The 239671-nt window shown below is 39.9% G+C and overlaps 4 protein-coding genes, 2 long non-coding RNA genes and 2 gene segments (V, D, J or C); 1 reads left to right on the top strand and 7 right to left on the bottom strand.

The window, feature by feature from the left end:
- Positions 1–1122: 1122 nt before the first annotated feature.
- On the bottom strand, positions 1123–5172 carry LOC308074345 (M1-specific T cell receptor beta chain-like). The segment is given in 5 exons: positions 4976–5172; positions 2660–2995; positions 2509–2538; positions 2147–2253; positions 1123–1847 (listed from the first exon to the last, which is right to left on the bottom strand).
- A 22582-nt stretch (positions 5173–27754) lies between these two features.
- On the bottom strand, positions 27755–28473 carry LOC308074770 (T cell receptor beta variable 7-2-like). The segment is given in 2 exons: positions 28425–28473; positions 27755–28140 (listed from the first exon to the last, which is right to left on the bottom strand).
- Positions 28474–32149: 3676 nt separating this feature from the next.
- LOC308074343 (M1-specific T cell receptor beta chain-like) lies at positions 32150–145613 on the bottom strand. 3 transcript variants are annotated; one of them, XM_080413760.1, is made up of 9 exons: positions 145531–145613; positions 145307–145433; positions 143600–144922; positions 143097–143399; positions 124145–124204; positions 122595–122942; positions 122445–122480; positions 32890–33005; positions 32150–32730 (listed from the first exon to the last, which is right to left on the bottom strand). In XM_080413760.1, the coding sequence occupies exons 3-9, from the start codon at positions 143649–143651 to the stop codon at positions 32704–32706; spliced, it is 942 nt and encodes a 313-aa protein (XP_080269886.1). In that variant the 5' UTR covers positions 143652–144922; positions 145307–145433; positions 145531–145613; the 3' UTR covers positions 32150–32703. The 3 variants fall into 3 exon arrangements, 2 of the variants coding, with proteins under 2 accessions (XP_080269886.1, XP_080269887.1); XR_013932091.1 differs by lacking the exons at positions 122445–122480; positions 122595–122942; positions 124145–124204; ... (2 more) ...; positions 145307–145433; positions 145531–145613 and adding exons at positions 33354–33692; positions 125254–125314; positions 140113–140414; positions 140535–140933 and having other exon boundaries at positions 32697–32730; positions 32890–33242; XM_080413761.1 differs by lacking the exons at positions 124145–124204; positions 143097–143399; positions 143600–144922; positions 145307–145433; positions 145531–145613 and adding an exon at positions 124944–125221.
- On the bottom strand, positions 45782–50036 carry LOC308075005. Its single transcript, XR_013932149.1, has 3 exons — positions 49815–50036; positions 46364–49594; positions 45782–46179 (listed from the first exon to the last, which is right to left on the bottom strand). It is a non-coding gene; the product is annotated as an uncharacterized lncRNA (long non-coding RNA).
- On the top strand, positions 69319–109012 carry LOC308074344 (M1-specific T cell receptor beta chain-like). The gene is made up of 7 exons (XM_080413762.1): positions 69319–69390; positions 69651–69946; positions 105203–105263; positions 107213–107557; positions 107672–107695; positions 107903–108009; positions 108666–109012. Exons 1-7 carry the CDS (start codon positions 69327–69329, stop codon positions 108690–108692), a joined length of 924 nt encoding a protein of 307 aa, XP_080269888.1. The 5' UTR covers positions 69319–69326; the 3' UTR covers positions 108693–109012.
- On the bottom strand, positions 112201–117260 carry LOC308074346. Its single transcript, XR_013932092.1, has 3 exons — positions 116661–117260; positions 115437–115567; positions 112201–113650 (listed from the first exon to the last, which is right to left on the bottom strand). It is a non-coding gene; the product is annotated as an uncharacterized lncRNA (long non-coding RNA).
- A 2786-nt stretch (positions 145614–148399) lies between the features above and the next one.
- Positions 148400–154948, bottom strand: slc2a1c (solute carrier family 2 member 1c; the record flags this gene model as incomplete). The annotated part of the gene is made up of 9 exons (XM_080414397.1): positions 148400–148579; positions 149478–149681; positions 150932–151033; positions 151517–151618; positions 152397–152581; positions 153127–153289; positions 153952–154192; positions 154371–154531; positions 154856–154948. 9 exons carry the CDS (start codon positions 154946–154948, stop codon positions 148400–148402), a joined length of 1431 nt encoding a protein of 476 aa, XP_080270523.1.
- Positions 154949–179404: 24456 nt separating this feature from the next.
- smoc1 (SPARC related modular calcium binding 1) overlaps positions 179405–239671 on the bottom strand; it is a 60416-nt gene continuing 149 nt past the window's right edge. The window contains exons 1-14 of one of the 4 annotated variants that reach the window (XM_080413323.1): positions 239428–239671; positions 220541–220706; positions 220121–220204; positions 214746–214858; positions 214412–214511; positions 211382–211429; positions 207473–207562; positions 206230–206310; positions 199677–199869; positions 198050–198132; positions 194313–194418; positions 193657–193901; positions 191953–192006; positions 179405–183550 (exon numbers count right to left, since the gene is read on the bottom strand). The exon at positions 239428–239671 is cut by the window's right edge and continues 149 nt beyond it. In XM_080413323.1, the coding sequence (XP_080269449.1) occupies positions 183534–183550; positions 191953–192006; positions 193657–193901; positions 194313–194418; positions 198050–198132; positions 199677–199869; positions 206230–206310; positions 207473–207562; positions 211382–211429; positions 214412–214511; positions 214746–214858; positions 220121–220204; positions 220541–220706; positions 239428–239532 (1485 nt within the window). In that variant the 5' untranslated portion in view covers positions 239533–239671 and the 3' untranslated portion in view covers positions 179405–183533. The remainder of the gene's footprint in view (positions 183551–191952; positions 192007–193656; positions 193902–194312; positions 194419–198049; positions 198133–199676; positions 199870–206229; positions 206311–207472; positions 207563–211381; positions 211430–214411; positions 214512–214745; positions 214859–220120; positions 220205–220540; positions 220707–239427) is intronic. The other 3 variants (XM_080413324.1, XM_080413325.1, XM_080413326.1) reach the window with 3 other exon arrangements.

The following is a 239671-nucleotide window of genomic DNA, read 5'->3' as shown; positions in this document are numbered from 1 at the left end:
ACATCTGTCATTTCTTGGTACTAAACATGATCTACAGCCTACGCTGCGACCACATCCTCTTCTCTAGTGCTGTTCTCTACTCCCCTGCAGTTTCATATCTGCTACCAACATATACAACCCTCACATTTACAAAGATGAGAACAATGATTTCCTGTACTGCTACTGGGGTGTTGTAACCTCACACTTGCCTATGCAAATGTCAACTGTGTGCAGTGGAAAAACTGAAAAACAAATTTGACAACCAATAACCTAAGGAACGTCAAATTAATAATTATTGGGGAGATCCTTATAAGTCACAAACAGTTTGCAATGCGGTAAATGTCAAAAGAGGGATCTTTGAAAGTTATCTTTCAGTTTTTATCAGAGGAAAAAAGACATGATCAAAAACAACCCTCCTTAGGAGCAGCAGAATTAAACTGATCTCAGATCTGATTACGCTTATGGAAACTTTGCTTCACATGTGGGCAAGAAATAGATGAGTTCTCATGTATGTCACAGAAAGGCATTCTGCTGAAAATACACCACCCTCGACCCTCCTACACTAAATGTGTGCTGATATATGGATGATGAGAGCACCTTTTTTGACAGGCTGAGCCTTAATGACTGATTGAGCTCAGATCTAATAATGCTTATGGAAACTTCGCTTCACAAGTGGGGAAGAAATAGATTAATTCTCATAAATTTGACTGATACGTATGTTGCTAAAAACACTACGCTACACTACTGTAGCTGTGCTGATGGGAATGATAATGGCGGGACCCAAACTTGAACTATTGTTAACTTGATTTGAGGGGAAATACTAATGTAGAATATGTATATCATCCAAACCAGTTTATACAAAATTAACATTTAATAACTTTGATGGGAAAAAATTATCCAAAATCATTATTGACAAGAGAGCAATACAAAGTTGACATACTGTAAGTTGTGTTTTGGCAGAGGGAGTAAATAATAGTTATTTAGTATGTTGTAGCTTGTTGCCTTTAGTTTAGCTAATTCAAGTTGACAATCGCATTGGCCTTGTGTTTATTTGTATGAGAAATACATAAGCCTGGGAAGCATAAGTCATACTGATCTCTGACACGTCTGTCACATACCTCTGGTCAAAAAGAAGAAACTTGATTTTCTGAAAAACTTTAATTGAGTATACACTACAGTACTTCATATACGTCATGATAAATCTGTTAGCAACTGCACAAAAAGAGACATTAAATACAAAGGAAATGAATAGGCTATAATGATGTATTCACATGCTTTTACTTTTACACATGCATTCATTTTGGTAAGAAAAAGTGTCAGATATAGTTCCTCTTGTTAATACAGGATTGGCCGAGTATTTGATCAGTTTTCTTCCTTTCCTTTGACATAAGATAGAACATATCTACAAAGCCACTATACACATCAAAATATATCTACTATGCTTTAAAGCTAGAAATTATGTAAGTTTAATGTCCTCTCCCAATGGAGAGATTTGCAAGTGTAACACCCAGGATTCTAAACCTGATCTCCTGCATGGGAAACAAAGCATCTACTGCTCATTCAAAGGGAAGCCACCATTGACCAGGGGATATATTGGGCTTATGAGCTTCAGGCAGGACTTGTCAACCAGTAGATGTCCTACTCAATGAAAGCGTACTAGGAAGACAAATTATATTGTATTAACATACTCTACCATACAGACTAGTTAAAATGACCTTATAATAATTCAAATGGAATATAAGGATGAAAATTACGGATTGTAGCTTTAAATTTGTATTACTGAATGAAAGAAAATGATAGTTCATCTCCTGAACTTGGTTGCCATGGTGACTGCTCAGAATTCAGTTGCACTGCTTCTTAGATTGCCCCTGTGTAACAGAAGGAAATTATGTTTAGTGTCTTATTTTTACAATAATATGTTTACTACCAAAAACAATACCTTCCATGCTTTAGTTCACTCCACTTAACTTACAGTCTTTTGTGAACTCTTTTATCTGCTTAGTGTACAGTACATCACAATCCAAATCACTTTATTTTATGATTATAAGTAGAGCAGTTTATCTTGGTGACCTTGACGTGGGGACATTCACAAGTCACACATTGTACACACTGCACAGATGTGCATGTTAAAGGGACAATATACTGAAAGAACATTATTTGAACCAACCTGAATCCTCCACAGTAAAGCCATAAGGAAGAGTCCATAGAAGCTGCTCTTGGCGAGGAAGAAGATGTAGGACAGCTTGGCAGTTTGTGTGATCTTCACATACTCTTCTGTAGAAAATTAAAACATACATTTAATAACACACAGTTATTTGCTTCCAAATAGTCAAACTACATACTTTTGACATCTATTAATCAAAACAAAACACACAAAAATAAAAAAGTTATTGGTGGAAAGGTTTTTGTCTGAAGCAACTTAAGTGTGCCATGAGTATATATATATTTTTAGGATGCATTGCCTCAGTGGGAATGATGCTCCATATCTCTGACAGAGTCTATACTGGACAATACAAATAGTGTTCTTACCTTTTGTGATGCCTGTACCTGCACCTGCACCTTCACCTTACAGAAACACAGAAATGATTAGACAAAATTAGATTAGTTTAATTGGGTGCCTTTTTTTTACCATACAAAAAAGGCAATGTTTTAGTATATCCCACTACAAATCTAAATATACCTGGAACTCCGTAAATTGACTTTTCGTAAGTGGTGGTAGTATTCCCATCAAAGAAGCCGATAATGCAGTCAAATTTATAGTTGGCTTGGTTCCACTCCTCAGCTGGGACCTTCAATCGGCTGGTGATGGTGTACAGTTTGGTGTCTTCATCCTGCAAGGCTGCATTATCAGTCACCACTCCTGCATTGCGATTGACCTCGTTTACCTCCCAGGACACAGTGACATGGTCTGGGTAGAAGCCAGCGGCCACACATACAAGGGTCTTCTTTTTGCACTCCTTTGTAGAAGGTGGAAGGATTTTGACTGTGGGTGGTGGTGTGATTTTGACTTCAGGGTCTGGAATTGGATAGACAGAAAAGTAATTTTACTAAAGCTTTTTGAAGGTCCTCAAAGTATACAGTTCTCCAACCTACAGTAAAATACATCATTGTTAATTATAAGTTATATCCTGACTTCTAGATGTAGAAAGACAAACAACAATTAAATTACATGAACATGTCATCATCTGCATAGAAATTACAGGTTAAAATATTTGTTTGTTTGTTTTCAGCAGACTCAAAAGATGAATTCACATTTCAAAATGGTTTTCTTTATTATAAACTGCTAATAGCAACAAAAGGAAAATAATAAACAATAGAAGCGATTGGACCGCAGGTTAAACTGGTTTCTATCAGCCTACAGAATAATTTACCCATTATAAAAATATTAAAAGTTCTGAGAAAATTCAAGGTAAGAACTTTAGGTACGTTCTAGTTAATTTCTTAACAGTTAGTTTGATGACACTGCCAAAGTAAGCAAGTTCGTAATTGTTCACACTGACTGAGTCTGTACTCAGTAAAAATTGAAATTCACCCTAATTATCAACCCAAATTTGTATAAAACCTTGTTATTTGTTTTAGTTTTTCTTTTTTTATTTCCTGGCCCAATGCGTTGGGCCAGAAACATCTTTCTGACCTTTTGTCATTGTATCACTGTTTCTATCCTTTTTCTTTTCTTTTTTTGTCTTTACTAGTCTTTACTAAACTACTGAACTACTGTATAATCAATATAAATTCTTCATAGTTAAGTATTACCCCAAATCCAATCAGATTACACATTATGTATAGCATTGCATAACATTACATTTAGTATTGTTGTTTGTTACCTTACCTAAGACCGTTAGTTTAGTTCCATTCCCAAAGAAAGCCTCAGACTGGGAGCTCACAGAGCCTTGTGCACTGATAAGAACTTATGCTATGAGAGTGATAATCTGGGCATTGTGCCATTACCACAGCTCTACCGCTGAAGAACATACTGTAGATTCTGCTTATATATGCTAAAACAAGGCAATCTATCAAAATGTCTAAAAGTATGAGTATGTCATTAAGTATAGATTTTGCACATTCTCCTTACTTACATTCCTCGATTATTTATGATACATTTTCTTACCTAAACAGTGAGGGTTTTTTTTCAGCTCGATAATGAACGTGTGTTAAGAGCTTAACAGTGTGTTAAATGTTAAGAGCTTAGTAAATAACATTTAGAAATTAAATTCCTTTGTGGCACTTTAATAAGACTTCCATAGTACCAATGCAGTTCTCTCTGTATCTCAACGGAATCTCACTTAAGTCAACCAATTAAACATTATATTTATTATTATGACTTTTAAATGTTTTTAGCCATCTGTAACTGGCTCATCATTGGAGTCAATATATAAACAAAGCCTTGGGAAAGATTTTAAAAAGAGAACCAGAGAAGAAAGTGTTCTAATGACATAGCGTATATTTCACAGTATTGTCTGACAATATTTTAGTGAACATTACATATATTTTCTCACCTGACCATTAGTTTGGTTCCTTCACCAAAGTAAGCAAAGTTTGGCAAATCCACCAGCACAGTGCACACAATCAGCATTTAAATTGACCTCAAGCTGTTGCATATGGCCCTCTTTTTTTATTTCAGATTGTAGTCAAAGGTTTGCTGGCCTCATATTTTTCCACATTATATTACTACTTACCTTTATCGACAGTCTGTTGCTACTATTTGTGTGCAAAACGTATTAAATTCTATAATTGTCAGCCTCACAATTATTTTGTCTCACTTATTGCTGGAATCATAAAGTGAAAAAAAAAATAGCTTACTTACCAAGAACAGTCAATTTTGTGCCTTGGCCGAAATAGGCTTCGTTATTGGCACAGCAACAAAGCTCAACACCAAAATGTTGAGTGTACTAATACAACTGTAAACATTTTACCTAAACTACTGTTATAGTTGACATACCATTGAAATAAACCAGTGTTGTTACATGTATTTTAACCATAATATGCATTGTCTTACCCAAAACAGTCAACTTTGTTCCAGCTCCAAAGTATGCTTCGTTTGCATTGTCACAGTATAGAAATACTGTGCATGAATCTGCCATCATTCCTTACCAGAATTATTTCAGAACACAGTACAGTATATTGCCCATAAATCCCTATTTCTGTGCTGCTAAGGAAACATGAAATGCAACAAAAATATAAATTAAGATAACAATATTATATTTACCTAAAACTGTCAGTTTGGTCCCATTGCCAAAGTATGCAGGTTCAGTGTTGGTCACAGTGTTCTCAGTTCAGTCGAATATTTCAGGTTTTACATTAACCCACAGTAACCCCTCATTTTCAACCATACATGCTTGCAATTTGCTATTTATTGCAGTACAGTAAAATTGTAAGAGTTCTGACTTACCCAAAACAGTGAGTTTAGTTCCATTTCCAAAGTAGACCTCGCTGCCAGTGTCACACTGATTGCATCCTCAACAGAAAAGTCCAAACTTTCCATAATCCTTAATTAGACAAATAACCAAACACACTCTTCATTATCCATTTGGGCCTTAGATGTCCATTAGATTGGCTCCAATGATCTCAATGGTTGTGTTTTTATGAAATAGGAATGAGTAAAAACAGCCAGATTGAGCATGTAAGAATTGGATCATTTCTATTTTATTTTTCTCAGGTGACCAGTTAAAATCAAATTTACATTGCCATGAATACATTGGAGTCCCTCATGGTGTTGGATATTGATGTTTTTCCCTGTAACAATGGTATCAGGTACTGAACAGTGCTCTACACAATACAAGTGAATGGGAGGAGGTTTTTGTATGGCAGCTCTATAGGATTGTATCACCGTGGCCCCCTGTCCCCACAGTGAAAAATCATTACACAAAAACCTCGATTATTTCTCTCTTCTTGCCTAACCCCACTTGACTTGTCCATATCTCACCCCCCCATCTCTCTCTATCTGCCCCTGAGAACAGGTGCACAGCTAGGGGGGATGCTGAAAGAGTTTGAACTGCTTCCATGCTGACTGGTGCTATTTCTGTGAGCTCTAAGAAAAGCAGTGAGAGTGGGAAGGGGAGGAAAGCTTTTTGTGTTTCCTTGTAGGTGCTCTGTTGGTCACATGTTTACATCCCTTCCAGTTGCCATTTTCTTAAGATATCATGACATCCTGAGCTGCAGCTTGAAACATATTAAGGATGTAGGCATTGTAGAGGTCCCAGTTTTTACTGCATGAATATTGAGATTCTTGTGCACAAAAGCCCCTTGGGTGTTTTGTGTTATCCTTTTAGCATAACCTTTGACTGTAGGCCTACTACCTGTAGACCTAAATCGTGTTAATAAAGTATGCAATCAATCAATCAATCAATCAATCAATCAATCAATCAATCAATCAATCAATCAATCAATCAATCTGCCAGAAGAATTGTTTGGAAAAGTCAAATATTGCTCTTATTTCAGCTGTCCTACACAGAATGTCCCACAGAGTATAGGCCTGGTTGGTTTAGCAAAATTATTCTTTTAGATTGTAGTAGGCCTAGGCCTACTATAAACCATTAATTTAACTTCTACAATGACAGCTACTGTAACACTGAGTAACTCTGTGCACTGATGTAATGCATTATGCAACATGGACAGTCCAATTGATCTAGTTCATAAGTTGTTTCCTTTGGATTTATTCAAAGGCCATTCAAGCATTGGCATTTACTGCATCCTTAGTTGACCCATTAAGCATCTGTTTAATTGTGAAGCCTGTAGTACTAGTAAAAAAAACTATCAATCTATCAGACACCCCAAATGAAAGGAGATGAGCTCCGGGTTGGGCTCAAAGTTATGCACAGTTTACTTGCACACCTCTTGCCTTGTTATTGTCTCCGCCAGGCCAAAAGGCATGGCGAGAGTATGTTTTGCTGTTTTGCACCCTGTCCGTCCTGTGTGTGTGTGTCATTCTGTCTGTGGACAGCTAATCTCCGGCACCGCTGGCTTGATCGCAGCGAAACTGAGCACACACACTCCCTGGATGCCAATTCAGAACCTCTGCCCCATTTTTTCACATGGGTCTGTTATAGCGCCACCAGGAGGCCACTTTTTCCAAAACATATTTCTTGGCAGTACTCCTACAGATTTTGTCCAAACATCACGCAAATCGGTACACAGTATCTCTATAGTCATTAAACAAAACGGGTCTTTCAGATTTTTCATATTCCATCCTGATTGGCTAAAAATGGCTTCCAAAGTTTGCAGGAGTGCTCTGTTTTGAACAAAATGCCTCAAATCATGAACACAGCATGCAATTTCCGTGACATTTTGCACGCACATTCCCATATGCCGAGGAAGAAATGGCACTTGAATTTCAAATCAGCCTCATGGTGGCGCTATAACAGGCCGATTCGTGTTTTTACCTATAACTGGACCGATCTGTGTAAAACTTTGTATGCAGAGGTCAAGGAAAAACCTTTGCCCTACATTTTTTAGCGCCACCAGGAGGCCGACTTATGTAAAAAAATATATATATATATTAATCCTTCCGATTTTATCCCAATTTCACGCAAATCGGTACACATGATCTCTATAGTCATGTGATCACTTCGCATCTGTTTGATTTTTTTATATTACAACCTGATTGGCTAAGATTCACATCTAAAGTTTGCAGTAGTGGCTTGTTTTGAACAAAATGACGCAAATCATGAACGTAGTGTCCGATTGCGGTCAAACTTTGCACGCACAGTGACACTATGTTGAGGAACAAATGTCACCCTTTTAACATTGGCCTGTTATAGCGCCACCAGCAGGTCTAGCAAAACAAATCATGAATGCAGTGTCCAATTGCCATCCAAGGCCTAAGAAGAAATGGCACCCTTTTCACATTGGGCTATTATAGCACCAACAGGAGGCCACAGTAAACTACCTGACCTGGCAGAGACCTGTGCTCCGAGGAGCACTTTTTCTAGTTGGAGATATATTGATCAGCGTGATATAACTACAGTCTTATAGGCTCTGATATGGATGGCAGAAAATGTGTGTTTGGTAAAATCTCCACTGCACACGGACCACATTCTCCGACCACGATGGGGCCCGACATTCCTTTGAAGATGGCGCGCCTTCGTCGCCTCCACCGAAAAAAAGCGCTCCCTTACGTATCGCCTCCTATGGAAACAATAATAATAATAATCTGATTGATTGATCGAATACTTTATTAACAGTTTGAAAGACAAGCACAGGAAAGTAGTATAGTTCAATACAAGGTCTGTTAAGAGGATTTTAAACCCAAGAAAGCACGCCTTGTTTATTGGGGTCCTTTGTACTCAATTCATCAAAACATTTAATAATAGGGGGAGGGGGGTACATTGCAGTATCAATACTGCAATGTTATATAGAAATACTCTGTTAAAAGGAATAGTCCGGAATTCAGAGTAAAAGTACAAAAGTATTCGTATCAAAATGTAAACAAGGTACCAACATTTTTGGTACCTTGAAAAAATGCAGAATGTCCCATTTCACAAGTTTTCAAATGTATAAAATGTATAAACATCTTTACGCATTGTGAGCTACTTTCAAATGGCCGAAATGTTTATAGGACTGAAGTGGGTAATGTATATTTTGTAATAATAATCCAAATCTACAAAAGTATACTAAGTTACTAAAGTGTTCAAATAATTGTATTGGAGTAAAAGTATTATTTGCCTCTGAGATGTACAGTATATAGTGGAGTAGAAGTAAAAGTACTGAAAATTAGAAATAATTACTTAAGTATGTGTACATTCGTAAATGTACACATACTTACTTTACACCACTGTTGACAGGTGTGTTTGATTACCCCACACCAATTTCAACCCACCTATCAATTGTGTGCCCCTCCCCCTTACGTATGCGCTCAGGCGCTCACCAGAAGGAAGTTTACGGAGGACCATTCTCTTTTTCGCCCAGGTGGACATGGTTTCAAACTTTTGAGGTTAGGTTTCGTTCAGGCATCATTTTTGTGAGGTTTGGTTAGGATTAAGGTTAGGGTTAGGCATAGTTTTAGTGAAGTTAAATGTTAGGTTTTAGACCCAATCTCAAGGCGAAACACCAAAGAAAAGAGGGAGAGGGAGTGCTGTCCGGAAGTTTCCAGTCCAGAGTTCAGCCATCATTGCGGGCGGCCGTCGGGTAGGAGGAGAATGCTTGGTCCGGTCCGTGTGCACTGTCTGCAGCTCGTGGACATTGGATATATTTAGTGGTGGAAAGTAACTAAGTACATTTACTTAAGTAGCCTACTGTACTTAGGTTTGAGGTACTTTTACTTTACTGGAGTATTTCAACTTTGAATTGTTATATCTCTACGAGAGTCTTGGCTACCCCCCCCCCCCCCAGATTGCCCTGAAATGATAGCAGCAAAGCCCGTACTTCTAATGTACAAATGCAAAATATAAGGTGCTTACCCGCGTGCCCCAAATGTTAACTCGGTGTCCGGCGTGTTTGTGCAATGTATTAGTGCATATATATTTTTTATTATAGAAGTGTTTTATTCCCATCTGTGGTCGAACGCCACCCCCGTTTACTTCCTGTTTACATCGAGCGTAATTCCGGATGCGCCCCCTCACTACTGCCCATTGGGAACTTCTGACAGAATCGGCCACAAACGGGATTAAAACACTTCTTTATTGAAAAATATGGACTAATGCATTGCACAAACATGCCGGACACCTAGTTGACATTTGGGGCATGCGGATAAGGCACCTTATATTTTGTATTTGTACATGTTTGGAGAAGTACGGGCTTTGCTGCTGACATTCCAGGGCAATCCGGGGGGGCGGGAAGAGGGTATTTTTCCTTTTGGTATCTGGGTGAATGGTCACTTTAATTATAAATCACTAGGAATATTTAAGTTTGACATTTTCCTTTTTGTGTCTTGAAAGCATCTTACTCCCAAGATGTCTGTTGAGATGGAGGTGACCTTGACCTCATCCACCACACTAGCTGCAACAACTTGTATGTTAAGTTAACACTTAACATAACTGCCCTCTCATTCTGGGCTATATGGTGTAAGCACATCCAAGCCTATGGTGTACACACAAAGACTATTTTAAACTCACCACGGTGACAACTGATGTGTTTAAAAAGTTGGGTGCAACAAGGCCACTGCCACATTTCCCCTCCAGATTTCTCAGACGCAGCCACCTCTATTGCTCCAATCATTGCCCACATAACAAATCTCTCCATCAGTCAGAGTCATGTCCCACAAGATTTCAAACTTGCGAGAGTAGCCTCTGTACAAAAAAGGAAACAAATTAGATCCCGGCAACTACCGCCCTGTTTCCATTCTATGTTCTATCTCGAAGGTTATATTGGTTAGTAGTATACGATCAGATCGACAAGTATCTCACAGAAAGAAAGCTAATATACAAATTCCAATCTGGCTTCAGAGCATCTCATTCCTCTGACAACAAATTGCAGGTTGAAAAAGCCCTTAGCTCCGAGCTCGGTAAAATCTGCTCATGGCTCTCTGATAACAAACTAGGTAAAACTGAATCCATTCTTTTTGGGTCCACAATTGACCTCAGAGGCCACAGACTTTACGATCAGAGTGGGTGGCAATGTTATCACAAGGAAAGAAGAGATTACCTCTCTGGGTTGTATTTTAGACATCTTGATAAAATGGCAACAAAAAAGTAATCAAAATAAAAATACGATTTTTGGGCAGGATCTCCTCTTTGGTCAGTAGGAATAAATTGAGGACACTAGCTGGCACACTTGTCAACCAATGTCATTTTGACTATGAATGCATCTCATGGTACTCTAGCACCTCAAAGGCACACAAATCAAAACTACAGACCTCTCAAAACAAACTAATCAGACTACTGCTAGGACTCACCTAACCGAGTACAGCAACATGCAATGGGCCTGGTTTTCAAGATACACAGGGGACCAGTGACCATGTATGTACCTGTCACACTACGAGAGTTGGCACAAACATGAGGTTGAATTCATTCTGCTATTATGCCACCAAAATCCCTACCCTCCTTCAAAACTGCCATAAAAGAGCACATGTTTCATAAAAATCCACCGCTCATGTTATGACCTACTTTCTGTCAATACATTTCATGCAGTGATTCTGTGTGTCCGAGTTTGGAACCGCTCGTTGTAAATCACATGACAACGGTGGATTTGTAAAAAAAGTTGTTCAATGCAATCAGATAGGACTTGGATGCAGATAGCATTTATAGCATCTAAGTTGCATCCAAATGCATTTGCCAAAATATATTTTCTTCCTCTGTCTTCAAGCATGTGCTGTATGCAGAACTGTCTGAACGAGCTCCTGGCCACTATGGAGTCTGGCTTAATTTCGTGGTGAGTACATAATGCATACTGTCACTACACACCCCATACATACATGACAATATTTAGTTGTTTCTTTCACTGTGGCTGTATTCACTAATTAACAAATGTGTATATATGCTGCTTTGGGAAATCTGTGTTTCCTTTCACCATTTCATTCACTCAACTCTCAGGAGAGGTTGTTTTCCTGTTGTTAGCCTCTAGTACAGTTTTGTTATGTAACAGTGTGTAAATGACAGCTCATGTTCGTCATCTGAAGTGACTTTACTCAAATGTAAATGATTGTGAATGTTAATATACTCTTTATTCAACCTGTAAATAATAGTATTAGTAGTAGTATAGTCAAATAGTAGTAGTGAAATAATACGTGTAGTAGTAGTCTAATAGTAGACATCTGCCAATTTGTGTTTGAGTGTTCAATGTTTATTTTAAACACACAATTGATCAGTCATCAACGCTGTACTGTATGTGGACCACATTAAGCTGCCAGCTTTTTGTTGGATGAGGAATAACATGAAAATATTGTGCATACATTATGTAGTAGTCAGTAGTAGTATTATATTAATCTAATTAGTACTGAGAGTACAAACCCATGCACAAGTACAGGGGGATGCAACTAGTTATTCTTTAGATTGATCTTGGTGCCCCTCACCACTGCCCTCTAGTGTTCTAACCTATGTAAGATTAGACTCTTCAGCTATATTGAGACTGTTCATTCAACGACACAAAACCTTTCAAATGCATCACATGGACACTAGCTTGATAAGACAAACATATGACACACACAGTATACTTACAAGCATCCAAGAACAAGGCCTGTAACTGGCAGATGGCATAGATATGGCGTTTAAGAACATTCTACTGTTTGTAAGGCACATGTAGGATCTGCTGCACCATGATGTCAGGCTACACTGAAATACACAGCGCTGTCCCCTGCCATCAGGTTGTAGCTTTACAGTGAGCTTTTCCTCTTTGAATGCACATTGGACTTGATGTTGTCTCTCCACTCAGTCTCTGGGTTTGCCCAGAGACTGTTTGAAGTATATAGGGTGTAAGCTACACAGAACTTCTCTGATCTAGAGCATGGCAGCAGGGTTTGATGACATCACTACAGACGATGGACCAAGCCACCTTATCTCATATCCTCTCCTGTCCTAGAGATGATGTTTATTGTTATATTTTAAAATTAGGGTACAACGTTTCTTATGATTTATTACTATTATAATAGAAACAGTTAAACCTTCAATTATACAGTGAAATATTTCAGTGGTGGATCCTGTGGTTACAAAATCATGATAATGTATTGCATCTCGTGGTCTCATGTAGTTTGATATTGTCGTGTTCATCAGCTGTATCTGCCATAGGTTTTTGTATTAGAGTGCAGCTCTCTCTATCACTGTGTTTGCTAGCTGCACAGAAATACTCTCCAACATCTTCAGGTCGCCTCAGTTTTGGGACATAAAGATATGCTTCCTTCTCTCCATCTCCACGGACCTCTGACAAGTTGCTTTTGAAAGTCTCCATACTTGGAGTTTTGTAATATACATGACCAATAAGCTTGAGGGCAGTGTCTCCCACTGAGCGTTGATACCAGAGAATCGTGTTGTAGTTTGGGATGCTGTGGTTACAGGACAGATTGGCAGAACCATTCAGTTCTCCCAGCAGGTCAGCTGGTGTTTGATGAACAGTATTTGCTTGACTGAGTAACACATCTGTCGAAAGAGAGTATGATTCAACTGCAGTAAATATCTTTCAGAGTGGAATCATTCAAAGCTACAAACCAGGATTTATTCTGATAAATGAAACATTATTTTAACCAGTCTGCGTTAATACAATTTATACTGTAGCACATCTGCAATGGTTGGAGGTGGTACCTTAACCTTAAACATGAGGTTAATTTATACTTTGGCACACAACCCTTTCAACAAGTGAATCAGATGAAAATACATATTTCTGTCATTTGATGAAAAAGGTCATGTGAGAAAGTATATATTTTATACGCTTATTCAGCGTTTCAATCACACAATGATCTTCATCAGGAATTTTCTAATGAAGATTGTGTGATCGAAACGTTGAATAATTTCTATTAAAGTATAGTACATTATGAGTTACCACAGTCAAAGAATAAAAATAAAAAAATAAATGAAGTATCACATTAACATTCGTAACATTCTTCCAAACTTAAACATAATGTTTAAGACTGGAACTTCTACTTTACAGAGGAATTGTTACATGAAATTAAATAATGGTTTAACAAATGAACCTTTTATTCAGGAGAGTGATGCGGAATGTGATGAAATGCACTTAATGCAGTTAAATTATAATGTCCCCTATACTGTTTTCCACTCAGCATTCTGTATGTCATTTTTGCCCACAAATAAAAAAGTACATGCATGAATGATACCTTTTATCCAGAAAAGAGTGGTGATGAATGTGATGAGATGCGGTGGATTCATGGTGCCAGTCAGTGTTGTTGAATGTGAAGAGTCAACGGTAGTCTCTGCTGATCTGTGGAGGAGGTGGAAGTGATGTAGAAGGAACAGGAACATCTTCTAAACACGCAAGGATCAGTTACTGTAGTGATTTAACCTGTCTCTCCAATCATCTGTGTGCATGACTGTCAAAGTGTATCTGTCTGCAGCATTAACTGTCTTGCTGTCTGTCAGATGGAAATGCCTGTCTGTGTGTTCTGTCAGTTACCACTGCCTTGTGTCTCCGTATTTTACAATTAGCCTGTCTGTCAACTTGTCAGAAGAGAACGTGTATCTGTGTCTTTCTATCATGGAACGTGTATCTCACTGTCTGACTGTCCACCTTTCTGTCATGGAACATGTATATTTGTTTAGTTCTGTCCTGTAATTTGCTCCTGCTCTTGTTGTATTGACTGTAGTCAGTAGACGGCTCATGTGGTTGTACAGGTGTGAAGGTTCAGATAAAGGTTTTTGTTGTGGAGTTTGGGACTTTTTAATCATTGTGTTATGAATGCAGCACAGAAATATTGTCCGCTGTCTTCAGCGTGCCTCAGTTTGAGAATGTGCAGGTAGGCCTCCTTCTCACCATTCCCACTCACGTTGAAATGATCTTTATGCTGCTCTTCAATGTTTTGAATCAATGTGTAGCTTGTATATCCTATCAGCTTCAGGGCAGTGTCCCCCATGGAGCGCTGATACCAGAGAATTGTGTCGTAGCTTTGGATGCTGTGGCTGCAGTTCAGATTAACATGATGGTTCAGTTCACCCATCACATCAGCTGGAGTCTGAAGAACTGTTTTGGCTCTGCCGAGTTATGTACCGATAGGCACAGAATCGTAAATGATGTTGTGGGGACTGCGTTTGCCCCTCTATGGTTTGCCCCAACTGCCACTCACTGCACTAACATAGCCCACCAGCCCCGCCTCCTCAGGTGTGTGTGTGTGTGTGTGTGTGTGTGTGTGTGTGTGTGTGTGTGTGTGTGTGTGTGTTGGTTGTACAGAATTGCCTGTGAAAACAAGCGCTTCTTTTCCAATTTACCTGGAATGCCAATTTACCTGTAACATATATACTGCTTTGGGAAATCTGTGTTTCCTTTCACCATTTCATTCACTCAACTCTCAGGAGAGGTTGTTTTCCTGTTGTTAGCCTCTAGTACAGTTTTGTTATGTAACAGTGTGTAAATGACAGCTCATGTTCGTCATCTGAAGTGACTTTACTCAAATGTAAATGATTGTGAATGTTAATATGCTCTTTATTCAACCTGTAAATAATAGTATTAGTAGTAGTATAGTCAAATAGTAGTAGTGAAATAATACGTGTAGTAGTAGTCTAATAGTAGACATCTGCCAATTTGTGTTTGAGTGTTCAATGTTTATTTTAAACACACAATTGATCAGTCATCAACGCTGTACTGTATGTGGACCACATTAAGCTGCCAGCTTTTTGTTGGATGAGGAATAACATGAAAATATTGTGCATACATTATGTAGTAGTCAGTAGTAGTATTATATGAATCTAATTAGTACTGAGTACAAACCCATGCACAAGTACAGGGGGATACAACTACTTATTCTTTCTGAACCTTGTTCACTAATAAAGAATACACTGATTTATACCACCTTTTCTCTTTATTGAAGCAGTAGATTGATTGGTGCTCCTCACCACTGCCCTCTAGTGTTCTAACCTATGTAAGATTAGACTATTCAGCTATAGACTGAGACTGTTCATTCAACAACACAACCTTTCAAATACATCAAATGGACACTAGCTTGATAAGACAAACATATGACACTCACAGTATACTTACAAGCATCCAAGAACAAGGCCTGTAACTGGCAGATGGCATAGATATGGCGTTTAAGAACATTCTACTGTTCGTAAGGCACATGTAGGATCTGCTGCACAGCGCTGTCCCCTGCCATCAGGTTGTAGCTTTACAGTGAGCTTTTCCTCTTTGAATGCACATTGGACTTGATGTTGTCTCTCCACTCAGTCTCTGGGTTTGCCACATTATTGTACATTAATCCCACCAGTCTGAGATGTGTGTGCTGCTGACGATATTCCCTGTACCAGACTATGACTTCGGAGCTTTGATGAAGTGGTGAGCATTCGAATGTGGCATCCCTCTTTAACCAACATGTTATGAGGAGTCTACACAATTCAGTTGGTTTGATAACCCTGTTAACTACATGAACCAGAAGCAAGCCACTGGCAGTAGAGATGGAACAAAGGAGGGGGCCTAGTATAGTCCCCTGGCGGACTCTGGTCAATGAAGTGTATATAGGGTGTAAGCTACACAGAACTTCTCTGATCTAGAGCATGGCAGCAGGGTTTGATGACATCACTACAGACGATGGGCCAAGCCACCTGTCACTGCCCCTTATCTCATATCCTCTCCTGTCCTAGAGATGGTGATTATTGTTATATTTGAAAAGTAGGGTACAACATTTCTTATGATTTATTACCATTATAATAGAAACAGTCGCACAGTTAAACCTTCAATTATACAGTGAAATATTTCACTGGTGGATCCTGTGGTTACAAAATCATGATAATGTATTGCATCTCGTGGTCTCATGTAGTTTGATATTGTCGTGTTCATCAGCTGTATCTGCCATAGGTTTTTGTATTAGAGTGCAGCTCTCTCTATCACTGTGTTTGCTAGCTGCACAGAAATACTCTCCAACATTTTCAGGTCGCCTCAGTTTTGGGACATAAAGATATGCTTCCTTCTCTCCATCTCCAATGACCACTAACATGTTGCTTTTGAAAGTCTCCATACTTGGAGTTTTGTAATATACATGACCAATAAGCTTGAGGGCAGTGTCTCCCACTGAGCGCTGATACCAGAGAATCGTGTTGTAGTTTGGGATGCTGTGGTTACAGGACAGATTGGCAGAACCATTCAGTTCTCCCAGCAGGTCAGCTGGTGTCTGATGAACAGTGTTTGCTTGACTATCACATCTGTCGAAAGAGAGTATGATTCAACTGCAGTAAATATCTTTCAGAGTGGAATCATTCAAAGCTACAATCCAGGATTTATTTTGATAAATGAAACATTATTTATACTGTAGCACATCTGCAATGGTTGGAGGTGGTACCTTAACCTTAAACATGAGGTTAATTTATACTTTGGCACACAACTCTTTCAACAAGTGAATCAGATGAATACATATTTCTGTCATTTGATGAAAAAGGTCACTTGAGAAAGTATATATTGTATACGCTTATTCAGCGTTTCGATCACACAATGATCTTCATCAGGAATTTTCTAATGAAGATTGTGTGATCGAAACGTTGAATAGTACATTATGAGTTACCACAGTCGAAGAATAAAAATAAATACATTTATTTATTTTAAACCAAATACCAAATTACCACTGCCTTGTGTCTCCGTATTTTACAATTAGCCTGTCTGTCAACTTGACAGTGTATCTCTGTCTTTCTATCATGGAACGTGTATCTCACTGTCTGACTGTCCACCTTTCTGTCATGGAACATGTATATTTGTTTAGTTCTGTCCTGTAATTGTCTCCGCCAGGCCGAAAGGCATGGCGAGAGAGTATGTTTTACCCTCCGTCCGTCCGTGTGTCCGTGTGTCCGTGTGTCCGTCCGTCCGTCTGTCACCAGCTAATCTCCGCCACCGTTGGCTTGATCGCAGCGAAACTGTGCACACACACTCCCTGGATGCCAATTCCGAACTTCTACCCCAAATTTTTCACATGGGCCTTTTATAGCGCCACCAGGAGGCCGATTTGTGCAAAACATATTTTTTGACAGTACTCCTACAGATTTTGTCCAAAAATCTCGCAAATCGGTACACAGTATCTCTATAGTCATTAAACAAAACTTGTCTTTCAGATTTTTCATATTCCAGTCTGATTGGCTAAAAATGGCTTCCAAAGTTTGCAGGAGTGGTCCATTTTCAACAAAATGCCTCAAAATTTGCACGCATATTTCCACTATGCCGAGGAAGAAATACCACTTGAAAATTTTCAAATCAGCCTCATGGTGGCGCTATAACAGGCCGATTCATGTTTTTACCTATAACTGCACCGATCTGTGTAAAACTTTGTATGCGCACTCCCTAGAGGTCAAGGAAAAACCTTTGCCCTGCATTTTTTCCATCTGCCTTTTATAGCGCCACCAGGTGGCCGCCTTATGTAAAACACATTTCTTTATATTACTCCTTCCGATTTTATCCAAATTTCACGCAAATCGGTACACATGATCTCCATAGTCATGTGATTAAGACGGATGTGTTTGATTTTTCATATTCCATCCTCATTGGCTAAGATTGACATCTAAAGTTTGCAGTAGTGGCTTGTTTTGAACAAAATTCCGCAAATCATGAACGCACCGTCCGATTGCGGTCAAACTTTGCACGTACATTCACACTATTTGAGGAACAAATGCCACCCTTTTAACATTGGCCTGTTATAGCGCCACCAGCAGGTCTAATTTAGCAAAAAAGAATGTTGCACAAAATGCCTCAAACCATGAATGCAGTGTCCGATTGCCGTGCAAGGCCTAAGAACAAATGGTACCCTTTAAACATTGGCCTATTATAGCGCCACCAGGAGGCCACAATAACCTACCTGACCTGGCGGAGACCTGTGCTCCGAGGAGCACTTTTTCTAGTTTGCTCCTGCTCTTGTTGTATTGACTGTAGTCAGTAGACGGCTCATGTGGTTGTACAGGTGTGAAGGTTCAGATAAAGGTTTTTGTTGTGGAGTTTGGGACTTTTTAATCATTGTGTTATGAATGCACTGCAGCACAGAAATATTGTCCGCTGTCTTCAGGGTGCCTCAGTTTGAGAATGTGCAGGTAGGCCTCCTTCTCACCATTCCCACTCACGTTGAAATGATCTTTATGCTGCTCTTCAATCTTTTGAATCAATGTGTAGCTTGTATATCCTATCAGCTTCAGGGCAGTGTCCCCCATGGAGCGCTGATACCAGAGAATTGTGTCGTAGCTTTGGATGCTGTGGCTGCAGTTCAGATTAACTTGATGGTTCAGTTCACCCATCACATCAGCTGGAGTCTGAAGAACTGTTTTGGCTCTGCTGAGCAATGCTCCTGTAGAGAGTTGAACAGAGAATGTAAATGTTACATGTACTGTAGATCATTGCTCAAATAGTGCTGGAAGGAGGGTGTTGTGCTTTGTTGTCATTTTACTGTCAGGTTCAGTTACAGGAGTGACACCTTGTTTTCTTGGTAAAACAACGTTTAAACTACATGGAGATGAGTAACCCTCCCTCAGAAGACAAACATTCAGTTAACTTGTATACTAAAACTAACAATAATAATTAAAAAAACGTTTTCAATAAACGTTTTAAACTAAGCAATATCATCCAAGCCATGCCCATGAAGTATTCTTTTCAGTAAATGGTCAAAACAAAAATGTATTACTGAATGTACCCTTGATGCAAAATAGTGGGAGGATAATTTGGATGAGAGCTCTGTTCATGTTGCGCGTTGGTGCTGTTGAGTCTGAACTAATAATCTGAGAGAGACTCTTGATGAACCTGAAGCAGGAAAGGAAGTGATGTAGAAAGAGTAGAAATCATGTGATAAACATGGATTTTGGCGTCAAAGTCAAACCTCCAATGCCCGGTGAAGTGGGAGGCAGATTTTCTTTCGGCCATCAGGGGTCACACAAGTCTGTGAATGTCAGTACCCACAGTGACATGTGAAGCCAGAGAGAAAGTAGCCAATAGATGGCAATGTACTGTATATTCTGTACAGCAGAGCACATCTTTCATACCACCCTAAACAAATTGAGTCTTCAAATGCAGGTGTATTAACAGATGTTTATTTGAGGTCTTTTTGATTTAACCATTGCTGATAAATGGCAGTTTGTTTGTAGTTTTTGTACCGAGAAGAGTTGATCTGAGTTGATGTGCATCACTAGCTGCACAGTAATACACTGCACTGTGCTCTGATGCTTTTAGGTTGAGTATGGAAAGAGACCCGTTCTTTGAGGTATTCCCACCCAAATCGCCAATTATAGTGAAATTCTCTTTAAACGACTCTTCCGTTGTTACAGCCTTGACATAGAGATATCCGATGAGTTTCATGGCTCTCTCTCCAGGTGATTGCTGGTACCACAGCATCATTCTATAGTCTGTTTTCTCATGTGTGCAGACCAGCTGTACGTTGTCTCCTGGGACTCTGAAGAGTTCAGATGGAATCTGGTCGACGTTGAGGCTGAGACCGAAGCCTAAATAGATACATAAGGAGAGAAACTACTGAAATAGTGAGCGGATAAAATGTTATATTAAAGACGGGCATCAAAGCCAAATTGTTTATTACCTGTGAGGAAACAGAAAATCACAAATTTGATCATTTTAACTTTCTGTCAGTTAAGGGAGCAACACAGAACACAGAGCTACTTTTGACTCAAAGTTGAGACTCCAAACAGTAGAATATGACAGTCTTATAGGGCTCTGTGGCTGGCTACCTCAATGACACTATGCTTGTCGTGTGTCAGCTGAGCTTCCTGATGCTTGATAAAGGAAGTGACGTGGAAACACTATGGTGTCAGCTAACAATGATGATGTTTCCATCAAATCTAATTGAGACCTTGTGGAAGAATGTTGTTTTAACCCAATAACTATATTGCTATAAAAGTTGTAAAAATAAAGATTTGCGTGGTATAACTGCATAATGATACCGTAGAACTGCTTGTATAATCATATTGTGCTGGTACAGTTAATCATTATGCAGACCACATCCTTAAAGGAGTTGTTCGCCCAAAAAATTAAGCCTTGAATTCATGGATTTCTTTTACTTTTGTCGCATTACTGAGCCAATAATTTGATGAGCGGTGGTCTCTCCGGTAGGAGACACAAATGCAGGTCATTTGTGTCTCCTACCGCCTCCATGATGACTGCCTCCGCCGATCATCAAATTATTGGCTTAGGAATGCAATAAAAACAAAAAAACATCCATGAATTCGAGGCTTCATGGGGTATGTAATTGATAGAAAATAAGTAATGTTTTGGGCGAACTACTCCTTTAAATGTGCCAGCAGTGCCATTCAATGGACATGTAGTTTATAATTGTGACTGGAATTGTGAAGAAACCCAGGGTGTAAATAAATGAGGCAGATAACATTCAACAGTTTATTGTACAGGCTGGACAGTGGACGTACATGTATTTTGGCTCACAGCTACATGTAAAAATATGCTACACCAAATGTGTCATTAATCACCTTGTTTTCCTGCCATCACTGGGTGTAAAATCACTGGGTGTAAAATCACTGGGTGTAAAAAAAAAAGTTTACAGATCAGTGCTAATTGATCTTTTTCACACATATTGACATGAATAGTTTCCAGTGAGCAGTCTGAGCACATAATTTTATTATAATTGGTAAAACCTGTGAAGGAGGTAACATTGCACAATTTATGTATGGCTGCCCTGTAAAAGGTCTATTGGTAGCCTCGGATCAAGACCATCATATATGTATTTTATCGATTTTGACATTTGCATATCTATGATTGTCTCTGTCTTTACCCCCCCAATTTTCACTGGACATCCGCCTGTAAAGTCTGTATTTCTCCGAACATGTACAAATGCAAATATAAGGTGCTTCTTTGTGCACTGCCTTAGTATTTTTCAATAGATGTTTTTTAATCCCGTCTGTTTACATTGCGTGTAATATCGGCATTCACCTGATGCGCCCCACCACTACCGCCCATTGAGGAATACAGGGAACTTCCGGCAAAATCCGACACAGACGGTATTAAAACACATATCCCATATTGATATTCAAATTGCCTAGTCAACCGACGGTGGGTGGGTGAACGGTGGGTGGACGTCACAAACGTAACATGCGGACCTGTGAGGCGCACCGTTGCTCCGATGCTCACCAAACTTGGCACCAACACTGGTTAGGGGTCTGCCATTAGAATAGCCCCACGTGTGCCACAGGCGCACCATTGCCCACTCTGTGTTCCTATTGGCTGGGGTTTAACCAGCCATAACTCCAGTTCCCAGCATGCTAAAGGCCCCAAACTTGGTAGGTGCTCTTAGACGGCTTGGCTGGGCTTTAAACAGCCACTAAGCTGTGATGCCTTAATATGGTTCTTTGCTGTATCAGTGCCCATATCTCCTGTGACATAGTCCTCATATCTTATTATGATTACATAATATACTATGTAAGCTACTACTGCACATGTTCCATTCTTGGGCAGTACGCATGACTTTCATGCAGTTGTGGAAGAAGTACTCCAATTTATTGCTTAAGTAAAAGTAGCGGCCTGGACCGCTGGCATAGCGGTCCAGGCACCTAAGCTCCAAAGTAGCCTGACAGCGCTTCACGGGTTCGAGTCCCGATCCCGACGGCCTTTGCTGCATGTCACTCCCCATTTCCTGTCAGACTATCAATAAAGGCATAAAGGCATAAAAATCTTTAAAAAAGAAAAAAGTAGCAATAGTAAAAGCCCTGTATTCAAAATTCTACTTGAGTAAAAGTACACAAGTATTGGCTATCACAATAAACAAAGTACCCAAAGTAAAAGTACTCATTATGCAGAATGTTCCATCAGTTGGAAGCTTTTTCAAAGGTTTAAAAAATGAGTCATCTTTCAAACAAATTGCGTCGCATTGCATCGTGTAGTGAGCTTGTAGATCGGCTGTTTTGTAATGCATTAACTGACTGAGCCAACAGGCACCCGTGAAGAGCGAGTTCTTAAGCTCTATGGCCCCCTTCTGGAAAGATGTAACATGAGATGTAATGAGGTAACTACACTGAAAGAAAACTGAAAGCAGACACATATTATATGTGGTTTTGTTTTTGTTCAGCCACAGACAGGGTTTGCATCAATGTGTGTTTGCTGAAGGCACAGAAGTACATGCCACTGTCCTCCGGCTGCAAGTCTTCAACAGTAAGAGAGACACTCCCAGTGATGTTCTTTGTGGATGAATATTTGTTTTTGAATTTATTTGAATCCCCATAGTCAATCTTACCACCAACACTGGTGTAGACAATGAGCCTCATGGACTCTCCTGGACGCTGTCTGTACCAGTACATATGATACAGAGAGATTGCATCTCTCTTATTACTGCAGTTCATCTGAGCAGATTTGGATGCATTACTCCAGCTGATTTCAGGGAACTGGGTGACATCCTGGCAGTGACCTGTGAGGACGAAATACTGTGGTAAACTGAAAGACTCCATATACAAGATATTGATCAATGATCATTTATGAAGTGATAAGTCAGTCGTCAACATTTGTATTGTTACCCCCCCACCCACCCAAGTAAAAACCCACCATGTAAGCAAGATTTACATTTCACAACGTTTTGTTAAAAGTCCACACTGGCCCGTTATAGGAATATCTGTTATCACTGTATTAAAGAAAGACAACATTCTCACATCTGTTACATATCATTTAAGTCTTGGCAAGTTCGAGTACCTTGAAACCAAAGTGATGAGATAAAGAAACTGACGAGAATTTGAGTAATCATATTAATCCCTTTTAAAGAGAGAAACATACACAACGTATAGACAATAAAATGCTGTGACTAGTTCTCATAACCAGGGGGGGGGGGGCTACTTAGTATTGCTGTACAGAAGGAACCTCCCTGTTCTAATGTGTCAGCTGTGTTTTGGCACAGAATGGAAGGAGAATAGCGGTAAGAACAGATGGGTTAATGCAGGTGTCGTAATACAAATATAAAACATTGTTGTTTTACAGGTACAGCGGGTATTGCATAACCGGGCGGGGCATGTATCCATCTTCCAGACTGGCATCATTCTAAACAAATTATAATTCTAAAGTTATAAATGTATAAACTACAGTTGCAGTCTGAGACTTTCTTTCTTTTCTTTTTTAAGTTCAGCATTTTATGCTTTATTTTAGATAGTAGATCAGATACTGTGTAGGGATACAGGAAACCAAGGGCAGAGAGAGGAGAGACACAAAAGTAGTCAGATTCAGACTCCCTAGGAGCATCGGCCAGGCCAAAAGTATCTGTTTAGCTGCAGTATATGGCCCATGAGGTTTCTACACTGAAAGAAAACTGAAAACCGACACCATATGTTTGTGATTTGGTTTCTGTTCAGCCACAGACTGGGTTTGCATCAATGTGTTTACTGAAGGCACAGAAGTACATGCCACTGTCCTCCGGCTGCAAGTCTTTAACTGTAAGAAATCTCTCAGTCATAGTCCTGGTGGCTGAATATTTGTTTTGATTTGGATCCCCATAGTCAGCCTTACCACCAACATTGGTGTAGACAATGAAGTCTCATGGACTCTCCCGGACGCTGTCTGTACCAGTACATTTCATACAGATAGATTTCATGTCTCTTATAAGTGCAGTTCATCTCTGCAGATTTGGATGCATTGCTCCAGCTGATTTCAGGGAACTGGGTGACAGTGGCAGTGGCCTGTGGGGACAAAATACTGTAGTAAACAGAAAAACTGCAAATACAAGATATTGATCGTTTATAAGTGATAAGCCAGGGGTCAACATTTGTATTGTAATTTGTTTTATCTGCCAGAATCCATCACAAAGACACTTTAGAGTTAAAAAAAAGAAAACCTGTGCTCCTCGGAGCACAGGTCTCCGCCAGGTCAGGTAGGCTATTGTGGCCTCCTGGTGGCGCTATAATAGGCCAATGTGAAAAGGGTGCCATTTCTTCTTAGGCCTTGCACGACAATGATTTGAGACATTTTGTTAAAAACATTTGTTTTGCTAAATTAGACCTGCTGGTGGCACTATAACAGGCCAATGTAAAAAGGGTGGCATTTGTTCCTCAACATAGTGTGAATGTGCGTGCAAAGTTTGACCGCAATCGGACGGTGCGTTCATGATGTGCGGAACTTTCTTCAAAACAAGCCAATAATGCAAACTTTAGATGTCAATCTTAGCCAATCAGGATGGAATATGAAAAACCAAACACATCCATCTTGATCACATGACTATAGAGATCATGTGTACCGATTTGCATGAAATTTTGATAAAATTGGAAGGAGTAGTATAAAATAACGTGTTTTACATAAGTCGGCCTCCTGGTGGCGCTATAAAATGCAGAACAAAGGTTTTTCCTTGACCTCTAGGGAGTGTCCATACAAAGTTTTACACAGATCGGTGCAGTTATAGGTAAAAACACGAATCGGCCTGTTATAGCGCCACCATGAGGCTGATTTCAAAAATGTCAAATGGTATTTCTTCCTCGGCCTAATGGAAATGTGCATGCAAAATTTCACGGAAATTGCATGCTGTGTTCATGATTTGAGGCATTTTGTTCAAAACAGAGCACTCCTGCAAACTTTGGAAGACATTTGTAGTCAATCTGGATGGAATATGAAAAATCTGAAAGACCCGTTTGGTTTAATGACTATAGAGATACAGTGTACCGATTTGCGTGATGTTTGGACAAAATCTGTAGGAGTACTGTCCAAAAATATGTTTTGCACAAATCGGCCTCCTGGTGTCGCTATAAAAGGCCCATGAGAAAAATGTAGGTCAGAGGTTCTGAATTGGCATCCAGGGAGTGTGTGTGCACAGTTTCGCTGCGATCAAGCCAACGTTGCCGGAGATTAGGTGGTCACAGACGGACGGACACACGGACACACGGCCGGACGGACAGGGGGAAAACATACTCTCTCGCCATGCCTTTCGGCCTGGCGGAGACAACAAGGTCAAAGACTTATTTCCATTGTGGTCCTCTCACATAAAACATGGAACAAAGACAAAGAAATGATAGTCAATGAAAACATTTTTATCGCTAAAACAATCAAATACTAGCAAATAAAATATAACACAATACATCCTTTGTTCAAACCATAAGCTTACAGACTACTAAAATAAATGGAGGATTGTGTCAATAATTTAGAATGATACAATGAATTATCAAATAATACTAATAAGTTTAATCTGCTACCCTGTCCAGTAGCCAGGACTTTGTTGTGCCTTTGAAAGTGCTCAGGAAAAACATTCATTGGCTCTTAAAAGCTTCATTCTTTCACTTATGTAAAATCCGCCGCTAACGTTTTGTCGGCAAAGGTCCTACAGTAAGTTCATGTGTAAAATGTTTCGTGCAGATTGCTCAAACATCCTAGGAGGAGATAGGTTTGAACTATTGCAGTTTTATGACAATTATTCATCTGCACCTAACACACACATGCAGACTCACATTTGTTTGAAACTTTGCAGTAATGTAGAGGGTCATTCCAAATATCACTGAAACCAATCTCCAATTGGCCAAAGGGGGAAGCTATAACAATTTTTTGAAAATGCTAATTTTAAACAGGCATAACGCATGCCTCGTTTGGCCGACAGCCATGAAACTTGCTTACACTTGTGCCTTGACACATGAGGAACACATGTATCACTTTGACCAGTAAGCTCCGCCCTTAGAATTTCCTCAATTTTGAGCAGTTTGAAGAACACTTAAACCCAGGATTTTTTTGCTATTGCGTGAAACGGTATCATCTGTCTGACCTCCTTTTTCACTAGTTCAGGTCTGTTGGTCCAATGGCTTCTCACTTAAGCGTGTGCCTTACAACCTCAAGACCGCCGGCTCAAGCCTCACTTGATGCAGACTTCATTTATGTTGCATTGCACACAACATGATTGTGTCAATTAATGCATGTGCAATTGTTAAAGATAATCTGAAATGCTTATTTGAGAGTATGTTTTTTCAATGTATGACATACTTCATTGTGAAAATAGCCGATCTAACGTTTTGTGAGCTCCTAGATCGGCTACTTTAACTAGTTTTCGTTCCGAGGAGACAAAAAATTTCTTTATTAGTAATTGGTAAATGGTTTGTGAACCAGTGATCTAGAGCAGTGTTTATCAACCCTGGCAAACGTCCCAATTTTGGGCCGGGGCTACTGCTGAGGTGTGCCGCGCCGTTTGAAGAAGGTGTGAACCCAGCCCCTCGAGAACAATAGCGACGATCGTCCGTCAATCGATACGGCCATCATCCGTTTCACACACAGCAACGGCCCACGCCCGAGTCCATTCAGTGTAGCGACCATCACCCATAGGAATGCAAATATGTTGGCCTACCTGGTACTGTATAAAAAGGGCTCAGGGTATATGCTTTGGCACTCAGTATTACTACATTGTGGGTCGGAACGGGCCGATACAGCGGCCAAGAGCCAAGAGGGGCTGTCATATTATAACCTGCCATGATGATGAATGTCCGACAATAAAACACTAACTAACTAACTGTACTAACTTTAAATCAACATAAGTGTTAGATTTCTTTTAAAGTGCTTCTAAATCGCTCCAGGGTGTTAGTGTGAACGTAATCCATGTAGTTTTAGTGTTTAATTACTCCACTCGCAGCTGCGGTAACCGAAAGTCTCGCCCCAAAGCACGCTACCCCCATTAGTTTTCGCGGACCAGCGGTTCTTGTATTTGTTTTACTGAGGATAAGGTTAGAAATAAGTTTAGTATTAGGCATAGTTTTACTGATGTTACGTTTAGGAATAAGGTTAGGTTTAGACATAGTTTACTGAGGTTACGTTTAGGAATACCAGGTGGGCGACTGTGTTTTGGGGCGAGTGTTTTGGTAAACGTCTGTAGTGGGTAACTGTGCATGCGTCCGCAATAATGCTTTCACTTTTTACTCTGGTAAGGTGAAATCTGACTCCTCCAGTCAGCACTGACCCAAGTTTGTATATTTGTAGGCCAAAGACATTTTGTAATGTTTGTAAGGTTTCTTTATTACATCTTGTGTACATGAGAGTAAATATTTTGTAGCAGCAATACAATTATTGGGGGGACATTTATTTTTATATATATGTGTATATATATATATATTTATATATATGTATATGTATATGTATATGTATATGTGTATATATATATATATACAGTATATATAATATATGCACACCGTATATCTAGGTGTGCCCTGGGATCTTTTGGCTATGCCAGGTGTGCCTTGGCACCAAAAAGGTTGGGAAACACTGATCTAGAGTAGTTCGGGACACAGAGGCTTGGTTCATAATGGACGGAAATACTTATAAATATCAACAGACACTATCAGGGAGCCTGCGTGTGCCAGTCAGCATCATAGGGTGCAGTGGTTTTTGTGTAGCTGTAGAATTGTCTGTGCCGCTGTGTGCCACTCACAGCACAGAAATACACCCCGTTGTCACCTGGTACCACGTCCTTCACTGTGAAAGATCCACTTTCAACAACAGTCCTGTTGGCTGAAAATTTGTCCTCGCTGTAGTTTCCAAAGTCAGGCTTACTGTAAGGTGCAGTGTAGGCTATGAGTTTCATGCTTTCCCCAGGAAAATGCCGATACCAGTACATATGGAAGTAGGTGTCACCCTTATCATGAATGCAGTCCATCTGAACTGAATGACCCTTCTCTGTCAATAGTATTACTGGTGTCTGAGAGACACCATTGCTCCCAGCTATACCTGAAACCATACAACAATACAATATGTTAGGAGACTAATAATAAAGTTTAATGTCAGAATGAATGTGCTTTCATATATTGAAGATTACATCTTCAGTATTTAGAATAATCAATTGTGGTTAACTGGTGGAGCTTCTTATACACTACTTTGATGATCATGGTGACAATAATAATACATTAATAATATAAATGTATATTAGTTAGTTATAAGAAGTATATTATGGACATTAACTCCACACTAACTTCACATTAACTCCATGACTATCACATTACACTCTACTGTACCTGCAGTCCAGAGCAAAGACACAGTCAAGATGACGAGAGGAGAGATCATGTTGGAGTGTAGGCTGTAGACACAGACCACTGTTATACTGGGAAATCCAGTTGACAGGTGTGTCTCATCGCCCACTGAAATGATGATATGCTCCTAAATGGGGTGCGTTTATTTCTGGGGTGGATTCCCACACAAACAAACTTAATTAATTGTTGTGTGTAATTGTTGGTCTCTGGAGGTAGTCTCACAGCCAGACGATCAGAGATCTCCGCCTACTGATATGTCTGGTGACATCTAAATTCAATGTAGAGGCTAAAACTGGGTGGAAACAATTTGGGAATGTAAAAATAAGCATTGCGGAACAAACGCAAAGACGTTGGGGCATCCTTTCATATTGGGACGGTATCAGGATTGTTTTTCGCCACAGTGGGCATAGGCTAGTTAGCGTTGGTTAAGTTGTTTATATGTACTGTACATTACCTGTGATGCAGAACAGTACTACTGTTACGCTTGAGTAGTAGTAGTTTGAACATGATGTTCATGTGTGGGAAGACAGAGACCAACAGTGTCTCTGACTATCAGTAATCGGTAGTATTATCATTCAGTGGTACTGTATGAAGACTTGTCACGCTGTCATTTTGATATGACAACAGGGTGTCCCAGTGTTGTGTGATGATGTGGTTTGATCCTGTAGTCAACTGAATAAAAAAAAGATATGCTCTTCTTAACTGTAGATGAGTATTAATGCCCTTATAGGACACTATGAGAGAGAGTTCTGACTTCATTCCCACACCGGCAGAGATTTTCTTCTCTCTGAAGCTAGGTTGATGTTCAGGCTTGGTATCTGATATGGTAACCAACTTGTTTCATTCCTTCTACTTGTAGTTTCTTCTTGGGTCAGTCTGCACCAGTACATTTGGTAGAAGCTAGGTCCCTTGTTGTGACTGTATTCCAGTGCATTAGCAATAGCATTTACACCCATGTTTTCCCACAGTATGGTCTTCTGGTTGACATCACTTGCATTAGCAAGGCCTGTACCCAAAAATTGGTGCGGATTGGAGCATCAGTAGACTACACGGTTTATATACTAAAAAATATATTTAAAATCTTCTTCACAACTTGTCATTCCACTTCTTACCAGGAGAGGTCATGAAATTACCTATTGGTCTACTTTAGAAGGTGCAAGTGTGCGACTGCGCATCACATGTACTGTATGAGTGAGAGCCTTTTTTTAATATTACTGTACAGCAGTTTTGGATTTTTCACTCTGTTGTCTTGAACGAACCATGAGGGTATACTTTCTTCTAGGTCTCTCTTTGCTTAAATGTAAGTTTTATATAATCGTTCACATTTGGTCCCATTGCATTTCTGTGCACAGTCCATCAGTGAAGGTTAAATTGTACCATCATTTTTTTATCTACTGTAGGCACAGAGGGCAACATTCAAGTTCAGCAAACACCTCAAGACCTTGTTGTTCATCCTGGCTCATCCCTAAAAGTTGGATGTTCTTCTTCAGGGACCAGCAACCCTAACCTGTACTGGTATCGCTGGACCACCTCAGGTGGCTTAAGTCTGGTATTCACATCCCTCGGCAAAGGGATTGTGGACCCACCCAGTGTGGAGGGTATTAGTGCCAACAGGCCAGATGAATTGAACTTCGTCCTGGAGTGGGCTGAGGTGACTTTGGCAGAGCCTGCAGTGTGGTACTGTGCAGCAAGCACCACAGTATGATATACGAACGCTGATCTAATACAAAAACCACATGCCATTAATACACCACAGTGCAGAGCGAGTTTATCACATAAAATGCTTAGTTACACGGTAAACACCTCTCGTCAGCTTAAAATGTTTGTGTAACAAAAAATCTCTGTTTATACTGTAAAACTTTATATTAAATATACATTTTCATTGACTCTGATGTGATGTATTTCTGCAATCATACGAAGGAAATTGAACAGCCATAAATGGCCCAAGAGTTATGAAACTCACTCCGCATCTAAATTATGTAAACGTTCAAGAAAAACACCATAACATACAGCACATGATTTTCCATAATAATCTGATGGAACCTTTATTTTATGTTTCATATACAGTAGCTAGATATCGGGACTTAGTATAGTTTTGGTCTATCTAAAGTATATATAATACTGTTTAGCTCTTAGATATTACTGTCCATTATCCTCTTTAAACTGAGGCTATCTCTTCTAAAAATGTCATGGGGCTAGAGAGTGTTTTAATTACAACAAACAAACGGCATAGTGTATGTATGTGATATTTCAATAGACTTGCAGGTTTAGCATGTGTGTTCTTGCATTCTAACCACTAGACTTAAACACGTTTTTGCACCAGATTCTAAGTAAAACATTTGGTGATATGACACAATAATTCCTCACACACATCCTCACACTGCATCTACAGTTGACATAGAAAAGAGTACATGCTCTCATCATGTTCCGTTTATGTTTGCACAGAGACCTGCAGACATGGTGGTTGCAGAGAGGCAGGTGTTCCTAGCAAGGCATAGGGTTGTGGTTAGGTTGAAGGTTTCACATCTGTCATTTCTTGGAACTAACCATGATCTACAGCCTACGCTGTGACCACATCCTCTCCTGTAGTGTTGTTCACTACTACTATAGACAGAACTGCTAGCTCCAGTTTCATATCTGCCTCCAACCATGCATACCCCTGACCTTTAAAATGATTAGAACATTGATTTCCTGTACTGCTATTGGGGTTGTTATAACCTTACACTTGTTTATGCATGGTTGTTTATGCATACAGTGATTAAAATAAATATAAGCAAAAATATGAATGACACCAAAATAGAAAAAGTTAAATACAGGAGATTAATGTATTGAGAAAAATAAATTTTAGTCAACTTTCATGTGCAGTGGGAAAACTGAATAACAATCTTGTGACCCAATAACCCAACTTCAAGTGAATTAATAATTCAATTGGTAAGATCCCTTTAATTAACTAAATGTAAATCCAGTAAATGTCAAAAGATGGACTTTTGAGAATGTACCCCTTTTGTTCTCAGTGGAAAATACATGACCCAAAACCTCCCTCCGTAGTAGCGTCAGCTCAACTGAGCTCATGCTTATGGAAACGTTGCCTCACATGTGGGAAGGGAAATAGCTGCATTCTTATGAATTTGACTGATGGGCAGGCTGCTAAAAATACACCACCCTGCTACACTAACTTTGTGCTGGGATGATAATGGCAGCTTTCAGTAGCTATGTACCTGATTACATAGGACCACAATGGAAACAAGTCCCCAGGACCCTTTGTGTTATCCTTTAGCCTTAATGTCTGACTGTACCTCATGCTGTGTACATTTCTGAAGTATTCAATCAATCAATCAAGCTTAAACTTGATTTGAGAGGGAATACTATACTATACAAGTCATATACTGGTTCCATGAAACCATAATGTGCTATTTATTTTAGTTCATAATATACAAAATGAAGTGACCTTTTAATACCTTTAATGGGAACAAATGAGCCATTGTTGATATGTTTTTCTTTATCTTATTTTTTACATTACCATCTTCCATAGACCCCATATGAGTTAGAGGGAGTAATAGTTATGATGTAGCTTGTTATCTTTAATTGACCTAATTCAATTTGATATCATTAACCTGTTTATTGGTATGAGAGATACTTAATCCCATGTTAAATTCATACTGATCTCTCATGAGTCTGTTACACATCTCAGGTCAAAAAGAAGAAATAACTTGGTTTTCTGAAAAACTTTAATTGAGTATACTTTTCAGTCATGATACATGTGTTAATAACAGCACACAAAGATGCATTATCATAAAAAGAAAAACAACTTGCTTTTACTTGAGTAACTGTGCACATGCACTCCTTTTGATGAGAAAAAGTGTCAAATAGTTTGTCTTGAAAACAAAGAATTGGTCAACTGATCAGTTTCATTCCTTTCCTTTGGCATAACATTTTGAAAATGTCTACAAAGCCTCTACAAGGTAAAATATATGAACTAAGCTTTAAAGCTACAATACGTACATTTCATGTCCTTTACCAATGGAGATGGAATTGTAACACCTGGAATTTGAAACCCGGTTTCAAACATCTACCGCTCAACAAGAGGGAATCCAGCCTTGACCAGGGGAGATATTAGGCTTATGAGCTTCAACCGGGACTTGTCAACCAGTAGGTGTCCTACCCAACACTTCAAATAAGTTACAGATTGCAGATTTAAATCTTAGTTACTGAATAAAATGGAATGAGCTCTACTGAACTGGGTTGCCATGGAACAGCTCAGAATTCAGTTAGACTGCTTCTTAGATTGACCCTGTGTAACAGAGAGAAAATATACGTTTAATTACTTATTTGTACATTACTAAAAACTACTCCTATTTCCATGATTTAGTTCACTCCACTTATCTCTGTGACATGAAGTGGGGACAGATTGACAAGTCACACATTGTACACACTATAGATTTGAACCCACCTGAATCCTCCACAGTAAAGCCATAAGGAAGAGTCCATAGAAGCTGCTCTTGGCGAGGAAGAAGATGTAGGACAGCTTGGCAGTTTGTATCTTTGTGATCTTCACATAGTGCTTTCCTGTAGAAAATTAAACACAGTTATTTGCCTCCAAATAGTCAAACTACCCACTGTTGGGTAATTTGGTACATGTTATCTGAAGCAGCTTAGTGTGCCATGAGTATATTTTAGCATGCATTGCCTCTAAGGGAATGATGCCCCATAAGCCTGACAGCGTCAGTGTTCTATACTGGACAATACAAATAGAATTCTTACCTTTTGTGAGTGCTGTACCTGTACCTGTACCTGTACCTTCACCTGACAGAAACACAGAAATTATTAGACAGGATTACATTAGTTTAAGTGAGTGCTTTGCCTTTTTACAAACTTCAAAAAGGCAATGTTATTGATGAATCTATTTTACTATACCTGGTTGTCCTTTAATTGAGTTGGGGTGAGAGCTGTTATACGTCCCATTGTAGAAGCTGACAATGCAGACAAATTCCTTAGTCGGTTGGTTCCAGTCCTCAGCTGGGACCTTCAATCGGCTGGTGATGGTGTACAGTTTGGTGACATTATTCTGCAAGGCTGCATTATCAGTCACCACTCCTGTAGTGACCGTGTTCGCGTCAACCTTCCAGGACACGGTGACATGGTCTGGGTAGAAGTCAGTGGCCACACATACAAGGGTCTTCTTGTTGGCTTTACACTCCTTTGTAGAAGGTGGAAGGATATTGACTGTGGGTGGTGTGATAGTTACAGTAGGATCTGGAATTGGACAGACAAAAGAAAAGTAATATTATTAAAGCTGCATTGTGAAGGAAGCGCTCCACCCTACAGTACAAATACATACTCGATTCTCGACTTTCCATTTAGAATTCTAGACATTAGAAAGAAAATAAAGAATTACAGGACCATGTCATCATCTGTATGAAAATGAATCATTAAGAGAACTATTCACCTAGTTTATTCTCCAAAATAGACAGGAGGAAAACCAGAACGCTTACTAACCGCCTAACCCTAAAAAAGGTATATGCTTCTAGCAGTGACCACTGAATCAAAAATATAATTTCCTCAAACAACAATGTTTGGCTCCTCTAATTGATTTGACTGTTGTCATAATTACACATTTTAGTTAATTGCTAATATTAGCAATTAACTAAAATTGTAAATATTATTTACATTATTTGATTGAATCAAAGGAAGCAGGTAACTCAAATACTTGACATTCCCTACTTTTCCAAGGAAAATAATATACTCAACATAAAAATATTTCAGTTTCAGAGAAATCCTCATGGCAAAAATGTAATGAGCATTGTAAGAATGTATTTAAGTTAATTTCTTACCTAGTACAGTTAGTTTGGTGCCACTGCCAAAGTGTGCGCTTTCGTGATTGATCACACTGACACAAGGCTACAGAAAAAACTAGTGCTGAAACTTTCCAAACTGTCTTTTTGCTCTTGCTCTTTTTTGTGATATTTTTGAGTATTTTCTTTTTGTCCCTGGCACAATTTTGTTCATTATCTTTCTGTATATTTGTCATTTTATTACTCTTTCCCTTTTTATTCTGTTTTTACCATCTTTTTGACAATTAAACTATTAGACTACTGATCTCATAGATACGCCACAATAGATGTTGACATTTCTTTCTAGTTATTCATCAAACCAAATTATTTTAGGTACTGTAGATTGCAGATTAATGTATAGCATTGCATAACATTACATTTAGTATTGTTGTTTTGTTACCTTACCTAAGACCGTAAGTTTAGTTCCATATCCAAAGTAAGCCTCAGACTGGGAGCTCACAGAGCCTTGTGCACTGATAAGAACTTGTGCTATGAGAGTGATAATCTGGGCATTGTGCCAAATTTCATATTACCACAGCTCTACTGCTGAAGACGATAGATGATGCTTCTGCTTATTGGTGCTAAACTTTAACAAGTCAAACTCAGAATAAAATATCTATTGACTATTCACAATGAGAAAAATGTATATCAAGAATAAAAAATATCTAAATTAAATGTCATATTATTAATTTAGCATAATCTTCACTCACTCACCTTCTATGCCACACTGAGCCAATTAGATTATACATTTATTCATTTTCGTACCTAAGACGGTGAGTTTTGTTCCAGCTCCAAAGTATGCCTACGAGAATCATCACAAAGTGTCAAGAGCTCAACAAAAAACCCTTACTGCCTATCTCTCTAACCTAACACTTTAAAAAGGCTTCCATACCAATGCATTCCTGTCTGTCTCAACAGAGTCAATTCAAACCTCATTTACTGCAAGTCAACCACTTAAATTGATTGATGTTTATTGATTCCTTAATTGAGTGTTTTTATTTTGTTTAAGAAATATGTAACAGATATATATGTGGCAGATTATAAATAGCCAACTAGAGATAAATGTGTTGTGTAATGACATAGCACATAATTTCACTGTATGGTCTGGCAATATTTTAGCGAATATTATATATATTTTCTCACCTGTTAGTCTGATCAGTCATATTACAACCTACCTCTACCGACAGTCTGTTGCTACTAGTTGGGTGAAAAACTAATTTGAATCTCTCCGTAACTGATCTGTCAGCCTCACAACTATTTTGTCTCACTTCTCGCTGGAATCATAAAGTGAAAATCTCATAGCTTACTTACCAAGAACAGTCAATTTTGTGCCTTGACCGAAATGGGCTTCGTTATTGGCACAGCAACAAAGCTCAACACCAGAATTGAATAAGAGGACTACAACTATAATGGTTGTACCAAAACAACTGTTGACACGCCATTCAAACAAAATGGTCTTGTTGCATGTATTTGAACCGTATATACATTTTCTTACCCAAAACAGTCAACTTTGTTCCATTTCCAAAGTATGCTTCGTTCAGGTTGTCACAGTGCAGAAATACTGAGCATGAATATCATTCCCTACCAGAATTATTTCAGAACACAGTCGTTTTTATATATCCCTCTTCCTATGCTGTGCTGCTAAGGAAACATACAATGCAACAAAAACAAACATTGAGATTATTATATTTACCTAAAACTGTCAGTTTGGTTCCATTGCCAAAGTATGCAGGTTCAGTGTTGGTCACAGTGTTCTCAGTTCAGTCCAATATTTCAAGTTTACAGTAACTCACATTAACCCCCTAAAGTTCAACCACACATTTTTACCACTTCATATTTATTGAAGTGAGGTACATTTGTAAGAGTTCTGACTTACCCAAAACAGTGAGTTTAGTTCCATTTCCAAAGTAGGCCTCGCTGCCAGTGCCAGTGTCACACTGATTGCATCCTCTACAGAAAAGTCAAAACTTTCCATAATCCTTAATCCGACAAAATAATCAAACACACTCTTCATTATCCATTGGAGCTTTAGACGTCCATTGGATAAGCTACAATTATCTCAGCAGTTGGGTTTTTACGAAACAGTAGCGAGTCAAACAACCAGATAGAGCATGTATATATATTGTTTTATTCCACTAAGCTGTCCTTGTTAAAATCAATTTTACATCCCCAGGGATACATTGGAGTCCCTCATGGTGTTGAATATTGATGTTCTTTCCCGGTAACAATGGTGTCATGTACTGAACAGTGCTCTACACAATACAAGTGAATGGGAGGAGGTTTTTGTACAGCAGCTCTATAGGATTGTATCACCGTGGCTCCCTGTCCCCACGGTGAAAAAGTATTACACAAAAACCTTGATTCTTTCTCGCTCTCTCTTCTTGCCTACCCCCACATGACTTGTCCATATCTCACCCCCCATCTCTCTCTATCTGCCCCTGAGAACAGGTGCACAGCCAGGGTGGATGCTGAAAGAGTTTGAACTGCTTCCATGCTGACTGGTGCTATTTCTGTGAGCTCTAAGAAAAGCAGTGAGAGTGTGGAGGGGAGGGATGGTAGGCTTTTTGTTTTTGTTTTTCCTTGTAGGTAGACACTAGACAGACACTGTAAATGACATCTCTATTGGTTATCTGTTTACATCGCTCCCGGTTGTCGTTGGTCTTACTATATCATGACGCACTGAGCTGCAGCTGAGATGACTTAAGGATGTACAATAGTATTATAGAGGTTACAATTGTACTGTATGCATATTGAGATTCTGGTGCACATGTGCTCCCCCAGAGGAATTGTTTGAAAACTTCAAATATTATTATTTCAGCTGTCTGAATTTACACAGAATGGCCTCACAACTAGTTGGCTGAGAGTGTTTTAGATTTTACTATGAACCATTAAAGTTATGCTAATGCATGTAATGCAACATGCACAGTGCAACTGATCTTTTTCATAAGTAGTTCCTTTTGGAGTTATTTAAAAGACTCATGTCTACACATTCTAATGCCAAGGTGTCACCTTTGACCAAGTGGCAATAATGGTCTACTTTGACTCTTTTGAAGAATAGATCCTTTCTGCTTATATGAACTGTATCAACTTTATGAATTTTTTGATTACCCCTTGTTGAAAATAATGTTATTCCATTAGGTTTCATCACAAGAACCACAAACGTGCAATCCTACACTTATCAGTACTCTGTAGTTTCACTGACTATTTTAAGAAAAAATAAGACTTACACTGCATTGCATAAAACTTGTGGTTTTCATGATGCGTTTCTTTTCTTCTTCATACAAAATGGATGTGTAATCCTAAATGTACCCTGTAGAGGTCAGTGCATGTTCTGAAACATTCTTTTTATTTTATTTCAAGGATCAAGCACACAATTACACCCAAGTTAGATAATGAACATGAAGAGAGAGTGCCTATGGTGCAGCATGACAGAGAAACTTACAGTGCTCCACTGCTCCCTATAGGTCATGTTTTTGTCACGCAGAAAACATCATTGTTTTGACTGAGGATTGTACCATGATGAGTCAGTAGGTGTTTGTCGCTTTGATCAACCAAACGATCAATCATTTTGGTAAAAGAAAGCAACATTAACACAAATATCTAATGTGTTGAATTAGAACAAAACTCTTTTGCACTTTATCCACATACTGTAGGCTGTCAAACCTTCACCTGCAGTATTATGCACCCTTTATTTTCCTGCAACGGCATGTTGGGGTTGTTGTTGAGCTGTGAAGGCTCTCTGAGTCATTGTGGTTTAGTTGAGGCACAGAAGTACAGCGCCAAATCTTTGGCATCAACGTCATGTATCATCAGGGAGGATTTCAGCACCAGAGGTCTTGACAGTGTGTACTTGGATTCAGTGAAAGGAGGCACAATGCTTGATGCATTTTTTCCAAGAGAATATGCGAGCAGCTGAAGTTTCTCGCCGTCTCTTTGTCTGTACCAATACATGTAGTAGAACTGATCATCATTTTGTTCACAGTGCAAAGTGACTGATGCATCCCCCTTGAGGCTCAGTGCAAATGGTGTCTGTTGAATTTCCACACAACGGGAGAATTCTGTAAAGCAAAGTTAAAATACATGAAAATAATATACACAAATTATTAAATGATTAATTTGAGCGATGCCTTTTAGAATGTCTTACTAGCTAAGAGGAGAACTCCCACAACTGAGAAGAACCTCATATCCACAGAGATCAGAATATTAATATGAACAACGTGAGCATTTTAAAACATATCGGGAGGGGAGGGGCTCAACAGCTCTTAAGCACCGCCCTGATTTATACAGTAGTCTGCCAGTTCTCTTAATACATAATACCACCACAGCCCTCACAGAAAAAAATATAGCGATAGAGACTCCTGTCCATAAGCACTGGACTTGGAGCTGGAGCTGGTCCCCATGCTGCTGCTCAGTGGCTGCCCACTGCTCCTAATAGTTAGGATGGGTAAATGAAGAGGATTAGTTACTACCCCACAGGGGTCAATCAAGTCAAAGTCAAGTGAGTAAGAGTATTATGGATATGATTTGGATTGTGATATTGACGATAATATTAAACTGATCATGATGCCGTGATATTGTCACACCAAGCACAGACAAACTTTTCAAAGGGAGCTATTTCTTGAATCGAGGAAACATTGCCATGTGCAAATGTCCATGTTAGATTGGTGGTGTGAGACTCCTTAACCAGTACTCTCTTGCAGAGCTTGCTGCGTTCACATAATATGATTGAAATCCATTAAAAGAAATGGATTGAATTCACAATTATCACTGAAGTGTATGTCATGCATTTCATCCAATATAATTGGATGAAATGATCAAAGTTGCCATTGACATTCAAGGTGTGTTGTTTGAGCCATGATGTCAACTTGTGCATTGATACAAGAAAACATTCCATGGGGCTGATAGACTTAGCGGAAAACAGTGAATTAAATTATCCTCCCCCCCTCCCCCCAGTATTATCTAAAGCTTAATTTATACTCCATCGTGCGAGGATGTTGCTGGCCAAAAAGAACTGATGTGATGCATTGTTATCTTGTACAGTAGATGTACAGTAGATCTGTTGTTCTTATCAAGAAGGATTCAGCAGAAATGTATGACTAGACCCCATGTTGTGGAGCAGACCAGTCCAATACAATGGTTTAAATATAATTAATAGTTACAAAATAATATTGACACTTCAATATTCCCCTCGTCAGGAAATGTTATTAGCTTGCCCGTGCAAACCACTATCAGGAGTGATGTTTTTTGTCAGGCAGTCTCATCAAACCACATCACTGTGTGCTTGCAGCACAGAAATACACAGCCGAGTCTGATGAATTCACTCGGAGGATACTCAGAGCTCCTTTCACTGTGTCTTCTCTTGTGATTTGGAATTGTTTTTCAAACTGACCCTCGTAACTTTGGGTTTTACTTGAAGCATACCCATACCCAATGAGACTCATGGTGGGACTTCTCTGTTTGTGTTGGTACCAGAACATAATTACAAGGTTGGTGTCATCATGGCTGCAATTTATCTTAAGATTCTCTGTCCCTTCTGTGACTATCTGAGATGAAGTCTGTTGGAAGGTGACTGCATTCTCTGCCTGACCTGTGAAGAGATTCACCAAAGTTGCAGAAAAATTTAATAGATTCACTATTCAAAATGCAAATCGGTCTATAAATGTAGCAGGCCTGATTAGCAATGACTTACAGGTCACAGATATTAAAAATGCATTGTTTTATTTAGTATCCATATGCAGTGTTATTTTGTGATGGAATTCGATAAAACCTACGTGTAAGCAAGAGGAGTAGAAATCCAACTGTGCATAAAGCTGGAAACATGCTGATGAGACTGCCTCCTCCGAGGACAGTTTAGTGAAGAGGTCTTTAATATGTCACCATATCTTCACATCACAATGTGTGATGACGTCAGCTATTAAAGTTCTGCATCAATAGACGACATGCCTCTACTAATGACGTATTATGAAAGACTGAGAGGATAAATTAAACTTTACCCTTTCTTCTAAATCATGTCCAGTGACTCCCACCTCTCTTTTACCTTTCCCCGCCTACAGACATTGAGGAGAGGATCATGCTGCTAAAGGAAAGTATGCTTTAAGGACATTTAGGAGTATGACATTTAATAGCCTGTGAAAATGAGAATTTGAGTGAGAGTTTAGTGAGCCACAAGACAGTTGATTATAACAGGAAAGAAGGCAAGTCTCATCAAACCACATCAGTTTGTGCTGCAAAGACACAGAAGCCGGGTCTGACGGCTTGAAACTGCTAATGATTCATGGTGTCTTCTCTTTAATCTCAAATCACACTTTGAAAACTAACAAAATAAAAACTATTTTTATTAATTATTTTAAATATAAAAATTATGCTTTGCAAAAAAAGACAACTAACTGAAACTGTATTGTGTGCTTACAAAACTAACCAAAACCAACTAAAATCATAGACAAAATTGTACATTTATTCCATACATAATACATCTTTCATTTGTTTAACTATGCCACTTTTAACTGTGAATATACCTTTTTTGTTGCATATGTTTTTTATATGACAGAATATATTTTCTGACCTTTTTGAAATCCCGCCCCTGACACATACCCCATATTACAGTGTATGATAATAAACAAAAACACAAAAACTAATAACTAAACTAAACTAGCAAACCCGCTTTAAAAACGAATTAAAACTAACCTAAATGTATCAACATATTTTCAAAATGAAATGGAAATAAAATATAATGAAAAATTCAAAACTGTATAATAAGCTTGCTCACAGTTGGGATCATCCTATATAAAAATTGGCTACAGTGAGGACTGGCTGGCCGGCCGGCGGACCATGGCCACGTCACTCTGACTCACATAACATTAAACATAGCCGATACTCCCATATATAGGCATGTCACTATGACTCAGACCATAAACAAACCTGATCTGCCCATATATAGGCATATATGGAGATCCGGTTATCCAGAGCTACAGATCCGACTGATATGCCCATATTTGGCCATGTGCATATATGGGACTGATCGACTTCAAACTCTGTGCTTTCTGCACCGCCGCCGAGTCGTTCGGATATACTGTTGTCCAGAACCGCCGATCCGACCGATATGTCCAAATATGGGCATTTATGGATATCCAGTTGTCCAGAACCGCCGCAATAGGCCCACATATGGGCATATACAGGGTGGGATCTCCATATATGGGTATAGAAGGGACACAGGTAGACAGACAGCTACAGACGGGTACAAAGGGTACTCTGACAAAACCCCCAACACTATATGACTCAGACATATTGGTCGGATCTGCCGTGTGACATAGGTGTGAGGGCCGCCTAGCGGCCTGAACTCTAGATGCAAGGGCGGTCCAAACCTCTAGCTATAAAAACATTTCATCCTATGAATACTGTTTCTTATTTAATTCTTATTTCTCCACTTTCTTTCTTGTCCTGGTACCAGAGCACGATATTGAGGTTACTGTCATCATGACTGCATTGAATGTCTACCCTGGCTATTAATAGGAGGCTAAGGTGGTTAAAATGTCTGTGAGGCAGGGGGGCGCATGCTACCATTTTCGGTGGTCACCTTATCACCGCGGTGGTTTGAAAACTACAACATGACATCACTGAGCCGCGGTGATAAGGTGACCACCCTGACACATCTCTCTGCTTTTACTGACCGACATCACCCTATCACCGCTGGCTTGCTCGAGTTGAATTCCGGGCAGTGTGATTGGCCTAGAAGTTGGGTAGGAGGGGGACTGGTGCCATCGGGTATCCAGGAGGGCGGTTGGGATCCTCTGGGGTCCGCGGGGACCCCGCAGAGGACCCCCGACCGGGCGCCGCGCCAGGACCGCAGGTCGCAGAGGGCCGGCTGAGGGCTTGTTGGATGTTATCGTCAATATCACAATCCAAATCATATCCATAATACTCTTACTCACTTGACTTTGACTTGATTGACCCCTGTGGGGTAGTAACTAATCCTCTTCATTTACCCATCCTAACTATTAGGAGCAGTGGGCAGCCACTGAGCAGCAGCATGGGGACCAGCTCCAAGTCCAGTGCTTATGGACAGTCTCTATCGCTATATTTTTTTCTGTGAGGGCTGTGGTGGCCATGCATGTATTACGTTGCTGGCCAAAAAGAACTGATGTGATGCATTGTTATCTTGTACAGTAGATGTACAGTAGATCTGTTGTTCTTATCAAGAAGGATTCAGCATAAGTTTATGACAAGACCCCCTGTTGTGGAGCAGACCAGTCCAATACAATGGTTTAAATAGAATTAATAGTTACAAACTAATATTGACACTTCAATATTCCCCTCGTCAGGAAATGTTATTTGCTTTCCCGTGCAAACCACTATCAGGAGTGATGTTTTTTTGTCAGGCAGTCTCATCAAACCACATCACTGTGTGCTTGCAGCACAGAAATACACAGCCGAGTCTGATGAATTCACTCGGAGGATAGTCAGAGCTCCTTTCACTGGGTCTTCTCTTGTGATTTGGAATTGTTTTTCAAGCTGACCCTCGTAATTGGGTTTACTACTTGAAGCATACCCATACCCAATGAGACTCATGGTGGAACCTCTCTGTTTGTGTTGGTACCAGAACATAATTACAAGGTTGGTGTCATCATGGCTGCAATTTATCTTAAGATTCTCTGTCCCTTCTGTGACTATCTGAGATGAAGTCTGTTGGAAGGTGACTGCATTCTCTGCCTGACCTGTGAAGAGATTCACCAAAGTTGCAGAAAAATGTAATAGATTCACTATTCAAAATGCAAATCGGTCTATAAATGTAGCAGGCCTGATTAGCAATGACTTACAGGTCACAGATATTAAAAATGCATTGTTTTATTTAGTATCCATATGCAGTGTTATTTTGTGATGGAATTCGATAAAACCTACGTGTAAGCAAGAGGAGTAGAAATCCAAGTGTGCATAAAGCTGGAAACATGCTGATGAGACTGCCTCCTCCGAGGACAGTTTAGTGAAGAGGTCTTTAATATGTCACCATATCTTCACATCACAATGTGTGATGACGTCAGCTATTAAAGTTCTGCATCAATAGACGACATGCCTCTACTAATGACGTATTATGAAAGACTGAGAGGATAAATTAAACTTTACCCTTTCTTCTAAATCATGTCCAGTGACTCCCACCTCTCTTTTACCTTTCCCCGCCTACAGACATTGAGGAGAGATCATGCTGCTAAAGGAAAGTATGCTTTAAGGACATTTAGGAGTATGACATTTAATAGCCTGTGAAAATGAGAATTTGAGTGAGAGTTTAGTGAGCCACAAGACAGTTGATTATAACAGGAAAGAAGGCAAGTCTCATCAAACCACATCAGTTTGTGCTGCAAAGACACAGAAGCCGGGTCTGACGGCTTGAAACTGCTAATGATTCATGGTGTCTTCTCTTTAATCTCAAATCACACTTTGAAAACTAACAAAATAAAAACTATTTTTATTATTTATTATTTTAAATATAAAAATTATGCTTTGCAAAAAAAGACAACTAACTGAAACTGTATTGTGTGCTTACAAAACTAACCAAAACCAACTAAAATCATAGACAAAATTGTACATTTATTCCATACATAATACATCTTTCATTTGTTTAACTATGCCACTTTTAACTGTGAATATACCTTTTTTGTTGCATATGTTTTTTATATGACAGAATATATTTTCTGACCTTTTTGAAATCCCGCCCCTGACACATACCCCATATTACAGTATATGATAATAAACAAAAACACAAAAACTAATAACTAAACTAAACTAGCAAACCCGCTTTAAAAACGAATTAAAACTAACCTAAATGTATCAACATATTTTCAAAATGAAATGGAAATAAAATATAATGAAAAATTCAAAACTGTATAATAAGCTTGCTCACAGTTGGGATCATCCTATATAAAAATTGGCTACAGTGAGGACTGGCTGGCCGGCCGGCGGACCATGGCCACGTCACTCTGACTCACATAACATTAAACATAGCCGATACTCCCATATATAGGCATGTCACTATGACTCAGACCATAAACAAACCTGGTCTGCCCATATATAGGCATATATGGAGATCCGGTTATCCAGAGCTACAGATCCGACCGATATGCCCATATTTGGCCATGTGCATATATGGGACTGATGGACTTCAAACTCTGTGTGCTTTCTGCACCGCCGCCGAGTCGTTCGGATATACTGTTGTCCAGAACCGCCGATCCGACCGATATATCCATATATGGGCATATATGGATATCCAGTTGTCCAGAACCGCCGCAATATGCCCACATATGGGCATAAACAGGGTGGGATCTCCATATATGGGTATAGAAGGGACACAGGTAGACAGACAGCTACAGACGGGTACAAAGGGTACTCTGACAAAACCCCCAACACTATATGACTCAGACATATTGGTCGGATCTGCCGTGTGACATAGGTGTGAGGGCCGCCTAGCGGCCTGAACTCTAGATGCAAGGGCGGTCCAAACCTCTAGCTATAAAAACATTTCATCCTATGAATACTGTTTCTTATTTAATTCTTATTTCTCCACTTTCTTTCTTGTCCTGGTACCAGAGCACGATATTGAGGTTACTGTCATCATGACTGCATTGAATGTCTACCCTGGCTATTAATAGGAGGCTAAGGTGGTTAAAATGTCTGTGAGGCAGGGGGGCGCATGCTACCATTTTCGGTGGTCACCTTATCACCGCGGTGGTTTGAAAACTACAACATGACATCACTGAGCCGCGGTGATAAGGTGACCACCCTGACACATCTCTCTGCTTTTACTGACCGACATCACCCTATCACCGCTGGCTCGCTCGAGTTGAATTCCGGGCAGTGTGATTGGCCTAGAAGTTGGGTAGGAGGGGGACTGGTGCCATCGGGTATCCAGGAGGGCGGTTGGGATCCTCTGGGGTCCGCGGGGACCCCGCGGAGGACCCCCGACCAACCCCCCCCCCCCCCCCCCCTTTTTTCGGGCTTTTAGATCTGCGTTTTTTCGGCCGAAAAACGGGCGCCGCGCCAGGACCGCGGGTCGCAGAGGGCCGGCTGAGGGCTCGTTGGATGTTATCGTCAATATCACAATCCAAATCATATCCATAATACTCTTACTCACTTGACTTTGACTTGATTGACCCCTGTGGGGTAGTAACTAATCCTCTTCATTTACCCATCCTAACTATAGGAGCAGTGGGCAGCCACTGAGCAGCAGCATGGGGACCAGCTCCAGCTCCAAGTCCAGTGCTTATGGACAGGAGTCTCTATCACTATATTTTTTTCTGTGAGGGCTGTGGTGGCCATGCATGTATTACGTTGCTGGCCAAAAAGAACTGATGTGATGCATTGTTATCTTGTACAGTAGATGTACAGTAGATCTGTTGTTCTTATCAAGAAGGATTCAGCAGAAGTTTATGACTAGACCCCCTGCTGTGGAGCAGACCAGTCCAATACAATGGTTAAATAGAGTAAATAGTTACAAAATAATATTGACACTTCAATATTCCCCTCGTCAGGAAATGTTATTAGCTTTCCCGTGCAAACCACTATCAGGAGTGATGTTTTTTTGTCAGGCAGTCTCATCAAACCACATCACTGTGTGCTTGCAGCACAGAAATACACAGCCGAGTCTGATGAATTCACTCGGAGGATAGTCAGAGCTCCTTTCACTGTGTCTTCTCTTGTGATTTGGAATTGTTTTTCAAGCTGACCCTCGTAATTGGGTTTACTACTTGAAGCATACCCATACCCAATTAGACTCATGGTGGAACCTCTCTGTTTGTGTTGGTACCAGAACATAATTACAAGGTTGGTGTCATCATGGCTGCAATTTATCTTAAGATTCTCTGTCCCTTCTGTGACTATCTGAGATGAAGTCTGTTGGAAGGTGACTGCATTCTCTGCCTGACCTGTGAAGAGATTCACCAAAGTTGCAGAAAAATGTAATAGATTCACTATTCAAAATGCAAATCGGTCTATAAATGTAGCAGGCCTGATTAGCAATGACTTACAGGTCACAGATAGTAAAAATGCATTGTTTTATATAGTATCCATATGCAGTGTTATTTTGTGATGGAATTTGATAAAACCTACGTGTAAACAAGAGGAGTAGAAATCCAACTGTGCATAAAGCTGGAAACATGCTGATGAGACTGCCTCCTCCGAGGACAGTTTAGTGAAGAGGTCTTTAATATGTCACCATATCTTCACATCACAATGTGTGATGACGTCAGCTATTAAAGTTCTGCATCAATAGACGACATGCCTCTACTAATGACGTATTATGAAAGACTGAGAGGATAAATTAAACTTTACCCTTTCTTCTAAATCATGTCCAGTGACTCCCCACTCTCTTTTACCTTTCTCCGCCTACAGACATCGAGGAGAGGATCATGCTGCTAAAGGAAAGTATGCTTTAAGGACATTTAGGAGTATGACATTTAATAGCCTGTGAAGATGAGAATTTGAGTGAGAGTTTAGTGAGCCACAAGACAGTTGATTATAACAGGAAAGAAGGCAAGTCTCATCAAACCACATCAGTTTGTGCTGCAGAGACACAGAAGCCGGGTCTAACGGCTTGAAACTGCCAATGATTCATGGTGTCTTCTCCTTAATCTCAAATCACTCTTTGATAAGACGAGCGCCCATGGGACTATTATGGACTTAGCGCGTTGGGACCCGGCTCACCGGCCGGTCCCGCGGACCCACTCTTAAAACTAACAAAATAAAAACTCTTTTAATTATTATTATTATTATTTAATATAAAAATGATGCTTTGCAAAAAAAGACAACTAACTGAAACTGTATAGTGTGCTTACAAAACTAACCAAAACCAACTAAAATCATAGACAAATTGTAAATGTATTCCATACATAATATACAGTATCTTCATCTATCATTTGTTTAACAATGCCACTTTTAACTGTGAATGCCTTTTTTTTGCATATGTTTTTTAAATGATCTAAATATTTTCTGACCTTTTTAAATCTTGCCCCTGACAAATACCCAATATTACAGTGTATGATAAAAAACAAAAACTAACACTAAAACTAATAACTAAACTAAACTAGCAAACCCGCTTTAAAAACAATTTGAACTGAAATGTATCAACATATTTTCAAAATGAAATGGAAATAAAAAATGACAAATTCAAAACTATATAATAAGCTTGCTCATAGTTGGGATCATCCTATATAAAAATTGGCTACAGGGAGGACTGTCCGGCCGGCGGACCATGCTTGGCCACGTCAGTCTGACTCAGACATAACATTAAACATAGCCGATACTCCCATATATAGGCATGTCACTATGACTCAGACATAACCATAAACAAACCTGATATATAGGCAAATATGGAGATCCGGTTATCCAGAGCTACAGATCCGACCGATATGCCCATATTTGGCCATGTGCATATATGGGACCGATCGACTAAAAACTCTGTGCTTTCTCTGCGGCCGAGTCGTTCGGACATACGGTTGTACAGAACCGCCGATCCGACCCATATGTCCATATATGGGCATATATGGATATCCAGTTGTCCAGAACCGCCAAACCAAGCAATATGCCCACATATAGGCATGCCAATATACAGGGTATGGGATCTCCATATATGGGTATAAAAGAGACACAGGTAGACAGACAGCTACATAGATCTCCATATGTTCACAAAAGGGACACAGACAGACGGTACAAAGGGTACTTTGACAAAGCCCCCGACACTATATGACTCGGACATATCGGTCGGATCTGCCGTGCGACATAGGTGTGAGGGCCGCGTAGCGGCCTGAACTCTAGATGCAAGGGCAGTCCGAACCTCTAGTTATAAAAAGGTTTCATCCTACGAATACTGTTTCTTATTTAATTCTTATTTCTCCACTTTCTTTCTTGTGCTGGTACCAAGCTGGAGCACGATATTGAGGTTACTGTCATCATGACTGCATTGAATTTCTACCCTGGCTATTAATATGAGGCTAAGGTGGTTAAAATGTCTGTGAGGTTAAAATGTCACATGAGGTAGGGAGTGGCATTGAACAACATCGCTGCGCATTCACATCACAGAAATACGCAGCCAAGTCTGAAGGATTCACACTGCCAATGATCAGAGATAATGTCCATTTCCCTTCATTGTTAAGGGGACTTGAAACATAGACAATAATAATGAGGTCTTTGTCTACCAGAGCATCACTGGACATCTGTTACTGGTTCAGAAATGCCTGTGGATGGCTTTTGGTTAGAATTATCAGACAATTGCTATGGTTGGGAAATACTTATTTGGCTGGAATTTACCTTTACAATATAGCCATACTGCAGACATTTTGCTAAATGATAAGCACACATGTTGCTATTCATCAATTCATAGCCACACTAAACCCTGTTATATGCCTTCGCCTATTGGAGAAATATACTGTCTGATAAGCATGATGTATCATAGAGTACAGTATCTTGAATTAGTGTATATGTATTTCACCCTTTGTGTTTCACCTTTAGTCTAGTATTATGATTTGTATTTGTTTTCTCCTTGGCTCTGTTCTTCATTTGTTATTTGCTCTGGAAGGGCAAAGATTGCCTAGACAGATACACAAGTTGGCATGGACAGTGTATCTCAGACACAGATTACTGAGTAGACATTAGACAAAACAAAATCTTCAGACATCAACTATACTCTTTGCTTCGGATAAAGGTGCTATATGCACTATTTACCATTTTACCTTGGAGAGCGATTACAAACTAGGAGAATATTTCATGCTAATGCCTCAAGCGTGTTGCACCAATTGACACCATTGCTGCCCTTATTGGCGAATTTGATGTATTTAAAGTAAACAATAATCACATACTGATTGATTGACTAACAAAATGTGAATGGCTCGTAATTATGTCACATGACACATCCCCTTTTTATCAGGGAGTTCTGTGATGGTGGTTTGATGCAGGTGTACAGTATGTAGACCACAGTAGGCTGCCAGCTTTTTGTGAGGATGAGGACGAACATGAAAACATTGTGCATACTCGCGGCACAGAAGTATTTTGCATCGTCTGCCGGAGTTACGTTGGAGATGATGAGATGGGCTTTGCCCTTGGCATGGCCCGTTATGTTGAAACGAGCTTCAAACAACTTCTCAGGAACATGTCTGTCATACTGAAGCATTCCAATGAGTTCCATGGCGCTCTGACCTTTATCCACTGCCTTGTGCTTGTACCAGTACATGTAGGCATAGTCATTGTTGCCATGGTAACACTCCAGTTGTGCTTGTCCGTGTTCAGGTATCCCTATGATTAGGTTGTTAGGGGTCTGTTGAATTTCCAGTGACGATAGTACAACATCTATGAAAAAATGACACAAGAGCGTGAGAAACTGACCGTGATACAACACTGGAGATGATGGCCATCACAACTGGCCAATAAAAGTGTATTTTTGTGTCACAGGGCAACAATGTGTTAAACAGCACATAAATAAAACAAACACAAGAGAACAAAAGTTAAATTGTATATAATTAATTTGTACTTATTACTAAATGAGTGCTCTGTAATTAATGACACTTACCTGTGAGTGAGAGAAGAGGAAGAACAGTGGAGAAAAATATTTGTAACATCTTTATTATGAAGCACAAATAATCTCTTCCTCTGGTCCACTAATAGTACTCCCAAATAGTAGGCAGTAGCAGCACAACGAAATACGAATATTAATTTGTTCTCCGAAAGAGGTACAATACAGCACTTCGACTTGTGCACAAGCACTGTGGGACAATACTAATCTTTATCAACCTGTTTGCTATCTTAATGAAGTGGAAAAAGGCTGTGACAAAGAACACACAAAAACAGTGTTCATGATTGGAGGCAGTTTGTTCAAAACGGACCAATCCTGCAAACAGTTTTACACCACTTTTTCTCTTTATTGAGATAGGTGGATCTTACTGCTCCTAACTACTGCCCTCTAGTGTTCTGCCCTATGACAAAGAAGCATTCGTTTCTTCTGCAAAACTATAATTAAGATGACGTTTATTCCGCAACAAAAAAATAACGTTTCACGTGAAATGGCCATTAGCTTTTGAGACCCTGCAAACATGTAATGTATGACACCCGTGATACAAGCATCCAAGAACAAGCTTTGTAACAGGCAGATGGTAGAGATATAATTGGGTTTATAAAGTGGTTGTTTTTAGGCAAAGATAGGATCTGCTGCACAGCACTGTCCCCTGCTGTCAGGTTGTAGACTGACAATGAGCTTGTTCACCTTTGCCTTTGATCCTGTCTCTCTGCTCTGCCATGTCATTATTGTACGTGAAACCCACCTGTCTGACTTGGGTGTGCCGACAACAGTGTTGCCAGATTTTGTGAAAGAAATAAGCAACCAGGTCTATGGAAACAAGCCCAAAAGAAGCGACTATATTAGGCCACATGAGCACTTTAAAGATACTGTAGCCTATACATTATACATCGGCTATTTGAAAATAGTAGATCTACAAGCTCCTAATGCGTCACATTGAAATGTGGAATATTTGGAAGATTTCCTGGCACAAAATGTTTTTAGATAGGGGTCTGCAGACAAATACATATTCATTTGGGGGTCCTTACTCCTTTTCTTGTCAAGGACTGAAAATGAAAAGATTTGAGAACCACTGGTTTAAATGATAATTAAAAATGTTTTTGAAAGCAAGCCCAAATAAGCAACTACACATAAACAAGCCCCAAAAAAACCCTGCAACCCACAACTACCAATATAGCAACTTTACAGAAAAACAAGCCCACGGTCGCTTATAATAACTTTTAAGCGGACATGGCAACACTGCCAACAACATCCCCTGTACCAGATTATGACTTCAGAGCTTTGATGAAACTGTGGTGAGCAGTGGAATGTGGCAGATGATCCCTCTTTAACCACCAGGTTAAACTCTGCTGGCTTGACAGGACCCTGTGAGATTGAAGGAAATAATAATAATAACTTTATTTGTATAGCACCTTTCATGACATGAAATGCAGCTCAAAGTGCTTTACAGAGCAAGAATACAATTACAACTAGAAAAAGCACAGGCCTCCGCCAGGTCAGGTAGGTTATTGTGGCCTCCTGGTGGCGCTATAATAGGCCAATGTGAAAAGGGTGGCATTTCTTCTTAGGCCTTTCAATTGGACACTGCATTCATGATTTGAGGCATTTTGTTCCAAAAATGTGTTTTGCTAAATTAGACCTGCTGGTGGCGCTATAACAGGCCAATGTGAATGTGAAAAGGGGGGCATTTCTTCCTCGGCCTAGTGGGAATCTGCATGCAAAAGTTCACGGAAATTGCACACTGCGTTCATGTTTTGAGGTATTTTGTTCAAAACTGACCAATCCTGCAAACTTTGGAAGCCACTGTAAGCCAAATAAGATGGAATATGAAATATCGGACAGATCCATCAGAATCACATGATTATGGAGATAAAGTGTACCAATTTGCGTGTTTTTTGGACAGAATCTGAAGGAATAACCTCCAAAAATGTATTTTACATAAGTCGGCCTCGTGGTGGCGCTGTAAAAAGCAGATGTTTTTCCTTGGCCTCTAGGGAGTGTGCGTGCAAAGTTTCACACAGATCAGTGCAGTTATAGTTAAAAATGCAAATCGGCCTGTTATAGCGCCACCATGAGGCTGATTTATAACATTTCAAGTGGCATTTCTTCCTCGGCCTAGTGGGAATGTGTGTGTGCAATTTTATGGAAATGGCAAGCTGCGTTCATGATTGGAGGCAGTTTGTTCAAAACGGACCAATCCTGCAAACTTTGGAAGCCAACCTTAACCAATGAGGATGGAATATGGGGAATCGGACAGATCAGGGTTGATCACATGACTATAGAGATACTGTGTACCGATTTACATGAGGTTTTACTGTAGGAGTAATGGGACAAAATGGGTTTTGCACAAATCGTGCAAATTGTGCTTTAAAGCTATCCAGCTGTCTTAGGTGTAATGGGAGTTTATTCCACGCTGTCGGCCTGTAGAAGCAGAATGCTGCTTCACCGTGTTTTTTATATGTCATTGTAGGCACCTCGAGCAGGTCAGCACTTGAATGTGATTATCTTGTGAAAATAGGAATTACATTATTAACCTGTTTAATATCCATTGCAATTATATATATATTTTTATTTGACTAATTTAGATAATATGACTTGTTAGTTTTTAGTTGTCAGAAGATAGATCAAGCCTCTGACCTCTGTCCCTGATTCCAGAGATGGTGATTATTGTGATCCTATATAAAAATTGCCTTGCGGATGGACGTTGGGTCGACGTTGGGATGACAGCCGCCACTGACGTAACATGCACATACTGTATGAACATCTCCATGTCACAAACAAAAAACGTTGACTAACAACCAGTGGTGTAAAGTAACTTAGTAAATTTACTCAAGTACTGTACTTAAGTACAATTTTGAGGCTTTATTTTTTTTAGGTATTTCCAATTTTCAATACTTTTACTTCTACTCCACTACATCTCAGAGGCAAATATTATACTTTTACTCAACGACAATTATTTGAAAACTGTAGTTGCAAGTTACTTTGTAGATTTTGATTAATATTACAAAACATACATTAACCACTTCAGCCCAATATACAGTTTCGGCCATTTGAAAATAGCCGATCTACAAGCTCACAATGCGTCGCGATGCCACGCATTGTGAGCGTGTAGATCTGCTATTTTCAAATGATTTTTATATATTTGAAAACTTGTGAAATGGGACATTCTGCGTAATGAGTACTTTCTACTTTTGGTACTTTAAGTACATTTTGATACCAATACTTTTGTACTTTTACTCAAGTAAATTTTGAATTCCAGACTTTTACTCTAAGAGTATTTCTACATTGCAGTGTTGATACTTTTACATAAGTACAAAATGTGAGTACTTTTTCCACCACTGCTAACAACGCTGATTTCATGAGGGGCCCTGATATTCTTCTGTACAACCGTCGATCCGACCAACTTCCCATTCTGCACATCATTCCCATGGGGCCTCGGCAATACGCACGCCATGTGAGAAACAGTCACACTATTAAACCTTCAATTGCAGTGGTGGGCCATGTGGTTACACGATATCAAGAGAAGGGTCAGAAATAAGCAGTACATTTATATTTTATTGTTATATGTTATTATATTGTTCTTTTATTGTTGATAACAAATGTTTCAGCTATCCAGCCTTCATCATGTGGTTACAAAACCACTGATAATGTACTGTATATTGTGGTTGAGTTCAGCTGTATCAGCCTGAGGTTTTTGTATTAGAGTGCAGCTCTCTCTATCACTGTGTATGCTAGCTGCACAGAAATACTCTCCAGCGTCTTCAGGTCGCCACGCATTTAGGACAAAAAGATATGCCTCCTCTCTTCCATCTCCGATGACATTGAAATGACTTTCATAAGCTGGTTCAACAGTTTCACCTTTAAAATATATGTAAGCAATAAGCTTGAGGGCAGTGTCTCCCACTGAGCGCTGAAACCAGAGAATGGTGTCATAGCTTGGGATGCTGTGGCTACAGGTCAGGTTGGGGGAACTATTCAGTTTCTCCTGCAGGTCAGCTGGTGGTTTCACCAGCAGGTTGGCTGGTTTCTGATTAACTGTTTTTCCTTTACTGAGTGACACATCTGTCGAGAGAAAGAGAGTATCCATTATGATTCAACTACAGTAAATATCTTTCAGACTGGAATAATGTAATGATAAAATATAACTTGGGGCAAATTTATACTTTGAAAAATGAGACTTGATAAAAAAAGCTAATGTGACAAAGCATAAATTAACCTTAACGATAGCATAAAGAGTTTAGGACCAAATTGAAACATTCACTGTTTGTGGAAAGAGAAAGCATGTACTGATACAATATGATTGGCATGATGAAAGTAAGTGCACTACGGGTTACAACAGAGTGGAAAAAGGTTGCTAAAAAAAAGAATCACAATCGATGTAGCAAATTTCTCCCGAATCTAAACATAATGTTTAAGATCAGAACTTCCACTCTATAGAGGAATTCTTAGAACAAATTAACCTTTTATTCATTAGAGTTATGCTGAATGTGATGAAATGCAGTTGGTTTAACATCCCCTATAGATGGGTTTCCCGTTGGTAAACATGAGAGGATGATGCGCGCGCAGTGGAGGGAAGAGCCTGTAGAGGGCGCTATTACCCGCAGCAGCTCTGGCCAATGTACATTGATAAAATAAATGGTCTTCACCGGGTTTAATGAAAGTAGATTAAATGATGCAGTTTGTAATATCTTCTTTACTCAATAAAAATGATTTGTCGGAAGTTGGATCTGTCTGTATATAATAGCAGCATTATGCCTATTATGCCTATAATAGCAGCATTATGCCTATCTAAATCCCGAAAATAACAATAGAGTGAATGGCACTTCCGGGTCGTTCTACCTCCCGCATGCGCAGATCGCGCACTCTGCTCTGTGATGACGTCGCGCGGAAACCCATCTATACTGTCTCCATCTCAGCATTGAGTCTGAGTAACTGTCATTTCCCCCCAAAATAAAACATTTGCATTTACAGATGAATGATACCTTTTATCCAGAAAAGGGTGATGATGAATGTAATGAGATGGAGTGGATTCATGGTGTCAGGCAATGTTGTTGAATGTGAAGATGTCAACTCTCTGCCTCTCTGCTGAGCTGCCTGGGTCTGTGTGAGGAAGTGGAAGTGATGTAGAAGATACAGGAGCATGCTTGCAAAATCGCAAGGGCCATGATGAACATCAGTGTACTGTAGGAAGCTTTTCTCCCCCTAGGATGGCAGGGGACGGCATGAATTATTAATGAGCCACTCGTGTTTGGAGTAGTGCTGTCAAACGATACAAATTTGAAATCATGATTAATCACATGATTTTCAACAGTTAATCACAAAATGAATCATACATTATTTATCTAGTGCTGTCAAACGATACAACATTTAAATCATGATTAATCACGTGATTTTCCATAGTTAATAACAAATGAATTATACATGCATTTTTAATCTACTTAAAATGTACCTTAAAATGTTTTATACTCTAATCAACATGGGAGTGGATGAATTTACGTGCTTTATGAAAATGTATGTTTATTTACAGGACCACAATTGAAACAAGCCATCAACGCTTTTTGTGTTATCTTTTTTGCATGACTTGCTGTTGGCTAGTAAGCCTTGCCGAGCCCTGAGGCCCATCTCCTGTTTCCTTAGCGTGAGGCAGCTTGATGTACAAGTACACCCCCTGGACATGACGCTAGTACGTCGCAGGGACATACGCCAATCCAACCCTGGGGTCATACCAAAGACTAATTTTGCAAACTTGCTGTTGGCTACTGTTTGTAAAATGTTTAAGTATTCAATCAATCGATCGAATGTATTATTGGAAATCAATTAACCCAAAACAATGACAAATATTGTCCAGCAACCCTCAAAAGGTACTGCATTAGCATAACAACAAGCAGAAGGGTATGATCTGCTAAATGTAATATTACTTATGAGCACTCACACATTGTAGTGTCTACCTTTATGCTTATAAAGGCTAACTAAAACAACATATTTCTATAAAGATTAACACAAAATGATGGACCGGAAACAGGACTATGCAAAATAAAATAAGCAGGACCTGTAAGGGAGAACTAGGACTCAGCCTCCCTGGGGTCATTCCTATGTCCCCTCTGTCTGCTGTAGTTTTTCTGTCATGAAACGTGCATCTGTGTCTCACTGTCTGTCCTGTCATTTCCTCCTGCTCTTGTTGTGTCGACTCTAGTCAGTAGACAGTTCATGTGGTTTAATACAGGTGTGACGGATCAGATATGGGTTTTTGTTGAGGAGTTTGGGACTTTTTAATCATTGTGTTGAATGCAGCACAGAAATATTGCCCTCTGTCTTCAGGGTGCCTCAGTTTGAGAATGTGCAGGTAGGCCTCCTTCTCACCATTCCCACGTTGAAATGATCTTTATGCTGCTCTTCAATGTTTGGAAAAGATGTGTAGCTATATCCTATCAGCTTCAGGGCAGTGTCCCCCAGGGAGCGCTGATACCAGAGAATAGTGTCGTAGCTTTGGATGTTGTGGCTGCAGGTCAGTTTGACTTGATGGTTTACTTCACCCATCACATCAGCTGGAGTCTGAAGAACTGTTTTGTCTCTGCTGAGTGACGCTCCTGTAGAATGTACAGAGAATGTAAATGTTACATAGATCATTGGTCACATAGGGCTAGAAGTCAGGGGGTTGTTCTTCGTTGTTGTCCTTTGACTGTCAGAGTGCGTAATTAAATGAAGGCACCTTGCTCTCCTGGTAAAATAGCCATTAAACTGTATTGAGACAAGTAACACACCTTTAGAATTCAATTAACTTACCACGGTAACTATACTTACTAACTATAACTATAACTATACTAAAGCTAAATAAAAACACAACATGTTAAGTAATATCATCCAAGCCATGCAGCATTCATTTCAGTAAAGGGTTGATAAAATACTGAATGTACCCTTGATCCAAAACAGTGGGAGGATCATTTGAATGAGAGCTCTGTTCATGTTGTGCGTTGGTGCTGTTGAGTCTGAAGAATGAATTGGAGAGAGACTCTTGATAAGCCTAAAGCAGAAAAGGAAGTGACGTAGAAAGAGTAGTAATCATGTGATAAGTTGAAGGCAAACCTCTAAATAATAAATTCAAATAAAAACGGCAAGAACATGGCTTCTAGGATTCGAGTTGCTTAATGCTGCCTATAGATGTGCTCATTGCTGCTACACAGCCCTCACATCTAGAGTTCGGGCCGCTGGGCATATTGGTTGGATCAGTGGTTGTGGACAACTGGATATCCATATATGCCCATATATGGACATATGGGTCAGATAGGCGGTTCTGGACAACCGCATATCCAAACGACTTGGCGGCGGGCACCGCACTCCCTTGAGTCCGCTGAGTTTGAAGTCGTCTGTCCCATATATGCACATGACCATATCGGCATAGCGGTCGGATCTGTGGCTCTGGATGTATCAGGTTTGTTTATGGTTATGTCTGAGTCAGTGACATGCCTATTTGGGTGTATCAGGTTTGTTTATGGTTATGTCTGAGTCAAAGTGACGTGATCATGGTCCGCCGGCCCTCCCAGTAGCCGATTTTAGGATGTTACCTGTTGTTGACAAGCGATTTTTAGTTTTTCTTGCTTTTAAGGTGCTGTGCACTGGTGTTATGCCTTTAATAATATTTTCATGAGGAGGTTCCATTTTTGATAATTTCTAGGCTTCAAGTGATATGAGGAATACCGTTTCCAGAACAGATGGTGTACATGCATTCTGACAGCAAGTCTGCGGTAAGAGGTAGGTGCAGCTACTATGGGGTTTTACTCATATCTCCTCTCACATTATATTTTTTTCATATGGCAACTTCATGTTTTGTCTTTCTATATTCCACGTATCCAATGAGTTTCAGAGCCGTTTGAGTTTCAGGTATTTGTTGATAGCCTATACTATAGTACAGTCAAGCTGTATGTTTTCCCCAGGATCAATCGCAGAGAAAGTCTGGTGGTGAATTTCAATGCCCAGTGAGACACATACTGTAGTGTAGATGACATAGAAAGAATACTTGCATAGAATTTGGGCAACAGAATGAATGTAAATGGCTATGCACATTTTATGCAACAAACCATTTCTTCAGTCACCCTAGTTGTCTCCGCCAGGCCGAAAGGCATGGTGAGAGTATGTTTTACCCCCTGTCCGTCAGTCCGTGTGTGTGTCCGTCCGTCCGTCATTCTGTCATTTTGTGTACAGCTAATCTCTGGCACCGTTGGCTTGATCGCAGCGAAACTGTGCACACACACTCCTTGGATACCAGAGCAGAACCTCTGCCCCAAATGTTTCAAATGGGCCAGTTATAGCACCACTAGGAGGCCGCTTTTTGCAAAACACATTTTTTTACAGTACTCCTACAGATTTTATCCAAACATAACGCAAATCAGTACACAGTATCTCTATAGTCATGTGATCAACACGTTTTTGTCCAATTTTCCATATTCCATCCTGATTGGCTAAGGTTGGCTTCCAAAGTTTGCACGATTGCTCCGTTTTCAACAAAATGCCTCAAATCATTGCAACACTTATCTTTTTTATATTACTCCTACAAATTCAAACATCATGCAAATCGGTACCCATTATCTCTATAGTCAAGTGATCAAGATGGTTCCGTCCGATTTTTCATATTCCATCCTGATTGGCGAATTCCGAACTTTGCTGCCCCACAGTAACCTACCTGATCTGGCGGAGACCTGTGCTCCGAGGAGCACTTTTTCTAGTTACTACTGTACCTCTGAGGAACAGAGGAAAATTTCTCATTTCCTGTAAAAATCCAACATGAAGCCCGAGTTGGTTTATAGTTTTAATTGAGATACTGTATGATACACTGGACATGAATAGATGCGTCTCATAGGGTCGAAATGCAAAAATAACAATTCAGATAATAATTTTATTGCAAAACACTATAACCAAGTTGACAACGTCTATCATTGCTAGCTAAGCTAGAGGCTTTTTTTATTGTATTAATGGCTTGACAGTTATTTAATTTGCTAGCTAATCATTAATTTATCGCCAGTAAAATTCAGTGATAAAATATCTGTAATAGAATTATCGTCAATTGTATTAGTGGTTGCTTGTTTGTGAGTAAATTTAAATGTAAGATGAGTGTTAGCCAGGCGCAAGATATTGTCTTATACTGATTGTACATTCCGGTATCATATCATGATGAAGCTGGTGATTTACACCCCTAGATCGAGGGCCTCGTCAGAAGGAGTCTGAATTTCAGTACCCCCACAGACACCTGAAGACAGAGAGAATGTAGAGAATAGATGGCAATGCATGTTCTGTACAGCAGTGGTTCTCATACTTTTCAATTTCAAGGACCCCAATTTGGTATGCATTAGGCCATGGACCCCCATAACTCTGAGAATGTACACTTGCACACTAGTTACAGACCTGTAAGGGTCCGTTTGTTTCCTAAAGATCAATAATTTAGCTGGGGACCCCTTGGAACCCCCTCAAGGACCCCACTGGGGTCCCTGGACCCCACTTTGAGAACCACTTGCTGTACAGCACATTTTTCATACCACCCAGTCAAATAGACAAAGAAAGATAGAAGCATCAAATCCAATTGAGCCCTCAAATGCAGGTGTCTTAACAGATTAAACCACGGCTGATAACTGTCAGTTTGTAGTTTTTGTACGGAAAAGAGAAGATCTGAAGCGATGTGCTGAACCAACACTAGCTGCACAGTAATACACTGCACTGTGCTCCAATGCTTTTATGTTGTGTATGACAAGATAACCCTTCTTTTTGGTATCCACACTCAAATCGCCAGTTACATTGAAATTCTCTTTATACGACTCTTCCATTGTTTTGGTCTTATAGTACAGATTTCCAATAAGTTTCATGGCTGTCTCTCCAGGTGATTGCTGGTACCATAGCATCATTCTAAAGTCTCTTCTCTCATGTGTGCAGACCAGCTGTACTTTTTCTCCTGGGTCTCTGAAGAGTGCAATTGGAGTCTGGTCGACGTTGAGGCTGAGACCGAAGCCTAGATAGACATGAAGAGAGAAACTACTGAAATGGTGAGTGGATGAAAAATGAACATAAATGGCTGCATATGTTATATGAATGACAAGACATAAAAGCCTAATTGGTTATATTACCTGTGAGGAAACACAAAATCGCAAATCTGATCATGTTAGCTTCCTGTCAGTTAAGAGAGTAACAAAACAATGAGCTTCTTGTAACTCAAAGACGAGACTCCAGACATAGTAAAATATGACTGACCCTAATTCTGAATCAGCTTGTGTGCCAACTGATCTTCCTGATGCTTGAGGAGGATAACGGAAGTGACGTGGAAACGCTATGGCATGTGAAACTGTGCACACACACTCCCTGGATACCAGAGCAGAACCTCTGCCCCAAATTTTTCAAATGGGCCTGTTATAGCACCACCAGGAGGCCGCTTTTTGCAAAACACATTTTTTTTACAGTACTCCTACAGAGTTTATCCAAACATAACGCAAATCAGTATACAGTATCTCTATAGTCATGTGATCAACATGGATTTGTCCAATTTTCCATATTCTATCCTGATTGGCTAAGGTTGGCTTCCAAAGTTTGCAAGATTGCTCCGTTTTCAACAAAATGCCTCAAATCATGAACGCAGCTTGCGATTTCCGTGAGATTTCACACGCACATTCCTACTAGGCCGAGGAAGAAATGCCACTTGAAAGCCTCATGGTGGCGCTATAAAAGGCCGACTCCCTAGAGGCCAAGGAAAAACAACTGCCCTGCATTTTTCACATTTGGCTTTCATAGCGCCACCAGGAGGCCGACTTATGTAAAACACTTTTTTTGATATTAAGCCTTCAGAATGTGTCCAAATTTCACGCAAATCAGTACACATGATCTCTATAGTCATGTGATCAAGATGGATCTTTTAAATTTTTCATATTCCATCCTGATTGGCTAACATTGACATCTAAAGTTTGCAGGAGCATCAATGCCACAAATCATGAATGCGGCGTCCGATTGCGGTGACACTTTGCACGCACATTCGCACTACGTTGAAGAACAAATGCCACCCTTTTAACATTGCCCTATTATAGCGCCACCAGGAGGCTGATTTTGCAACACTTTTCTTTTTTATATTACTCCTACAAATTCAAACATCATGCAAATCGGTACCCATTATCTCTATAGTCAAGTGATCAAGATGGTTCCGTCCGATTTTTCATATTCCATCCTGATTGGCGAATTCCGAACATTGCTGCCCCACAATAACCTACCTGATCTGGCGGAGACCTGTGCTCCGAGGAGCACTTTTTCTAGTTACTACTGTACCTCTGAGGAAACAACAGAGGAACTGATTTCTCATTTCCTGTAAAGATCCAACATGAAGCCCGAGTTGGTTTATAGTTTTAATTGAGATACTGTATGATACACTGGACATGAATAGATGCGTCTCGTAGGGTCTAAATGCAAACATAACGATTCAGATAATAATTTTATTGCAAAACACTATAACCAAGTTGACAACGTCTATCATTGCTAGCTAAGCTAGAGGCTTTTTTTTATTGTATTAATGGCTTGACAGTTATTTAATTTGCTAGCTAATCATTAATTTATCTCCAGTAAAATTCAGTGATAAAATATCTGTAATAGAATTATCGTCAATTGTATTAGTGGTTGCTTGTTTGTGAGTAAATTTAAATGTAAGATGGCGCAAGATATTGTCTTATACTGATTGTACATTCCGGTATCATATCATGATGAAGCTGGTGATTTACACCCCTAGATCGAGGGCCTCGTCAGAAGGAGTCTGAATTTCAGTACCCCCACAGACACCTGAAGACAGAGAGAATGTAGAGAATAGATGGCAATGCATGTTCTGTACAGCAGTGGTTCTCATACTTTTCAATTTCAAGGACCCCAATTTGGTATGCATTAGGCCATGGACCCCCATAACTCTGAGAATGTACACTTGCACACTAGTTACAGACCTGTAAGGGTCCGTTTGTTTCCTAAATATCAATCATTTAGCTGGGGACCCCTTGGAACCCCCTCAAGGACCCCACTGGGGTCCCTGGACCCCACTTTGAGAACCACTTGATGTACAGCACATCTTTCATACCACCCAGTCTTAATGTCTCAGGAGGAGGCATTTCCTGTGAGGAAATAGACAAAGAAAGATAGAAGCGTCAAATCCAATTGAGCCCTCAAATGCAGGTGTCTTAACAGATTAAACCACGGCTGATAACTGTCAGTTTGTAGTTTTTGTACGGAAAAGAGAAGATCTGAAGCGATGTGCTGAACCAACACTAGCTGCACAGTAATACACTGCACTGTGCTCCAATGCTTTTATGTTGTGTATGACAAGATAACCCGTCTTTTTGGTATCCACACTCAAATCGCCAGTTACATTGAAATTCTCTTTATACGACTCTTCCATTGTTGTGGTCTTATAGTACAGATTTCCAATAAGTTTCATGGCTGTCTCTCCAGGTGATTGCTGGTACCATTGCATCATTCTAAAGCCTATTCTCGTGCGTGTGCAGACCAGCTGTACTTTTTCTCCTGGGTCTCTGAAGAGTGCAATTGGAGTCTGGTAGACGTTGAGGCTGAGACCGAAGCCTAGATAGACATGAAGAGAGAAACTACTGAAATGGTGAGTGGATGAAAAATGACCATAAATGGCTGCATATGTTATATGAATGACAAGACATAAAAGCCTAATTGGTTATATTACCTGTGAGGAAACACAAAATCGCAAATCTGATCATGTTAGCTTCCTGTCAGTTAAGAGAGTAACAAAACAATGAGCTTCTTGTAACTCAAAGACGAGATCCAGACATAGTAAAATATGACTGACCCTAATTCTGTCACCGTTAAACATGAATCGGCTTGTGTGCCAACTGATCTTCCTGATGCTTGAGGAGGATAACGGAAGTGACGTGGAAACGCTATGGCATGTGACAATGACAATGTTATCATCAAATCTAACTGAGACCTCAAATGCAGTTAGGAGTTTATTCAAGAGCCTTGAAGTGTGCATAATAGCTGCACTGTAATATTTTGCTGTAATGCCTTTAGGTTTACTATGAAAAGAGAGCCGTTCTTTGCTTATATCTCCACTGATATTGAACCGCTCTCTACCTACGACTGTTTGTGTTCTATTCTTTGTTAGTACACATATTCACTGAATTTCATGGCAGTATTTTCAGGAGCTTGCTTGTACCACATCATTACACGCACATGCGTGTAATGATCCAGTGTTTTTGTAGATTTCCAAAGGAATCTGTTTAATTTTAACACCCACAAAGAAAACCGAAAAGGAGATTTTTTTAATATAAACTATAGTGCACAGTATGAACACAGTATATTCACAGAACCAAATTATAAGAGTACATGAGTCCACAGAAAAGAAAGTATCTTGACATTAAGTTTCTTGCACACAATTCATCTACTCCCACGACTAGAGACATTTTGCTAAGAGCAGCAATGATCATCGGTACAAAATCTGCAGCACCTACCGTGCTGTTACCGCAGAGCAACACAATTGTAAACGTAGGAGTTGTTTGTATAAGGATAGGGATAATAACGTCCAGTCGCCAGTAAGCAAGACTATGACTATGATTCAACATTAGCCTATAGATTTCCTCAGGCCAGGACTCGGGCCATGTCGAGTCAAGTTACAACAGTTTCTCTTTTTTTCTGTATGTCTAAACATAGAAATTCCCTGGGCAGCCACGGCAATGCGATTCGAAGCTCACAATAAGCATCATCAAGGACTTAAGGCTTTTCTAACAACATTTGCTGTGGATCCGGTTAACCTACTAGGAGGAGTACATCAAAGTAACAAGACTTTTATACACAGGATACACATGATTGTCAAATCTAGTCCTATGTTGCGCTGATTAAAGCAATGGTCACAGAGTTATGGCCATTTATTTATTTCCCCCCATTTTCCCCCCCCAATTTAGTCGTTATACAATTGATTCCTCCCCACACACATGTCTGTGTTGTCACTGCTGTTGTATCCTACTGACTCACCTACCAGTGAGGTGCCCCCACCGGGAGGACGTATAGAGCCCAACACTCCCTGCGGACAGGTGCCGCCCCCAGCCCGTAGGATTACGTGTAGTGCCAATTATCACCCTCCCCGGCCGGCTTCCCCCTCCCCGAACACGGGCCAATTGTGTTTGTGTAGATGCTCGACAAAGCTGGATGCCCCACGGTGGTTTCGAACCCACAACCTCCACAGTGGTGGGCAGGCACTTTACCACTGCGCCGCCCGAGAGCGAGCTATGGCCATTTTAAGTGTTAAACACTGCTTTAACACTGTAGTGCCCCATATGTGTGCAGTTTAGTTTTTTTAGGTATGACTATTCTCATGCCAGACCCCTGAGCAGTGTTTGTGCCAAGTGTGGTGCGGATTGGAGCATCGGTGCACGTGTGGCTCGCGGGTGTGGCCAGAATCAAGAATCAACTTTATTGTCACATCACTGGTTTACAGGTGTAATGAAGTGGGTGGGATTCATTTTTGCACAAGCTCCATCATTTTGTTGTTTTTCAGAAAGGGAAAAGAAGAAAAAGGAAGGGGGACAGGGAGAAAAGGAAAGCAGTGAGAAAAATCTAACATTAAAGAAGCATGTCAAAGAGAACAAAACAAATCAAGATATCTACCGGTACATACACATAGCATAAGGCTAACACATACAGTATGCACATGAGGTTAAACATAATGTGCAAAAAGGGTAACGCATAAGTAGGTCCACATAGCGGCAGGTATGTGCATGAGATTAGACATAAGGTGCAAAAAACGTCACAGGTAAAATAAATTCACATGGCAGGTCCACAGGCTGTTGTCATGGCAGACCCCTGAACAGTGTTTGTGGCAGGTTTGGTGCAGATTGGAGCAACGTTGCACCTGTGGCTCCCGAGGGCCCCTGAAGTGGCCCCTGGTGTGACGATTGTCATGGCATACCCCTGAACAGTATTGTACTGTATTGGCCCACTACTGTATTTGAGCATTAAACAATATCATTTAAAAAAATGTTTGGCTTTGATTTGTTTGACATAATCCGTCCATGCTCTCAAATCTGCAACAGCAGATAAGGTAATTATGGATATGGAGTGCTGCCTCTCTGAAGAGCAATTCTAAAGCTATAATGCCCCCTACTGGAAGACTGTAATATGAGATAAAAAAAAGTTCAGCCAATACAATATATCAATGTATTTGTTGATGACACAGAAGTACTGTACAGTCGTCTGGCTGCAAGTCTTTAGTCACGGTCTTGATTTGAATCCCCATAGTTAGGCTGACCTCCAACAATGGTGTGTAGACAATGAGCCTCATAGAGTGGGTGTTATCCTTGGGGACAAAATGGAAAACAGGAGTCTTATAATACAAGATATTATTGTTTGTTCTTCAGAAAATGAAAAAAAATAACAGCTTTAGCAAGATCTAAATTTCAGAAACATGTTGAAAGTATACACTATAGGAATATCAATCGAAATAGTGTCATATCACTGTATAAAGAACAACACAACACTCTGAAATCTGTTAATATCCAAAGTAATGAGAAAAAGGCAGTGACAATGATTATCTGATTAATCATATTAAGCCCTTTAAAGAGAAGAAAACATGCAACAAAAAAAATAAAACATGACTGGTGGTGCGTATAACCCGGGGGTGGAGATTTAGTATTGTTTCAGAGAAGGAACCTCCCTGGTGGGGTGTTTGTACAGCTATCTGAGCCACCTGTATCACTGTGCTTACTCACAGCACAGAAATACATGCCATTGTCCTCAGGCCTCAGCTTCTCCACTGTTAAAGATCCATTCTTAGCATACCTTTTACTGGCTGGAAATTTGTCCTCTTTGAATTCAGGTAGGTTATATTCAGATTGGGTGTTTGGAGTCGTGTACACTATTTGCCGCATTCCTTCCCCCTGTAATTGTCTGTACCAGTACATCTGGTAATAACTAGCATCTCCGTTGTGACTGCAGTCCATTGTGGCAGATCCAATCCAGTCCTCTTCTATCCAAATCATGGGACTTTGGATGACATCAATCCCATAGATGTGACCTGTTTGAATAAGATTGCAATAAGTCCATTGTTACAAAACAATAATGTTACCATAACTGAGATGCAGTATATCCTTAAATACAATATATCCCATTCAATGTATTGTGGCATCAATGTATTGTGGAATAGTGGCATAACAATTGTTATTTTAGCCAGTCACAAGTTATTTAATATTGTACCATACCAAAAATACAGAGAAGAAATACGAATTGTCTGGTGAGAACAGGTTTGATCATGTTTGAGTCCTGAGGTTCGAAGGTGGAGAGGCGATGGAACGCATATGACTGTCACGTTGCAGTACATAATGGGAGGTTCCACAAGGTCAGCTTGTATTATAAGAGCGTATGTTCAATAACATGGTTTATGGGAGTGGCATGAGTCTGCAGTTTTGGTGTAATTCTATACTTCAGTACTATACTAATATTATATTAATAGTATATTCTCACCATCTCCCCTTTTATCCTTTGCATTTCTCCCCTTGACTTCAAGCCATGTAGTGTTTCAATGTATTGTCCATACTTTTTTGTTAACATTTTGTTGAAAATCCCTTGTTAACATGGCTGAATAGGCTATGTCTGATCTGGATAATGTTCATGTTCTGGAAGAGACTACCACAGTCTCCAGATTGACTGCCAATACATGTTGTCACAGTGGTATGAAGACTTGTTGGCACAGTGGTATGAAGACTTGAAGACTTGAAGATACTTGAAAGTATCATCAAAGGTTAACACAACCCTTTATCTGCTAACACTGCCAATGTTATTGTCCCCCAGAGTTTTGTGAATTCAGCTATGCTTTTCACTCTTTATACCGATGATTGTCATACCTCTACTCAAAAAATCTTATAGGATTCTGATAGAAAAGTTCTATTTAAAATCCTATTAAAAAGGATATTTTGAATAGGGAGGTACACCAGATCAATACATTCTAAAATATTCAGCTGATACCGTTCCAACATCTCTGTTAAGTAACTCAGGTAACCCTGCAACAACATGGCATGGACAAAAATGGTCAAGTGTTATAATAATACTCTTTAGATTAGTTTTTAAGTTAAAAACTGATCCAAAAATGTATTTTGTATATAGATTTTGAGTTGAGCGTATGTATCATTTTCTTTTAGTTGTTGTACTTTATTGTTATAAAACGTGAAAACAAATAGAAACCTTGACCATAAAAATAAATCTGCTCATAGATTGTAGGCCAACACCTTGAAAAACTCTATAAACCAGCCTACCATGTATGCATCTTTGTTTCTTTCTTGTATTTTGTGTTGGAAATTGTGCTACTGATTATGTAAGACAAATTTCATCATCAATCAATAAATCAATCAAATAACAATGGGTGAGAGGTTCCCATTATTGTGTGTTAATGTGGCTTGATCATGCAGACAAAATGTATTAAAATCCATGTCTCTTAACTATGAGTTTTAGTGGAGCTGGAGGTCATACATAGTATACTGTATGGGAGCTGTGACAACTTTAACAATACCCACACTGAGGTTTTTGTTCAGCCAACCTGTTTGTCTGTATCACTGTGTTCACTCACAGCACAGAAATACAATCCATTGTCCTCTGGGATCAAATTCTTGATTGTGAAAGTTCCACTCTGAGCATCAGGCTTAGTGGCAGAGAATTTCTCCTCACTGAAGCTAGGTTGATTTTCAGGCCTGGCGTTTGATATGGAAAACAGTACTTGTTTCATTCCTTCTCCTGGAAGCTGTCTGTACCAGTACATTTGGAAGTAGGTAGGACCCATGTCATGACTGCAGTTCATTGTAGCACTGGTACCCTTCATTGTCCATACTATGGTGGTCTGGTTGACAACTGCATCAGTAAGACCTGTGTGCATGATAGTGAAAGTTACCATTAATGCAGCAGTATTGAATTGAAATCACTTATGTCGATATGATCATCTGTGCTGATAATGTTTGTTATATATAAAAAAATTAATGTACATGCAATCAATTCTGTACATTTGCATATTCTTGAAAAATATTGGTTACTTCCGCACAGCTGCCCATAACATTTGCATTTCTCTCCTGGATTTAATGAGTCGTTTTGCGTTGTGTTACATTACCTGTGATGCACAACAGTACTACTGTCAAGCTGAGTAGGCTAAGTTTGATCATGATAATGTTCATGTGTTGGAGGACAGATACAGTATGAGTGTCAGTAATCGGTAGTGTTATCATTCAGTGATATGAACCTGTCATAGTGTATTCGACATGACAACAGGTGGGAGTGTCCAATCATTGTGTGATGGTGTGGTTTGATCCTGTAGTCAACTGTTGTAAAATCAAACATGTGATTCATAACTGCTGTTGAGTATTAATGAGACCGGAGGGCCCCCTACAGGACACTCTAGTTCTGACAAATGTAATATTATAATATCCACTCTGGGGTTTTGTTTTCTGCCAACCCGTTTGTCTATATCACTGTGTTCACTCACAGCACAGTGAGATAAATTAATGTTCATGTAACCTTGTGCCACCAGCCTAAAGCATGGTTTCTATTTACTGCTAAGTGCTCTGATCCGTTCTAGAGCCCGCCTACTGTATCCAGTAACTGCTGCAGGGCAGCTTGGCGGATATACTGGGCAGAAATGACTCATCCCCAAGGAAGCGTGCTGTCACCTTTCCTGTTTACCCTCGTTACCATTAAGTTCCACTTCAACTCAAGTATGCGTCACCTACCGGAGTCCTCTGATGAGTCCTCCAAAGTCAGTGAGGAGAAATGATCTGCAACCAAGCATAATGCACTCAGTGGAAATTTCACATCATTCGATTCCAGAAGAGTGTGGATTGTATTTCTGTGCTGTAAGTGAACATACTGTAGTGAATCAGTACAGACAAACAAGTTGGTGGAACAAAAAACCTCAGTGTTGGTATTATCATTAAAGTTGTCAGAACTCTCTCTCATAAAGTGTTCTGTAGGGGGACCTCCAGTCTCATTAATACTCAAGTTATGAATTCCATGACTGTTTTTTTTTGTGTTTATACTATAATTAGAGCAGGATCAATAGAATAAGGAATGGAATAGACTTAATTGTCCCGGAGGGATATTTGCTTTCACAACCCTTTCAACATGGGACACATAAGGAACAGTAGCATACAACACAACAAACAGTAAAGACGATGACATAGAAGTACATCCACATTAAGACACAACAATATGTCAGCAAGGCAGTTTGTTTAACGCTGCAATGGCTGAGTGGGGAAAACAATTGTAGCCTACTAAAGCGACGTTTTTCCCATTTCAACGTTCTACTGTATGTCTCCGTCCCGATGGCATTATTGTAATTGAGGGGGTGATCAGTGTCATTTGCTATTGTAGGTTTGTCGTTCATGTCAAACCACATCAACACAATGCTGGGACACTCCCACCTGTTGTCATGGCAAATACCATGTGACAAGTCTTCATATCACCGATAACACTGATAACTGACACTCTGGCTTCTCTGTTTTCCAACACATGAACATTATCATGTTCAAACGTGGCCTACTCAGCTTGACAGTAGTGCTGTTCTGCATCACAGGTAAAGTAACATATAAAACAACTCACTGTGTCATGATGTTCAGGACAGCAACTCAAATGTTTCAAGGGAAGCTGTACAGAAGTTACCAATATGTTTAAAAAATGTAATTATACTGCATTTATTGGACTGAATTTCTAACAACATTATCAACACACTTATTGACATGAATGATATCAAGGCATAACATTTTCCAACGGCTTTTCAACAAAAGTATGTATATTGAAATTGCAATACTTCACTAATGGTAATTTTGCACACAGTTCTTATTGATGCAGCTGTTGTCAACCAGACCACCGTAGTATGGAAAATCAAGGGGGGCAATGCTACAATGGACTGCAGTCACACTAAAGATGGTACCTACTTCCAAATGTACTGGTACAGACAGCTCCCAGGAGAAGGAATGAAACAAGTAGTGTTCACCATGCCAAACAAGGACCCTGATTATCAACCTAGCTTTACTAAGGAGAAATTCCCCACCACCAAGCCTGATGCTTTAAGTGGAACCTTCACTGTGAAGAATTTGATACCAGAGGACAATGGATTGTATTTCTGTGCTGTGAGTGAACACAGTGATACAGACAAACAGGTTGGCTGAACAAAAACCCCAGTGTTGGTTTTATTATTAAAGTCTCTCTCATAGTGTCCTGTAGGGGGAACCTGAGTCTCATTAATACTCATCTGCAGTTAAGACTCACATGTTGGATTTAATACAGTTGACTACATAATCAAATCTTATCAACACAATGCTGGGACACTCCCACCTGTATGTTTGTCATAGCAAATACACTTGTGACAAGTAATCATAACACTGCTGACTGCTAACAGTCATACTGGAGACTGGTGGTCTCAACACATGGACATTATCATGATTAGACATGGCCTACTCAGCCAAGTTGCCACAGGATTTTCAACAAAAGTCTATGAAAGTATTTCAATCTAAATACTACACTAATGATAACCATAAAAAGTTCATGAATGAATATTATCTAGAATATTGTACAATCCACATTGGATTTTAGTATACTGCAATTACACAGACAATCAAAACTACATACTACAGTAATGCAAGCTTCCCTTGTGGAACCTCCCATTATGTAAACTGACAGACAGTTATGGTATGTGGGCCTGTGCCATCAGCTACTGTAGCATAGCATCGTCAGGAATCGTTTTTTAATAATATCAAATATGATCAATAACTGTGCTTGTGAACTTGTGAAACGTCATCAATTGCATCAATTGCAGCTAACTCCAAAGTGTTCATTTTTCAGGAAATGGAAAAAAACTAAACAAAAAGTGGAGTTAGGAGGTTTTGTTCATCATTGATAAGAACAGTTGAATGGACCTCCAAGCTCACAATGAGGTTGGAGGTCAAAAGGGGGTGGAGCCTGGAGTCAGCAAAACTAGCTAACTACACCCCCCTTTGGTGGACTTGGCTGGTTTAGCAGAAAGTTTGAGGATCCAATGGAGTTAGCTGGTTTTGTCAGAAGCGCTTTTTAATACTTTTCATTGGTTCAGACATAAAGGGTGTTCAATAGCACTGATTTATGGAAAAGAATATCAAAAGCGTCAAAATGGAGTTAGCTGGTTGGTTCCTGCCGGACAGCAACGATATACTAGATATACACTATTATAGTAGTGTATATCTGTCTGTCTCTTATATGTCATCATGATTTGTGTGCGTGGGAACTCATTTTAAACAGGCTTAGTGCTTTATGAGTTATCCAGTTTAGTAATAATAATAATACAAACTTTATTTATATACAGTAGCACCTCTCAAAACGGTTACAAAGTGCTTCACAAAGAAAACAAGAAAAGAAAACAGTAACAAAAAAACAAAAAAAGACAACAGTAGACCTTGTATTGTGAATTGTACTTCTGTGTACTGTTTCTCTTACTAAATAAAGTACATCAATCACTTCAAAGGTTTGCAAAACTGGGATGGTGGCTCAACCATGTACAGACCACATAAATCTACAATGACCTGGGTTTGATCACCACCTCAGGACCTGTGTTGATTGTCATACTTGCAATTGTGTCAAATGTTGTGTTGTTTTTGCTCTTGTTTATTTTAGTATTTTGTTACTGAGTTGTACAGCACTTTGGTTTCAACACTGTTGTTTTTAAATGTGCTCTATAAATAAAGTGGATTGGATACTGTACGTCCCCTACGCCTCCCCTTTCCTGTCTTGTCGCCACTGTCTTGGTAAAGCAAAAATACTTAAAATAGAGGAGGACAATTATCAGCTCAATGGGCGATGAGACACACCTGTAAACTAGATTTTGCAGTATTGCAAATGCAATGGTCTGTATTTTTACAGCCTATACAGTATATCCATCCCAACATGGACTCTACTCTCATCATCTTGACTGTTTCTTTGCTCTGGACTGCAGGTACAGAAGAGTATAATGTGTTTCTAGTTGAGGAGGATTATTGTGCTCAACTGTTGTTTTGATAATATACTTCTTAACTCTGTTGAAGTGTAAAGAACTACAACAGTAGTCCACACAAGTTGTGGAGACTGTGTGTGCAAAGTTCCACGCCGATCGGTCCAGTTATAGGTAAAAACGCAAATCGGCCTGTTGTAGTGTCACCATGTGGACGATTTGAAAAATGTAGTGGCATTTAGGTGGCATTTCTTCCTTGGCCTAGTGGGAATGTGCGTGCAAAATGTAATGGAAATTGCACGCTGTGTTCATGATTTGAGGCATTTTGTTCAAAATGGAGCATTCCGGCAAACTTTGGAAGCTAATCTTAGCCCATCAGGATGGAATATGAAAAATCTGAAAGACCAGTTTTGTTTAATGACTATAGGGATACTGTGTACCGATTTGCGTGATGTTTGGACAAAATCTATAGGAGTAATATAAAAAATCTGCCTCCTGGTGGCGCTATACGAGGCCCATGTGAAACATTTGGGGCAGAGGTTCTGCTCTGGCATCCAGGGAGTGTGTGTGCACAGTTTCACATTGATCGGGCCAACGGTGCCGGAGATTAGCTGTCCACAGACACATGGACACGAGGACGTACGGACAGACGGACAGGGTGCAAAAAGGAAACGGACAGATCTGAAATAGGAAACAGTGATATTAGCGTCAAAATGTGTTTCAACACAGGCAGCCTGCAGCAGTTTATTGTAGAGGTCTGTCTGCTGTTTAAAATCGTGATGCTCTCTCCCCTCCCTCTATCTACAGTATAGGGAGATATATTTAGTCCTCCTTACTGTGCTTTAGTTTTCATCCATTCAGTGATCAGCAGACTTCTCGCACAAATGGCAACTCTTCAACTCTGTGTGACAGGTGATATATTATTTCATGAAAAATATCCTAAATGTCTACAGTAACCTATCATAGGCAACTGACAGTTTTTCTGTTCAATGAACTGGTCAATTTTAAAACAACTTCTGTTCACAGGATTGTCAACAAATACACATGTTCATCAAACCACCACCAAGATTATAAAACATTTTTGACATGAGGTCCATTCTAACAGCAATTTCAATGATGCAGTGGTGCAAAAAGTCTGCAGGGAGCAGCACTACGGCATTAATGGCATTAATTGGATTTGCACAATAGTCCAACCTAAGCAATTATTTCAAAGATAATTATTATGTGCGGGTGGATGAGAGAACTCTATGGTCTCCTTTACATTACAAAAGTGAGAGGACCTGAGGATACCATATGCTGTGTACTTCTGTGCTGCTGTAGCGATGCTATTTGATGCTCATTTCCTGCTCATTGCCTCTCTGCTCCTGTTTGACAATTTCCCAGCATCTCTGATCTATTGAGCTTTAAACTCACAATCAGTCACCTGCTCCTAACCACATAACGCTCCACAGAACATTTGATATCAGACATCTCGCCAGTGATGACTTTTTGCTTTTTGCTGCAACAATATTAAACCATTTGTTAGGGGGCAGTGTTTCCCCACATATCTCTTCTGTAGCTGTATGCAACATTAAGGTACTGTAGGCCTGTATACATGTGTATATCAAGAGAGATTGCAGTAACATGACTGAATATAATACAATATGATGTCTCCATGGGAAACTCTGAACCTGGCTTCATAAAGAAAATTGAGCTAAAGATTTGACCTAAATTTAGTACAATGATAACCTACTGTATGATCATTATTTAGGAGGAAATCCAACTTTAAAGATAGACCTTTATGAAGTTGCACAGTTCTATAATATGCTGTGTAGAAGGACAAACATATTGGCAAACAATTGTATACAAATCTACTGTATTTTCATGAGAAGAATTTGCTTTCTTAAATGTGAATAATGCATATCTACCCTATATTTTTTATATTTAAAAAATATATATTTATTTAGTATATCTTTTATTTATTTTGACACTTGTAAGGTGGCAGTATATCTTCTACTTCTCAAAAGTAGTAGTGGTGAATGTGGTCACCTGACCCCTCCTCCTAGTAGGTTAATTCTACAGTAGACATCCTGCTAACAACATGGGTACACCCATTAAACATTAGATTACACCAATGCATTGGGCCAGTGAAAACAGATGATGATTTTTAGACCAACACACAACATGATCGTCATATTTCTCAGCGTAACTTTGAACACGGTTCTAGTTTCAGGTAAAGTATTTTAAAGATACTTATTTCTTACTACTTATGTTTAATATTTGTTTTTATTTATTTTATATTATTTTAGTACAGTATAGCCTCCATAGCAGGATTATGAATTTAGGATTATGTTCAAAGCAGGAGTAGACAGTTACAGTACATTACATTAATGGTCACTGCACTGTTTTGAATTTGATCTGGCATTTCAAGTGAAAATATGTCATTGAACTGTTAATTACTAAACCGTAAAAATATATTGTTGGATTTATAAAAATATGTTGTATTTCACGCACAGGCATCTCTCTGAGTGACCAGGTTCACCAGACACCATCTGAAATGCTCCTTTACAACAACCAAGGAGAGAATGCCAAGATTAACTGTTCACACAGTATTCAGAACTACAATCAAATCAACTGGTACAAGCAGTCAAAGAATGGACAAATACAACTCTTGGGATACATGATCGCAGGCAGTGGATACCCAGAGACAGGAACGGCAGTCAAGATGGATGGAAGTGCAAATGAGAAACAAATCAGTACATTGACAATTGAAGAGATCAGTTCAGACAGCACTGCAGTGTATTTCTGTGCTGCTAGTTTCCACAGTGTCACATACAGTATTGCCACTTTTCAATACAAAAACCTCCCCTCACACATTTTTTATATCTTTGTATTACAACACCTGCATTAAACCATTGTAATCACTATCCTCCCTCCATCTCATTCAGTGCCAAAACACATCTGACACACATTAGACCAGGGAGGTTCTTTCTGTGCAGCAATACTAAGTATCTACCCCCTGGTTATAAGCACCATGCTGTGTTTATGTGTTCCTCTTTTGGGATTAATGATTGCTCAAAATCATGTCACTTTCTTATTATCATCACTCTGTTTTCAAGGTACTTGAACTTGCCAAGACTTTCATCATAAGTAACAGATGTGAGTGTTGTTGTTCTTTTACAGTTAAAGGGCCATCCAAACCAAGCGCTACAACTACATATATTGTTGTTCACCGTTGATGTTATAGTTGTGGTGTGGACTCTGCCATCCACTTGAATTAGAACGGATTTCTAGTGCTTGGTGTGGACAGGCCATAAGGCACTGTTTAGAAGTTACTATAATGGGCCAGTGTGGAATTTCAAGAAAATGTTCTGAAATGTAAATCTTGAATAAACAAAACAACACAAGAGGTCAGTTCATTTATGGCAGATAACTCATTTCAGAATGAAGCTCTAAAAAGGAACACAAGTGTGTGTTGTCTCATACCAGACATACCGATGTATTACAAATGACTCACAGCAGGCTATGCTGGTGATGTGCCAACCACAGAAATGCAATGACCTGGGTTTGATCACCACCCCAGGTCCACGGTTGCTGTCATACTGTACCTCGTTTTTGTACCCTACCTTTCCTGTCTTGTCTGCCTTTACAGTCTTGTCTCAGTAAAGCAGAAATAGTACATCAAATAGACACCCTGTTTAGTAGCATATCATCTGCACAACAGGTGATGAGACACACCTGTCAACTGGATTTCCCAGTATCATAGTGGTCTATGTTTATAGCCTATACTTTATGTCCACCCCAACATGGCCTCTCCTCTCGTCATCTTGATTGTTTCTTTGCTCTGGACTGCAGGAACAGTAGAGTGTAATGTGTTTAGTTGAGGTTTATTGTGCTTTATTGTTATAGTTATTATGACGTACTTATGTTACCAATTTTCTCCTGTGGGATTATAATGTGTCCAAGAAACAAAACAAAAGGTGTTTCTTTTTGGCTTTACTTCAGTTTAGTTACCTCATTACCGCTCATGCCTTCCAGTAGGGGGCATTATGGCATTAAGAAATGGCTTTTCGAAGGTTCAAAGAGGCAGCAGTCTGCATTACAATATCTGCCTTTATGAAAAAAGGAAGGATTCATGAATGCTGTTTTTTCTATTCATGAGTGTAGATCAATTGTGTGCCAGAGACAACATGTCAAGATTCTCATAGGTACTGTGATAATTTGGTTCAATATGAAACAAGATACTGTGTTCATACTATGGACCTGTAGTTATGTTTTTCTCTGTTTAGGTTTAGGAGTGTTGAAATCCAACAGACCCCTTTGGAAATCTCCAGAAATCCTGGAGACGATGTACAGTTGGTCTGCACACATGAGAGAACAGACTACGGTGTTAAGGGCCATTCACAGCACTGAGCACTATAAGTACAAAAATATAGTTTAAAGTCAAGTGGATGGCAGAGTTCAAACCAACTATTAAAAAAAATACAACGGTGAACGTTATAGTTATAGTGCTCAGTGTGAATGGCACTTAATGCTGTGGTACCAGCAATCTCCTGAAGATACTGCCATGAAACTCATTGGCTATGTCTATTGTCTACTACAAAAGAATAGAACACGAACAGTTGTACATAGAGCATTTTTATATCACTGGGGATATGAGCGCTGATACTGCTAAAAAAAACTTAAATAATCTCCCCCCATCTGCATGTCGTCTCAATTAGATTTGATGGCAACATCATTGTTAACTGAAGCTACAGTATAGCGATTCCACGTCACTTCCTTTATTCTCCTCAAGCATCAGGAGGACAGAATTAGCTTAATTCGGTTCCTCTGCTTGATGTAGTCACATAAGATATTCTCTGTTTGTAGTATCATCTTAGAGTTAAATGTAGCTCATTGTTCTGTTACTTTCGTGGCGGGAACCCCTATTTGTAACTATACCTTTCAGGACGGGAACCCCTTTTAGCGTTCTTTTTGCTATGTACAGTATATATAGCAACATACATTTGTTGTCATTTTTGAATAAATATTTGAAGTTTTTCAGAAAACTTAGGTCAGGATTTAGAATCGGCCTCAGGTCTAAATGGGTTAACTGACAGAAAGTTAAAATGATCAGATTTGTGCTTTTCTGTTTCCTCACAGGTAATAACCAATTTTGCGTTGATGCCCGTCTTTCATATAACATGTCATCCACTGATTATTTCAGTAGTTTCTCTCTTCATGTATCTATTTAGGCTTCGGTCTCAGCTTCAAAGTCCACCAGACTCCATCTGCACCCTTCAAAGTCCCAGGAGACAACGTACAGCTGGTCTGCAGACATGATCATTATGCTGGTATAAGGGTGATGTTGTTGTGGTACCAGCAATCACCTGGAGAGACGGCATTGAAACTCACTGGTTATCTGTACTACAACAGTGCAACTATGGAAGAGTCGTACAAAGATAATTTCAATGTAACTGGCGATCATCATGCGGATGCCACAAGGAATAGTTATCTTTTCATACGCAACCTAAAAGCATCTGAGCACAGTGCAGTGTATTACTGTGCAGTTGCTTCAGCAGAATCAGCACATCGCTTCAGATCTCCTCTTCTCTGTACAAAAACTACAAACTACCATAGGGTTAGGATTAGCGGTAGTTTAATCAAAAACGCCTCAAATAAACATCCGTTAAGACACCTGCATTTGAGGTCTCAATTTGATTTGGTGCTTCTTTATCTTTCTTGGTCTATTTCCTCACAGGAAATGCCTCCTCTATGAAAAATAATGCTGAATAGAGCAGATTGACATTATTACATCAGCAGACATGCATTAACAACAGCATCGAGTTTATCACATCTCATTTGAGAGTACAGTATGTAAACCAACTCAGGGCTTCATGTTGGATCTTTACAGGAAGATATCTTCCTCTGTTGTTTCCTCACAGGTAATAATAGTTTTTATTTTTTTTATTTTTTTTATTAACTTTATTTTGCAGGTAAAATAAAACAACCAATAACAATGAAAGCCACAATATGAAAAATAAAATAAAAATGAAGTAAACAAAAACATTTTAAAATGCGATCATTGATCATCCCCAACATGTTCAAAAAGGAGTAGGAAGAAGCAAAGCTTATTTACTCCTACCCCTTTCTTGTTTAACATTCATAATCCATATAAACAATTACAAATTTAACTTTATATCATATAAATCCTATGATATCTGTATACATATACTCACTCCCATACTCTATCTACTGTATATATATCTTATCTCTGTATAATATATATATATATATCTACCGTAATACACATAGCTCTATACATAACCCATATATACCCATACCCACATATACCCATACCCACTTGCTGTGAATTAATTTGGTGTCACCTAGACAGTACACTCCTAATCTGATCACTACATTTAAAATAATAAGTTAATTAATTAATACATTTAAAATAATAAGTTAATTAATTAATACAATCAACCCACCCCTTCCTCCACTCTATAACATCTAATGATGTCCTTTTTAAACATCCTCTTAAATTGTACAATATTAGTGCTTTGTTTGAGTTCCAAATCCAGACCATTCCATAAATTGACCCCACAGATTGTGATACACTGACTCTTCCTAGTGGTGTGTACAAGAAGTTGCTTTAGGTTAAGCTCCCCTCTTAAATTATAACCCCCCTCTCTGTCGGAAAACATATTCTGTATATTCCCCGTTAGTACATTATTTCTTGCTTTAAACATAATTTGAGCTGTTTTGAATTTTACCATGTCTATGAATTTCAATGCCTTTAACTGTAAAAAAAAAATAATAAAAAAAGAAGAGAGTTTGTGTGTTCCTGATATCCTACATTGTTCACAATCCTTATTGCCCTCTTTTGCAGTATGACAAGTAAGACGCGCGAACGCTGGAAGCGAACGCAGCTCGAAAATATTGTGTATTTACGGACTTGTAATCCGTGTTATTTCACCGTGATGGAGAACATTGACATTGTGTGTGTGTGTGTGTGTGTGTGTGTGTGTGTGTGTGTGTGTGTGTGTGTGTGTGTGTGTGTGTGTGTGTGTGTGTGTGTGTGTGTGTGTGTGTGTGTGTGTGTGTGTGTGTGTGTGTGTGTGTGTGTGTGTGTGTGTTGCAGGCTGTTGTGCATTTTAATCAGAGCATTGTCTAAATTCCTGCACTCTGGCGCACTCTGGCGGCTGCACACAGGCAGTGCACGCACGTGAGGCACATGGGGGCGCGAGCCAATGAGAGCGCGGCTGCACACAGAGACACACACACACAACCCGAGCACGGTTACATAGTAAGCTCCACTTGGTCGGAGGAGCTCCTTCCGCGTTCGCAACCAATGGTTGTAAGTTACTTTTGTATGTCACAGGTGACCGCTCCTCGGGCCTTGGACTTTGACTTTATTATTTAGCCCTTGTCTGCCCTTATTTGGTATTGGACCCTTCTTAGGCCTGTGTAGGTCATTCTTCTGTTGTGTCGTTCCATTTGTATGTTCTGTTATTCTGAAGTACTGTTGCAGTCCTTGTTTCCGTGTTAGGTTTTGCTTTACTATCCTGTACCTTATTTTGTAGTATTGTGCCTTTGTTTCCTGTTCTCTTTGTAGCTGTTGCCTGTCTTGTCTCACCTACCCTGTGATTAGTCTTGTTCTCCTCCTGTGTCCTCTTAGTCCCTCAGCCTATCCCAGTGTTGATTGTCTGTTGCACCTGTGTCTTATTATTTCCCTGTCTTTTAGTTAATAAATACTTTAAACCGATCTGTTCAGCCTCCGTCTCTCCTGCACTTGGGTCCTACATTCCGTCCTGACTCAAACCGTGACAGAATGAACTAGCCATTTGGACCCAGCGGAGAGAGGGTTTTTCAGTTTTTAGTGTCATGCCAGTCTGCAAGCCAGCCGAGTAGACCAACTGCCATGGCAGACAATCCATGGTCTGCCTCTGCTTCTCTTCGGTCCTGTGCCTCTGTTAACCCCGCGTTCCCTGAGCCAGCCTATGCCGAGACAGCTTAATTCTTGTGTTGGGTCTCGCTTGGCCATAGTCAATAGGAACCGGGTGAGGGGGCGCCATCGTCATCGCTCACGGCGGGCAACGCTCTTTGCTGCCCAGCATCACAATTTTTTTATATCGTGGTATTACAACACCTGCATTAAACCATAGTAATCGCTATCCTCCCTCCATCTCATTCTGTGCCAAAACACAGCTGACACACATTAGACCAGGGAGGTTCAGTAGCATATCATCTGCACAACAGGTGATGAGACACACCTGTCAACTGGATTTCCCAGTATCATAGTGGTCTGTGTGTGCACAGCCTATACTTTATATCCACCCAACATGGGCTCTCCTCTCGTCATCTTGTTTGTTAATTTGCTCTGGACTGCAGGTACAGTACAGTAGAGTGTAATGTGTTTAGTTGAGGTTTATTGTGCTTTATTGTTGTAGTTATTATGACGTACTTATGTTATGAATTTTCCCCTGTGGGATAATATTGTCCAAAAAAAAAAGAAAAAGTGTTTCTTTTTGGTTTTCATTCAGTGTAGTTACATCATTACCGCTCATGCCTTCCAGTAGGGGGCATTATGGCATTAAGAAATGGCTTTTCAAAGGGTTAAAGAGGCAGCAGTGTGTTGTTGCAGATATGAGAGGAGTGCCTTTATGAAAATCGAAAGGATTCATGAATGCTGTTTTTTATATTCATGAGTGTAGATCAATTGTGTTCAAGAGACAACATGTCAAGATTCTCACAGGTACTGTGATAATTTGGTTTTATATGAAACGAGTTACTGTGTTCATACTATGGACCTGTAGTTACTATACATGTTTGTCTCTGTTTAGGTTTCTCTCTGAGTTTTGAAATCCAACAGACTCCTTTGGAAATCTCCAGAAATCCTGTGTAGACGATATACAGCTGGTCTGCACACATGAGCGAACAGACTACAGTGTTAAGGGCCGTTCACAGCACTGAGCACTATAACTATAACTATACAAATATAGTTTTAAAAATCGTTTTAAGTCAAGTGGATGGCAGAGTTCACACCAACTATAAAAAAAATACAATGGTGAACAATATAGTTATATTTATAGTTATAGTGCTCAGTGTGAATGGCACTTAATGCTGTGGTACCAGCAAGCTCCTGAAGATACTGCCATGAAACTCATTGGCTATGTCTTCTACAAATGAATAGAACACTAACAGTTGTACATAAAGCATTTTTATATCACTGGGGATATGAGCGCTGATACTGCTAAAAACGGCTCACTTTTCATAGTCGACCTTAAGGCAACACAGCACAGTGCAGTGTATTACTGTGCTGGCTATGCACACATCCTCTCTCCTTAACAAAAACTCTTGAATAATCTCCCCCCATCTGCATTTGTCATCTCAATTAGATTTGATGGTAATATCATCGTTAAATGAAGCCATAGCGATTCCACGTCACTTCCTTTATTCTCCTCAAGCATCGGGAAGACAGAACTAGCTCAATTCGGTTCCTCTGCTTGATGTAGCCACATATAAGATATTCTCTGTTTGGGGAATCATGTTAGATGTACCTCATTGTTCTGTTACTCTCTTAACTGGCAGAAGGTTAAAATGATCAGATTTGTGCTTTTCTGTTTACTCACAGGTAATAACCAATTTTACGTTGATGCCCGTCTTTCATATAACATGTCATCCACTGATTATTTCAGTAGTTTCTCTCCTTATATATCTATTTAGGCTTCGGTGACAGTCTCAGCTTCAAAGTCCACCAGACTCCATCTGCACTCTTCAAAGTCCCAGGAGACAACGTACAGCTGGTCTGCACACATGATCATTATGCTGGTATAAGGATGATGTTGTGGTACCAGCAATCACCTGGAGAGACGGCATTGAAACTCACTGGTTATCTGTACTTCAAGACTGCAACTATGGAAGAGTCGTACAAAGAGAATTTCAATGTAACTGGCGATGTGAGTGTGGATACCGCAACGAATGGTTCTCTTTTCATACGCAACCTAAAAGCATCAGAGCACAGTGCAGTGTATTACTGTGCAGTTGGTTTAGCACATCGCTTCAGATCTCCTCTTCTCTGTACAAAAACTACAAACTACCATAGGGTTAGGGTTAGCGGTAGTTTAATCAAAAACGCCTCAAATAATCATCCGTTAAGACACCTGCATTTGAGGTCTCAATTTGATTTGGTGCTTCTTTATCTTTCTTGGTCTATTTCCTCACAGGAAATGCCTCTATGAAAAATAATGCTGAATAGAGCAGATTGACATTATTACATCAGCAGACATGCATTAACAACAGCATCGAGTTTATCACATCTCATTTGAGAGTACAGTATGTAAACCAACTCAGGGCTTCATGTTGGATCTTTACAGGAAGATATCTTCCTCTGTTGTTTCCTTACAGGTAACAATAGGTTTTTTTTTTTTATTATTTGATTCACTTTATTTTGAACTTGCAGGTAAAATAAAACAACCAATAACAATGAAAGCCACAATATAAAAAATAAAATAAAAATGAAGTAAACAAAAACATTTTAAAATGCGATCATTGATCATCCCCAACATGTTCAAAAAGGAGTAGGAAGAAGCAAAGCTTATTTACTCCAACCCCTTTCTTATTTAACATTCATAATCCATATAAACAATTACAAATTTAACTTTATATCATATAAATCCTATGATATCTGTATACATATACTCACTCCCATACTCTATCTATATATATCTTATCTCTGTATAATATATATATATATCTACCGTAATACACATAGCACTATACACAACCCATATATACCCATACCCACATATACCCATACCCACTTGCTGTGAATTAATTTGGTGTCACCTAGACAGTACACTCCTAATCTGATCACTACATTTAAAATAATAAGTTCATTAATTAATACAATCAACCCACCCCTTCCTCCACTCTATAACATCTAATGATGTCCTTTTTATACATCCTCTTAAATTGTACAATATTAGTGCTTTGTTTGAGTTCCAAATCCAGACCATTCCATAAATTGACCCCACAGATTGTGATACACTGACTCTTCCTAGTGGTGTGTACAAGAAGATGCTTTAGGTTAAGCTCCCCTCTTAAATTATAACCCCCCTCTCTGTCGGAAAACATATTCAGTATATTCCCCGGTAGTACATTATTTCTTGCTTTAAACATAATTTGAGCTGTTTTGAATTTTACCATGTCTATGAATTTCAATGCCTTTAACTGTAAAAAAAAATAAAAGAAAAAAAATAGAGTTTGTGTGTTCCTGATATCCTACATTGTTCACTATCCTTATTGCCCTCTTTTGCAGTATGACCAATGGTTGTAAGTTACTTTTGTATGTCACGGTCCGCTCCTCGGGCCTTGGACTTTGACTTTATTATTTAGCCCTTGTCTGCCCTTATTTGGTATTTGACCCGTCTTAGGCCTGTGTAGGTCATTCTTCTGTTGTTCCATTTGTATGTTCTGTTATTCTGAAGTACTGTTGCAGTCCTTGTTTCCGTGTTAGGTTTTGCTTTACTATCCTGTACCTTATTTTGTAGTATTGTGCCTTTGTTTCCTGTTCTCTTTGTAGCTGTTGCCTGTCTTGTCTCACCTACCCTGTGATTAGTCTTGTTCTCCTCCTGTGTCCTCTTAGTCCCTCAGCCTATCCCAGTGTTGATTGTCTGTTGTGTTCACCTGTGTCTTATTATTTCCCTGTCTATTTAAACCCTGTGTTTGGACTACCCAGTGCTAGTTCATTGTGATATGTTACGAGTATTGTATCTTGTGTTGAGTTCCACCAGTTTCTATTCCTGTCTTTTAGTCAATAAATACTTTAAACCGATCTGTTCAGCCTCCGTCTCTCCTGCACTTGGGTCCTACATTCCGTCCTGACTCAAACCGTGACAGAATGAAATAGCCATTTGGACCCTGCGGAGAGAGGGTTTTTCAGTTTTTAGTGTCATGCCAGTCTGCAAGCCAGCCGAGTAGACCAACTGCCATGGCAGACCCATGGTCTGCCTCTGCTTCTCTTTGGTCCTGCGCCTCTGTTGACCCTGCGTTCCCTGAGCCAGCCTACTGTATGCCGAGACAGCTTAATTCTTGTGTTGGGTCTCGCTGGCTTGGCCATAGTCAATAGGAACCGGGTGAGGGGGCGCCATCGTCATCGCTCACGGCAACGCTCTTTGCTGCCCAGCATCACACATTTTTTATATCGTTGTATTACAACACCTGCATTAAACCATTGTAATCGCTATCCTCCCTCCATCTCATTCTGTGCCAAAACACAGCTGACACACATTAGACCAGGGAGGTTCAGTAGCATATCATCTGCACAACAGGTGATGAGACACACCTGTCAACTGGATTTCCCAGTATCATAGTGGTCTGTGTGTGCACAGCCTATACTTTATATCAATCCACCCCAACATGGCCTCTCCTCTCGTCATCTTGTTTGTTAATTTGCTCTGGACTGCAGGTACAGTAGAGTGTAATGTGTTTAGTTGAGGTTTATTGTGCTTTATTGTTGTAGTTATTATGACGTACTTATGTTATGAATTTTCCCCTGTGGGATAATAATGTCCAAAAAACAAAAACAAAAGTGTTTCTTTTTGGTTTTCATTCAGTGTAGTTACCTCATTACCGCTCATGCCTTCCAGTAGGGGGCATTATGGCATTAAGAAATGGCTTTTCAAAGGGTTAAAGAGGCAGCAGTCTGTTGTTGCAGATATGAGAGGAGTGCCTTTATGAAAATCGAAAGGATTCATGAATGCTGTTTTTTATATTCATGAGTGTAGATCAATTGTGTTCCAGAGACAACATGTCAAGATTCTCACAGGTACTGTGATAATTTGGTTCAATATGAAACAAGTTACTGTGTTCATACTATGGACCTGTAGTTACTATACATGTTTGTCTCTGTTTAGGTTTCTCTGAGTTTTGAAATCCAACAGACTCCTTTGGAAATCTCCAGAAATCCTGTAGACGATATACAGCTGGTCTGCACACATGAGCGAACAGACTACAGTGTTAAGGGCCGTTCACAGCACTGAGCACTATAACTATAAAAATATAGTTTTAAGTCAAGTGGATGGCAGAGTTCACACCAACTATAAAAAAAATACAATGGTGAACGATATAGTTATAGTTATCTTTATAGTTATAGTGCTCAGTGTGAATGGCACTTAATGCTGTGGTACCAGCAAGTTCCTGAAGATACTGCCATGAAACTCATTGGCTATGTCTTCTACAAATGAATAGAACACAAACAGTTGTACATAAAGCATTTTTATATCACTGGGGATATGAGCGCTGATACTGGTAAAAACGGCTCACTTTTCATAGTCGACCTTAAGGCAACACAGCACAGTGCAGTGTATTACTGTTCTAGCTATGCACACATCTTCTCTCCTTAACAAAAACTCTTGAATAATCTCCCCCCATCTGCATTTGTCATCTCAATTAGATTTGATGGTAACATCATCGTTAACTGAAGCCATAGCGATTCCACGTCACTTCCTTTATTCTCCTCAAGCATCGGGAAGACAGAACTAGCTCAATTCGGTTCCTCTGCTTGATGTAGCCACATATAAGATATTCTCTGTTTGGAGAATCATCTTAGAGTTAGATGTACCTCATTGTTCTGTTACTCTCTTAACTGACAGAAGGTTAAAATGATCAGATTTGTGCTTTTCTGTTTACTCACAGGTAATAACCAATTTTACGTTGATGCCCGTTTTTCATATAACATGTCGTCCACTGATTATTTCAGTAGTTTCTCTCCTTATGTATCTATTTAGGCTTCGGTCTCAGCTTCAAAGTCCACCAGACTCCACCTGCACTCTTCAGAGTCCCAGGAGACGACGTACAGCTGGTCTGCACACATGATAATATAAGGAAGGATATAAGGAAGATGTTTTGGTACCAACAATCACCTGGAGATACAGCTTTGAAACTCACTGGTTATCTGTACTATAAGTCTGCAACTATGGAAGAGTCGTACAAAGAGAATTTCAATGTAACTGGCGATGCAACCCGATCTCCAGAGATTAGTTATCTTTTCATACGCAACCTAAAAGCATCAGGGCACAGTGCAGTGTATTACTGTGCAGCCGGTGCCGCACATCACTTCAGATCTCCTCTTCTCTGTACAAAAACTACAAACTACCATAGAGTTAGGGTTAGCAGTAGTTTAATCAAAAACACCTCAAATAAACATCCGTTAAGACACCTGCATTTGAGGTCTCAATTTGATTTGATGCTTCTATATCTTTCTTTGTCTATTTCCTCACAGGAAATGCCTCCTCTATGAAAAATAATGCTGAATAGTGCAGAAGGACATTATTACATCAACAGACATGTATTCTCACAGGTACTGTGATAATTTGGTTCAATATGAAACGAGTTACTGTGTTCATACTATGGACCTGTAGTTACTATACATGTTTGTCTCTGTTTAGGTTTCTCTCTGAGTTTTGAAATCCAACAGACTCCTTTGGAAATCTCCAGAAATCCTGTAGACGATATACAGCTGGTCTGCACACATGAGCGAACAGACTACAGTGTTAAGGGCCGTTCACAGCACTGAACACTATAACTATAACAATAACAATAAAAATATAGTTTTAAGTCAAGTCGATGGCAGAGTTCACACCAACTATTAAAAAAATACAATAGTGAACGATATAGTTATAGTTATCTTTATAGTTATAGTGCTTAGTGTGAATGGCACTTAATGCTGTGGTACCAGCAAGCTCCTGAAGATACTGCCATGAAACTCATTGGCTATGTCTTCTACAAATGAATATAACACAAACAGTTGTACATGAAGCATTTTTATATCACTGGGGATATGAGCGCTGATACTGGTAAAAACGGCTCACTTTTCATAGTCGACCTTAAGGCAACACAGCACAGTGCAGTGTATTACTGTGCTAGCTATGCACACATCCTCTCTCCTTAACAAAAACTCTTGAATAATCTCCCCCATCTGCATTTGTCATCTCAATTAGATTTGATGGTAACATCATCGTTAAATGAAGCCATAGCGATTCCACGTCACTTCCTTTATTCTCCTCAAGCATCGGGAAGACAGAACTAGCTCAATTCGGTTCCTCTGCTTGATGTAGCCACATATAAGATATTCTCTGTTTGGAGAATCATCTTAGAGTTAGATGTACCTCATTGTTCTGTTACTCTCTTAACTGACAGAAGGTTAAAATGATCAGATTTGTGCTTTTCTGTTTACTCACAGGTAATAACCAATTTTACGTTGATGCCCGTCTTTCATATAACATGTCATCCACTGATTATTTCAGTAGTTTCTCTCCTTATATATCTATTTAGGCTTCGGTCTCAGCTTCAAAGTCCACCAGACTCCACCTGCACTCTTCAGAGTCCCAGGAGACGACGTACAGCTGGTCTGCAGCTGTCCTATAAGGATGATGATGTGGTGGTACCAGCAATCACCTGGAGATACAGCTTTGAAACTCACTGGTTATCTGTACTATAAGACTACGGGAGAGTCGTACAAAGAGAATTTCGATGTAACTGGCGATTTGAGTGGGGATCACACAAGGAATAGTTATCTTTTCATACGCAACCTAAAAGCATCGGAGCACAGTGCAGCATATTACTGTGCAGCCGGCCCCGCACATCACTTCAGATCTCCTCTTCTCTGTGCAAAAACTACAAACTACCATAGGGTTAGCGGGAGTTTAATCAAAAACACCTCAAATAAACATAGATATACATAGATAAAAATACATGTTACATGACTACAATATAAATACAAAAAATACCTAAAATATACATATCATATATATTTAAAAAAATAAGCAAAAAAAATGAAAACTCACTCAACGCAGCTCTTTATAGAGGACTTAAAGGTGACATAAGAGCTAATAGACTTTAGGTCAGAGGTCTTCAACAGGGGGTCCGCGGAGGTACTCCAGGGGGTCCGCGAAATTGTTGTTTTATTAAACAATATTTTTGTTTTTAAAACTTTTTTAATGTCAATTTGTCTTTAAACATAACATGACATATTTGAATAGCTTAACGGAAGATAACTTGTGCTTTAACTTGTAACATCTGTGGCCGGGGGATCAGCACTTTATATCTGAAATTTGAACGTTTATGTAGATGTGCTGATTGTAAATGTAAAATTTAAAAAAAACAGGAACAAGTAGCGCCATGACGCTAGCATCAAGCATCATGTGAACCATGGCTACTACTGGGACAACCTGTGTGTATAGGAGAAGGCAACCATTTTTTTTTCATGTTTATACATATAAAACACAATTTTATACATAAATATACGATATATGTGGTAGCCCCCCCTACCCTACGAGGTAGGGGGTCCCTGCTCCATCACCCCATCAGTTTGGGGGTCCCTGGCCTGAAAAGGTTGAAGACCCCTGCTTTAGGTATACAGGTAGACCAGTCCATTTCCCAGCAACACAGCATTTGGAATTTCTTGTTTCCCCATGCATGTTCGAACTTACAAGGTACCAAGTTGGTGGAGCTTCCTCTAGTGGCGTGATTGTTAACATCACTGACCTTGTTGAAATTACAGGTACAGAGATACCTAGATACCTCATTTGCTAACTATCTTCTGCACCCTACACAATTTAATCATCAGTGATGCTCTCTTCCAGCCTCGGCCAGTGAGGGTAAAATCAACCTGACTCATTTATTTTGTGCGGTTTGGAGTCTATTTTTTAGGTCTTGGTAATGCCAGTGTACCAGGACGTACAGGCATTGTCAAGATGACGTTGAACCAGGGCCCCTGAAAATGAACAAGCAAGACCTCTGTTGTCATCATCATAATCATGAAATTAAATCGAGGGAGGAATGTCCAGGTGGCACCGAGTAAAGTACCTGCCCACCACTGACTGTGGAGATGGGGTTTGATTCTTCCACGGTGCTCCGGCTTGGCCAGGAGCTCCAACAAATTGGCGGGAAGACGCCATGGGAGGGCGTTCTCTGTTGCTGCACTAGCGACTCCTACAGGTTGGTCGGGCACTTTTTCAGCAGGGAGCAGAATTGGGAGGGATGGTGTGTTCCTCCTCAGTTCATTCAGCACCACCACTCAACATGGACAGAGCTCTCATCATAAGGATCCTCCCACTGTTTTGGATTAATGGTACGTTTAGTATTTTCTCTTCTCTTTACTGAAATGAATGCTTGTTAGTTTTGGTACAGAATTTAACGAATTTAACTAATTTAACGTTTCTGTTCTAAAGGTGAGTTACTCGTCTCCATACTGGCTGTTTTACCAGGAAAGCAAGATATCACTCTTGTCTTGTACTGTATCTGACCCTGACGGTCAAAGGGCACCAGCCCTATTTGACCAGTGATAATAGGTAACATTTACATTCTCTGTTCACCTCTCTACAGGAGCATCACTCAGCAGAGATAAAACAGTTCTCCAGGCTCCAGCTGATGTGATGGGTGAACTGAACCATCGTGCTAATCTGACCTGCAGCCACAACATCCAAAGCTACGACACTATTCTCTGGTATCAGCGCTCCCTGGGAGACACTGCCCTGAAGCTGATAGGATATACAAGGTACACAACGATTCAAAACATTGAAGAGCAGCATAAAGATTATTTCAACGTGAGTGGGAATGGTGAGAAGGAGGCCTACCTGCACATTCTCAAACTGAGGCACCCTGAAGACGGCGGGCAATATTTCTGTGCTGCATTCATAACACAATGATTAAAAAGTCGCTAATTCCTCAACAAAAACCCTTATCTCATCCTTCACACCTGTATCAAACCACATGAACTGCCTACTTTCTACAGTCAACACAACATGAGCAGGAGGAAATGACAGGACAGACCGTGAGACACAGAGCTACTGTACACATTCTGAAAAGCAGACTGACAGGTAAATGGACAAGCAATCCAAAAAAACAGACACGTGACAGTGGTAACTGAATGAAAGACAGAACACAAAGAATGGTATTTCCATCTGACAGACAGACAGAGAACTGTAATGTTATGCCACAGACAAAATGATAATACTACTGTAGCCTATCTGAAAAACAGAGTGACACACAGATGAGTGGGGAGACAACCTGATCATTCTATCTGCATACATACAGACATACAGAACAGGCAGACAGAGACAGAAGGGCAGAAGGGTTCAATTACTACAGTAACTGATATTCTTTCTGGCATCTTTACAAGCTTCGGTTCCTATTCCTTCTACATCACTTCCACTTCCTCCATTGGCCCCAAGCAGCTCAACAGTTGACTCTTCACATTCAACAACACTGACTGACACCATGAATCCACCGCATCTCATCACATTCATCATCACTCTATTCTGGATAAAAGGTATCATTCATCTGTAAATATACTTTTTATTTTATTTTGGGAAGAAGAAAAACAACAGTGGGAAGTCCTTCACTTGTTTTTTGCTTATGTCTGTGACAGTAGGAATGCTGAGAGGGTGACATTATAGGGATTATAGCGGAACATTGTAATAAAATAAATAAAACTGCATTAAATCAAATTCAGCAATCACTCCTGAATAAAAGGTTCATTTGTAAAAAGATTTAATTGAATGTAACGATTTTCCTCTAGAAAGCGGAGGTTCCCGTCTTATTAAACATTATGTTGACATTTGAGAGAAACTTGCTATGTCGAATATGATTATACCTTTTTTACTCTGTAACTTATAATACATTTACTTTCATCATGCCAATCATATTGTATCAATACATATACTCCAAAAAGTGAATATTTCAATTTGATGCAAAATTCTAAGTATGATTCCACTCTGAAAGATATTTACTGGAGTTTAATCATAACATATACTCTTATTTCTTTTCTTCTCTCGACAGATGTGTCACCCAGTGAAGGAGAAACTGTTCATCAGACACCATCTGACCAGTTGGAGAAACTGAATAGTTCCATCAACCTGTCCTGTAGCCACAGCATCCCAAACTACAACATGATTCTCTGGTATCAGCGCTCAGTGGGAGACACTGCCCTCAAGCTTATTGCTTACGTGTATTACAAACGTCCAACTGTTGAGACACCTTTTAAAAAACACTTCAATATCAGTGGAGATGGAGAGATGGAAGCATATCTTAATGTCCTAAAACTGAGGCAACCTGAAGACGTTGGAGAGTATTTCTGTGCAGCTAGCAAACACGGTGATAGAGAGAGCTGCACTCTAAAACAAAAACCTGATACAGCTGATCAACACGACAATATCAAACTACAAGAGACCACGATATACAGTGTATTATCATGGTTTTGTTATCACATTACCCACCAGTGCAATATTGCACTGTAGAATCGAAGACTTTATAGTGTGACTGTTTCTATAATTGTAATCAATCATAAGAAACGTTGTACTTTACTTTTCAAATGGAACAATAATCATCTCTAGAGCCAGGGACAGAGAGGACAGGAGAGGAGACAAGATAAGAGGCAGTGACAGGAGGCTTGGCCTATCTTCTGTAGTGATGTCATCAAACCCTACTGTCATGCTGTAGATCAGTGAAGTTCTGTGTGTAGCTATTCATTTCTTTTTGGTGTTCACCATGATCCCCATTGCTGCCTTGGTAATGATCTATCTGACAGGTAAAAACAGTGATATCGCCAGAGATAATACAATTTAATTCAATTTACATTGGTAGCTGTTCACAACACTATGGCTACTAAGCTTTCAAGTGGCATTATATAAAGTTGTATATTAAAAATATGATTTATGTTCTATTCACAGGGTGCTGTCAAACCAGCAGAGTTGTGCAGACTCCTCATAACCGGTTTGTTACAGCGGGATCATCTGCCACATTTGACTGCTCACCACAGCTTAGTCAAAGCGCTGAAGTCGTAGTCTGGTACAGGGAAGATCGTAGGCAAACACAACTCATACTGCTGGGGTTAATGTACAATGATGTGGAAAACCTAGAGGACAACTACTCGAAAGGCAAGATCAAGTTGAAAGGACATTCAAAGAAGAACAGCTCACTGTCAATCTACAACCTGACAGCAGAGGACAGCGCTGTGTACTTCTGTGCAGCCAGACAGCACGGTGCAGCAGATCCTATCTTTGCCTTACAAAAACTGCCACTTTCTTAAAACCCCATAACTCTGCCATCTGCCTATTACAAGGCTTGACCTGAATGCTTGTCATACATGTTTCCGGGGTCTCATCAACCTAAAGCGACCATGTCATGTATTTGAAAGGTTATTTTGTGTTGTGTAATAAACATTCTCTTAGTTTAACTGAAGAGTCTAATAATGCTGCTTTGCCAACACTAGAAGGCAGTAGTTGCCATAAGGTAGAACACTAGAAGGCAGTAGTGAAGAGCAGTCCACCTATCTCAATAAAGAGAATTTCCTTTTCCAACTTCATTAGTATAGCAAACAAGTTGAGAAAGATATAGTATTGTGCTACACATACTGTGGTCTACATACTGTATGCCTGCATCAAACCACCATTACAGGACTCCCTGTTAGGCCAAAAAGGGGATATGTGGGGCATTTGTTTGTTGATGAACAGCATGTGATTATTTTAGAAATACATTCAAGTCTCCAGTAGGGGTTAGCAACCGTGTCAATCATTGAACCATGCTTGAGGCATGATGACTGAGTGACACATTATTTTCAATGTTTTCTGTCCTACATGAAGAACTGCATCAACTACAGTACACTTTCCCTTCCTATACTGTATACAGTAGTATGCAGTGGAGTCAAAAGTACAATATTTGTCTTTGAAATGTAATGGAGTGAAAGTCATACAGTAAAGTATCCCAAAATACAAATACTCAAGTAAAATACAGATACTCAAAAACTGTACTTAAGTAAAGTACTCAAGTACATGTACTCTGCTACTGTCCACCACTGCCTCCAACCCTGCCACCCTCCCACCCAGCAGCATCACACGACAAGACTCCACTCCATGTAGACAGCAGTGTTTAGGACAGCATTACATGAGATGCCATCAACCATATACTCTTTTACTGCATTGGGTGATATTTTTTTCAAGATCACCCCAAGTTTTGCAGTGATTTCAATAGTTCCACCACACCACCATACACACTAGTAATGGTACATTTGGAGCCCCCACCTCTCATACGCAGTAAAGGCTTTTTTCAAAATCTGACAGGTGAACTCAAGTCATGTTGAGAACAACTGCATTCAAGTACCTTTCCAGTGATGCTCTTGTACGGAGACAGTCTTATTATCCTCATTGTTTATGGGTAAGCTTCATGTCCCCACAACTACAAGGGGAAATTCACAACGCAAGCTTACAAGGGAAGATGCACTGAAATTATCTCTGATCATTAGAAGTGTGAATCCGTCAGACTTGGCTGAGTAATTCACACTTTGATGACCCCCCCACACACACACAGTATAGCATATTGTGTAGAATGCAGCTACTGCATAACCTGAGGAGGGAAATATTTAATATTAATATTTAATATGTATATAATTAGGGTGGCAGTGGCTCAGGGCTAGAGTGGCCGGTAGAGTGGCTGGATGGGAACCGCGAGGCTCCCAGTTCGATCCCGGATTCCCCCAGAGTTAATGTCGAAGTGTCCTTGAGCAAGTCTATGTAAAGCGCTTTGGATAAAAGCGCTATATAAATGCACCATTTACCATTTTATTTATGCAGCAAGGATAGACTCTGCATCATGCACAGAGTGGAAGGATGACTCTAGCTGCCTTGTTTCCATGTAATGATTACTCATGTTATTGAGAAACTAAACCTGGTGAATTAAAAGTAGTACCTTGAATGTGAATGTTTTTTTTATTTTACCTTTATTTTACCAGGTAGTCACTTGAGATCAAAGATGTCTTTTTTAATGCTGATGTTGTATCAACTGTGCATACTATACATTGCAAGGTGGATGTTGTAATTTTGCTCCATGGAAGTTGCCATCTACCATCTGTTTTTCTTTCTCCACAGGTCTCAGCCTCACATTGTCAGACAGTGAAGTATCCAGGGTAGAAATTAAATGCAGTCATGATGACAGTAATCTCAATGTGCGCGCACGAAAATCTTTGGGTCTTGGGCAGATTTGGGTAGTTTTTTTCAATGTTTTTGTTACTTTATTTCGGTGTTAGGGTTAGGTTAGGGTTATAGATATATAATTCAAAAAAATACAAAATAACACACTTTTTAATTATTATTATTTTTGGTGGCTTTTGATAAAACATTGGTGGCTATAGCCACCGAAGCCCCCACGTAACGACTAGGGGTGGGACGATATATCGATATCGCGATATATCGCGATAACTAATCGATATACTGCCGGAAAATATTTTCTTTATATAGATATTTAATTTTTATTTTATTTTTTTAGTTTGTGATACGTTGTTTTTCCTACTCTGTATTTGTGTAATGATGATTTTGAACTGTTTGGTGCTATTTTATGTGTTTATGAATTGAATACAAGGACTATCGTGATATATCATTGGTGAAATTTCATGCAATATATCGTGATATCGCAATATATCGATATTTTCAGATATCGTGATATATATTGTTATCGTGGGCCTAATATCGTGATATATATCGTATCGTGAGGTACCCATATCGTCCCACCCCTAGTAACGACGCCACTGTTTTAGGATGTCAATAGTTATCAAATTACTAAAACCCATACAATTAACATACTGACATAGTGGAGAACTAAATGCCACAAGGAGCAAGCTGGGGAGGTGGAGGGAGTTTGATCACTGAAAATCTGCAGAAGAGCTGCTGAGTGTGTAGTATGAAGAGTGAGCAACGTTCTGCTTGGACTGCCTAGATTGAACCATTAGGATTGAGGGCGTATGTGTTAGTGTTGACTTTAGCGAATGAGATTGGAGGGTGACTGGGTGTGGCTTGGCTGCCGGAACTATCCCGATGCTTGATTTCAGCAGTAAACACAACAGTAATCACACAATGTAACACATTGGTGACACTTTAAAGACCTCTTTTCACTTAACTCTCCTTGGAGGAGGTTTTCTCATCAACATGTTTCCAGCTATATACACACTTGCATTTCTACTCATCTTGCTTACACGTAGGTTTTATTCAACTTCATCACAAATCTTAACACTGAATGGGGGGAAATTCATTTTGATTATCTGTGACCTGCAATTAATTGCTAATCATTAGGGCTGTCTATAGAAGTGAATCTATTTAATTTTTCTTCTGACAAATAAATATAACCATATAATGCATTAATCAAATCAAATCTCTTCCCAGGTCAAGCAGAGAATGTCAAATTTCAACAGTCTTCATCTCAGATAGTCGCAAAAGGGACGGAGGATCTTACGATTGATTGCAGCCATGATGACAACAGCCTTTCAGTTATGCTCTGGTACCAACAGAAGCAGAGAAGTCACACTATGACTCTCATTGGGTATGGGTATGCTACGACTAAACCCAACTACGAGGGCCAGTTTGAAGAACAATTCAATATCACAAGAGTAGACGCAAAGAAAGGAGCTCTGATTGTCCTCCGAGTGAATTCATCAGACTCTGCTGTGTATTTCTGTGCTGCAAGCACACAGTGATGTGGTTTGTTGAGACTGCCTGACAAAAAACCATCACTCCTGATACTGGCTTTCACAGGAAGGCTTAGCTGATAACATTTGCTGTTTGCTCCACCCTATTATGTTGTTGCTGTGGAGTTGTACAGAAGTATAATTGTGTTTCTGCTTTGATCTAAACACTTAACAGCATCATTAAAGTTATTCAAGGTCAAGGTACTGAAAAAGCATCATCCTAGCAACAAACTGTTTGTGATGATGCAAAATGGAAGCACTTGATATGCCTCACAGTTCAGGGCTCAAGGTTTAGAGCCCAAAATTAGGACATGGTCAAAAAAAAAAAAACTAGAAAAAAAAAAACAGAATGAAACTGGCTCTTCTTTCTTATGTATCCACTCACCCTCCACTTTATTAGACACACCTCTCCAACTGCACATTAACGCAAACTTCGAATCAGCCATATGGCAGCAACTCAATGCTGACTGCTGCGGTTCATATCAGCCATCAGAATGGAGAAGAAAGGTGATACAAGTGACTTTGAAAATGGCATGGTTGTTCTTGCCGGTCTGAGTATTTCAGAAACTGCTGATCTACTGGGATTTTCACGCAAGTCAGGATTTTTCACGCACGTCGAACCTTGAGGCAGATGGGCTACAGCAGCAGAACACACAGGTCACACTCCTATCAGCTAACAATAGGAAACTGATGGGGCTACAATTCACAATTCACTGATGCATTTAGCATCTGATGCATTCTGCAACAGACCAGGGAGGCAACATTATCTTACATGCATGCAAGATAATGTTTATGTTATCTTTCATGCATGCAACCTGCACTGAGCAGCGCCTGGCCGACTAGCTACAGCTCTAGAAGAGAGCTTTGGTTAAGGGCACTGGCAGGAGTCTATGCATTTCTTTTTGATGAGGGCTGTGCTGTACATGCCATGGATGTATTAAGAACTGCCAGACAACTGGGAATCAGGGTGGTGCTTAAGAACTGTTGAGCTCCTCCTGATATGTTTTAAAGGGCTCAAGTAGTTCATATCAATATTTTGATTTCTTAGAATGAGGTTCTTCTTAATTTTGGGACTCCTCCTTATTGCAAGTAAAAACCTTGAAAAGGTATCAATCTAATTCTAATAATTACGTAATTGTGTCTATTTTCATGACTTTTAAACCCTACTTTACAGATTTCTCCCACTGATTTTCTCGAAAATAAATTCAACAGACACCATTTGCGCTCAGTGCACTCAGTAGCCTGGAAACCAGACGAATCTGCCAGTGCGAGAAAAAAAATAGCCCTCTGCAGATTTGGTCTGGCACCGCTCAGTTGTGATTGGATTTCACTCCCTCCAAAGTAGTGAGGGACCAATCAGGGTCCAGTATGCAAATATCGGGCGGGTTTATCACCAGAGGCATATCACCAGAGGCAATACTTTAATTCCAAAAAGATCTATCCAAATAATCGAATCTTACACTCGCTTACACTTGTTTTAGGATGTCAATAGTTATCCAATTACTAAAACCCATACAATTAACATACTGACATAGTGGAGAACTAAATGCCACAAGGAGCAAGCTGGGGAGGTGGAGGGAGTTTGATCACTGAACATCTGCAGAAGAGCTGCTGAGTGTGTAGTATGAAGAGTGAGCAACGTTCTACTTGGACTGCCTAGATTGAACCATTAGGATTGAGGGCGTATGTGTTAGTGTTGACTTTAGCAAATGAGATTGGAGGGTGACTGGGCGTGGGGAACAGCTTGACTGCCGGAACTATCCCGATGCTTGATTTCAGCAGTAAACACAACTGTAATCACACAATGTAACACATTGGTGACACTTTAAAGACCTCTTTTCACTAAACTGTCCTTGAGGAGGTTTTCTCATCAACATGTTTCCAGCTATATACACACTTGCATTTCTACTCATCTTGCTTACACGTAGGTTTTATTCAACTTCATCACAAATCTTAACACTGAATGGGGGAAATGCATTTTGATGATCTGTGACCTGCAATTAATTGCTAATCATTAGGGCTGTCTATAGAAGTGAATCTATTTAATTTTTCTTCTGACAAATAAATATAACCATATCATGCATTAATCAAATCAAATCTCTTCCCAGGTCAAGCAGAGAATGTCAAATTTCAACAGTCTTCATCTCAGATAGTCGCAAAAGGGACAGAGAATCTTTCGATTGATTGCAGCCATGATGACAACAGCCTTTCAGTTATGCTCTGGTACCAACACAAGCAGAGAAGTCACACTATGAGTCTCATTGGGTATGGGTATGCTAGGACTGACCCCTACTACGAGGGCCAGTTTGAAGAACAATTCAAAATCACAAGACTAGTAGACGGAAACAAAGGAGCTCTGATTGTCCTCCGAGTGAATTCATCAGACTCGGCTGTGTATTTCTGTGCTGCAAGCACACAGTGATGTGGTTTGATGAGACTGCCTGACAAAAAAACATCACTCCTGATACTGGCTTGCACAGGAAGGCTTAGCTGATAACATTTGCTGTTTGCTCCACCCTATTATGTTGTCGCTGTGGAGTTGTACAGAAGTATAATTGTGTTCCTGCTTTGATCTAAACACTTAACAGCATCATTAAAGTTATTCATACAAGTCAAAGTACTGAAAAAGCATCATCCTAGCAACAAACTGTTTGTGATGATGCAAAATGGAAGCACTTGATATGCCTCACAGTTCAGGGCTCAAGGTTTAGAGCCCAAAATTAGGACATGGTCAAAAAACAAAAAAACATAGGAAGAAAAAACCCAGAATGAAACTGGCTCATCTTTCTTATGTATCCACTCACCCTCCACTTTATTAGACACACCTCTCCAACTGCACATTAACGCAAACTTCTAATCAGCCATATGGCAGCAACTCAATGCTGACTGCTGCGGTTCAGATCAGCCATCAGAATGGAGAAGAAAGGTGATACAAGTGACTTTGAAAATGGCATGGTTGTTCTTGCCGGTCTGACTATTTCAGAAACTGCTGATCTACTGGGATTTTCACGCAAGTCAGGATTTTTCACGCACGTCGAACCTTGAGGCAGATGGGCTACAGCAGCAGAATACACAGGTCACACTCCTATCAGCTAACAATAGGAAACTGATGGGGCTACAATTCACAATTCACTGATGCATTCTGCATCTGATGCATTCTGCAACAGACCAGGGAGGCAACATTATCTTACATGCATGCAACTTGCACTGACCCGGTGGACTAGCTACAGCTCTAGAAGAGAGCTTTGGTTAAGGGCACTGGCAGGAGTCTATGCATTTCTTTTTGATGAGGGCTGTGCTGTACATGCCATGGATGTATTAAGTCAAGAACTGCCAGACAACTGGGAATCAGGGTGGTGCTTAAGAGCTGTTGAGCTCCTCCTGATATGTTTTAATAATAATAATAATAATAATAATAATAATAATAATCTTTATTTGTATAGCACCTTTCATGACATGAAATGCAGCTCAAAGTGCTTTACAGAGCAAGAATACAATTACAGTTAGAACCAATTTAACAATAAAGCAAACAAAAATAAAATAAAATAAAATAAAAGCAAAGGCATAAAACAACATTAAAATAGGCAATACAGTGAGGAATTAAAAATCAACCAAAGAATCAGCTAAAAGCAAGAGTGAAGAAATAGGTCTTGAGCTGTGCTTTAAAGCTATCGACAGAGGCTGCCTGTCTTAAGTGTAATGGGAGTTTATTCCACACTGTCGGTCCGTAAAAGCAGAATGCTGCTTCACCGTATTTTTTATATGTCATTGTAGGCACCTCGAGCAGGTCAGCACTTGAAGACCTGAGGGCCCGGTTTGGAACATATCTCTCTAGGCAGTCAGAGAGGTAGGAGGGTGCCAGACCATTTAGAGCTTTATGAACTATTAAAAGAATTTTAAAAATCAATCCTAAAAACAACCGGGAGCCAGTGTAGTGAAGCTAGAACTGGAGTGATATGTTCTCTCATCCAAGTTTTAGTTAAAATTCTGGCTGCCGCATTTTGAACAAGTTGTAATCTGTCAGTTGTTTTCTTTGGCAGGCCAGAGTAGAGTGCGTTGCAGTAATCAAGCCGAGGGCTCAAGTAGTTCATATCAATATTTTTTATTTCTTAGAATGAGGTTCTTCTTCATTTTGGGACTCCTCCTTATTGCAAGTAAAAACCTTGAAAAGATATCAATCTAATTCTAATAATTACATGATTGTGTCTATTTTCATGACTTTTAAACCCTACTTTACAGATTTCTCCCACTGTGTCGAAAATAAATTCAACAGTAGCCTGGAAACCAGACAAATCTGCCAGTGTGAGAAAATAAATTGCCCTCCCTCCGAAGTAGTGAGGGACCAATCAGGGTCCAGTATGCAAATATCGGGCGGGTTTATCACCAGAGGCATCTTTTGAATTTGCCCCTTGGAAATACAGGTTCCACTCAGAGATTCCAGACTTATGTCTCGCAGTGATATTAGTCTGGCCATGCCAGGCTATGCACTCAGCGCCAATGGTGGGATGCAAAAGGGGGATCCATCAGTCACTCACTCTGCACTTTGAACAAGATGATGATAAATTCACATGTATTGCACAGACAAAGAGACAACAAGAAACTTGAGCTGATCGTATTCTCTTGGTAAAATGCGTTAAGTGCCTCCTCTTTTAACAGAAAGTACACACTGTTCAGACCTCTGGTGCTGAAATCCTCGCTGATGATACATGATGCCAAAGATTTGGCGATCTCTGCCTCAACTAAACCATGCCTTCACAGCTCAACAACAACCCCAACATGAAAGAAAGTGTCAAGGTTTGACATATGTGGATAAAGTGAGGGGAATTTTATAATGTAATATCAATTATTAGAAATTTGTGTTGCTTTCTTTTACAAAGTTATTTATAACGCAAAACTGAAACAAAACGTCAACTTTGTGTAACCCGGTATATCTGTTTGGTTTAAGGGTTATTTTAGTTGGTTGTAGGAATAATTATTATTTTGGAAGAGTTCTTATTGTAGTAGCCTACATTTATAGGCAACTGTAGGCTATTGTAACTGTCACTGGTTGATATAGAAGTAAATAAATGAATATTGCCTATTTTATTTATTTGACTGTAATGTTTATTTTTACTTAACTGTTACTGTAAACATTTTATTTTGACTACCTGAGGTAAGTGTGTGTGTGATTGGACATACCTGTAGGTGCAGGCATGAGTGATCAGAGGGAGGGAGAGATGAGTAGCTGATCATGATGCTTGAGAGTAGGGCTGAACGATTTTGGGGAAAAATCTAATTGCGATTTTTCTGACTGATATTGCGATTGCGATTTGTTTGCGATTTTTAAATTAAAAAAAAAAAAAAAAAAAAAACTTGAATTTTTTTTTAAGTCAAGCTTCAGTTTAGTATTCACTGTGTACGTTTAAAAAGTAATTTGAAGTAATGGAACATTACCAAATGGCATACCATTTATTTACTGTTCTAGATTCTAATAAATAAGGATGAGAACTAAAAGATATGAATTGCTTCATTGCTTCCAACATGTATCTTCCAAGTACTTTTTTTCCCCATGTATATATTTAAACATTTAGCTGGAATAGAAATAGCTTATTTTTGTAAACAACCCAACATTGAACTTGTTAAGTCATTAACTTATGGCTCAAGAAGAGAAGCTTTTTCTGAAATGAAGTTCAATAAATAAAAATAAAATTAAACAAATAATTACCTTTTTGTGTAAACAATTCACAGCAGTGAAATAAGTAGGTATTTCACTTATGGCTAAATAAGCATATTTACTGACAGGGGTTGACACTAAGGTCTCAGAGGCACTTGCCTGTCGGGCAAGTACAGGTAATTGTCTACTTGCCCACAGGTCTTGCCCACTTGCCTGAAAAGTAAATTGTCCTTTATAAAATGATAGGTTAAATTTGAATTACTGTTCAATTTTTTACTTTCTACTTCCGAATTATGGGGCTGCACGAGAAAAAAGTCATACCTCAATATTTATGCCAAATATCTAAATAGCTATGAATATGACTATGGGTTAAAGGTAGGGTAAGCGATATTTTTTGGTTAAAACAAAAAGGCTTTTGTTATGGGTTAAAGCTCCATATTCTGATAGTTAGACCATTTCAGCCAATCAGGAGAGTACCCATCTATCAGCTTCATTTTTATAGTGTTCCAGTTCCAATTTTACATGCTCATTTCTTTGTGTCATCACTTCCAATTTCAATTGTTTAATCTGTATCCTGAGTTCTCTGTCCTGATATCCTGACCTGAAAAGGCATTTTCTGTTTAATAAAGAGCTGGAGAGACATGGAGACTCATGTTACTGAACAAACGCTCTATAGCAATGAGTACTATCAGAATATAAAGCTATTTAACACTTATTTTAACAAAAGAAAATCACTTACCCTACCTTTAACACTTGTCATTTTATATTTGTAGTGAAAACAGCACATTATAGGCCAGCAGTGCTCTTATTTTACATTCCACAGACCAGAAGACACTTACTTTTCCATTTAACAAAACGCTCTTATTTTGAAGTCCATCGACCAGAAGTCAAGGGTTTACGTTCGTCTGACTTGACACTTGTTAAGCTTTGACCGTTCAATAAACAAACGGAGGTACTGGGCTTGCGCTGCTGTTTTGAACTGATACTGACATAAGGAAGGCTTTACAAGCTTCTTGTATTTTCACACGTCAGTTAGGGACAAGTAGGGAACTGCAGCACATGTGACAAAAGTCAGCGGGTGTTTTTATTTTATATCGCGGGTGGGATGCAAGCAGCCGTGCTCGTCATCAACTCCACTTTCTCACAAACGTATCACTTCACTCTAGATTCCAAACGTGATTTTGCAACCCAGTGATTTATAACTAATTGCGTGCCCGTGTCTTCAGTATTATGTGAGCTTGTAGATTAGCTGTTTTCGCCGCGTCGCAGGTTCTGTGCGTGTGTGTGTGGGGGGGAGAGAGGGGGAGGGGGAGCGCTCTGGCCACGCTCAAGTGTCTAATACAGAAACAATTCCATAGATAGGAGCAACACTACTACTACACTACTTGTGTCGCACCGAAAATAATGTTTTACCGCTACGCGCGGCATCAGGGATTTGCTTAACACGGCCGTTCGACAAACTTTAAATACTCGTAGCCGACGGAGACCTAACTCTAATGAGGGAGAGAGAGAGAGAGAGGGGGGGGGGGGGCTCGCTGCCCTCTCGCTCCCTGTAGAGAGAGGCAGGCAGCCACTCTGGAGAGAAGGAGACAAGTCCCGCGGGTGCTCTGGGATTAATATGAATATTACAATGATTTATTATGATAAAATAAAAAATAAAAAAATCGCGGCCTTTGCGATTAGCTAATCGCGTGGTTTCAAATCGCGATTTCGGTTTGAAAACGATTAATCGTTCAGCCTTACTTGAGAGTGAAGGAGAGACATGTCAAAATTGGAAAGAGAGAACGTAACACGTTTTATTGAAAGAGTCTTTACAAAATTGTTGACAAAGCAATCAATAGAAGGGTACAAGTGTGGGACTGGTTGATGATGATGACTGTGTGTGTGCATGCATTTGTTAGCATGCTAGTTGGCCAGGCTACGCTAGTTAAACAAGTGTGGGCTATCAGTGCAGGAGTTATAAGGTACAGGCCACTGTTAGGTCACTCATCATACAGTTACTTACCGAACCCTCATCAAAAGGACGTCCAACTCAGCGGGTTGAGCTACCAGGCAACGTTCAACCGTCCTCTGGCAACGTGAGATTCGCCCTCATCTCAACAGACTCTCTGCCCATCTGAAGATCACCTGGGCAGGGAGTGGACCACCTGTACGTGGACCACCTGCGCACGCAAAGACTCGCACACAGAGCCCTCACACCACCACTATTCTCCTGGACTGTAAGTCTTTTCCCTTTCTTTTGCTCGAAATAGTGAAGATGTTATTTTTGGACGTTTGATATCAGGCAGGCCTGGCTGCAAGGGGCGTTTAGACTGAGTACTCATTTTGTGGTTTTATTTTTGTGTATATGCTGGCAGTGCTTAGACAGTGATGTTTATTTATGTGCCAGTGGCGTGCCTGGCCATTGTGGAAAAGATTTTATACCAAGGGGAAAATAAATAAATAAATAGTTCAGATGTTAATGTACACTGACCTCTGCAGGGTACCTTTGGGATAGCCTACACATCTATTGCAGTATAAAAAGAAAAGAAAAAAGAAACGGTATGTACTGTATTATGTCTTGAATTAAGGATTCATTTAAATGCAAGTCAGTTGCATCATCATTGTTACTTAATGGAATGTTTAATTCCAAGTTTATTTAGGCATTTTCAGCACCCCCTGATCAACAACTTAGCAGACAGTGACATACTGCACAGGCAGGCAGACAGACGGCCTCATTCAAATCCTTTTGCAATGAATTTCACTGCTTTGAGTCAGGAAAACTGAAATGGAAAAACATCTAATGTAATACATTACCAATAGCACCAGTCAGTTTGAAAAAACAACAACTTTTCAGCGACACATTGGACAAAGAGAGGTGGATATATCTGACACTTCCCAAACAATTCCCCTGGTGTAAATATGCACTCTCTCAACATGTTTGCAGTAAACATTGGGACTTCTAATGCCTACATTCTTAGGCTATGTCTCAGCTGCAGCTCAGAGTGTCATGATGTCATAAGAGAAATGACAACTGGGAGGGATGTAAACATGTGACCAACAGAGATGCCATTTCCACTGAGCACCTACAAGGAAACACACAAACAAAAGCTTACCTTTCCTCCCCTCCACACTCTCACTGCTTTTCTTAGAGCTCACAGAAATAGCACCAGTCAGCATGGAAGCAATTCAAACTCTTTCTGCATCCCCCCTGGCTGTGCACCTGTTCTCAGGGGCAGATAGAGAGAGATGGGGGGTGAGATATGGACAAGTCATGTGGGGGTAGGCAAGATGAGAGAACGAGAAAGAATCAAGGTTTTTGTGTAATACTTTTTCACTGTGGGGACAGGGGGCCACGGTGATACAATCCTATAGAGCTGCTGTACAAAAACCTCCTCCCATTCACTTCTATTGTGTAGAGCACTGTTCAGTACATGATACCATTGTTACAGGGAAAAACATCAATCCAATACACCATGAGGGACTCCAATGTATCCTTGGGAAAGTCAAATTGATTTTAACAAGGACAGCTGAGTGTAATAAAATAGAAATTGTCCAATTTATACATGCTCTATCTCGCTGTTTGACTCACTACTGTTTCTCTAAAACACAACTGCTTAGGTGATTGTAGCTTATCTAATGGAATTGTAAACCTCCAATGGATAACGAAGAGCATGTTAGATTATTTGTCTAATTAAGGAGGATTATGGAACGTTTTGACTTTTCTGTAGAGGATGCAATCAGTGTGACACTGGCAGCGAGGCCTACTTTGGAAATGGAACTAAACTCACTGTCTTGGGTAAGTCAGATCTCTTACACTTTTGCTGCACTACAATAAATATGAAATGGTAAAAATGTTTGTTTGAAAATGGGGGGTTAAAGTGGGTTTATGTAAAACCTGAAATATTGGACTGAACTGAGAACACTGTGACCAACACTGAACCTGCATACTTTGGCAACGGAACCAAACTGACAGTTTTAGGTGAATATATTATTCGTTTTTGATGCATTTCATGTTTCCTTAGCATCACAATATAGGAAGAGGGATATATAAACAATACTGTGTTCTGAAATAATTCTGGTAGGGAATAATAGCAGATTCATGCTCAGTATTTCTGCACTGTGACAACCTGAACGAAGCATATTTTGGAAATGGAACAAAATTGACCGTTTTGGGTAAGACAGTGTATATAAGGTTAATGTACACATATACATGTAACAAGATCATTTTATTTCAATGGTGTGTCAACTCAAACAGTTGTTTTGGTACAATTATTATAGTTGTAGTATTAGTCTGCTCACTCAATTCTGGTGTTAAGCTTTGCTGCTGTGCCAATTACGAAGCCTATTTCGGCCAAGGCACAAAATTGACTGTTCTTGGTAAGTAAGCTATGAGACTTTCATTTTATGATTCCAGCAAGACGTGAGACAAAATAGTTGTGAGACTGACAGTTATGGAGAGATTCAATTTAGTTTTGTGCCCAACTACTGCAGTAGCAAGTCAGAATGTTGGTGGAGTTAGTAATATGATGTGAAAAACAAGAGACCTGCACACCTTTTGACTGCAATCTGAAATAAAAAAGAGGGCCATATGCAACAGCTTGTGTTACATTTAAGTGCTGATTGTGTGCACTGTGCTGGTGGTTTTGCTGAAGCTTACTTTGGTGGAGGAACCAAGCTAACGGTCATAGGTGAGAAAACGTAATGTAATGTTCACTAATCTAAAATATTGACAGGCAATACTAAGAAATATGCGCTGTGACATTAGGACATGTTCATCTCTAGTTGGCTTAAGATCTGTCCCTGGGCTGTGTTATCTTGACTCTAGTGATGAGCCAGTTATATATTACCTTTAAAGAAAAGAAAACCACTCAAGTGATCCTAACAGAACAGTCATAATGTAATTATAGTGTTTAAATGGTTGACTTAAATCAGGTTTGACTTGACTCCATTGAGAGAGGAAGGAGTGCATTGGTTTGGAAGTCTTTCTAAATAAAGTGCCACAATCATTTCTTAAGTGTTGGGTTAGAGAGAGAGAGAGGCAGTAAACAAAGGGTTTTTTGTTAGCTCTTAACACTCTGTGTTCATACTCGGATGCATACTTTGGAGCTGGAACTAAACTCACAGTTTTAGGTAAGAAAATGAATCCTCTATAATAGGCCAATTAACTCGTTGGCATAAGGGGTACTGTAATGTTCTAATATACTTTAAATGTTTAAATGTTTTAATATTTTTTTATTCTTGAGGTTCTGTTGTCTTTGTGAATAGTCACAGACGTTTTGTTGTGAGTTTGCCTTGTGAAAGTTTAACACTAATAAGAAGAAGCACAATCTATGTTCTTCAGCAGTAGAGCTGTGGTAATATGAAATTTGGCACAATGCCCAGATTATCACTCTCATAGCATGAGTTCTTATCAGTGCACAAGGCTCTGTGAGCTCCCAGTCTGAGGCTTACTTTGGAGATGGAACTAAACTTACGGTCTTAGGTAAGATAACAAAACGATAATAAATGTAATGGTATGCAATGCTACACATTAATCTGTAATTTACAGTAGCTAAACGTATTTGATTTGGTAAATAACTTTAAAGAAATGGTTTTGCTCACTTCAAGGTCTATTACCTAGTATAAATGAGTAGATTCATAGTTTAGTTCAGTCAAAAAATTATAAAACAAAATAAAAGGGATTAGAAACAGTGATGCGTGATGTGAACAAATTGTGCCACAGAGTTAAAAAAAAAGAAGACAACTGCTTATATAACTAAATCAGGGTAGTAGAGACTTCGTGTGAGTTTTTCCTGTAGCCTTGTGTCAGTGTGAACAATTACGAACCTGCTTACTTTGGCCATGGCACCAAACTAACCGTTCTTGGTAAGAAACGTAAACATAAATTCTCAAAACATACATTACATTTTTGCCTTGAGATTTCTCTGAAATTGTAAATATTTTGATGTTGGATAAATTATAGTCATAGAGAGTAGAAGTGGTGGTCCTACCTATTAAATAATGAATAATAATCAATATTAACAATTAACTAAACAGATAATTATGACACAACAATGAAATCCATTAGAGTAGGAAAAGGTTGTTTTTGTTATTATTGGATGTTATGTTTTGATAACAGCTTCTCTCTCTCCCCATTTTTTATGGTATGAGAATAATAATTACGGCAATTCTTAATTTCTTTCTAATGTATAGAATTATAAATGGAATGTGGAAGTCGAGATGCACCTTTTATAATGAACAATTATGTATTTGTACTGTAGGGTGGAGCACTTCCTTCACAATGCAGCTTTAATAATAATACTTTTCTTTTGTCTGTCCAATTCCAGATCCTAATGTAACTATCACACCACCCACAGTCAATATCCTTCCACCTTCTACAAAGGATTGTAAAGCCAACAAGAAGAAGACCCTTGTATGTGTGGCCACTGGCTTCTACCCAGACCATGTCACTGTGTCCTGGAAGGTTGACACGAAAACGGTCACTGCAGGAGTGGTGACTGATAATGCAGCCTTGCAGAATAATGTCACCAAACTGTACACCATCACCAGCCGTTTGAAGGTCACAGCTGAGGACTGGAACCATTCCAATCGAAAGAAATTTGACTGCATTGTTGGCTTCTATGATGGGACGACTACCACCACTCACCCTGCCACAGTTTACGGAGTACCAGGTAAGTTAAATAGATAGTGGGAAATACCAAAATTACCTTTTTGTTATGTAAAAAAAGCAAGCACTCATCTAATCTAATCTTGTCTTCTAATTTCTGTGTTTTTGTCATGTGAAGGTACAAGTACAGGCACCACAAAAGGTAAGAATACTATTTGTATTGTCAAAATTATGGGGCATCATTCTTGCAGACAATATGCATGTTAAAAAAAATACTAAATGTACTTCAGATAGAAGGCATCCACCAAAGGCATTTGCATTGTTTTGTTCCGATGAATAGATGTCAAAACTGTCTTTAGTTTGACTATTTGGACCCAATAACTCAGATGGATGTTTTAATTTTCTACAGAAGAGTATTTGAAGATCACACAAACTGCCAAGATGTCCTACATCTTCTTCCTCGCCAAGAGCAGCTTCTATGGACTCTTCCTCATGGCTTTACTGTGGAGGATTCAGGTGGGTTACATTTATAATCCTTGAACATGAACCATGTTCTTTGTACTGTACATGCCCATCTTTACAGCATGTACTCACTGTTACTGTGACTTTTGATATATCCCTGCATCAATGTCACAGAGATAAACTGCTCTACACTTACATATACTTAAAGCCATAGTATGTAACTGTGCCCTGTGTTTACATAACAAAACAATATATATTTTTTATATTTTTTATCCACATCATTTCCCTCTATAGTACCAGCAGTTATTAGCCACTGGAGTAGGTTTTGTGTTTTCACTGTTTATTTTGGTAGCCCAAAAACATCCCTGTCTACCAAAACAAACCTTGAAAACACGAAAATACATCGAGAGGGTAATGTGTTTTTGTAAGTAAACACCACCACACTACTCCAGTGGCTGATGACTGCTGGTTATGTAAACACAGGGCAAAATTTAAATAATTGTATTTTAATGCCTTTAAATAAAATTATTTTGGTTTTGATTATGATATCTAGTATATGGTTACTGGGGAGGATGTAAAAGTATTCACAAGACGGTAAGTTAAGTGGAGTGAACTAAATCGTGGAAATGATAGGTATTGCTTTTTGTAATAAACAGATTTTCTTGTTTTAAAAATAAGTGACTAAACAATCTTTTCTGTCTATTACACAGGGTCAATCTAAGAAGCAGAACAACTGAATTCCGAGCCAACCCTAGCCACCACCATGGCATCCAAGTTCAGGGGATAAAAAAAAATAAAAAAAGTGGCTTGACTTTTTAGATATTTGCTATGTGAAAGGATAGAAATAAAACTGATCATGTTGTCCAATCCTGTATTTACAAGAGGAACAATTTGATACATTTTCTCACCAAGTGCATACGTACAGTTTAGCTACTCTTAAGTAAAAGCATGTGAATTAATCATTGTACAAATTTTCCTTAAATGATAATGTCTCTTTCTGTGCATTTATTAACATTATCATGACTGAAAAGTATATTAAAGTTCTTCAGAAAATCAAGTGATTTCTTATTTTTGATCTGAGATATTTTACTTGTCAGAGCTCTATGCTTCTCACTTTGTATTTAATTAGTGTGGAAAGCCTTGTGATGGGAAGTTACTATTTAATATGTGATTAATTATTTCTCCCGCAAATAATCACAAGGTCAATGAGATCATCAAATTGAATTAGGCCAACTAAAGGCAACAATAAATATTCTCTCCTTTTTCATGGGGTCTTTGTATGTCAGATGTTAGTATAAAATCCAAAGCACAACTCATGTCAACTAGTACTCTCCTGTCCTTAACTCTCATGGCTCATTTGTTCCCATCAAACGTATTAAGCGTTCATTTGGTCTCATGTAACCTGTACAGGTATGTGACTGGTATGGATGAATTGCGGGTATAGTAGTATTTCCCCTCAAATCAAGTTCACAATAGTTTGTTAGGTGTCACCATTATCATCCCTATCAGCACAAAGTTAGTGTAGCAGGGTGGTGTATTTTTAGCAGCATGCCTGTCAGTCAAATGTATGTGAATTCAACTATTTCCTCCCCACATGTGAGGCAAAGTTTCCATAAGCGTTATAAGATCTGAGATGGATCCAGCAGTGACTGATCTCAGCCTGTCAAAAAGGGTCCCCCTCATCTCTCTATTAGGACACCTTTACTGTGGGAGAGTGATGTATTTTTAGCAGCATGCCTGTCTGTGACATTTGTGAGAAATCATCTTATTTATTGCCCACATGTGAAGCAAAGTTTCCATAAGCTTTATAAGATATGAGATCAGTTGACATTCTTAATGACGTTTTTTTTTCCTGTATTTTTCCACTTCCATAATCCTCCACTTTATTATTATTGTTCACAAAAGCAGACTGCAGACACAATTATGAATTCACTTTGTTCCTTAAGTTCTCTTTCAGTTTTTCCTCTGCACAAATAGCAGATGACCTACTGTATATGACAAAACCAATTTTTTAAAATGCATCTTATGTGAAGTGAAGCAATCTAGAAGTAAAATAATCTCATATCTGGTTATTTTTTGCTTTATTTTTTTTGCTATTAATATACTGCTGATATTGATTGTAATACTTAAACATATACTGTACATAAACAAGTGTAAGGTTACAACACCCCAGTAGTAGTACAGGAAATCAATGTTCTGTTCATTGCAGAGGTGAGCCTTGTGCATGTTTGTGACAGATATGAAACTGCAGCTCTGTCTGCGGGGGAGTAGAGAACAGCACTAGAGGAGAGGATGTGGTCACAGCGTAGGCTGTAGATCATGTTTAGTTCCAAGAAATGACAGATGTGAAACCTTCAACCTAACCACAACCCTATACCTTGCAAAGAACACCTGCCTTTCTGCAACCACCATCTCTGCAGGTCTCTGTGCAAACATGAACTGAACAGAGAGAATGTTCTCTCTGTTGTTTTCTATGTCAACTGTAGATGCAGTATGAGCATGTGTCTGATGAGTTATGGTGTAATGTCACCAGCTGTTACTTATAATCTGGTGCACAAATACATTATTTTATTCTACTGGGTGTAATGCAAGAGCACATCTTGATAAGCACCTTCAGATTACTGAAATATGCCATAGGCCTATGCTGCCTCTTGGTTGTGTGTATAAACAAAAGGACCTCAAGGACCTCCTGGAGTCTATGCATTCTTTAGAAGAAATGGCCTCAGTTTAAAGTAGATAATGGGCAGTGGTATCCCTTGCCCTACCCTGTGAACCTAGTGATTTATTTTTGCCTCAAGTGCCTGAGTGTTGGAGAGATTCTCGCATACAGTAACAGTATCAATGCTTTTCCAGTGTTAGCGAAGTTCCCAGCTACTCCACCAGGTGAAGCTTCAAAGACGAGGTTCAAGGTTCAAAATGGTCTTTATTGCACAGGTACATACAGAAAGAGTAAAAAAAAAATCAGCTCCTCAAACATTCTAGCAGCATTAATAATATATTTATATATATATGTATATATGTATATATATATATATATATATATATATATGTGTATATATATATATGTATATATATATATATATATATATATATATATATATATATATATATATATATACGTATATATATATATATTTTTTTACTGCATATACAATATGAACTTTGTACCAAAGCTGTATGGGTAAAGGGCTCATTTTCATACAGTTTCATACATGTCCTCCCTTATGGGCTTGCTGAATAGCAGCTGGACCTGATTATAAATGTATTCACAGTATTTTTATATGAAAGTATATTTTATATTGCTTTTTAAAATATATTTATTTCCTCTGTAACAGCTATGTCACTAACGAAGTTCATAAATCCAAAATACTATCTATGTACAGTAGGCCTACTTTAGAAACTATATAATTTAATTTTAATATATAAATAGTCAATATTATATTTCCACTTTTAACGGTCAATGGCCATTTCTATTGACTGGATCTGTAGGTGGCATAATTGAGTGATTAAAAGTTTCTCCGTCTGGTGGATATATTTAATTTTCTGAACAAAAATTTGATTTTACACAAAAGGTGGGGCTGTAAGAGCCTTTTCACCGTGAAGAAAATCCTTTAATCACCCGAAGACCATCTTTGTTTTGGAGAGTTAAAAATCATCATCATGCGATGAGTTAAGAACACATACAGTCACATAGCTTTAAGGACAACTCCTAACGGCCATGGCTACGTGTCAGCCATGCCCAAATATGGAGTACAGGCCGGTCTATAATGTCAGTGCTATGACATCATATTGATGGCATCAGGGTACTCCATACTGTATATGGGGATTTTTTGGACAACCGCCGATACAACCAAGTTTGCTCTCAGCACATCACTCCCTCGGGTCCTCAGCAATATGTGCGCAGAGTTTGAAGTCGATCGGTCGGTCGGTTGGTTCTTGAGATACACAGGGGACACACAGCCAGAGTAACTCGCACGCACGCAGAGATTTGTTTCATTGAAGGATTTAAGTGTTGATTGAGTTTCAGAAACATTGGGCCTCTGGCACCTGTTCAATTTCCATTGTATGATTACATAAATACAGTGGAAAAATCATCCCTCTTTCAAGATTTTACCTGACAACAGCTGTTGTGGTGTTCACCCTAAACTATATTGAACATGTGATAAACTCTCTATTCGCTGTGGTGAATGAATGGCATGTGGTTTTTGTATAGGATCAGCACTGACATGTTATACTGTGGTGCTTGCTGCACAGTACCACACTGCAGGCTGTGCTAGAGACACAGAAGCCGACTCCAGGACGATGTTCAATGCATCTGGCCTGCTGGCATTGAAACCCTCCACACTGGGTGGGTCCACATTCTCTTTGCCAATGGATGTGAATACCAGACTAAAGCCACCTGAGGTGGTCCAGCGATACCAGTACATGTAAGGGTGGTCATGTCCTGAGGTAGAGCAGTCAACTTTTAGGGACGAGCCAGGTTGAACGGCAATGTCTGGAGGTGTTTGCTGAACTTGAATGTTGCCCTCTGTGCCTAGATGGAAGAAGTATGGTAGAATTAGAATCTTCACTGATAGACTGTGCATTAAAAAAAATGTATAATTATTTTTCAACAGCAGGCTAAAACTTACACTGAAGCAAAAAGAGACCTAGAAGAAAGTGTACCCTCATGGTTGGTTCAATACAATACAAGTGAAAGATCCAAAGCTGCAGGTGCAGTAGTGCTAAGAAAAGCACTCACTCATACGGTGCACATGCGCTCTGATACTGTGCCTTCTGGACCAGTGTTTGCACGACCTCCAGTGGCAAAAAGTGGCACGACAAGGTGTGAAGAGACTGTAATTTGACCGAATATTATTATTATCAATTATTTCAAAAACAAAAATATTATATATATAATTCCTGTGACCTTTTGTTCATTGGCCTGAAGGACAGCCAACAAGATGCTTTTTTCCCCATTGTCCGCAATTTGTTTCCATGCTTTGGACCGGCGGAACAGAAGTCGATAGGTCACCACATTCAGCGCAACACTCGGAAACTTCAGGGTGTTTAGCTTTTTATATAACGATGGTGTTTGCTTGGTGATAAACTCGACTACTGTAATGGTGTCTTTACAGGTCTCCCTAAAAATGTATCTGACAGCTAGCAGTTGATTCAGAATGCTAACTTCAAAGTTCATATTCTAAACAAAACTCACTACTTGAGTTGTAAGGCATGTGTGGGTTAAGAAATCACTAGTTAATCACACAAAAAACTTAAATAAAAAAATCTTAAATACTTGTCTGCTCTGTTAGTTAGACATTAGTCCTGTTATTCAGACTCCAGCTCCAGCTCCTCTCTAGTCAAGGGCCCCTGGGCAATTTACACACTATGAAAGAGATGCACGCACATCCAAATCTCTAGTCCAGGTGCAAGAGAAATGACAGAATAACAGTGAAATAAATAAAATCCACAAAAATATGTTATTATTGTCTCCGCCAGGCCGAAAGGCATGGCCGAGACTATGTTTTTCATCCTGTCGTCCATCCGTCAGTCCGTCCGTCCGTCCGTCCATCCTTGTCCGGTTCCGTCTGTGATCAGCTAATCTCCGGCACAGTTGGCATGATGGCAGCGAAACTGTGCACACACACTCCCTGGAAGCAGAACCTCTGCCTCGAATTTTTCACATGGGCCTGTTATAGCAACACCAGGAGGCCTATTTTTGAAAAAAATAGGTTTTGACAGTACTCCTACAGATTTTGTCCAAACATTACACAAATCGGTACACAGTATCTCACGAAACAAGTCTTTCTGATTTTTCATAATCCATCCTGATTGTCTCAAATCATGAACACAGCGTGCAATTACCGTGGAATTTTGCACGCACATTCCCACTAGGCCCAGGAAGAAATGCCACTTGAATTTTTTCAAATCAGGCTCATGGTGGCGCTATAACAGGCCGATTCGCGTTTTTACCTTTAACCGTTCTGCGTATCACTTTGTATGCGCAATCCCTAGAGGCCAAGGAAAAACCTTTGCCCTGCATTTTTCACATCTGCCTTTTATTGCGGCACCAGGAGGCCGACTTATGTAAAACTATTTTTTTAAATATTACTCCTTTCATCCAAATTTCCTCGCAAATCGGTACACATGATCTCTATGGTCATGTAACTGAGACGGATCTGTTTGATTTGTCATATAATATTCCATCCTGATTGGCTAAGATTGACATAATAAAGTTTGCAGGAGTGGCCCATTTTGAACAAATTGCCGCAAATCATGAAGCAGCGACCGATTGCGGTGAAACTTTGCACGCATTCGCACTACATTAAGGAACAAATGCCACCCTTTTAACATTGCCCTGTTATAGTGCCACCAGGAGGCAGATTTTTGCAAAACAATTTATTTTTACATTACTCCTACAAATTGTGTCCAAATATCACGCAAATCGATACACATTATATCTCTATATTCAAGTGATCAAGACGGATCCGTCCGATTTTTCATATTCCATCCTGATTGGTGAATTCCGAACATTGCTGGCCCACAATAACCTACTTGACCTGGCGGAGACCTGTTCTCCGAGGAGCACTTTGTTTTAGTCATTGTTATTATTTATTTGATTAATGACAAGTGTTCTAGAGCAAGGGTTCCCAAACCTTTCAAGCTGCGACCCCCCAAAATCATAATTGAAGTGGGGACCCCCCCACCCTGACAGTTGAGGCATTACATTATATTGACTCTGTTCCACAGATAAATATTGTGTTGAGAGCTTCTAGTTTGGCTATTTTCACAATGTTTGCCTCTTTCTTACGTAATATTTGACAATTTGGTATTAAAAAGGTCTTAAAGAGCATTAAATTGGAACTTTAGAAATGTCCAGATACCCTGTATACACTGATACTCATACTGTATGTTGGTTTGTTTACAGTTGAGTGAGAAAACACTCAATGTTGCACATTAAGCAAATGATCTGGGGACCCCCCAAAATAATTTGGGCGTCCCGACCCCCAGTTTGGGAACCACTGTTCTAGAGGAACAGTTTGCCTTAAAAGGAGCTTAAAGTATCATGGCTGTCCAGCAGATGTCACTCTTGCCTCACGATCAGCCTCCTCATCTGTGTCAAGTGTTATACCTGTATTGACTGTATCCATCGGCATATAGCCCATAGTGATTCGTGTTCACATGTGTCCTAGCCTGGCCAGCAACTTTCTACAATTAAATTAAGAAAAAACCCAAGTATTAATAGTTGCCCCAGATAGGGTTGCTGCTGATGTTGCCGGGTCTTTAAAAACAAATATATGCTCTAATCCTAGAAATCTTGGCGTTATTTTAGATCAGGCCATGCTTTTAGATAAGCATGTAAATTCTGTCTCCCGTGCCTGCTTTTATCACCTTCGTAATATCGCCAAACTAAGATCAGTTGTTTCATACCCGGAGTTAGAAATGATCATCCATGCATTCATATCATCACGTTTAGATTACTGTAATTCCCTTTTTACCTGTGTCCAAAAATCATCATTAGACCGCCTGCAACTGGTCCAGAATGCTGCTGCCAGGTTACTGACCAGGTCCAGGAGATCCTGTCATATCACACCCGTCCTGGCCTCTTTGCACTGGCTCCCAGTTAATTCTAGAATACATTTTAAGATTCTTGTAATCACACACAGAACCCTCCATGGCCAGGCACCTCCATATCTATGTGACCTGCTCCAACCTTATGTGCCCAGAAGGTCTCTGAGATCCTCATCTCAAGCCCTGCTGGTTGTTCCTCCCACAAAACTAAAAACTAAAGGTGATCGAGCTTTTGCTAGTTTTGCACCCAGGCTATGGAATGATCTACCCTTCCACCTAAAATCTGTGGCCTCTGCGGACCTTTTTAAAAAACTTTTAAAGACTCACCTATTCAAACAGGCCTTTACATAGCCTTTTATGATTACCAATCTTTGTGAGTTTGTGTTGTAACATAATCCTGTATTGATTTCTTGACTTTTACCGGCTGACTGGTTAAATGCTGATTGTTTTATTTTGTCTTTTTATTTTTTACTGATATGTTCTGCTTTTATTGTTGTGAAGCACTTTGTGACTCTGATGTCTGTGAAAGGCGCTCTACAAATAAAATGTACTTACTTACTTACTTACTTACTAGCAGTGGTGGAAAAAGTACTCAAATTCTCTACTTAAGTAAAAGTACCAATAATGCAATATAAAAACACTCTGTTACAAGTAAAAGTCCAGAATTAAAAATGTACTTGAGTAAAAGTACAAAAGTATTGGCATCAAAATGTACTTAAAGTAAAAAGGAAAAGTACTAAATATTTGAAAATAGCCGATCTACAAGCTGTGTCAAGTGTTATACCTGTATTGACTGTATCCATCGGCATATAGCCCATAGTGATTCGTGTTCACATGTGTCCTAGCCTGGCCAGCAACTTTCTACAATTAAATTAAGAAAAAACCCAAGTATTAATAGTTGCCCCAGATAGGGTTGCTGCTGATGTTGCCGGGTCTTTAAAAACAAATATATGCTCTAATCCTAGAAATCTTGGCGTTATTTTAGATCAGGCCATGCTTTTAGATAAGCATGTAAATTCTGTCTCCCGTGCCTGCTTTTATCACCTTCGTAATATCGCCAAACTAAGATCAGTTGTTTCATACCCGGAGTTAGAAATGATCATCCATGCATTCATATCATCACGTTTAGATTACTGTAATTCCCTTTTTACCTGTGTCCAAAAATCATCATTAGACCGCCTGCAACTGGTCCAGAATGCTGCTGCCAGGTTACTGACCAGGTCCAGGAGATCCTGTCATATCACACCCGTCCTGGCCTCTTTGCACTGGCTCCCAGTTAATTCTAGAATACATTTTAAGATTCTTGTAATCACACACAGAACCCTCCATGGCCAGGCACCTCCATATCTATGTGACCTGCTCCAACCTTATGTGCCCAGAAGGTCTCTGAGATCCTCATCTCAAGCCCTGCTGGTTGTTCCTCCCACAAAACTAAAAACTAAAGGTGATCGAGCTTTTGCTAGTTTTGCACCCAGGCTATGGAATGATCTACCCTTCCACCTAAAATCTGTGGCCTCTGCGGACCTTTTTAAAAAACTTTTAAAGACTCACCTATTCAAACAGGCCTTTACATAGCCTTTTATGATTACCAATCTTTGTGAGTTTGTGTTGTAACATAATCCTGTATTGATTTCTTGACTTTTACCGGCTGACTGGTTAAATGCTGATTGTTTTATTTTGTCTTTTTATTTTTTACTGATATGTTCTGCTTTTATTGTTGTGAAGCACTTTGTGACTCTGATGTCTGTGAAAGGCGCTCTACAAATAAAATGTACTTACTTACTTACTTACTTACTAGCAGTGGTGGAAAAAGTACTCAAATTCTCTACTTAAGTAAAAGTACCAATAATGCAATATAAAAACACTCTGTTACAAGTAAAAGTCCAGAATTAAAAATGTACTTGAGTAAAAGTACAAAAGTATTGGCATCAAAATGTACTTAAAGTAAAAAGGAAAAGTACTAAATATTTGAAAATAGCCGATCTACAAGCTCACAACGCGTCGCGATGCGACGCGTTGTGAGCTTGTAGATCGGCTATTTTCAAATAGCCTAGGTATAAAATAGGTTTAAAGTGGTTAATGTATGTTTCATTATATCATAGTTTATATCTGAAAAGTAACTAGTAACTAAAGTTTTCAAATAATTGTAGTGGAGTAAAAGTACAATATTTGCCTCTGAGATGTAGTGGAGTAGAAGTAAAAGTATTGGAAATGGAAATACTCAAGCAAAGTACAAATACCTAAAAATTGTACTTAAGTACAGTACTTAAGTAAATGTACTGCTTACTAGCCTGTGTAGGTGTGTGCCTAGGCCTACAGTATAAGCCCCGTCCTCTGGCTCTGGCGCTGATCGTTTGTTGGTTATATTGGTGATATCGCTGTAAGTAAGCAAGCCCGAGATCTAGTGTGGGCACGTTAGTCAATGGACGTTTGCTGTGATAAATGGCCACAGGGTATTAATAGGGAAGGGAGTGACAGACGTCCTGACAGAAGACTCCCCTTATCTTGTCAGCAAAAGTGAGAACACAGTGACCATTAATCAAGAGACCTAACAGTAGAATTGCAGCATGTTGATTTTATCTCCCATGTCCCAGTCTGATGAGAAATGTCTTAAAATAATATTACAGAATCTGTTATTTCACTTTTTACCATTAGAGGTCGTGCTACTACCTACTGGCAGTGGTCCAGAAAGAACAGCATCAGAGCGCATGTGTACTGTATGAGTGACAGCTTTTCTGAGCATTACTGCACCTGCAGATTTGGATCTTTCACTCAGTTGTCTTGAACCAAACATGAGGGTACACTTTCTTCTAGGTCTGTTTTTGCTTCAGTGTAAGTTTTAGCCTGCTGTTTAAAAATATAACAGTAATAATTTCTATGCAAAGTCCGAGGATTAAATTCTACTATATTTCTTCCATCTAGGCACAGAGGGCAACATTCAAGTTCAGCAAACACCTCCAGACCTTGTTGTTCATCCTGGCTCGTCCCTAAAAGTTGACTGCTCTTCTTCAGGAACCAGCAATCCTTACATGTACTGGTATCGCTGGACCACCTCAGGTGGCTTTAGTCTGGTATTCACATCCCTTGGCAAAGGGAATGTGGACCCACTCAGTGTGGAGGGTTTCAATGCCAGCAGGCCAGATGCATTGAACTTCGTCCTGGAGTCGGCTCAGATGACTCTAGCACAGCCTGCAGTGTGGTACTGTGCAGCAAGCACCACAGTATAACATCTCAGTGCTGATCCTATACAAAAACCACATGCCATTAATGCACCACAGAAATTAGAGAGTTTGTCACACATTCCATATTAGTAGATAAAAGAGTTACAAAGCAAACACTACAACAGCTGTTGTTGGGTAAACACTATCAAAATGTATTGAATAAGGATGTTTTGGGGGGGTGACTCCAATGTATAACATACTCACACAATGGAAATTTTACAGCCGTCAAAGGCCAAAGGGTTGTGAAACTCATGCAACACCTACATTATGCAAACTTTCATGAAGAAAATACCAAGCCACCATGATTTTCCATGTCATGAGTGTCTAAATTGTGATAATCTGCCTTTATTTTAGGTTGAATATAGCATACCTAGATATCTGGACTGAAATATATATATATGGTGTATAATGGCGGATTATTATGAACCACTAATACGGTCATGTTAAATGTAGCAATAATCATATTCAATTACTATGTCAAATTGTCAATAGGGAATCAAGAGGGTTTGTCACTCATTCATACAGGTACAATCAGCAAAATGTTAGTGTGGTATGTTCCACAAGATTAATACAATATACACAAGATAATTATGGGATTGTATGTGTTGATTTGTTTTTTTTGTTCCTGTTTGTGTTGGGCCTGGCCTTGGGGGGAGTGGGACGGAAGGGCGGTTTGACTGTGTTTTGTGTAGGCGTTGTGTGTATATGTTCTTTAATAAAAATCTTTAAGTAAAGTTTATAAAAGATAAGATTGTAATTAAATAAAAAGAACAAGAAAATAAAAGTAAGGCAGATTTTGTTTTGATTTTGTCCCTATCTAAAGTACATGCAGTACATTAGATCTCACAGGGCAAGACATGGGGCAAGCTCTATCCATTATCCACTTTCAACTCAGGCTATCTAAAAAGACATAGAGTCACAGTCATAGTAATATGTAATATTTCAATAGATATGCACATTTGCATCTGTGTTCTTGCATTCCACCCATTAGACTAAAACACATATTTGTGCACTAGATTATAAGTAACAGCTGGTGATATGACACAATAAGTACTCACACACATGCTCATACTGCATACAGTTGACATAGAAAAGAGTACGCTCTCATGTTCAGTTTCTGTTTGCACAGAGACCTGCAGAGATGGTGGTTGCAGAGAGGCAGGTGTTCTTTGCAAGGCATAGGGTTGTGGTTAGGTTGAAGGTTTCACATCTGCCATTTCTTGGTACTAAACATGATCTACTCTACAGCCTACGCTGTGACCACATCCTCTCCTCTAGTGCTGTTCTCTACTCCCCCGCAGACAGACTGCAGTTTCATATCTGCCACAAACATGCACAAGCCTCACCTCTGCAATGAACAGAACATTGATTTCCTGTACTACTACTACTGGGGTGTTGTACTTGCACTTGTTTATGTACAATATATGTGCATTAAATAAGCAAAATATACATTAAAAGTAGAGTAGAATATAGAGATCAGATTACTTCACATGAGATGACTTTGACTGTCATTTCTGTAGTGGAAAACTGGAAAAAATATATAAATGTTATTCAATAACTTAAGGAACTTTAAGTTAATAATTAATATGTTTCTTATAATTGACAAATTGTTATCCATTAAATGTCAAGAGGGAATTTTGAGTCATCTTTTTTTCTTTTTTTTATCGGTGGAAAAATAACTAGACATGACTCAAAATAAAATGTTTGGCAGGATCAGAGCTCAACTGACTCATGTTTGTGGAAACTTTGCTTCATATGTGGGGAGGAAATAGTTGAATTCTCATACATTTGACTGATAGGCATGCTGCTAAAAATACCCCACCCTGCTACCCTAACTTTGTGCTGAATGGGCCCTTGTTGATGGAATGAAATCAGTTGACTTATTGATTGATTGATCTCATCTTACTTATAACGCTATGAAAACTTTGTTTCACATGTGGGGAAAAATTGTTTACTGTAATGTTAACTTTGAACTGATGTGAAGATAATGGTCGCACCGTAGCCTAGCAATAAACCCTATATTTAACTACATTTGTGGGGAAAACTACTAGTTAACATGAGTTATGTTTTGTTTTAATAGTTGCAGCTTGTTGCCTGTTGGCCTAATTCAAGTTGACAATCCCATTGGCCTTCACATATCAGATTCAAGTACACAGTTGTTCCTTACTTAGATTAACTTTTTGTTTTCAAATATGCTTTCCTGTTAATATGAACCATCCAGCTATATTTTTTTTAAGATGCACCATTATCAGTCCTCATGAGGGGATTATTAAGGCTAGGCAATTTTCAATCTGATCACATATTTAATACAAAAGCCTGAGAAGCATAATTATGTCATGCTGATCTCTGACACGTCTGTCACATATCTCGGATCAAAAGGAAGAAATCACTTGGTTTTCTGAAAACGTTTATTTGAGTATTAATACTTTTCAGTCATGATACATGTGTTAACAACTGCAGACAAAGATACATTATCATAAAATGAAAATGAGTACATTAATGTATTCCCAAGCTTGTACTGCACTCCTGATAAAGAAAAAGTGTCAAATGGTTCCTCTTGTATATACATAATTGGTTGACTATTTAGTATTTATCCTTTCCCATAGAAAATGTCTACAAAGCCAAGCCAATGCAAGTTAATATGTTATGTTATGCTCTCCTAAACTTGTTTGCCATGGTGATGGCTCAGAATTCAGTTGTTCTGCTTCTTAGATTGACTCCGTATAATAGAAAGAAAACATAAATTTAGTGAATAAATCTCTTGGATTTCATAAAATACTTTAATTGAATAGACTTTTCAGTCCTGATAAATCTGTTAACTGCACACATAGAAATCATAATTATTTTTATTTTATTGGAGTAACTGTACACATTCACTCTCCTTTTGTTGAGGAAAATATGTCATTGTTTTGTTTTCATACAGAATTGGTCAACTATTTGATCTGTTTCCTTTCACATAGAAAACCTATCTACAAATCTACAAAACCACTGCAAAATATAGCTATATAGAAAATATATGTGGTATGTTTGAATTTGTTAAATGAAGTCAAAGAGAATGAGTTCCCTTGAACTTGGTTGTCATGGTGACAGGTCGGCATTCAGTTGTTCTGCTTCTTAGATTGGCTCTGTGTAATATAGAGAAACGATAAGTTTAATGACTTCATTTACAATAAAATCTGTTTATTACCTAAAACAATACCTATTGTATATCCCCCATTTTCTGTGAATATTTTTACCTCCTTACTATATATCACAATCCAAATAACTTTATTTTAAGTGTCGAGCAGTTTATCTTGGTGGCATTGGTGTGGGGACATATAGTAGACAAATCACCCATTAACAGTAAGTACACACTGTACAGATGTGCATGTTAAAGGACCATGGTTCATGTTGAAGGAACATATTTTGAACTCACCTGAATCCTCCACAGTAAAGCCATAAGGAAGAGTCCATAGAAGCTGCTCTTGGCGAGGAAGAAGATGTAGGACATCTTGGCAGTTTGTGTAATCCTCATATATTTTTCTGTAGAAATGTAAAACATCAGTTTTCAGAGTTCTTTGCCTCCAAATAGTCAAACTACCCACTGTTGGGTCATTTGGTACATGTTATCTGAAGCAGCTTAGTGTGCCATGAGTATATTTTAGCATGCATTGCCATGATGCCCCATAAGCCTGACAGTGTCAGTGTACTGGACAATACAAATACAATTCTTACCTTTTGTGAGTTCTGTACCTGTGCCTGTACCTTCACCTGACAGAAACACAGAAATTATTAGACAGGATTAGATTAGTTTAAGTTAGTGCTTTGCCTTTTTACAAACTTTAAGAAGGCAATGTTGTGTTACCACTATCTATTTTACTATACCTGGTATTCCTTCAATTGTGCCAGTGTGATTGGTGGTAGTCTGCCCATCGTAGAAGCCAACAATGCAGTCAAATCTCTTACGTTCATTCCACTCCTCAGCTGTGACCTTCAATCGGCTGGTGATGTTGTACAGTTTGGTGCCATTATTCTGCAAGGCTGCATTATCAGTCACCACTCCTGCAGTGACCGTATTCATGTCAACCTCCCAGGACACAGTGACATGGTCTGGGTAGAAACCAGTGGCCACACATACAAGGGTCTTCTTCTTCTTCTTGTCTGTACACTCGATTGGAGAAGGTGGAAGGATTTCGACTCTGGGTGCTGTGACATTGACAATGTCACTAGGCTCTGGAATTGGACAGACAAAAGGAAAGTAATATAATTAAAGCCACAATGTGAAGGACTACTGTATACAATGTTCTACCATAAAGTACACATTCTTAATTTTAGATGTAGGAAAGAAACACCAGATTTTAATTTCTGGACCATGTCATCAACATGGAAATTAAAGGTTATAGCATTCACCTTCAGAATAATTAAGAGAACTGTTAGTTAAGTTCCTTTTCAAAAATAGATGCATATCACTTACTCGGATGCAAAAAAAGCTTCTAGCCGCACTGAAGCATAAATCCTCTCAAACTGTTAGGTATTGAATCAACATGGAATGTCCTATAACCACAACAACCTTTTGCCATTTTAACTTGCTTAACTGTTGTGTCCTAATTATTGTTTTAGTTAATTGTTAATGTTTACATTATTTTATTTAATCAGAATTACATAACTCAAGTACCTGACATTTCCCTACTTGCTTACTTTAACAAATAAGCAATACTATCAATCATGCATATTTACAATTGTTATGTGTGTTATTTTAAAATAGGTAGATGTGTTCACATTTCAAAATGCTACTTTACACTTCTCAGTGTGGAAAAGAATATAACGATAGGACCGATAAATTTATATTTTTTCAATATAAAAACATTTCAAATTCAGAAAAATTCTCATAGCTAAAATGAAATGAACATTTTGAGAATGTATGTGTTTAATTTCTTACCTAGAACAGTTAGTTTGGTGCCACTGCCAAAGTAAGCAGGTTCGTAATTGTTCACACTGACACAAGGCTACAGAAAAACTCTGAGGTACACTGTAGGTGCTGAAACTTTACAGCCTGTCATCTTTTTGCTGCTTTTTATGATATTCTCAGAGTACTTCTCAAAGGCTATACTCAGCAGCTGTAGAAAAACTGAAATTGTATGTCACCCTGTCAACCCAAGTTGGCTTGTTTAGTTTATTTTTACTCCGTGGCATATTTTGTACAACATCTTTCTCTCTTTTTGCCATTTTATCCCTGTTTCTATCGTTTTTCATTATGTTTTATCATTATTTGACTAAACTATTAATCTACTGATCTATACTCAATAATCGACCTTGAGGTGAACAAAACAATTTCTTTCTAGTTATTTATCAAACCAAATACTTTTAGCTACTGTAGATTACAGATTAATTGCATTGCATAACATTAGATTTAGTATTGTTGTTTGTTACCTTACCTAAGACCGTAAGTTTAGTTCCATTCCCAAAGTAAGCCTCAGACTGGGAGCTCACAGAGCCTTGTGCACTGATAAGAACTAGAAGTGCTATGAGAGTGATAATCTGGGCATTGTGCCAAATTTCATATTACCACAGCTCTACTGCTGAAGAACATACTGTAGATGTTTCTGCTTATTGGTGCTAAAGTTTAACAAGACAACTCGACATATGAAACAAAACATGTGGATATTCGCCTTGAGAAAACTACAAACACATCAACAATCAAAATGACAACGTCTGTAATAAATTATAAATTTTGCCTATTCGTTTCACTCACTCACATCCTATGCCAATGAGTCAGTTATATTATTCATAGAGAATTGATTTTCTTACCTAAAACGGTGAGTTTAGTTCCAGCTCCAAAGTATGCCTCCGTGTATGAACACAGAGTGTTAAGAGCTTAACAAAAACCCTGTCTCTCTCTCTCTTTTATTCTTACATTGTGGTGCTTTAAATACTAAAGGCTTCCATACCAATGTACACATCTGTCAATGTAGTCAAATCAAGCCTCATTTAAATCGACCATTTAAACATTCATGTTTATTATCATGACTGTTCTATAGTGATAATTATTTTTCTTTAAGTAATCTGTATTTGGCTCGTCATTGTAATATATATAAAATATCAACAAAGTCTTTGGACAGATTTTATGCCAACTAGAGATGAACATGTCCTATTATGACATGGCACAGACTGTATATTTCACAGTATTGTCTCACAATATTCTACTCAGTGAACATTACCTATATATTTTCTCACCTATGACCGTTAGTTTGGTTCCTCCACCAAAGTGAGCTTCAGCAAATCCACCAGCACAGTGCACATGATCAGCACTTAAATTTACCTCAAGCTGTGGCATATGGCCCCCTTTTTTTTATTTCAGATAGTAGTAAAAGGTGTACTGGTCTCAGTATTTTTTACACGTCACATTACTAATCTCTAACTACAGCCTGTTGATACTATTTGGGTGAAAAAAATTATTGAATCTCTCCATAACTGATCTGTCAGCCTTACAATTATGTCTCATAGTTTACTCACCAAGAACAGTCAAGTCTCATAGTTTACTCACCAAGAACAGTCAATTTTGTGCCTTGGCCGAAATAGGCTTCGTAATTGGCACAGTAACAAAGCTCAGCAGCAGAAAGTCAGTGAGCAGACTAAAACTACAACTATAAAAACTGCACCTAAATAACTTTTTGGGTTGACACAACACTTACATAAACCATTGTCTTACATCTGCATATTTTAACATTATATGCAAAAACAAACATTGAGATTATTATATTTACCTAAAACTGTTAGTTTGGTTCCCTTGCCAAAATATGCAGGTTCAGTGTAGGTCACAGTGTTCTCAGTTCAGTCAAATATTTCAGGTTTTACATGAACCCACAGTAACTACCTCATTTTCAACCACACGTTTTTGCCATTTCATACAGTAGGCTATTTATTACAGACAGTGCAGTAAATTGTAAGAGATCTGACTTACCCAAAACAGTGAGTTTAGTTCCATTTCCAAAGTAGGCCTCGCTGCCAGTGTCACACTGATAGCAACCTCTACAGAAAAGTCAAAACTTTCCATAATCCTTTATCAGACAAAACACCAAACACACTCTTCATGGAGGTTTAGACGTCCATTAGATTGGCTCCAATGATGTCAGTGGTTGTGTTTTTGTGAAGTAGGAGTGAGTAAAAACAGCCATATAGAGAATGTATAAACTGGAAAATGTCTATTTTATTCCACTCAGCTGTACTTTTTAAACTCTTATAAACTCTTATATTCCCATAGATACATTAGAGTCCCTTGTGATCTTAGATATTGATGTTTTTCCCTGTAACAATGGTACCAGGTACTTTACAATGCTCTACACAATACAAGTGAATGGGAGGAGGTTTTTGTATGGCAGCTCTATAGGATTGTATCACCGTGGCCCCCTGTCCCCACAGTGAAAAAGCATTACACAAAAACCTTGATTCTTTCTCGTTCTCTCTTCTTGCCTACCCCCACATGACTTGTCCATATCTCACCCCCCATCTCTCTCTATCTGCCCCTGAGAACAGGTGCACAGCGTGGGGGGATGCAGAAAGAGTTTGTACTTCTTCCATGCTGGTGCTATTTCTGTGAGCTCCAAGAAAAGCAGTGAGAGTGTGGAGGGGAGGAAATGTAAGCTTTGGAAATGACATCTCTGTTGGTCACATGTGTACATCCCTCCCAGTTGTCATTTGTCTTATGACATCATGACACCCTGAGCTGCAGCTGAGACATAAAGACGTAGGCATCTGAGAGGTCCAAATCTCTAGTGCAATTGCTCTGTCAAATCAAAATATTAATAATTGCTGTCATTTCAGCTGTCAGAATGTACACAGAATGGACAACCATTGGTTGATTGTACTAGTATAAACCATCTGGGTATTGTGTAACTTCTATAATCTTATACAGTGACACCAGCTCGAGTACTGAGTAATTAATACTCAGTTGATCTTGTTCCTAAGTTGTTCCCTTTGGAGCTAAATTAGTTATTCAAAAGACACAGAGGTCTTTGTCCTCTGTTTTTTCATCTTCATCTGTCTTTGTCAAATGTGTTACTAACACTTATTGGTGCTATTGGGAATATATTTTCCAATTAGATTGCTCCAATTGAAGCTGTCCTCACACAAAACACTGACATTAATACTGTAGCATCTCCTTCATTAATTGAGCCATGAAGCAATGCAATACCATTGTGCTGAAGTTGTCTTCATTTGGGGTGGCAGATGCTCAGGAGGTAGAGCGGCCGCTTGGATCCCGAGGTCCCCCAGAGTGAGTTAGTGTCGAAGTGTCCTTGAGCAAGACAATGCACCCCTAATTGCTCCCAATGAGCAGTTGGTGCCTTGCATGGTTTCCTCCGCCATCGGTGTATGAATGTGTGTGTGAATGGGTGAATGTAATGGACAATCATTGTAAGGGCCTTGGATAAAGGAGGTAAATAAATGCACCATTTACCATTTATTTGTCCACCAGAGGATGCTATAACAGCAAAACAGGTTTGAGGTGAAACATACCTACTGTAAAAGGCAAGAGCCACATGGCCCAGCTATGCACACCTCTACTATAGATTGCCTTGTTATTGAAGAGATGATGCACATTTAGTTTAGTCGCTCTATTATATTACCTCCTTTTGAAGGACTTTTGAGATTGAATTCAGATTTTTGTTCTTTATTTTTTTGAGAGTTTCATTAACTATTTCCGTGTTTCAAATTTTGGCAGATATCTGATTATTTGCATGTCAAATTGATCAATATTGATATTGCATTACAAGTTTTTAGTAGGGTTTACCTTGCACTTAGTATACAGTGACTGGGTGCAGATGCAGAATTCTGCACCAGAATGCACCAGAATTCTAACAACATTCTGATGTATTAGGCCTATTGATGCGCATAGTTCAAACAATGTAAATGTAGTGTTTTTATTTAACATATTTCCAACTTGTTGACCCTTTTGAAAGCTTCCCCATAAGATGCTGATTGTATCTGCAGCCTTCATCATCGTGGAAGGCTTTTTCAGCTTGACATTCAAACATGAATATTATAAAATAAAATCTGTAATAAATGGTAAGGCTGACCCACATCAAGAATAAACACAGAAACAAACTCAACTTTAGAGAGTAATCTCTCCCAGACTTAAAAAACGTAACAGGATCAAGGCTCAGAAATAAGTGTCACATTGGTCAAATCTACAAAAGTCTATAAAACAATGGTTGTTATTATTGTTGATATGATTAAATAATAAGATTGGATTCATGACATGCAGACATTTAAATAATATTAGTTAAATGTATTAACTAAATTAAAAACGCTAAGGGGTGTTTTTTTCAAATTATTTGGGGTAACAGTACTCAAGAATGTTTGGGAAACACTACCCTATTTAAACAAAAAACGCAATAGCCGATATTATCACTTGTGGAAATTCAGTGCAATTTTGTTATAGAGCTGAATCACAATAAGTTGTCTCAACATATTCTGAGCAAAGACATCAAAGAATTATTAGACCTTTATACCTCTGAGCACAACACAATTAAATAATATGATGATGTAACTGGCACATTAGTTTTAAATTAAAGATAATACACAATTGATATACTACCATCTTTGTGTAATCCCAAATGTACCCTGTAGAGGTCAGTGTATCTGATCAGATAAAAAATGTTTACAATACAATTTTTCTGATCTGGGCACAATCACTTGTGCCTATGGTGGAGACTATTTTCCATCCTTTTCTAATCAGGTTTTGGTGGTGAAGAAAACACCACCCAAATAAGAAAAGCTAAAAGAATTTTAGCTTTACTATAGGTGTTCTGCAAGTCTTTTTTTTTATTGAGAATTATGTCATCGCTGCATGGCGGCCAAAGATATCCCATCACTTTATCCCCATTGGTTGTCCAACATTCACTTCAGTATCATGCACCCTTTTTTATTTTCCTGCTACTGCATGCTGGGGTTGTTTTTGAACTGTGAAGGCTTTCTGAGTCACTGTGGTTTAATTGCGCCAAAGTAGTACAGTGCCAAATGTTTGGCCCCGACATCAGGGCGGTTTTCACCAGAGGTCTGAACAGGATTTAGATTCTGTGAAAGGAGGCACTATACTGTATGCTTGACGCTTCTTTTGGTGCGAGCAGCTGAAGTTTCTTGTCTCTTTGTCTGTACCAATGCATACAGTAGAACTGATCATCATCTTGTTCACAGTGCAGAGTGACTGATGCACCCCCTTGATGCTGGTGTTAGGTATCTGTTGAATTTCCTTGCAGCAGGAGAAATCTGTGAAGAAGGGTGAAAAGACATGAAAACTAGAAAAAGTGCTCCTCGGAGCACAGGTCTCCACCAGGTCAGGTATTCTGGCCTCCTGGTGGCGCTATAATAGGCCAATGTGAAAAGGGTGCCAACCGTTCTTGCATTGAATTTGATGCATTTTGTTCCAAAAATTTGTTTTGCTAAATTAGACCTGCTGATGGCGCTATAACAGGCCAATGTGAGAAGGGTGCATTTCTTCCTCGGCCTAGTGGGAATGTGCGTGTGAAATTTCACGGAAATCGCAAGCTGTGTGTATACTTTGAGGCTTTTTGTTCAAAATCCTGCAAACTTTGGAAGCCAACCTTAGGCAATGAGGATGGAATATGGGGAATCGGACAGATCCGTGTTGATCACATGACTATAGTGATACTGTGTACTGATTTGCATGACGTTTGGATAAAATTTGTAGGAGTAATATTAAAAAATGGGTTTTGCACAAATCGGCCTCCTGGTGGCGCTATAACAGGCCCATGTGAAAGATTTTGGGCAGAGGTTCTGAATTGGCATCCAGGGTGTGTGCACAGTTTCGGAGCGACCGGGCCAACGGTGCCGGAGATTAGCTGGTGACAGACGGACGGACGGACACACACACACACACACACACACACACACACACACACACACACACACACACACACACACACACACACACACACACACACACACACACACACACACACACACGGACGGACGGACAGACAGGGGGTAAAACATACTCTCTCGCCATGCCTTCGGCCTGGCGGAGACAATAATAGACTAATGTAACAATTAAAATTATTTTAAACAATTATTTAATGTGAATGATGTCACTGGAGGCACCTATAATTAAACATTAACTATTGACAGGTGCTTGTCATCATATTATTGGTTGACTTAGGTTAGTACCTGCTGATGTAATCACGCATTACAATTTCGTTAGTAATTATGATTGGACATTTAGGGACCTTTGATATAATGATGAGTGTTTTCTTTTTTTGGCATCTATAGCTCCCCCCTGAACACGGCCAATTGTGTTCATATACTGTACCTCAAACATGAAGATGCTCGGAAAGTCAAATGCACCACAGTGGATTTGAACGCCTAGACTCCATCGTGGACAGCTACTTTGTCCCTGCGCCACCCAATCATCATATTCCTGGCACAAAGTAGTGCAGCAAATGGTAGCATCCTAGGTTGGGTACTACTCTGTATTGCTTATATACAGTATAGGCCTACTTGTCTTACTGTACATAGGCTTACCTTGCTGTCTTTCCTTGATAATTCACCTCAAAAGTGACATTTTCCCGTTCATATTGCCATTGTCTGGAGTAGGCTCATCAAGCCCCCTGTCACTGCCACCTATCTCCTCTCCTCTCCTGTCCTCTTTGTCCCTGATTCTAAAGCTGGTGACTATTGATGTTTTTGAAAAGTAAGGTACAAGGATATGGTTTCTAATGATTTATTATAGACACAGTCACACTATTAAACCATCAATGATTGCGCTGGTAGATTGTATGGTTACAAAACCATGATAATATCGTGGTCTCATGTTGTCGTGTTGAGTTCAGCTGTATCAGCCAGAGGTTTTTGTATTAGAGTGCAGCTCTCTCTATCACTGTGTATTCTAGCTGCACAGAAATACTCTCCAACGTCTTCAGGTCGCCTCAGTTTTAGGACATAAAGATATGCTTCCTTCTCACCATCTCCACTGACATTGAAGTGGCTTTTAAAAGGTGTCTCAACACTTGGAGTTTTGTAATAGACATATGCAATAAGCTCGAGGGCAGTGTCTCCCACTGAGCGCTGATACCAGAGAATGGTGTCATAGCTTGGGATGCTGTGGCTACAGGACAAGTTGGTGGAACTATTCAGTTTCTCCAGCCGGTCAGATGGTGCCTGATGAACTTCTTTACTGAGTGACACATCTGTCGAGATAAAGAGAGAGTATGATTCAACTACAGTAAATATCTTTCAGAGTGGAATAATTTTATGTAAATTGGATAATATCTCTAGTTCATTTCATGCTTCGGCACATAATAAACAAGTGAATCAGTTCAAAATACATACTGTACTGTATGTCTGTCAAGCCTTTACTGTAACCACCAGAGTTTTGCACCAAACAGAAATATTAGTTTGAGGATAAATAAAACGTACAACACAATGATTGGCTGGATGAAAGAAAAGTGTGTTATGGGTTATCATCACACTCAAAAAAGGTACAGTAGGAAGTATTTTTATACATGAATGATACCTTTTATCCAGCAGAGAGTGATGATGAATGCGATGAGATGTGGTGGATTCATAGTGTCAGTCAGTGTTGTTGAATGTGAAGTGTCAACTGTAGTCTCTGCTGAGCTGCCTGGGGCTTTGGGAGGAAGTGGAAGTGATGTAGAAGGAACAGCAGCTAGTAAACTCACTCAAGGACCAGTACAGGATGCGATAGAACATCAGTTACTATAATGACTTAACCTGGATGTCTCTCTGTCTGCCTGTTCTGGATGTACGTCTGTATATTCAGATAGAATTGTGAGGTGGTCTCCCCGCTCATCGGTGTGTCTCACTGTCAAAGCGTATGTCAGAATCAGAATCAGAATCAGAATGAATTTTGTTATCACAACAAAGAAAGTGGGTGACATTATTTTGGGCGAAGTCCATCGTTGTTTTTGTTGTTTTCAGAAAGAAGAAAAGAAAAGAATAAGGAGGGGGGGACAGGGAGAGCAAGGAGATAAAGCTAACCGTAAAGAAAGAAAAATCAAAGCTATCTATCTTCTCTGATTATTCTAGAGATGACTATAGTACATGACTATAGAGATGACTATAGTACATGATTATAGTACATGGCTATAGAGATGACTATAGTACATGACTATAGAGATAACTATAGAGATGACTATAGGATATAACTATAGAAATGACCATAGTAGATCACTATAGAGATGACTATATAGATGACTATAGTGCATGACATAGGAGATGACTATAGAGATGACAATAGACCCCTTAACAGACGACGTCACACTGGTTGCAAGCGTCATACTGGTTGCAAATGAAACCCATTCTGTCAGGTCTCGCTAGGACGCGCCTCACTAGCCAACACACAAGAGGGGGTTGGGGTGTGCTGTAACCAGCACACCCCGAAAAACAACAGGTTGAGAATTGATTGCATGAAACAATCACCTGTGCATCCAGTCTCAATGTTGGTAAACAAATAATTGGTCTATAGTGCATGACTATAGGAGATGACTATAGAGATGACTATAGGAGATGACTATAGGAGATAGAGATGACTATAGGAGATGACTATAGAGATGACTATAGAGATGACTATAGAAATGTCCATAGTACTGTAGATCACTATAGAGATGATTATAGAAAAGACTATAGACATGCAAGGTTTCATGCCGACCGGTCCAACGGTGCCCGAGATGATCTGTTCACAGACAAACGGATGGACACACACGGACGGACGGACGGACGGACAGGAGTGAAAACATAGTCTCCTGCCTTCGGCCGTCTGGCCTGGCAGAGACAATAAAGATACATGCCTCTGCTTTTAATATTGAAAACTTGTGAAATGGGACATTTATGACGAGTACTTTTACTTTTTATACTGTAAGTACATACAGTATATACATGAGATTAGACATTGAGGTGCAAAAGAGTATCAATGCATTGTCTGTCTGTCTTTCTTTCAGTCTTGTCATTTTGTCTGTGACCTTATAGCTCTCTGGCTTTGTGTCAGATGGAATTGCCAGTCTCTGTGTTCCTCTGTATTTTCAGTGACCAATAATGCCATGTATCTGTCTTTTATATTTTGTCTATTTGCCTCTCAGTCTATTTCTCTGAATGGAACCTGCATTATTTTCTTTTCTTTTTATTCTCTACTTGGATCCCGGTTAGTTGCCACCAAGGTACTGTAGCAGCTATAAGCGTCTCTGTCTCGCTGTCTGTCTTTCTGTCATGAAACCTGTATCTCTCTCTTGCTGTCTGTCACGTCATTTGCCCCTGCTCTTGTATTGACTGTAGTCAGTAGACAGTTCATGTGGTCTGATACAGGTGTGAAGGATCAGACAAGGGTTTTTGTCGAGGAGTTTGGGACTTTTTAATCATTGTGCTATGAATGCAGCACAGAAATATTGCCCGCTGTCTTCAGGGTGCCTCAGTTTGAGAATGTGCAGGTAGGCCTCCTTCTCACCATTCCCACTCACATTGAAATGATTTTTATACTGCTCTTCCATGTTTGGAAAAGATGTGTAGCTATATCCTATCAGCTTCAGGGCAGTGTCCCCCAGGGAGCGCTGATACCAGAGAATAGTGTTGTAGCTTTGGATGTTGTGGCTGCAGGTCAGATTAACACGACGGTTCCGTTCAACCATCAAATCAGCTGGAGTCTGAAGAACTGTTTTTTCTCTGCTGAGTGATGCTCCTGTAGAGAGGTGAACAGAAAATGTAAATGTTACATATAGATCATTGCTCAAATAGGGCTGGAAGTCAAGGTGTTGTGCTTCGTCTTTGTCCTTTGACTGTCAGTCTGTTACAGACACCTTAGCATTAAATTGTATTGAGATGAGTAACCCACCTTTAAAACAGAAACATTCAGTTAACTTAAAATTAACGTTAACGTAAAATTAAGTTGTAGTGTTGGAGTTTTATTTATTTATTACTGAACGTACCATTGATCCAAAAGAGAGGGAGGATAATTTGAATGAAAGCTCTGTTCATGTTGCACGTTGGTGCTGTTGAGTCTGAAGAATGAATTGGAGAGAGGCTCTTGATGAGCCTGAAACGGTAAAGGAAGTGATGTAGAAAGAGTAATCATGTGATCAGCAAGGAACATATTTTGGCATCAAAAACATGTAAATATGCTATATGTCAGACCTCCAAATTCTAGGTGAACTGGGGGCATATAATTCACTCATAACCCCCAGTCACAATAGGGAATGGAAGAGTCTTTTGTTAATAGCACAGAGGCACTTGATGAACTGTGTATCCTTCAAACAACCAAAACCTGCAACACCTCTACCTGTTGATCATACTGTATTTAAACAAATGCAGCTGATCTAGGTTATGTGAGTTCTTATTGGATGGAAGTCTAGGTCTAAGTATTTTACAAAAGATCTTACAAGAACTTCAGTGGGGAAGGTTAACAATGTTTAATTTGGTAACATTTCATGGTGTGAGTGATTTGGGACTAATTAATACTGTTCAATGTTAGAGGTTTGCTATTTGATTCCCTTGGTCCCCTTAACCCGGGCTTCCAGTGGAGGCACCTGAGGTGACATCAACCTACCCCCGTCCCCTCCACACATCTTCTACTTCTGAGTGGGAGAACTTTAGCATTACAAACTAGAATCAGGGCACACACTCTGATGAGATGAATTGACACACACAGTGATGTGACATACCAATGAGCGATAGAAAATCAATTGTTAAAATTTCACTATTCCAAAAACATTTTTCTTGTTTGTTTGTTTGTTTTGTGCGGGTGTGTCAGATGAGTGGTGAGCAGCAGGACATAAATGCAGACAACTAACAAAGATTATCCCCAAAACTGGGCAGGCAAATCTTAAATAGGTACACCATCCACTTTACATTTGGCATAAACCCTAATCGAACGAGTACTAACGACAACAGGAATTTTATAAACTGGTGGAGACATACACTACAGTTTATAGATGCAGACTGATGAGGGAAGTGACAACAGGTAGCTGGGGAAGAGAAGTGCAGGGCTGATGAGTGAGTGGAGACAGGTGCGGGTAGCACTGAGGTAAGCGAGGTAAGAGACAGAGCAAAGAGAGGGGAAATAAATGTCCAAGGGCTGGAAAACATGGCCAGAGGGTCCAGAGGAGCAGCACACGGGACAGGGTGCCCTGTGCCCTGTACATCTTGGCAAGTTCAAGTACCTTGAAACCAGAGTGATGAGGATAAGAAGGTAATGATAAGTAATCATGTTAATCCGTTTAAAAAGGGCAACATAAGACAAAAATTGTAGCTGGCGCTTATAACCAGGAGATAGATACATGCTGTACAGAAGGAACCTCCCTGTTCTAATGTGTGTCAGCTGTGTTTTGGTACAGAATGAGATGGAGGGATGATAGTGATTAGAATGGTTTAATGCAGGTGTTATAATACAAAGATATAAAAAATGTGTGAGGGCAGGTTTTTGTATTGAAAAGTGGCAACATGTGACACTGTGGAAACTAGCAGCACAGAAATACACTGCAGTGCTGTTTGAACTGATCTCTTCAATTGTCAATGTACTGATTTGTTTCTCATTTGCATTTCCATCCATCTTGACCCGCTTCCCTGTCTCTGGGTAGCCACTGGCTGCGATCATGTATCCCAAGAGTTGTATTTGTCCATTATTTGACTGCTTGTACCAGTAGATTCGATTGTAGTCCTTAATACTGTGTGAACAGTTCATCTTGGCATTCTCTCCTTGGTTGTTGAAAAGGAGCATTTCAGATGGTGTCTGGTACACCTGGTCACTCAGAGAGGCACCTGGTGGAGAGGAATTAAAAGTGTAATGACATGCGTCTGCTACTAAATTGATCAAATTCAAAGCACAGGAGTGAATGTTACTGTGCGATGCAAGAGTGCGGTCTGACCAACACCAACTCGGGACTCCTGCCCTCCACACTCTCCTTTCTAACATCAGGGTCTTGAGCTCTAATGTTACTGTAAATATTGCTTCCACCCTTTTTTAAGAGCATATACTGCTCAAATGAAAACATTGTGTAAAGCCAAATTGTACACAAGGAAGAAAACGTAAATATTCAAATGAATAATAAAATAAAGTAATAATATATTACCTGAAACTAGAACAGTGTTAAAAGTTGTGCAAAGAAGAAGTATGATGGCCACACTCTGTCTTCTGAAAGCATTGGTCTTATGTTTCATATTAAATCTACTGTAGTCTTGTTTGTTGCTATGAAACATCTCTTGTCATTAGCCCAATGTAATGGTGTAGTCTGAGATCTACATGGGAGTACTGACTACACATGTTGCCAAGATGTCTGTTATTAACCTTCTGGGAGGTGGGGTCAGGTGTGTGTGTGTGTGTGTGTGTGTGTGTGTGTGTGTGTGTGTGTGTGTGTGTGTGTGTGTGTGTGTGTGTGTGTGTGTGTGTGTGTGTGTGTGTGTGTGTGTGTGTGTGTGTGTGTGTGTGTGTGTGTGTGTGTGTGTGTGTGTGTGTGTGTGCATGCGCGCACGCGTGCGCACACACACACAGTTACGAAGTAACTTTACGTGAAATTCTTTATTATTGTTATTAATGTATTACTATTTATAATAATAATAGTATATTCAGTGAAAAAGAATCCTTTCTTTTCTTACTTCCTGAAAATCCCTCTTTATTGATACTGTATGTTATGTTTTCAACTGACAACACTTGTAGGTTTTTGTACAGCAGTGTGGTGTGGTTGTGCTGCTGTGCAGACTAGCTGCACAGAAATACACTCCACTGTCATCTGAGGTGAGATTCTTCAGTGTAACGGAGGCATTCTTATTTGTAGTTGCATCGCCATCAAGCTGGATTTTATTTGTGAATCCAGGTTCTGGGTTCGACATGGTAACAGTGAGGTATCCCAACAGCTGAAGACTTCTCTTTTGTGTTTTCTTGTACCAAAGGATTACATTGTAGCTTGATATGTCATGTCTGCACTGGAAAGTCTCAGACTGTCCAAGATCCTGAATCACATCAGGTGGATTTTGGACAACAGCACCCAGTGAGACCTCTGTAAGGAAGAAAACGGGATGTTTGACAGGCCTCCAAGAAAGACATCACCTCATTTACATGTTAAACATACAGTACATACCCATTTGAAAGACCAATGTGGAAATACAGAGGGCCAAAATATAGATCATGTTGACTCCCCAAAGTAATTAAAGAAGAATGTTATGGAGAGTGTCTGATATGGAGAGGGAACTGTGCTCACATTTTCTTGGCAGTAGAATACGTAGGCTTACTGTCAGTCCCTCCCCTTAACAAAGCACAGCCTACAGTATATACAGTACCAACCGTCACAGCCTGCTACACAAGTTGTTTGAAAGCCTCAAAAGAGAGCATTTATACACAGGCTGAGCCGCGTTTATCATAAAAACAATGTTCTAACTTTAACTTTGTCTTTCAGACATGCCTCATACATGTATTATATTCAGTCATATACTCTTTAATTATCACATCCTACAGTTTAGGCAAAACCAACAGCCAACTCAGAATCAATGAGCATAGAACTTCTGTTCACAGAAGTGATCCTAAATCCTAAATGTAGATACTATACATGCTTTCAGGAATTTAAACATACGGCCACTGCACTTAGATTCTGATTCCCAGCTGAAAACACACAGATCTTGGAGCTTTTACAATGTGAAAGCAGAGGGATTTCCTGCTTAAAACTGAACAACATTTAGGCCTTACTGAAACATTAACTTGGCTTGTTTTCTAAAGTTATTCCTGATCTATCTCTGCATGTACACTACCAGCAGGGTCCCGTAGTTATATATTTGCCATCATATTTATGCACAGGGTGTTCTACCCATTTCTTTAGTTTCATTTACATTTTTGTACAGATTTTGTGGCTCAGTAAACTAGGTCTTGTAACTTGACAGTCCACTACTGTATAGTGCGTGCCAAGTTACGCGTCGTCACCACGGGGGGGGGGGGGGGGGGGGGGTGGCATAGTAGCTGCAGACATACTGGTGGGGGGCAATGTTAAGTCAACCTGTTTATACCCCACAAAGATGTCCGCCGCTACCAAATGACACTTGTTGACGCCCCCTTCAGGATTTTTGGCACGCACTATAATCGCTTGTTTGCTGTTTATTTATGATTATGTCAGCTGTATACAGTATGTGATGTGAATTGGTGGACAGTTGTGATTATGTTTGGCCAAGTAACTACAGTATGTCACATCCAATTAGGAGCATCAGCTGACTTATAGGTTGCACCTTGTATGGGATCTATGCCTTTGTCTCTACATCTATTATTCTATTCCTGTGAGAACATTTGTTTCGTTAGCACTGAATTTGATGATAGTCTATAACTGAAATTTCTGCTGTTGTTAATTCACTTGTATTTGTCACGGATGTCTTGAATTAAAGATTGCATTGATCTCAGCATGTGGTTGGTCTGTCTGAGGATTTTCAGCCCAGGGACATTTGTGTGTGTGTGTGTGTGTGTGTGTGTGTGTGTGTGTGTGTGTGTGTGTGTGTGTGTGTGTGTGTGTGTGTGTGTGTGTGTGTGTGTGTGTGTGTGTGTGTGTGTGTGTGTGTGTGTGTGTGTGTGTGTGTGTGTGCGTGTATATATACATATATACAGCATATATATATATATATACAGCATATATATATATATATATATATATATATATATATATATATATATATATATATATATATATTATGAGAGAAAGAGATGGAGAGATAGATATACATATACATATACATATACATACACACTCACATGTATTTATATATACAGTACTGCACATACGGTATATACTGCATACAATAACTGAAGAGGTGTGTGGGGAAACACTGCACCCTAACGATATATTTCATTTTTGCAGCAAAACTTGGCAAGAATCATCGTAGGCAAGATGTCAGATTATCAAATGTACTGGGGAGCGTTTTCTTTTCAAGTGGTTAGGAGCAGGTGACTGATTGTGACTTTAAAGCTCAGTGGATCAGAGATGGGAATTTGTCAAACAAGAGAGGCAATGTGCAGCACAGTGCATCGCTAGCAGCACAAAAGTACACAGCGGTGTCCTCAGGTCCTCTCAGTTTTGGAATGTGAAGAGATGATAGTCTTCTCCCATCCCCAGTCACATTATAATAACCTTCAAAATCCTTTTCAAGGCTTGGATTAGAGTAACGTGCATACCCAATTAATGCCATAGTGCTGCTGGCTGCAGACGCTTTGTACCACTGCATCATATTGAAATTGGTGTTAGAATGGTTGCAGTTAATTTGGACTTTGTCTCCAATATTTTGTATCATTTTGGTGGGGGTTTGATGGACTGAAGTATTTGTTGATAACCCTGTGAACAGAAATTGACAAGTTCGTTGAAGAGAAACAAAAAACAGTGACCTACTGTATCCTCTATGATAGGTCAATGTAGACATTTAGGATTTACTATAGTATTTCTCAAGAATTAATGTATCACCTGTGACACAGAGTGGAAGAGCTGCCAATTGTATGAGAAGTCTAATCATGATCCCTGAATGGCTGCAAACTAAAGCACAGTGAGGAAGGACTGCAAACTGTATATAGAGAGGAGAGGGGTGAGAGGGTTCCTCTCTTTAGGAAGAGGGAGGGGAGAGAGAGTCACAGACGTCACAAGTTGAATCAGCAGACAGACCTCATGCTGCCGGTTGCCTGTAATGAAACACATTTTGATGCTAATATCACTGTTTCCTATTTCAGATCTGAAGTTAGGTCAAGCTTTATTACCATAGGATCATTTCATGAAAACTTGGTGTATTTATTTTGATCAGAATGTATGACTTTTCTTCCCATGCATAGCAGGATTGAATCAGCCTGTGTATGCTAGTGAGTTACCACGTCCTTCACCGTGATAGATCCACTTTCAGAAACAGTCTTGTGGGCCGAAACGTTGTCCTCACCGTTCCAAAGTGAGACTTGTTGTAAGTGTAGGCTATAAGTGTGATGCTTTCCTCAGGAAACTGGCATTACCAGTACTGGCCACCATGATCATGAATGCAGTCCATCTGAACTGGAATGCCTCACCTACTACTGTACTTGCAACCTGCAATATATCAATCAAATCCAGTCTCTATTTTTCTGGTGAATCTCAATCTATAGATTCCCCATTTTTCACATTTACCATGACATATAGCCTACTTTATGGGAATAATATTGACATAATTTGTTAGTTTTTCTCTGCAAAGTTGACAGACATTTTGATACTGGCCCATTGTTTTTCAAGATGTGAGACTACTTTGTACAGGAATGAGACTTGACTTGTGTCTAATACAGGTCTAGGGGTTCACCTAGAGTCCACAAGAAAGAGAATCCTCATGATTCAGACAACTTGGGATGGAGGAGGGTGCACAAGGTTTTTGTGCAGCTCTGCAAGTCGTCTGCATCACTGTGCTCATAGACGGCACAAAAGTACAGGCCGTTGTCACTCGGGTCCACATTTTTCACAGTGAACGTGCCGCTTTCAGCTACAGTCTTGGTGGCATCATATTTTTCTTTGTTGTTGTCTCCAAAATCATGGCTAATCTGCCCAGTTGCTGTGAAAACAATGAGCTTCATCGGTTCACCCAGGAGTTGCCTGTACCAGTACATTTGATAATAGGACATTCCTTTAGTGTGACTGCAGTTCATTTCAGCATTATCACCCTTGCTCTTCCACAGTAGAGGAGTCTGGGTGACTGGTGGATCAATGCCCTCTATCAAACCTGTGGGAACATATTGTTACAAAATGTCAGTCTACTTAAAGCTTTATCTATGAATATTGCTGGATATATTTTCTTAAAAATAAAATATTTCAACCTATCATACTAATTAATTAGTCTTACCTTTAATAGAGAGAATTGAAAAGAGTATGATGATGACATATGTTATCATGTTTAGGTCCTGTTCCTTACAGGTGGCAGTCTTACTCAAATGCAGTCTGCACAGAAATGATAGTGGTTTATAGATAGGACATGTGGGAATAGCAAAGAAGACAGCAAGTTTCAGTTGTGGGCGTGTTATAAAGCATTCTCGCGTGTGTTGATTAGTGCTCATTATAACCATTTTACAGAATTATTTCATACAAAAACCATGTGAAATTAAGTTAAGAAAGTTCACTTTTGAGGAAATAGATTGAGTTGGAATTTCAAACATCTGGAATATTACGGAAAACATTGGGTAAGTCCTGATAGATATTTTGTGTAGTTGCAAGGAGAGTGATATATTGTAATATATAGTGGTTAAACTACAGTCCATTAGACTAGTAGTTATTTATTATTTGCACTACAAAGCAGGTTCCTTGCTTTACTGTACATTCGACAGGTGGTTTAATTGTTCATCAAAGCCAACTGTATTATACTTTCTATGTGCTTACTGCTTGCACATATCCCAATCTTTATTGCAATTTCACTACCCTTTCAATGTTGTGTGTGTTCTATAATACACAATTAAAAACACAACATATTGTATGGGAGCACCATGAGTCTGCAGTTTTGGTGTAATTCTGTGTACAATTAAAGCAAAAAGGGTAACAGAAACACCAAAGGATGAGTGGGTGTGTCGTAGACCTACAATGTTCTGGATAATTGGTCATAATTGATAATTGGTTATTATTAGTGAAGTACAGAGTAGACTTTTGCTGAAAATCCCTTGACAAATTCTATGCCATGATATCACTTGCCATGACTATCAATATGAGCCGCGCATTGAAATTCAGTATGAGCAAGAATTATACACTTGTTTAAAAAGAATACTGGTAACTTTTCCCCCTTGCAACTTTTGCACTTTCTCCCCTTGACTTAAACTTACAGTATGACAGTAAGTTGTTTATACACCAGCGGAGTAGACCATGTTTTATCATGATAATGTCCCTGTCCTGGAAGTCAGAGACGGTCGACCAACAGACTCTCCAGTCAGTAGTCAGTAGTTTTATGTGGTGATATGAAGAAGTGTATCTGAATTGGGTATGACAACAGGTAGTGTCCCAGCATTGTAATGATGTGGTTTGATCCTGTAGTCTGAGTATTAATGACACTCAAGTTCCCCTACAGGACACTCTATGAGAGAGAGAGTTCTGACAACTTTAATAATGATACCCACACTGAGGTTTTTGTTCAGCCAACCTGTTTGTCTGTATCACTGTGTTCACTCACGGCACAGAAATACAATCCATTGTCCTCTGGTATCAAATTCTTCACAGTGAAAGTTCCACTGAGCACATTAGGCTTGGTGGTAGGGAATTTCTCTTCACTGAAGCTAGATTGATATTCAGGCTTGGAATCTGATATGGTGAACACTACTTGTTTCATTCCTTCTCCTGGGAGCTGTCTGTACCAGTACATTTGGTAGAAGCTAGGTCCCTTGCTGTGACTGCATTCCAGGGTAGCATTTTCACCCTTGTTTTTCCACAGTACGGTGGTCTGGTTGACATCACTTGCATCAGCAAGGCCTGCAGACATTACATGGTACAAGAAAAACATCTTGAATAATATGATTTGGAATAACATTATTTTGTGTGAATTTGAATTAATGGTTAATGACAAGTTGGAAGATTCATTACCTACTGTAAAAGGCCTAAAAGGCACAATGACAATAAAATTAAAGTGCATGCCAGTAGATGACCAGATTTGTCGACCACATAAAGCCCTGTGTTGTATATCATTTCCCTTCTTTAGCCTCAGCTTCCTGTCTCCACAATTTCAAAAAGCAAAAAACTACTCTTTTATGTATAATAATAATAACAGAGTTATACAATACCTTTCATGCTAAGCAGTGTAGCACTGAAAGTGAGGACAAGAGTTAGCATGTCAAATCTTAATGCTGGATAGGCCTACTATAGGATCTTAAAATAAAAATTTAGCTGGATTGCAATATCTGGGCTATAAAACTGTGAGAAATCATCTCTAGCCTGCTTTACATTCAATTTGTAAAACCCACACTCTTCTATGTGGCGCGCAAGCGTGTCCTCAGAAAGGTTCACCTGAATGTTATAGTAAGTCAAAGCCCTGTTCCTAATCCTAGTCTATTAGCAGCTGTTTGCTGATAGACGTTAGTAGCAGGTGTGAAGGCAGTCAGATTCCATGTTTCTACTGTCATACAGTACACTACTACGGTATTTTCAGCCAACCAAGCTGATTGGTCGAAGATGCTGCAATGCAGTAGGGTGGATTTGCCCACAGCCAGTAGGGTTGTGTTAATCAGGAAGATAGTTTTGTTAGTTTTGTTTTTATTTTTGTTAATGCAGTACACATTGAAGGTAATTCCCCCATATTCCCCCAATCAGGCCAGGTACTGTAACTGCTTTATAAAAGCCAGAACACCTGCTTTTGGGTATTATTGCTGCTGTGGTTAGGGAGGTGGATGGGTTTTTGTAGAGAGTGGAGCAGAGTCTGTAACACTGTGCAGACTGGTAGCACAGAAATACACAGCACTGTCGTTGAACGTCAGGTTCATAATTGTGAGATTTGAGGATTTTTTTCCGTTTCCATTCATTCTGATTTTGCCGACCACATCTTTCTCGATGGTGTCGAATCCAATATTGAGGAATCCAAGTAATTTCAGTGCTCTCAGTCCATCTTGTTTGTACCAGAGAATGAGATCGTGATTTGTTATGCTGTGTGAGCAGTGAATCTCGCTGTCAACTGATTCCCCATTCTTCTTAATGATAAATGCAGGAGCTTGGACTGGAGCTTTAACTGTGTTATTAGAGCCTGTAGAAGAAACCAGATGGAACATGACATTATTACCAATTTCATGTGTAGTCTACTATCAATTGTACATGATCATTTTAGGCATACATTATTTTACAAATTTGTTTTAAAAAAATGTTGGTCTATTGTTGTGATTAGTAGGCTGTTGCTTATGACCTTTAGATTAAAGATTAAAATCTGGATGATATTTTTCCTCTCACCATTGATCCATTGTAGACACAGCAGGCAAATCATGAAGCGCATAAATAGCATGATTAATCTGAGATATACAGTGAGGCAGGTAGTCTTTAAATCTTTTGGTCCTGTTACACTGTGGCTGTTGGGGAGAGTAGTTCACTGGTGTAATGAATGGACAGATCATCACAATTGAAACTCGAGGGTGTTCTTTATGGGAGCTTAACTTATTCCTCCCCTTCACGTCCTTGATTTTGTGTCCCCCTACTGTCTAAAAATGAAAGTTACTGATAGTTTTAAATTATTGTGGCTTATGCCTTTTTATGTCCTTAGCTTAACATCTCTTGAATTACTCTGTTATAAATGTTCTTGTATATTCAGTACTTTGGAGCATAGTAATATTGTTAAACTTAGTCTAGTTTTCATCTTTATAGTGTGACCTGTCACCTAGTGCTACATAAGACATGCTCTAATACTTTCACTGTTTTATTTTGGTATTATTATGAAATTAAATGCACAGATGCATTGCGAGTAGTTTGTGCTATGGTTATGCACTACTCTGAATCATTGGGCTTCTTGTTTTCAGCAGAAGTAGAGCCCAATGTCAGTGCTCTGCACAAAGTGTTTGGTTAAGTGTCAAATATTGAAGTAATTTTCCATGGATATCATGTCATCATTACATATCCATTCACAAGAAGCTCCAGTGCTCCCCCAGGCCTATACGTACCAGGTCAAATATTATATTAACGTTGGTGCTGTCCTGAGAATTGTTCCCTCCACTACCATCAATCAGGTCAGGAGACTTCCTCAATGCATGACCTAGGCAACATACTGTATCATGAAAACGATACCACAAATCTGGTATTTTGAGCAAATGACCCACACAACATAATAAGAATTTAGGGAGTGGCCTTCAAATATGCCCTGTATGGTCCTGCTGTCATGCATTAGTTTCACGTGATAGAGGTAGTAGTAGAAGGCATTGTGTAGCAAGGTTTTATGAAACTGAACAAGCGTGACTTTGAACACACCAGTGTCTTTGAAACTTTTCTCGTCTGAGTTTAACTACAACCCACCATACCAGACAACTACTTTTCTCCCAGATGGGTGAGTCCCTCCCCTCCGCCTGAGTGCATGAGACTGGAGGGGTGGTTTTCTGTCAGGGCCCCACATGCGGAGCTTTCACTGTGTGTGACTGTGCACTGCAATAGTAAACAGTGCTGTGTGATTTGTGGGTCTTGCCGATGTTCAGATACAGAGTATGGTCTACTCTGCTTCCATTGAAGCCTGGGAGCTCTACAGTTGGTGTTATTGATTTTCCATAAGAATGCACCAACAAGTGAAAAGAGCTATGGGACATACAGTACAAAAACAAAAAAACGGTTTTCAGTACAAAGTCAGAATATGAGTAATTTCCTAAATACAATGAAAGTAATTTGTCTCTGTGCCACTGATACAGAGACAAAAGTTACCTAGTTTCATAGTGCATACAGCACTGGCACATAATGGTACAAGGATAACAAGAACCCACATGCAGTGTTAAGTTATAAGACATAATGCACTTTACAACTGTTAAGATTTTCATCAAGAAAACTTGTGTGAATTCAAAACATAAATACAGCACAAATTATTATGCAGAATTGCAGCAAAGCATTCTTAAACAATACAATGGACCAAATAAATGAATAAGGACGGGTAAATGTACTATACATTTGAATGCTTATTTCCTGTACCTTCCTTTCTTTTGGTACCAGGACATCACACTCTTAGGCACGTCTGTCTGATTACAGTGAAGAATCACAGGTTTTCCCAGATCCACTAGTACTGCAGGAGTCTGCCATACCTGTTCCAGTCCTTGTCCTGTCAGTTAAAACAATGTCAAAAACTGTAAAAGTAATTGTTTACATAAAATTAGAACTTATCTGTGATCACAGCATCAGTTATATTTAGTATTTACCGCAGTGGAACAGAGAGATGATCAACAAGGTAAGCATGAGGTTGTCTGCTGGTGGTTTCAATGTAGAACTGCTGAGCATGTCAGATCAGAATGCATGTACTAGTCTGTAGGAGCTTGCAGTGGGTAGTAACGAGTTACATTTACTCAGTGACAGTAATGTTTTGGATACATTTTTAGTTATAGTTTACAACATACTTTTCACTTTTACTCAAGTATATTTGTGGGGGTAAAATACTTATTCTTTTGCAGATTTATTACTGTGTATCGTTTTATTTAAAGTGATATGGTTTAGGCCATATTTTAATTTGCACATGGCTATTTTATAATTTTCTTATTTCTATTGGACAAGCATTTATAATTGTATAGTTTAGACATTCCAATTATGCTCTTATTCATAAGCAATAAATCAGATCTTATGAAGTAACTCAATACTTGACTATGGTCTTTTCACTAGATACTTTGCTACTCTTAGTCAAGTAATTATTTGGATAACTAATTTGACTTCTACTTGAATCATTATTTTAAAGTAACAATAATTTAATTTCAGTACAGTTTTTGGCTTCTCTACCCATGGAGCTCTCATAAGGCTGTGAGGCATGACGATGAAGGAAATCATTTGTGCTCAAATAATCAGAGGTGTACCTTAAAGGGATACTTCACTTTCGGGCCGGGGACACATTTAAAAAAAATATTAAAAATAAATGAAAAAAGTTATGGAAAATTCATGGCCCCCTCACACATTAGTAGGACACTCTAATGCGTGAGGGGGCCATGAATTTTCCATAACTTTTTTCATTTATTTTTAATATTTTTTTTAAATGTGTCCCCGGCCCTAAAGTGAAGTATCCCTTTAACCATAACCAGTATAAACAGGTTTTCTTTTGTCAGAATAAACAGTTTTTAACAGACAGTGTTGCACCTGTTCATTCATGTGGTCATATATAACAATGTAAATGACAAAGTTTTAATACATTCATTCAATTTTGAAATCACAAGTTTCTTAACATACAACACATGAACTATGCATAATGTATTGTATGTTTAGTCAGTGTGCAGATGGGGGGGGGGGCTCAATTCTGTACTCACGGACAACATACTGTAAGTGGCTATTAATGGACACATTGGCTGTCCGAGATGAAATCTGTGACTTTTATTGTACAAGATGGTCTCAAACCACTAACAGCTGTACAGTATGATTTGATCTGCTCACTGTATGGATGCCCAAAGCTCTTCACCTTCTCACATACTGTACATTGCAATACAGTAGATGGCAGTGTTTTAAAGCTTTTGGAGGTGAATGTGTATATTACTGTGTGTGTGTGTGTGTGTGTGTGTGTGTGTGTGTGTGTGTGTGTGTGTGTGTGTGTGTGTGTGTGTGTGTGTGTGTGTGTGTGTGTGTGTGTGTGTGTGTGTGTGTGTGTGTGTGTGTGTGTGAGTGTGTGTGGGGGGCGTGCATGTACGTGTGAGTGCATGTGCCTGGATGCATTTTTGCATACAAAGTGTGGATTCGAGGAAAGGAGGTATGTGTTTCAGTGTGCGAGTTCATGCCTGTATCTGTGTGCATGCAGTCACAGATGGTCTCTAATTGTTCAGTTTGTGTGAGGTATGTCTACATCGCAGCCTCAATGCCTGATGCTGTCTGTGAGGTCAGATATAATCCATAAGCACGTGCCCTTCTGTCCCAATTTACCAGCGCGTGACAAGAGCATACAGTATCTGCATGCAGTTGTCATGAGCCAGTGAGGAATCTCATCACAAATGACATTTAACAGGTTTCATTATGTTATGACAGTGTTAAAAGATCTTTGAAAATATTCAAGATATTTCTATTTGTCTGTTTTATTGGATCAGTAAAATCTCTTTTGTGCGTTTTGTTCAGTTTGCTCATTTGAGATTTCACTGTGAAATCTCCCACCTTTTCTCATAACTCTGTCAGTTGTCTGGTTGTGAACACAATAAACATGATCTACGTTTTGTTATTAAGACGTCACTGTTCAATGACTTATTAGCTATGTTCCCTCAGAGAATAATTCCCTTCTCCGATTAAATGTGTTTAGTGAAAATCAAAATGGAGAGCAAATAATAATGTATCAACAATAGGCCTATTCACCATGAAAAATAACAAATAATGATTAAAGAAGAAGAGGAGAAAAAAAGGAAATCTAGTATCAGTGACTTGCTCTCAAAAATAGAGGTTTTCCATTTATGGTTGATGTACACCCCCTAGTGCTTTGAACCCAAAACATCACTCTAAACTCTGTTGCACTCCTATCCCATCCCTGGTTCTCTTGCAAGCACAATAAATCACAGAGCTCATATCATCTAGCATGATGTAATCATACTGGATCAAATATTTCTTCACATATTTCCTGGTTTTCACAAGGGTCTTATAAATGTACACAAATCAAACATATGCCAGTTTTTACAGACAAGTAATGATTTGGAAAGAATCAGCTTGTGGTTGGAAACCAAAATCCAGAGGGTAGGAGTATATGTGGGTGAGTCTACTTCGGCCAGGTTGCAGATAATGTCTCCCCCAGACACACACACACAATGGATGGTCAACAATTGTAGGAAGTTCAAATGCTCTCATACAGAACAACTTTAAATGGTTTAATATGGCTTCACATAAAAGTAACAATGCCTTGTCAAACATACATTATCAGTGTCAAACATTTCTTATTTTCAGAACATCAATGCTGACAAAATGAAGTGAGGCCACTTTGGCCCCATTTAAGACGGTCACTGTCATAATATCACTCATTGTATATCACTCATTGTACATTACACTATATACAGCATATCAAATTCTATCCTTGGGGGAAGAGGAAGGGGGTGGGGGGTTCCGGCTCAAAAGCTGAAGGGTCATTCAGGTAAAAGTGTTGAAGCCTGGCTTATTGTGCAAGGGGATGCCCTCGGCTCCTCTGAATTCTGCTGCAATGTCATCAAAGGTGCGTCCCTTGGTCTCCGGGAGGCGTCTCCAGGTGAAGGCGAATGCAAACAGTGCCACAGACATGAAGAGGAGGTACACATAGGCACCGCATACTTTCTGTATGGGACAGTAAGAGGGGCATAGGAGGGGTTACAAGAAATTACGAGTAAGGGCTTATGTTAAATCATTCTATTTCTATCTATCTATCTATACACAAGTGGAAAATGTGGCGCAAAGTGTTACGAGCTTGCACAACATTGACCAGCGTGTTACACCTGATTCGGATGCTATCATTGGCATACAAGTTATTGCATGGGTGAAATAGGCTCTCTACCTCTCTCCCTCTCTCCCCCTTTAACTGTCACTCCGTTACTATCCCTCCCTTCTAACCTCCCCCTCTCCCTTTCTCCCTCCCTCCAACACACCCTCTTTCCCTCTCTGTCGTCGGAGATCTCCATATATGGGCATGTGTTGTCATTAACAACAGAACACACACACACACACACACACACACACACACACACACACACACACACACACACACACACACACACACACACACACACACACACACACACACACACACACACACACACACACACACACACACACACACACACAGTTCTTTCCATTTATGGGTCAGGCATCATGGCATGTCCATATTTGTGCTGAGCTTGTAGATCTGCTACTTTTGAAAAATCATGAAAATGTGTGCAAATCTTTGAATATACATATTTTTTAATGCCAACATTTTTAACTCAAATCTTTGCTTCTGGGGGTCCCTGGAAAATATTTGAGATGGGGGTCTGCGGCCAAACACATAATTTTGGGGGTCCTTGACATGAAAAAGTTTGAGCACCTCTGATATAGCAATATAGGTTTTTCAGAAAACGAAAAGAGCAAATAAAACATTGAATCCTTAGAGTATCCCCCATATTGACACTCTGATTTTCACTCGAACAACAATAGTGTTACTGTATATACTGTAGCCAGCAGACCAGCGGCACAAACTTACCAGCAATGGCGGAAAGAGCAGGGCCAATAAAAACTTCCCTCCCCAATTGAGCATGCTGGTGAAGGCCATGGCAATGGGTCTGCTGGGCTGATCGAATAGCTCTGCAGCAATGAACCAAGAGATGGGCCCTGGGCCCAGCTCATACGCTGAAATCAGGCAGAAAACCACAAGGACCTGGAGACTGCGTAGTTCTGGTACCAGGTGCTGTAGGTTGTATGGGGAGAGAGAGTTATACTTTTGACAGTTGATGTAGTGATTTGGTTAGTTATTGTGAGTTGGCTTGGGTTTTTGTCATATATCCCATTCAATCCGGTAACGTATCTACAAATGTCTTCTAAATCCTAACTGGTTTCTGAAAAACGTATGTCGAATAATAATATCTAATAGTATTTTTTCATGTCAAGGACCACCCAAAATGATATGTTTTTGGCCGCCGACCCCCATCTCAACATATTTAGTTCCAGGGACACCCCAGAAGCAAAACACGTTGTTACAAATGTTCGCTTTAAAAATAATTTATTCAAATATTTGAAAAATGTTCACCATTTTTCTCCACCATTTTTGCCACAATTTTTGCCACAATTTTTGCCACAATTTTTGCCACAATTGTTCACCACGAAATAGCAGATCTACAAGCTCATAGCACGGCACTCGGTGCTGCGCTATGAGCTTGTATATCTGCTATATCTGCTATTTTTGTATAAAGAGTATAAAATAATGGTTTAGGTGGTTACACTGATGCGTTCCCGGTTTTAATGGGATATACTAGCACACTTCAGAATAATAGGACACAGAAGAGAGTTGCATTTTTGGTTATGGAGGTGTCTTGCGTGTTTATTGAAGGGCTGTCTCTCATACACCCCTGCTATACATAGTGGAGGAAGGGAAATAGGACAGAGAATTCCATCCTTTTGCATGCTGTACAAAGTACCATAATCCATTCAAATGTTGTTGCCCTGTTGATATTTTAAGAGTAGATGTGAATGAATTTCAAATGGTGGCCATCCCACTTTTAGAATGTTAATTGGATTTAAATAAACAAATGCATTTTACTAACAAGAAGGATTGTCAGTAGAATGCATGCTATGCAATTGTCAAGATATTTCAGATTGTTCACTGGCGCAAATGTCCAGTTTGATTGGTGGGGCTGAAAATGTAGCTGTAAACTGATATAAACTCTTATGTCTGCTGAAAGGCACACAAATGTCATGGTGTGTTGCATGAATCAGTATGGAAGTTTGTGAGGAGCCACACTCACCACCACACCCCCTTTTGGGCAATTGTTGTGGAGTTAAGCAATTCTTCCTGGCTCCATGACCAACTTTCCACAAAGGTTCATACAATACAATACAATCCAATAACCTTTTGGAGATACTCCAACATGCTAACAAACAGACAAACTGGGCCCCCATAACCCCCATCCAACATTGTTTACGGATGTAAAATGAGCTTACCAGGAGAGAATCTACTATGGTCATCACAAGGTTGCATACTGCTATAGAAATGAAGCCAGTCAGTAACAGTTTCCTCCTTCCTGCCCTTTCCATCAGGAAGAACTGGATATGGGGAATAACACCCAGGTCAATCATCTCACATTTTGTTTGTAAGAAAGGTGTTATTTCTGAAACTGCAATCAAACTGTTACATATCACCCACAAGGAAATATTGGTTGTATTATTGTCCTTATTCCAATCCTTACAATGTATTTACATAACTTTAAGAAGAAACTATGTCTAACACAACTGACAATACTATAGTTGGATCTGTTCTCTTCTGCCAGAGAGTCTAGTTTTCACCTACCTGTGCCCTGACTTAATATTTACCCGTCAAATTGTTGAATTTGGCAACATCTTGAATTGAGTAAACCACTGCTGGTCCAGACAATGCTAAACCCACGTTTCTCGCGCTCTATTCCCTCATCTGTTTAACATCTCATAATACGGCACATTTTATTGTATGTTTTTACTGCATAATCAAACCACAATTACAGGAATAATAGGCTTTTAATATCAAAGTTTACTTGTAGAATCTGTACTCACTGCCACCAAAGTGAAGGTCACATTGACAGCTCCTACACCCAGAGTCAAGTATTTGGCCTCATCAAATCTTGCCTGGAACATTCTGGTGGAATAATTGATGATCTAGAGGAGAAAGAAGAGAGGTTCTTTTGAGCACAGTGGGTCACTGGGCCTTCCCACTGTGATTCTAGGACCTGAGTTAACCGTGCTGACATGTTGCCCCAGAAATCTGGCCCACAAGGAGTACAGGGAGCCGGGAAGAAGTGCTGAGCTTCAGGAGAAAAAGTTTGAATAATTCATTAGATAAATACCACAACCCTGCAAGTGAATATTCATCAAACAAAGATCAGCGCCATGCAAGAATTGTTTTGAACCACATCTACGTTTTATAAGATAATTTTTCTTTTATAGTGAAGTGGAAAGGGAAATTAGTATGACAAGCCCTAAACTTGTAGCTGAAGATAGTATTTCATTGTGACCGAGTCATGTGTCACGGTAAATATTTCCAAAGAAAAGAAAGAAAGAAGTGGTTTTGTGTCCCCTTTTTGTGACAAAGAATAAAAACACCCACACATGTCTTCAATTGCTCAATAAAGGAAAGAAATCTTTATCGCAGATATCTTGGTCAAGACCTTCTTCAGGCATGATTCTTAAATGTGTATGTGTATACGTACACAAAGATTTCATTCAGGTGTGAAAGAGACTTTTGATTATCTTTCGATAAATCTCTGTGTCTGCTCTCTGTAGTGTTTAAGCCTATTGTTTGATGGCAAACAAGTAATTGAAAAGGTTTTCTTTTTGTTAGTTTTCTCTCCCAAACATTGTACATCCGCACAACCCATCTCTTTATTGACACCCGTTTTAGAACATGTGTGGAACCACAAACAACCTACTGACTCACCGCATTAAATCCAGATAGCTGACTTCCCAGATTGACAACAAGAACAATGATGATTGGCTGCCTGTAGCTGCGCTTCTTGAAGAACTCTTGAATAGTAACCCCAGCTTGGGTATGGGCCGCCTCATCTTTCATCTCCTCCAACTCTGCAAACATCTTGTCTTCGCTGCCTCGCAGTCTCAGGAGTGCTGCGGGATATCAATAGGTTATGTAGTGTAACCAATAGGCAGAGAATTTGAACAGGTTCAAATACTTTTTTTAGCAACACTGGGGCTCTAAGGACGGTGATGTGTCTTTGGTACCAAACAACATATCTCGAAAACTGTTGGACCGGATTGCCATAGCATTTTCTGTGCACCATCTTGCTCCCTCTACTTATTTTGTTGACCCGATAGTAAGGAGTAGCATGACATCAGGTTATGCTTGCAGGGCTTTTAGACTCAAGTGTCATTATAATTTGAGTGGTACAGTAGCAATTCAGTAACCACAAAATATATGAGCAAAAAAAGCATTCTGCTTGGGTCTTATCGCTGGACCTCGCTGTTATTGATTATTCCTCCACATTCAAGGGAAATGTTTTGTTATTGGCTGCTTGTAATGCTGATATGTAACTTGATTACTGTTACACTTATTGTAACTCTGTGAAAAATAGTGGCTAAAATGTAAATGACGGCATTGTAGATCCATACCGTTTTCACAATTAAAGATCTATGCCACAAGCAGTAGAACCCACCAGCCTCTGCCTCTGTCTCTTTGCCCCGGTTGAGGAGCAGGTAGCGGGGACTCTCAGGGCAGAGAGGCAGGGTGAGGTACTGCAGGAGAGCTGGGACGACAGATAGAAACAGCATCACGGCCCAGTAATGCTCTGTACCCAACGCGGTCTCCAGGCCCACCACCTACAGCAAAGACACACAGAGAAACAAAGCTTATGCTGTTATAGAGTTTTATTACATTTCCAAAAGGAAAAGCATTAGAAACACCACAGCTGGAAAGAAGCCTTTATTATACCTCAAATGCTTCTTATATATAAATATTAGTGCTTTCATCTTTACTTATGTGATCTTAGACATATTGTGAAGAACAAAAAAATCACACCCAGTGTGAAGTGGGCGGTGTGGTCATCACAGTGGTCATCATAGTGATGGAAGCTCACTTCCCAAAAAAATGGATTTTTGGAAGTGCATAATCCTATTTATAGGTTATTAATGTCATCATGTGTCTCGCTAGCAAATCACAGTGCTGAATAGAGTCAGCCAATAGAGTCAGCCAATCACACTACAGCTAGGGGTCTACTAATGGGCCAATCACAGTACAGGAAACTAATACTAATGAGGTGTCCCAACCCCACTTATAGGGGCGGCTACACCACCCAAAAATAATTTAGAGCATTTAGTGAGATTCTGTATTGCCCACTTGTATTGCAGCAAGACAAGTACAGTAGTCTTACAGTATTCAGACTTGAGTAAAACATATAGTCCCCCTTTTATAAAAAAGAAAACACACAATCTCACCAATACCTCCTCATACCTCAACAAAAGCAAGTTTTACACATCCTCACCATTCCGATGAGGATGCCAGTAGCAAAGGAGACTTGGTTGAGGGTGGCGAAGGCCCCTCTCAGGTTAGTGGGGGACACCTCCTGTATATAGAGGGGGTTGAGACTCATCACAAGGCCACAGAATAGGCCGAACACCAGGCGCCCCATGATTAGAACCTCGAAGGACTCGCTGGACTTGGAGGCAAACATCAGACTGGCTCCCACCACAGATATAGCGTTCACAATGAGTATGGAGTTCCGTCTGTCAGGAGAAATGGGAACATAGACATACTACCGTATATTTACAGTGTATATTCTGTAGCTGACACATTTAATTTTTAATTGATTATTTTATGAAATTATCATTTATCGATTACTTTTTTATAATTGATTAAATCAATTAGTTTGATTATCTGTTACACCCCTAATTGTGTCAGTACCGTCCGTATGAGTCTGCCAGCCATTTGACCCCTAGGGACCCCAGCAGGGCTCCAAAGTCCTTGATGCTGACCGAGAGTGACCACAGGAAAGTCAGGCTATGGTCTGGCATGGATTGGTTATGCCTAGATCTCCAGGTGTTGTTGAAGAACTGCTCAATGATCTACAATAAACAAGACAAGTGTGAGTGTGAGTGTGTGTGTGTGTGTGTGTGTGTGTGTGTGTGTGTGTGTGTGTGTGTGTGTGTGTGTGTGTGTGTGTGTGTGTGTGTGTGTGTGTGTGTGTGTGCGTGCGCGTGCGCGTGTGTGTGTGTGTGTCAGCATTGTACATCACTTACAGTCAACTGTTTTCGGCCAGGAGCAGTTGTTCTTCAACTGGACGTATGGTATATACGTAATCTATGCAGTATATGGGATATTTCAGTGGCCATGGGTCACTGAGTGTATGCTGGTTGCAATGCATCGCATAAAAGTTCTGTCCTGCTCACCTTAGCTGGGGCGTTGACATTGCCTGTGTGGTAGCCAATCTGCAGAGAGCCTAACACAGCTGCCAGTATGGAGGTCAGGAGTGTGGCTGTCATGCGGCTCTACAGAAAACCATGCATGGAGGGAGGGAGGTAAAACAAGGGGTCACAACGCACAACACATTTTGTGATTTTGGGGTCAGGCACATAATTTGACCCTTGAACTTTTGTGACTCGCTCCTCCTGAGAAACCCTCATGACCGCTCAGCACAGGTCTAGGAAGACATGGCTGGACTGTACAAGATTACATTTGAAGTAACAAGCAGATGGAGGTGTTGGCCCATATCAATACAGTGGTCATTCAAATAAGAAAAAAAGAACTAACCTCCTTGGAAGCCATCTTGTTGAGTAAGAAGAGGTATCACTCCCTGAAGATACTGGTGCATTTACTGCCTGCTTTCATCTGCTGTCAAAGCCCACGATTAGATAATTCACTAAAACTTGTACAGGTTATAGATTATATACAGTTTATATTGATGCATATGATACAGCAGACAATTGTAATAAGTGACCAGTGTGAAATGTGTGAATCATGTGACTATCAGATGTGCTGGAAGCTCTGCTATCGACTCAGTTCCACAAATAATGTATTGTAAACAATAGGGGGTAGAGCAGCGTTATAGTATATACAAATATAATCTAGACTTATGTTATGCACTGTAGGTTATAACCGATTACTCACTTTTGTTTTCTTGTTGGAGATATTTTAAATTATTGAATAGTTGACCATAACAAAGTACTGTAAACAAAACGGTAGAGTGGCATTATAGTACAGTATATACAGTACAAATATACTGTTGAGTAGACTTGTGAAATACAACCAATTATACACTACTGTTTTCCAGCTGGAGAGATTTTAAAAGATTGAGTTGACTATTAAAAGAAAATCTTTATCCCTAACTCTCTAACCCTATCCTTATAATCTCTCTAAATATTTTTGTAAAAGTGTTCAAAGTTCATCACATGAAAGGCATGACATTTTTGAATGTCATTTTTCATTTTCACAATTTCTAAAATAATGTTTACTCAATTTATTAGTATCTAAATATCACAATGGTGACAGCGATTAAATCATGGCAAAAAGAATGTATGCAATACACATTTACACAATCAGTTTTGAAGATAGATAAGCCATATATGTAAAATATCCATCAATCACAAAAGACTAATCTTTAGGTACTACCAGTAGAACGTCCAGCTTACCTGCACAGTGCAGTGCTGTCGAATGCATGAATTTTGTCCAGGCTTGTGTTGGTACTGTAATGAAAAAATATTAACCAAAATTGTCAACTCCACTCTTCAATTTCCTTAAGGTCTATAAACTACAAATATACTTTGAATAGGTGGCTCCGGCCTGCTTAATCATAATGTCTATTAATAGAAGTTGGTCTTATTTAGTTTTAAGCCTCACGCTCTTTTCCTGAGGTGTGTGTTGGTCCTTTCTTCATCCATGAGTTTACATTGTCGCAAGCAGACACAGGTCTGGGTCTGTCTGAGTGACCATGCGTGCGCACACGCGCGCGCACACACACACACACACACACACACACGTGCGTGCACACGCTTGTATTGTACCACACATACTCTGTTTCCTTGTGGCCCACAGGTCTACTGCTGAAGTCGCACCCATCTGGTGAATTTGTGGTAGGCCTGACAGAATGAGACTACAGCACTCAGGCTCCCTGGACAGGCAGAGAGGCCCTGGACCTCCGGGATGAAACTACCCCTTTAGTTCTGATTTAGAATCAGCTCCCTTACTCCCAGGTCCTACAATTAGCAACTGTGGAAACAGGAAAACTGTTGTCAGATCAGTGCTTAACAGCAATGCAGTTTATACTCAGTTCCTGGAACTCCTGGAGTATGTCTTGGCAATAGCACTGTTGTTTACTGTGATGTGCGTGCATGTGAGCGTATGTGCGTGTGCATGTTTGTGTGTGTTACAGTATGTGTGTTTGTGTGTGTGTGTGCATGCATAATTGTGTGTGTGAGTGCATAAGTGTGTGCGTGCCTACATGAGTGTGTGTGTGTGTGTGTGTGTGTGTGTGTGTGTGTGTGTGTGTGTGTGTGTGTGTGTGTGTGTGTGTGTGTGTGTGTGTGTGTGTGTGTGTGTGTGTGTGTGTGTGTGTTTTACAAAGTTAGTGTACGTTTTCTGTCAGTGAAAGCCAGAATGGGATGGCCCCCAACATGTGAGCAAAACACACAGCTGAAGAGTGATTTATACTTTGTTGCGTGCTGGTGTTGCCTACCACAACATGTTGCAGTGACGCGTTGTGAGCTTGTAGATCTGCTATGTTCGGTATGCGACACCCTGCGCAACCATCAGGCTTGAGGAACCCCTGAGATAGGCTTGACATGCATGGCATGGAAACCTTTATGATCAACATTATGCCATCGTAAGCATTATGGTCATGCCTGTGGAAGAATGGAAAAGTACTGCAGGTGAACACATAAGAGAAGATTATTAGTTCCAAGACTTCAAAGTAACTGTATTATTTGATTTAAAATGCAATTGATTTTTAAGAATTCACATAGAATAAATACTATCAATGTCATAATGAGCTGATCTAAAGCTGCTTTGCTGATCAAGGGGAAACAATGTCTAGAAGGTGTGTATCTAAAGAAAATACCCATCGCACAGTAGTGTGAGTCATGATGGGGGCTGCATTGAGTTCAATTCTGTAATGTTCTGTCTCTCCTCTCCTCTCTTCTCCTCTCTCCTCCTTTGGTCTGTAATGTTCCCAGCATCCCATCTGTCATCCTATCTGTTTGTGTATATTTTGAATGTTGATCCTAAACATTCATCCTAAAAATGTCTTCCTCTGACAGTGCTCCATGTGGAGACCAGGAGGAGCACACTCCCAACACTGCCCCAGAGAGACTAACCCAATCCAGACTGTGATCAAAGAGGAGAAACGTGCAAATATCTCAGGAGAGAAGCGTGAACTGCTTTAGGCAACTTGTCCTGTGTGGTCTGCTTGTTGCATGTGTGTGTTCTGGGTGCGTTTTTTTGTTGTTGCATGAAAGCGCTTGTGTGAGTGCATGCGTGTGTGCATGTGAATGGCTGGTGGCACAGGGATTCCAAGTGGGATCAACTTCCCACTCCTCTAACCGCCACTGCACATGACCTCCCACCCAACAAGTCTAGCCAACCTAGACACCACCTCTCCAACTGAGTAGCACAGAGCAAACCACTACTCAACTCGACATTGTGCACTACCAAAATGGATTGTGCATGTACAGAGGCACCCAAATCCCCAGCTTTATACCAAACTCGTCCACAGCTTGCATTGAAACTGACCTCACCTTTGACATCTCATCTACATATGAGTATGAAGTATGTAAAAGGTGTAATCTTCCAGATCATGGCCCTGGAACCGCTCCCTTTCATATTATCACTATCGTCAACACATCCGTAACCTCCGGCTGCATCCCATCTGCCTGAGTCAGCCAGAGTCACACTGCTCCTCAAGAAACCAACCACTGAACCCTCAGATGTCAAGAACCACAGAGCCACAGACTATGCAGATACAGTATATTTTGGTCACATGTTCTCATCTAGACAGATGCTAGATTAATTGTTTACCTGGTAAAAGTTTATTCAAGGCACAGCTCCGCACTTTATGACTCCCATGTTGATTGACTAGAGCTCATGCTTACTCTGCTGATTTTGATGTCGCTCTAGCTGGATAAGAGCATCTGCTAAATGTCAAAATGATATTGTGGGTTTTCGATCAGGTTGACCGTTGACTACTGATTTGACATTTCAAAAGCAGATTGTGTGAGCTACAATACCTGTGTGATGTCTTGAGAATGCCGGGTATAGGAGAAGATCAGATGAGATTCACCTGGGACAGATTCACAGAGTTTACAGAGACACGTGAATGTGGTGTGGCTTCGCAAAGACAATTTTACCAAAGTTACCCTGGCCAAAGTGTTTTCCTACATCCATAACTGAGCGCTCAAGCTGGAGCAACAGCATTGGGCAGAGTCAGAGGCCACAGTAGGTCTAACTAAGAGAATGCCTGCTTGAGAGATGATGAATGGAGCATCACAACCGGAGAACGCTGTCGCAGACTGAGAACGAGTATCTGAACCGTGAGGGCCAGTAGGCCATGACAAGCCGGTAGGTGCTCACCATCGCTCACCTATTTTGAAATGCCAAAGCAAATGAATATGTTTGTGTACAACCAGAGTGATAATTAGGAATGATACAATGAGCTAGCTGTTTGGCAAAGTCAGCATATATCAAACACATTGGTGGCTTGGGTTGTGAGAAAGCTGAATTAATAGGATCTACGGTTCAGAGAATTTTTTGTGCTATAGGGAGGGATGTAACAATATCGTTGATATCGCAATAACAAAAAAGAATCTATTTAATCATGGGCCTGCCTGAGATGGCAACTACAATAGATGTTACAGGCCAGAAATGTTGTTGTTTTTGTTTGAACAGCAGTGGAGGGACCTATCATCGTGTTTACAGCGATTCACTGATATTTACAATGTTCCTCTTGTAAGAAACCTTAGCAGATGTTTTAAAGATCAGTGACACTGCACAAATGCTGTGAACACAGGCTATTTTTAATGACTACCGTCGTCCTTTGAGTGCAAAACAATCGCTGCTTCTTTACCACATGCGCTCCACTCAGATCCAGCGAGAAAATGCCGTTATCGTGATATTATCGTATCATGAGTTTTTGGTATCATCTCTAGTGTATGAACTTTGTGTGAACGAAATTAGGAATCTTCCTCAGTAGATAGTTGTCAGCTCTGAAAACAGCACATAAACCACAAATCAAAGTCATAGTTTCTCAGTCCCTTTGGTCATGGCAATCCCTTTGAATCAATCAAAGGGATTGATAACACAGCAATTCAGCACCATTATTCTTATTATCAGAACATAAGCATTATGATACTCACCAACATGTGTAGAACAAGTTTGTGTGACATTTGTAGCATGACTTTTACATTTTTCTAAATTACATAAGACTTCTTTGGAGGGCCACAGTGGCTCAATCCAATCATGCTTTATTGAATGTTAGCTGGGTAGTATTTTTGATATTGTAGCTTTTGATGTAGCTTTTGATATTCATTTTATGGTAAAATACTAATACAGTATACTCACTGATTGAAAAAAATAAGTTTATACATTGTATATTATATAACACATTTAGTAGATAATTACCACCACCAAAATGTAACTATATGTAACGTATAAAGGTTGTTGTTGTTGACTGTTCATTGGGTCATCATCAATGTGTAAATTTGCCTACTGCAAAAGCAGCCTGTATGTCCAAAGTACATGAAAGAAACATAAATAAAAGCTTTCTTCCCTCTTTTTTATTTATTTATTTTTTACAACCAAAATTAGCAATAAGTTATTCATAAAAGTAAACTTTTTATGGAGTTTTATTGCCAATGTTTCTTGCCAAACAGTTGCTCAATGCTCAGCTCCTCACTTCATTGCTTTTTATTATGCCTTGGAAATCGTCCCAAATGCTGTTAAAGGCATATCTTGAAAAAGAAAAAAAAGAAACATTAATGTCTTTGAGTTAAAAATATAGTCACAGGGTGAAATGCTCAGTGTTAATGTATCCCTTTGTAACTCAGAGAGTGTACTAATGGACCCAAATAGACACGTACACAGCCTTTACTTGTTCATTATAGGAACCAAATTTGTTTCCATTTGTGCAATCAGAGTATAAATGAACACTCAGGATTTTACAGTACGCTCCATGGGCATAAAGGCAGAGAGAAAGAGTGATAGGGGGTAAAAAACACATTGTCCACCTGCACATTATGTGCATGTGTTCCTCCAGCTGAGTTTTCAATCAGTGTGTAGATACGCCTGTCTAGAACATGACCTTTGACGCTACAGCCCTGGCCTCCTGCCAGGCAACCCTGTGACCCCATGAGCTCAGGCTGCCCGGCAGGTGTTGCTGTAGGCCACTGTTTCTCAGCGGCTGGTCCGGGGCCCACCAGGGGTCCAAATGGACCCTTATCGCTCTGTAACTCCGAGAGTGTACAAATGGAACCATTTTAACCCATTAAAACCGGGAAAGCATCTGTGTCATTTTTTATTTTAGCCATTTTATCATCATCATAACCTTTATTTCAACTCGGAGTACAGTTGAGGGGCAGGCCCTCATTTTCAATGTAGCCGAGATACAGGACACAATAATCAACAGGAATATATGTTTATTTACGTTTAAAGCAGCTACTTGAACCAAAGTGTTGGAAACCATTGCCCTGTATTGACCCAAGGAAGGCAGTGATCTGATTTTGAGGACTTCTCATTCCAAGCAGATGGAGCACTGACAGAGAGAATGCTGTCTTGCCTATACTGTAGCTCTGTATGAGCAAATGGAACCGTGAGCGTCGGCAAGTCACTCGAGCGGGTCTGGTAGGGACTAGGGTTCTGATCCAACATAGAACAAATATAAAGGGGGGAGCATTCCTGAGATGGCTTTAAACAGATACCAGTGCTTATCACGCCTCTCAGAGAGAGATAAGCCTGCGTTCCCATAGAGTGTACATGTGATGGGTACCATAACTGTCACCAGTTACCCATCTTAAGGTAGAATGGTACACAGTGTCGAGGTGCTTTAAAATTGATGGAGCAGCTTATACTTTGGCTATTCAAAAATAGCAGATATACAAGCTTGCTACGAGCTTGTAGATCTGCTATTTTAAAAAAAATATCTTTGAATATATATAATTTTAAAGCGAACATTTTTAACTCAAATCTTTGCTTCTGGGGGTACCTGGAACAAAATACTTTGAGATGGGGGTTGGCGGCCAAATACATATAATTTTGGGGGTCCTTGACATGAAAACGTTTGAGCACCACTGATATAGCAACATACATTTTTTTCAGAAAACTGTTAGGATTCAAGAAGGCATTTGTAGAATCAGCCTCAGGTCTTAATGGGTTATGAGAGTTACTCATCCGTAAGGGTCCCAATTGGGACCCCCACGTTGAGAACCAGTGCTTTAGGCAGAGAGGGCATCAGGCACAATGGTGAATGGTCTATACCCCCCCCCCCCACACACACACACACGACACGCGCGCGCACACACACACACACACACACACACACACACACACACACACACACACACACACACACACACACACACACACACACACACACACACACACACACACACACACACACACACACAGACCCCACTGTTAGCATTTAGCCATATCATACACCATAATGGCCAACTCTAATTACCTGTAATGGTGTTTGATCTGTGTTTAAGTGTTTCAATGCACATGTGGGAACAAACTAAACTATAATTGTACGCCCTTCTCCAAACACACACTCACAAATGATTTCACACGTGTGTAAAATTAGACTGTTTTGTATTCTGTGGGACACTAAAATGCCATACTTTCCCATCCATTCCCCACATACATGAGTGTAGACCACATACACTGGTGCCCAATGTGTAGACAGCAGACCTTTTCCCATAATGAGATAATCCTGACACCTTCCCATGCAAAAAGGCTAATAGAAAAGAGATTTAAACAAATTATGGCATCTTGTGGCAGCCTCGAACATGAATAAAGACTCACTTACTCACTTTAAAAGCACAGTAGTAGTGCTTTATTTAATAAATATTACACAAGAGGGTGTTCTTTATTATTGTCATGATTTTAGTAATGTGGTTAGAAATTAGGCTAATTCCATTAGCATCACTGAAGTGGCAATAATTGCTTCACAGTCATTGACAGAATTACACACAAATTTAGAGACAAACAAAATAAATCTAATAATAAAACAATATTATTTAAAATGGCAAGGTGGTATCCATGAGGGAGGAGTTGTGTATTGACACAGAAAATAGCAGATCTACGAGCTCACAAAACAATGCATTGTGAGCTAGTAGATCAGCATTTTTTAGGTTTGCACATTTAGCACCATTAGTAATAAAAAATATAATAGTACAAATCAAAATATGAAGTAAAATATACAAGCAATAATAATAAAGAATAAAATGGAACAGTTCAGTATGTGTAAAATGTAGTGCAGACCAAAAGTGTGCGTGCGTGCGTGCGTGCGTGCGTGCGTGCATGTGTATAAAGTTAGGTGAGTGAGGATCTTGATTGAAGATGGTATCAGAAAAGGCACAGGCAATGACCAAAATTGATGTACTAGTGTGTTTTGTCAGTTAACTTCTGTCTGAGATTAAATTAAAAACAATTGACAATGGTTGACAATGGTCATTCATGTGTTATGAGTTAAGAGTCTCAAGAACTGTAAACCAAAAATAATAATAATAAAAACAGTGTTAAAGCTGTTGTTTTGTTTAAACCATATAATGCCAAATGGATATTATTGAGAAAATAAGGCCAGAAACATCCTGAAATAACTGCATGTAGCATGTAGCACCTGCACTACACACACGTCACTCAGCCCAGAAAGCCCAGAAAATTCCAGTCCTCACCTATCCACCTATGAAACCACTTTAGCAGCCCTTCCACCTCCCCATCCCACCCTTCGTCAAAAGAGAAAACACAAGCATGCTCACACGTGCACTACACACAGACACACATCCCTAAGCAGCTGCGTCATTATAAAACTCTTTTGAACTTCACACTGGAAGTCAAATGCCACATGTGTCAGTACAAGACAGATGTACCGCAGCTGCCTCTTGGCTCCAGTTTCATCTACTCCACTCCTTTCCCTCTGTACCTATAGTACCTTCCTTCCTTTTCATCTACTCTACTTCTCTCCCTCCCTTTATCCTACCTTCCATACTCACTTATCTTCCTCCATACCTTCTTACCGCCCTTCCCTTCCCACTACCCCATTTCTTACTAGGGATGCAAGAGTTAATCGAACTAATCGATTTAATTAATCATGAAAAAAATTAGTGATAATTACATGATTACACCTCCTATTACACCTCCTATTTCTCACTCTTTCAAATAGGCCTACATTTTATTTTTATTTATTTGCATTTTCTGAAATTCTAAATGGTGACATTTGCATGATCGGTTTTCTATAGCTCAATAGGTCCCGTGGGTCAATTAACCTTGTCGGAGAGGATGCCCTGATACTAGTTTGTGAACTAGTCTCAGAGTTCTAGTCTAGACGCCGAGATGGACGGTCGCACGCGAACTAGCTCCCGACCTGGCTCTCACGAACGAGCTATCGGGCGAACGAGCTCTCGCACTCACGGCAACATTTTTGCCAGATTTTCACTGGATTTACTTCTCATCTTCATCCTTCTACCCAGACCCTGGTGTCCACCAGGGGCTGGGTAGGGCGCTTCATTATCTGACCATTCACAGAGCTCCCGGCTTCAATTTCATTCATTTTACAGCCAACCAAAAAATCCCCCTTCTTTTCCCTTAATTTTCCTTCCGCATTTATAGCCAATGAAATCTTCCCCTCGTTTCCCTTCCGCATTTCTAGCCAATGAATTGTTCCCCTCGGCTCATTTACCTGTTAGCCAATGAAAACCCGACCCTCACCCCTTTCCCCAGCCAATGAAGAGCTCCTCAACGGCAGCCATTGTTGTTTACATGGAGGCTGAAACTCTATGCTACTCTAATATGCCACTAAATTAATCATAGGCACGGCAATAAAATAATGACGGTCTCTTGGTGCCAGTTAGACCCCAATAACATTTCGATTTTATGTTTTATATGTTTTTGATGACATTAAGACCTGGATTTTTATCTGTGTCACTGACTGTGACAGCATAGGCTATTATGCTGCAGTGGTCAGAGCACTAGCAGCAGCAGCAGCAGCAGCAGCATACAGGTGAAAGTGCCTTTTATTTTCCACATAAACGCCACTAAACACATGTAACATTGTGTGTTAAAACTGCCTGATTTTGTTTTGGTCAGCTTTGATCAAGGGAGGACCATGCTAACGAAATTTAGCGTGTTAGCATCGTCTATTTAAATAAGGGTTTAAAGGCTCTATAGGGCAGTTTATAACATGGTAAAGCAAACAATTTAATGCTCAAATAACCTGGCGAGTTGGTGAATACAGTGGATTCGTTTTTAGATCGACCTGGGATTTTATAATTGTGTACTGGGCTGTGTAACCTGCAGTTTGGGCTTAAGGGTTTAAGGGTCTGATTTGTTGAAAATAGCTGATCAACAAGCTTGTAGATCAGCTATTTTCAAATAGCTGATGTATAGGGTTTATAGTGGCTATAGCTGATGTTGATGCTATATAAAAAATACAAAATAAAAGTCTGGGGACCCTGGGGATTCCCGGACCCCAGTCTGAGAATCACTGTGCTATTGTATAGTGTGATTACAGGTCAATCACTAAACACCGAAGGAGAGCTGTGTTGGTAAAGCCAGGTTATTAATATCTTTTCATACATTTTCATGCAAGTATGGACATATGGTGTCAACATGGCAAAAAAGCACTGGTAGTCGGTACACCTGGTTTCTGCTGGGAACAGGGTTCGATTCCCTGCAGCGCTGCTCGTACTGTTTCACCTTTGTCCTGTTGTGTATGTTTACATTAAATGTTAGCACTCAATTCATTGATTCATAATACCTGAATGCACTTTTTATTTATTAATATATCAAGCAGATAGCCCTGTGATTACCTGTGATTACATCTTTAGCACATACTCATGGTGTATTAGTCGGCACAGGATTAATATTTCGATCGATCTGGGATTTTAAAGTTGGGGAAAACTGTGGTCAATGAATAGAGGGTATGCGTGTGACATCATCATCAAACCCGGAAGTTATGCAGGAATGCCTACTGAGTGTCAAAAAAATACTTTCTGGCCTTGACAGCCCATGCATCCAAACAGAAAAGTCATATCTTATTGCATTAAACAACATTAAACAATGTTAAACTCACTTTGCATGTTGCTTTGCCACTCGCTTTGCCACTCGATGTGCCATTCACTTTAAACATGCGCATACCTTCTATTGTCTCTTCAGCCAGCTTTAGCTCAGTCGGAAGAGCTCTTGACTTCAGACCCACAAGGTCATGGGATCGAGTCCTAGCACAGGAAGCTCAGCATCAGAGCAATTTGGCTCCCGTGGGTTTACTAACTTTTTTCCTCCTTTTAATGGCCATTCACATTGCATTGGGCGCTTAAAGTTAAATATTTCACTACACATTATTTCAAAGTACAAATCTCAACCATGCATGTCCACAGTGAGATGAACATTTTAAAGTTTGAATGGGGTTTATAGATGTAAGTATGTAGAACTAGTAGCCTGCCAAAGTTGGTACTTTTTTTCCTTCAAATGTCCATTTTGCCATTGACCATCACTGCTTTTATAGATATTAGGGTGAAAAGTACAAATTTTACACCTACAAACCCCATTCAAACTTTAAAATGTTCATCTTACTGTGAACATGTTTGCCTGAAAACGAATCTTTGAAATGTTTCATAGTTTTAGAAATGTACACCTTTAAAAGTTTTGGCACCTCAAACAACGCTTTCACCTAGAAACTCCATTCACACTTATTATAATTCATCTTACTGTGGACACAAATGCTTGAACTTTTTACTTTGAAATGTTTTGTAGTTTTTGAGATATTTAACTTTTAAAACATACATCTGAAAACTTTGGCACCTCGCCGCTCCTTCATACTTTAACCTATAAACTTGATTCACAATTTAAAAATTCCACCTTACTGTGGACATGTATGCTTGAGATTGACACAGTGGTTCTTACTTATTCTGTTCACTTGCGTGCTATTCACTGAAAGATTAGATAAAGGTAAAAGCGCCAGGTAAAAGTTGGAAAAAAGATCTGGTTGGATTTGAACCGGGATCCTTCTGGTTGCAAGCCCTGTATCTAAACCACTGCACCACAGTGATTCTTACATATACTGTTCACTTGCGTGGTCTTCACTAAAAGATTAGATAAAGGTAAAAGCACCAGGGGCCTATTTAAAGGTGAATTAAATAAGCCTGGGCTTAAGTCAAATCCTGGTTTGACAAAGTCGGGTCCGTACAGCTTGGTTTATTCCGTTCCATGAACGCCAAGCCAGGCTGAAAAGGAGCGACTTTGACGAGCTAGACCTTGTCAAGCCAGGCTGTATCGAGCCAGGATGCTAAAGCCAGGCTTCACGTATTCCTGTCAAAGACCATGAAAGTCGATAGCAGAATCCTTGAACTTGACCAATCATGGAGCCCAAAACCAGAGCGGCGTTCTTCTCTGTGGCTGAACAGCAGCACTGCAGCAGCTCATGGAAAAGTGGCGTTCCCAGGAATTACATTTAGGGCAGGCGAGATCCCCCCCCGGGGGGGTACACGGGGAAAAATCTTGGGGGAAACAAGTCAACAACAACAGTACACTGACTACAAAACTGAAAAACGTTAATAAAAACAATATGCAAGTATAATCAATCAATCAATCAATTCTTCAGCAGTGGTCTCTTCATGTTGTAGTTTAGTAATGAATAGCTCAAGCTGCTGTCAGAGCCCCTTTTATGCCAGGTGAGTACAGGTGATGGCCCAGACCCCCAACCCTGGCACTCCTGGTACCCCATGAAGACAAAGGCCACATTTGCATCACTATATAGGCGAGGGTCGCTCTGCTGAATGGATACGGTGGTGATTAGCTGCCTGCCCGCGTGAATGGACGAGGAGGCGGGCTAATGGTCCGACGTCTGGATTTGTTTCACTGTCTGTTTTTCAGTCAGTCTTTTACTTCATTTTCTAGCGGAAGCGAGATTTTAGTTCCTGCCTCTATGGTGGGTACGCAACTGATAGCGTCAGAATCATTTTTAACCACTTATCTTTGGCTATTAAAAAATTGCAGATCTACAAGCTCATAGCACGGCACCAAGTGCCGCGCTACATGTATGAGCTTGTAGATCTGCTATTTTTGAAAAATCTTGAAAATGTCTTTGAAATGTATATACATTTTTAAAGCGAACATTTTAACTCAAATCTTTGCTTCTGGGGGTGCCTGGCACAAAACATTTTCAGATGGGGGTCCGCGGCCAAATGTATATCAATTAGGGGTCCTTGGCATGAAAAAGGTTGAAAACCACTGTTCTAAATGGCAGTGGTTCACAAACTTTTTAGTTCAAGAGTCTTGAGGCTTGGGTCCCGGCTCCCGGCTCCCGGGGAGACATCAAATTTCTCTTTTGGGCCTTGAGTCCCAAGACTCAAGGCCCAAAAGAAAAATTTTATGTCTCCCCGGAATCATACGAGGAAGTAAAATGTATAATAAGCAAGAAAGGAAACAGCCGCAATAAATGGATCCAGGGAGAAAGCGTGGCAAAGTATTGCCGACAAATTAAAGAAAGGAAACAGCCGCAATAAATGGATCCAGGGAGAAAGCGTAGCAAAGTATTGCCGACAAATTAAATGCACAAGTCGTCCAAAAATATATACAATTTATATACAAGTGCATAAATATATAATTCAGTTAGGCTTAAACATGAGGAATGTATAGTGAATATTGGAATTATCGCCTACTAATCTACAATGCGATAGGCTATTATATGCGCCATGCATCCAACCAATATGTCTGAGTCTGTGCTCAGGAATGTGTCAAAAACAAAAAAATCTCCATGAATTCAAGGCTTCATGGAGTGTGTAATTGATAGAAAATAAGTATTTTTTGGGTGAACTATTCTTTTAAGTGTCTTGTTCAGGGACACTTTGACACATTGCTGAGGCCTGGGATTGAACCTGGGATTTATGGCTTGACAGGCAGGCTCTCTAACCATTCAGCTATGGCCACATCATCAGCAGTGATTCTAATGCAGTTCTACTCTGTAACAGTAAAGGGGTTTCAAGGGCAACCAGCAAAATGAGGAATGATATAATAAAAGACTGTCTTGCTAATAAAGCATCATGTCTCTCATTTTCTACAATGTATTTGATATTACCTTTATATTATTTAAAGGAGTACAATTCTAAAACTATTAAACATTTCAAAGATTCCTTTTCAGGCAAACATGTCCACAGTAAGATGAACATTTTAAAGTATGAATGGGGTTACTAGCAGTAAGTATGTAGGATTAGTAGGCTGTACTCGCTTCCCTTTAAATGTCCATTGCCGCATTGACAATGCATTGGGCGCTTAAAGTTAAATATCTCCCAAACTGCAAATGATTTCAAAGATAAAATCTCAAGCATGCATGTCCACAGTAAGGTGGATTTTTTGAACTGTGAATGGAGTTTCTAGGTGAAAGTGTTTTTTTGAGGTCCCAAATTCGTCCATCGACCTCCATTATAAATCTCTGAACCTTTAAAGGAGTACAATTCTAAAACTATTAAACATTTCAAAGATTCCTTTACAGGCAAACATGTCCACAGTAAGATGAACATTTTAAAGTATGAATGGGGTTACTAGCAGTAAGTATGTAGGATTAGTAGCCTGTACTCGTTTCCCTTTAAATGTCCATTGCCGCATTGACAATGCATTGGGCGCTTAAAGTTAAATATCTCCCAAACTACAAATGATTTCAAAGAAAAAATCTCAAGCATGCATGTCCACAGTAAGGTGGAATTTTTGAACTGTGAATGGAGTTTCTAGGTGAAAGTGTTTTTTTGAGGTCCCAAAATCGTCCATCGACCTCCATTATAAATCTCTGAATTTTTAAAGGAGTACAATTCTAAAACTATTTCTCATTTCAAAGATTCCTTTTCAGGCAAACATGTCCACAGTAAGATGAACATTTTAAAGTATGAATGGGGTTACTAGCAGTAAGTATGTAGGATTAGTAGCCTGTACTCGTTTCCCTTTAAAAGTCCATTGCCGCATTGACAATGCATTGGGCGCTTAAAGTTAAATATCTCCCAAACTACAAATGATTTCAAAGAAAAAATCTCAAGCATGCATGTCCACAGTAAGGTGGAATTTTTGAACTGTGAATGGAGTTTCTAGGTGAAAGTATTTTTTTGAGGTCCCAAAATCGTCCATCGACCTCCATTATAAATCTCTGAATTTTTAAAGGAGTACAATTCTAAAACTATTAAACATTTCAAAGATTCCTTTTCAGGCAAACATGTCCACAGTAAGATGAACATTTTAAAGTATGAATGGGGTTACTAGCAGTAAGTATGTAGGATTAGTAGCCTGTACTCGTTTCCCTCTAAATGTCCATTGCCGCATTGACAATGCATTGGGCGCTTAAAGTTAAATATCTCCCAAACTACAAATGATTTCAAAGAAAAAATCTCAAGCATGCATGTCCACAGTAAGGTGGAATTTTTTGAACTGTGAATGGAGTTTCTAGGTGAAAGTGTTTTTTTGAGGTCCCAAATTCGTCCATCGACCTCCATTATAAATCTCTGAACTTTTAAAGGAGTACAATTCTAAAACTATTTCTCATTTCAAATATTCCTTTTCAGGCAAACATGTCCACAGTAAGATGAACATTTTAAAGTATGAATGGGGTTACTAGCAGTAAGTATGTAGGATTAGTAGCCTGTACTCGTTTCCCTTTAAATGTCCATTGCCGCATTGACAATGCATTGGGCGCTTAAAGTTAAATATCTCCCAAACTACAAATGATTTCAAAGAAGAAATCTCAAGCATGCATGTCCACAGTAAGGTGGAATTTTTGAACTGTGAATGGAGTTTCTAGGTGAAAGTGTTTTTTTGAGGTCCCAAAATCGTCCATCGACCTCCATTATAAATCTCTGAACTTTTAAAGGAGTACAATTCTAAAACTATTAAACATTTCAAAGATTCCTTTTCAGGCAAACATGTCCACAGTAAGATGAACATTTTAAAGTATGAATAGGGTTTCTAGCAGTTAGTATGTAGGATTAGTAGCCTGTGCTCGTTTCCCTTTAAATGTCCATTGCCGCATTGACAATGCATTGGTCACTTAAAGTTAAATATCTCCCAAAATACAAATGATTTCAAAGAAAAAATCTCAAGCATGCATGTCCACAGTAAAGTGGAATTTTTGAACTGTGAATGGAGTTTCTAGGTGAAAGTGTTTTTTTGAGGTCCCAAATTCGTCCATCGACCTCCATTATGAATCTCTGAACCTTTAAAGGAGTACAATTCTAAAACTATTACACATTTCAAAGATTCCTTTTCAGGCAAACATGTCCACAGTAAGATGAACATTTTAAAGTATGAATGGGGTTACTAGCAGTAAGTCTGTAGGATTAGTAGCCTGTACTCGTTTCCCTTTAAATGTCCATTGCCGCATTGACAATGCATTGGGCGTTCAAAGTTAAATATCTCCCAAACTACAAATGATTTCAAAGAAAAAATCTCAAGCATGCATGTCCACAGTAAGGTGGAATTTTTGAACTGTGAATGGAGTTTCTAGGTGAAAGTGTTTTTTTGAGGTCCCAAATTCGTCCATCGACCTCCATTATAAATCTCTGAACTTTTAAAGGAGTACAATTCTAAAACTATTTCTCATTTCAAATATTCCTTTTCAGGCAAACATGTCCACAGTAAGATGAACATTTTAAAGTATGAATGGGGTTACTAGCAGTAAGTATGTAGGATTAGTAGCCTGTACTCGTTTCCCTTTAAATGTCCATTGCCGCATTGACAATGCATTGGGCGCTTAAAGTTAAATATCTCCCAAACTACAAATGATTTCAAAGAAGAAATCTCAAGCATGCATGTCCACAGTAAGGTGGAATTTTTGAACTGTGAATGGAGTTTCTAGGTGAAAGTGTTTTTTTTAGGTCCCAAAATCGTCCATCGACCTCCATTATAAATCTCTGAACTTTTAAAGGAGTACAATTCTAAAACTATTAAACATTTCAAAGATTCCTTTTCAGGCAAACATGTCCACAGTAAGATGAACATTTTAAAGTATGAATAGGGTTTCTAGCAGTTAGTATGTAGGATTAGTAGCCTGTGCTCGTTTCCCTTTAAATGTCCATTGCCGCATTGACAATGCATTGGTCACTTAAAGTTAAATATCTCCCAAAATACAAATGATTTCAAAGAAAAAATCTCAAGCATGCATGTCCACAGTAAAGTGGAATTTTTGAACTGTGAATGGAGTTTCTAGGTGAAAGTGTTTTTTTGAGGTCCCAAATTCGTCCATCGACCTCCATTATGAATCTCTGAACCTTTAAAGGAGTACAATTCTAAAACTATTACACATTTCAAAGATTCCTTTTCAGGCAAACATGTCCACAGTAAGATGAACATTTTAAAGTATGAATGGGGTTACTAGCAGTAAGTCTGTAGGATTAGTAGCCTGTACTCGTTTCCCTTTAAATGTCCATTGCCGCATTGACAATGCATTGGGCGTTCAAAGTTAAATATCTCCCAAACTACAAATGATTTCAAAGAAAAAATCTCAAGCATGCATGTCCACAGTAAGGTGGAATTTTTGAACTGTGAATGGAGTTTCTAGGTGAAAGTGTTTTTTTGAGGTCCCAAAATCGTCCATCGACCTCCATTATAAATCTCTGAACTTTTAAAGGAGTACAATTCTAAAACGATTAAACATTTCAAAGATTCCTTTTCAGGCAAACATGTCCACAGTAAGATGAACATTTTAAAGTATGAATGGGGTTACTAGCAGTAAGTAATTAGGATTAGTAGCCTGTACTCGTTTCCCTTTAGATGTCCATTGCCTTATTGACAATGCATTGGGCGCTTAAAGCTAAATATCTCCCAAACTACAAATGATTTCAAAGAAAGAATCTCAAGCATGCATGTCCACAGTAAGGTGGAATTTTTGAACTGTGAATGGAGTTTCTAGGTGAAAGTGTTTTTTTGAGGTCCCAAAATCGTCCATCGACCTCCATTATAAATCTCTGAACTTTTAAAGGAGTACAATTCTAAAACTATTAAACATTTCAAAGATTCCTTTTCAGGCAAACATGTCCACAGTAAGATGAACATTTTAAAGTATGAATAGGGTTTCTAGCAGTTAGTATGTAGGATTAGTAGCCTGTGCTCGTTTCCCTTTAAATGTCCATTGCCGCATTGACAATGCATTGGTCACTTAAAGTTAAATATCTCCCAAAATACAAATGATTTCAAAGAAAAAATCTCAAGCATGCATGTCCACAGTAAGGTGGAATTTTTGAACTGTGAATGGAGTTTCTAGGTGAAAGTGTTTTTTTGAGGTCCCAAATTCGTCCATCGACCTCCATTATGAATCTCTGAACCTTTAAAGGAGTACAATTCTAAAACTATTACACATTTCAAAGATTCCTTTTCAGGCAAACATGTCCACAGTAAGATGAACATTTTAAAGTATGAATGGGGTTACTAGCAGTAAGTAATTAGGATTAGTAGCCTGTACTCGTTTCCCTTTAGATGTCCATTGCCTTATTGACAATGCATTGGGCGCTTAAAGTTAAATATCTCCCAAACTACAAATGATTTCAAAGAAAGAATCTCAAGCATGCATGTCCACAGTAAGGTGGAATTTTTGAACTGTGAATGGAGTTTCTAGGTGAAAGTGTTTTTTTGAGGTCCCAAAATTGTCCATCGACCTCCATTATAAATCTCTGAACTTTTAAAGGAGTACAATTCTAAAACTATTAAACATTTCAAAGATTCCTTTTCAGGCAAACATGTCCACAGTAAGATGAACATTTTAAAGTATGAATAGGGTTTCTAGCAGTTAGTATGTAGGATTAGTAGCCTGTGCTCGTTTCCCTTTAAATGTCCATTGCCGCATTGACAATGCATTGGTCACTTAAAGTTAAATATCTCCCAAAATACAAATGATTTCAAAGAAAAAAATCTCAAGCATGCATGTCCACAGTAAGGTGGAATTTTTGAACTGTGAATGGAGTTTCTAGGTGAAAGTGTTTTTTTGAGGTCCCAAAATCGTCCATGGACCTCCATTATAAATCTCTGAACTTTTAAAGGAGTACAATTCTAAAACTATTACACATTTCAAAGATTCCTTTTCAGGCAAACATGTCCACAGTAAGATGAACATTTTAAAGTATGAATGGGGTTACTAGCAGTAAGTATGTAGGATTAGTAGCCTGTACTTGTTTCCCTTTAAATGTCCATTGCCGCATTGACAATGCATTGGGCGCTTAAAGTTAAATATCTCCCAAACTACAAATGATTTCAAAGAAAGAATCTCAAGCATGCATGTCCACAGTAAGGTGGAATTTTTGAACTGTGAATGGAGTTTCTAGGTGAAAGTGTTTTTTTGAGGTCCCAAAATCGTCCATCGACCTCCATTATAAATCTCTGAACTTTTAAAGGAGTACAATTCTAAAACGATTAAACATTTCAAAGATTCCTTTTCAGGCAAATATGTCCACAGTAAGATGAACATTTTAAAGTATGAATGGGGTTACTAGCAGTAAGTAATTAGGATTAGTAGCCTGTACTCGTTTCCCTTTAGATGTCCATTGCCTTATTGACAATGCATTGGGCGCTTAAAGTTAAATATCTCCCAAACTACAAATGATTTCAAAGAAAGAATCTCAAGCATGCATGTCCACAGTAAGGTGGAATTTTTGAACTGTGAATGGAGTTTCTAGGTGAAAGTGTTTTTTTGAGGTCCCAAATTCGTCCATCGACCTCCATTATGAATCTCTGAACCTTTAAAGGAGTACAATTCTAAAACTATTACACATTTCAAAGATTCCTTTTCAGGCAAACATGTCCACAGTAAGATGAACATTTTAAAGTATGAATGGGGTTACTAGCAGTAAGTATGTAGGATTAGTAGCCTGTACTCGTTTCCCTTTAAATGTCCATTGCCGCATTGACAATGCATTGGGCGCTCAAAGTTAAATATCTCCCAAACTACAAATGATTTCAAAGAAAAAATCTCAAGCATGCATGTCCACAGTAAGGTGGAATTTTTGAACTGTGAATGGAGTTTCTAGGTGAAAGTGTTTTTTTGAGGTCCCAAAATCGTCCATCGACCTCCATTATAAATCTCTGAACTTTTAAAGGAGTACAATTCTAAAACGATTAAACATTTCAAAGATTCCTTTTCAGGCAAACATGTCCACAGTAAGATGAACATTTTTAAAGTATGAATGGGGTTATTAGCAGTAAGTAATTAGGATTAGTAGCCTGTACTCATTTCCCTTTAGATGTCCATTGCCTTATTGACAATGCATTGGGCGCTTAAAGTTAAATATCTCCCAAACTACAAATGATTTCAAAGAAAGAATCTCAAGCATGCATGTCCACAGTAAGGTGGAATTTTTGAACTGTGAATGGAGTTTCTAGGTGAAAGTGTTTTTTTGAGGTCCCAAAATCGTCCATCGACCTCCATTATAAATCTCTGAACTTTTAAAGGAGTACAATTCTAAAACTATTAAACATTTCAAAGATTCCTTTTCAGGCAAACATGTCCACAGTAAGATGAACATTTTAAAGTATGAATAGGGTTTCTAGCAGTTAGTATGTAGGATTAGTAGCCTGTGCTCGTTTCCCTTTAAATGTCCATTGCCGCATTGACAATGCATTGGTCACTTAAAGTTAAATATCTCCCAAAATACAAATGATTTCAAAGAAAAAATCTCAAGCATGCATGTCCACAGTAAGGTGGAATTTTTGAACTGTGAATGGAGTTTCTAGGTGAAAGTGTTTTTTTGAGGTCCCAAAATCGTCCATGGACCTCCATTATAAATCTCTTAACTTTTAAAGGAGTACAATTCTAAAACTATTACACATTTCAAAGATTCCTTTTCAGGCAAACATGTCCACAGTAAGATGAACATTTTAAAGTATGAATGGGGTTACTAGCAGTAAGTATGTAGGATTAGTAGCCTGTACTCGTTTCCCTTTAAATGTCCATTGCCGCATTGACAATGCATTGGGCGCTTAAAGTTAAATATCTCCCAAACTACAAATGATTTCAAAGAAAGAATCTCAAGCATGCATGTCCACAGTAAGGTGGAATTTTTGAACTGTGAATGGAGTTTCTAGGTGAAAGTGTTTTTTTGAGGTCCCAAAATCGTCCATCGACCTCCATTATAAATCTCTGAACTTTTAAAGGAGTACAATTCTAAAACTATTTCTCATTTCAAATATTCCTTTTCAGGCAAAAATGTCCACAGTAAGATGAACATTTTAAAGTATGAATGGGGTTACTAGCAGTAAGTATGTAGGATTAGTAGCCTGTACTCGTTTCCCTTTAAATGTCCATTGCCGCATTGACAATGCATTGGGCGCTTAAAGTTAAATATCTCCCAAACTACAAATGATTTCAAAGAAGAAATCTCAAGCATGCATGTCCACAGTAAGGTGGAATTTTTGAACTATGAATGGAGTTTCTAGGTGAAAGTGTTTTTTTGAGGTCCCAAAATCGTCCATCGACCTCCATTATAAATCTCTGAACTTTTAAAGGAGTACAATTCTAAAACTATTAAACATTTCAAAGATTCCTTTTCAGGCAAACATGTCCACAGTAAGATGAACATTTTAAAGTATGAATGGGGTTACTAGCAGTAAGTATGTAGGATTAGTAGCCTGTACTCGTTTCCCTTTAAATGTCCATTGCCGCATTGACAATGCATTGGGCGCTCAAAGTTAAATATCTCCCAAACTACAAATGATTTCAAAGAAAAAATCTCAAGCATGCATGTCCACAGTAAGGTGGAATTTTTGAACTGTGAATGGAGTTTCTAGGTGAAAGTGTTTTTTTGAGGTCCCAAAATCGTCCATCGACCTCCATTATAAATCTCTGAACTTTTAAAGGAGTACAATTCTAAAACGATTAAACATTTCAAAGATTCCTTTTCAGGCAAACATGTCCACAGTAAGATGAACATTTTAAAGTATTAATGGGGTTACTAGCAGTAAGTAATTAGGATTAGTAGCCTGTACTCGTTTCCCTTTAGATGTCCATTGCCTTATTGACAATGCATTGGGCGCTTAAAGTTAAATATCTCCCAAACTACAAATGATTTCAAAGAAAGAATCTCAAGCATGCATGTCCACAGTAAGGTGGAATTTTTGAACTGTGAATGGAGTTTCTAGGTGAAAGTGTTTTTTTGAGGTCCCAAAATCGTCCATCGACCTCCATTATAAATCTCTGAACTTTTAAAGGAGTACAATTCTAAAACTATTAAACATTTCAAAGATTCCTTTTCAGGCAAACATGTCCACAGTAAGATGAACATTTTAAAGTATGAATAGGGTTTCTAGCAGTTAGTATGTAGGATTAGTAGCCTGTGCTCGTTTCCCTTTAAATGTCCATTGCCGCATTGACAATGCATTGGTCGCTTAAAGTTAAATATCTCCCAAAATACAAATGATTTCAAAGAAAAAATCTCAAGCATGCATGTCCACAGTAAGGTGGAATTTTTGAACTGTGAATGGAGTTTCTAGGTGAAAGTGTTTTTTTGAGGTCCCAAATTCGTCCATCGACCTCCATTATAAATCTCTGAACTTTTAAAGGAGTACAATTCTAAAACTTTTAAACATTTCAAAGATTCCTTTTCAGGCAAACATGTCCACAGTAAGATGAACATTTTAAAGTATGAATGCGGTTACTAGCAGTAAGTATGTAGGATTAGTAGCCTGTACTCGTTTCCCTTTAAATGTCCATTGCCGCATTGACAATGCATTGGGCGCTTAAAGTTAAATATCTCCCAAACTACAAATGATTTCAAAGAAAAAATCTCAAGCACGCATGTCCACAGTAAGGTGGAATTTTTGAACTGTGAATGGAGTTTCTAGGTGAAAGTGTTTTTTTGAGGTCCCAAATTCGTCCATCGACCTCCATTATAAATCTCTGAACTTTTAATAAATTATGCATTTCATCCTCTATATGTTGTCCAGCAACCTTTATGATAAAGGCGAAAAAAGATAGCAACCCCGTAGGAGCCAGATTGCTCAGATGCCAAGGACCCTGTACTGGGATACTATCCCATGACCTTGGTGGTCTGAAGTCAAGAGCTCTTCCAACAGAGCTAACCAAGCACACTGACCTTTGTATATTGACATTACATGAACGTGATGGGTCATTCCACCAAATTAATTAAAGGCATTTGGCTCATGCACTTTACAAGTGGGCTTATTGTCAGCAACAGCCAAGAACACAGGAGTCTATCCCTATTACAGCACTAGACCCCAGGGAGACAGACACATGCTGATTTGCCATTTCCAGGATTTGATTTCCAGGATTTGAGTCCCAAGACTCAAGACCCAAAACAGTCCTGAGTCGAACCAATTACTCCCGCGGAGACATCAAATTTCTCTTTCCAAGACTCAAGGCCCAAAAGAGAAATTTGATGTCTCCGCGGGAGTAATTGGTTCGACTCAAGACCCAAAAGAGAAATTTGATGTCTCCCCGGAATCATAGGAGGAAGTAAAATGTATAATAAGCAAGAAAGGAAACATGGCCGCAATAAATGGATCCAGGGAGAAAGCGTGGCAAAGTATTGCCGACAAATTAAATGCACAAGTCGTCCAAAAATATATGCAATTTATATGCAAGTTCATAAATATATAATTCAGTTAGGCGGAGGAATGTATAGTGAATATTGGAATTATCGCCTACTAATCTACAATGCGATAGCCTATTATATGCGCCATGCATCCAACCAATATGTCTGAGTCTGTGCTCAGGAATGTGTCAAAAACAAAAAAATCTCCATGAATTCAAGGCTTCATGGAGTGTGTAATTGATAGAAAATAAGTATTTTTTGGGTGAACTATTCTTTTAAGTGTCTTGTTCAGGGACACTTTGACACATTGCTGAGGCCTGGGATCGAACCTGGGATTTATGGCTTGACAGGCAGGCTCTCTAACTAAAAACCAAAAACTTGATTCACAATTTAAAAATTCCACATTACAGTGGATATGTATGCTTGAGATTGACACAGTGGTTCTTACTTATTCTGTTCACTTGCGTGCTATTCACTTAAAGATTAGATAAAGGTTAAAGCGCCAGGTAAAAGTTGGAAAAAAGATCTAGCTGGATTTGAGCTGGGATCCTTCTAGTTGCAAGCCCTGTATCTAAACCACTGCACCACAATGGTTCATACTTATGCTGTTCACTTGCGTCCTCTTCAGTGAAACAAAACACAGCCCCCTCACATATTAGAAGGACAATATCAGTCACCAAGGACGGTGTTTTCAATGAATCTAACATTGTTAAAATGGAGTTTGATGTTACAATGGCTTTGTGTAGGAATGGGTTCTGATTCAATGAATATCAAATATCTAAATACTGAATCAAGCAACTTAAAAACTGTCTGGGGTGCTCTTAATATCCTGAGTAGACGTTAAAATGACCCCAAACATGTTTGAAAGTGAAATATACATTTAATAGCTGAATAAATAAATTGGGAAATAAATAGTTGGAAATTAATACAAATATAAGTAATTTGTCACACACATAAATATACATGTATTTATTTATTTGTCTATTCCTGTGAATATTTATTTATTTTCAAATTAACCTGCACTTTTATTTCTACATTTCTTTCATTTATTCCTTTATTTATTTTTAAATATGGCAGCTCTGGCCCTCCGTAGGCGGCAACCCCAAACAGGCCACAAAAAACATTTGCAGCGCTCATACCATCATATCTCACTTGTAGGTTTATTGAAAAGTTGGCAGCCCTGTAGTTTAAAAGTGAGGGTGCAGACAAGACAAAAAATATATAGTTTTTCAAAAACATTTATTTTCAGTTCATGAAAATCAGCTGATTTGGTTGAAAGTACAGTATTCTGTGTGTGCGTGTGCGTGTGCGTGTGTGTGTGTGTGTGTGTGTGTGTGTGTGTGTGTGTGTGTGTGTGTGTGTGTGGGGGTGTGTGTGTGGGTGTGTGTGTGTGAGTGTGTGTGTGAACTCCTTGTGTTATAGCATGAGTTAACAGACTATCACAGTAATTGTGTGGACTAACATTGCAGCCTTACGAGTTGAGAATGGGGGAAAGAAATGCATTCAGGGAGTGAGTGTTTCAGTGGGACCATTCTAAAAGCAATGAACCATCTTCACCATTAGGTGTTAGTATAGAGCTCCATCAATCCCTACCAGAGTGCTTGCTACTTTCGCTTCAGGTTTTCAGCACAAGTAGTAGCTGAGATGCTTTGTCCGCTGCACAATATCAATACTGTATTCTCAATCTGAATGGGTGTAGTTTGGTATCAACACCAGTTTCTTTTGTTTTTCTTGTGTATCGAGACCATGATGTTCATGGCATAGTAAATTAGAGCATACGTAGTATAGCTGTGCCAAACAGGGTTACCACATTATGTTACACAATTCCTTCAGAGAATATTTTTGTTTAAAAAGATAATCTACTAGTTACTAGAAGCAAAGGTAAAGGAGAGAAGCTATCCATCCACTTCCATTAATTGCCACAAATGTACTCTACGTTTTTTTTGCAATTGTTGAAAGTATGCAGGTAGCTTCTCTTTTTCCTTTTCTAGAATCTTTCAGTCAAAAGCATCATGCTGACCCTCAGCTTAACTCTTGCTCACTAGAACTAGATGAGAGGGGGAAATCCTGACCATTTTTGTATAGAGCTGACACAAGCTACTGTACTTATAAAGAATAGGCTAGCTAGTTTTCCACTCTTTCTCTTTGTGCTTCCACTTTCCTTTCTGACTATTCCTTCTTACACAATCATCTTCCATGTGGTCATCACAAGAAATCCTGTCTGGGTTTTGACCTTTACAAACCTTACTATTATTTGCTTGTAATGTTTGTGATCTAGGAACTGAAGGTTATTGCATTGCAAATCTCTGTGGAAGCAAAGAGCCTACAGCAACAGAAGTATTAGACAATTTGAAATGGTACTGACAAGCATTCCTTGGCCTTTGGAGTGGGAAAACAGCTACTCTAGGCAAGGAGCACTCAAATTTGGGGCTGCCCGATCAAAGTAATCTGTGACTGACAAAGTATTTGTGAGCCTCCTCTGCTACAGGCCTGATTAGCAGTGATAACTAGCCTGTTAAGGTTGTTGTAGATCTCACATGTGATCCAGGGACCTGCGTGGTCTGGAAGCACTTCAGCAGACAGACCCAGTGTTCAAACCAGGAACACAGAAGATGGGTGAGACTTCCAGTACAGGGGCACCAAATAGGGGTTAAACGATTCCAAGGGCTCTGACCTGATAGGGGCTCTCAAAGATGCTATGGTTTATAGATCAAATTGTTTGAGAACTACTGGGAAGGGCAGTGAACTATGCTGTCATGCGGTCCAAAAGATGACCTAAGTCAAATTAAATGCTACTGAATCTGTGATACTAGTGTGATGTGCTCCAGGTCTACATACTATTTATAGTGATGTCAGCATAAATGTTCAAATGAGAAAAAAAAAGAAACCTAAAATAATCCTGTTGTCAGTGTTAGCATAAGGCATGGTGTGTTTCATTGAAGTGATTTTGCTACCGTAAAAAATCTAACATTCAACAAAATGTAATTGTATTTCCTACACAAAGCCAGTACAAGGATGGAACTGCTTTTAGAAAGTATGTGAGAAACACCAAGCCCCACAATGAAATATGGTAAAACAAACAAACAAAGAAAAAAGAACAAATTATTTACATATTTACAGCCTTCTTGCGTTACTTTCATGAGTCACTGCCATGACTCTCGAGGGATATGTGAAACAAATACACAAACAAAAACATACTAGCATTCAAACCACAACAGTGACTCAGCTCTTTCCAATTTAGAAAGAGTCATGTCCAAATGGGAGGAACAATTATTACTTCATGTTATTTATTTATTTTCGTAAACTTAGCATACAGTCTTTTTTCCCCTGCTCAGCTATGTCCCTACTAATAATAGGACACCCTTCGCCGGCATTTTAACAACTGGTGGTATTTGCGATGTCTACTATTAGGTGGTGCCGCTCCAAATATTTGCAGGGAACAAGTGTTCTTTTGATACGCATGGACAAGCGCCGTCGTCTTGCACACTTGCAATCTTGCTAACAATGCAATTAATCTCAACGCCTTCCATAGCAAAAGGTCAGCATGGCTGATGGCGTGATATGCTAACAAAATGAAGGGGCAGCAGTGGTTAAAAGTTACGTTAGGAAGTGATTGTCCAACATTCACCCCTCCCTCAACACCCACCATTAAAGTGCCCTTGAGCAAAACACTTAACCCAACTGCAGTGGAACTGCTCAGTGGTCAACAGTATAAAACTGTGGTTGTACTGTGTGTGTGTATGTGTGTGTGTGTGTGTGTGTGTGTGTGTGTGTGTGTGTGTGTGTGTGTGTGTGTGTGTGTGTGTGTGTGTGTGTGTGTGTGTGTGTGTGTGTGTGTGTGTGTGTGTGTGTGTGTGTGTGTGTGTGTGTGTGTGTGTGTGTGTGCTTAAAATAGCATTTCTGCTCAACAAACCTACCCTGGATAAATATAAAGGTTTTCTGCGGGGTTGCTGATGATCTGTGAGTGCATGTTTTGGATGGGAATCTACGAGTGGAGTACACTTAGTTTTTCCAAGTTATAACTTCTTGGAACCAGCTCTTGGAACCAGCTCTGAAGTCAGATTGTCAATGATGAAGAACTTACAAAAGCCAATGCCCTGCTGTCTGAATGTCCATCTGTTGCTGGCTGATCAGAAGGCTGTCTCAGTATAATCTAGAGGGTGAATTTCCCTCCACCATCAATACATTGAAGTTTGATTTCATCTTTGTCAAAATTCTCACTGGAAATGTGTTGAATACTAACATTAAAAAAACACCCAACATAAGAAGATAGAGTTAACCTAAATACAGCGACAATCCAACGATTCAGGTTTCAGCATGGTTTGAATGTAGTATGTTGAAATGTTTCACATACAACATGCTACATACAGTTGCACAGTACAGTTTGTATAATGCTAGAATTGTACATGTAAGAATTCAAGCATATAGCACAGGTGTGTCTGCTGAAACCCCATAGACTCTCTACCAACATCTGGCTGGCTCACATGGCTCTCATTCTCCACCACTGAAGCGTACCATTTCTATATTGTACCACACAGTGCAAAGATATTTGTATAGCTAACTCTGTGCTAATACTTTCAACTTCACTCTCACAGCTTAATTTAATATGCACTGTTCATATAACAATAATTGCAGGTGATATGCAGTTACAGAAGACATTTGTTTGAAATATTGGTCTAAAAAGTAAAATCCTCAGTGCTAATGTAACTCAAGAGTGTAGTGTGGACGTACAGTGTGGACGCACTGTACACTCTCAGTTACTTGCCCGTAACTTTCTCTACCTACGGAGCAGAACTCATGTTTTAGGGAAATGTTTTTAGGGAAGGGACATTTGGGCTATTCCTAGTTGAACGTTACAGGACCTGCTGTGCGGTCCTCATTACTGGACCTCTTTTACTTGGTATGCAGCTACACTTAATAGGTAGGGAAATAGTCAACAGTTAATCGCTACAATAGCTGAACACCATTACTTGTTGTTATGGGGAGAGCTGAATGCAAACAAAGGGCAAATGTGATAGGGTTACATTATAACGTACTTGATGTTCCAGTGACGAGTCTGACATCTTTTAGTTACATATTTTCCTTATGTAGACTTACTTTTTTAAGTCCCATCAAAAGAAAAAAAAAAGATAAACGTCAAAACACATGTACAAACATAACACATCAAACATTGGGAGGAGAAAGTGCAAATATTTTGGCGCTGCTTCTTTTTCGTGTTTCACCTTTCTTAAAGAAAAAAAAACTCAGGAACTTAATTTTTCTGCTCCGTCTTTCTCTTTTCCTGTCAGTGAGCGTACAGATGCCTTCCCTCTGTGCCCTCTGCTCTTGTCTCAGCTCCTGGAACCTTCTCTTCTCACACCAGACGACCTACTGGGAATACACAGGCAGGAGGAACAGAGGGGGGGGGGAATACCATTACTCGTCTGTTTTAGTATCCGATGCACAGATGCGCTTGCACACATAACAGTTGCGTGACAAGAAAAGACAACGGCATTCCTCAATGTTTCTTAGCTCATTCAGACAGACATAAAGATACACATACATGCATGCATGCACACATGCGCACGCACACACACACACACACACACAAACTATTTGTTAACACACAGTTTTGTTAAGTCATGCCTTAACTCCGATAGATACACTCACACAGGCACACACATTTATTTGAATTAATCAAATCAAATATTATGATTGACAGATTCAGATTTTGCTGACATTTCAGTGAAAGACTTTTAAAAATTCAAAAGGTATAGTCTGCATTGCAACAAGCTAATCTAATAAACAATATTCCACATACAGTACCTGTCCCTAAGAAAACAAAAACTCTCAGCCTAGTTACTTTGACAACTGGTCAAAGGAGCCCATATTCACTCCTCACTGCCCGAAACACTAAAGCCACTACACAGTGTGCCCGCAGACAAAATGGGTCAATGGATGACACCATCACCCACACCCTCCACACTGCCCTCTCCCACCTAGAACTGAGGAACAACACACATGTGAGAATACCCAAAAGACAGACCCCATTTGGTATACTTTCACACTGACAGTTAGCACAGGGACACCCCTAAGTATGTGTGCTCAGGCCACTCCTGTACCCCCTGTTCACGATCATGTAGCCACACACAGCAATATCTTGGTTAGTCGCTTGCAATCACAGCAGAAGGTGGCAGGAAGGGGTACAGGTATAGTGCTAGGGAAAGTGCTACGGAAAAGAGACATGTGAATATGTTGTCTGGTTCAGGACCATGTGTGCTGCGGCATTCTGGATTTGCATCGTCAGCAAACCAAAGCATGATCGTGGTCTACAGGAGCCTGCAGGGAACACATGCCCTCATCCACATAACAGGTCTGCAGTGGAGAGTGAGCGGCTTCAAGTTCCGATCGAGGTCCACTTCATAGAGGACCTAGCCACACCACACCACATGGGCACCATCATCAAGGAGACGAGACAATAGCTCTTCTTCCTCTGCAGACTGAACGGTTTGCATGGACTCCGCAAGGTTTTACAGAGGATGGTTAAAATGCAGCAAATCACCAGGACTGAGGTGGCAGCCATGCAGGACCTCTACACCCAGAGGAATAGGGTGTCCCAGAGGATCATCAAAGATCGTAGTCACCTCAACAACGGACTGCTCACTCTGCTATCATCTGGAAAATGGTAGTGGAGCATCATGAATCAATCGAGCAGGCTCAGGTACAGTTTCTAACCCCAGGCCATAAGACTTCTGAACCAAAAAAAAGTGATATTGTAACAGGATTACAGTTTACAGACACACTGTGCAGATTCCATTTACATTTTGTAGCCCCATTTTTTATATTTACTCAGTAGAGGATAGCATGGGCTGGTAATTCTTCAAAGGGAGCTGATAATATCTAAAAGCCATTTTCATTTCATTCAACCGATGAACTGGTCAAATTGCCGCAGGTAATTTTTCCAGTAAAGGTAGCAGTTTGTTAACACAAACAATGACCGTCCCTTTATTTTTACATGTTTTACGGTCTGGCGTTAACCACATTTACGCTAAGATGTGGAAATTGTGTCAGGGATGACACTAAGACAGCCAATATTGTACAGTGTGGTCACCACCTCCAAACAAATGGCCGCTGTATAAATTTGGTCAGTGGTACATGAACAGGAGGAATTGTTGACTGTGGGATCATGTGGGGGAAACACGTTTAGAGTACAACAAAGACCAGCTCAAAGGGTTCTGAAGGACCTTGACTGGCTTGTGGGGGCGTTCTTCTCATGCTACATGGGACAGAATACTTTACAACAGGATGGGTGTCCTTCTGGGTGCATCAATCAGAGAGAGGGAAAGAGACAGCTGGAGGCAGAGACAGAGAGAGGTGGAGAGACTGAGATGAGTGAGACAGACAATAGCAAGAAAGACGGAAGAGACATTGACAGAAAGACAGAGCAAGAGAGAGAAAGAGAGACAGACACAAAGTCTAAACAAGACAGACAGACAGAGAGAGAGAGAGAGAGAGAGAGAGAGAGAGAGGGAGGTCTGGGATCTGAGGAAAGGAGATGGGTAAAGAATCCAGATTGCTTACAGATGGCTGTCAGAGAAGGGAATAGAACCCCTCTCCCTGTAGGAGGGAGGCAGAGGAGCAGAGGGGTCCTTCTCAGGCCCCAGAGAACTCATACACACTGTGTGCGTGTGCGCATGTGTGCGTGTGTGTGTGCGTGTGTGTGTGTGTGTGTGTGTGTGTGTGTGTGTGTGTGTGTGTGTGTGTGTGTGTGTGTGTGTGTGTGTGTGTGTGTGTGTGTGCATGCGTGCATGTGCATGTGCATGTGCATGTGCATGTGCATGTGCATGTGCATGTGCATGTGCATGCGTGCGTGCTTGTGTATGTGCATGCGCGTGTGTGCCTGCGTGTGCGTGTGCGTGCGTGCGTGTGTGCGTGTGTACTAGGCTGTGGGGGCAGGGAGCTGCAGGTGTGCTTCCTGTCAGTGCTTATTATCAAGGCCATGACATAGATTGCCAGCTGACTCTCTTTTCTACAGTTTTCCAAAGTTAAGGAGGTTTTGCAGAGCCCCTCAGATAAAAGTGTACAGTATAACATGTTTCCAAATCACTCAATAGCTACATAAATCAGTAGCTAGGTTACCCTACATTTGCTCAACAAGAGTGGATGCTTGCACCTACACGTTGAATGTACAAAATATCAAGGCCACCTGGTCTTCCAATGAAATAGACAGACTCTGTGAATCCATCCAGGTAAAAGCTATGATCCGCAATTGGTTTCACCTAATAAATCCATGATGTCATTGGGGGGTTGTAAGATGATGTAAGATAAAGATGTTCTAGAGGATCTAGACGATTTTTTAAGCTGAACCTTTTTCCATGGATTGTGGAAAAAGCAGTGAAGCTCTATACTGTTCTAATTATATTCTCCAGTACTACAGTATAAGTACTACAGTAACACAAACTTTTACAAACTCTTCTCACTGATGCAATATTAAAGCAGTACAACAATCACGCAGTGATCTTTTTGTAATGGCTATTTGCATTGCATTGCATTCCATTGTTCCTTATAGCAGAAGTCATGTCGGCTCTTTCTTGAGACACAGATCGATGTCTCTGTTACTGTACTTTACAGTACTGTACTGTACTGTACTGTACTGTACAGGGCCCAATCTACTGCTAGTGATGAATCACGTTGGCAATTACTAGGCTCCACTGTGTCAAATGCTCTTCTACCTTCTCTTCTAGCAGTCACTGAGGACACTGTCTGTGCCATTAACACCACAAAGCATCCCAGGTCTCTCCCCGGACACCTTGGCCCCACTCGCGATAAAGAGCTGAAAGCGGACCCTGTCTGGCGGTGAATCACCTCGTCTCACAAGGGAACGTCCAATAAAGAAGCCCTAGCTTGGGAGCAGGTAATCATGGTATACCTGTATCTGTATACTGGCAGGCTCAGTAGAAAGAGACCTGGGCTAAAGGACATGGAGTAGGGCAAGGGACTGGCTCCTGTTTCTGAAACATGGCGGCAGATTTTCTGCCACTCTACATAACTCTTCATGTCCCAGCCCTTCTCTGTCGCTCGACAACAACGACGTCCATTTTTTAGCTGAATATACGTCATTCTTGTTGAGCGATATGTCACACAACAACTATTCAACAAATCATAAATTAGTTTTGAGAGTGTCAGCCATTGTACTGTAAATGTAAAATGTGACACAACCATTGTAATGGCAGAGTGTACTGTAATGGTTGACAAACGGTACCATTACACTCTACTGCACTATTCATACATTATGGGTCCATTTGGGTTTGTAGTAACAGGTGAGTACCGCATGCATCAACTCTGAGCATAATGACACCAGAGATGCACCTTGTCTGATTTCCAGCAGCCTTTTCCAGTGTGCATTAACATGTAAAACAGACGGAGCGCGGTATATCGAGCTGACGTCACAGTAATTAAAATACAAGCGGTGTGGAGTAATTGCCGTTGGCTCTGAGAGGACAGTCAGTGCAGCTCTGGTGTTCCCTAATGGTCCTGGAGCCCCTGTGCCAGGCCCGCTTCATAAAAGGCTTCTTTCATCCCCGCCTAATGATGGACACAGCCAGGACAAACAGGAGAGAAGAGAAGAGAAGAGAAGAGAAGAGAAGAGAAGAGAAGAGAAGAGAAGAGAAGAGAAGAGAAGAGAAGAGAAGAGAAGAGAAGAGAAGAGAAGAGAAGAGAAGAGAAGAGAAGAGAAGAGGAAAATAGAAGAGAAGAGAAGAGGAAAAGAGAAGAGAAGAGGAAAAGAGAAGAGAAGAGGAAAAGAAGAGAAGAGAAGAGAAGAGAAGAGAAGAGAAGAGAAGAGAAGAGAAGAGAAGAGAAGAGAAGAGAAGAGAAGAGAAGAGAAGAGAAGAGAAGAGAAGAGAAGAGAAGAGAAGAGAAGTGAAGAGTGGTGAAAGGAAAAGAGAAGAGTGGTGAAAGGAAAAGAGAGAAGACAAGGATGAGGAGGGCTGGAGAGGGGAGAAGATTTGACGAGAGAGGGGGGAGGTACAGGGGGGGCAGTGGAGAGACCTTAATTCTCAGTCGTCATAAAACCCACAATCAGGGATGACAGAATCACAACTCGCTCTGATCTGTTACCAACAGGGGGTCCCGAGGTTTTACTATACGCCCCTATATAATATCACTAAATGGAAAGAAAGGGTGAAGCCGGCTCTCAAACACAAATTTGCCCTTCCAGCAATATCAACTGATACTCAAGATTCCTGGAAGATATAAAAGCTTTGTAAGCAGAACTCAGGTCAGTGTAAGGAGGATACATGCTGTGAGTGCCCACCTGAAGTCTTCTTGGTCCAAAAAAGATAAAAAATAAGAAGAACATTAAAAAGAGATTGGTAGAACATTTCGAGTATGTGTAACTGGATGTGTGTGTGTAACTGGATGTGTGTGTGTAACTGGATGTGTGTGTGTGTGTGTGTGTGTGTGTGCGTGCGTGCGTGCGTGCGTGCGTGCGTGCGTGCGTGCGTGCGTGCGTGCGTGCGTGCGTGCGTGCGTGCGTGCGTGCGTGCGTGCGTGCGTGCGTGCGTGCGTGCGTGCGTGCGTTTGTATTTGTGTACCTGAGTGCGAATGTTGTATGTGTTTCATGTGTATGTCTTCCCGAGTGGGATTAGACAGTATATTGGTGAGAACATCATAAACTCTGAAGCTCCCTCCCACACCAACAACTTTAATGGAGACATTAACTTTTAATATATTTAATTCGTTATGGTGGATGAGGCAAAGCTTTGGCGCGGCTTTACCAACATCCGGGCATCCTGTTGGTCTCCCATGGCTTGGACACTGACTGGCTATAATGTTGGCTGAGTGTGAGAATGGTTTACTGCGCATGGGAAGCCCTGGGGTTCAGCTACAAATCTGGCCCACATTGTGGTTTCCACAGACTCCTCTCAGAGTCATGGATGCCACCCGGCCCAACGCTCCAAGACACACACAAGGTATTCAGATGTTTTCCTGCGTCGCTGCCAATATGTCGAGAAAGAGGAGCCGTTCACAGATGTGCCCCCCCACCCCCCCCCCCAAATAACCCCCACCCCACTCATGCCCACAATCCCTTATGAAGAGGCGAGTGTTTCTGCAAATATCTCCTGACAGCACTTTCACTCCGACAGCGCCGATGAGATCCAGAACGATGACCGAACGTGATAAGATTTAATGCCTGGCAAAACAATCAAGAGTTGAAGGGAAACAGGTGAAGCTGGGTAGGCTTAAACAGAACTAGGCATACCTGACTGATCAGACACAATGGCAGTCTATCTTAGTCAAGGCAGAATGATGCCATATGTTCCTCCAGACTCCCACCCCCACCCCAGATTTTTCGTACTCTATCTCTTTCTCTCGCTTCTGCTCCCTCACTTCCTCTCCTCTCCCTCCATCCAGACTCATCTATTGCCCAGTGGAGAGTCTGAGTGGCAGCATAAGGACCCGTATAAAGCTGTCAGACCATTTACCTCCAGTTCCTAACCATGAAGGTGAGGCAACCGCAGCTTAAAAACAAACCCTCCCTACGTGCATGTGCAAAGACCCGGCCCTGGCATGCAGGGCCAAGCCCCCTTTCTCTGTCAACAGCAGCGTGGCTGTTTATCCTGGCAACCGTGCCCAGGGCCCGTGAGGCCCCTGACGTTATGCCCGCTCCAAGCAGCCCCTGTTCTCCGTTCTCCGGGCCTCCGACGCGGGTGGCGCCAGGGTAAACACATGACCTAAGCACTCCATGGCGCTTAGCAAGGCACGCGCTGCGGCCAGAGTCAACAGCACCGACGGGACTAATAATGGAACGACAGAGGAGGTGGGGGGTGGGGGGTGGTTGGGGGGGGGGGAACAGACGACAGAGAAAGATGGATGGAAGACATACAGACCAAAATACAGAAAGACAGAAAGCGAGAGTGATCCTCATCGAGATGACTAACTTCTCCACTGTTGTGTGCAAGGAATGAAAGAGGGGAGATTAAGTTAACTGAACCGAAAGACAAAAACCGAAAGAAAGAGACTAAATCTTAGCAACTCGAAAGAAATTCAAGAGGAGAGCATAAATGGGAAAATGAAAACCGTGTTCATAAGATTGCAATCCAGACAATGACTTGCTTGGCTTAAGTGTGAGTAATACTGTACTTAGTTGCATTTTGAGCCTCTAGAGCTGCTGTTTTCAATGAGCGAGACCACCACTCAACCAGGCATAAGTCAGGCATCACACTCTACTCTCAAGTATTTACAATTAAATGTTTGCCCTGTGAGCAACAGCAAAGGGAAGTGCAACCAGACTGTGGCCCCAGCAGCAGCAAGGTACACAGGAGCTTATTTATTCACTTTGACCTGTTTTGTTAATCCGCATCCTCCACCTTATCGCACAGCCTCCTGAAGGACGAGGAAGGAGCGCATGAAGAGGAGAGTGAGGGAAGGAGAAGCCACGATGAACAGTGCTGCTAACCCCAACATTCCAGCTATACCATAGGATTAAAGTGAATGATGAGAGAGGGAGAGGGTGGAGGTGAAGCGTGAAGCAGAGCAGTGGGACCATGCTGTCACCAGATGCTGTCTGTTTCCACAAGAGCAAGTAGGGAGAAAGACCTGTGTGTCAGAAAGTGATGGAGAGCTGAACACAAACAACATTTCAGTGATTCTCAACCTTTTTAATTTAAGGACCCCCAGTTTGATATGCATTAGGCAACGGACCCCCATTTTATAGGACTTTATATCTCTGGGACCCCAATCTACACTGTACAATCCTCAGTGTTATTTTAAAGCTGCAATCTGTCACTTTTAGGTCCTGCCTTGGATTTGAAACTGTGTCTCCCGGCATGAGAGGGCAAATTTCCACCACTCTTCCAAGACAGAACCCCCACTCCCTGGGGGACATATTGCACATAATGAGCTTAAGGCAGCACTACAAACAGTACGTGTTCTACCTTTGATTGATTGATTGAATACTTTTGCAGTTTGCAAAAAAAGCACAGGAAAGTACAGTTCAATACAAGGTCTGCTAAGTGGATTATACCCAAGAAAGCGCTTTGGCTTGTTTCCATTGGGGTCCTGTGTACTCAATTCATCAAAACATTTAATGACAGACAGATATACAATACTATGCAAAAACATCATATAAACGAATAGTAATGAAAAAGAAAAGGCTTTGACTTTTTACAGGGGCCAGCTCCGAATTGCAGCCACCTGTAAGTGCTCTTTTGGTAGCAACATTTTGGTGGCAAAACAGTAGAACAAGTGTAACCCGTTGTTTGAGCCAAATCTGGGTTGAACGTGATTTGTGGAGCTCCCTCTGGTGTTGTGATTGTGGACGTCTTTGACGTTTTTGAAGTCGTTTGACAGGTACATGGGTGTCTTTGTGGTGTAATGACACCAGAGTCTAAATGTATCAATGAAAGTATAGGAAGACCACCAGCCAGACTGCATTGGCAACTGAGGGGAACATAAAATAACCTACAGTGCACAGCTGTGTGTAGCTACACCATACTGTATACATACAGTACATACATACTGTATAAGTACCTGCATCTACAACAGCAAACATATAGAATACACCAGCACACAAACACACACAGACACCCATGCACACAAATGACACAAACTGAATCATACTGTAATAAACATTTCTAAAGCTTTGCATGTGAACAGATGATCTATGATGAACTATTCCAGTGCAAACTTTCATACGTCATCAATATGGAAGTTAATGGATTATGCCTCAAGCTGATATACAGCACTGTAAGCCAAAGCAGGGTTAGTGGAAGCATATTAGTTTGCCTTACTGAACAAATTTGTCCCTTGCCTTGTCCCTTGGCTGATGCTGCTTGTAGGGCCACCTGCATGCGAGAGAAACAAAAACAAAAACCAGAACAAAACATACAATGTCACTAATTGATGATTGATGTTAAGCTGTAATTTAAGATAAATTAAGATATTATTTAATGATCCTTCTGGTCACTGGACAGTGGACAGTATTAGTTCTGGCTGTCCCATATCTGATGGACTGGCCGAGAGAATGGTGTTACAGTTTTTGTTTTAAAATTCCATAATTCATCTCACATACCCTTCAAAATGGCCTGGCGTCCACCTGGGGGGGTCTCATACTGCTCTACGACTGTTCCTAAAGAATGTGGGTTGGGACCCTGAATGTTTCAGATGGGACCACACTTGTCAGGAATATTAATATGTTTTTATTAGACTGGGTCCCAGGGTGAAAGTGAATTTCTTGAATGCAGTACGAGTCCCTCTGTTTAAAAGAAAAATACCTTATGCTGGTGTATTGCTAAACCACATATTATGGTTCATGTTTTCTTTTCCTTGATTTGAAAGTGCATATGGACGTGTCGAGTGAGCTCCTTGAGGATTAAACTCTTGAAATCGGTAAAACTGCTATTTACCTGAGCTCCAGTTCAGATTAATAATATAGTTATTTAAGGAGCTTTGACAGGGACAGTATGATATCAAAAGTGTGCAACCAATAATAAGCATTCCTTGCTTCATTCGCAAATGTAGTATTATTAGTTTTCCTTTCTTTTTTATACAGATGCACTCTTTTTAACTGACAGCAATGCCTTAGTCTAAGGCCCTTTGACAGATGCTAACAATCTTTATTAAAGGCTAAACTGTGAAGCCACAATGAGTTTTTCCAAGCTCAGAGCCCAGACAGTGTCTAGAGATACCCTACTGCATTAAAGCTGGTGCTGAGTGGAGCAGTCAGTGCACCTTGTTTGGACTGCCAGGACATCTGTTTGTCACATTCATCACAGAGTTAGTTCATTCCTTCCCCGCCAAATGACAGATCGCTTTTTAATGAAGTCATTATAATGAAATACTAAGCAACATCAACGAAAAGTGTGGGAATATCGCTATCCTAAAATTTTCAGCAAGTGTCTCATTTGTTTGACCATTTAAAAAACAGGGAATACTCTTAAAACAATTAAGGATTTTATTAACTTTTATTAATCCGGCGATTGGTTTGCTGACCATCCATAGAAGTTTTAATTTAAAAAAAAACTCTTTACTTTCATACATTCATTTACACACATTCACAATGCATGGTGGACAGGTGGTGATGGATAAGTGCTTTGCTCAAGAGCTTGCTGTATGCTGAAGAATAAAATAACCGTTAGGCTACAGTAAGTGTCTTGCTGAAGGGCATACTGACAATAATAGTCTCCAAAACAAAGTAATTGAGGACATAATGATGCTGATCAGACATCGCTGATCAGACACCGGTCCCGCAGCAGTAATTGTTTTTATCCGCTATCCATGTGAACGGTCCATGGAAAGTGTCTATAAAATGTCTTTGGTACATTTAGAGTATGCTCTAGTCTAAATGCGGGAGTAAGGCAAAAAGTATGTATGTGCCTGCTCCCTGTTTTCAACACTCTGTAAGCATGCTTGCAGCTTACATCAGGCCATCAAGGAGCATGCCGTTTCCTTTCTTCCTACTCAAGTCGACCTCTGCATTAATCTTCCTTACTCACCCTCCTTGCTGACGCCCAGGCATCCCTTCAGCTCCTGCAGGGAGATGGCCTTGTCCTTGTTCAAGTCACAGTAGTCGGTAAACTTGCGGGCGCATTTCTTGGGTTTGGCTTTCTTCTTCAGATACCTCTTAAAGGGCTTGAGCTCTTTCTTGTTGATGTCATGGCTGCCGTTGTTATCCAGCTGGGCGAAATACCACTGCACAACTCTCTCCTCCAGGGTGTGGCTGGGGTCGGGCTCAACAAACCTGTAAAGACACATGTGGGGGTCAGAAGAAGTGACTGGGCTGGGACCACACCATGGACCTATTCAACTTCTATGCGATGCTGGGGACAAAGGAAGGTATCATAAAAAGGGCAGATGAGGATTTTTAGGTATTTCAAAGATATTTTAAATCTAGACTCGGATAGGAAACAGTCAAAGGTTAGCATTATGTATATGTTTTGACCAGATCAAGTATTTGAAATTAATCAGGAAAGGTTCCAGATTAAATAGGAAGAGCACTAACACTACCAGGAGGAGTTTATGGATTCAATTCCCACTGGGGGTAATATAAATGTATACTCTCAGGCAACAAAGAAAGGAAAGGCTCTACAGTGTTAATGAGTAATACATTATAGTTTTAAGTTGATCTTGTGGGGTGCAGGCCATTACTTACCTCCCACCACCGGAGGGGGCTGGTGAATTTATGGCCTGTACCATGTCTGTGGTGAGGGCATCTAACAAACTTGTAATGAATTCCACTTTCTTTCCCTCGGGGCAGCCTGGCACAAATCAAAGACAACAAACACCAGAATTAACCTTCCACAACCAATTAGAGTCGTTACGGCACAGTTTAAGCGAAGTGCCTCTAAAGCCACGGCACAAATGAACCAGTATGAGAAATGTAAAAGAGGAACAGGGGTGTTCCACAGTAAAATCTAGAATGCAAACTTTAGCCAAAGCCAAAGCCTTTAATGAATAAAAGAGATAAACCAACCAATTACAGAAAAGCCTTGGGAACTTTTTTTTTCCCGCAGGAAAGGCATAGTTTGAAAGGCTTGTGTTTTGTGGGGGTTTCAGGAAAAGAGAGTGGGCCAGAGTTGAGGCCCATGGGGAGAAGAGGCACAGGAGTGCACGGTGATAAGAGAGCTTTGTTGGGCAGTGCAGACCTGTTAAGTTTTATGGCATGATGCTGAACACCTTGGGTAGCTCTCTTTAATTGCCCAGATGTATGGGTTTTAATAGCATGCTCAACCAGTGCAAATTTTTCCTTGCTAATTGTGTCTCTAAAAGAGTAACTTCAAACACTGCTCGCTGCATAGTAAACTAATCTTCTCAATGGGTCCTTATTTTCTTTCTTCATCCTCTCTCTCTCTCTCTCTCTCTCTCTCTCTCTCTCTCTCTCTCTCTCTCTCTCTCTCTCTCTCTCTCTCTCTCTCTCTCTCTCTCTCTCTCTCTCTCTCTCTCTCTCTCTCTCTCTCTCTCTCTCTCTCTCTCTCTCTCTCTCTCTCAGCCTTTGTGGCCTCAATGTCCAAGGTTCTTTTCATTCCCTTTCTGCTGGCTCAGGGCATTCTGTGGGAGGTGGTCCAGTGCCCCAGCCAGGTGAATCCAATTAGCAATTCCTACAACATGACAAGCTCTGAGATGCACTGCTTCGCTGCACCTTTATCCAAGTGTTAAATTAGGACGTTATGAAGCACGACCCCTGTATGTTGAATGGTGCCCTATGTGGCAAAAAGGGCGCACTGTGTGTAGGCCATAGGACCACTGGCACACTCAGACAAGATTGGGAAGATTCTTTGGTTTGATTTGACTTACAGTATGACCTGAAACACTCTGGCTAAGATTACAGAGGATGCCCCAATAATAATAATGTATATCCAATAACGTATCCAGTTCCATTGGGGGGGGGGGGGGATATCCCCCCCACTTCTGGGACGAAGATTTTCACAGGTGGAAAACGGAAAGCTCGTCCTAAAACACACTGCCACATTTTTTCCCGCGGACCGAGGCCGCCGGATTAGACCAGGGGCGAGGGTGTTTTAGGCGGTTCTTGCGACGACTGTTCTTGCAAATTTTCGCTTTGCACGCGCACACACGCACGAAACACCTGCGTGCGCGTGCATGGGTTTCCCTTCGGTTGCAAAATGCTCTCTGCGTCCCTGATCTGTACTATCTGTCTGCCTTGTGTTGTATGAGATTGTGTGCATGGGCTACCCTGATTGGCCAACCTAAAACATCGGCTACCCGGATTGGCGTCACGTCACGTTTGTGCCGCTAAGCCAGTATAAGTCCCTGATTGGCTAACCCGACCCATCGGCTTAACTGATTGGCCAACCTTCGCGTAACATTTGTGCTGCATTGCAGTATAAGTGGAATTACGTTCCCTACATGCATGGCTCTAAAAGGCCCAAAAGGCACCGGCCTAGTGATTATAAAGACAGGTGAGTCAAAACACATTCACAATTTTGTCTAACACTTGCAATGCATTCCATGTCTATAATTCTTTATAATAAAAACTAATAATGCATTATATTCTGCTTATAACACTGTATAATTAGTTATAAGAACTCATGAATACTCATAATGCTTTGAAATAATAATCACAACACATTATAAAGCATTTTATAATTTAGAATGAGGTCAAGTATAAAAGCAATGTAATTGTTTTATAACACTGTATAATTACAGTTATACTATAAGTAGTCATAATGCAATCATAACACATTATACAGCCTTTTAGAATGACTTATTAGGTCAAATATCATAATTCTCATAACAGTTATATCATAATTACTGGTCACTCACAGACTTTTTTTGGTCGGGATCATAATTTTATTATAATTATTTTGTAAAAATGGTTATGATACATTATAATAATTATAATGCATTATAATCACTGTTAAAATACATTATAGTGTGAGTATAAGTCACTATAAGTGGTTAAGTGAAGTAAAATAAATTTAATTTATGCAAGAACACAAGAAGTTTCTGCCTACACCTTCAGGAATGAAATTACTTCACTTAAAACACCCAATGACGACTTACTTTTTTAATATATCTGAAATGTTAAGTAAAATCTTTCCACTGACTAAATTGAAAGAATTATTTGTATCCCACACCTGGTCTCAGATGAAAAGCTCAGAAGTTGCTTTATTATGTGGGGTTCCAGGGACAGTTAAGTAAGTAGTGGACATACTGGACCTGCCAACAGCCCTCTGAACTATTTCCTAATTTTCAAAGCCTTGCGTGCAATCGCAAGCACCCCCACCCCCCACCCACCCCTTCAGCCTTTATGTGACTGTGATGAAATCTCACACTTTGTTGTGGCCTTTCAGAACATCCCACTGCAGTACATCAAAATATCTCCTCCCAGCCCAAACCACCCCCTCCTCTCACGCGCGCGCGCACGCACACGCGCACACACACACACACACACACACACACACACACACACACACACACACACACACACACACACACACACACACACACACACACACACACACACACACACCATGGTCTCCAACACCACAAGTGGCCTTCTGCGGCCTTCCCACCGCACCTCTGCAACACTCACACCTTCCATAAAAACATACCACACATCTGCTGCGCAGTCAGAAGCCACGCTTGACTCTGTAAACTCACCAGATGGGGGAATTAAATAAGAGTTACAATGCAACTTTTAAATGATGGGGAAACACAGGGGTAACAAAAAATAAGTGAGCAGTAACAGGGGCAGAGGCGTATGAGAGCTAAGGGTTATGACCTTGGGGTTTGGAGTCGAGTCTCTGATCTTTCCCGGCACAGGGAATCAAACACCACAAAGTGTGGCTTGGTGGCTTCTTAAAGGGCGCATGGATTAACATCAGATACCAAGCTGTGCACTGACACAACACACTGTTCTTGAAATCCAGCACAATCATGTTCACTGAAAGGGCATGCATTTTTTGGAGTAAAATAATTTCCATGAGTACATTAAAGTTGGTCTTGGCTGGTATGTGAAGCATGTCAGAGAACACCTGCGTCAACAGTATTTGCCAATATGGTTTGTTTTGCCCTACTTTGGTGCCAAATGAGTAGGGTTTGCCACAAAGGACAATAAAATGAGTGTGAAACTAGTTCCAGTGAATATACTTTTTGATAATGGCAATTAATTTGTCACTGTTTTTAATTGTATTGGTAAACCCTACAAATCTGGAACCGCATGCAGGTTAAAACAAATGCTGCAAATTATTAGCAAATACTATTACAGCCATCACATCTAGATTTGATGGTAAAATAAGGTCTTGATTGATCCTAAATCTCTTGGCCAGCCTGCTGCCCTTTTGTGGTTGTCTTTGAGGCACAGTAGGATTCCATCCTTGGCCAGGATGTGTGAGTATGTGTGGTTCCAAGTTCTTGGCATCTGACCTGTCAGATCCCTGCCTTGGAAAGGATCCTCTGTGTCTGAGACTCGAGAGCGAGCTGCACTGTCACAGTCTGGGGTCTGGTACCTGTTACAGAGCGAAGAAAGGACAGAGGGGAGAGGCTTGCATGAGAGAGACAAATCACAGAGGACAAAGAGAATGATGGAAAGAATAAAAAAAATGCCCTGGAAAAGTGCGAAGAATCCAAAAGACTTCAAAGAGGTAGCAAGCCAATGCTGGTAAATTTGATCAGTCAAATATGGATACAGCATGCAGTTGAAAAATAAGAATGAAAGATAAAACACTTGGCTGGAACTGGATATTCAAAGCACCAGATATACCACAAACTGTTTTTCTGTTGTCATTCCAGATATAGCTAAAATAATGTGAGGTGCCAAGAGACCCTCAAAAGGCATGCAACCTACACCACATTACAGTGCTATTGCTACAGTAATTATTTCAGTGCAGGAGGATTAAATGGTAAATTGTCTGCATTGGTATAGCACCTTTTTCCCCAGTGCTTTAAAATGTATGCATTCTATCCACACACCAATGGCAGAGGCAGTAATGCAGTGCACCAATGTGCTCATCGGCAGCAGGTAGGGAATCAGTAACTTGCTCAAGGACAGGTTTCCCCGCTTCTCCTCAACATGATGCCAGGTCATGTGTACATGTCTCTACTCTTCGAATAAACTTTACTTTAAAAAACACAACAAACGTGTGTGTATGTATATGTATATATATATATATATATATATATATATATATATATATATATATATATATATATATATATATATATCCACCACCATCCAACGCTATATATATATATATATATATATAGCGTTCCCAGCAGCATTCACAAATTGTATTCAGTTGTATCTGTAGCATGTTCATACAGTATGAATACAACTCATTCATCAATTAAAGGTGTATATCACATCCTGTAAACTGAAAACCCTGCAGTGAGAATAATGATGCCTCGGAGACCAAAAATAGCTAATCTACTGACCCGCAAAAGTTTTCAATCCGTTAGACATCCGATCTCTTTGTATTTTTCTGCAGTAAATCTTCTCAATTGTAATATTCACATTCTAAAAACAAATCATAAAAGTCCTTTAAACAACCTCAGACAACATATCAAAACAGGGACGGAAGGCATCATTAACAGTTTTTGTCCTTTTTGCTATTGCATCATATCCATTATGCTGACATGGTGCCCACAAAAACTCATTCAGATTTTGCCATTCCTCGAAAACAATGTAAACAGTAGCAGTTGTACTGAAAAGAAATGTCATAGCAAGCTGTTGTTGATAGATATTGCTAGGATAGAAATTGCTGTTGGGGTGAAATAAAACTTTTTTTCATGCTGATCGGCCACTGTGGTGAATGGGTTCAGAGTTTCTTTCAAGCCAAAGTTTGCAGTGAAAATCAAATTGAGCAATTGGACAGTTCCATTTCCAGTTACAGGATTCTCTGAGCCAATGAAACAAACAATGTGTCTAATTTTTCACATTCTAACATACTAAAGTGGTGTCCAGGTGCTAAAGTAGTAAATAATAGGTCTATATAGAGAAACAGACAGACAGACAGTTACACAGACAGATAGATATGATGTAATCCTATGGTACCTGGTGGAGGTTCCAGGAATAGGCCGCCCCGTGTCCACCAAAACACACCAGCAGTAGCCCGTCGACTGGTGGCACTGGACTGGCTTGTAGAGCCCTCCGGGCCCACAATCTGGTATGAAGATTGCCTCACGGGGATTCTGCCTTGCTTCGTCCAAAGCACTCTGCCTCTCCTGGTCACAAGAGGGAACCTTCTCTAAAAATCGTGAGAAGCACACTCAATACGGACATATCAATGCAATGTACTGACACACAATGAACACATGCATGACAAATTAAAAAGTTGTTTAAGGGCCGTCTTCGATGGACTCAGAAATATGTTGTGTGGGACGGAGTGAAAGATAGCAAATTAAATGATTGCTTTACAAAACAGAAAAATGCTTTTGAATGGTTGTTGTGTTTCTTCTTCTCTAAACGTTTTCTAGACAATATTCTTCTGTCTGTTACACCAAGCCCCTCACCCCAGACTGGCCTCAGGGACCTTTTCCAGTCCCTCTCCAGGTCGCATTAGTCTTTAAACTGGGTTTTCATCCACCACAATCTCATCCACTATCATTCAACAGCAGGCGCTCAGCACTTGAGAGATGCTCATGTAAAACCTTCCTTTACCTCATTGTATTTACATTCACCTCCATTTGGTTCATCGCTCACTCTCAACGCACCGACAAGGACAAAGCAGAACAATGGCCACATGTGAAAGCGAATCCTGTTGCTGTGGCGATGAAGAGGGCCTTTTACCTCCTTTTTTTTAAAAACCACTTATCCCTTTCTGATTTTCCAGTAACAAAGTACATTTATTTGAGTACTATTAGTACAGTATATGTGGTATATCTGGACACTTGAGTATTTGTATTTTTGGATGACTTTCACTACAAGCTCAAAACACATTATATCACAACGTTGTGAGCTTGTAGATCTGCTATTTTCACTATTATTTATATTTTTTGATTTTCTGGGGGAAAATCTTTGAATTTTGGGGGAAATGTCTAAATTTCAATACAGCATTGATATTAAAAAAAAGAAAATGTACTTTGTAATTTGTACTTTTGAATACTCCCATACTCAAGTACAAATTGACAGAGCAACTTTCACTTGTAGTTGAATAATGTTGGACCAGGAGTATCTACTTTGAGTTCTGTGGTGGAGTATTTTGTCCACCTCTGCTCATTTTACAATCAAGTGTGTTTATAAACCATTACGGTGCAACAACAGAAGAATCCTTTTTTGGTCCCTCACAGCGCAGAGCTAAGTTGTATCACACAGGTACTGTAGTTTGAGCTCAAGGGGTATTCAGGCAAGTATGGTACCTGATATAGCCATTTGGAGGATGGACACACTACACTCTAAAATCCGGACTGTTCATTTAACTCTGAGAGCATACAAATGGCACCAAATCGGGTGCATTTGGTTCATTTAGTTTGGATTGCTTTGATGAGGTGGTCTGAACACCCACTGGGTCCAGCAGAGCCTGTTTAACATGTCTCCATATTACCTCTAATGGGACACGAAGGCAGCTAGTACACTGTAAGTCAACTTCATTTAGAGGATTTACAAAACCCACACCCACAGCAAACGAAATAAATACTGAAAAACCCTGGGGGGGGAAACTGGTGCTTACCACATAGCTGTAAACTGATAAAAGTGGTCATTTACCAAGAAATGTATAGAACTAGCCAAGCCACAGTTGACACATGCTTCTCAGATAGCGGTTTACTGTACATTGTAAAGCCTAAGTCATAATCCGTAGTACTAAAGTGTGCGATCTTGTAGATCAGGTATTTTTGGCAAACTCTTCCCAGTATAAATTAACCCTTAATTAACCCTTTAATCTTTGTCTCTTACTGTAATATCTCTAGCACCACATTGGGCGTTAAACCTACAAATACTGTAAGTTATCATCTCAAGACCCACTGTAAGTGGGACCTAGCCTGGCCTGATGTGTGTCTAGTTGTCTGCATGTATGCATCTACAGTACGAGTGTGTGCATGTGTGTGTGTGTGTGTGTGTGTGTGTGTGTGTGTGTGTGTGTGTGTGTGTGTGTGTGTGTGTGTGTGTGTGTGTGTGTGTGTGTGTGTGTGTGTGTGTGTGTGTGTGTGTGCGTGCGTGCGCGTGTGCGTGTGCGTGTGTGTGTGTGTGTGCGTGCATGTGCATGTGCATGTGCATGCGTGCGTGCGTGTGAGAGAGAGAGGATGTACGCCTGCTTTCTGAGCAAAGTTGCCATCACAAGGCCAAGCGTGTCCCCCTCCGTTCCCCCAGAACTTTTCCACAGAGGGCTCACGCTCAAGTGTTCTTAGAGCTGTGCGGCCGCTCCACTCCTTGCCAAGGTCTCTTCACATCAAAATTATTTAGCACTGTTTATTATACAGAGGGGTATGCTGGCGCCAGGCAGTGCGATTCCCAAAAGAAATTTGTTTTTTATACATTCAAATGGAAAAAGGCTGGACACAGGCTCTGTAAGCCCCCGCAAGTTTCTTGTGTGTACGTGAAACTTAATCTACATGCTTCTCGTCCTGAGCCGCCTCACAAAGATTCATTTCTGCTCTATTTACTGTTTATTGATGGGGGAGGTTTCATTTTTGTTTTCCAATTCACTTGCTCCAATGATAGGGACTGCATTGGAAATGCAGAACATTTGCAGAACATTTTGAAACGGATCAGTTTCAGTCCCTAAAAGAAGTGTACAAGTAAGACCGAGTTGGGGTGGAGTTCGTAAGTGCTTGTGTGTGTGTGTGTGTGTGTGTGTGTGTGTGTGTGTGTGTGTGTGTGTGTGTGTGTGTGTGTGTGTGTGTGTGTGTGTGAGATCTTTAACCAAGAGCTGGACCTACTTCTGTGATTATTAGAGGAATGCAAAATGACAGTCCAACAATCCACAGTGAAATCAGAGAAAGCCCTCTTCCTCTTTCAATATCCCACTCTCTTTCCCTCCTCACGCTTTCAATCCATCCCACTATCTCACTATACCCAAACCTCTCTTCTTCCTTCCCTCTTTCTATCTCTCTCCATTTCTTTGAGACACTAGTCCAGCAATCCTGTGTGCGCACGCACGCGCACGCACGCGCACGCGCGCGCACACACACACACACACACACACAATCTTTCTCTTCTTCGCTACACTCCAATCACTTTCAGCTGTGGTCTAATCACGGCAATACTCTCTGCAGCATTCTGTGCTGTAAAAACTGTGGAAAATCGAGTAATAAGGGAGTTCTATGAAAGCGTGTGCATGCGTGCGCGTGCGTGTGTGTGTCTATGACAGAGAGACGGGGGATTCTAGATAAAAAAGAAAGAGGCAGATGATAAAGAGTAGGTACCCTAAAAATAAAAGGACAACACACAACCAATCTGTAAAAATCCATAGTTGGTTGCACAAATCTTTCACAATGTGTTTGAAAAAAATGTTTTGTATTAGTGTCACAATCACAATACAGTGTTATCTTCACAATATCGATATTGAGGTATTTGGTCAAACATTTTGCTATTAGATTTTGTTCATATCGCCCAGCCCTATTGCTGTGCTTTCATTAGCCCATGAAGAGGGAAGCTGGTGGTTTACGGCTGTTCAAATGTTCTGCTCTCTGTTACAGGTTATAAATGTTCTCTATGACAGAGCATGTATTGTTTATGTTTATTTTTTCTCTTCTCTTTGCAGTACTCGAACAACATTGTGTCAAAACCTGACATGGCTGCCTTGGTTTGAAAAATTGGCTTTGCGGTAGTTTTTTTTGTTCTTGCCCAAGCAAACACACACTTCCACTCAATACATACAAGGAGCCAATGAATGAACGGAGCACTTTATGTGAGAACGCAGGAGGGCTTCTCATGGTGAGCACTCAGCTTTTCCAAGGAAGACAGGCAGAAAGAGACAGTGAAAGAAGGGAAGACATAAGGAGAATGGACATAGGCAGAACATTGATGGGGAGGGATACAGAGAACAAGGATTAGAGTAAGAAAGAAGAGAGAAATCTTGTTAATAATGTTGTACTTCTCCAACTCTTCAAAGTTTTTGAGCTCTCAGGTTTTCCAACCAGAGTGAGAAAAGGGTAGATAAAAAGAGATATTCTTCTCCAAAGTACTCTGACTAATGATGTCTTGTAGTAGCAGCTCACAGTTTTAATTTAATTCACCCCTATAACTATATCTAATGACTAGTGCCACTTAATTTAACAACCTCACTGCAACATGTTCCCAAAACACAAATAGACCTACAAACAAAAATACAGCTTTGTACAAATGCATATTCACCCACACACACTCACTCGCCCAACTACCCACACACACACACACACACGCGCGCGCGAACACACAGACACACACACGCACACTCTCCTCTCTAAGCCTCTCAAGTGTTGACAAATCCCCTCTGTCGGCCATGTCCTCCGTCCCTCGCAGGACGTCGAATGCTAATCAGAAACAGGAAGCCGGTGTTTCCATAGCAGTTTCAAAGCGCTGTCACAGTGAATATCTGTCCATTAAATACAGTCCTTCCTCACTCCCCCCGCCCCCAACTTCAAATTCCCCTGTTGGAACACCATCACTCAAAGTTAACCACTTCCCTGTCTTGCCTCCCTGATATCCTCCTTATGCTACAACCAAACTCCTTTCACACTCCTGTGCACAGAAGTGTAGCGTGGATGCCGGACAGAGAGCAGATCGAATAAACATCAATCACTGTAATGAATAAAATGGTACCTGCAACTACTGTAGAAGTGATTTGGAGCCCATGTTTAGGTGAGATGGTATTTAGCACTACTTACACGTATACATGCTCACTTCATGCAAGCATGCGAGTACTCACAAATACATGCCTGCATGCATCTATAGACACACGCATGCATGAATGGATGTATGTCTTGTGTACATCCATACTCAAATATTCACCAACAGGTACTGTGCGTACACCAATGCTGAGTTTCACACTTAGTCGCATGGATCCACACGCACGCACGCACGCACGCACGCACGCACGCACGCACGCACGCACGCACGCACGCACGCACGCACGCACGCACGCACGCACACACACACACACACACACACACACACACACACACACACACACACACACACACACACACACACACACACACACACACACACACACACACACACACACACACACACACAATTTATCCATTTGTAATTCCAAGAGTGGACTGTACAAATGGTTAAATTTGTACAGTCTCTGAGTTAACTTAACACTGAGGATTTTACTGTGCGCCCGTACACACACATACGCAGACCCACAAACCCCCCACCAACCTCACTCTGTGACTGGGTGCAGGGAGCGTGAAAGCAGCCCAGTGGACTGGGCATGCCTAGAGGGCAGTGAACATGGAGACAGAGAAAGCTAAACAAATTACACCAAAGGAAAGAAACTAGAGAAACCTAATCCCAGCAGCGCGGAGCATGGCCTGGATTTTCCTTGAAAATGTTTTACATTTCATCCCAGAACCTGGTGGAAAACACGAAAAGGCTTTGCAACGAATTAGACTGGAGCCATATTGACGTTTTCAAAGTATACAACTTATTTAGTTATCACAAGAGGCTTTTCCCCCCTCAATAATGTCGTCAAAACAGTGGTGTAGTAGCAGCTGCCTGTTGAGGGGTGCAACATTAATTATTGGTGGAATCTGGATTTACAGTAGAAAACTCTGGCTTCATCATAGTACTTATGTTAACATTGTACATCATATCGTTGTATTTGTTTAGTTTTATTATTGTGAAAATAAACTAAAATAGAATAATTATTCATGGGAGCTTGTGGTGTAGTGGTATATTAGATCATGTACGGACAGTGTACTGGGGCGAGACTGGTTTGCTAAAAGCATTTTGTCTATAACATTAGCATATTTTAGAGTCTATGTAAGAGGCGAAAGAGGTGAATACACACCGGTAACTGTTACAGGAAATGTAAGTAATTCCCAGGAACCAATATGCTCAATATTTCATAATCACACATTAAATTTCCAAAGATTCAAGAGGAAGATCAGGAAAGAGTGTGGTCAGTATAACAACACTGTTGTGTAAAAAACCTGTTACTTTTCAGGAAATGGAAACCTGTGTTCCAGTGGATCCAATGTAGTTATTATTTAGAAAAAACATTTTCAAAAGTAGATAAAATGGCAGATCTACAAGCCACGCATTTCACAACTTTTACGCGACACTCTTACACAACAATGTAGGCCATTCACTTATGAAAAAACGGTGTATGGTGTATGGATACAGTATATGTATTTGGTGTACAGTATATGTTTTTGGTGTACAGTATATATTTGGTGTACAGTAGTGTACAGTATGTATTTGGTGTACAGTGGTTTATGGATACAGTATATGTATTTGGTGTAAGTGGTGTACAGTATATGTATTTGGTGTAGAGTATATATTTGGTGTACAGTGGTGTACAGTATGTATTTGGTGTACAGTGATTTATGGATACAGTATATGTATTTGTGTACAGTCGTGCATGGATACAGTATATGTATTTGGTGTACAGTGATGTACAGTATATGTATTTGTGTACAGTGGTGTATGGGTGCAGTAAATGGGTTTCCCTCACCTGGCCTCCTGGAGTTGGAGCTGTTCTGCTTGTTCTCTTTATAAACCAACTGTTTGATCCACAGTGTGGGAGCAGTGATCTCTGCAAGTACAGAAGGACAAATCAAAGATTTTCACTAAGATTACCCATATTTATTATTCATCTAAATGTAGACACTGCGTTGTCAGCTTGCCCGGCGTTGCCAGGGTTATTGCACTGATCAGTGCTGGTCAGCATAATCAGGTGTGAGTGAAATTGTCCCTCGGTCTCCCTCCCCTTCATTGAGTCTTGTTTTAAAATAATACTTGTTGCATGGACAAAATAAGAGGTATACAAAATTATTGGTGTTGATTGTTATTCTCGCGCCATGTTCTAAATGATATACATGGAAAGCTTACTTTAATAATGATTCCATCTATGCATGATAAATGCATAGATGGACTACAGAACAATAGCGATACAAGTATACATGTATGCGGAAAACAGATTCATAGATTAATGCATTAATGAACCTGAACTTGATTAATTGGTAACACTTGCTCATAAGGTACCCGTAATTAATGCTTAATTTATGATTACCTAATACATTATTTAAGCGTTAATTCATCATGAATTCATCATGAATTCCTTGTAGTTCATGTATTAAGTAACTTTGCTTAACTAATGATTAACTAATGATGTTAATTAATGATGCATTTCAATGATGAAATAATGCTTAATTACTGCTTAATTAACACTTCAATAATGTATTAAGTAATCATAAATTAAGCGTTAATTACAGGTACCTTATGAGCAAGTATTACCATTATTTCAATACATAGGACCACAATGGATTTTTTTGTTTGTTTTTTGTTATCCTTTCAGCATTATTGTATAACTGTACCTTTGTACTTTTTGCAAACTGTTAATAAAGTATTCAATCAATTCAATCAATCAAAACCCAAGGACAGAAGCATGAATGATTTGAGAGTGAGAGAAGGAAGACACTAGACTGCAAGTTGCAAAGACCACAGGCTGCATCTGATGAGATGAGATAACTGTTGTTTTACCCGCTTAAAACCCAACATACTTTGTTGACCGGGGTCCCCCAGGGGTCTGTAGTATGCCATCTCCATCCCTCTACCCCAAATATCTTCGCAGAAAAAAAGCCGATCTCCCAATGGGGCGTGTTGACCGGCTACTTTCGCCGAATGTTTGCCTATTATAACATGCCCAGAATATAGGGACGCTAGTGATCATGTGGTTAAGAATGGAGAGAACCTACCTTCACCTTCAGGGAGGACGTGGGTCTCCATGGTGGGCGTGGGCTTGGAGCCATCATCTGGGTTCAGGGTGAGAAAGAAACGGAAGGAGACTACCATTATTGAGGTTAATACAATCTACTCTCCAGAACTGTTGAATGGTTGGGATTTGCACATGGCCCGGCCAAGAGAGCAGAGTAATGAGAGAGAGAGAGAGAGAGAGAGAGAGAGAGAGAGAGAGAGAGAGAGAGAATAAAGAGTGAGACTAGAGATAAAGTCAGACTAAATAAGAGACTGAATCACAGAATCATGGAGACAGACCTCCCACATACACGTCCACTGTATATCTCACTTGCACACAGGAAATTAACTCCTTTCATAGGCATTCGTTCTCACACCAGCACGATAAGGCTATCACACATACGATACATCCACCATGCATCCCTACACACACGTGCGTATGCTCAGAAGCAGTGCACACATACACAGACACAAGAATGAGGAGACCCCCCCCAATCAAGAATCTCTCTTGACTGTAGCCCGCATGAGCGCTGCAGGTGTACACCCGCTCTCATGTAGCTTTCTATGGGGGTACAGTTGACAAAGGAAACAACAAAAAACGTACAAAAGAAAGGCTCCCCCACTACTAAAGAACAGGTGAAGATTAATCTCAATTGTTTGTTGGATAAATACAGTACACCAGCAGTGTTCAAGAGCTAAGATTTTGCCGGTTCTTCCTCCTATGTGTTTTTCAGTTCAGTCTGTATTCGTGGACATACAGATGTTTCTCCCCACATTAAAGCACGCCCCATAATATTGTTCTAGCTTTGGGAAAGCATTATTCGTGTTCACATTCGCTAAACTAAAGCTCATTAAATTGTAACAAATGATTCCCTATGAATTCTGTATTAGGGTGGACTAGGGTGCCAGTAGATAAGGAAAGGGGAAGCGAAATATTTCAAAGCAGATCTGGTTCAAATTAGCATTTGAAGTGACTCCAACTATGTCTCTAGAATAGATTAATCTCACCTGGCACAAATAGAGGTTCAATTAGATTATCCCAAATGTCAAACAACTGCCCATTTTTCTGCTGAAAGAAGTTTAAAGGATTTCAAGTCATAATTAATTCAGGTCTAGTGAATAGGTCATCTTCCAGTCTTGTGCTGGGCTAAAGGTCTCAAAGAAACACACACATCCATAGTAATTTTGCAGGTGTTGGGTAGCAAAAAATAATTAAGGAAAAATAGAAAATACCTGCCGACTGCTTTTGTGTTCCCCAGAAGGATTTATTTTTTATTGGATTATATCTTGCTGGGAGCGCAATGTTTTCACCAAGTCTGGTCTTCATCGGGTAAATGTGAACACACCTGTATTTACAGACCACACATGCCATTGTCTTATACTGTAATTAGACAACTGGTCATAGACGAAGTAGTTTAAATTTATGCCGATCTGTTCACCGTCTTAGGTCAAACCTTCCACTTAATCTCAAAATCTATTGGGCAGATTGCCATGAAACTTTTAAAGTCATGCTCCCTGGATGATGAGCCCCAACTATTTGCGTAACCCCATGACCTTTCCTTTAGGCCAAAATGTCAGCTTTGCACTAAGGATATCTCATAATGTAGTGAGGTTCACGATGAAGCCTACTGAATTTTGGTGACCCTATAGCCTTTCCTCTGATACCATCCTTCTTGAGCCAACATTTCCATTTGGGTGTAATGAGCAGCACGGACTCTAGGTACTGCAATTAAGGTCTTCAGACGTCTTGCTACTACACTACAACATGATGTTTGATTGCCCGCCCAGCTTCTTTTTGTTTTTTTGTGGTTAATAAATAAGATTTTCATAATGACTTTTGTTTGTTTAAAAACATGATATTTTTGAATAACGCTGATTGTATGTACGTCCAGTACACAATCCACGTGATTACGTGATCACCTTTACCTGACGAAGACCAGACTTGAGCAAAACGTGTGCACAGTAAGAAATTATCCAATAAAATAAATAAATCATACTCAGGAACACAAAAACAGTGTGTGGGTACTTTCCCTTTTTCAGTGAATTGAGCTGCCTTAAATACTTACCTGTGTGTATCCAGTCTTGTAGTCACCGGAACATTCCAACCAAATGCGAACGACTGAGGAGTCTTGTGATGGCAGCAGCTTTAATAACTAAACCCCATCACATTTCCACAGCTATATTCCATAGTTAAGTATCACTTCCCGTGACTTGAATGTACACATATGTATGTAGAATTCATTCTGTTTACTAGAACTGTTTAGTAACTCAATTAAATGCTTCTGTTACACTTTGCATTATCCAATGTGATTACACTAACTGTTACAGTAAAAACGTAGTGTTTTTTATGTGTTGTAAACATCTGTATTGAAATGTCTGATGTCATAAATAGCACTTATCAGCTGCTGCTGAAAGTAGATTAAAACAATAATTATTTGTCAAGTACACAGTAAAATCCTCAATGTTCATTTGTAATTTAGAGAGTGTACAAATGTAACCAAATGGGTCCATTTGGCTACAAAGGGGGAAAGACCAGTCCAGCGCACACATGCATCTGCTACCCCCCCCCCTCCCCTCCCCTCCCAACACACACAACACACACACCACTCAAGCACATTAAGGCTCCACCGGTATACACCACCCTAGGGGCTAGGAAAAGACAAGGGGTGGTTTACAGTAGTAAACCTTATGTCCTTTGGAGGTGTAAAGAATGTATCTATATCTAGTTTGGGGTTTCAGGGGGGAAAGTGTGTGTGTGTGTGTGTGTGGGGGGGGGGGTAGTCTGGTCAAGAGGATAGCTTGCTCCACTGCCAGAGGTGAGGAATCTCTGGAGCACGAAACACAGCACTTTTTTTTTACCTGCAACTTTCCCCAAGATTGATTTAGCTGCCAAAGCTATTTTGAAGGCAACCGTTATATATGATTATAAATATATATATATAATCAACTTTATTTGTATAGCAGCTTTGATACATAGAATGTTGCTATAGGACAAAGACAAAACGCAGTAATGAATGAATATATATTATGTGTGCTTGGCAAGAGACACAGTATGCAGAATGTTCATCCCAGTGTGTTAACTTAAAGCACAATGGCTACAAATGGACCTACTGTAAACTCTAATAAAAAGTCTAATAGTCTGTGTCCAACAAACACTGCCATAAACAGAATAGGCAGGTCATGTACAAATCACCTGCTGTGAAATGGTCAAAGTCTATGAATTTGTAGCCTTACACATTAATAGATTTAGACACATGTTAGGCTAGTTTTACATTTTGAGCACAATTCTTTCTTTCTGTCTTTCTTTAAAAACATTAAAAACAGTGGGGTTTGTATCTTCCAACTTTGCACACATTTGGACTTTGTACACAAATGTAACGAAAGCAGGTCAAAAGAGATGTTGAACTTTACATTATGTAAAACACATACACAAACATGCAAATGCATCTACACATGTACTGTATACTATATACTAGGGCATTCACAAATAGTGATTTTTAGCATTCGAATTATTCGACCTATAAGTATTCGAATATTCGATTAATCGATTTGATTATATATATATATATATTTTTTTTTATGGCATTGATGACTTGACTCAAGGAATGCGAGTTGACGTCACACCAGAGCTCACAGCTGCGTGTCTGCTGTAGAAAAGCCACAAAAAAAAAATCTTTTTTTTTTTATAGAATAATCGAATAGTGGTTTGATAGTCGAATAGTCGGTTTGATAGTCGAATATTCGAATATTCGATTATTCTGTTAATGCCCTACTATATACAGTAAGCACCACACAAGGTCTCCCACACACACACACACACACACACACACACACACACACACACACACACACACACACACACACACACACACACACACACACACACACACTTACAGCAGATCTCAACTCACCTTTTCTACCAGAGCTGGGGGGCCCAGGTGGTTTATCGGTTACTGACCCTTCAGAGAGAAAGCACAACATTTGCATTGGACACTCACTGGACAACAGCAGCAGTCCTCCCTCCAATACAAGCAAAAGGTTTCTCTCCTAAATAGCATTTTATATTTTCAGGAAAAACTCAAAGCATTCAAATAATAGTCACACATTACAAAAAAAATATTTGCAGGTGACTGTCTTAAAGACTGAAATAGTAGAGAGGAAATAAGCTCTCCAGCTTTTTGGTGTTTTATCATTTTTACAGAAATGTATGTTCATGTATGTATTATGTCAATAAAATCTCAATCAATGAATCAAAACGGCTGGATTTCTCATTTTGGAAGAAAGGAAAAACCTTTTTCCCTCATCAACTCAACAGACAGCACAAAATAGTAGACCAATCCACTCCCATACGGTCCCATTATACCACCCAAGGCCCAAGATTTGAACAATATAAAACTAATATTTTAATATTTTAGCACCAAAGATGGCAAAACTGAGAGCTACATGTATCTGTGATTATTGGTTCAGCGGGTGCGCCGCTATGGTCATATTGAGACATACACGTTAACTCTTGTGATTTTGTGCATGCAGGAAGTCAAGTGGCATGCATGGATACTGAGGGAATGAGCCAAAAAGAAATTAAAGACGACTCAAACCCATTACAATATGAGGTGTGAGGGGGGGATTTAGATGAAGGCAATTGGAATTAAATTTACTACCTGTCAATCCACTTGTCCCAGCATGAGTTCCCATAAATTCACGGAAGTTTCCTGCAAATGTATGTGAAATGATTGATTTGGGTCAAAGGGTGTAGAGGGGGGCATCTGAAGTTGTGAGTTAAACGCTGTTTGCAATGAGAGCGCATTGAAGGCAGAGTTATTAGGTGCAGACTGCAGTAACACATACTAAGGCAGTGGCTTCTCAACTCCAGTCCTGTCGTTAACATTAACAAAACAAAAAACAGCAGTAGCCTACTCCGGAATCCCCAGGACCAGAACGAGAGAGCCACTGCTGTAAGCGGTGCTAGATTCTAATCCTCTGGTGTCTGAGTCAGTGTTTGTTTGAGGCTGACAGTGGGGTACATACACCTTTGCAAGAAACAACGGAAATATTGGAGCTTATGCAGGACACAAGGGGAGACTGGTAGACTGCTTTCTTATACTGTGCGTTATTCAGAACAGAAAACTGAACTGCTCTTGGCTATGAATGGACACATTATTTCCATCTTCGGTATGTGAGCGTTAATGATGAGTGAAGAAATGACGCGTGGCCACAGGTTGAATCTGGGATCATACAGGTGACTGGGAGAGAGAGAGAGAGAGAGAGAGAGAGAGAGAGAGAGAGAGAGAGAGAGAGAGAGAGAGAGAGAGAGAGAGAGAGAGAGAGAAAGCAAGGGCAAAGATAGACACCATGGGGATAGAGACTAAGAGAAAGAGGAAGCAAGGAGAAAGAGAGAGAGAGAGAGAGAGAGAGAGAGAGAGAGAGAGAGAGAGAGAGAGAGAGAGAGAGAGAGAGACAGACAGACACGCACACACACAGAGCCAGCCAGAGAGAGCGGCATGCAACCACTCTCTCACTGCTCTCTCCACACCAAATTTGCACCATATGCTCTCGCGGCTCCACAAAGCCACGTTCTGGCAAAGGCCCCTGTGTATTATCTTCACAGAGAAAATGATGGTGATTATCATAAAGTGTTCCCATCCAGGTTGAACAGCGACCAGAGAAGCCTGCTTCTCTCTCCCCTGCTCTGGCCTGCTGAGAGCAGTTAAGCGTAATTTCTACTTACTAGCGTGCCGGTGTCGCGCACCACAAAAAGGCAGATCTACAACGCTCACAACGCGTGGCGGAGTGATGCTTTGCGAGTTTGCAGATCTGCTATTTTCGCTGCGCAACGCGCCACGCAACCAAGTATAAATCAAGCATTAGGTGAGGGTTGTGGGGGGCAGGGGAGGACAGGGGATGGAGGGGTTAAGAGGCCCCTGGATGGATGGCTATTAGCCCTCTCTTCCTGACCTCGCACCTGCTACGCCAGATGACATACACTACACATCTGGCTGTGTGCCCCTCTTTACTAACACTAAACTGTAATCTCAACACCGCAGTGGCTTTGTGGCCTTCCACAGACGGATCACTTTTCCTAAATGTGTGTACAGTAAAATCCTGAGCGTTCATTTAACTCAGAGAGTGTACAAATCCATTTGGCTCCATTTGTACACTCTCTGAGTTAAATGAAGACTCAGGATTTTACTGTGTGCATACTAGCAGACTGAGGCCAGTTCAGATATAGGAAATATCCTGCAATAGTATTACGGGATATAAATGCTGGAAATGGGAACTTATACACTGGCTAAATCAGTACCAAAAAAGTTTTTTTTGGGAGGAACAGTAGTGAAGCTTTCCACTGGTCATTGAGGTAAGAATAGGGGTAGGACCAGATAAGCATAGCTTCATTCCTACTCCTTTTTGAACAACTACTGTTATTGTATACAGGAATTATGATTATTATTATTGTGCATTATTTTGTTTTTAATGTTTTTAATGCATTAGTATTGTGTATTATTTTTGTATTTTATGTTTTTTTTATGTTCGAAATGAACAAACATTCATTCATTCACTCAAGACAGTGATGAGTTGATGCTTCGGTAGCCATGACTACTTGGAAATTAATTATGATGTAAATTGCAAGTATTTTTCTTTGCCGAGGCAGACAGGAAGAACAAATCAATGTAGGACAGGCGCGGGGGATACGCATTCTCAGGATATGATTCTAGATCCTCCAGAGGAGTAGGACCTCAAACTCCTTGTTGTCAACAGGGACAGGTTTGTTTTTTAATAGGCTACATGGACAACTGTATTATAGATCTGCTATTTTTGCCAAATCTTTGCCTATTTTCACAGAATGTTCGCATATTATGACATGCACAGAATTGGGACGCTAGGGTTTATGTGGTTAATGGCTAGAAGTCTCTTCCTCCAGCCTACCAGGTCCTCTGTGCCAGTACCTGAACACACTGGGGTCCTGTTGTGTACAGAGGAACCACTCACTGGTTTGCCATCACTAGTCACGCACCAGCAGTACCCAGTCAAAGTGTGGCACTGAACCTGGGGAGTCAGAAACATACAAATTAGTCATACATAAGATAGGAAATATACAATAACATGTACAATAGCATATTTAGTATGTCATGATAAATAAAGTCAGCTAATAAAAAGTCTGAACAAATGCAGACAGACAATAAGCCAGACAGAGACAGAGACAGAGTGAGTGAGTGAGACAAGGTGAGAGCCAAAGACAGACATAGAAGAGAGGAGATAAATGAAGGCAGTCATACAGACCTGGGCGAACGTCCCGTCTTCATTGCATTCTGGGATGAAGGTGGACGCCTGCGGCCTCTTGGCCTGTTCCAGGGCCTGGCTCCTCTCAACTCGACATTTGGATTGTCCTCCATCTGTAAAAATCACAACGTGAGCCACGACAGCTTTCACATTCCACCTTGTAAAACTATGACCACTGACCAGGTATACTGTATTTTCCTTCTTCTTACAGCATAGATCTGCCGGAGGCTAGCCATCTATAAGAGGATCGGTCTGTGTGTGTGTCTGTGTGTTTGTCCGGAGATTTTTCAAACCGCTGAACCAATCAGCAACAAATATCTTGTATAGAGAGTGTATAGAGAGAGTCAGTATGTCAACTACCATGCATTTCTTTACGTCTTTTCAATATTTCTTAAATATTTAATTTAATTTTAGAACGGAATTCAATGAGGTCAGATCAGGCTGCAATCTTGCACAAATTTTGAGACATATGTCATATATCCAGTACGACACAGATGACTAACCTCATCCAAGATCCTGGTCCAAGATCCACATTGGAGCCACGCCATTCCCATGCGGATCCCGAGATCCATATAATTTGATTTTATATCTCTGATCATTTGTACCTGGTCATTTATATTTGATACATACACTGTATTTGATTAGTGTCGATTATTATTTATTATTACACGGCTTGGTTGAATGCTTGATTCTGATTGGTCAATCGCTGAATTCAGCGGTGTGTTATTTCTGGATAATGACCGATGAGCTCAATAACAGACCGCTGTCTAATCAAAGACACAGAGCACTTGCTCATATCAACCTGCGCTGCTTGATTTTATGCTGTATCCAACATGACAGCCATGTAAACAAACACACAATGTCATTTACAACTAAATGTTGCTCTCAAGAATGTTTTTGAAAACATTTGAAGCGAGAAATAGACGATGCAGTAACAGAAAATGTATTCTATTTGATCAAATACGCTTCCTTGATTTCCGAGGCGACCGTGTCCGCCCAGTGCAACACTTATGGAATACTTTCATTACCGTAAGCAAGGAAATACCTTGCTATCGCCTCTGTGTTTAATCATCCTGTCGGGGGTTATTTATCAACAACGACTGGCAAAGGGTACATTATCCCTTGCTTATTAGTTAGGCACATTATAAGCTACGTTAGTGATTAGTCTGGCCATGCCAAGCTAGAAGCGAATAGCCTTTTTCACCTCAGATATCTCTAGCTTACAGTTTACGGAGACAGTTTATATAATAACCATTTATACATTTAAAGAAATAAAAACGTTTATACATACAATTTCAACTTCCTATCTGTAAAATGTTGAATCATTTTCATTCATCATTTGGAGTCCAGATTATTTGGAGTCCAGACCTATTTTATCCATTTGTAACTCGCGAACAAATGTAAACCAAATGGACCCTTTAGGGTTCATTTGGTTACATGTGTAACCAAATGAACCCGAGTCTAATTAACACTCGGGATTTCACAGCATAAAAGGCTTCAAGACGCTTCATGACTCAGACATCCATAAAACACAAGACCCTCGTTTCCTTCCCTCCCAGTCCCTCCATACATCCAGCTGCAGCCTAAACAGCACTATAGCTCATCACAGCTAGTCAAAAGAGGCATTACTCACATATTTAGAATTTTGGAGGAAAAAAAGGCAACTGAAGTTCCCATACAAATTACACTACACATCCTACAAGTTTCTAGAATGATGAATCATCTTTATTCACCATCTAATTTATTTTCATTTATATTTATTATCGCTGTGCATGTTTTTGTTTTATCACTGCTCAAACTACTCTTGAGTATACTGGAACTAGACTGAAATAATAAACTAGAATTAATCTAAACAATAACTCTGATTAAATCATAATCAAATAAACTAAGCATAATAAAATGTGCTATATCATTAAATTGGACTTGACTTGACCTAAACTGGAACCACATTTCACTTCCACAAAACAAAGTCTCAACAATAGCTCCTGCTCAGTAAAAAACAGTAAACAAGGCCTGAACTTCACCTTTGGGTACATTTTTACACTCTCAGAGTTACATTAACACTAACAATTTTGTGTGGGTCCTATTCAGAGCATCACACCGTAGTGTGCATAATGTACAGTACTCAACACATGCTTCCACACTCTATGCCCAGTACAGGTTAAACATTAACCACCTGCTGACCTGCCTTTCACTGGCTTCACTCAGTGATAGATGGCTTGCCATACAGTATGTAGGTACACTGAGGTACTGTAAGCTATGAGGAACACAGCTTGGTTTGTGCTAGTATATTCTAAGTCCAACGATGGTCATGATTGTATATTGAAAAGTTACCACTACACCTATAGGCACCAAAGCAAGCCTGAAAGTATGAAATTAGTATTGCAGCGTGATTTGTCAACATCTTCAAACCACAGATAAAGCTGAATTTGTGTCACTGCAGCTCTGAGGGGCCAGGCCAAGGACATGAATCTCTACTGTCAATGTGTCCTTCAGCAGGACACCAGATACTCCAGTGGAGAACTGGCAAGCTCCCACAGATGACGTGTATTTTTATGTATGTTTATTATTGCTGTGCATGTTTTTGTTGTATCATTCACTACTCAAGCTACTCTTTGGTATCTGGAACTAATCTTAAATAATAAACTAGAATTAATCTAAACTAAACATAACTCAGATTTAATTTAATTTGCAGATCTACACGTTCAAAAATAGCTGATCTATAAGCTCGAAAATGGCCAATCTACAAGCTTGAATATAGGCGATCTACAAGGTCATAACTTATCGTATCCGCTATGCGTTACAAGCTTGCAGATCTGCTATTTTTGCCGCTCGACACCGCCATACGATGGAGTATAAATCAAGCATGTGTTGCTTGATTTATACAGGGGTTCATGTGTTGTTGCTAATGATGAAAAAATTTGCATGTATGCTCTTCTACATAACCCATCTCTGGGTCAAGGTTAAAAACACAACACACAGTTAGCGGCTCAAAACGGAACGCTCAGTGAAAACACTGGGCGTGGGCGATGATGTCATCAAGCAGAACAGATAGAAGATAAACAAAAAGACTTCCCAGACCTTTAAAACCTGATTTAATTCAGTCTTGTTTTGGGATGCAGGCTCATTAAAATACGCTTGCACTGCTCTCAGATGGGGACCTACCACAAACAACCCCGTACCCATAATGGGTCCTGACCGCTAACCCCGATTTATAGCAACATTGCTGTGAAAAACAACAACTTTACGACCAGTGGCTATAGCATTTTAAAATGTCTTCATTATGTCTTTGCTTATGAACATGTGCTTGTAAGTTGGCTAGGGATAACAAACAGTGTGCTCACATACATAATCCTGTCCAAATGCTTGAAGCAAAAGACAAGAGGAGAAAGTGAGGGTATAATTTTAAATGACTTATCCACTTAGTGACCCTTTCGGATTGTCTACATACAAACATTATAATACGTTTTGGCACCATGGTACTTAACAAGTCATGGTACTTTTTGCTAGTTCATAGAGGATAGTCCCTGGTTAACCAAATAATACTTTTACTAACCATAACCTCTAGATTTGAAAGATAATAGTGGGATAATACCATATTTATTTTAATCTGAGTCAGAGTTGTGACTAGGTTGTTTTTTGGTCAGGTAATTGTCAAATCTATAGTTTTCCTTCATGTTTCTACTATTGTTGCTGGAATCTGTTAGTAATTTAAGTGTCTGATTGTCAAGTGTATTTGTTGCATGCACTTTAATCCAAATCCTATCCACCCTTCCAAAGGCTTTTGCTAGGGCCTTGCCATTGTAAACAAACATTTGTTCTTGACCTGCCTTGTTAAATTAAGCACTATCTTATAATTAAACTGGCCTGTTCCTTCTACAAAGGCAAATAGAGCCTTGCACAGTGTTCCCTTCCTTGGAAGATCTCAGATGTGAAATTAAATCATGTATTACCATATAGAGGGTGAGCAAAAAAGAAAAACTTGCTGTTATTTTTCTAAAAGGGAATGGGAGCCGAAACAAGGCACATCAATGCCATGTTCCAACCTTGACTCTAGACCTATCAATCTCTGCTGTTGTTGAATGGCTGGCATCCACAGACTGAGGAAGTTGTATGATCACAGTCTGTAAAGACTTACACGCCTACCGAGGGGTGGAAAATGAAAGACATCTTCTGTTCAGCTCTGCTAACTCCCACTCCTCTGGTTGGCATTCCTTTTGATTTGGAGTTTTTCTTTTAGAGGAGTTAGTTGTCTACTAAGAGGACTACTTTTCAGGTTTCTTTATAAAGAGTTACGTTTGAAAGCAGAGAGCTGAGAGACTTGTGTAAAGGTTGCACAGGAGAAGAGAATTTAACCACTTAAACCTTGCATCGTTGACCAGTGGTCTATACTTGGTTCCCTCCTTTTTTCGCTCTACAGCTAATCTCTTCACTGAAATTAGCTGATCTTCGAGCTCACAACGTGTTGTGACACATTGTGAGCTTGTAGATCTGCTACTTTCGCTATTGTCAGTACACACCAGGGCACCAGTATGTATGTTGAATGTCTGCTGTAGTGACATAAATAAATAAATTTCCGGTACATTTCCAGTGCCTACGTCATTTTGGCATGAGAGTTGAGGGCAGACACTTGCAAATAAAAAATATGTTTAATAAAGTTGAAACATTTATGTGGAATGGTTATTGTGAAAAATATACCACTGAAAGATTATACCATCAATAACTTTTGTTTAATTAAAAAAGTAATACAGTATAACTTTAATTATCATATTCAATGACAATTAAACTCTGTGTTAAATTAAATGTGTTGTGTCTGTAAGTAACATTCTAAATCTGCATCTGTGGCAGCAGATGATGACAACAAAAGATTGATTCCAACAAAATTAAGGTTAGACATAAGGCCTCTAGTGATATTAAAATAAATGATCACACTTTTAGGAGAAAACTAGTATCCTAACAGTATGCCTTACAATAGTGCAGCTACAATACAACACTATATTTTTCAAGTCACAAAAAAATGCTTCACTCCCACAATACTTTCTCTTCCATTTAAAGTTAGGATGAGGCATGAGAACCCCAGTGAGAATATAGTTACATTTGCGGCAATTCTTTACTAACGAGGGCTGACTAACGAGGGCAATAATCCCCTCTTTTTTTTAGGAGAACCCTATGACAAGTTCCTCCTTTTCAGATCAGCCAAAAAAGAACACACACCAGTCTGGGAGGCACCAGAGGGTCGACAACAAACAGCGCCAAAACTATGAGTCGACTTGACTCACCCTCTTGTGTTCCAAGCCTATTGCCAGGCCATTGTTCAAAATCATTGGGGGGATTTTTGCGGTGGAAGTCAGGACAGGAACAGGACAGGACCTTACCTTTCAGCTCCAAGTCCCGTCCCTCAGAAGAGGAGGTTGGTGCGGGGACAACTGGCGGTTGGTCGATCCTCACCCAGTTTTTACCTAAAAACACAAGACCAGTTAGTGAGCAGACTCAGTCTTGCAGGCATCTTAAATAGTAAACAAATGTGTCACAGGCACATGAGAAACAACTGTGCACGTTTGTATGGCATGTGTGCGTACTGCATACAGTACTTGTTTTCTAAGACTATTTGGGCATGAATTATAATAATGTGCCTGCGTGCCTGGCTGCATGCATGCATGTGTGCGTGCGTGCTGCTGCTGCATGCGTGTTTGTATGTATGTAAGCATGTTTAGATGTACATATCAGATTCTTTGTGCACGTGCAAGCCAGCGTGGTGCATAGATCACACTTGCAGGGATTCGGGCCCCCTTTACCTCGACACCGGCCGCGGTGGGCCAGCGTCAGAGTGCGGTCCTTGCAGCGTGCCCTCTGCAGGTCACAGCCTGTGTCATAGCTCCGCCCATCGGAGCCGCACACCGGCTTCCCCTGTGTCCGCGAGCAGATGATTCCACAGTGGCTCTCCCTGTCTCCGATCAGCCACTGCAGGGATAGACATACACTCAATGTAAGCAAGGACATTGAGTGTGAATAGAGGTGACGTGCAAAACAATGTTGGGATTGTATCAATTAGTGTAAGTATTATATTTCACAAGGTATTATATATATCACAAGGCGCACACACGCACGCACGCACGCACGCACGCACGCACGCACGCACGCACACACAGTCTCCTTCCTGTCTCTCTTAAAGAAATACCGGAAGGTTCTTAAAAATAATAGGCTATATCCAAACCAAGTTTTATATATATGGGCCGGCAGTGGCTCAGCTGCCGTTTTAGAATCAGAGGGTTCCCGATTTGATCCATATCTCCCTCCTGGCAAGTGTCCTTGAGCAAGACACTGAACCCCTAACTGCTTCTGATGAGCAGGTTGGCTCCTTGCATGGTTGCATGGTTTCCTTGAACATACACATTGTAAAGCGCTTTGGTGAAAGGCGCTATATAAATGCAGTCCATTCATTTATTTCACTTTCATCCTTTGTTTCTTTCCTTCCAAAACATTTTTTTGTGCTAGTTTCCAGAGCACACCTTTCAAACAACGTTTTCCCCCATCTGAGTAAACAGTTGCTGAACTGAATTCAGTGGAATCTCATGCTCATATTTGGCTGGAACAATGTACAAATTACACTTTCTTCAATACATCACTGTGCTCTGCGCACACTCTCCAGACACTGCCATCTTCATTTAGTGTAATGTGGTCATGTGCAAGCCTCTACATGGAAGCCCAACATGGACACTAATTTATCTTGTGGATCTTTGGCTGAAGGTAGTCTGAAAGAACCATCATTATGTTTCAAAGCAGCCAAACCACAGTCAATGCAATGGGAATCCTCTTTAACACCCCCCCACCACACACACACACACACACACACACACACACACACAGACACAGACACACACACACACACACACACACACACACACACACACACACACACACACACACACACACACACACACACACACACACACACACACTCTATTAGTGAATCCATTCTACTGTACTGTTGGATGGAGGTCTTCCCCCTGACAGGCATAATGACTCTTGGCTTCCTGTCCATCTGACATATATATCTAAAGTCTAAGGGCTTTCAGAGCAACAGAAACTTGGCCAAAAACATGAAGTAGCAAAAGAAGAAAGAAAAAAAGAAAACTAAATAACAGTAAAACCAAAAAGGGAGAAAAAAGAGAAGGTGTGCAGCAGCAGAATCCTCTGCCATGAATGACAGACCAACAGCTGCACACCTGAGCCAACTGCTGTTGAACACTATTCAACTATTTGAAAAGATACATGGAGCAGTCGATTTGTCCCATCTTGTGTGTGATGGTAGCACTGTTGTATCTGCTAAGACAATGTTTTTGAAATAATCAAACAATGAGTTAATATCTGAACTAATTCCGAAAACATTTTTCATTCTTTATCCTGCAGGCAATTACGTTTACTGGGTTACTTGAGTGTCATCGCTTTTCTTTTGCAGCTTTTTTAATGCCTAGTGTGTTTCATAAGCTTAACCACATACCTAGACTCTAGCATCCCTATTCCGGGGGGCGAACATTCAGAAAATTTAAAATCTACAAGCACAACACGTTGTGAGCTTGAAATTTGGCTATTTTCGCCGAAGAGATTTGGTGTAGATGGAAAAAAGCAGTGGGCCAAGGATAGCCCTGGGGGACCCCGGTCAACAAAGTATATAGGGTTTGTGGTAAAAAGTTAGGCACATACTTTAAAAAACATTTCAAATTACCTTTTCACCCCAAGCAATGCATGCTACTTGAAAAAAGACATCGGGTTAACCTGTAATGATTCTGCTTTTGCAGCTGCTCAGATGCCTTGTTACACAAAACATTTCAAATGCATTTTCCTTTTTTGCGAGTTCTGTCCTGCAATTGCCAGACTATTTGAACAGACACAGCAGGGAGTGCTTGGCTTTTCTTATCTTGTGTGTGATGATTGTGCTTTTGCAGCTGCTAGGCCTGATTCTCTGTAAGAACAACTAGCCCAACCGATGCCAGATCTTTGGGTCAGATTATGATTACTGATGTTTTGACCGATACGCGGCCTTCAAAACCAGTCCTATATTGCGCTGATCAGAGCATGGTCACCGAGTTATGGCCATTTGAAATGTGTGACACTGCTGTAACACTGTTGTAGTGCCACATATTTGTGCAAATTATTATACATTTTTGGTGTGACTATTGTCATGGCAGATGGTGCAAATTGGAGCAACAGTATGGCAGACCTATATATGAACAGTGTTTGTGCCAAGTTTGGTGCGTATAGGAGAAATGGTGAGCCTGTGGCACTTACTTTTACTTAACCACTTAAGCCCTTTTCAAAAAATCTTGAAAACCTTTGAAAAGTATCGTCTATAGTGGCATGGTGATGGGGGGGGCCGCAAGTTTTAAAGTGGTTAAACATCGGGACACATCGGCTGCATAAATGCTGATACCAATGTCATCAAAAAAGTCAAATAATGGCCAATGCCAAACCATAGTGGTCAGGCAAACGCTTAAAACCAATTTTTTAATGCATTTGTCACCCAAGGTCTCTCCAACAATTACCAGAGAACTGTATGTAACACTGGGCCTGGGCTCTGATCTGACACAGGAGATCTCATTAAGGGCAGGTACAGAGGGAGGAAGGTGGTGGAAAATGAAACACAGCCAAAAACAAAGGGCACAGTTTCCAGTCCAAGCTAAGCCAAATCCTATCACAGCATCTGAGGCCATTTTCACAATGAGCCACGATGCAAATGTGCAAAGCCTGCGCACGCACACATACAATCACACATGTACTAGCCTCGATCTCCAGGCTTTTATTGCTTAGTTTTGCTAAAAAATAAAAGCCTGGCCCATCCATAGCCTGTACTGGGTATGAGGAAGTGTTTCATTTCCCAACCAACCAGAGTGCAGTGGGCGTCGCTCGTAATGTTGTGTTAACGGGGCGGGGGTTGACGGACAGATCGGTGAACCAATGGGATCATGCGCAGTCTCTCGCCGGCTCTATACACCCGCCCCTTTATACACGAAATCAGGAGGGTTGCAGCAGGCTACACATGTACACACAATCACAAAAGAATCATAAATATATTCTGCGTGTGTCTCTCTCTCTCTCCAAGTAAAAAAAAAGGAGCACTATTTTGAACAACATGAAATGTTGCTTGGAGACAGACTCTCTCCGTCGGTCTAAGCAGCATAAAAAGCAATCAGGCAGACCTGCACAACATGCAGAAGGTAAGACAAGCCAAACCACTGCAGTAATCAATGTGCTAGTGCATGACTGGAGTATCACATATACAAATCACCATTCATCACTTCTTAAGAGATTTACAAGAAGGCAATCTATGTCTCTATTTTGGACGTCCAGTCTTGTGGTTCAAAACAAAAAGGTTTGAACCACTTACTATTTATTATACATCCTACATACTGTACTTCATTGGGGTACAGTACCCTATTTTCTCCCAATGTTCGCCCAGAATAGGGACGATAGGGTTCATGTGGTTAATTGAACTCTTTCTCAGAGTTCATCCATTTGTTGGTCTATTATGCCGTTGCCTTATTGAATTCTAATCTGAATTACACAAGCTTTTCACCAGTGATTGCACTTTCTACCACCATACTGGAAGCTCTGTTGTTGTTCTTTTGTATTGTGCTGATTTGATTGTGTGTTCAATGTATCCTGCCTGTTTATACTGTACATCTGCCACAGTGACGCTAAAGGCACATTTCCACACGTGGACAATAAAGCTTCAATTCTGTCCAGCTGTATTCTATTCTTTTAGTTGATTGTGATGTACAGTAGTATCACTCATATTGTGGAAATAACAACACAAAAAGAAGTCAAAAGAAAGAATAATCCAGTTCAGAAAGCCTCCATTATGCTGTAGGCAATCCTTTTCTCTCTAACTTGTAAGTATGTGACAATAGCCAATAAAAGCATGCTTTGAATATTTCCCAATTACACTACGTCTTTCCCCAGAATCTTTCTTTTCACAACTCGGTGAACATTTAAGCAGAAGATCTCTGACATTTCCATCATGAGACTCCTGTCCGGCTCTGCACTGCATCACAATATTTTCTTAAGAAGAGGACGGTGCCCGTCGATGGTGTAGTCGTTAAGACAATCGCCTGTGGAACCACAGCATGCCCTTGCCCTTCTGTTGTTCAAATCCACAAGTCTGTCCCTCCCTCGCACACTGTCTCCCTCTTGCTTTCCTTCTACAATAAAATCCTGACGGTTAATGTACCTCTGAGGCCTGTGGTTTGAGGGCTGCAAACAGTGGAGGCCAGTGGTTTGAGGGCTGCAAACAGATTTTACAGTGTAGCTAGGCGCAACAGAGTAGTTTAACTAGCAGTGTACCTGTAGAGTTGGTTGTATATTAATGATCCTGCTGCAATACATATAGAGTAGTGGTTAAAGTGGGGTCCGGGGACACCCAGGGGTCCCCGAGGTGGTTCCAGGGGGTCCCATGCAGCAACATGAGTTAATATCACATCAAAATAAGTTTAACTACTTTAACCCTATTTTTTACCTTGGCTATTTAAAAAATATCAAATCTAGTTGATGGGAGTTGGGAGTTTGTAGATCTGCTATTTTTGAATGTTTTAGGGAAATCTTGAAAAATGTTGAACATTTTGAATAGTTTTGAAACATTTAAGCAACAAATATTCTTTCTGTGTAAAATCTTTTCAGATGGGGGTTCACGGCCAAATACATACAATCAATATGCGGGTCTTTGAAGACCACTGATGTAGATTGTCTGTATAATAATGAAAATCTTCCTTTACAGTGTCTGTAGAGTGTCTGTATATTAATGAATTGAAAGTTAAAAACTTGAAGGCAGCAAAACAAGTGAAAAGGTATTGAAAATCTTGAAAATGAATCATGCAGTCACAGTAGTATTTAGCCTATTCTTGCTATTTGACATTAATGGCTTTTCAAGTTCTGCCGTAAAAAAGTTGTTTTTACACAAACAAACAAGAAACAGACAAATCTAGATGGGGTTGTTTTGTAATAAGCTAAACAAGAAGAAAAAACACTGGAATGTAGCAAAGAAATGAGATTCAGGTTTGAAAATAATATGCCAATCACCCAACTGGCCAAACGGAAAAGATTTTGTGTGTCTTTGTTACTTCAGCGTCGTATATATCCCAGTGCTGACAGGTCTGACAGTATACTGTACTAGTGTAGATAATGGTCTAGAACATTTTAAACAGAACAGAACAAAGAAATACACCACAGTGACACGGTCTAAAAACTGAAACAAGTCAAATTAGGTCAAAAGGTAACAAGGTCACTGGCAGAGTAGACTGAGGCACTACAAAGTTGTAGAATCAGTTGCTGCAACATGCAATGTGTTACTGTCACTGAATGCTTAGCTTGTCCAGGTGCCACTCTGGTAAAATGTACAACTAAGTATGTACAGTACAATACACCATAAATATGTGCATCTAAAAAAAAACTAATTATTAATAATGTCTCTTTTCTGCGTATGTAACTGTTGTTCTCTAACCTCCATAAAAGATTCTATAGATGTAACAAGGTACTAGGAAATTTAAATACTAAATTGATCATTTATGGGCTATAATAAAACACCAAAACTCCCCATCGTAACAATGTGTCCTGAGCAGGTCAAAAGGCTTATAAGGTAAATAGAACTAACTCTGGTGATGAAGCGCAGAAGTTGAGTGCTTGTCAGACAGTGAATGGGGAAAAACTAAATCATGGTGTTCCCTTTTTTATGAGGAGCTGCAAATCGGGAGGAAAACATACCAGATCCTTTCATTTATAACTTGCGTTAAAGATCTCCCCTTCTTCCCTTTGGCTTTGTCGAAGGACAGGAATAAATCTCTGTTGTCAAACAACCCAAAAAGAAAAAAAGGAAAAACACCACCAATCTGCCAAAAACTCATTTTCAGGATCGACGAGAAGAATGCTTATTGTCATCGAAGCCCATAAATCTCTGAAATCGCACAATAGAGTTTATAACATACACATGTATCAGTGGCCCGGGGCTCATGAAACTCACTCAACACACTGACCGTGTCAACTCTCGATTCTACCAAGAACAAGAAAAACACCAAAAATTTCAATTATGTGGTATTTCCCAGACTTTGTAAGTCTGTACTGAGCCAAACTGTTTTGGAAAGAACACACTGCTCCTACGTGATGAACCATTAAATCATCCATCTGTAGCAAGCTATTCTTAAAAGTGATTTAGACCTATAGCCATCCATTCCCCTAGGTTAAATCTGCTCCATCAGAGCCATGGAGTCTGGCCTCCCTACCCACACACAGATGCAAGTGACTCCATCCTCCTTCTCTCTTACTCATAACCCTAATGGAAATGGCCCATAGTGCTTCTAGCCTTCCACAGTACTTCCTCTGTCACAATAGGGTTAGTAAATCAGGAGATTTTGGGGGAACCATTGTGTGTAAGCAAGACTGAACACTCCCACTAGTACCCTGTGGTAACTACGGTCATTTCTTAGTCACACTGTACAGCCACCTGGTCTGGAAAGGTGAAATCAGAACTTCCAGGAAATACATGCAATGTCGACTTGCTGAGATCAGAGTTCAGATCAGAGTTTCTTTTAGGTTACTTCACTATGTTGGCATGGAAATAAATTGTTAATATACACAGGTTAGATGTCAACTTATTATATTAATTTATTGATTAATTATTCTTCCCATGTATCAAAACAAAAGGGCCACTGAGTAGCATACATGTACGAAGCACCTCATAATAAGCATCACCAATAAAGTAAAAAAGCTTCCAGTCTGGTCACTGGCTAGGGCATTTTGTTAAATAACAAGCAGTTCCAAAATCAAAATCCTTTGGGGAGCATGAATGTGCTCCGCAAATGTCATGGCCATCTGCCAGTTAGATTATTATGACACATCTTGAGTGCAAAGTTGACATTTTGGCCTGAGAGTGCAATACAGGGAAGGTCATGAAGTACCATAAAATGGTAAGAGTTCATCCTCCAGGAGCATGAATACACTTAGCAAGTATAATGGCAATCTGGCCATTCAATTTTGAGATATTGTCACTGTCGGGCAGAAACCTCCTATATTTTAACTTTTTGTGTTTTTTAGTAAATGAATACCCTACTTGATCATACTAGCGCGTCACACAAAAGCATCAAGAGTAGCAGATCCGCAAGCTTGAAACGCGCCGCTACACATTTTGAACTTGTAGATCTGCTACTTTTGCTACTTTTGAATTTGAATCCTGAAAAGTAACAGTTTTGGACATAAATATAGAGACGATATACTGTATTGTGTGAAATTTGAAAAGATTTGACTAATCATGGTGGAAAGGAGCATGGGGTCACCAAAATGTGTAAGGTTCATCCTCAGCAGAGCATGACGCTGCATAGAAAATTACATTTCAGCCAATAGTTTTTCAGATATCTCGTTTGGAAGTAAAGTGGTGGATGGTCAGACCTACCAAAAGACATAGCTATGCTTTAGAGCACGGGTCTTCAACAGGGGGTCCATGACCCCTAGGGAGTCCTCAGAGTTACTACAGGGGTGCCGCCAAATGTTTGTGTGATAGGAACTTTATTTTTTTTACATTAACCACTTGAAACCTATAGCATCCCTTTTCTGAGGGGAACATTAGCCGAAAATAGCAGATCCACAAGCTCACAACGCCTCGAGCTGCGAGGCGTTGTGAGCTTGTAGATCTGCTATTTTTGGCAAAGAAGTTTGGTGTATGGGGAAAAAAGAGCAGACCATGTACAAGTTTTCCAAGTATTGAGGGTTTAAGTGGTTATAGCTGTCTGAAAATACACATTAACATGAATCCAACACAACGCTACACAAGTCTATGAAATCAATGAAAAAGTTAAATTGTAGTGGGGGTCCCTGCTTCATCTCTCTTTCAGCTAAGGGGTCCGTGGCCTGAAAAAAGACACCTGCTTTAGAGCCAGCTGCCACTATCGCTGCAAAATAATACTAAATCAGAACGCTGTGTCCTATATATAATCTGGTTTAACAGACTCACAGCACAGCATCAGGCCCACTTCTTATGGTTTTACACTGATAATGCAGCGTATGTCTCACAGTGGTCACTATAGGGCCACCAAGACCTTCAGAAGCACATTCATGGATTCAGATGTTATCCTTAAAATCAAAAGAACACATTTAATTTTCTATGTAGGAAGAAATTGAACAATCAAGTGAATTTCCCATCAAGTAACAACAGGGTTGGTTGGGTCAAATCACCTACTATTTGCAAATAGCTATAGAATTTGAGAATTTTCTGATGTTCTAACTGGGCAGAACAGTACTATATACTGTATATGATAGGTTTCAGGATATTTATAGCCAGGTATTTGAAAAGCACTTGTTCTCTTTCTTTGACTTTCAGCTTACCTGATGCTACAGCACTGGTTCTCAACCTGTAGCCCGGGGCCCACTGGTGGACCACGGTGAGGGTATTGCAAGTGGGCCCCAAATAATTGGCAAAACACTAAGATTTAAATGATAATATGCAATTAATATTTAAAACATAGTATCATAGTGATACCAATCAATACAAATGTTAAGTATACTACGTTGGTTCCATTGATCCAAGCATAGAACAACAATCACTTGATTGATCATTAAAATAAACTCTGAAAATGCATGCAGTCCACCCATCTGTGGTCAGATAAGTGGGCACTTTTGATATTTTCAAGTGGGCCCTGATCCAGAATAGGTTGAGAACCACTGTGCTACAGTATCTGAATTCTCTTAATTTGATATGCCCAGCCCCAGCATTCAGGTTCCCCACAAATGTTATCATTACTCTTACTTGCAACTGGTAAAGCACAGTGTCAGATTAGCCGATAGCAGAAATAGCGAATACAGTATTAGCCAGGAGTTGAGGGGATACCACTATCTTCTGAAGGAAAACAGCCCATTCCTTCAGACTAACAATGACCAAGTGTATGACCCACCCAATATGACCTATGAGTTGTCATGTCTATGAAATATAATACAATTTGGCTTGTCTTTGCTTGGTGAAACAGTGTAATAGAGTTACCGAAAACTACAGTGAGAACCTCACGCTGTTTCTCCCCGTTAATCGCCATTATACATCACACACCATACATTATATGGCACCTTTTATGCTTTACTATAACAGCCAACGCATCAAAGATTTACAAAGTGGCCAGACAATGTGCCAAACAACTTAATGGAGCGATGAATGCTCCCCTGAGCCAACAATCTCATTTTAATGACCGCTGAGAGCCCTTTACCATGTAAACAGAAACTATGCTGACGTATTCAGCCTCCTGCACGTTGCTCAAACATCGAGAGACGCACTTTTTAAAAGGTTATTTTTAATAGCTTTTCTGCTTTATTATATAGTGTTCAGAGCAGAGAGACAGGAAAGATGGGAGAGAGCAAGGATGATGTCAATGGTCTTGAGTGGGACTCAAACCCATGATGTTGTGGGCATGGCTTTGTGGCCCATGATAACCCCCCATTAGGAAGGTGAGCTACTGTAGAGGTCGGATAAACAAAATATGCTAGGGATATCCATGACAGTTTGGTCTGAGGCCACCAATGTCTCAACACAGAAAAAAGGTGTACGGAGATCCTGTCCTTAGTGAGACAAATTCTCCTGACATGCACACACACATACTGTACACATACACACTCTCCCCACCTCTCACTCAGAAGCACACGACGCACCTAGCTCAGTCTCCACCACTCATAAAACAAGTGAAATACGACCCCATTGTGCAACCATTACGGCATTAGCTAAGCAGTCTTTTTACCATCACTGGCAGAGAGCTCCGGTCCCAGCCTGACCCACAGCAGTGGAACAATAACCTATACACCTACAGAACAATCATTTTTATACACACATCTTAAAAAAGGCTTAAGGAGGAAAAGGCAAGCTACATGAAATGTAACAAAGACAGTAAATAAACAAAGACCACATAAGAAAGAGAAAAATGGGTTACATAATAAAACCAATAAAATTTAACTTTCCAATTGATATTTTGTGTGCAGTTTATGGTTAATTTCTTTGGACAGTTGTTCTCCTAAAACCAGACAATAAAACCCTACATAAAATGTAGATATCGTACCATTTACCTGCAGTACAGTTCTTGCTTTAGTAGGTACCCTGGCTTGCCAACATAGGCTTAATGAGATTTTAGCCAATTTAGAGCACAGATTATGCTCTGCATACTGTCTACCCAGCATCTTTCCTTTATCCATCATGTAACAGCGACTACTGAAAACAAAACATTACTCTACAGTAAATCAGAATCAGTGTCCGGACACACATCTGCTCTAACCAGCAATCAAATCTCACAACTAGAAAAGGAGGCTACCTCTTTCAAAACTCCTCTTGGGGTATGAACCTACAGAGAAAAGTTACGAGTGTTAATGTATAGCTTCGACAGTAGGGTGACAGAAATTACAACACTGTGCACTTGAAACTTTTTTGGAATGAGTATCACTTTGATCTTCTATTTATCATATACCAGTATACAGCATATTCTTTGATAAGTAATGGGACCACATAATGATACTCTGCGTGACCACAGCATGCTCTCTGTGGCAAAGGATTGACCAGGCCAATTATGGAAAAAAGCTATGAAAAGTCATGACTTCACCCATTAAATCAAATTGAGTACACCGTATAAAGAGACACCTAAAAGATGACTGAAACATGTATGAGGTCACAGGCATGCAATTCTTTTGTAGGAGGATGATCGTGTAACTGTCCAGTCAGTGCTGTATCTTAACAGGAACACACACCTTGACATGAATTACATCATTTTTTCTGAGAAGGATGTTGTTCTGCATGCACAGATGGTGATACACTAGTGGGTGTAGGGGGTGGGCAAGAGAGAAAGAGAGGTAGAGGGGAGAAAGGAGGGGGAGAGAGAGGGGGGAGAGAGAGAGGGGGGAGGGAGAGAGGGGGGAGGGAGAGAGAGCAAGAGAGAGAGGGAGGGAGAGAGTTAGAGAGAGAGACAGAGAAAGAGAAAGAAAGTGGATTAGTGAAAAATGAAGGGAAGAAAGAAACCGAGTCAGAGTATATGAGGGGGGAAGAGTGAGCGAGAAAATCAAACAGAGAGTCAGAGAGAGAACTGAAAGAGAGACAAAGGCGAGTTATGTGTGCCAACTCCACTCTAACGTGTGAGGGTCTCATTATCCCACTTGGGTATAAAAACAATAAACAATAACCACACAAACAAACACACAGTCATCTTACACATCCTTGTGTGATTAATGGCCAGAAGCCACCGGCGCTCCCTCGCTAGCCACAGAAAAGAGGAAGTGCAGAGGATAAAAGCGAGCCAACAGAAAGGTACCACATTACGACGGCTAACTAACGGAGTCCACTGATGCCAGGACTAATTGTGTGCTGTTATGTGGATTTAACAGGCCAATGTAATCACTTTTGTCCGATAATTAGCATTTCTGTTTTAAGGAAATCTATAAAGCGAATGCCATCCCCCATGCTGTTCCAATTAACACACTTTACTTAACCATATTATAAAAAAATAAATGAAAAAATAAAGAGGAATGTATTAAAGAAAAACCTCGCCCTTCTCCCCCCTTCCCCCCCGCCCGCTCCTTTTAAATTTCTAATTAGCCTTTGTGTTAAAAAGAAACCTGTAATTTAACATTTTCAAAGTAAACTCTTAAAACCTGGGTTCCCGCATGTTGTGAACTGGCAGGAACAGAAGGGGGCTGGATGAATTTCACACAGAAGGTGCAAAGTGTGTGTGCCACTCGCAGCAGGGGACGGGACTTGTGCAGCGAGCTATAATCCCCACACTGCATCAAAGTCTGTGATTTTGATGTTTCATTCCTTTTTGTTATTTGCTTGTTTTAATACATTGATACTAATTAAGCCGTTTGTCAGGTATCACAGCTGGTCCATCCATTTAATGTGCTTAACACAAAATCTGCTGGCAACGTTACAGGTTAAAATCTGGCTCATGCTATGTGTCATACATCATCCCCTCTCCTTCCTGCCTCGTTCAGCTTTATTTGTGCAGTCAACTGCGGCAGAAATGCCTTAAATAAACGTAGTTAAAAAAACGTGGGTTTAAAACTGGCAAAGGACATGGATTGTAAATTGTACTGTATCGTACGTATGTATACAACAATAATCAATGTGATAATCCACTCAACCTTATCTAAGTCACCAGGGAAAGAGATCGAGGTACAGGCCTAAATGCTACCCTGTCCGAGAACCAAACATCCGTCAGACCAAGGGCACTGCTGAACCAACGTGTACTTTTGACTGTTTTCTTGTATGTGTGTTTGTTTGTTTGTTTTTCCCATTTTTCTCTCCAATTGAGTGCACTGTGAGTGTGTACTGTGGTTCCCTGTCTATACCAAACTCCCCCAGTGTTGTCATGGGGGGGGGGGGAGTACACTAGCTGCACGATTCTTGCTAAAATGTGAATCACGATATATATACACATAAACATTGATTGGACTCGTACATGTATGTGAGTATGATATCTCTGCTGTCGGGCAGAAACCAGCTATGTCCAAAATATTAACTATTCAGGAAATGAAAAAAATGTAAGTTTGTAGAACAACACAATACTGCCTCATCAAAGTTGGTATGGTGACTTTATACATTGTCAGGTACTTGAATGTCTCCTAATATTATCATCACTTTACCAAAATATAGCTTAAGTGGAGGTTTTTGACCATTAATGTTGATATAGTGTTTGCGTTATTTACATTTTTGTGGTGTGGCGGCTGGGGTTTTGTGATGTGTTTTGCTAAATGATTTCAACGTGATCTTGGAGGTGGTTGTAGAGTTGTAGTGTTTGTTACCTTGCATCACTTCGATGTTTCTCAAACCATTGCTTGCAAATTATAACTCCTTGCAAATCCACACCTGATTGTGCTCCTTTTTAAGTAGCCTACTGCACGGCACATAGCTATGGTATTTGGACCTGTATCCATTTGACATTAATGTTCATAAAAACTAATCTAAAATAAAAATCTAGCAACTTCCCTTACAAACTATGATCACTTGAACAGTAATAGCACTCTTATCAGTTAATAATATCATAACTAACCATAATGGCTAGCTTTTATCCAATATATCTGATAACGAAAGCCTGTGAAAACATTTTCCACATTAAGTTGCCGTTTCCTCTTACGATAATGTTCAGGGAGAGATCACATCAGATGAATGAAAAGGAAGTCAATGACTTCCTTATTTTCTTGTGAAGTATTATGAGGAAAATGAAATGAGATTGGGGTGGGGGATGTATTGTGTGCACTCACTGTATTAATGCCTGTGTGTGTTTATCTGTATGGGTTATAGTGTGCATGTTCGTTGACGGGCAGGTGGGGGTGCATTATACGTCTGTCTGTGTGTGTGTTTTTTTGTAAGTGTGTGTGTGTGTGTGTGTGTGTGTGTGTGTGTGTGTGTGTGTGTGTGTGTGTGTGTGTGTGTGTGTGTGTGTGTGTCACATCAAAATCATTCCACACCTCCTTCGCATGCCTAAGCTGAGACCACACGGCTCTATCAAAGGAAGTGATTAAATGCACGGCAGAGTGACCAAGCTAATCTACACTAAGCCAGGAGGAGAGGGAAAGGGAAGTGTTTCTACAGTCCTGATAATGTAAAAGATTACAGCCATAACTCTTATTACGCTAAACAGTAAAGGGAAGTAATAGGGGTTCCAATCTATTCAGGCAAAGACAAGACAGAGCTTGTATCATTAACACAGTAGGTTGACATAGGTCTGTATAGTAAATAAACGTGCAAACGTGCCCTGTGCACCACAACTACAGTGAAGATTTTTGAGTGGCAGTGAAGCCAGTGATTTATACTGTACTTCGTGGTAAGATGGTGTCGAACACCAAAAATAGATGATCTTCGTGGATGCAACGTGTTGGGAGCTATCTGCTATTTTGGGCGCTCAACACGGTCGTATGATGGAGTATAAATTAGGCACGAGAGGTTGAGTGAAGCAGTGATCGTGCATTCCATGAAATACTCAGCAAACCCCCCCCCCCACCCCTCCTTCACTGAACTTTGACTGCGTTTCATTACACTGATTAGAAAGACCTGAAATTAAGCATGAAATGCATTGGCTGATTGAGCCGCTCATCAGAGGGAGAAGCGGCATGTGAAAGCAATTTGATTGGTCACTGGTTGGAGTCACCCTTATAAGCCAGCTGTCAACTTCCAGGGAAACATGAGGGGTGCCGAGGTGCCCGTGCGTGTACGTACGTCTTTGACTCGTGAACCTGAATGTGTGCTTGAGTGCATATGGGTGTGCGAGTGCGTGTGTGTTTTTTTGCGAGTATAAGAGTGTGTGTGTGCGTGCGTGCGTGCGTGTGTGCGTGCGTGCGTGCGTGTGTGGGCACGCTAGTTTGTGTACACATAATCAAAAACTGGTGCTACAGAAATCCAGGACATAGTACCAAAACGTCTAAGAGATTCTTATGTCTTGTCCTTGTCACACACAAGATGACAATGCCAAACTACAGCCTCATCAGTTTGCCAAGAATGTTTTCCTTCAGAAAAATACACTGTTGAAATCTGCACATCTGTGCAATTTTTTTGCGTGTGTCAATAGCCATGTCGGTACACAGTAAAGTCTTCAGTGTTATTTTAATTCAGAGGGAGTACAAATAAAAAATTGGGAAAAAAATGATAATAATTCAGAGGGAGTACCCCCCCCCCAAGTACCCCTGGGGGGGGGGGGGTTCCAGGGGGGTTCCAGGGGGTCCCCAGCTGAATGTGTTAATATAGCATCAAATATTTGAATCTACAAGCTCATGTGAGCTTGTAGATCTACTATTTTCAAAAAATCTTGAAAGAAATGTGGAACCATTTTGAACCATTTTAACAACACAAATCTTGTATTAGGGTCCCTGGCACAAATTTCATATGGGGGTCCTCGGGCAAATACCTACTGTATACCTCAATAGTATACACTATGGTATACAGCAGTGGTTCTCAAAATGTGAAAACCATTGCTGTATACGATACAGTACATTCGTCCATCTGTCCCTCCATCCACTTAACTGTATACTGTATAATGACACACACACACCACAATGGAAATAAGTCCTAGACTTTATATGATTTTAGCTTCCAAGTTGTATGCTTCGTTGGTTATTTGCAATTCAAATAAACTAAAGCCAATATTTGATAAAGCAAAAGTTGTCTTTGTTTGTGTGTTCAAAACACAATATTGTTTTGTTAAAAATGCACTTTGTATGTTAACTTGACCAGACTAAAATCGACTTGACTGTATGTGAAATGTCCTGGATGGCTTTCATTTGAACAGCTGTCTCAATGGGACCAGCAGCCATTTTACCAACACAAGACATTCCCAGCACATAGCAAGGATGGTTAGGATTCCTTAACTGTCCGGTCCATTTGCTGCATTTCTTCATCAGACATCGATTCTGGTCTCGTCTAGCTCATTGGTTACAAAATGGCAACAACTCTGCCAGGGGTAGGGATTCAATTAACCACTTAAGACCTACTGTATACTTTGTCGTACGACGAATAGCAAAAATAGACGATCTACAAGTTCACAACATGTAACTAGTACGACACGTTGTGCAGTACTTAGTACATGTCTTAGTTACCCAAGCCATGTTACTCATACGCTGAGTTGGCAGTGCCTGGGATTAAACACAGAATCTTGCAGTCCAAAGACAAGTGCTCTACCGACTGAGCTACCATGACATGCAAAAAAATGTATGAGTCTCCAAAAAAGCATATACCCTTGGGGGACCGCTATCAACGAAGTATAGGAATCAATAAGCAATCAGAGTTCTATATCCCAGGATCTAGTTAATGGAATGATAATTAGGACTGGAGTGAAAGTTCTGCATATCTGCTCCATGCATGACCAAAAAACAACATTATTATTAAATGATCTGCATCTGACAGTTGTGTTAGTCTCCTGCCATCCTAGTATCCCAAAGTAGCTGGACATATTGGCTTTATGAAGTATGTTGCATCATGGAGCCTTCAGGGGAATGAGCCAGGAATGGTGCTATGAAGCGAGTTAGCTGAGCTCGGCCTTGTTATCCCTCATATCAACGTGGAAAAGAGGGGGGGTGAATTCTGGGATTACAGCAGCTGTGAGCAATGTTAAAAGTATCTACAATGGTACTAGTTGGGGTGTGCTTGCAGGCAGACAGCAGACTGTGTGTAGCCATGTTATTTGTGCTCAGCACCGAGCGTTGCCAAGAGCATTAACTGAAACGGATGAAGTGAGAGTTTTATAGGATAGGGATGGGGATATAGCCTCACCGTTTCCAAAGACAGGGGTTTGAACTCTACAGAACATTGAGAAATGTTCAATTCTGGAGAAATGTTTTTTTATCCACACTCAGTCCTTCATTAGTATCCATCAACAAATATTGGCGAATAGATGATGTGCCTCTTCACAAGATTGGGATAAAAAAGCATTAGTAAATAACTTCAAGAGTTTGTTTAAGCCTGCAAGGAGTCCCAGGTAGTATTAGTAGATGTATTTTATTATTAACCACTTAAACCCTATATACTTTGTTGACAAGGGTCCCCCATCAGGGCTCTATCCTTGGCCCACTCCTTTTTCCCTCTACACCAATTCTCTTTGTCAAAAATAACCAATCCACAAGCTCACAGCGCGTCACGTTGCCACGCATTTGTGAGTTGTAGATATGCTGTTTGAGCATAAAGTTTGTCTATTTTGACATTCCCAGAAAAGGGACACTTTTCTGTTTTCTGGTTCATCTGGTTAACCTTGAATTCTGTTCCTATCGAGCCTTATTGCAGGACATTGAGTGCTGCCTCTTCAGAGCACCGGTCTAATGTGTACATCCCTCTACAAACAATCACATAATGATTTCCCCATTGTAATATTCTCCAGTATAAGGAAGATTTTGCATAAGGCAGATGGGGGGGGTCTATGGTTATCATATGACAGATGCACAGCCAGGAACTCCAGTCCTCTGTGACATCAACACATACTGTACCAATCCTGCGGTGGGAAAAGCTATCTTTTTTTAACCACTTAAGCCCTATTTTATACTTCCTCATTTGATGGTGTTACGTGCTGAAAATAGCCATTCTACAAGCTCAGAGCGCATTGGGATGCACCACGTTGTGAGCTTTTAGATCTGCTATTTTCGCTACTTTTGTCTACTTTAGAAAAATGTCACCTATAATGTCATGCACAAAATAGGGATGCCAGATTGAAAGTAGTTAGATAGATAGAGATACATTTCCTGAAAGACACAGTGGTAAGAACCCACTGAAAATTCTCAAAAACTAAAAACGAAGTATTATTGAACAGCATATAAACGTCTTACAACAGTCTTAACCACGATATCTTGGGAGGGAGGGTTCAAAGACACTGTGAAATGGCTTCAATATGTGAGAACGCATTACATATTCATCCCTTCCTGAGTCATCTTCCCCCTCTCTAACCACAAATATCTGTGAATTGAACAATGCCGTTTCCCCACCACTTTGTCTCACTTATTTCCCTCTCTCTTTGACTTTGACCAGGGCACTGTGATGGCTATTTTAGTACAAGTCTCTAATAAGAGACCCAGGGGTGGGGGGCTATGATGTTATTATGAGTTTATTTTTTAACAGATCAAGATTTAACTATACATTAAGTTTAAATGAGCTTGAATGAATGAACTACCCTCCTACATCCCTGATTAGGAGGGAAGAGAAAGCAAAATTCAAATATTTAGTTAATCTAGACTCCAAATGTTTGATTGAGGGCTGTGATGCAACAAGATACTGACAAAATAAATAGACTACCATATTGTAATCTAAATTAATAAACGGTAATAGGCCTACAATGTACTCCAGCCTGGATCCAACATGTCATAAACATGTCACCAACATGTCATAGCAAACATAGCCTAGAGTTCTGTCATAACATTTCTCTCTGAACATAATAGTGTTTCCATGAGCCAGTGTGTAGCCTTCTGCAGACTATCTTCCCAAAAATGGGGAAACATTTTGCACGCTATAATTAAGCTGTGGCACTGGCACCTGTGTGGCAGTGCGAACCGTCTCATGTCAGTGACAATATGTCTTTTATGCAAAAAGAAAAATAACATAAATAGCCTAATGAAGGGGAAACGGCAGCTCAAGCGTCTTCTTTTTTTTTTGCTGCTTATTAATTTCAGATATTTGACTCAATGACTTCTCAGGGGAATTCATGGCAAATTAATTTGGCAACGCACTTTATTTAAATTATCTACAGACGTGGTGCTGATTCTGATTCGGGCAGATCTCTCATGAATGTGTTTTTACAATTATTGCGTTATAGCTTAACCCTAGCCTTCAAAGCAATTCGGAGACATTCTTCCAAGAATACAGGACAGCATACAGGCAGTGGTGGAAAGTAACTAAGTACATTTACTCAAGTATTGTACTTGAGTACACTTTTGAGGTATTTTTTCTTTACTGGAGTAATATTTTGAAAATTTGAAAATGGTACATTAAATTTCTGCATAATGAATACTTTTTACTTTTTGTACTTTAAGCACATTGTCATGCCAATACTTTTGTACTTTTGCTCAATTCAATTCAGAATACCGAACTTTTACTTGTAACAGAGTGTGTTTACATTGTGGTATATTGATACTTTAACTTGAGTAAAACATATTAGTACTTCTTCCACCACTGTACACAGGTAGGTCTACAGTAGACTATTTAAGTTGCACTCACCCGTGGACCAGTCGATTTCTGTGCGAAGACTTGAGGCAGATGACAGAGCAGCAAAAGTGCAAAAAAGTGAGAAAAGGCAAAAATTACAAAGCTTGGCAATAACATAATTAATAATAATTATGATCGCGGTAAAACACAGATCGGAGGGCGTGAGAGTGCCGTGCACTTTTATTTCAATCAGACTGATAAAAAAAAATGTAAAAGCCTAAAAACCCCAAATCCTTGACACTCTTCCACGCTGTTT

The sequence above is a fragment of the Gymnoscopelus braueri genome, assembly GCF_963280865.1.
Source record: "Gymnoscopelus braueri genome assembly, chromosome: 19".
NCBI classification, from domain to species: Eukaryota; Metazoa; Chordata; class Actinopteri; order Myctophiformes; family Myctophidae; genus Gymnoscopelus; species Gymnoscopelus braueri.
Note: the sequence above shows the minus strand (reverse complement) of the source record. Positions and strands in the feature narration are given on the sequence as shown.

Coding starts and splice junctions, on each gene's coding strand:
- LOC308074344 (XM_080413762.1), top strand. CDS start 69,327: ATGAACATTATCATGTTCAAACGTGGCCTACTCAGCTTGACAGTAGTG. Junction 69,947..105,202: donor ATGGATTGTATTTCTGTGCT/GTGAGTGAACAC, acceptor TCTGGTGTTAAG/CTTTGCTGCTGTGCCAATTA. Junction 108,010..108,665: donor CTTTACTGTGGAGGATTCAG/GTGGGTTACATT, acceptor TCTATTACACAG/GGTCAATCTAAGAAGCAGAA.
- LOC308074343 (XM_080413760.1), bottom strand. CDS start 143,651: ATGCTATTTATGCGCTTCATGATTTGCCTGCTGTGTCTACAATGGATC. Junction 143,400..143,599: donor GTGTCTACAATGGATCAATG/GTGAGAGGAAAA, acceptor TTTCTTCTACAG/GCTCTAATAACACAGTTAAA. Junction 32,731..32,889: donor CTTTACTGTGGAGGATTCAG/GTGGGTTCAAAT, acceptor TCTGTTACACAG/GGTCAATCTAAGAAGCAGTC.